Here is a 268,940-nt window from a genome sequence, read left to right as displayed (position 1 = left end):
ATGATCTAACATAGAGCTTGTAGATGCAGAGAACAGGACCCCTCAGTCAGGTCCAACATGGGGGGGTGAGGGCCTCCCTCTCTTTCCCCAGCCAGCTCCAAACTGAAACTCTCCAGCCCCTCCTCCTCTGGCCTTTGTCTCTTTCCTGGGCCAGGAGGCCACCCGGTCTCTGTTCTCCAACACCTCCAGTTGGCACCTTTGCAGGGGGGAAGGGCACAGGCCATCAGTTGCCAGGAAACAGGGTGTTGGCCATTCTCTGTGCAGACACAATCACACCTGCCTAGGGCTCTGCAACAATCTCATACCCTTATCCCACCACCTAGATACTTAAGAGATGCATAGGGGAAACTGAGGCACCCCTACAGTATTCGGAGAAAACATTAAGAACAGTCCCGCTTCGTCACAGGGGGCTCTCAGTGGCAAACTAGACCAAGCTTTGCTGTTGGAGCGGAGTTGAGCGGACCCAAGCTCTGCTCTTCACACACGTGGAGCAGGAGGCCTCATGGTACCATCTGTGTGAGCGCTCGAGAGCGTTGGGGGTGTGGATGGGACGGGGTCCCGAACCCTGAGTTGCGGGGCAGAGGAGCTGCTCTCCCCAGGACAGGCCTGGGCCTATGCCACTCAGGGCCCTGCTAAGGCTGTTTTCTCAGCAGACTGCAGCCTCGGGCCTGGCAATGTGGCACACTCCGGCATGTGGCTCCCCGGCTGCTGGTGGGAATTTGGTCCGGCTCCATGGTGCAGAGCAAGTGGGGAGCCCGTGCTCAGCACAGCTCCCTGGGGGCGACTCCAGACAGTGCCCTGGGTGTCCTCCGTAGCACCAGTGCGGGCAACATGTGGGAACCGCAGCTGTGGCTCCTGTCTCCTTGCACAGCAGCTGTAGCGTGGGAGGGTGGCTGAGGGACGAGCCCCTGGCTCCGCTGCATGGGCCCTTCTGCTGAGAGCATCGTGACATGCCCAGGCAGGGCTCTTCCGCCCGTCTGAGCAGCTGCTGGGTACTCCACTGGTCTCTGCCGAAAGCTGAGCACAAGCGGATCCGCCTGGCTATTGCCAGACATTTGCATGGGAAGGATTTGATGAGCTCTGTAAAGTGTAGCATGTGAGGTTCCAAACGACTGGAGCTGCTTTGGAGTCTGCCCCCCAAAACCCCTCCCAGTCTGTGCCACCGGCTCCCCCCTCAGACACGCTGCCTTCAGCCCCCTCTGACCCTGCCCTCCTGCCCCCCAATCCCCTCCCAGCCTCACCCCTGGCTCCCCCCTCGGACATGCTGCCTTCAGCCCCCTCCAAGCCTGCCCTCCTGCCCCCCCAAACCCCTCCCAGCCTCATCCTTGGCTCCCCCCCTCGGACATGCTGCCTTCAGCCCCCTCCGACCCTGCCCTCCTGACCCCCGCCAAATCGCCTCCCAGCCTCATCCCTGGATCCCCCCTCGGACACGCTGCCTTCAGCCGCCTCCGACCCGGCCCTCCTGGCCCCCAAATCCCCTCCCAGCCTCGCCCCCAGCGAGTCACCTGTTCAGAGCTGAGTGGTGCCCTTGGCCAAGTGCTCTGTGGGGCTGAGGTCACTGCTTGCCACGGTCACTCTGGGGCTGCCTAACCAGCTCTGCCCCAAGGCCAGTGCGAGGAGCCAGTGATCACCAAACAGCCCCCACGCTGGACAAGTGTGTGCTCCTAGACGCTGCGCCCTGCAAGCCCCCCGCTGCCTCCCTTGCAGAGCCAGGAAACCCCAGATCAGCAAGACGTCCTACGTAACCCGCCCCCCTGGCCTTGCCCCGCCCCGTCCCACTGGCATCACCCCTCCCCAGGCAAATGACCGGGGGAGGCAGGGAGCGGCTCTCGGGGGGACGTGGCCCAACAGGCTCTGAGTGAAGGGCGCTCGGTCCCCTCCAGAAGCAGGGGTCAGAGCCCGAGCTCAGATGGGCTCTGCGGGAGTCACCCGGCGGCAAAGGGCCAGAATGGCCCTGCCCATTGGGGGTTGCACCCAAATGCACCATGGGCAGCGCTGCCTCTGGCCCCACCACCCAGGGCGCAGAGTGCCCGTGGCCACCCCCCGTCCGGCTGCCTGGGTGCAGCCTCCTGGTTTCTGAGAGGACGCACTGGGCCGGGGGAGCGGGAGTGTCTGGCTGGGGCCCTGGAGCTGGGGCCGGTGCCCAGCGCCTGGCCGGGGCTGCGCAGCACAGAGCAGGTTTGCATGTGTCTGTCTTGCACTGCACGCAGCATTCCTCTCATTCCTGGGCAGGCCCCGTGGTCCCACGGGGCCGGCCCTGGAGCAAGGCCTGCTGCATGCAACGCCAACGCCAGCCCTCGTAAACGCGGCAGCAGCTGTGGGAGCCGCTCCCCACCCCACCACAGAGGCAGCTCCCCCTGGGCCCCGGGCTGCAGCCTGGAGCAGGGCTGTGGGAAAGGCCCCAGCCACCTGGCCTGATGCGCGGGGGGCACCAGTCCCCTGCCACCCCTCGGTGCCCACTGATCCACGCACAAGGAGCTGGCAGTGGTGCTGGGGAGGGGGGTCCTATGTGCTCCTGGTTCGGCGCTCCCAGGAGCAGCTAGGACCCGGGGAGGGGGAGGCAGACACAGAAGTACAAAGGGCCGAGGGTGGGCTGGGCAGACAGGGAGAGAAAAGGGCTCAGAGGCAGAGGTGAGGCCTGGCAGGGGCAGTGCCCGGTCATGTGAGGGGCAGGGCCCAGTGGGGTGGGGCCAGGGCCCTGTGATGCAGGGGGCAGGGTAGGGCCCAGTGGGGGAGGGGGCAGTGGCCTGTGATGTGGGGGGAGGGGACAAGGCACAATGGTGTTGGGGGGGGAGGCAGGGTCCAGTGGTATGCGGGGGGCAGACAGGGGACAAGGCCTAGTGGGGGGGGGGGGGGAAACAGAGCCCAGTAGGGGAGGTGGGCAGTGGCTTGTGGGGTGGGGGAAAGAGTGCACAGTGGGGTAGGAGTAATTCCCCCCCATCCCTGCCCCAGGCACAGACACTAGGCCTGAGGGAGGTGGCAGGTTTGGCAGGGCCCTCCGTGGGGTGAGGCCCCAGCCCCAGTGGGCACATTCCCACCATGGGTGTCGTTTGAGGAGGGTGAGGGGGCATTGTCCCCCCCAAACTGCAAGCTCGGGGCAGGTGCAGGATTCCCCCCCCCACCCCGTGCACACACACATGCAAAGCCCCATTGGCCTGGCTGGAGCTGCCCCCCGCCCCCCCCATGCGGCAGAAACGGGGAGTTCTGGGCAGCAGAGATACAAACTGGCCGGCCGCACGCCTCGTCGGGAGCCGCAAGTCCAGTCAGGCGGCAGCGACCGGTACCACACAGTAAGTGAATCTCGCTCAGTTCTGTGCTACACGCAAGCTGCTAAAGAATAAAGGGCAAGTTTAGAAAAGCTTTGACGGGGCAGGAACCTGTTTCATTTAAATTCACTGGGGTAAAAGCAGCGTTTTCCGCGGCACCGTCACCTTTCGAAGCTGTGGTGCATCTCCGGTCAGCTGCAATCCCGAAGGAACCCGAAGCTTTTCTCCGATTGACGCACGTCTCAGAGCTACGAGCGCCCTGCACCCCGGGGGTGGTAACGCGGAGCTCTGCGGCAGACCTCAAACTCGCCTCCGCTCCCAGGGCGCTGTCGGCCGCCGCGAGTGGGCCCCGCTCAGAGCCCCCAGCTCTGCCCCAGAGCCGCACCCGGGGGCCGGGGCCTGCTCCGCCCCGCAAGGCCTCTCCCTCTCGGGGGGCTGCCTCAGTGTCCCCGGCCAGCGCTGGGGTGGCTTTACTGACGTGAGGTGACACCTGGTGGCCACCGGGGGAAGTCCAGGCGCCCACCAGCTCCCGGGGCAGCCGGCTGCAGGACATGGCCCCCAAGGTCAAACCGCACGAGCCAGCCCCACAGATCTTCACATGAGGAGCATGTGGCATTTGGCCTGGCCTCTGGCTGTCAAGCTCCCCCAGCGCCTCCACAGTCCTGCCGGCAACCCCCACCCTGGCTCATCAGTTAATTCTGCCCTCTAGTCCTGCTCTGCACCCCTCGCAGCAATTAATGGAGTGGCCCAGGCCAAGTGCAGGGGATCGTTCTGGGCCTGGCCCCAGGGCAGCTGTGGTACTGCCCTGCTGGGGCTGGGCTGTTCTGCACCCCAGCCCCAAACTTCCCTCCCGCTCTGGGAGCCTGCATGAGCTGTGCAGATGGGCTGCTGCAGCTCCCAGCACAGAGGACAAAGACCCCGGCCCATCTCTGTGGAGAGACCACACTCAGGGAGAAAGACATTCCCCGCAGAATGCCAGGCCCCTTGTGCACGGAGCTGGCCTCCCACCAGGGCCTGCGGTGTGCGCAGTTCCATGCACACGCTCACCCCTGGTGTGCCCACTCTCTGATCACAGGTGTGTGCAAGTCCGGGCATTGCACCTGCTGATCAGCTGGGTGACTGCACACGCACTTTGGGCATGGAGCTGCACAGATTTAAATGTGAAGGCGAGGCCCATCCGTGTTCATTATGTGCACACGCGGAGGTCCCCATGCAGGCAGTGCCCCTTGGGCTATGGTGGGAAGTGGCCTGAGGGAAAGAGAAGGGATTGACGCTCGTGCTGTCCCTCAGCACCTGGACCTGCTGCTCACGGGCCTGGAGCCCGGCCCCTCATCAGTCTCCTGTTCAGGTACCTGTTGGTGGACTGTGCTTGTGACTTTGTGGGGACTCGGGCTCCCTCCCAAGCCTAGACCCCAGGGTGAGGGCCCTCTGGGAGCCCAGCCGGAGACAACCCCAGGGTGGGGGTCAGGGCTTGCGCATGGCCCTGCTGTGTGGAGGATGGGTGTGACTGGTGGGCGCAGGGCTGCAGTGGCCAGGTCAGGCTCTGTGCAGACACGGATGGGCCACAGAGAGTCCGTCCCAGCCAGAGGCCAGATTTACTGTTCTGTTACTCCAGCGAGTGTGGGGTGAGGGGGTGCCCACTAACAGACATTTCTTAGTGTTTCCTCGCTCGGCCTGTCTCCGCCGGCCGGCCCAACTTACGGTTACCTGGTGCCAGCGCTGCAGCGTCCAAGTCCTCCCCAGGCAGACCAGGGCGGCCCAGAGTTCTCTGCCCTGCCCCTCTGCGGCCCAAGGGAAGAGGAGAGCACACGGACCACTCCCGCTTCTTGCCCCAGGCTAAGCTCCCCCTTCACACATCCCCCCGATGAGCGCTCTGCCCTTCCTTTCCAGGCTCGTGGTGTCTGGTAAGGACCATCCCTTCCCCCTTGAGCAGGGGGCTCCCCTATGCAGGCTCTGGCCCCCCACTCTGGACTGCATTCAGCCCCCCAGCTGCAGCAGAAGGGCCCTTTGTCATGTGATCTAGCAGATCTCTGCACCTCACCCAGCACAGCAGAGATTAGCCTGCTGTGAGGAAGTGGGACTGTTCTTAATGTTTCCTCTGAATAGTGTGTGGGTGCCTCGGTTTCCCCTAGGCAGTTCTTAGGTATCTGGGGGGGGGATAAGGGTGTATGATCACTGCAGAGCCCTAGCGGGCAGGTGTGTGCAGGGGTCTGGACACAGAGAATGGCCGACACCCTGTTTCCTGGCACCTGATGGCCTGGGCCCTTACCCCCTGCAAGGTGAGAGCTAAAGGGTTGGAGAACAAAGGAATCCGGTGACCTCCTGGCCCGGGAAAGGGGAAAGCCCAGGGGAGGAGGGGCTGGAGAGAGTTTCAGTTTGGGGCTGGCTGGACATGGAGTGAAGTGCAGACGGGGTTGTCTGGCTCACTGCCCCCCCCAAAATGGACCCAGCTGAGGGGTCCTGTTCTCTGCACCGACAAGCTCTGTGTTAGACCATGTTCCTGTCGTCTAATAAACCTTCTGTTTTACTGGCTGGCTGAGAGTCACGTCTGCCTGCGAAGTTGGGGGGCAGGACCCTCTGGCTTCCCCAGGACCCCGCCTGGGTGAACTCGCTGTGGGAAGCGCACGGAGGGGCAGAGGATGCTGAATGCTCCGAGGTCAGACCCAGGAAGGAGGAAGCTGTGTGAGCTGTGTATCCTGCAGACAGGCTGCTCCCAGAAAGGAGACTTCCCCAGAGTCCTGACTGGCTTCATGGGGAGCAGTTCTAGAGCATCGCCCAGGGACTCTGTGACACCTGCCTCTAGGCAGGTTTCTCCCCTATCCTGCCCCTGGTTGAAAAGATAGGGACTGTTACATGCGCGAGGAGACAAATAAGAGAATACCCATGGGGATCGAGATGGGAGAGCAGGAGGTTCTGTTCCTACTGTCTCAAGGTACAGGGCCAAAGTGACGTTCGACAAGACTGAAAGGTGGGAAATTTGAACTGGATGGGAGCAAATGCTTTTTCACACAACACAGAATCAGCCTGTGGAACTCATTGCTACAGGACTTTGAGGCTGAAAGCTTACGGAGATTCAGACAAGAGATGGACATTTCTATGAATAACAAGACCCAGAGTTAGAATAGTAAACACTAACCCCCTGAAAGGATTAAACCCCTCCTGCTTCGGGGCATGAGCGTGTGCATGTGTGTGTAACTTCCTGGGGGGTGGATTAGCTCATCACTGCAGGGTTTGTGCCCTTTTCTCTGAAGGAGGCAGTGCTGGCCACTGCCAGAGACAGGGCTTAAGGACCCCTGATCTGATCCTATATAGAGATACCTATGTCCTCATGCCCCAGTCAGTAAGTGCCACCTAAGCTTGGGGTAGCAAAGCCGGTGCAAGGTGCAGACTGGGTGGCAGGGTGTTCTCCATGGGAGGGCTGTCTGGGGTGGGCAGGGGGTGTCTTGGCTGTTAGCCTTTTAGCAGCAGAGAGAGTTGTTGGGGTGGTGTCTATGAATGCCCACAATTTGCCCAGTCTCTTGGGAAAGAACCTTTCCAGAGACACATTGAAGTAGAAATGTGGGGCGGGAAGGAATCTTGAGACATCATCAAGTCCAGCCCCCTGGGCTGCGGCCAGGCCAAGTAACCCTAGACCAGCCTCTAACGAAGTGGGACTGTTCTTAATGTTTTCTCTGAATACTGTGGGGGTGCCTCAGTTTCCCCTAGGCAGTTCTTAAGTATCTAGGGGGTGGGGTAAGGGTCTATGATCATTGCAGAGCCCTAGAGAGCAGGTGTGTGCAGGAGTCTGGACACAGAGAATGGCCGACACCCTGTTTCCTGGCAACTGATGGCCTGGGCCCTTCCCCCTGCAAGGTGAGAACTAAAGGGTTGGAGAACAAAGGAATCAGGTGCCCTCCTGGCCTGGGAAAGGGACAAAGCCCAGAGGAGGAGGGGCTGGAGAGAGTTTCAGTTTGGGGCTGGCTGGAGACATGGAGTGAAGGTCAGACGTGGTTGTCTGGCTCACTGCCGCAGAAAATGGACCCAGCTGAGGGGTCCTGTTCTCTGCACCTGCAAGCTCTGTGTTAGACCATGTTCCTGTTGTCTAATAAACCTCTGTTTTACTGGCTGGCTGAGAGTCACGTCTGCCTGCGGAGTTGTGGGGCAGGACCCTCTGGCTTCCCCAGGACTCCGCCTGCTCCAGAGTTTAGCTCCCCTGAGAGTTTGAAAGTCTTTCCTAATCTCACCTACATCTCGCATGTTGCAGATTAAACCCATCATGGGTTGCAGTTTGCTTCTTGTTCTCCCGTCAGCGGCCATGGAGAACAGTCTATCCCTGTTATCTTTGTAACAGCTCTTAATATATCTGACGACTTATCAGGTCCCCCTCAGTCTCCTTTTCTCAGGGCTAAACATGCCCAGTCTAACCTTTCCTCACAGGCCAGGTTTTCTAAACCTTTTCTTGTTTTGGTTGCTCTCCCCTGGAGTCCCTCCAATTTGTGCACATCTTGCCTAAGTGGGGTGCGCAGAATTGGACACGGTATCCAGCTGAGACCTCCCCACTGTCAAGTACAGAGGGAGGATTACCTCCCGTGCCTTACATGCAACACTCTGGTTAGTGCCCCTCAGGGTGATATTACACTTTTTCACAACTCCACTACGTTGTGGACTCACATTCAGTTTCTGATCCACTACAACCCAAGCTCCTTTTCTGCACTGCTACCGCCAACCCAGTTATCCCCCATTTGTAGCTGTGTATTTGATTTTGCCTTCCCAAGTGCAGTACTTTGCACTTGTCTTGATTGAATTTCATCTTGTTGATTTCAGATGAATTCTCTAATTTGTCAAGGTCGTTTTGAACTCCAGTTCAGTCCACCAAAGTGCATGTAACCCCTCCCAGTGTGGTGTCATCCACATATTTTATAAGCATATTCCCCACTCTATAATCAATGGAGTAGTACCACAACCAGGACTGACCCCTACAGAACCCCACCAGATGTGCCTTCTAGGTCTGAATGGTTTGCTGTCAGACTTACTCTCTGAGTACAACCTTTCAACCAGTTTCAACATAAGAACAGCCATACTGGGTCAGACCAAAGGTCCTTCCAGCACAGTATCCAGTCTTCCAAGAGTGGCCAGTGCCAGGTGCCCCAGAGGGAATGAACAGAACAGGGAATCATCAAGTGATCCATCCCCTGTCGCCCATTCCCAGCTTCTGGGAGACAGAGGCTAGGGTCACCATCCCTGCCCATCCTGGCTAATAGCCATTGATGGACCTATCCTCCATGATTTTATCTAGTTCTTTTTTGAACCCTATTATAGTCTTGGCCTTCACAACATCCTCTGGCAAGGAGTTCCACAGGTTGACTGTGCGTTGTGTGAAAAAATACTTCCTTTTGTTTGTTTTAAACCTGCTGTCTATTAATTTCATTTGGTGGTTCCTAGTTGTTATGAGAAGGAGTAAATAACACTTCCTTATTTACTTTCTCCACACCAGTCATGATTTTATATATTTCAGTAGTATATACCACGATAGTATTCACCACCATGTAATTTTTGACAGGTTTCCACACCCCCTTTAGGGCTTATGTCCTGCCCTCCATTCCCTTTGGTGTTGAGGTTTAGTGCCAGCGGCCCTTGTGAATTTCTTTTTGATTATTTCTTATGTTTGAATAGGGAGCATGTTGCATGTTTGTGCTTTGCTACAGGTGGTTGATTGTTCAGAGGAAAAGGTTGAAAAAATAGAAAGAAAAATAAAAGATTTTTTTTGTTTTTAAAGGGTTAGTTTGAAAAAATAGAGGCAAGTTATAAAAGAGAAAGATTTTTGGTTAGGTTTAGCAAGGAGAGATGATTTTAAAGGCCTAGTTTGGCATGTTAAAGAATAAAAAAATTGAAATAAATTTAAATAGTTTATTAAATATAAAGATAAGTTAAAAAGAACACATGGCAAAAAAAGGACATTTTATAAAGTGAAGACTGTTTGGTAAGCACATGGTAAAATATAAAGGGAGGTTAATAGAAAAGCATTTAAAATTTTTACATATAAGGCTAAGTTAAGAAAAGAGCATTTAAAAACATTAAACAATATTGAAAAATAGAGAGAGAGAACAGAGAAGAAAAGGGGAAAGAAAGCCCCTTTGCAAAGGGCAAAGACAGGCAGCACGTGGTTGAGTCAGAGAGAGAGAGCGAGCGCTCTTACCCCTGCGACTGTTCTGGGGTAAGAGGGAGCTCCCGAGGCTCACAACCCCTCAGGCTAGTTATCGCCGCCTTTGGGTCGGACCAATCAGATGCTGCTCTACAGCTGTGTCATAGAATACATTTTCCTGACCCAATCCTGTAGTCCCAAGGTTTTTAAACACGAGCCATGTCCCGCCCCTCAGTACTCCCCTGTAGCATATCAGCACTCGCTGCTGCGGCACCTCATGCTGGTCGTCCAGGAATTAGCTCAGTTCCAGCACTCTCAGCACCTCCTGCTGACCGGTCTCCCTCCCAGACCCCGGCGCCCCTTTCCTTGGGGTGCTGCCCCACAGCCATGCCCCCACACTCCCAGGGGAACCTCTTCCCCCTATCCCCACCTTGCCTCAGTGGCTACTGCCAGTCATCATCTAGCCCTCTTTCTCTGGGGGCAGACGGCAGTCTGTAACAGCCACTCATCATTGTCAAGGGGGTTGGACCAGCTGCCTCTGCCTATCCCTGGGCTGCACCTCTGCAGCCCCAGTACCTGCCTTGGGCCTTTAACCAGGCCTCAGCCTGGGGAATTGCCAGGCCAGAGCTCCCCAGCTCCTCTTGCCCTTCCCCAGCACTGCTCTGCCCAAGGTCCCCTGTGCTCCCAGCAGCCAGGTCCTTCCCCCTCCAAGGCTGGAGTGAGACTGACCCAGCTCCTCTTTTAGCGCTTAGATCAGGGCCAGCTGTGGCCTCACTGGGTGCGGCCACAGCTCTGTCCCCTACTCAGCCAGCCTCCCTCAGCTGCTCTCATGCCTTTTTTCCTAGGAGCGGGTTAACCACCTTGCTGCACCGCCCTGTCAAAATCCCACCCTTAGGGGTAGGGGAGGTCCGCTAGCCTGCGCGACCTGGAGATGTCCTGCCAGTCGCACTCGCTTCTCTTCACTGTCCTTCAGCTTCAGAGCCAGGTCTTCCTTCCCCCTGTGGGCTTTCTGCAGCTCCACCCCACTGCCTCCAACCGCGCCCCCGCGGGTCAGCATCCCCCAGACCCTCCACCTTCGGGTTCTGGGTCCATTTTGTGGCCTTCCCCATGACCACCTGAGTCCCGACCTCTTGCTGGGCCCACTCTGTCTCAGTTCCTTTGGTTGAGACCTCCCCAGTGACGGTCCAGATCCTGACCTCCCGCTGGGTCCCTGTTGCAGCCACCACCACCTCCCGTTGGTGGCCCGTCGGCCAGTCAGCCATCAGCCCTGTCCATTTTTCACCATTCCAGGGCCCCAGGCACCTCCTTCCTCAGCCCCTCTCTTCCCTCGAGGGGGGCAGTGCCTCTTAATGTGGCCCAGTTCATGGCAGCCCCAGCAGACTCCCCATCTCTTCACTGCTTTGGGCCTCTCGTGGTCTTCCTTGGGTCCAGCTTTCTCGCTGGGGCTTACCTGGACCCCCCGCCTCAGGCCTGGGCATGCCCACTGTACGTGTCCGCGATGCCCACAGGCCCAACATGTCCACGGCCCCCTGGGTTCCCTCACCAGGCGGGCTGTCTTAGGGACTTGCTCCTTCCCGGGCTCAGGGTGAGGCACCCTGTCCCCATCCCAGTAGGGACAATCCCTTTTTAAATGTCCACACCGCCCACAGGCGTAGCAAGCCCTGCGCTCCGCCACAGGCCTCCTGGCCCTTGGCTTCTCACGCCGTTCTGCACGGCTCCTCCGAAACTCCCTTCCGAGGGGTTTTACCCGGGTCCTCTGTTCCTCTGCCAGCCACCCTAACTGTTCCTGTGGGGCCCACTGCGCCTCACAATGCCTCTGCTGGGTCTCCCCGACCTCATGCACAGGTCTCTCAAGCCTCTCAGGCTGCTGGACTCCTCAGGGGACCCAACCTGCGGGACGGCACAAGAACCCTCTGCAAAGAACACCTCCGTGTAACCCAGATCCATCGTCCCCTTTCTCCTCTGCTCAGCAATAGTCCCAGTCCTGTCCCTTGTATCAGGGGTGACTGGCTATGCCCGCATTCTTCACCACGTGTAACAGGTCGAGCACTCACCACCACGGCACCTCCTGCTGGTCATCCGGGCATTAGTTCAATTCCAGCACTCAGAACGCCTCCTGCTGACCAGTGTCTTTCCTGACTCAGGCCCACCATGTCCCTCCCAGAGCCCAGTGCCCCTTTCTTTGGGGTGCTGCCCCACAGCAGTACCCCCACACTCAGGGTCTCCCCTCCCAGGGAACCCCCTCCCCCTATGCCCATCTCACCTCAATGACTACTGCCAGTCATCATCTAGCCCCCTTTCTCTGGGGCAGACTGCAGTCTGTAACAGCCACTCATCACTAGCAAGGGGGTTGGACCAGCTGCCTCTCCCTGCAGCCCCAGTACCTCCCTAGGCCTTAACCAGGCCTCTGCCTGGGGAGTTGCCAGGCCAGAGCTCCCCAGCTCCTCTTGCCCTTCCCCAGCCCTGCTCTGCTTGAGGGACCCTGAGCTCCCAGGCAGCCAGGTCCTTCCCCCTCCAGGCCTGGAGTGAGACTGACCCAGCTCCTCCCTTAGTGCTGAGACCAGGGCCAGCTGTGGCCTGATTAGGTGTGGCCCCAGCTGTGGCCACTTCCCAATCAGCCGCCTCCTTTTTACCTAGGAGCGGGGTAAGTGCCCCGCTACACCCCCTCTTTAACTGCCTTATTCTTACCTAAAAAAACAGAGCCCAAGCATCTCTCCTGCCAGGCAGCACTGCTACACAGGTGCTTTCATAAAGCTTAAAAGCATAAGCCCTTAGTAACAAACAGTTTTTAAAGTCCCCCCCCCCGCATGTTTTAGACTAACATTGGTCATTTTTAGTGAGGACAATTTGAAGCTGCAGCAAAGCCCGTTAGCAAAAACAGCGTCTGTGAGCCAGTGGGTCGGAGAGAAGAAGGCTGCTTCTCCCCCCACTTTTCAACAAACACAAGGGAAAGTTATATTCAGTTTTGCAAAGGAATAAACACTTTCAAAGACAAGCCTATGTGAAGACAGAGTGTGTTTTCATGGAGCTCAAGGGGTGCGGGGTTTGTCAAAGGGGCAGTAGGTTGCCCCCAGAGTGCACGTGCAGTTAGGTTACAGTTTGTCAACAACAGCAAGAAGTAGAGGAGGAGCGGGCCGCTCCCCTAGCGAAGGCCCACACACCTCGCCCAGCCCAGCGGGGATTTGTAACTGTTGCTTTGCAGGCTCTGCTACAAAGTATCTTTAAGTTTGTTTTTGTTAATATTTCTGACAGGCCGCAGGATGGGGGAGATAATACCTCGGGAAGTGGGAACGAGCTTCCGCTTGCCCGTGCTAAAGCATAACCGCTAACATGGAGCGGCTGCCTGCAAACCTGTTTCTCTAAAAGAGTTGTCAACCTTCCCTCTAAAACTCAGGACAGGTGTCTTACCCCTGTGGCCTGAGCTCTGGGGCTTTTTAATTTGTTTGTCCTCGGTTTAAATTTTAAAGAACATTAGAAAAGAAGAAGGGGGGGGGGAGTAGGAAGGTGTGGGGGGGCGGGGCAGACTCCTTATCTCTGGTGACAACAGCAGCAGCCCCAGCAGCAGCTCACTTGTTTTACATAAGCTAATTTTTTCTTGGTTTTTTGTATAAATCCAAACTTTAAAAGCAATCTTGTCTATGTTTTGTTAATTTTGTTTTGTTTATTGAAACACATGTAAACTCCCCTCAGTTGCCAGTTTTCATATTCTTACCCAGTTGCTGTTTTGGTACGTAAAAAACGCGATTTTTAAAAGGACAGTGTTGCTTTTTAAAGCTGGTTCTGGCGGGACCCAACTGACAGTGTCAATTCAGGACAAATTGCTCAGAGCAGGGCAGTTACAGCCCCAGGCTGGGGTTTCTGTGCACACCAAGGCAAACCCAACCAGCCAGACAGAGAGGACTTTGGTTTTACCCCACTGGCTAACCACACGTCACACAAGCAATTCCCTTAGACACTCCAGTTTCCCAGTATCACCACCAGTGCCACTCGTTGTGGGGACGAATGGTTATGAAAACCAATACCCCAGTAAAAGAAAAAAGGTTCTCTCGATCCCAAAGGACCAAGCCCCAGACCCAGGTCAATATACAAGTCAGATCTTACCCACAAATCACGCTGTTGCCAATCCCTTAGAATCTAAAATCTAAAAGTTTATCCATAAAAAGAAAGAAATATAGACGAGAGCTAGAATTGGTTCAATGGAATCAATGACATCCAGTAATGGCAAAGTTCTTGGGTCAGGCTTGCAGCAGTGATGGAATAAACGGCAGGTTCAAATCAAGTCTCTGGAGAACATCCCCAGCTGGGATGGGTCTTTCAGTCCTTGGTTCAGAGCTTCAGTGTAGCAAAGTCCCTCCAGAGGAAAGAAGCAGGATTGAAGACAAGATGGAGGAGCTGCAGCAGCTTATGATAGTCTCTTGCCATGTGGTCTTTCTTTCTTTGTCCCAAAGACAAGCTGCCCATCCCATGGCCTGGAAACACCTCAGAGTTCTGTCCATCAGCAGGTCCCTGCATACCTTGCTGAGAACCAAGGCGTGTCTGCCTTCTCTCAATGGGTCAGGTGTGTAGCTGATGGTCCTTAATGGGCCATCCAGCAGGCCAGGCAGAGCTGACACCAACGTGTCTGGGGTGTCCCCCAGAGGCACAGCACAAGTTTGAAATACAGACAGTGTAGAGCTAATGCTTATATCTTTAAATACAAAAATGATACACAGCATACAGACAGCATAATCATAACCAGCCAACGATAACCTTGTCTGAGACACCTTATCTGACCCCCTTTATTCAAGATTTGGTGCCACTACAGGATCTTGGTTGCAACCATGTACTATATGGTCCCAGTTCAAGTCAATAACATGACAGCCAGGCCAGTATCTTCAGCCTTTTTAGTTCACTAAACTTCTACAAAATATCCCTGAGGGGCTTTGTTTTGTTACAGCTCTGTCAATGCTGCTTTTTCATGTTAAACTTTAAAAAATACAAACCAACCTAATAGGCTGCCAATAGGCCTCACTGCACACAGAGTAGCCTTAAAAAAGGTCACGTAGAGTTACATCTCTGTCAATGCCGTATTTTCACGTTAAATGTTAAAAAACCTTTATATAATGAAACACGGCATGTTTAGCAAGTGTTAAAAGTCTGGGGGGAAAGTCGAGGGGTGGGGGTGTTCTTCAGACAGGCTCTCTCTGAGCTTCATGCAGTCACAAAGCGGTGGTTTTTGTCTTTTACAACCAGTAAATGGAATAAATACTTGTTACAACTTTCACAAAGTGTCTTTCAATGCAGTCTCCCCATTTATTAAAACTTTAACAGTGTTTAAAAAGTTAGGAAAGAAGTCTGTGTAAAAAAACAAACAAACCGAAGGGGTGACTGACCCTCGGGCATGGCTAAGGCAGAATATAGTTCATGGATCACTGCTCGTCTTATCTGCTAGTCTGATCTGTTTTTAAAATATAGAGCAGTGGTGGCCAACCTGGGGCTCCGGAGCCACATGCGGCTCGTCAGAGGCTAATATGCGGCTCCTTGTCTAGGCACCGACTCCTGGGCTGGAGCTACCGGCACCAACTTTCCAGTGTCCGGGGGGGGGGTGTCACTGCTCAACCCCTGGCTCTGCCACAGGCCCTGCCCCCAACTCCACTCCTTCCCACCCCCGCCCCTGAGCCTGCCATGCCCTCGCTCCTCCCTCCCCCCAGAGCCTCCTGCACCCCAGGAAACAGCTGATGGGGAGGGAGGGGGAGGTGCTGATCGGCAGGGCTGCCGGTGGGTGGGAGGCGCTCGGAGTGGGGGGGGGCTGATGGGGGTTGCTGACGTGTTACTGTGGCTCTTTGGCAATGAACGTTGGTAAATTCTGGCTCCTTCTCAGGCTCAGCCTGGCCCCCCCTGATTAGAGACAGCCACAGCTCCAGCCTGCGCTGTATTAATTTAATAAAATCTATGGACCCAAAACAAACACAGGAGCTTGTCCCTGTGTCTCAGCACAAGGGTTGCAAACATCTAAAAACAAAGATATTCTAATCATGCAACAGAAAAATTCATACTTAAATCTAAAAGTCCTAAGAAAATGAAAGCTTAATAGAACTTTCACACGGATTTGTTGAAAAGTGGGGAGGAAAATCAACTTCTCTCTGATCCACTGGATTACAGAATAAGGGAAATATAAACTAGCTGTTAACATGGTTCTGTGCTTTTCACTCTGGGGCATTTCTCCATGCTCTCTCTTTCTCTCTGTCTCTCTCTTTTTTTTATTGAAACACACATGTAAAAATGTTAAATAAAGGGATGTGTCTTCACATAGGCTTGTCTTTGAAAGTGTTTATTCCTTTGCAAAACTGAATATAACTTTCCCTTGCGTTTGTTAAAAAGTGGGGGAGAAGCAGCCTTCTTCTCTCCGACCCACTGGCTCACAGACGCTGTTTTTGCTAACAGGCTTTGCTGTAGCTTCAAATTGTCCTCGTGAAAAGGATACGGCAAAGCTTTTAAAACCTTTTCATTAGTAAGGGTCTGTGGGTTTAACCCTGGGGTACTGCTGCATGCTTATTCGTTATTGGAACACACCTGTAACAGTGTTCAATGGAGGGCTGTGACTTCAGATAGGCTTGTCTTTCAAAGTGGTCTTCTTCTTTTCTAATCCACTAACTTAAAAAGGCATCTTCAAATTGTCCTCACCAAAAATGACCAATGTTAGTCTAAAATATAGGGGAACTTTTTAAAAAACTGTTTGTTACGAAGGGTTTATGATTTTAACCTTTATTAAAGCACCTGTGTAAAAGTGCTACATGGCAGGAAAGATGCTTGGGGTCTGTTGTTTTAGATAAGAATAAGGCAGTTAAAGTGGGGTGGGGGTAGTGGGGGGGGGAGGGAATCATAGAATCCTAGAATATCAGGGTTGGAAGGGACCTCAGGAGGTCATCTAGTCCTACCCCCTGCTCAAAGCAGGACCAATCCCCAATTAAATCATCCCAGCCAGGGCTTTGTCAAGCCTGACCTTAAAAACTTCTAAGGAAGGAGATTCCACCACCTCCCTAGGTAACCCCTTCCAGTGTTTCACCACCCTCCTAGTGAAAAAGTTTTTCCTAATATCCAACCTAGACCTCCCCCACTGCAACTTGAGACCATTACTCCTTGTTCTGTCATCTTTTACGCAGAGAATAAATTGACATAGGGGGGTGGGGAGAAAACCTGTATTTGTGCTGGAAATGGCCCAACTTGATTATCATACACATTGTAAGGAGAGTGATCACTTTAGATAAGCTATTACCAGCAGGAGAGTGGGGTGGGGGGAGGTATTTTTTCATGCTTTGTGTGTATAAAAGATGTTCTACACTTTCCACAGTATGCATCCGATGAAGTGAGCTGTAGCTCATGAAAGGACCTAGGGGTGACAGTGGACGAGAAGCTGGATATGAGTCAGCAGTGTGCCCTTGTTGCCAAGAAGGCCAATGGCATTTTGGGATGTATAAGTAGGGGCATAGCGAGCAGATCGAGGGACGTGATCGTTCCCCTCTATTCGACACTGGTGAGGCCTCATCTGGAGTACTGTGTCCAGTTTTGGGCCCCACACTACAAGAAGGATGTGGATAAATTGGAGAGAGTCCAGCGAAGGGCAACAAATATGATTAGGGGTCTAGAGCACATGACTTATGAAGAGAGGCTGAGGGAGCTGGGATTGTTTAGTCTGCAGAAGAGAAGAATGAGGGGGGATTTGATAGCTGCTTTCAACTACCTGAAAGGGGGTTCCAAAGAGGATGGCTCTAGACTGTTCTCAATGGTAGCAGATGACAGAACGAGGAGTAATGGTCTCAAGTTGCTATGGGGGAGGTTTAGATTGGATATTAGGAAAAACTTTTTCACTAAGAGGGTGGTGAAACACTGGAATGCGTTACCTAGGGAGGTGGTAGAATCTCCTTCCTTAGAGGTTTTTAAGGTCAGGCTTGACAAAGCCCTGGCTGGGATGATTTAACTGGGAATTGGTCCTGCTTCGAGCAGGGGGTTGGACTAGATGACCTTTGTGACGATGTGACGCAGCAGGGAGGGGGGAGTGTTGACCTGGGAATGTGCCCTGGGGACGGGAGACCTGAGAGCCTGTCACCTGAGCCAGGAGGGGGAGGGGGAGGTGACACCTCTGCCCAGGAATGTGGATGGAGGCTGCAGCAGGGAACCTGCTCGGTGGGTTTAGTTTCAGTTTGGGGCTGGGTGGAGGAACACAGGGAACCCCAGGGCTGGGGTCTAAGCTCCCTGCTCCCCCAGAAGGACTTGACTGAGGGGTCCTGGGTGTCCCCACAAGCTCTGTTTTGGACTGTGTTCCTGTTGTCCAATAAACCTTCGGTTTTACTGGCTGGCTGAGAGTCTCAGTGAATCCCAGGAAGAGGGGTGCAGGGCCTGGACTCCCCCACACTCCGTGACAACTGGTGGCAGCGGTGGGATCTACTGCACCCCGTGAACGGCGCTTCCTGCAGTAAGTGACTGGGGAACAGTAAAACGAAGGGGGATTGACGGGGACCAGGCGTGCTGAAGATTCAGAGAGAGACGGTTTCAGGGGGCGGTTAACCCCTGGGAGTGTGTCACCAGAGAGAAGGACTTTTGCAGTAACAGGGTCCCCCGGGGGATTGCAGCGAGCGGTCCCAGGGGCGGAGGAGTCTGCAGCTCGACCCTGGCAAAGAGGTGGTGACCTCAAGAAGGACTGGCACACTAGGGGCTTTTCCTGGAAACCGTGGACAGCTGCCCGGCCTGCGAGTGGCCAGCCGGGAGATGTACGCTAAACGCCTTAAGAGCGACCTGGTGGAGCTGTGCAGGCAGAGGGGGCTGCGCGTCGGGAGGTCCACCAAGGAACAGCTGATTGCCCAGCTGGAGGAGAGGGATCGCTTGGATGACCCGATCCCTGTCCCTGAGGGAAGCCGCCCGGCGGACGCAGCGTGGGCCCTGGGGCCTGACCAGGCTGGGAGGGGTCAGACTGCTGCCCAGGACACCCGAGACCCTTCCTACCTATGCCTGGGGGAGGGGTTGTGGGAAGCCCAACGAATACCGAGGGCCCCCTGACCCCAGCAGCCAGCAGGGGATCCTCCCAGCGGAGCTCCCCATCCCTGGAGCGGATGCGGCTGGAATGGGAGAGGGAGAGGAAAATGAGGGAGCTGGAGGATCATGAAAAACAACGTCAACATGAGGAGAAACAACGTCAACATGAGCAGGAGGAGAAGGAGAGGGAGCGTCAGGAGAAGGAGAGGGAGCGTCAGGAGAAGGAGAGGGAGCGTCAGCATGAGCAGGAGGAGAAGGAGAGGGAGCGTCAGGAGAAGGAGAGGGAACGTCAACATGAGCAGCAGGAGAAGGAGAAACAAAGACAGCATGAACTGGAGCTGGCCAGGCTGAGGAGCAGTGGGGCCCCGGCTGCGGTGAGTGAGGGGGGACCCAAGACTGCAAGGAGCTTTGATAAGTGCTTCCTGGCCCAGCGGAAGGAGGGGGAGGACATGGATAGCTTCCTGACGGCCTTTGAGAATGCCTGCGAGCTGCACAGGGTTGACCCTGCAGACAGGCTCCAGTTCCTCACCCCCTTACTGGACCCCAAAGCCGTGGAGGTCTACAGCCGGATGACAGGGGCAGAGGCAGGGGACTATGAACTGTTCAAACAGGCCCTGCTCCGTGAGTTTGGGCTGACCCCCGAGATGTACCGGAGAAGGTTCCGGAGTCAGCGTAAAACGCCTGAGGTCACCTACCTACAACTGGTCAACAGGATGCAGGGATATGCCCGCAAGTGGACAGCGGGGGCCCAAACTAAAGAGGACCTGCTTGACCTGTTCGTACTGGAGCACCTGTATGAACAGTGCCCTTCCGACCTGAGGCTGTGGCTGGTGGACAAAAAGCTCGCGAACCCCCAGCATGCAGGGCAGCTGGCCGACGAGTTTGTGAACAGTCGGTCAGGGGGTAGCCGGGAGGAGTCCCAAAAGAACAGGCCCCCCCCGATGCAGAGAGAGAGTCACCATGGGGCCTCCCAGCGGGGAAATAGGGAGAACCCCCTCCAAAGGGGAACGCCTGGTGTCGGGCCCCTCCGACCCGTTCGAGGGGACCAACGTGACCTGAGCTGCTATCACTGTGGCCAGAGAGGCCACGTACGGGCCCAGTGCCCCGGGCTCAGGGACAAACTGAGCAGACCCAACCTACCCAGGGTTAACTGGGTAGGGACTCAGCTGGACGAGGGGCAGGCGACCCAGGAAAGGGGGGCTACCAGTTTGCCACCTGCTCAGGAGGGAAGAGTACCCCCAGCCAGCCCCGCCAGAGGGCTGGAGGCTCTGGACTCAGGGTGCTCGGTTTACAGGGTGGGTGCGGGGCTGTCCCTCCGGAGAGAGTGCCTTGTTCCCCTGGAGGTGGATGGGAGGAAGGTCAATGGATACTGGGATACGGGCGCGGAGGTGACGCTGGCCCGGCCCGAGGTGGTGGCCCCAGATTGGGTGGTGCCCAACACCTACCTGACCCTGACGGGGGTGGGCGGGACCCCATTTAAGGTGCCCGTGGCAAGGGTACACCTGAAATGGGGGACCAAGGAGGGCCCCAAGGATGTGGGGGTACACCACCATTTGCCCACTGAAGTTTTGATGGGGGGAGACCTAGAGGACTGGCCAAGCGACCCCCAGACCGCCCTGGTTGTGACCCGTAGCCAGAGCCGGCGAGGGGCACTGCGACCTGACCCTGGGGAGGGTACCACACTGGAGGCGCGAGACCCTACTCGGGTGGGGAGGGAGCGCCGAGGGGCATGGCTCAGAGAGGCTGCGGCCTCAGACCTGGCCACGGAGGGGGAACCGGGCCCCATCCCTTCCCCAGCCGCTGAGTTCCAGGCCGAGTTGAGGAAAGATCCCTCCTTGCAGAAGCTCAGGGACCTGGCCGACCTCAGTGAGGGACGGACCATGAGGAGAGGCTGCCAGGAGAGGTTCCTGTGGGAGAAGGGGTTCCTGTACCGAGAATGGGCTCCCCCAGGGGAAGGGGAGTCCTGTGGGATCAGGAGGCAGCTGGGGGTCCCCCAGAAGTATCGCCGCAAGCTCCTGTCCCTGGCCCATGACATCCCCCTCGCAGGGCACCAGGGAATCCGGCGCACCCGGCAGAGGTCGCTACAGAACTTTTACTGGCCCGGGGTCTTTACCACCGTCCGGCAGTATTGCCGATCCTGTGACCCCTGTCAGAGGGTGGGGAAGGCCCGGGACAAGGGGAAAGCGGCGTTGAGACCTTTGCCCATCATAGAGGAGCCTTTCCAGAAGGTGGCCATGGACATCGTGGGGCCTCTCAGCAAGACGACCCGGTCGGGGAAGAAATACATTCTGGTGGTGGTAGATTTCGCCACCCGCTACCCCGAGGCAGTGCCCTTAGCTTCCATTGAAGCAGACACCGTGGCAGATGCGCTCCTGACCATTTTCAGCCGAGTGGGGTTCCCCAGGGAAGTCTTGACAGACCAAGGCTCCAACTTCATGTCGGCCCTGCTCCGGTGCTTGTGGGAGAAATGTGGGGTCCGGCATGACTGGGCCTCAGCGTATCACCCCCAGTCCAATGGGCTGGTGGAGAGGTTTAACGGGACGCTAAAGATGATGCTGAAAACCTTTATGAACCAGCACCCGCAGGATTGGGACAAGTACTTACCTCACCTGCTGTTCGCGTACAGGGAGGTGCCCCAGGAGTCTACCGGATTTTCGCCTTTCGAACTGTTATATGGAAGGAGGGTGAGGGGCCCCCTGGACCTGATGAGAGACGAGTGGGAGGGGAAGGCCACTCCCGATGGAGAGTCAGTGGTGGAGTATGTCCTGACCTTCCGAGAGAGACTGGCTGAACTCATGGGCCTGGCCAGGGAGAATCTGGCCAGAGCCCAGAGGAAGCAGAAGGTCTGGTATGACCGCACGGCGCGGGCCCGTGCCTACGCCACCGGGGATCAGGTGATGGTTCTCATCCCCGTGAGAAAGAACAAACTACAGGCCGCCTGGGAGGGCCCGTTCAAGGTCGTCAAGCAGCTCAATGAGGTAAACTATGTGGTGGAGCTGTCGAACCGGGCCCACCACCGCCGGGTGTACCATGTGAATATGATGAAGCCATATTATGCCAGGGGGAATGTGGTGTTAGCTGTGTGTGGTCAGTGGGAGGAGCAGGGAGATGACCCTTTAGTAGATCTATTCCCTGGGACCAGAGCTGGTTCCCCCCTGGAAACAATCCCCCTCTCGGATCAGCTCACCCCTGCCCAGCAAGCCGAGGTCAGGGGGGTGCTGCATCCGTACCGACAGCTGTTTTCCAACCAGCCTGGACGCACTAATCTGACTGTCCACCGGGTGCAGACAGGGTCGCACCCGCCGATAAGATGCTCCCCCTTCCGAGTCACAGGGAAAACTGCTCAGGACCTGGAAAGAGAGGTCCGGGACATGCTGGCTTTGGGGGTGATCCAGCCATCGGCCAGCCCTTGGGCCTCGCCGGTGGTGCTGGTCCCCAAAAAGGATGGGTCAGTCCGGTTCTGTGTGGACTATCGGAAGCTCAATGCCATCACTGTATCGGATGCCTACCCCATGCCCAGGCCGGACGAGCTCCTAGACAAGCTGGGAGGAGCTCGGTACCTTACCACCATGGACCTTACAAAGGGCTACTGGCAAGTGCCGCTGGATGCAGATGCCCGGCTGAAATCGGCCTTTATCACCCCTCTGGGGCTCTATGAGTTTCTGACCCTGCCTTTCGGCCTCAAGGGAGCGCCGGCCACCTTCCAGCGCCTGGTGGACCAGCTCCTGAGGGGGATGGAGAGTTTTGCCGTGGCGTATATTGACGACATCTGTGTCTTTAGCCAGACCTGGGAGGACCACGTGTCCCAGGTTAGACAAGTGCTGGACCGACTCCAGGGGGCTGGGCTGACTGTCAAAGCGGAGAAGTGCAAGGTGGGGATGGCTGAAGTATCTTACCTGGGCCATCGGGTGGGGAGCGGCCGCCTAAAGCCGGAACCGGCCAAGGTGGAGGTGATCAGAGACTGGCCCGCTCCCCACACCAAAAAGCAAGTCCAAGCCTTTATTGGGATGGCAGGATACTACCGAAGATTTGTGCCCCACTTTAGCGCCATAGCCACCCCCATCATTGAGCTATGCAAGAAGGGGAAGCCAGACAAGGTGGTCTGGACCGAGCAGTGCCAGGAGGCTTTCCGGGCGCTGAAGGAGGCTCTGGTCAGTGGCCCAGTTCTAGCAAACCCAGACTTTGACAAGCCCTTTGTGGTGTTCACCGACGCCTCCGACACGGGACTGGGGGCGGTGTTAATGCAGGAGGATGAAAAGGGGGAGAGACACCCCATCGTGTACCTGAGCAAGAAGTTGCTACCCCGGGAGCAACACTACGCGGCCATCGAGAAGGAGTGCCTGGCCATGGTGTGGGCCCTCAAGAAACTAGAGCCCTATCTCTTCGGGCGACACTTCACCGTCTACACCGACCACTCTCCCCTGACCTGGCTGCACCAGATGAAAGGAGCCAACGCCAAGCTCCTGAGGTGGAGCCTGCTCCTGCAGGATTACAACATGGACGTGGTCCACGTGAAGGGAAGTGCCAACCTGATAGCGGATGCGCTGTCCCGGAGAGGGGGCCCCGAACTTCCCCAGGTCACTGGTCACAGTGACCCCGCTCAGTTCAGTCTCGAAGGGGGGAGAGATGTGACGATGTGACGCAGCAGGGAGGGGGGAGTGTTGACCTGGGAATGTGCCCTGGGGACGGGAGACCTGAGAGCCTGTCACCTGAGCCAGGAGGGGGAGGGGGAGGTAACACCTCTGCCCAGGAATGTGGTGGGGGGCTGCAGCAGGGAACCTGCTCGGTGGGTTTAGTTTCAGTTTGGGGCTGGGTGGAGGAACACAGGGAACCCCAGGGCTGGGGTCTAAGCTCCCTGCTCCCCCAGAAGGACTTCACTGAGGGGTCCTGGGTGTCCCCACAAGCTCTGTTTTGGACTGTGTTCCTGTTGTCCAATAAACCTTCGGTTTTACTGGCTGGCTGAGAGTCTCAGTGAATCCCAGGAAGGGGGGTGCAGGGCCTGGACTCCCCCACACTCCGTGACAACCTTCTGGGGTCCCTTCCAACCCTGATATTCTATGATTCTATGATTCTATGAAAGCTTATGCTCAAATGAATTGGTTAGTCTCTAAGGTGCCACAAGTACTCCTTTTCTTTTTTCTTTTCTTTAATAACTTGCCTCTATTCTTTCAAACTAACCCTTTAAAAACAAAAATCTTTATTTTTCTTTAAGTTCTCTCTTTCTATTCTTTCAACCTTTTTCTCTAAACAATCAACCAAATGTATCAAAGCACAAGCATGCAACATACTCCCTATTCAATCATAAAAAATAATTAAAAAATTCAAAATGGCTGACAGTGCCAAACCTCGACATCAACGGAAACGGGAATGGAGGGTGGGACATAAGCCCTAAATTGGGCATGGAAACCTGTCCAAAAATACACGGTGATGAATACTATCATGGTATATACTACTGACCTCTATCATATCCCCCCTTTATCGTCTCTTTTCCAAGTTGAAAAGTCCCAATCTTATTAAGCTCTCTTCATATGACAGCTGTTCCATACCCCTAATCATTTCTGTTGCCCTTTTCTGAAACTTTTCCAATTCCAATATATGTTTTTTGAGATGGGGTGACCACATCTGCACCCAGTATTCAAGATGTGGACGTCCCATGGATTGATATAGAGACAATAGGATATTATCTGTCTTATTATCAATCCCTTTCTTAATGATTGCCAACATTCTGTTAGCTTTTTTGACTGTGTTCAACCACCTTATAGTAATTTAATCTGGTCCACATTTCCCCAGTTTGCTTATGAGACTATCATGTGGGACTGTGTCAAAAGCCTTACTAAAATTAAGATATAGCACATCTACGGCTTTCCCCCTATCCACTAGGCCAGTAACCTTGTCAAATAAGGAAATTAGGTTGGCTTGGCATGCTTTGTTATTCACAAATCCATGCTGGCTCTTCTTTATAACCCTGTTATCCTCTAGGTACTTACACATTGATTGTTTAAGAATTTGTTCCAGTATCTTTCCAGGTATTCAAGTTAGGTTGACAGGTCTATAAATCCCCAGGTCCTCTTTGTTCCCCCTTTTATGGAGAGGCACTATGTTTGCCCTTCTCCAGTCCTCTGTGACGTTAGGAGTTCCTCTGTCCTCCAGGAGTTCTCAAAGATAATTGCTAATGGTTCTGAGATTCCTTCAGCTAGTTCCTTAAGTACCCTGGGATGAATTTCATCAGGCCCTGCATCTAACTGATCTAAATATTCTTTAACCTGTTCCTTCTCTATTTTAGCTTGTGTTCCTCCCCACTTGTTGTTAATATTAATTGTGTTGAGTATCTGGTCACCATTAACCATTTTAGTGAAGACTGAAGCAAAATAGGCATTAAACACCTGAGCCTTGTGATGTCATTATTTACTATGTCTGCTTCTCTGCTGAGCAGTGGACTTACACTTCCATTCATCTTTCTCTTGCTCCTAATGTATTTAAAACCCTTTTCTCATTGCACTTTATGGCTCTTGCTAAGTGTAAGTCCTTTTGTGCCTCAGCCTTTCCGATTTTGTCCCTACATGCTTGTGCTGGTCTTTTGTACCCCTTTGCTATTCATCCAGGTTTCCACTTTTTGTTGGGTTCCTTTTTGATTTTCAGGTCATGAAAAAGCTCTTCATGGAGCCATACTGGCCTCTTCCTATTCTCCTACATTTCCTTTGCACTGGGATAGGTTGCAGTTGTGTCTTTAATTTTGTCTCCTTGAGAAACTGCCCGCTGTCCTGAACTCCTTTGTCCCTTAGATTGTCTTCCCATGGACCTTACCTACCAGTTCTCGGAGTTTGTTAGGGTCGGCTTTTCTGAAATTCATTGGCCTTATTCTGCTGCCTTCGCTCCTTCCTTTCCTTAGAATCAAGAAATCATCATTTCACAATTATGTTCACCCAAATTCCCTTCCTCCTTCAGCTTCGCTACCAATTCCTCCCTGATGGCCAGAATCATGTATAAAATGACTGTTCCCCGGGTTACCTCCTCCACTTCCTGAAACAAAAAGTTGTCCCTGACACATTCCAAGAACATACCAGAAATTTTGTGTTTTGCCGTATGACTTTCCCCACAGATGTCTGGGTCATAGATGCGGGAACTAGGGTGCGGGGGGTCCCCCAGGTTTCACACGGGGCTCCGCTCCTGACCCCACACTTGCCCCCAGACTCAGCTCCCTTACCCCTGTCCAGGTCCCCCCCTCCCGGACACATGGCCCTGCTCCAAGCCCCAGCTCTGGTGGGCAGTGCAGGGCATGGAGAAGGGTGGGGGGCACAAGGTAAAAAGTTTGGGGACCACTGCTGTACAGTTTCATGGGCTTTCTGCCCCCCACTATAAAAAGTTTTCCAGTGCTGGCCTGGGTAGTTAAAGTCCCTCACTACTGCCAGGTCCTGTGTTTTGGATATTTCTGTTATTTGTTCTAGAGATGCCTCATCCGCCTCCTCCTCCTCCTGATTGGGTGGTTTATGATAGCCTCCCATGACATCACGCCCTCCTCCTCCTCCTGATTGGGTGGTTTATAATAGCCCCCCATGACATCACGCCTATTCCCCTCCTTTTATCTTGACCCAGAGACTCTCCATTGCTCTGCTTCTCTCTCCTCCTGGACCTCAGAAGAAGTGTAGATATTTTTGCTGTACAAGGCAACGCCTGCCCCCTTTTCCCTGCCTACCCTTCCTGACCAAGCTGCACCTGCCCATAGCAATAGTCCAGTCATGAGACTTGTCCCCCTGCGATGCCAATTAAATCATCATGTAGCAGATGTGGTGACACGTCCAGTCCTTCCTGGTCATTCCTTATGCTCGTTGCGTTTGTGTACAGACCTCTAAAATGTTGGGCAGATTCCCCCACTGATTTCCCCCGGTTGCTCCTATGACCCGATTGGAAACCCCCCCTCCTAATATCTACCCTTGAGGTTGCCTTTTTGTTGTTGTTGCATGTGGGCTTTTGTCACCTGCCCCCTTTGAACCTAGTTAATGCCCTCCTCATGAGGTTGGCAAGTCGGTCAGATGCTCATGTGGATCCTACCTCTTCCCAGCAGCCCTTCGTCCCAGCACAGCGTCCCCTGGTCGAGGAACCCAAAGTCTCGTCTGTGCAGCCATATATTCACCTCCAGGATGCATGTGCCCTGTCTGGGCCCTCACCTGCAGAACACACCCTGCACCCCGACTCCTTCACCCTCACTCCAGAGCCCTGTAGTCACGGCTGATCGACTCTGGGTCACGCCAGGTGCCCACGCGGCTGAGCAGCATGGGCTAATGGTCAGAGAGCTGGACAAGCCTCGGCAACCTTTCCATGATGTTTCAGACGCAGGCTCCAGGCAGGCAGCGCACCTCCTAGGACATCAGGTCAGGGCAGCAGATGGGTGTTGCCAACCACCAGCTTCCTCTCCGGTGTGGTGTCCATAAGCCTTCAGCTTTGGAGCAGGCGGCCCCTCCCCAGCCACTGGGGTCTGCTCCTCATCTCCTGGGGCCAGTACAGCATTTGGGTCCTTCATCAGGATGGATGGGAGACTGGGTGGGAGTGGAGAAGTGCTGGTGCCCGAGGGCCGGCAGCCAGCCTCCCCCCTGCAGAGCAGCCGGTCCTCCTTCCTCTGGGTCTGCGGTAGCCATCAGAGGTTCTTCCACCAAGAGGCCAATACAGCAGCAGGGGGACTGGGCTAGCGGGATGCGTCTCAGTTCTCCCTACTAGTGGGAGCTGGCCAGTGGCCTCCCCCTCCCGCCTACTTGCCCAGGTGTCAGACCCAGGGCTGGGTGTTTGGCCCTGACACATGCAGCTGGAGCATGCAGCTCACAGGAGCTGGTTTGGTGTCACCTCTCCTGCCTGTCTCCAGAGGAACAGCCCCTCCACCCAGACAGGAGAAGGGGGCCTGGCATTTAAAGGGGAGGCTGCCCCAGGAGATAAGCTGGGGAGCGAAGTCTCTGCTCCGGCACTGCACAGGGGTGTCACGGAGTCCCCAGGCGATGCTCTGGAAATGCTCCCTACGAAGCCAGGCAGGACTCTGGGGAGGTCTCCTTTCTGTGAGCAGCCTGTCTGCAGGACACACAGCTCACCCGGCTTCCACCTTCCTGGGTCTGACCTCGGAGCATTCAGCCTCCTCTGCCCCTCCGTGCGCTTCCCACAGCGAGTCCGCCCAGGCAGGGTCCTGGGGAAGCCAGAGGGTCAGGCCCCCCAACTCCGCAGGCAGACGGGACTCTCAGCCAGCCAATAAAACAGAAGGGTTATTAGACGACAGGAACATGGTCTAACACAGAGCTTGTAGGTGCAGAGAACAGGACCCCTCAGCTGGGTCCATTTTGGGGGGCAGTGAGCCAGACAACCACATCTGCCCTTCACTCCATGTCTCCAGCCAGCCCCCAACTGAAACTCCCCCCAGCCCCTCCTCCTCTGGGCTTTCCCCTTTCCCGGGCCAGGAGGGCACCTGATTCCTTTGTTCTCCAACCCTTTAGTTCTCACCTTGCAGGGGGGAAGGGCCCAGGCCACCAGTTGCCAGGAAACAGGGTGTCGGCCATTCTCTGTGTCCAGACCCCTGCACACACCTGCCCTCTAGGGCTCTGCAATGATCATACACTCTTACCCCACCCCCTAGATATTTAAGAACTGCCTAGGGGAAACTGTTTCAGAGTAACAGCCGTGTTAGTCTGTATTCGCAAAAAGAAAAGGAGGACTTGTGGCACCTTAGAGACTAATCAATTTATTTGAGCATAAGCTTTCGTGAGCTACAGCTCACTTCATCGGATGCAGTGAGCTGTAGCTCACGAAAGCTCATGCTCAAATAAATTGGTTAGTCTCTAAGGTGCCACAAGTCCTCCTTTTCTTTTTGCTTTCTAGGGGAAACTGAGGCACCCCCACACTATTCAAAGGAAACATTAAGAACAGTCTGCTTCATCACAAGGGGCAGCCAGCTCCCACCTGCACCAGCAACTCTCCTTTAACTTGCGCTGGGATGGCACCCAGGGGCCCCTCTGGGGTGGAGCTCAGCCGGAGCACACAGAGGCAGCCCCTGCCCCACTCAGAGGAGATGGGCAAGCAGGAGGGGTGGGTAAGGGAGGAAGAGTAGTCACCATCAGCTGCCCCCTGCCCAGCCTGGACTGGCTGGTTCACACATGACCCCAGTGGTGGGTCCTGTGGGAGGGGATGCTGCCCCTCAGACCTGAATGAAAGACACCAAACCAGCCTGGCAGCAGAATTCATTCCTGAAGCCCCTGCTGCCCTCAGCCACTCTGCTGAGCCCATGCAGGGCCGGTCAGGGAAGGCTGTGATGCAAACGCCTGGCCTCTGGGAGCCAGACTCAGAGCTCAAACACACTTTCACATACCACCCAAAAGACGGCAAAGAGTCTTGGGAACCACGGAGAGGGTTGCGAACTTTCTAATTGCAGAAAACCGAACACCCTTGCCCCGCTCCCTGCCCCGAGGTCCAGCCCCTACCCCGCCCCTTCCCTGAGGCCCCGCCCCCTGCTCACTCCATCCGTTTGTTCCTTGCTCTCCCCCACCATCATTCACTTTCACTGGGCAGGGGATTGTGGTGCGGGAGGGGATGAGGGCTCCGGGGTGGGGCCAGAAATGATGGGTTCAGCGTGTGGGAGGGGGCTGCGGGCTCTGGTCTGGAAGCACTTGTCACGGGGTCCCCAGGCGATGCTCTGGAACTGCTCCCCACGAAGCCAGGCAGGACTCTGGGGAAGTCTCCTCTCGGGGAGCAGCCTGTCTGCAGGACACACAGCTCACACGGCTTCCACCTTCTTGGGTCTGACCTCGGAGCATTCAGCATCCTCTGCCCCTCCCTGCGCTTCCCACAGCGAGTCCGCTCAGGCGGGGCTCCTGGGAAAGCAAGAGGGTCCTGCCCCCCAACTCCGCAGTCAGACGGGACTCTCAGCCAGCCAGTAAAACAGAAGGTTTATTAGATGACAGGAACATGGTCTAACACAGAGCTTGTAGGTGCAGAGAACCGGACCCCTCAGCTGGGTCCATTTTGGGGGCCAGTGAACCAGACAACCACGTCTGCACTTCACTCCATGACCCCAGCCAGCCCCAAACTGAAACTCCCCCCAGCCCCTCCTCCTCTGGGCTTTGTTCCTTTCCCGGGCCAGGAGGTCACCGGATCCCTTTGTTCTCCAACCCTTTAGCTCTCACCTTGCAGGGGGGAAGGGCCCAGGCCATCAGTTGCCAGGAAACAGGGCGTCGGCCATTCTCTGTGTCCAGACCCCTGCACACACCTGCCCTCTAGGGCTCTGCAAGGATCATACACCCATATCCTACCCCCTAGATACTTAAGAACTGCCTAGGGGAAACTGAGGCACCCCACACTATTCAGAGGAAACATTAAGAACAGTCCTGCTTTGTGACAGCACTTACCTCAGGTGGCTCCCGGAAGCGGCCAGTATGTCCGGCTCCTAGGCGCAGGGGCCAGGTGGGCTCTGCTCCTGCCCCGGCCCACAGGCTCCACCCCTGCAGCTCCCATTGGTTGTGGTTCCTGGCCAATGGGAGCTGCGGAGCCAGCACTCGGGGCAGGGGCAGTATGTAGAGACCCCTGGCCACACCTCTGCCTAGGAGCAGGACATCCCTGCTGCTTCCAGGAGCTGACCAGACTTTTTTCGACTGGGTGTTCCAGTCAAAAACCAGACACCTGGCAACCCTAACCACAGACATGGGGCAGACTGGAACCCCCCAAGCCAGCCAGTCTCCCCTGCCTGGGGACAGGTCAGAGCCAGCGCCTCCTACTGGCGAAGGGCCCCATGTGCCATTCCCCACTCACTGGACTAGCCATTCCCCCTGCCCTGGGGCCAGATCGGAGCTGGTGCCTCCTAGAGAGGAAAGCATATCTCCCCTCCACCCCCGCCACGGGCTATCACACCCACTCCAGCTGTGATGACGGCTCCTACACAGGCCCTGTTCCCAGGTTCCCAGCAGGCCTTGGAAAGTCCCAACGGCTGCCCCTTCCCGAGTCTGCCTTCTCTCTCCTGCCACTGCCGGGCTGAGGTGCTGAGCGGGCGGCTGTGCCGGGGAACGTGCAACGTGCCATTCAGGGCTCCCTGGGCTGGTGCAGCCCTCACAGCAGAAGCCTGCTCAGTCCCTCCGGCTCTCCTGGTCCTTACCTTGGACTCAGTTCACAGGTTCCCGGGCTGACTGCCCGGAGCCGGCTGCACATTCGCCTGCCCTCACAGACCCCTAGAGTCCCAGTGTCACGGAGTGTGGGGGAGTCCAGGCCCTGCACCCCTCTTCCTGGGATTCACTGAGACTCTCAGCCAGCCAGTAGAACAGAAGGTTTATTAGACGACAGGAACACAGTCCAAAACAGAGCTTGTGGGTACACCCAGGACCCCTCAGTGAAGTCCTTCTGGGGGAGCAGGGAGCTTAGACCCCAGCCCTGGGGTTCCCTGTGTTCCTCCACCCAGCCCCAAACTGAAACTAAACCCCCCCAGCAGGTTCCCTGCTGCAGCCTCCGTCCACATTCCTGGGCAGAGGTGTTACCTCCCCTCCCCCTCCTGGCTCAGGTGACAGGCTCTCAGGTCTCCCGTCCCCAGGGCACATTCCCAGGTCAACACTCCCCCCTCCCTGCTGCGTCAGATCGTCACACCCAGGCCAGACGGGACCACTGTGATCAACCAGCCTGACCCCCTGCACGGCGCGGGCCCTAGGACCGGCCTGACCCCCTGCACAGAGCGGGCCCTAGGACTTCCCATAATAATTCTCAGAGCAGGTCTGTTAGAGAAACATCCCAACTTGATTTAAAAGTTGTCAGGGATGGGGAATCCACAATGACCCTCAGTAAACTGTTCCAATGGTTAATTCCCCTCACTGTTAAAAATGAGCCTTATTTTGAGTCTGAATTTGCCTAGCTTCAACTTCCAGCCATTGGATCATGTTTAGACCTTTCACTGCTAGATTGAAAAGCCCATTATTAAATATTTGTTCCCCATGCAGGTGCTTACAGACTGTAATCGAGTCACCCCTTCACCTTCTCTTTGTTAAGCTAAGATTGAGCTCTTTGAGTCTATCGTTACAAGGCAGGTTTCTAATCCTTAAATCTTTCTCGTGGCTCTTCTCTGACCCTCTCCAATTTATCAATGTCCTTCTTGAACTGTGGACCCCAGAGCTGTATTCCAGCAGCGGTCGCACCAGGGCCCAGTAACCTCGGTGCTACTCCTCGAGATTCTCATTTCCTTGTCCCTAGCTCAGTGAGGTTCCCATCGAAACCCTGCACCCTGCAGTGAGGTGTGCCTGTTCTGGGCAGTGACCCGCCAGATCCTGCCTCGTGGGCTCGCGGGATGTAGCACCCTAGCCTGGCCCCCAGCTCTCCTGTACCCCTGCATGAGACCCACCAGGCACCAGCCACTGCCCTTGGGTCACTGGCATTTCCTTCAGAAGCCCATGTGACCTGAGAGCGACCAGAGGGCCAGGGACTGCGATGTGGGTGCTGTGGAGATCGAGGGGTCAACTGCTGGGAGTGCCTGGCTGGCAGGAGACCACAGTATGGCTTTGCTATTCTGAATGATTATTGGTCCTCCAGTAGCCCCCAGAGGACCTGATGGGAGCCGGTGCTCTCATCTGTCCGGACAGCCCCTGCCCCAAAGAATTTACAGGCTTAGTAAAGGAGACACGGGAGGGTGGACGGGGGAGGCGGTGGGAGACAAGGGTCACAGCGGAGGGGATCCAAGGCTGCAGTCTTAGTGTGTGTGGGGTATGGTGGCAGCATTGCTTAATGCCACCTCCCCTGCCTCCAATCCTGGGGCAATTCCACCCCCAGCCTCAGCTGTTCCCTCTTCTAAGCTGTGCCAACCTACGAGTGCCGTAATGGTCCCCCGTGAGCACTGGAGGGCAGCACATGCTGGCCCTGCCCCACTCACCATCTCCCCCCGGCACACACCCTACACCAGGGCCCAGACGAGGTAGGGTAGCAGCTGGGGGTCCCCCTCACTCAGTAGGAAACGTCTCGGCAGCCCGTTTAAAGCAGCTGTAAGCCCCTCTGTGCAGCAGAGCAGTGCCCAGGGGTGCAGCCGAGGGTCTGGGCCAGGTGTGTCTGGTGCTCAGTGTGGCAGAGCCCCGGGATCTCCCCATCGTGGAGTGTGGAACATGGGGGCGCTGTCTCTCCCAAACCCACAGGGGCTTCGCTAGGCGGGGAGGCGCCTGCTGCGGGAGGGTGCTCGGGGCTGCACGAACAGACTGCGCCTGTGGTGGCTCCGGGGCCGGGTGTCCCTGGGTCAGGGTCGCACCAGGGGGCTGGCTTGGTGCCGGCACTGCAGGGGTGCTGCATGCCCGGCCGCAGCTGGAGCCGGAGTTCCAGGGGAGGCCGTCCCAGGGGTTATACAGTGTTATCGCCCCACTGTAGGGTCACTGTGTGTCCCTTGCTTCGCTCACCTGAACGCCACGGCCGCTTGTTTGGGCCCCGCTAGGCCTCGAGCCGAGCCTTGCCTGAGTTGCCCATGCTGGCTGCTGGGGCCTTTTCCTGCATGGACCCAGGTAACAAAGTCCAAGCGATCCCTCCAGCTTGCTTCCCTGGGCATTTCTCAGCACGGAACCCGCGGCCAGCATGGTGTGCTGGGGTTCTCCTCCAGGCCGCTTCCCCCCAAGTCAGCGTCACTGGCCAGCGTTGCCCCCCCCCGCTCCCTCCCTTTCCAGAGCAGCACGAACCAGCCCGGAGCGTCACGGGTCCTTGAGACGCTTCTGCTGTGCTGGGAAGGGATCCTCCTTCTCTTCGCCAGGGTCGAACCCAGGGCCGCGCTTTGCCTCTCACCCCATGGCCACGACCTTCCTGCGGGACTAAGGGGTTCAGGGACAAGCAGCGAACAGAGGGGTGACTGCGTGCACCAGCAGAAGGCTCTCTGCCCACAGAGCGGGTGCTGTCTGCAGGCATGCTTGGGACACAGGGAGCTGCTGGGAACTTGAGAAGAGAGGCAGGGAGCAGGCTGACCCCCCATTTGCCCACGGACGGGGGCGCCGCGTGTGCTCACAGCCCCAGCCCCACCGTCCCCACGCAGGAGAGGGTGCTGCGGGCACCGCCCTGAGCCAGCCCCTGCAGGGCGGCCCTGACACTGCAAAGCGCCCGGAGCGAGGGAGTGACCCCAGCTGGAGTTCTGGGTCGGGTTGCCAGGGGTCCGGTTTTTGACGGAAACACCCAGTCGAAGAACGGGATCCTGGCGGCTCCTGTCAGCACTGCTGACCTGGCTGTTAAAGGTCTGGTCGGCGGCACAGTGGGGCTAAGGCCGGCTCCTACGGGTAGGTGCAGTTAGGCAGCTCCGCGCACTGCCCTGCCCCAAGCACCAGCTCCGCAGCTCCCATTGGCTGCAGTTCCTGGACCCGCCAGAGCCTGTACCCCCAGCTGGAACCCTCACCTACCCCCCCGCCCCACCCCCTGCCCCGACCTGATCCCCCTCCTGCCCTCTGAACCTCTTGATCCCAGCCCAGAGCACCCTCCTGCACCCCAAATCTCTCATCCCTGGCCCCACACCAGAGCCCACACCCCCAGCCAAAGACCTCACCCCCCACACACACACCCAACCTCCAACCCGGAGCCCCCTTCTGCACCCTGAACCCCTCCCTTCTGGTCCCACCCCAGAACCTGCACCCCCAGCCCAGAGCCCATACCCCCTCCCAAACCCCCTGAGCCAGCTCGGCGAAAAGTGAGTGAGGGTGGGGAGAGCGAGCAACAGAGGGAGGGAAGAATGGAGTGGGGGGGGGCAGGACCTCAGAGAAGGGGCAGGGCAGGGGCAGGACCTCGGAGAAGGGGCGGGGCAGGGGCGGGACCTCGGAGAAGGGGCGGGGCAGGGGCGGGACCTCGGAGAAGGGGCGGGGCAGGGGCAGGACCTCGGAGAAGGGGCGGGGCAGGGGCGGGACCTCGGAGAAGGGGCGGGGCAGGGGCGGGACCTCGGAGAAGGGGCAGGGCAGGGGCGGGACCTCGGAGAAGGGGCGGGGCAGGGGACAGCACGAGAGGGTTGGGTTTTGTGCGGGTAGAAAGTTGGCAGCCCGAGTTGTGGGCCGTGCTGTTCGGGGCGCCATGAGAGGCCGGCAGGTGTCGGGGCAGGGGGCTCCCGCAGCAGGACTGGGTCAGTGAGATGTTCCTCGGAACCAGCTGTTAGCGGCTCCTCGGAGCTCCCATCACGTCGCCGGCCTGGACTTGGAGGGGGAGCGGTGGGACTAAGGGCCCGAAACTCCTACAGAGAGAAACCCTGTTAGCTGCTGTACCGGCCCCGGGGCAGAGGCCACAGCCAGGAGCTGAGGGTGGGTGCAATCTAAGCACAGAGCACCGTGCCCCAATGGGGACCCGGAGCCCAGCACCCCACTCACCCCCATCCCAGCGGCTTCCCTTGGCAGGCTGTGTGCCAGCGGCTCTGTGGCCCAAGCAGCTCGGGGCTCTCGGCCCAGAATTCCTCACACTGGTCATGGTTCTAATAACACGTGTTCCCGCCTGGCTTGGGGGCAGGGAATGTGAAATGGGGCCTTTTCCCTCTTGGGGGGCAGCTCTCATCTAGCCTCAGGCCACCCAGGGGACTGGCTCCCCCACGCTGCTGCCCCTCAGGGCTTCTTCCCTGGAGTCCTTCCCCTGGTCTGCCTCAGCACAGGTGACAGGTCCTTCCCCACATCCGTCTGGCTGGGATCTGGCCTTTTCCAGGGTCTCCTCTCCAACTGCCCCAGGAGACACCCTCCCTCTGGCTGCTACCTGCCAGCCCCCACCTGCAGCCCTCCCTCAGCCCTGCAGGGAAATGACCCAGCTTCTTCCCAGCTGACCCCACCCATTGCCCCAACCTAGTCCCCAGCCCGGGAGGGTGGGGGTGGCCGATCTGTCACTGGGGAGCGCAGACTCAGCGTCACCTAAGGGCTAGCCAGCCTGGGACAGCCCCACGTCTACGCAGCAAAGCTAAATATCTGAACACATGCCTCCCCGGCACTGCAGCCGTCTCTGTGTTGTGGCAGGGAACCCAAGCCAGCCTGGGCTGAGCCTACAGAAACCTGCCTCCTTATTGAACTATGTCTCTAATCGCCGCAGCACAGAGAGAGAGACAGACTCATTCTTGGCTTGAGCACAGAGGATAGTTACAGGTGGCTGGACAGAGAGGGCAAGCACAGAACTCCAACCTTATTACGTGTAAGCAGGGTCTGAAGGAGTTCTCCCCTGACAGCTCACTGGGATGGGGAGAGACTTCAGGAGCAAACTGTATTTACACCATGAACACACCTACTCGGCGTCGGTATCCAGCATTCAGAGCGGCGCTGCCCAAAGTTACCCACGTTGGCTGGTGTTGGGATACAAATCACTTTAGCACTGACTGCAGGGGGAGTGAAATGCTGTTATCCACGTTGTTGTCTGTTGTATGAGTAAAGGGGAGCGGGACTGTGCTTAACCTGCCCAAAATGCGGGGGTCGCCCTCAGCTAAAAGGACCTTGTTAAGCCAGGGGCTCAAATGCCAGAGCCCCATGAAAGTAAGAGGGGTGGGGACAGGTGTCCTAGCCAGGGGGTGTTGATTCTCCCTAAAGGTCCCCAGTCTGCTTTAACCTGTTCCTCCCCACTGTTCAAAGATAGAGCTCAACAGGCTCCATTTAGAGCCTGTTATTTTTAAGTGTTTAAATCAGAGCTGAAATCCCTTGTGGTGGGGCAGCATTTCTGCCTGGCCTGCTAAAATCTGAACAATCACTAAGAGACGGACCTGCCGAGGTCACAGCCGAGAGGCAGGGGCAGCAGAAGGTAACTAACAGTCGGCTGGCAGGAGCCACACGAGCATCTGGCAGGGCGAGTGCTCAGAGGCCGGAGCAAGCCAGGTGCCTTCTCCCCCGGGTGGGAGGGGAACTCCCACAGCTGCGCCTCTGCACCCTGGGTCCTCACTGACCCAGGACAACCCCTGTGAGTGGGGTGCGGGGAGGGAGCAGAGGGGGACACAGAAAAGGAACTGTTGGTTGTAGATCTCAAGAACACGAGGCGGAAGCTCTGCCCCACGCACTCTGGGTGGGCGTCCTGCTCACAGTTTGTGTTTATGAATCCTGCTTGTGGCATTTTCCCTAATTAATGTCAGGTGACTTTTTCCTTTCATTAAAAGTTTCTTTCCTACACTCAGCCTCAGAGTTTGTGAGAGGGGAAGTTTTGTCTCTCGAGGTGCCCAGGGGTGGGGTGTAATTGTCCCAGGTCACTGGGTGGGGGCTCGAGCCGGTTCTGTGTCGTATGGTTGAAAAGGAACCTCTAGATATGGAACCGGGCTCTGGTTGCTGCCGGCTCCACCTGGCAGGAGGGTTACATACTCCCCTAAGGAGTCGGAGTATCTGGGTTGGGTGCTTATTATTAACGACTCAGGTGATCATGCCACCAGTCATAGGCGCCGACTCCAGGGGTGCTCCGGGGCTGGAGCACCCACAGAGGAAAAGCAGAAAGCTCCTCGCCCCACCCCCCCGCCCCAGCTCACCTCCGCCTCCGAGCACCATCCCTGCTTCTCCTCCCAGCTGTTTGGAGGGGCTTTGTAACAAGCTGTGGGAGGGAGGGGAGGAGCGGCAGCCGCGCGCTCAGGGGAGGAGGCGGGGAAGAGGCAGGGGCGGGGATTTGGGGAAGGAGTCCAATAGGGGCAGGGAGGGGGCGGAGTTGGGGTGGGGACTTTGGGGAAGGGGTTGGAAAGGGGGCGGGGCAGCGGTGGACTCGTGGCGGGCCCAGGGGGGCGTAAGCACCCACTGGTGCCAAGAGAAGTCGGTGCCTATGGCACCAGTAAGTAGACTGGTGGTGCCAACGTCGCTACATGAAGCCCATCCTGGCATTGCACGTGCGAGGGGGCTCGCACACCCTTGTGTGAGATGGCTGGGAAGGGCCTGGGAGATCACAAGTGTCGGGCGACACGTGCGGTTTGCCAATCCAGCTGCCATGCTTCACCAAAAGTTCCTTTGCACCCATGGGCGTGGCCTCAGCATCCCTGGGAGAGGCTTCATGGCGACTGTGCGGGTCCATTCAAAGTGGATGGAGGCAGGCGTACCGCCCACTCCACAGCCCAGACTAAACTGCGACTTCCCTTTGCCATTTGCCTCTGCCTGAGACAGAGGGGAGGGACAACGGCACCCAGCTCTCTCGTGCTGCAGTTCAGGAATTTATTTAATGACAAAAGAGCATCCAACACGTTGGAGCTGCGCCCTGCCACCCTTCTTCGAATGGCCGGTGGCGTGGGCTGTGCGACTGAGACGAGAGGGAATAAAGACGATGGCCCATGGGAGCCAAGCAGGCCAGGCTTCTTTTCCAAGATCGCGGGACACCAGAAGCGACACCCGGAAAGCCAGATGCAGAACTCTTAATGGGAAGGAACCTAGGAATTCACCTGCTCTCTCTGCACCCTGACGAAGCTGCTGAGAGAGGAGCAGGCTGGATCCAATGTACGAGCATCACCACAGACTTTAGGTGTAAGTAACACACTATATGCTCTTAATTTTTGCAGTGGCCCTTGCTGGTTATCAGGTCACATCGTAGCACAGGTGGGACACTGTCTTGGGTGCCCAAGTTACCAGGTGAAAGGCACATTCGTAGACGTTCGTCAGGTTAATCTGCAGGACCATGAGCAGATGCCTGCAGAGAATTCTCATTCGGAGCTGGAGGTACCAGGTGTTATGGCGCCATCAGACCATCCGATTGCTCCGTCCAGACATATGGAGATGGCTGAGGCCTGCGTACCCATCACTGCAGTGGACCTGGATGCGAGGCCAGCCCCGGGGGTGTGTTATCAGAGAGCCCTGCGGCACCGTCTATCAAGAAGCACGAGTGTTTCCACTGAGCCGTTCCAGAGACTCTCCCAGACCTAGGTACCGACTGGCTGCACAGCGACACGATACTGACAGCAGAGGGCAGAGCAAGCCTTGAAAGGGACGGAGGATCAGGGACGTTGATCTGAACGCTTCGTGAGCAGGTTGGGTCGGGCTGTTAGAATGGCACCCTGCACTCTGTCCTCCCCCCTCCCCACAGGGCGCCCTGCACTCCGTCTCCCCCCACCCCCGACGCGCCCACACGTCCCCTCCAGCTCCGGCCCCAGCTTCACTGAACGGACCAGCTGCACCGGAGCTGGGCTCTCTGGGCTCTCTGGTACACTGCGATGCTCCTCTTGACGGAGGGTGACTTCATCGCTGAGCCAGCAGGTCTCCAGCGCCGAGGGACGTGTGAGCCATCCCATGGGACAGGCACACGGCAGCAAGGCACACAGCACGGTCCCGCTCCTCTCCGGCTGCTGAAAACCAGCGAGAAACCCCTGGGCCACCACTGTTGGAGATCACCAGCACCTCCTCCAGGGAGGGCAGCCACGCACCAGCCCTGAGTCGCAGGCCAATCCATGGGGCTTGAGAAACTATCACTCGCTCCAACGGGTTTTCGGATGGCAGCCATGTCTACGAGTGTCCCTGGCAGGGCTGGCGATGGGCTAATCCCAGCAGCACCTGCCGGGCACCGTAGGGACTCTCGGAGACAGAATCTGACCTGCCCTAAACCCTGGGTTATTCTGCATCTTAAATAAGCCATCAGCTCTTGAGGGCTCCCTGCACACGCCGCCCAGAGGAACAAACACACCATGTGGTGGCGCTATTTTGTACAGCTCCTCCCAAGGAGATCCTCGCCTCCCAGAGGGTGTGACCCCCAGGCTGCTGCACGCGAGCAGGAGATGATGGAGCCCACAGGACACTGTGTCTCCGTTGCCATGGTTGGCACAGAGATATCCAAGTGACGGGGACCACACAAGAGACTTGACAGGCAGACGGACGTGTGGCTTAGGCAGCAGGGCACTTGGTGGTGAGCTCAGGGTCCACTTTCTTCCAGGGACACTGCGTGATCACACCAGGAAGTCAGGCCCCGTGCTCCCCGTGGGGTGTTTTGCCTGTGCCGAGAGCCCTTGCCAGGGTCACGCTAGCGCCCTCTGCGCAAGGGGGCCGGCAATGGACAGGCTGCAGGGCCTGGCGTGTGCTCCCCGCCCAGGGCGATGGCACACTAGCAGCGTGCTGCCCACTGTCCAGGTGAGACAGGCCAGACTGGCAAGAACAGCGCTCAGGGCCTGGATGGAGGGAGGCAGGACAGACTGAGGAAGCCAGGGCTTGTTTAGTCTGCAGCCATCTGGCAATGAGGAGATGGGACCGGAGGAGTAAAGCCAGCTCGGGGCTAATGCAACGTGAAGGAACTGCCTGAGGTCGGTGGGCAGGCAGGAGCTCAGGGCACTGAGAACAGAGGCACCCGCAGAGGCTGCCAGCCTGGGCACCGTTACATGTAAAGCACTAAGATGGCAGCTCCAGGTGCAAGGGAGCCCTGCCCAGAGCCGGTCCCTCCTGCACTATGGGATTGGGTTCTGAGAGGCACCAGAGGGGGCAGGGGCAGGAGAACAGCTTACTGGCCCCTCTCCTGGCATTCGCACAGCCAGCCAGGGCAGAAGGGAAAGGCACTTGCTGTTAACGAGCAAGGGTGGCTCTAATGGGCCCCACTGCCCCCTAGGAGTCCATCTTCAAAGGTGGGCAGCAGTGGTCAGGAGAGAAGGAGACCCGTATAGATGGGAAGTGGGGCAGGGCAGCAGGTGGAGAGAGACCCATTGCTAACGCAGAGACTGACCAGGGACATCCCCCAGGGTCCCCCTCCCATCCGGGTATCCCAGGACGGTGGAGCTTGGGCATTCCTTGCAGCTCTGGAAGAATGAGACCCATCCTCCTCACATGGCTCTGGCCAAATGGCAGTGCGAGGGGAAGCAAAGAGCCATCAGGAGGGACCACCTTGGAAGAACTCAGCTCACAGGGAGACAGTGATGCCCCTCTGACTGGGCTCCCATCCCCGACACCCTGCCGCACTTCAGCCCCTGAGATAGAGATGATGAAGGTGAACACAGGTCACTCAGAGCCAGCAAAGTCCGTTAAGATGGACTGGCCTGTGCTTTGGGATGGGTCCTGCCCCATGTGCAGCGCAGCGAGCCTGCGGCATGAGATAATCCATGGGGATGGATTCCTGCACACGGGGTGACCTTTGCATTTACGGGTTTCCTGTGCCCTTGTTGTCACGGTAACCTGAAGGATTCCTTGTTTGTGTTTGGATTTTATGTGCCAATGATGGAAAAAATGGAGCAGAGGCAAATATTTGAAAGGGAAAAATGTGGGTAATGCAGCAGCTGTGTTGTTCCATGGGTTCAGGGCAGGTTCAGGGGACAAGCTTGTTTATGAGCGGGCTGGAGGCCGGGAGCATCTATCTATCTTCTCTGGGTTGGGCACTGACCTCTAGCCCTGAAAGCCCCAAAGGCACCCCATGGCCCCAGTACCACAGCCCAACTTGGCCAGCTCACCTCAGAAGAGACACTTGCGTGCAGAGACTTTAAGGCCATACCAGACCCCGGTGATCATCTAGGCCGATCTCGTGCATAGCACAAGCCCTAGAATTTCACCCCGTGAGTCCTGCATCCAGATCCTTACTTGTGGCTGAGCTAGTGCGTATCTTGCAGAATGGCATCCCATCATGCTGGGTGTGACCAGAACCACCGTGTCTCATGGCCAACAAAGTGACATCTTCAGCATTTGATTTGGTGCTCAAAAATAGCATTATACCAGATCAGTGCAGCATGTATTTAAGGGATTAGACACTGACTGACAGATCTCAAAATGTATTTGTAAATCAGGAATCATCATCCAAAGGGGCTGTTTCTAGTGGGGTCCCACAGGAATCTGTTTTCTTCCCAATGAAAACCAATGTCTTTATCAATGGTCTGGAAGGAAATGTAATATCCTTTTCTTCTTATGTGGCCCCTCCATCACTGGAGGTTTGCAACCAGGGTAGCCCATTCAGGACAATCCTCTGCTAATCTCTGTGTGGATGAATAGACCTTTTGGTCCCCCCAGAAGACCATGTGTCCAGCCAAGATCTTCTTTTTCTGCCTTGTGTTCTTCTGCCGTCAACTTTTCCTTCCAGTGCCCCTAAAGATGCATCGCCTGCTGAACCTCTGAAGATGTGCCCTGCACATTAAATCTCACTTCGAAAGGTCTCTAACTGGTTTCTCAGAGAACGTAAAATCATTGATGGTGAAATCTGCAGATAACAAAAATTAGTTGAATGGTAAATAATGATAAGGGCAGGTCAGTTCGACCAAGTGATCTGGGTCGCACGGTAAACCGGGCTCATTGGGACAACACGCGTTTTAATAAAGCAAAAGGCAAGTGCATCTATCTAGTGAAAGCAGGTCACACTTATCGTTCGGGGACTGGATCTCAGAGAGCGGTTACTCAGAAAAGGACTTAAGCTTCATGGTGGAAAGAGTCTGCACATGAGCTCAGAGTGCGATGTGGGGCTAAGAGAGTGAATGTGATGCGTGGGTGTCTCAGCCAGGAATATCCCGTGGGAGCAGGAAGTAGCATTACCACTGTGTCTGGCATCAGTGAGACCGTTACTGAATACGGGATTCAGTTCTGGCGGCCACACTTCGGAATGAAGAGTGACTAACTGGAAAGGGTTCAGAAAAGAGCTACGAGAATGAGTCAAGGTCTGGAAAACTGTCTGGACACCGAGAGACTGAAGAAACTGAGTCTCTTAAAAACAGAAGGTTAAGAGGTGACTTGATCACAGTCTGTAAGTACCTACCCAGGGAGCAGATTTCCAACAGCAGAGTGCTCTTTCGTTTAGCCGACAAATACAGAACAAGATCCAACGGCGGGAGGCTGAAGCTAGACAAATTCAGGTGCTAGTTTTTAATAGTAAAGGTAATTAACCATTGGCACCAGTTCCCAAGGGACATGGTGGATTCTCCGTCACTCTGAGTCTTTAAATCGTGATGGCATTTCTGTCTAATATGACTGCTCTCGCTCCCAAGTACCGCTGGGTGGGGTCATGTGGGCTACGCAGGTCAGACTGGATGGTGCTTGCTTTAAAAATCTCTGAATTTACAGGCTGGAAACTCGAGGCTTCATGCCATGTGGCCAGGGGAGGACGAAGGCGCCCCTCCTTCCTCACAACAAACACAGCCCTTTGTGTTGCTCTTCCAGGCCACTTACTGCGGGGTCCCCACTAGTACATTCCATTATCTCCCCACATCAGGGGCTGCTGCCTAGCCCGGCCGGCAGTGCCCACCTCCACCACCTGAGAACTGAAGAGAATCTCAGGAGTCCAGGTGGCAGCAGGTGTGACACAAGGTAAGAGCTACTCTGGCTGTTGCAGCCCTCCTGGCTGCCCCTCACAGCTCAGGTGAGGAACCAGATTTCCTCAGATGGGAGCCAGGGACAAACCCAGCCACCCACTGACCAACCCCCAACCCCCTCCCCAGGGACACCGAGCTGCCAAGGAGCTGGAATCGGGACCGGAGTCCCTCTGGGAGTCAGGAGGAGTCATGCAGAGGAGACCTGGAGGAGACTCCCCAGCGCACATTCACCTAGATTCTGTCTAGTCTACTTTTAAATACCTCCAGCAACCGCGCTCCCAGCCCTTCCCCGAGTGGGGCAGGTGCGCCGCGGCCTGACACACCTGGCTGAGCTTTCCCCTTGCAGACATCGCCCTCGTATGCCGCCACCATCTCACTCTCAAGGGACTGGTTCTGAGGTTCAGCCTGAATTCTCTGTGATGTCCTTCTGCTGAGATTCCCACACTCCCTGTCCTGCGTCACCCTTCTCCACCCTCCCATGCGGACTGACCCTGGCCCCCACCGTTAGTGAACAGGGATTAAGATGCGAAAGGGCCGTTAGGACGTTTCCTGAAGTTCAGTGATCTGTTCCAAGCTGGGTGGACTCCAAAAGGGAGTAGCCGAAATGATAGAAAGTAAGTGAAGATTTTTCTACAATTGTTTCAATTGTTGGATTCAAGAGCTGGTAACAAAGTTCCTACCGTCTTCCTGTGAGAAGGTAACAGATTTTTTCGACAAAGGAAATGCAGTAGGTCGATGTGACGAAGTGGGACTGTTCTTAATGGTTCCTCCGAATATTGTGGGGGTGCCTCAATTTCCCTTATGCAGTTCTTAAGTATCTAGGTGGTGGGGTAAGGGTGTATGATCACTGCAGAGCCCTAGAGGGCAGGTGTGTGCAGGGGTCTGGACACAGAGAATGGCCGACACCCTGTTTCCTGGCAACTGATGGCCTGGACCCTTCCCCCCTGCAAGGTGAGAGCTAAAGGGTTGGAGAACAAAGGAATCAGGTGACCTCCTGGCCTGGGAAAGGAACAAAGCCCAGAGGAGGGGGGGCTGGAGGGAGTTTCAGTTTGGGGCTGGCTAGGACATGGAGTGAAGTGCAGAGGTGGTTGTCTGGCTCACTGCCCTCCAAAATGGACCCAGCTGAGGGGTCCTGTTCTCTGCACCTGCAAGCTCTGTTTTAGACCATGTTCCTGTCGTCTAATAAACCTCTGTTTTACTGGCTGGCTGAGAGTCCCGTCTGACTGCGAAGTTGGGGTGCAGGACCCTCTGGCTTCCCCAGGAGCCCCGCCTGAGCGGTCTCGCTGTGGGAAGCACACGGAGGGGCAGAGGATGCTGAATGCTCCGAGGTCAGACCCAGGAAGGTGGAAGCCGTGTGAGCTGTTTGCCCTGCGGACAGGCTGCTCACCGGAAGGCGACTGCCCCAGAGTCCTGACTGGCTTCATGGGGAGCAGTTCCAGAGCATCGCCCGGGCACTCCGTGACAGTCGAATCTACCTGATGTCAGGGAGGCATTTGATACAGTTCCACACGGGAAATTATGAGTTAAATCAGAGAAGATGGGGATTAGAAGGAGAATTGAAAGGTGGATAAGGAACTGGTTAAAGGGGAGACTACAACAGGTCACACTGAACGGTGAACTGTCAGGCCAGAGAGAGGTTACCAGTGGAGTTCCTCAGGGATCAGTCTTCAGACCAATCTTATTTAACATTTTTATTCCTGACCTTGGCACAAAAAGTGGGCGTGTGCTAACAAAATCTGCAGATGACACAAAGCTGGGAGGGATTTGCCAATAGGGAGGAGGCTCAGAATGTCCTACAGGAAGATCTGGATGACCTGGTAAACTGGAGTAATAGAAATGGGGCGAAATTTAATAGTGCAAAGTGCCAGGTCATGCACTTAGAGACTAACAACAAGAATCTTTGCTATAAGCTGGGGACTTATCAGTTGGAAGTGACAGAGGAGGAGAAAGACCTTGGTTGATCCCAGGATGATGATGAGCCGCCAATGTGATGCGGCCGTGAAAAAGGCTAACACAGTCCTGGGATGCATCAGGCGAGGTGTTTCCAGTAGAGATAAGGAGGCGTCAGTACCGTTATACAAGGCACTGAGGAGACCTCACCTGGAATACTGTGTGCAGTTCTGGTCTCCCATGTTTAAGAAAGTTGAATTCAAACTGGAACAGGTACAGAGAAGGGCTACTAGGATGAGCTGAGGAATGGAAAACCTATGTTATGAGAGGAGACTCAAAGAGTTTGGCTTGATTAGCCTAATCACACAAAGGCTGAGGGAAGATAGGATCACTCTCTGTAAGGACATCAGAGGGATAAATACCAGGAAGGGAGAGGAGTTATTTGAGTAAAGCACCAATGTTCCCACAAGAACAAATGGGTATAAACTGGCCATCAACAAGTTCAGGCTTGAAATGAGACGCAAGCTTCTAACCATCAGGGGAGTGCACTTCTGGAACAGCCTCCCCAGGGCAGCAGTAGGGGCAGAAAACCGAACTGGCTTCAAGGCTGAGCTTGATACATTTATGGGGGGGCTGGTATGACAGGACTGCCTACGATGGTGTGTGGCCCATTGGTGACTGCCTGTCACAAAAATCCCCAGCCGCTGGAGACGGGACACTAGATGGGGAGGGCTCTGAGTTACTACAGCGAATTCTTCCCCAGGTATCTGCCTGGTGGGTCTTGCCCACATACTCAGGGTCTAACTGATCACCATATTTGGGGTTGGGAAGGGATTTTCCCCAGGTCAGATTGGCAGAGACCCTGGGCTTTTTTTTGCCTTCCTCTGCAGCATGGGGCATGGGTCATTGCAGGTTTAAACTAGTGAATTCTCTGTAACTTGCAGTCTGTGAACCATGATTTGAGGACTTCAGTAACTCAGCCAGAGGCTAGGGGTCTGTTACAGGAGTGGGTGGGTGAAGTTCTGTGGCCTGCAATGTGCAGGAGGTCAGATCAGATGATCGGGATGGGCCCTTCTGACTTCAGTAAGAGTATCTGAGTAAGAACAGACATTACAATTTTAAACGCAACCAGTGTCCCATAAGTGACTTGCCACAAGATGTCAGAACATGTTCGTGTTAGAGCTGAGTGGGTCTAATATTTCATTTTCTTTCTTGAGATAGGAATTCAATACTGTGCTCCTGTCAGATAATTTCTAAGTTATGATCTGCAAAAATACTAGAGTTTTCAGTTGCCTAAGTAGCCCCTGGAATCACGGGTAAAGTTGTCTCCTCCCCCCAGTCTGAAATGGCGCCCCTTGGGCAGGCACAGAACCCCCCCCACACACACACACGTGCTGGCCTGACTGGAGCCGCCCCCCCAATACAGAACTCAAACTACGCCCATGGTCCCACTCCCCCTCCTGCGTGGAGCTGCACGTGTAGCCCCAGCGCTGGAGTGTGACGGCCTTTTGCAGCCTTGTCCCATTGCAAACTCATGTCCAGTTTGCAGCCCCACTGGGTCTTTCCAGCTGTCCCTGACTCCAGCCCCTTTCCCTTTGGAGCACGTCGCTGCACCCTTCCATCCTGGCAGCTTCGCCAGGCCCTTTGCTCACCTGTTTGAGAGGTGAGTTAAAGGGGACAGGATCTACCATTGATCCCTGTAGTACCCACTAGCACAGGGGTGGGCAAACTACGGCCCAGGGGCTGCATCCAGCCCTTCAGATGTTCTAATCCAGCCCTCGAGCTCCTGCCGGCAGAAGGGGCGGGGCATGGGTGGGGCCTCGGAGAAGAGGCGGGGCATGGGTGGGGCCTCAGAAAAGGGGCAGGGCATGGGTGGGGCCTCGGAGAAGGGGCGGGGGGCGGGCTAAGGGTGTTCCATTTTGCGCAAGTAGAAAGTTGGCGACCCTACTGCCCCTGCTCCCCCCGAAGCCCCACCTATGCTCCACCCCCAGCCTCACTTGCACCCCCCCCACCTGCCACTCATGCCTCTTTGCCCCCTCCTTGCTGGCCAGCTGCTCAGTGCTCATGGGCGCCTCTTCACCCCTCCTGTGAGGCTCCCATGAGGGTGGAGTGGGGACAGGAAGAGGGGGGGTCTCAGCGGAAGAGGACGAGCAGGAGCAGGGTCTCGGGGCGCAGTGTGGGCGGGGCCATGGCTGGGAGACCCCCTTTTCGGCAGCGGCGTGCTCCGGTCCAAAGGCGGTGGGCCGGCTGTTTGGAGAGGCTTAGCCTCCCCGTCTCCTATACCCTCTGCCTAGGCGTGGGTGTATATTTACATTCTCTCTCCCACTCACTTGCGCACTGTGGGAGTCACGACCGTTTTGCCCCGTGGTGGGATTTTACAGCGATTTCAGTGAAGCGGGGGGTTTAGTGAAGCTGGGGAAGCAGCTAACACGGCTGCACAATGCCGCTCAAGGGCATAAACCCCGGCCGGGCTGTGCAATCAAGTTCTGGACATAGGCATGGGAAGTAGGGGTGCGGGGGGTCCTGTAGGACCCCCATGTTTTGCAGCCAGCATCTGAACCACCCGGGGTCCTGGCCGCCAGCCCCACTGCTGTCCACGGGCTCCACTGCCAGCCCGGGGTCCCGTTGGAGTGGGGGTGCTGAGCTGCATCCCTCTTACCCCGTCCGTGTCCCCCCCCCCCCATAGCCACGTCCCTGCTCCCGGCCCCAGCTTTAGGGGGTGGTGAGGGGAACGGACAGGGATAAGAGGGGTGCAGCTCAGCACCCCCCCTCCAAAAACTGTTCCAGCACCACTGGGTCCATCGCGCTGCACAGCCCAGACTCTTGGGTCAGGTGCAGAGGGGGCCGAGGACGGCGTGTGTCGCGTCAGACCGTGGTGCGGGATGGGAGGGGCAATGGGCGAGGAGGAGCCAGCCCCAAGGAAGCCGAGTCCCAGCAGTCTGTGGGGAGAGTGCGACTGGGGCAGAGTGACGTTAGTGACGTGATCTCACTCACGCTGCCGGGGAGGAGAGAGCGCGATCCCCCACCCAGGGCAGTGCCTCTGATCTCTCACCCCGCATCCCAGAGCCCTGCCACCTCACTGCTCTGATTACTAAGCTGTCTTGGGGGCAGAGGCAAAAAAGGGGCCAAAAATGGCCAGAAGACAGAAAGCGAAGAGCAGGTCAATGTTCACCAGGGGAAAAGGTTACCAGCAGGGTCTCCAGGCTCTGTACTAGGTCCCATGTTGTTTAATATATTTATTAATGAGCTGGGACAAAGTTATTTAGGTTAGTCAGGACTGTGAGGAACGTCAGAGAGACCCAAGCAAGCCAGACGAACAGGCAACTCGATGGCGAATGAAGCAGATGTCTCTAAATGCAAAGGGATGGAAGGGGGGTTTAGACTCTCCTGACACCTGACTGGGTTCTACGTCACCTGCCTCAGTCCAAGAAAGGGACCTGGGTGTCACTGCACAATGGAGACCTCTGCTCCCTGCATCGCTGCGGTGAAAGCGGCTAACAAGAGGTCAGGAGACACTGGGAATGGGATGGGGAATGCCACAGAGAATCTCCCAATGCCTTGACACCTCTCAAATACTGTGTGCAGCTCGGGTCACCCCAGACCAGACCAGGCAGAACCAGACGAGGTCAGAAGGACAAGGGGAGGCCCAAAGGCCCAGATGAAAGGAGAAGGAAGACTGGGATTGTGTCCTGAGAAAGGAGACAGGTAAGAGGGGAGATGATTAAAGTCTATAAATACTGACTAGGCTGGAGAAGGGAGTTTGGGAGTTTTTCTCCCTGTCTCAAAACACGAGAACAAGAGGACAGCCAAGGAAACTGAAAGGTGACAGATTTAAAAGGCATCAGAGGAAATGCTTTTTCACAGAGTGCGTAATTCCCTGTAGAACTCATTGCCACGGAAAGTCACGGAGGCCAAGAACTTGTCAAGAATCAAAGAGGGAGTGGACATTTATAGGGTTATCAGGCATGTCTAGAGTTATCAAAACTAATGCTACCAAAAATTCTGGCAGGGCTATTAAATCTTCTGCTTTACGGCTTGAGCCAAACTCTAACTCTCAGAGACCAGGAAAAAACGGATGTTGGGGCAGATAATCCCACACCTGCTTGCTGTGCACTTCTTACACGTTCCTCTGTCAGAGCTGATCCTGGTCAGTCGAGACGACAGGATATCGTACTAGGTGGACATCAGGTCTGACCACTCGACAGCTCCTATGGTCCCCACCCCTCTGCTTACTGTCACAGCTGGAGCCTCCTGAGCCAGGACATGAAAGCACCAAGATGTCCACACGTCAAAGCTGGGTCCCCGGGCTTGTGTCAGTGTGACCCTCACTCCATCCCCACAGGGTCATAGATTCAGAGACCTTAAGGCCAGAAGGGTCCATTAGATCTAGTCTGACCTCCTGTACATCACAGGCCAGAGAATCTCACCCAGGTACCCCTGCATTGAGCCCAGTGACTCGCTGGGCTAAAACATCATCCAGAAAGGCCTCCAGTCTGGATCCGAAGACACCAAGAGATGGCGAATCCGCCACTGCCCTGGGGAGTTTGTTCTCAGGGTTAATCACAGATACAAATTTGTGCCTTTTTTCTAACCCGAATTTGCTTCTGCTTCCAGCCATCGGTTCTTGTCCTGCCTTTCCCTGCTAGATGCCAGAGCCCTTCGGTCCGGGGATTTTCTCCATGGGAAGGTATGCGGGCACTATCATCAAGTCACCTCTCAGTCCTCTGTGTAGTACGCGGCGCAGATGGAGCGCCTCACGTCGCTCACTGGCAGAGATCTTTGCCAAACCTTGAATCTTTGCTGCGCCTTCTTGTCACAGGACAGCAGAGGCCACTCCATAGGCCTTTGGAGAGGGAGGAGGCCAGTTCACCTGTCAGGTGACCCCCATTAGAAAAGGTGCCTGGAGCCTACAGAGGGGGAGCGTGGGTGACTCAGGCCTGAGGGTCAGCTGGGAAGGGGGCAGGGAGAGCAGACATGGGGCTAGAAGATCGGGGCTGGGAACAGGAGACTGGCCAGAAGCCAGGAGGCTGGGTAGTGGGAGAAGGAGACTCCCAGGGAAGGCCCAGGGGAGCGCCCTGTGGCCACGGTCCTGTACACAGGGCAGGGAGCTGAGACAGGGCGGACAGACCCAGCAGGGACATGAGATGCTTATCATGCCCCAGGCAGCGGCTGCTGCTCACAATATTGCTCTGTTTGAACTCTAGCAGTGGGCTCCAGGGTGGGCCCCGAGCTTGCCAGTCTGAAGGGGATGACTGGGCTGATGAGGAGCAGGAGGAAGGAAGGCGGCGGAGGTGTCTATCTCCATAAATGAGCCTGTTGCATAGTCCAGTCTGTGCTGGAGAAGTATTCTTGAGGAGCCCTGGGAAGGAGAATCGGGGGGTGGGACATCTGCAGGGTGTCACGGAGTGTGGGGGAGTCCAGGCCCTGCACCCCTCTTCCTGGGATTCACTGAGACTCTCAGCCAGCCAGTAAAACAGAAGGTTTATTGGACAACAGGAACACAGTCCAAAACAGAGCTTGTGGGTACACCCAGGACCCCTCAGTGAAGTCCTTCTGGGGGAGCAGGGAGCTCAGACCCCAGCCCTGGGGTTCCCTGTGTTCCTCCACCCAGCCCCAAACTGAAACTAAACCCACCGAGCAGGTTCCCTGCTGCAGCCTCCATCCACATTCCTGGGCAGAGGTGTCACCTCCCCCTCCCCCTCCCGGCTCAGGTGACAGGCTCTCAGGTCTCCCGTCCCCAGGGCACATTCCCAGGTCAACACTCCCCCCTCCCTGCTGCGTCACATCGTCACATCTCTCCCCCCTTCGAGACTGAACTGAGCGGGGTCACTGTGACCAGTGACCTGGGGAAGTTCGGGGCCCCCTCTCCGGGACAGCGCATCCGCTATCAGGTTGGCCCTTCCCTTCACGTGGACCACGTCCATGTCGTAATCCTGCAGGAGCAGGCTCCACCTCAGGAGCTTGGCGTTGGCTCCTTTCATCTGGTGCAGCCAGGTCAGGGGAGAGTGGTCGGTGTACACGGTGAAGTGTCGCCCGCAGAGATAGGGCTCTAGTTTCTTGAGGGCCCACACCATGGCCAGGCACTCCTTCTCGATGGCCGCGTAGTGTTGCTCCCGGGGTAGCAACTTCTTGCTCAGGTACACGATGGGGTGTCTCTCCCCCTTTTCATCCTCCTGCATTAACACCGCCCCCAGTCCCGTGTCGGAGGCGTCGGTGAACACCACAAAGGGCTTGTCAAAGTCTGGGTTTGCTAGAACTGGGCCACTGACCAGAGCCTCCTTCAGCGCCCGGAAAGCCTCCTGGCACTGCTCGGTCCAGACCACCTTGTCTGGCTTCCCCTTCTTGCATAGCTCAGTGATGGGGGTGGCTATGGCGCTAAAGTGGGGCACAAATCTTCGGTAGTATCCTGCCATCCCAATAAAGGCTTGGACCTGCTTTTTGGTGTGGGGAGCGGGCCAGTCTCTGATCACCTCCACCTTGGCCGGTTCCGGCTTTAGGCGGCCGCTCCCCACCCGATGGCCCAGGTAAGATACTTCAGCCATCCCCACCTTGCACTTCTCCGCTTTGACAGTCAGCCCAGCCCCCTGGAGTCGGTCCAGCACTTGTCTAACCTGGGACACGTGGTCCTCCCAGGTCTGGCTAAAGACACAGATGTCGTCAATATACGCCACGGCAAAACTCTCCATCCCCCTCAGGAGCTGGTCCACCAGGCGCTGGAAGGTGGCCGGCGCTCCCTTGAGGCCGAAAGGCAGGGTCAGAAACTCATAGAGCCCCAGAGGGGTGATAAAGGCAGATTTCAGCCGGGCATCTGCATCCAGCGGCACTTGCCAGTAGCCCTTTGTAAGGTCCATGGTGGTAAGGTACCGAGCTCCTCCCAGCTTGTCTAGGAGCTCGTCCGGCCTGGGCATGGGGTAGGCATCCGATACCGTGATGGCATTGAGCTTCCGATAGTCCACACAGAACCGGACTGACCCATCCTTTTTGGGGACCAGCACCACCGGCGAGGCCCAAGGGCTGGCCGATGGCTGGATCACCCCCAAAGCCAGCATGTCCCGGACCTCTCTTTCCAGGTCCTGAGCAGTTTTCCCTGTGACTCGGAAGGGGGAGCATCTTATCGGCGGGTGCGACCCTGTCTGCACCCGGTGGACAGTCAGATTAGTGCGTCCAGGCTGGTTGGAAAACAGCTGTCGGTACGGATGCAGCACCCCCCTGACCTCAGCTTGCTGGGCAGGGGTGAGCTGATCCGAGAGGGGGATTGTTTCCAGGGGGGAACCAGCTCTGGTCCCAGGGAATAGATCTACTAAAGGGTCATCTCCCTGCTCCTCCCACTGACCACACACAGCTAACACCACATTCCCCCTGGCATAATATGGCTTCATCATATTCACATGGTACACCCGGCGGTGGTGGGCCCGGTTCGACAGCTCCACCACATAGTTTACCTCATTGAGCTGCTTGACGACCTTGAACGGGCCCTCCCAGGCGGCCTGTAGTTTGTTCTTTCTCACGGGGATGAGAACCATCACCTGATCCCCGGTGGCGTAGGCACGGGCCCACGCCGTGCGGTCATACCAGACCTTCTGCTTCCTCTGGGCTCTGGCCAGATTCTCCCTGGCCAGGCCCATGAGTTCAGCCAGTCTCTCTCGGAAGGTCAGGACATACTCCACCACTGACTCTCCATCGGGAGTGGCCTTCCCCTCCCACTCGTCTCTCATCAGGTCCAGGGGGCCCCTCACCCTCCTTCCATATAACAGTTCGAACGGGGAAAATCCGGTAGACTCCTGGGGCACCTCCCTGTACGCGAACAGCAGGTGAGGTAAGTACTTGTCCCAATCCTGCGGGTGCTGGTTCATAAAGGTTTTCAGCATCATCTTTAGCGTCCCGTTAAACCTCTCCACCAGCCCGTTGGACTGGGGGTGATACGCTGAGGCCCAGTCATGCCGGACCCCACATTTCTCCCACAAGCACCGGAGCAGGGCCGACATGAAGTTGGAGCCTTGGTCTGTCAAGACTTCCCTGGGGAACCCCACTCGGCTGAAAATGGTCAGGAGCGCATCTGCCACGGTGTCTGCTTCAATGGAAGCTAAGGGCACTGCCTCGGGGTAGCGGGTGGCGAAATCTACCACCACCAGAATGTATTTCTTCCCCGACCGGGTCGTCTTGCTGAGAGGCCCCACGATGTCCATGGCCACCTTCTGGAAAGGCTCCTCTATGATGGGCAAAGGTCTCAACGCCGCTTTCCCCTTGTCCCGGGCCTTCCCCACCCTCTGACAGGGGTCACAGGATCGGCAATACTGCCGGACGGTGGTAAAGACCCCGGGCCAGTAAAAGTTCTGTAGCAACCTCTGCCGGGTGCGCCGGATTCCCTGGTGCCCTGCGAGGGGGATGTCATGGGCCAGGGACAGGAGCTTGCGGCGGTACTTCTGGGGGACCACCAGCTGCCTCCTGATCCCACAGGACTCCCCTTCCCCTGGGGGAGCCCATTCTCGGTACAGGAACCCCTTCTCCCACAGGAACCTCTCCTGGCAGCCTCTCCTCATGGTCCGTCCCTCACTGAGGTCGGCCCGGTCCCTGAGCTTCTGCAAGGAGGGATCTTTCCTCAACTTGGCCTGGAACTCAGCAGCTGGGGAAGGGATGGGGCCCGGTTCCCCCTCCGTGGCCAGGTCTGAGGCCGCAGCCTCTCTGAGCCGTGCCCCTCGGCGCTCCCTCCCCACCCGAGTAGGGTCTCGCGCCTCCAGTGTGGTACCCTCCCCAGGGTCAGGTCGCAGTGCCCCTCGCCGGCTCTGGCTACGGGTCACAACCAGGGCGGTCTGGGGGTCGCTTGGCCAGTCCTCTAGGTCTCCCCCCATCAAAACTTCAGTGGGCAAATGGTGGTGTACCCCCACATCCTTGGGGCCCTCCTTGGTCCCCCATTTCAGGTGTACCCTTGCCACGGGCACCTTAAATGGGGTCCCGCCCACCCCCGTCAGGGTCAGGTAGGTGTTGGGCACCACCCGATCTGGGGCCACCACCTTGGGCCGGGCCAGCGTCACCTCCGCGCCCGTATCCCAGTATCCATTGACCTTCCTCCCATCCACCTCCAGGGGAACAAGGCACTCTCTCCGGAGGGACAGCCCCGCACCCACCCTGTAAACCGAGCACCCTGAGTCCAGAGCCTCCAGCCCTCTGGCGGGGCTGGCTGGGGGTACTCTTCCCTCCTGAGCAGGTGGCAAACTGGTAGCCCCCCTTTCCTGGGTCGCCTGCCCCTCGTCCAGCTGAGTCCCTACCCAGTTAACCCTGGGTAGGTTGGGTCTGCTCAGTTTGTCCCTGAGCCCGGGGCACTGGGCCCGTACGTGGCCTCTCTGGCCACAGTGATAGCAGCTCAGGTCACGTTGGTCCCCTCGAACGGGTCGGAGGGGCCCGACACCAGGCGTTCCCCTTTGGAGGGGGTTCTCCCTATTTCCCCGCTGGGAGGCCCCATGGTGACTCTCTCTCTGCATCGGGGGGGGCCTGTTCTTTTGGGACTCCTCCCGGCTACCCCCTGACCTACTGTTCACAAACTCGTCGGCCAGCTGCCCTGCATGCTGGGGGTTCGCGAGCTTTTTGTCCACCAGCCACAGCCTCAGGTCGGAAGGGCACTGTTCATACAGGTGCTCCAGTACAAACAGGTCAAGCAGGTCCTCTTTAGTTTGGGCCCCCGCTGTCCACTTGCGGGCATATCCCTGCATCCTGTTGACCAGTTGTAGGTAGGTGACCTCAGGCGTTTTACGCTGACTCCGGAACCTTCTCCGGTACATCTCGGGGGTCAGCCCAAACTCACGGAGCAGGGCCTGTTTGAACAGTTCATAGTCCCCTGCCTCTGCCCCTGTCATCCGGCTGTAGACCTCCACGGCTTTGGGGTCCAGTAAGGGGGTGAGGAACTGGAGCCTGTCTGCAGGGTCAACCCTGTGCATCTCGCAGGCATTCTCAAAGGCCGTCAGGAAGCTATCTATGTCCTCCCCCTCCTTCCGCTGGGCCAGGAAGCACTTATCAAAGCTCCTTGCAGTCTTGGGTCCCCCCTCACTCACCGCAGCCGGGGCCCCACTGCTCCTCAGCCTGGCCAGCTCCAGTTCATGCTGTCTTTGTTTCTCCTTCTCCTGCTGCTCATGTTGACGTTCCCTCTCCTTCTCCTGACGCTCCCTCTCCTTCTCCTGACGTTCCCTCTCCTTCTCCTCCTGCTCATGTTGACGTTGTTTCTCCTCATGTTGACGTTGTTTTTCATGATCCTCCAGCTCCCTCATTTTCCTCTCCCTCTCCCATTCCAGCCGCATCCGCTCCAGGGATGGGGAGCTCCGCTGGGAGGATCCCCTGCTGGCTGCTGGGGTCAGGGGGCCCTCGGTATTCGCTGGACTTCCCACAACCCCTCCCCCAGGCATAGGTAGGAAGGGTCTCGGGGTGTCCTGGGCAGCAGTCTGACCCCTCCCAGCCTGGTCAGGCCCCAGGGCCCACGCTGCGTCCGCCGGGCGGCTTCCCTCAGGGACAGGGATCGGGTCATCCAAGCGATCCCTCTCCTCCAGCTGGGCAATCAGCTGTTCCTTGGTGGACCTCCCGACGCGCAGCCCCCTCTGCCTGCACAGCTCCACCAGGTCGCTCTTAAGGCGTTTAGCGTACATCTCCCGGCTGGCCACTCGCAGGCCGGGCAGCTGTCCACGGTTTCCAGGAAAAGCCCCTAGTGTGCCAGTCCTTCTTGAGGTCACCACCTCTTTGCCAGGGTCGAGCTGCAGACTCCTCCGCCCCTGGGACCGCTCGCTGCAATCCCCCGGGGGACCCTGTTACTGCAAAAGTCCTTCTCTCTGGTCACACACTCCCAGGGGTTAACCGCCCCCTGAAACCGTCTCTCTCTGAATCTTCAGCACGCCTGGTCCCCGTCAATCCCCCTTCGTTTTACTGTTCCCCAGTCACTTACTGCAGGAAGCGCCGTTCACGGGGTGCAGTAGATCCCACCGCTGCCACCAGTTGTCACGGAGTGTGGGGGAGTCCAGGCCCTGCACCCCTCTTCCTGGGATTCACTGAGACTCTCAGCCAGCCAGTAAAACAGAAGGTTTATTGGACAACAGGAACACAGTCCAAAACAGAGCTTGTGGGTACACCCAGGACCCCTCAGTGAAGTCCTTCTGGGGGAGCAGGGAGCTTAGACCCCAGCCCTGGGGTTCCCTGTGTTCCTCCACCCAGCCCCAAACTGAAACTAAACCCACCCAGCAGGTTCCCTGCTGCAGCCTCCGTCCACATTCCTGGGCAGAGGTGTCACCTCCCCCTCCCCCTCCTGGCTCAGGTGACAGGCTCTCAGGTCTCCCGTCCCCAGGGCACATTCCCAGGTCAACACTCCCCCCTCCCTGCTGCGTCACATCGTCACACAGGGCCAGCCCAGGCCGGAAGGGCCCGCTCTGATGTGGCGACCCTATGAGAACACTCCAGTTTTTCAAGACCCTTTGCAAAGTGTGCACACGAGAACCAGATGCAGGATCCAGCATTGGTTTCACCAGGGCTGCGTACAGAGATGTGGCATCGACACCATGCCCTGGGAGACAGCAGCCCAGGACGGGGCTCACTGGCAAAGAGTTGCCAGAGAAGGAATGGTCACTTGTGAGGCAAATTGCCTTGCCCTGGTCTCAGAAAAGCACCAGAAAAGAAAGGATAGATGAGTGGCGTGCAGCAGGCTTGGCCCAACCCTGCCTTCCAACATCTCCTGCAACATCTGCCACCAAGTTTGTGGCTCAGAGATTAGACTCCTGTCATCGAAGGCCCCATACAAAATAAAACTTGTGGAAGAGATCATCCTCGGCCCCGAGGGACTGCTGACGCTGCCCAGAGGTAAAATCCCCTCCTGCGCCTCCCCCGTTTCACTCCTCACGGACGGCATTAGACCTTGTGCCACAGCGTCATGCGGGGGGCTCCCGTTGGGTTGCTTGCACACCGCAGGCCCTAGATCCCTTTCAGAGCCGCTGCTTCCCAGGTCAGGCCCCCATTCTGCAGGCAGGGCCCGCACGCCTCGTCCCTAGACGTATGGCCTTGTATTTGGCTGTGCTGCTGTGAGTCCCACCCCCCTCCAGGAGGTCCTTTCACTGTGACCCTTGCCCTGTCCCTGGGGGCGGGGGGAGTGTCACTGCAGCCTCCCCCCATCCCCAGGGGGTTGTCTCACCCGCCCATTACTCTCACTTGGTGCATGGGCTGGCTGCTCTCGGGTCGGGGCTGGTGAGAGCGTAAGCACAATTACAGTGTCTGTAGCCCCCACTCTGCCCCATGCACTGAAGCCTACAAGCCCCCAACACCCTGCATCACCTCCACGATATCCCAGAAGCCTCCAGCGCTGAGACAGGGCTGCGTGGTCAGCCAAGCCCTGGCCCTGAGGGGTGGCTGCAGCTCCTTTGCTCCCGGCTGGGTCACGGCTCCCAGCACCTCCAGCGCTGAGACAGGGCTGAAGCCAGTCTGAGCCCTTCCCACAGTGCTGACTGCACCCCCCTGCCGTATCCCCAGGCCTGGGAATCTCCCGCCTGGAGCGGGCAGGTCAGAACGTGCTGGCCCCCTCGCTCCTCCGGATGCTGGCTGCACGGGCCGTGCTGCTGCGCTCAGTGTTGTTTGCACTCGGTGGAACGTGACAGGAGGGACCCAGGGTGTTTAGGAAAACAGGACTTGGCGCTTGTGGGCCATACTGGGAAAATAAAAACATCCGGGCAGCCAGCTCTGCAGTGAGTGTGAGGGGCTGGCACTCTATAAATTTCCTTCAGCAGGTGCTTTGTAGTCTCAACACGGAAATGAGCACATTATTCATTTCAGCTTAAACCCCTCAATGTTTCCTGTCCTGTGAGTCAGAAATAACCCTGGGAGATCACAGCTCATTCCTGCACCATGAGGGAAAAGTGCTGTCCAAGCCAGTGCCATGTCCCGTGAGGGACATGGCCAGGGGTGCGCACGAGAGCCAGGGGCATGGAAAGCCCAGCGAGGGGCTGTGGGGTGACACGGGGTGCGGGGGAGGGTTAGGGCCCTCAGGAAACCCCAGCGAGGGGCTGTGGGGTGACACAGGGTGTGGGGGGGTAGGGCCCTCAGGAAACCCCAGCGAGGGGCTGCGAAGAGACAGGGGCCTGGGGAGCCTGCTGGGGAGGGCAGGGCCCTCAGGAAACCCCAGGGAGGGGCTGAAAGGTGACGGGGTGTCACGGAGTCCCCGGGCAATGCTCTGGAACTGCTCCCTACGAAGCCAGGCCGGACTCTGGGGAAGTCTCCTCTCTGGGAGCAGCCTGTCTTCAGGACACACAGCTCACCCAGCTCCACCTTCCTGGGTCTGACCTCGGAGCATCCTCTGCCCCTCCGTGCGCTTCCCACAGCGAGTCCACCCAGGCGGGGTCCTGGGGAAGCCAGAGGGTCCTGCCCCCCAACTCCGCAGTCAGACGTGACTCTCAGCCAGCCAGGAAAACAGAGGTTTATTAGACGACAGGAACATGGTCTAACACAGAGCTTGTAGGTGCAGAGAACCGGACCCCTCCGCTGGGTCCATTTTGGGGGGCAGTGAGCCAGACAACCCCGTCTGCACTTCACTCCATGTCCCCAGCCAGCCCCAAATTGAAACTCCCTCCAGCCCCTCCTCCTCTGGGCTTTGTTCCTTTCCCGGGCCAGGAGGTCACCTGATTCCTTTGTTCTCCAACCCTTTAGCTCTCACCTTGCAGGGGGGAAGGGCCCAGGCCATCAGTTGCCAGGAATCAGGGTGTTGGCCATTCTCTATGCCAGACCCCTGCACACACCTGCCTAGGGCTCTGCAAGGATCACACACCCCTATCCCACCACCTAGAGACTTAAGAACTGCCTAGGGGAAACTGAGGCACCCCCACACTATTCAGAGGAAACATTAAGAACAGTCCCGCTTTGTCACACGGGGCCATGGGGATAAGAGTCCTGCCTGGCCCCCAAGGGGTGGGAGGACACGTATGCTAGACCATAAGTTCCCGGACACCATGGCAATCTGGGGCAGATAAGTACCGTGGGTAAACAGAGCTAGAAGCAGCTGGAAGGGCTTCCCAAGGGTCAAAGACCTGAGGTGAGAGATCAACCTGTCCTGGGACAGTCCAAGGGAAGCAGCCACACGCAGTGGCTAATAGAAGAGAGCAAAGAGCGGACACAGCTAATGGTGCCAGGGGGCAACAGTGCGGCCAAGGGAAAGTACAGCCATTATTAAATGGGGGGGGGGGTCCTGTCCATGAATGGTGAACAGCTCAGCTGCCAGGGGGCTCTGTTACAGAGATGTGTGTGCAGCCAGGAGTGCATTTGCACAAGAGGTTAATAAGGGACCCCAGTAAAACACCTAGAGGACATCTACACTAAAGAAAAAATCCTGCCGCAGTGAGTCTCAGACTCTGGGTCCACTCAAAGTAGCAGTGTAGACATTCCCGCTGGGGCTGGCGCCGGTGCCGTGAAACCCGGTGAGGGGGAGGGTCTCAGAGCCCAGGCTCCAGCCCGAGTGGGAATAGCTACACTGAGCCCCGTAGTGCGAGCCCCAGGGGCCTGAGTCAGTTGACCTGGGCTCTGCCGCTCGCTGTCGTGGGTGTTATCTTGCAGCGTAGACATATCTCTAGTGACAAAGAGGGAACCATGGGCAACATGCCCATCGAGCAGCCAGCCCAGGCAACATGCCACCAGGGGGTAAGGGAATCAGCCACCAAGCGCTCTCGCCCACTGACAATAGACTGATGTTGTAGAGAAGCGAGGAGGTACCGACAGGCTGGGGACCGTGGCACGGATCCGTGACTCCGGAAGGGAGATGATCCTGGCGTTCCATCCCCACGTCGAACTTCTATTCTGTGCACAGTGGAGGCATCGGAGCATGGCCAGGCCTCTTGGGCAGCTGCTTTCTGCCACGGTTCCAGCAAGGAGGGGTGAAGAGGCACCCACGAGCAGTGAGCGGCCGGCGGGGGGAGGGGCGAAGAGACGCGAGTGGCAGGCGGGGGGGCGAGTGGGGCTGGGGCATGGGTGGGCTTCGGGGGGAGCAGGGGTGGAAGGGTGGCCAACTTTCTACTTGCACAAAATGGAACACCCCTACCCCGCCCCTTCTCCGAGGCCCCACCCCATTCACGCCATCCCCCCTCACTGTGTCACTCACTCTCCCCACCCTCACTCACTCGCTCATTTTCACCAGGTTGGCTCAGGGGGCTGGGGTGTGGAAGGGGGTGAGGGATCCAGGTTGGCTCAGGGGGCTGGGGGTGCAGGCTCCGGGGTGGGTCCAGGGATGAGGGGTTTGGGCTGCAGGAGGGGGCTCTGGGCTGGGGGGTGGAGCCGAGGAGTTTGGAGTACGGGAGGAGGCTCTGGGCTGAGGCAGGGGGTTGTGGTGTGGGAGGAGATATGGGCTCTGGGCTGGGGGTGCAGGTTCCAGGGTGGGGCAAGAAATGAAGGGTTCAGGGTGAAGGAGGGGAGAACTGGGCTGGGGCAGGGAGTTGGGGTGTGGGGGGGGTGAGGGCTCTGGGTTTCAGGAGGGGGCTCTGGGCTGAGGCTGAGGGGTTTGGAGTGCGGGAGGGGTCTCTGGGTTGGGGCAGAGGATTGGGGTATGGAGGGGTGAGGGCTCTGGCTGGGGGTTCTGACTCTGGGGTGGGGCCAGGGATGAGGGATTTGGGTTGCAGGAGGGGGCTGCGGGCTGGGATCGAGGGGCTCAGAGGGCAGGAGGGGGATCAGGGCTGGGGCAGGGGGTTGGGGTGTGGGCTCCATCTAGGAATGCAGGCTCTGGGGTGGGGCTGCAGATGAAGGGTTTGGGGTGCAGGAGGGTGCTCCAGGCTGGGATTGAGGGGTTCAGAGGGCAGGAAGGGGATCAGGGCTGGGGCTGGAGGTCCAGGAGGGGGTTAGGGGTGCAGGATCTGCGTGGCGCTTACCTCAAGCAGCTCCCGGAAGCAGCGGCATGTCTCTTCTCCAGCTCCTATGCGGAAGTGCAGCCAGGTGGCTCTGCGCGCTGCAGTATCCACAGCCACCACCCCTACAGCTCCCATTGGCTGCAGTTTCTGGCCAATGGGAGCTGTGGGGGTGGCGCTTGGAACTGGGGCAGTGTGCGGAGCAGCCAGGCCACACCTCCACGTAGGGGCCAGAGGGGGGACATGCCGCTGCTTCCGGGAGCTGTTTGAGGTAAGCGCCACCTGGATCCCACCCCATTCCAATCCCCGTCCTGGGTCCCCTTCGTCCCTGGATTCAGGCCAGTGCCTGGCACAGAGCCAGCTCTCTCTGCCCCCCATGGATGCCCTTCTCCTGCCTGTAGTCAAAGGGAGCCCATCCACACTCATAGGTGCCATTAATCACACCTGTCTTGCCTACAAAAGGCTACAGGGATGAAAGGAAACACCCTGAAATGGCTTGGCTCTTTCAGATCTAACCTGGAGGGCTGTCCTGGACAATGGCCCCCACCAAGCACCTAGCAGTGACTGGTTTCTACTCCAAGCCCAGAAAGGTGACTTTTAATATAAATAAATTATTCCTTAAATATTACCTGGAGGCTGGCAGTGATTATGAATCTTGACAAGCTCTGAGCTTTCTGTTGATAGCTCATGTGTTCTTCTTTATGTGCAAATATCCTATAAGACGGGTTTGGTGTGGTGAGTTTGTCAGGTCTGAGGTGAGAGCTGGTTGCAAAGAACAGGGGAGCCTTTGCCAAGGGGTCTTTGTGTCACAATGCCAGGATCTGGCACCTCTTGAATTTTAGAGTGCCAAGGGCCTGTGAGAGGAGTGGGTTGGAGAGCATGTGTGTTGAAGGGGCATATGGGGGCACTGCAGAAAGAGGGTCTGAGCAACCTTAACTCTGCACCTCCTGGGGTCCAGAAATTTGAGTTTTGTTCTGCTCAGTGTTCAGCAAGAGGACGACCTACCACCAAGCAACTGTAATAGTGGGTTAATGTCGTTTGTTTGCCATGGAATTTCCTAGTTTTTAACAGGAAGAGATCTGTTAGGGATTAGCAGTCATTTAGGCAGTTGTGCGTATCAATGTTTCACCGTTTGCATACTGGGCCAGCCATCCCCCAACCAGCTGGGCTCCACCAGCCCTGCTTCGGCCGACCTATCCAGCCATGCTTCGATCCAGTCACTGTATTCCAGCCCCCCACTATTGTACCCACGCTCTCCTCTCCCCTCCCCACAAGCAGGGAAGTTTTCACTCCCTCGTTGCCGTTTTACGTATAGCCACACCCCAATTCACATCCAGTGCCTGGAGCGAAGGACAGCTATGTTACAGTGGAATGGCGTTCCTGGTCGTGTTTCACAATGGTTGGTGGGTGAAGATTGTGGCAGGGTTGGCAAGAGAAATCACAGACAGGGTTTCTATTCCAGAATATCAGAAGGGTAGCCGTGTTAGTCTGTAGCCACAAAAACAACGAGGAGTCCGGTGGCACCTTAAAGACTAACAGATTTATTTGGGCATTAGCTTTCATGGGTAAAAAAACCCCACAGATGCTGTGTCACAGGGTCCCCAGGCGATGCTCTGGAACTGCTCCCTACGAAGCCAGTCAGGACTCTGGGGAAGTCTCCTCTCTGGGAGCAGTCTGTCTGCAGGACACACAGCTCACCTGGCTACCACCTTCCTGGGTCTGACCTCGGAGCATTCAGCCTCCTCTGCCCCTCCGTGCGCTTCCCACAGCAAGTCCACTCAGGCGGGGTCCTGGGGAAGCCAGAGGGTCCTGCCCCCCAACTTCGCAGGCAGACGGGACTCTCAGCCAGCCAGTAAAACAGAAGGTTTATTAGATGACAGGAACATGGTCTAACACAGAGCTTGTCGGTGCAGAGAACAGGACCCCTCAGCTGGGTCCATTTTGGGGGGCAGTGAGCCAGACAACCACGTCTGCACTTCACTCCATGTCCCCAGCCAGCCCCAAACTGAAACTCCCTCCAGCCCCTCCTCCTCTGGGCTTTGTTCCTTTCCAGGGCCAGGAGGTCACCGGATCCCTTTGTTCTCCAACCCTTTAGCTCTCACCTTGCAGGGGGGAAGGGCCCAGGCCATCAGTTGCCAGGAAACAGGGTGTCGGCCATTCTCTGTGTCCAGACCCCTGCACACACCTGCCCTCTAGGGCTCTGCAATGATCATACATCCTGACCCCACCCCCAAGATACTTAAGAACTGCCTAGGGGAAACAGAGGCACCCCCACACTATTCAGAAGAAACATTAAGTACAGTCCCACTTTGTCACATCTCTCCCCCCTTCAAGATCGAACTGTGCGTGGTCACTTTACCCGGTGACCTGGGGAAGTCTGAAGCCACCAACGTTCCTATGGATGCCCCAGCATCTCTCCCATTCCTTGGTAGGAGTTACACCAGACCCTTCCAGTTTCACGCCCTCCCTTAGGTCGGGGGTGGTCGATAGCACTCGCAGGCTGCATGTGGGAAGGTTTATGTGGCCCGTGCCCTTTGGCCACTCCCAAAACCCCAGGGGGTCAAACTGGGATTGGGTCTTCTCCCCAACAAGCTGGCCAAACACTGCCACTTGGTTATAGGACTGTTTAACTCTCTTAACAGCTTTCACTCCATCTGAGACCTTCTCAAAGCTATCCACACTGGATCCTTCAACAGGAAAGTCAGTGGATCCATTCACAACAGAAAATTTCTGGCTGTTAGGAACTGAAACTTTCTTGATTAAATCACTTTCACACCCTTCAGTGGCAGTAAACTGCTTGCAAAGACTCCATGAGGATTCCTTTCCCGAGGGCTTTTCTGTGCAACAATTCACCCCTCACAGAAATTCTGCTCTTACCCTCTTCACCTAGGGCTTGCTCTAGAGGAACACTTTCCTGAGCAACAACAGACTCTTTCTGGGTCTCCCTTACATCCAGAATCACCTCTGGCCCATCCGGCGGATTCCTACACAATCCCTTTTCAGGCAAACTGACAGACTTCCTAGAGAAAAGGTCAGAAGCATTCTCCTTCCCTTTGCCACACACAAGTTCAGGAATCTTTTCCTTCTTGCTACAGGTTTCCACACCCTCAGTAGGTAACACAATCACATCACCTTCATGCTCTCCTTGTGCCCTGGCTAGGATCTCACCCTGGTCAGACAGAGTTGCTACACCCTTTCCCCCCCACACACTAGCAACAGGCAAAATACAAGCACCAGAATTGTCTGGGCTCTGGGATTTTACAAAGACACAAACTGGATGCGACCTAGTTACAGGCCCATTCTCCCGAGCAGACCCAAACTTAGGACCCTTCCCTTCCTGGGCTTTAGCTGAATCCAGAACCAGCTCTGAGACAACTGCACGACCCTCAACCATCACAGGCTGAAAGGCCCCTTCTGTCTGCTCCACAGACAAAGAAGAGCCGGACACACTTTCTCCTTTCCCAGACACACAGCTTGGGATCTCTTTCCCCTTGTCCCTGCACACAAGGCTGGTCACAGACAAGTGCTTGGAGATCAGGGTAGCTCCCTCCATAGGCAAGTCAATACCCCTGACAGACACAGGCACGTTTCCTTCCCTGTCACAATTCTCCACCTAGCTAACAGGTAAGGTCCAGGGACACTCACCTTCCCCTCTCCTCGCCTTCCCACCCTGCTGACTAGACACAGCCATCAGCTCACAAGGCTGCCTAGGCTCATCCAGACTTTCCTTACCAAGCACCTTGCCACTCCCCACAGATCCCCTCCCCTGCCCGTGTCTCCCCCCACTCAGCTGGGGTCTCAGCTCCCACTGTGCTCAGCGCTGCCCTTGCTGTCCCAGTGAGGGTAGGCAGCGAGCTCGCTGCTTTCCTCACTGCATCAGAGCCAGCCTGTGCCCCCTCTCCGGTGTGCAAGGGGGCAGGGAGCATCTCTCTGTCCCACCCAGCCCCAGGGGTCTGGTTACAGGCAGGCAGGTAGCCTGAGCCTAGCCACTCCTCCCCCCTGCCAGCCAGGTCATCTGCATTTTCACTGACCATTTCCCTCTCCGCCGATTGGTTCCCCGAATTCAAATTCAAACCCTCGGCCGTTACAGGAGCAGGGCCTGGATCCTGTCCCAAAGACACACAGTCACCCCATAACAGGGTCTCGCAGCTGGTATCCTGGAGCACCCCAACAGCCAGCCAGCCCGACCCATCCTGTGCCTGCACAGGGATCTGGGCCATAGGCAGGGCGAGGGGCTTCGTCCCTGGGACCCTCACCCAGCTCACACAGCCCCTCAACATCTGAGGCTGCACCACCCGGGGCCTGACAACAGTTCTCTCTGTCCCAGGATCTCGCCACCCCAGGAATGTCTCCCCATTGACCATCACCATCCGCTCCCACTGGGGGTCTGAGGGGCCTGGCATATAGGCATACAGACATATAGGTTGGGGTCAGGAGTGGGAGCCTGTCCACCTCCCCACCCACCTGGCTGACGGAGTCTGTGGCCTTGGGACCCAGCAAGGGTGCTAGATACCGGGGCTTTTCCACAGGGTCCCCCTGGTTCAAATCGCCAGCCTGCTCAAAGGCAGTGAGGTGGGCATCCACATCCCCCCCTCCTTAACCAGGGGCAGCAATTGAGTCTCGAGGTTCCCTGCGGAACTGGCCCCCCGGGGTCTATCCCCACTCACCCCTGGGGGGTCCCCTAGGCCTCTCCGCTCCCCCACCGCCAGTTCATGCTGCTGCTGCTTCTGCAGCTCTTTCTCGGGCTCTCGCTGTCTCTCACAGTCCTCTTGCTCTCTCGGACTCAGCTCCAATCCCGTCCGTCTCCGATCCCCGGATGGGGAACCCGATCGTGAAGACCCTCATCTGGTCGGGGACAGGAGTCTTGGCGATGCCTGGCTCCCACTCCAGCTGCTCCGAGATCCTGCTATAGCCCCATTTGGGGTCAGGAATCTGTCCCTTAGAGCGGTCATCCTCCTCCAGCTGCACGATTAACTGTGCTTTGGTGAACTTTCCTCTGCTCAACCCTCTCTTTCTGCACAGGGTTACAATGTCCTTCTTAAGGAGACAGTGACAGGCCGTCACTCCGCTGTTCAAGTTGCTGTGGACTCACAGGCCTGTGTGCTCTCAGCTCCCCACGGTTTCCAGGGAGAACCCCTAGTGTGCCAGCCCTTCTCGAGGTCACCACCTCTTTGCCAGGGTCGAGCTGCAGACTCCTCTGCCCCTTGGACTGCTCACCGCAGTCCCCAGGGGGACCCCATTACTGCACGCTCCTTCTCACTGGTCACACATTCCCAGGGGTTAACCGCCCCCCGAAACCTCTCCTCTGAGTCTTCAGCATGCCTGGTCCTCGTCAATCCCCCTTCGTTTTACTGCTCCCCAGTCACTTACTGCAGGAAGCGCCATCCATGAGGTGCAGTACATCCCACCGCTGACACCAGTTGTCATGGAGTCCCTGGGCGATGCTCTGGAACTGCTCCCCATTAAGCCAGTCAGGACTCTGGGGCAGTCGCCTTTCTGTGAGCAGCCTGTCTGCAGGACACACAGCTCACACGGCTTCCACCTTCCTGGGTCTGACCTCGGAGCATTCAGCATCCTCTGCCCCTCCGTGCACTTCCCACAGTGAGTCTGCCAAGGCAGACTCCTGGGGCAGCCAGAGGATCCTGCCCCCCAACTTTGCAGTCAGATGGGACTCTCAGCCAGCCAGTAAAACAGAGGTTTATTAGACGACAGGAACGTGGTCTAAAACAGAGCTTGCAGGTGCAGAGAACAGGACCCCTCAGCTGGGTCCATTTTGGGGGGCAGTGAGCCAGACAACCCCGTCTGCACTTCACTCCATGTCCCCAGCCAGCATCAAACTGAAACTCCCTCCAGCCCCTCCTCCTCTGGGCTTTCCCCTTTCCCGGGCCAGGAGGTCACTGGATTCCTTTGTTCTCCAACCCTTTCGCTCTCACCTTGCAGGGGGGAAGGGCCCGGGCCATCAGTGGCCAGGAAACAGCGTGTCGGCCATTCTCTGTGTCCAGACCCCTGCACACACCTGCCCTCTAGGGCTCTGCAATGATCATACACCCTTATCCCACCCCCTAGATACTTAAGAACTGCATAGGGGAAACTGAGGCACACCCACACTATTCAGAGGAAACATTAAGAACAGTCCCACTTCGTCACATGCTGAAGAAGTGGGTTTTTTACCCATGAAAGCTTATGCCCAAATAAATCTGTTAGTCTTTAAGGTGCCACCGGACTCCTCATTGTTTTTGTTCCAGAATATTTTTATCTTTGAAAGATCCTCTGACCCCCGCTCAATAGCTTTACCCCTTCTCTCAGAAACAGCGAGGAGTCAGACATGTAATGTTTCGATGCCAGAACAGTTCACATTCTCTGGTTATCCAGGAACCTTCCATATCCCCTGTCAGGGTTCCTTCCCCACTCTGAACTCTAGGGTACAGATGTGGAGACCTGCATGAAAACCTCCTAAGCTTACTTTTTCCAGCTTAGGTTAAAACTTCCCCAAGGTACAAACTATTTTACCTTTTGCCCTTGGACTTTATTGCTGCCACCACCAAACGTCTAACTGGGATATTTTATTGGGAAAGAGTTCATTTGGAAACGTCTTTCCCTTCAAAATCCTCCCAAACCCTACACCCCCTTTCCTGGGGAAGGCTTGATAAAAATCCTCACCAATTTGCATAGGTAATCACGGATCCAAACCCTTGGATCTTAAGAACAATGAAAAAGCAACCAGGTTCTTAAAAGAAGAATTTTAATAGAAGAAAAAGTAAAAAGAATCACCTCTGTAAAATCAGGACGGTAAATACCTTACAGGGTAATCAGATTCAAAACACAGAGAATCCCTCTGGGCAAAACCTTAAGTTACAAAAAGACACAAATACAGGAATCTACATTCCATTCAGCACAGCTTATTTTCTCAGCCATTTAAAGAAATCAGAATCTAATGCATCTCTAGCTAGATTATTAAGTTCTAAGACTCCATTCCTGTTCTGTCCCCGGCAAAAGCATCACCCAGACAGAGAGGGAGAGGCTTTGTTTCTCCCTCCCGCCAGCTTTTGAAAGTATCTTGTCTCCTCACTGGTCATTTTGGTCAGGTGCCAGCGAGGTTATCCTAGCTTCTTAACCCTTTACAGGTGAGAGGAGATTTCCTCTGGCCAGGAGGGATTTAAAGGGGTTTACCCTTCCCTTTCTATTTATGACAGCCCCATTAACGTTCTTCCAACACTTGCCAATAGCTTTCATAGTGTTGCTATAGCAATTAGCTATAGCCAAATCCGAGACAACTATCACAGCTCCTAGCCACAAATCTGCACTGCCCTCCGAATCTGCTCCCCTGCAGCGTCTGAGGTGCACAGCAGGAACATGCCGGGATCATGTCCATCCCCGGGAATCACCGCAATGGCCAGTAGATCACAACCTCTTACGTCACAGGTCAGACACTGCAGAGTAGGCACAGCATGATGCCAACGCCAGCCACCAATCTCCACCCGTAATGGAAAACTCAGCTGCATTGTGCTGTCCAGCCAGGAGGAGATGTTGTGTGCAACGTACCTTAGCCACCCCAGGCAGTACATTAAAGGGTCTGATGGGAACATCTCCAGAGTGTATCTCTGTGATAAGGAAGCTCTGTAGCCCATCCATAGCTAGTAGAGGAGCCTGACCTGCTCGTAGCAGCCCTGCAGGTACAGGACCTGGTGTCAGCAGTAAACTAGTGCCAGAGGAGAAGAGAAACATAAGGAAAGCAGCAACAAAGGACGCAAGCAGAAGGAACAAGCTTGCAGGATCAGTGTCATCCACATGCCACTCTTCAGTGCCTCAGAGCACTTCCAGTTTGATAGAACTACAGGATCAATGGATAGACTGGAAGCAGTATTTTGCAAGACTTCACACTGCAACAAAACTCCACAAGGAAACTGAAGATATACGAGTATCTTCTTTAACTTTTGCTATGGGGAAGTAGGCAGGGCACATCTTTAAATCCTTTGACTTTACTGAAGACAGTCACAAAGATGACCAGGAAAGGGTTCTGGCTGTGTTTGATGCATACTTTCTACCTCAGAGAAATATGGTCTATGAAAGAGTGTGTTTTCACAAAAGAATTCAAGGGCCAGAGGGAAATGTTAACCACTTTATACGAGCTCTGTGGACATTGGCCGAAAACTGTGATTTCGGGACTGCAAAACAGGAAAATATCAGAGACAAAGCTGTACAGGTTGCAAAGCAGTCTGAGCTAGTCAAACACCAGGACAAAAGACAGGAGCAAACACCTGAAACTGGCTTTGAAGCTGTAAAGAAAAATGACGGCTAAAAGTCAATATCATAAAACCCCTGAGGCAAGGAGAGAACTCCTAAGCTAAGAGGAACAAATGCCAGTCAAGCACTAAAGCCTTTTAGCCTAATTGCACGAGATGAGGAAAACTGCATAGCCCAAGAGATGATGTCTGTCCAAAAGCACAAGGTATAATAAATGCACAAAACAGGACATTTTGTAGCTGTTTCCACCACCAAAGCCGTCAGGGAATTGATTAATATTACAGACAATCAAGAGCCATTGTTTCTGGGCTGTGTCACAAGTGATGACACAGAACCTGCCTGGAGTGTGAAACTGAATATTCATGGCAAGACTATTGACGTTAAAATTGACTCAGGAGCTGATGTCACAGTGCTCTCAGAAGGGACTTACAATCACCTTGAACCCCTCCCAGAGCTGGCATCACCTGGCCCAGCTCTGACTAGCCCTACAGGTGTTCTGAGCTGCAGGGGCCAGTTCACCACAGAAATAACTTCCAGAGACAAAGGCTGCGCATTCACCGTGCATGTGGTCAAAGGATCAAAGACCAACAACCTTCTCAGCCGCAGCGTGGCAGCCGTGATGGGCCTAGTGAGAAAGGTGGAGAAACTCGATGGACTATTTGGTGATGTTGGACTTTTGAAAGGAGACCCAGTACAAATCACCTCTAAGAGAGAATGCTGAACCATATTACCTTGGATGGTACCTACCAGACAGAGGATGTGGAAAAAGCTAATGTACTCAATGCTTTTTTTGCCTGTGTCTTCACGAACAAGGTCAGCTCCCAGACTACTGCACTGGGCAGCACAGCATGGGGAGGAGGTCACCAGCCCTCTGTGGAGAAAGAAGTGGTTCGGGACTATTTAGAAAAGCTGGACGAGCACAAGTCCATGGGGCCGGATGCGTTGCATCCGAGGGTACTCAAGTTGTTGGTGGATGTGATTGCAGAGCCATTGGCCATTATCTTTGAAAACTCATGGCGATCGGGGGAAGTCCCGGATGACTGGAAAAAGGCTAATGTAGTGCCCATCTTTAAAAAAGGGAAGAAGGAGGATCCTGGGAACTACAGGCCAGTCAGCCTCACCTCAGTCCCTGGAAAAGTCATGGAGCAGGTCCTCAAGGAATCAATTCTGAAGCACTTTGAGGAGAGGAAAGTGATCAGGAACAGTCAGCATGGATTCACCAAGGGCACGTCATGCCTGACTACTCTAATTGCCTTCTATGACGAGATAACTGGTTCTGTGGATGAAGGGAAAGCAGTGGACGTGTTGTTCCTTGACTTCAGCAAAGCTTTTGAGACGGTCTCCCACAGTATTCTTGCCAGCAAGTTAAAGAAGTATGGGCTGGATGAATGGACTATAAGGTGGATAGAAAGTTGGCTAGATTGTCGGGCTCAATGGGTAGTGATCAATGGCAGCCGGTATCAAGTGGAGTGCCCCGGGGTCGGTCCTGGGGCCGGTTTTGTTCAATATCTTCATAAATGATCTGGAGGATGGTGTGGATTGCATCCTCACCAAGTTTGCAGATGACACTAAACTGGGAGGAGAGGTAGATACGCTGGAGGGTAGGGATAGGATACAGAGGGAACTAGACAAATTGGAGGATTGGGCCAAAAGAAATCTGATGAGGTTCAACAAGGACAAGTGCAGAGTCCTGCACTTAGGATGGAAGAATCCAATGCGCCGCTACAGACTAGGGACCGAATGGCTCGGCAGCAGTTCTGCAGAAAAGGACCTAGGGGTTACAGTGGACGAGAAGCTGGATATGAGTCAGTCTTGTTGCCAAGACGGCCAATGGCATTTTGGGATGTATATGTAGGGGCATTGCCAGCAGATCGAGGGACGTGATCGTTCCCCTCTATTCGACATGAGTGAGGCCTCATCTGAAGTACTGTGTCCAGTTTTGGGCCCCACACTACAAGAAGGATGTGGAAAAATTGGAAAGAGTCCAGCAGAGGATAACAAAAATGATTAGGGGTCTGGAACACATGACTTATGAGGAGAGGCTGAGGGAACTGGGGATGTTTAGTCTGCGGAAGAGAAGAGTGAGGGGGGATTTGATAGCTGCTTTCAACTACCTGAAAGGGGGTTCCAAAGAGGATGGCTCTAGACTGTTCTCGGTGGTAGCAGATGACAGAACAAGAAGTAATGGTCTCAAGTTGCAGTGGGGGAGATTTAGGTTGGATATTAGGAAAAACTTTTTCACTAGTCGGGTGGTGAAACACTGGAATGCGTTACCTAGGGAGGTGGTGGAATCTCCTTCCTTAGAAGTTTTTAAGGTCAGGCTTGACAAAGCCCTGGCTGGGATGATTTAATTGGGAATCGGTCCTGCTTTGAGCAGGGGGTTGGACTAGATGACCTCCTGAGGTCCCTTCCAACCCTGATATTCTATGATTCTAAGACCTTTCTACACTGACAAAACCAGGGAATGAACTGCTAAAGTTCAACACACCTTGGCTCTGGGGGCCAAATCAAGAAATTGTCTTTAAAAAGGAAAAAGAAATGACCTCCACAGCTCCAGTTCTCAAGTACTATGATGTGAACAAACCCATCCTGGGCAGTGCAGATGCAAGCAGCCCTGGCCTAGGTGGTTTCTTGTTCCGACAGCATGGCTCTGTGTAGAAACCAGCTGCATTTTGCTCTCAGGCTTCACAGAAGCAGAAAAACGGTATGCACAGATTGGCAAGGAGCCTGGCAAGCGTATGGGCATGTGAGAACTATTACAGCTATCTGTGTACACAGGATTCATTTACATTGATACCAGACCACAAATTGCTTGTAAACATTGTCTATGGAAAAGACCTGGACCAAGCACTGCTGAGATGCCAACATGTATTGCTAAGGTTAATGTGATTTAACCCAACTGCTAAGTATGTTCCTGGGGAAAATCTGGTTGCAGCAGACACTCTGCACAGAGCCCAGCATCGCACTCAACTACTAATGAGCTCGAAGAGGACATAAAGGCATACATGGATGCTGTGGACACATACAGACCAGTATCAGGAAGGAGACTACTCCAGTTACAAAAAGAAACCTTGACAGACACGCAACTTCAAGAAGTTCTAAGTTACATTAGGGGCGGCTGGCCCAAGTGTCTAAAGGACACAAAGGAACTGACAAGGGACTACTTTGTGGTACATGGATAATTAAGCTAGCCAAATGGACTCATGATTAAAGGCAACTGCATCATAATCCCAAACAAAATGAGACAAGAAATCCTAATCCTCATCCATGAATCACATCAAGGATTCATTAAATGTCGTGAACAGGCCAACCAGTCAGTGCGGTGGTCAGGCATCGTCAAGGGCATACATACACTAAAGTATCCACCTGTTACCATTGTAGAATTAACAGACCAACACAACACAGCAAACCTTGAACAACAACACTTCTACCAGTCAGACTCTGGAAGAGACTAACTGCAGATTTGTGCGAATTCAGAGGACATCATTACCTGGTCGCAGTGGACTGTTTTTCCAGGTATATAGAAATAATGTACTTGAAAGACATAACATGTTCCAGCGTTACTGAGCAACTGAAGTGCACTTTAGTTTATTTTGATATTTCAGTACAACTAGTGACGGACAATGGACCACAATTCACTGCAACAGAATTTAAGTCTTTCTGAATGAAATTCCATTTTGATCGTATGACTAGGAGCCCACATTACCCTCTCAGCCTCTCCAGAAAGCCAAGAAAAACCTACAGCAGGAAGATCCATTTCTTGCTCTTCTGAGCTACAGATGAATACTAGCAGGAGCTATTGGATATAGTCCAGCCCAACTCCTGATGGGAATACAACTCGGAACTACTGTTCCAACACTGGAAAAGAGCCTGTCTCTAAAGTGGCCAAACATGCAGAGAGCAGCCAAATCGGATTAAAAGGCAAAATGAGCTTATAACACATTTACACAAAAGACGTCTATCAGAGAACTGCTGGGTCTAGAACCTGGTGACCAAGTTCCTATCAAACTGGATAAAGAGAAAGGATGGACAACGCTCGGTGTTGTAAAGAAAAAGAATTCAGCACCCCCCAGACGATATGTGAGAAGATATGTGATGGTGAGAGTTCACCTGAAACCATCGAGAACTACAGTTTGTTCCCCAGAAATAACAAACAGCAAACTCTACCGATGGTGGATGCAGAACACGAAGGAGACTCAACTATTCCAAACCATGCGCAGCCCGTTGCTGTAACTAGTGGACAGCCAGACGACCAAGCTGTTATGTGTTCGCGGCCTGTAATTAGAAAACTAGAAGGACTGCGAGACACTTCACAGACTGATCTGTCCCCAACCTCACAGACGGCGCGATTGTGTAACTCTGGTAATGCCAGGAGTGTAGAATTTAAGAGGGGAGATGGGATGGGATGGGATGCTAAACTGCATTACGCTGTTCAGCCACTAGGTGGTGCTGAGTTAAATTAACCTCATTTAAAATAACCTCAGCCCTACCTGGCTGTACACGAAAGGACGGGATACCACACATCCGGTGTCTCTCTCCGTAGCCGGGCCAGATCTGGTACCGGAGCCTGACCTGCTAGTAGCAGCCTCGCGACCTGCTGTGTACACGGTGTACATGACAACATCCAAATCCGCCTCTAGTCAGCAATCCCCTGCTCTCCCGCACACTTCTGCAACCTTGTGATCCAGGAGTCACCCAGAATCCACACGCTGGCTATGCTGGCAGTACTCGTACTTCTTCTCCCTCTGTGGTCACGGGACCTGTGTGGTCAGTTCCAAACCTCTCTGCTACGTGTTTTTAGAAACGCCGCATGAATCGATGCTCCAAGGTCAGGAAGTAGCCACTTGCCCCATGCCCCCCACAGGCCTCATTGACTAAAATACAGATTTTCCAAACCACCAATCCAAATCTTGCTTGCCACCCGTCCTCATTTCCCACCCTCTTTGCAGACACAACTCCTGTTGCGGTCAGTGTCCCCTGCCCCCTCACTGCAGAGTCATCTGGCTCCTCACCTGATACAACAAACATTTCGGTTAGATCGCCTGCTGACTATTCTGCTGTGTTCCCAGGAAACCTCCCCACAAAATAAAAACAGGTTCTGTTGTGACGGAGAACGGGTAGCAAGCAACCTCGGTTATTAAATCTTTGTTGCACAGGTGTACAAAGGTTCAGACTAGAAAGATCAGTGGCCTGGTTTTCACCTGGGCAGTGGCATTGCTGCACTCCCGCGAACTACCCAGGCAAGCATGAAGCAGCTTCATAGAACCCATCTCATTCTGCCCCCTTTTTTGGCACATGCAGCCTGTAAGCCTTCCAGGCTGCACATCTATGCAAGCCAAGAAGGAACATGTTCTTAAATACCATTCCCAGCTTGGGTCCCCCAAAGCCTGTGTGGAAGCCAAGCACGACATTGGTAAAAACTGACCAGCTGAAACCAACTGACCCGCACCACAACGATTTAGTTTGATCTCTAGCTCTTCAAAACAAACAAACAAACAAAAAAACAACACACACCTAGAACCATTTTGAAAAATTGCTCTTTTTTAGGGCTTATATCTCCACAACCCCTGGATCAAATGACCCCAAGTTTGGGTCACTGATCCTGTCCTGCAGCCTCTTGAGGCAAACCAAATCTCAAAGGAATCAGAGCGAGCACATTGATTTTAGAGGATTTAGAAAGGTTGTGATGCAACCTTAACTCTGGTGACACTGCCGCATCACTACAACAAATCGTGTTGTATCTGAGCCAGGCCGATGACTTCAGGCAGGCTCTTGTAGGCATTACGGCAGAAATGAGCCTTGAGAAGGGATCTGGGGAAGGACCTGGCTCCCTGGATTGGGCAGAGGGAGGACATTTCAGGTGCAAGGGGCTGGCAGTGTAGAGTCACCTAAGAGAGCCCATTGCCGACCAGTGGTGGGGTGCCCCTAGGGGGCCTGTCAGGGGAAGTATGGGCCTGTCCATATATGCCCAGACCTAACATGACTCTGTGAAGCAGTGAGAAGGGGAAGGTCTGGTCTTCCTCTGCCTCCCAGGGGGATATAACCCTGTCACCTGGGACAGCACATTCCCACCAGCAGAGAAACCCAGTGGATTCTGGCCAGTCCCAGTGCCCCAGACAGGGCTGAACTGACCCCTTCTGCAACCCCCTTCAGATGGAGCTTCTGTCCCCAATGCCTTCTGCTCTGCATCCCCAGAAACCTCCCAGAGAGACAAGCACAGTTGGGCCTGGGCTGGGGCAGGACATGTGCGGCTGGGTGACACGTGGAGAAAAATACAAGCTCTGGCAGCCGTGGAGGCTGCAGAACTAAAATTAAACCGGGAAAAGCATTTGCCAGGCCAAATCCAGCTGTCGTGCTGAAGGTCCCATGACCAGCACAGAACCAGAGAAATGTGGGGCAGGAAGGGACCTTGAGAGGCCGCCAAGTCCAGCTCCATGTGCTGAGGCAGGGCCAAGTAACCCTAGATCATCCCTGACAGGGGTTTTTCCAACCTGTTCTTAAAAACCTTCAGTGACGGGGATTCCACAGCCTCCCTTGGGAGCCTGCTATAGAGCTGTTCCTAATATCTAACCTACATCTCTCCGGCTGCAGATTAAGTCCATTGCTTCTTGTCCCACCTTCAGTGGCCATGGAGAACAGTTGATCACCATCCTCTTTATAACAGCCCTTAACATATTTGGAGACTTATCAGGTCCCCCTCAGTCTCCTTTCCTCAAGCCTAAACATGCCCAGGTTTCAACCTTTCTTCATAGGTCAAGTTTTCTAAACCTTTTATTGCTTTCTTCTGAATGCTCCAATTTGTCCACATCTTTCCTAAAGTGCAGCTCCCAGAAATGGATGCAGTACTTCAGCGGAGGCCTCCCCAGTGCCGAGCAGAGCAGGACAATTACTTCCCATGTCTTATATACCCCAGAATGATATTAGCCTTTTTCAACTGCCTCCCATTGTTGACTCATTCCATTTCTCATTGACAAGAACCCCCAGATCCTTTTCAGCAGTGCTCCCACCTAGCCAGTTATTCCCTATTTTGTAGTTGTGCATTTGATTTTACCCTCCTAAGTGAAGTACTTCGCATTTGTCTTTATTGAATTCCATCTTGAATTCAGACCAATTCTCCAAATTGTCACAGTCATTTTGAATTCTAATCTTGTCCTCCAACGTGCTTGCAAACCTCCCAACTTGATGTTATCTGCAAACTTTATATGCATACTCTCCTCTCCATTAGCCAAGTCATTAATGAAAATATTGATTAGTACTAAAGCCAGGATTAATTCCTGTGGGACCCCACTAGATATGCCATCCCAGTTGGATGGTGGATTATTGATAAGTACTCTCTGAGTACACTCTTTCAACCTGTTGTGCACCCACGTTATAGTAATTTCATCTAGACCATATTTCTCTCATCTGCTTATGAGAATATCATGAGGGACTTTGTCAAAAGCTTACAAAGATATATCACTTCTACTGCTTCCCCTCTATCCACTAGACCACTAAACCCGTCAAAGAAGGAAATTAGGTTGGTTTGGCATGATTTGTTCTTAACAAATCCATGCTGGCTATTCCTTATAATCCTACTTTCCTCTGGTGCTGACAAAATAATCATTTAATAATTTGTATCTTTCCTAGGATCAAAGTTCGGCTGACTGGTCTGTAATTTCTCAGGTCCTCTTTGCTCCCCCTTTTAAAGAGAGGCACTAGGTTTGCCCTACTGCAGGCCTCTGAAACCTTACTTGTCTTCCAGGAGCTCTCGAAGAGAGTTGCTAACAGTTCCAAGCTTGCTTCAGCTAGTTCCGGAAGTACCCTAGGATGAATTTCATCAGGCCCTGCTGACTTGAATATTTTATCTAAATATTCTTTAACCTGTCCCTTCCCTATGTCGGCTTGCATTCCTTCCCTCTTGTTAATATTAACTGAGTTCAGTATCTGGCCACCATTAAGATTTTTAGTGAAGACTGAGACAAAACAGGCGTTACACAGCTGAGCTTTCTTGATGTCATCAGCTATTAGCTCTCCTGCCCCGCTAAGTAGGGCGCCTACACTTCTCTTGGTCTTTCTCTTGCGCCAACTGTATTTAATGAACCTCTTCTTGTTGCTGTTTACACCTGTGAACAGGTTCACAGTCCAGCACCTCATGGGTGGAGACCCTGGCAGCCATCTTGCCTAGTGGTTATAGAAGGAGGGGTAGGGGAACCCGGGCCCTCCCACTTAGAGTTGCCAATCCTCCAGGGTTGGCCTGGAGTCTCCCGGAATCGGCACTGATCTCCCGGTGACTACTGAAAGCAATCCAGGAGATTGTAATAGGATATTTTAAGAAAATGACATAGAATCATAGAATATCAGGGTTGGAAGGGACCTCAGGAGGTCATCTAGTCCAACCCCCTGCTCAAAGCAGGACCAATCCCCAATTAAATCATCCCAGCCAGGGCTTTGTCAAGCCTGACCTTAAAAACTTCTAAGGAAGGAGATTCTACCACCTTCCTAGGTAACGCATTCCAGTGTTTCACCACCCTCCTAGTAAAAAAGTTTTTCCTAATATCCAACCTAAACCTCCCCCACTGCAGCTTGAGACCATTACTCCTTGTCCTGTCCTCTTCTACCACTGAGAATAGTCTAGAACCATCCTCTCTGGAACCACCTCTCAGGTAGTTGAAAGCAGCTATCAAATCCCCCCTCATTCTTCTCTTCTGCAGACTAAACAATCCCAGTTCCCTCAGCCTCTCCTCATAAGTCATGTGTTCCAGACCCCTAATCATTTTTGTTATCCTCTGCTGGACTCTTTCCAATTTTTCCACATCCTTCTTGTAGTGTGGGGCCCAAAACTGGACACAGTACTCCAGATGAGGCCTCACCAATGTTGAATAGAGGGGAACGATCACGTCCCTCGATCTGCTGGCTATGCCCCTACTTATACATCCCAAAATGCCATTGGCCTTCTTGGCAACAAGGGCACACTGTTGACTCATATCCAGCTTCTCGTCCACTGTAACCCCTAGGTCCTTTTCCGCAGAACTGCTGCCTAGCCATTCGGTCCCTAGTCTGTAGCTGTGCATTGGGTTCTTCCGTCCTAAGTGCAGGACCCTGCACTTATCCTTATTGAACCTCATCAGGTTTCTTTTGGCCCAATCCTCCAATTTGTCTAGGTCCCTCTGAATCCTATCCCTGCCCTCCAGCGTATCTACCACTCCTCCCAGTTTAGTATCATCCGCAAATTTGCTGAGAGTGCAATCCACACCATCCTCCAGATCATTTATCAAGATATTGAACAAAACCGGCCCCAGGACCGACCCCTGGGGCACTCCACTTGATACCGGCTGCCAACTAGACATGGAGCCATTGATCACTACCCGTTGAGCCCGACAATCTAGCCAACTTTCTACCCACCTTATAGTGCATTCATCCAGCCCATACTTCTTTAACTTGCTGACAAGAATACTGTGGGAGACCGTGTCAAAAGCTTTGCTAAAGTCAAGAAACAATATATCCACTGCTTTCCCTTCATCCACAGAACCAGTAATCTCATCATATGAGATTATGTCATGTTGGGGAAAAAAAATCTCCTGGATTTGGCCCGCAAGGACTGCCACTCAGCAACATTCATTCTCCCAGTCTGGATCCAGCTACGTTCTCCTCCAGAGCTCTCAGAGCAAGTCCTTCTCCCTGCCCGGTCTGCTCCCACCTGAGGTGTCTGGCTCCCTTTTAAACCCCACTTCCAACTGGAGCATGCTCAGCACAGGCAGAGGGCTGGGCCTCCTGAGTCCAGAACTGCTCTTTATCCCCTTGCTGACCAGTGAGGGGTTTGTACACCCCATCACAATGCCCCTTGCCAGGTGTAACTCATTTGACTGATATTTTGTACTCCTCCTTAGCAATTTGTGGAGTTCCTCCAGAGGCTCCCTGGAGAAAGCCAGAGCCACAGCCGAAACGTCACCATGCAGAAGAGTACCAGACACATGACGGTTCCTGCCCTGGGGACTTGCTGAAGTCAATTTACCTGCCCCTTGGCTCTGATCTGCTCAGGCAGAGCCTGGGTCTGGGATGATGCACAGGCAGACTCAGGGGATCAAAAGGGAGTATTGTCCACATCTCCAGTACTGGCTTTCTGGGGCGTTTCCAAGTTTCAAGTCGAGGTGGCAGATGCCAGCAGCTACAGCTGTTTAAAAGGGCGGGGCCCCAGTTATCCTGAGATACCCCATCCTCAAATGGTCCCACAGCATGTAGAACAGAGCCGTTCCAGCAGCCACTCTCCTGGGGTATTGGTGAGGCAGGCTGGGTCCCCCAAGTGGGCCTGTGACGAGCTGGGGAATCTGTTGGTACAATTCTGGCTGACGGTGTGCAGTTGTTCTTATGAAAATGCCTTTCCACCTCTGTCTACCCACCATGGGCTGGCAGGGCCGGTAGCGCATAGACACCACACTAGGGACAACGGAGGGTAGGTAACCTTAATGACTGTATTCTGACCAGTCAATAGGTACGCTAAGGAGGTTGGCTGGAGCTGGGAGAAGCCATTTCCTTCAGCTTGTCTGTAGGGGGCTGGGGTTGGGAGAGTGGAAAATGACTAGCAGCAGCAGAAGGGCTGTGTAAAGGGCTGTGTAAAAGGCAAAATCACCTCCCTGCTCCTACTCCCTGCTTCCGTTTCTGCACCCAAGGACGGCGTTACCCTTCGGGCGCAGGATCCCTCTGGGAGCCATGTTGTGCACTATGGCCCCTCGAGCCTTTCAGAGGCACTGCTTCCCCAGATACAGTCCCCAGGCCTAGGAGCGCCCTGCCTTCCTCCTTCCCGGATGTATGAACTTCTATCTTCAGTGATAGGAATGCAGGGAAGAAGGTGGCTAGATGAAGGGGTGGAGGCCGTCTGTGCGGGACTGGAGGATGAACTGGGGCACCATGAGCCCCAGGGCCACAGAGAAGTCAACACGACCCCAAGAGATCAGAGACACGGGCAAGAAACAGCAGCTGGTGAGTAGCGTGAAGTCGGGGAGCAGGAAAGGCTCATGGGCATGAGGGGGAGGGAGCAGCTCATTGGACAGGAGTTTGCCTTGTCTTGTGGTAGTAGGGAAAGGCAATGGGATGTGAGGGGCAGAGCAGGGCGGTTCCAGTCCCTCAGCCCCGCGGGGCCACCTGGCCCAGGTGTTTGTGTTCAGTTTCGGGTGTCTTGATATCAGAAAGGGCCTGGTGACCCGGGGATCAGCGAACGCACAGGAACAGAAGGGGCAGGGCAGGAGGGGAAACACCCCTTGACACAGCGAGGCCGTGCCCAGCACTGGACCGGGTCCTGGCAATGCAGACAGGTGGCAAGGGAGTGCCATGCTGTGAACACAGACAGCCCCTGGCCCTGGGAGAGAGGCAGTCCCACTGGGGGGATCCCTGGAGCTGGGCGGGGTATCGGAGCAGACTGGAGAATGGGCAGGAAGCTTTGGGGGCTGAGGGGCCCGAGGGAGGAGAGGAGCGATCGCGCCCTCCAGAATGTCAGCAAGGGGAGGTGCTGGGCCAGGGCCAGGAGCTGGGAACCAGCGGCATGGAGCCGTGGTCTGGGCAAGGGGGCACTTGCCGGAGACTTCCAGAGACCATTAGGGAAGAGGCAGGAGCCGCACAGACTGCGTGGGGCCTCGGAGCCGGTGCCGCAGCTTCCCCCTCAGGACGTTGTCCCTGGGAGCAGGGGGACGCTGGGGCGGCCGAGCTCAGCCCAGCGATAAGTTTGATTTTTTTGCTGTTTCGAGAGAAAATAAGGGGAACGGAGCCAAGGCCTCCTCGGAGCCTAAAACAGCAACTGCCACTTCCTCGGGTTTATGGTGTTTGCTCTGCCAGGGCCAGCAGCAGCCTGTTGCTTCCTGCTCTGCAGCTGCACCCCCGGCTCTAGGCTCTGGATTCTGGTTTTACAGCCACTCCTGGGTCCCTCCAAGGGCAGCCTGTCGTCCATCTGCTTCCATTGCCCAACACTTCCTGTGGGTTTGGTGCCAGCTGTTGCTGCGGCATGTCTCTGCAGTGTCTCATCCTGCCCGGACACTGCCCGGCCTCCTTCCCTGGCAGCGTCGCCTGCACGCCCCCCCGGGCCACACCCACTGACAACAGACGGGCCCTGCGTGCCACGTTGCATCGCTTTGGATAAAGGGAAACCGCCCACTGCACCCACATGCCAATATCTCCCCCAATCCGGCCCAGGGCCCATCTCTAACTCAGCTTCCCCATCCTAGCCTCTCAGAGACACCAGCAGCCTTGTAAAAATATCCCAACGCCAATGTTCATCGCCTTCACCAGTACAAATTTCTGCCTAATTTCTGATTTGAATTTGTCTGGCTCCAGGTTTCAGTCATTGGTTCTCGTTCTGCCTGTCCCTGCTAGGTTAATGAGCCCTTAGTACCCTGCCAAGGTCACTTGAAATCTTCTTTTCGATACACCGAACAGATCGAGCTCTTTAACACTCTCACTATCAGCCATTTTCCCCAGACCTGGAATCAGTTTTGTGGCTCTTCTTTGTACCCTCTCAAATTTTTCAACATTCTTTTTAAAATGTGTCCCCCAGCCCTGGACGCAGGACCCAGGATCGGTCTAACCGAGGCCATATATAGGGGCAAAATCACCTCCCCACTCCTCCTTGCTACTCCGCTGTTTGTATGTCCAGGTGCTGCATTAGCCCTTTGGGCTGCAGCACCGTGTGGGAGCCCTTGTTGAGCTCTTGTGCGTTCTGACCCTGCGTCCTTTTCAGAGTCCGGCTGTCTAGGGCACAGTGCCCCGGTCCGGAGGGAAGGCCAGCATTTCTTGTTCAGCTTCCAGAGTCCATCAGGGCCAGGCAGAGCCCCAGGGCTCGGTCGCTTTATTCCCTAACCAACCCCACGTGGCAGGTGCTCGGATACCACAGTGAGCGGCGCCAGCAGAGAACCCCAGCGAAATAGGCCCCTGAAGTATTTCTAGCAAGGACCCAGGCTTTCAGGAGTCCCTGAGAAAGGAGGCAGTTGTGCCCCAGACCAGGCTGCCAGTCCGTCTCAAAGCGAGTGGCATCCGAGCCCAACGTGCACCATCCATGAGCCCCGGCTGCTCATCAGTCGTGTCTGGCACCCATGGCGAATGTGGGGCAAGTCAGACATGCCCTGTGCCCTGCAGAGCAAACCCCCACAGTGCTTGGGACTGCCGCTCAGGGGGTGTGGGGGAGTCCGACTGATGAGACTGAGTGGGGGCCGGATGGAGCCTCACACCTCCCAGAGGAGATCAGACAGGGCCCGCTCTGCAAGGGGCTAAGAGCTTTGTTTCAGAGGCCTCAGCAGTGATACAGCATCAGTGCTGCACCCACCTGTCAGGAGCCCTTCCACACTGACTGCAAAGGTCCTGGTGGCACAGCGTCCCTGGGCAATTATCAGTACAGAAAACCGCAGCGAGGCCCTGGCCACAGCATCCAGGGAGGGCAGGCCAGTGACCTGCGGCAGGATCCTTGTGCCTCCTTTAGCTGCTTTGTGTTGACACACTGGAAATGGCAGCATCCTACCAGAGCTACGCACTGCCTGGGGGCCTCTTGATCCCCCAGACTGTGTCCCTCCCGCTGCAGCACGGGGAGGCTGGGAAGGGATTAATCCGAGCCCCTTTTACGGCAAGGAGGCTGTTGGGTACCTGGGGGTCCTTGCTGCCCCAACAATGAATCCTGCTGGCAGGTGTTTGTCACCTTGCTCTGGGACCTGATCGCTCTGGTAGCTGGTGTCTTGGGCGTGCTCCAACCCCGACAGCTCTGAGAGATGCCCACTGAGGAACAAGTTAAATCCTGGCACTGGTCTGGCTGATACAACGGTCAGTCGTGCAGCAGAAATGGCAGATGAGTTCCCTGGCTACTTCTGTGTTAGGAAAGAAGCCGGATCCTCTGCTCATCTCTGACAGTGACAAGGAAACACGTTCTAGTCCATCAGTAGCTGGGAGAGTGTCACACAGCAGCTAAACATTTCTAAGTCTGTGGACCCAGATAATTTACAACTTGTCCACACTTCCAGAAGGACTGAAAATTGCAGAGGCTTCAGAGAAGAGCCAGGAGAATGATTAAAGAATTGGAAAACACACCTGACAGTGAGAGACTCCAGGAGCTCCATCTCTTCAGCTTAAAGAGAAGGTAAAGGGGTGACTTGATCACAGTCTGTAGGTATCATAGAATCATAGAATATCAGGGTTGGAAGGGACCCCAGAAGGTCATCTAGTCCAACCCCCTGCTCGAAGCAGGACCAATTCCCAGTTAAATCATCCCAGCCAGGGCTTTGTCAAGCCTGACCTTAAAAACCTCTAAGGAAGGAGATTCTACCACCTCCCTAGGTAACGCATTCCAGTGTTTCACCACCCTCCTAGTGAAAAAGTTTTTCCTAATATCCAATCTAAACCTCCCCCATTGCAACTTGAGACCATTACTCCTCGTTCTGTCATCTGCTACCATTGAGAACAGTCTAGAGCCATCCTCTTTGGAACCCCCTTTCAGGTAGTTGAAAGCAGCTATCAAATCCCCCCTCATTCTTCTCTTCTGCAGACTAAACAATCCCAGCTCCCTCAGCCTTTCCTCATAAGTCATGTGCTCTAGACCCCTAATCATTTTTGTTGCCCTTCGCTGGACTCTCTCCAATTTATCCACATCCTTCTTGTAGTGTGGGGCCCAAAACTGGACACAGTACTCCAGATGAGGCCTCACCAGTGTTGAATAGAGGGGAACGATCACGTCCCTCGATCTGCTCGCTATGCCCCTACTTATACATCCCAAAATGCCATTGGCCTTCTTGGCAACAAGGGCACACTGTTGACTCATATCCAGCTTCTCGTCCACTGTCACCCCTAGGTCCTTTTCCGCAGAACTGCTGCCTAGCCATTCGGTCCCTAGTCTGTAGCGGTGCATTGGATTCTTCCATCCTAAGTGCAGGACCCTGCACTTATCCTTATTGAACCTCATCAGATTTCTTTTGGCCCAATCCTCCAATTTGTCTAGGTCCTTCTGTATCCTATCCCTCCCCTCCAGCGTATCTACCACTCCTCCCAGTTTAGTTACCTATGTTACATAGGTACCTATGTGAGGAACAGAAAGTTGTGAATAGAAGGGTCTTCAATCTATCAGACAAAGGTATCACACGATCTAGTGGGTAGAAGACGAAACTAGATCAATTCAGACTGGAAATAAAGGACAAATTTTTAAGTGAGGGCCATTAAGCATTGGAACAATTTCCCAAGCGCCGTAGTGGATTCTCTGTCCCTGCCAACGTTTAAATCAGAACTGGACGTTAGCCTAAAAGATCTGGTCATCAAGCAGGAATTAAGCCAGGGATGCCTTATGGCCTGTGCTGTGCAGGGGGTCAGGCCGGTCCTAGGGCCCGTGCTGTGCAGGGGGTCAGGCCGGTCCTATGGCCCATGCTGTACAGGGGGTCAGACTACATGATCACAATTGTCCCTTCTGGCCTTGATCTGTGACTCACATCCCTCTTATATGTTGTCTCTTTAAGATAAACAGCTCCTGTCTTTGCACCCTACCCCAACCTAGGGAGTCTCTTTAGCTTCTAATCTTTCTCGCTGCCCGTCTCTGACCCCTCTGTTTCTGTGGTGTCCTTTCTGAGACGGGGTGAGCAGAGCAGTATACCAGGTGGGTGTTCTAATGATTAAGAGTCATTCGGATATTTTCCATATAATTCTCCATCCCAGCCTGTCACGGAGTCCCTGGGCGATGCTCTGGAACTGCTCCCCATGAAGCCAGGCAGGACTCTGGGGCAGTCACCTTCCTGTGAGCAGCCTGTCTGCAGGACACACCCTTATCCCACACCCTAGATACTTAAGAACTGCCTAGGGGAAACTGAGGCACCCCCACAATACTCAGAGGAAACATCAAGAACAGTCCCACTCCGTCACATCTCTCCCCCCTTCGAGATCGAACTGAGCGGGGTCACTTTAGCCGGTGACTTGGGGAAGTTCGAAGCCACCAACGTTCCCATGGATGCCCCAGCATCTCTCCCATTCCTTGGTAGGAGTTACACCAGGCCCTTCCAGTTTCACGCCCTCCCTTAGGTCGGGGGTGATCAATAGCACTCGCAGGCCGCATGTGGGAAAGTTTATGCGACCCGTGCCCTTTGGCTGCCCCAAAATCGCAGGGGGTCAAACTGGGATTGGGTCTTCTCCCCAACAAGCTGGCCAAACACAGCCACTTGGTTAGAGGACTGTTTAACTTTCTTAACAGCTTTCACTCCATTTGAGACCTTCTCAAAGCTATCCACACTGGATCTTTCCACAACAGAAAATTTCTGGCCGTTAGGAACTGAAACTTTCTTGATTAAATCACTTTCACACCCTTCAGTTGCAGTAAACTGCTTGCAAAGACTCCATGAGGATTCCTTTCCCTAGGGCTTTTCTATGCAACAATTCACCCCTCACAGAAATTCTGCTCTTACCCTCTTCTCCTAGGGCTTGCTCCAGAGGAACACTTTCCTGAGCAACAACAGACTCTTTCTGGGTCTCCCTTACATCCAGAATTACCTCTGGCCCATAAGGCGGATTCCTACACAATTCCCTTTCAGGCAAACTTACAGACTTCCTAGATAAAAGGTCAGGAGCATTCTCCTTCCCTTTGCCATACACAAGTTCAGGAATCCTTTCCTTCTTGCTACAGGTTTCCACACCCTCAGTAGGTAACACAATCACATCACCTTCATGCTCTCCTTGTGCCCTGGCTAGAATCTCACTCTGATTAGACAGAGTTGCTGCACCCTTTCCCCCCCACACACTAGCAACAGGCAAAATACAAGTACAAGAATTGTCTGGTCGCTGGGATTTTACATAGACACTAACTGGATGCAACCTAGTTACAGGGCCATTCCCTTCCTGGGCTTTAGCTGAATCCAGAACCAGCTTTGAGACAACTGCACGGCCCTCAACCATCACAGGCTGAAAGGCCCCTTCTGTCTGCTCCACAGACAAAGAAGAGCCGGACACACTTTCTCCTTTCCCAGACACACAGCTTGGGATCTCATTCCCCTTGTCCCAGCACACAAGGCTGTTCACAGACAACTGCTTGGAGATCAGGGTAGCTCCCTCCATAGGCAAGTCAATACCCCTGACAGACACAGGCACGTTTCCTTCCCTGTCACAATTCTCCACCCAGCTAACAGGTAAGGTCGAGGGACACTCATCTTCCCCTCTCCTCGCCTTCCCACCCTGCTGCCTAGACAAAGCCATCAGCTCACAAGGCTGCCTAGGCTCATCCAAACTTTCCTTACCAAGCACCTTGCCACTCCCAACAGATCCCCTGCCCTGCCTGTGTCTCCCCCCACTCAGCTGGGGTCTCAGCTCCCACTGTGCTCAGCGCTGCCCTTGCTGTCCCAGTGGGGGCAGGCAGCGAGCTCGCTGCTTTCCTCACAGCATCAGAGCCAGCCTGAGCCCCCTCTCTGGTGTGCAAGGGGGGCGGGGAGCATCTCTCTGTCCCACCCAACCCCAGGGGCAGGTAGCCTGAGCCTAGCCGCTCCTCCCTGCTGCCAGCCAGGTCATCTGCATTTTCACTGACCATTTCCCTCTCCACCGATTGGTTCCCTGGATTCAAATTCAAACCCTTGGCAGTTACCGGAGCAGGGCCTGGATCCTGTCCCAAAGAGACACAGTCACCCCCCAACAGGGTCTCGCAGCCGATATCCCAGAGCACCCCAGAGACCAGCCAGCCCCACCCCTCCTGGGTCTGCACAGGGAACTGGGCCATAGGCAGGGCGAGGGGCTTCGTCTCTGGGACCCTCACCCAGCTCACACAGCCCCTCAGCTTCTGAGGCTGCACCACCCAGGGCCTGACAACAGTTCTCTGTCCCAGGATCTCGCCACCCCAGGAATGTCTCCCCATTGACCATCACCTTCCGCTCCCACTGGGGGTCCGAGGGGCCTGGCCCCAGGGAACTCCACATAGACATATAGGTTGGGGTCAAGAGTGCGAGCCTGTCCACCTCCCCACCCATCTGGCTGGCGGAGTCTATGGCCTTGGGACCCAGCAAGGGAGCTAGACACCGGGGCTTTTCCGCAGGGTCCCCCTGGTTCAAATCTGCAGCCTGCTCAAAGGCAGTGAGGTGGGCATCCACATCCCCCCCTCCTTAACCGGGGCAGCAATTGAGTCTCGAGGTTCCCTGCGGAACTGGCCCCCCGGGGTCTATCCCCACTCGCCCCTGGGAGGTCCCCTAGGCCTCTCCGCTCCCCCACCGCCAGTTCACACTACTGCTGCTTCTGCAGCTCTTTCTCGGGCTCTCGCTGTCTCTCACAGTCCTCTTGCTCTCTCGGACTCAGCTCCAATCCATCCATCTCCGATCCCCGATCGTGAAGACCCCCGTCTGGTCGGGGACAGGAGTCTTAGGCATGCCTGACTCCCACTCCAGCTGCTCCCAGATCCTGCTATAGCCCCATTTGGGGTCAGGAATCTGTCCCTTAGAGCGGTCATCCTCCTCCAGCTGCACGATGAACTGTGCTTTGGTGAACTTTCCAATGCGCAACGCTCTCTTTCTGCACAGGGTTACAATGTCCTTCTTAAGGAGATGGTGACAGGCCATCACTCCGCTCTTCCCCAGTTGTTGTGGACTCACAGGCCTGTGTGCTCTCAGCTCCCCACGGTTTCCAGGGAGAACCCCTCGTGTGCCAGCCCTTTTCTTTGCCAGGGTCGAGCTGCAGACTCCTCCGCCCCTGGGACCGCTCGCTGCAATCCCCCAGGGGACCCTGTTACTGCAAAAGTCCTTCTCTCTGGTCACACACTCCCAGGGTTAACTGCCCCCTGAAACCGTCTCTCTCTGAATCTTCAGCATGCCTGGTCCCCGTCAATCCCCCTTCGTTTTACCGCTCCCCAGTCACTTACTGCAGGAAGTGCCGTCCACGGGGTGCAGTACATCCCACCTCTGCCACCAGCTGTCATGGAGTCCCCGGGCGATGCTCTGGAACTGCTCCCCATGAAGCCAGTCAGGACTCTGGGGCAGTCTCCTTTCTGTGAGCAGCCTGTCTGCAGGACACACAGCTCACCCGGCTACCACCTTCCTGGGTCTGACCTCGGAGCATTCAGCATCCTCTGCCCCTCCCTGCGCTTCCCACGGCGAGTCCGCTCAGGCGGGGTCCTGGGGAAGCCAGAGGGTCCTGCCCCCCAACTTCGCAGTCAGACAGGACTCTCAGCCAGCCAGTAAAACAGAAGGTTTATTAGATGACAGGTCTTACACAGAGCTTACATGGTCTTACACAGAGCTTGTCGGTGCAGAGAACAGGACCCCTCAGCTGGGTCCATTTTGGGGGGCAGTGAGCCAGACAACCCCGTCTGCCCTTCACTCCATGTCCCAGCCAGCCCCCAACTGAAAACTCCCTCCAGCCCCTCCTCCTCTGGGCTTTCCCCTTTCCCGGGCCAGGAGGGCACCTGATTCCTTTGTTCTCCAACCCTTTAGCTCTCACCTTGTAGGGGGGAAGGGCCCAGGCCATCAGTTGCCAGGAAACAGGGTGTCGGCCATTCTCTGTGTCCAGACCCCTGCACACACCTGCCTTCTAGGGCTCTGCAGTGATCATACACCCTTACCCCACCACCTAGACACTTAAGAACTGCACAGGGGAAACTGAGGCACCCCCACAATACTCAGAGGAAACATCAAGAACAGTCCCACTCCGTCACACAGCCCATCTCCATTTGGTTTGTGTCTTTGGCCCAGGCCCCTGCTGCTCACAGAGCAGAGATTTCACTGAGGTGCCCAAAGTGATACCCTGGAATTTGTCCTGCGTCAAGAGTTAAACCAGCACCGTGAGAGCTGTAGGAGCAGGTCAAGTGACTCTCTTTATCGTACGTTTCTGAGCATTGACACATGGAATTCCCCGGCCACCCTGCTGCCCGTTCGCCTGCCTTGGTTAGGTCCCTCTGAAGTTCCTCATTGTCCTTTCTGCTTTTATTAACCAAAATAAGGTTGTCACCTGGGAATTCTGCCCCATCCCTGTGAGCCCATGTTCCAGGGCATTAATTTATTCCACCAGGCGAGGCCTGGCACAGAACCTGGGGATGCCTCACTGTCAGTCTTTCACGGTGTTCAAACCAGCGATTCACGCCTCGTCTTCGCGTTCTGACTTAGCCATGACAGCACTTTGCCTCTCACCCCAGCACTACTCAGCTTCCCCGTCGGTGCTTGGAAGCCCAAGGACCCTATACTGGCGGGTTCTCCTTTGTCCACTGTGCCCTGACATGCTCAGAGGAGTCCTGGGGGCTCCTGAGGCAGGATTTTCCTTTGCAGAACTTGGGCTAGTTTGTCCCATTCGTGTCACAACCATCTATTGCTTCGGCCAGTCTGCCAGGGGCCGATTAAAGCTCGTTGCTCTGAAATCCCCAGCCTCCTGGCTCGCCCCTTTCTCGAAGTCAGGGAGCCCAGAGGATGCTGGGGAGGTTCCTACCACAGCCCGGCTTCTCCTGGTAGTAAAGCCGAGGACCCGTCTGAGACTGAGGGGTCAGAAGCAGAGGGGCTGGACCAGACAGATCAGTTAACAAGCAGAGTCCCCGGGCCTGGGGGTTCTGAGGAGCCTGCGTGTGAAGCAGGTGAGCTGATGACAATATGCCGCTCTCTGAAACCAGCTCCTGTCCCAAAAGGCTGGACGGTGGGGAAAGCTGCACCTACACTTAAACAAGGCCGTTGGGGTACAAGCTGCTGGCTTTAGGGTAGCCAACTTTCTAATAGCAAGAAAACCAAACTCCCCTGCCCCACTCCTTCCCCAAGGTCCTGCCCCTGCCCTGCCCCTTCTCTCAGGCCACGCCCACCGCTCACTCCACCCCCCCTCCATCCGTCGCTCACTCTTCCCCACCCTCGCGCACTCACTCGTTTTCACCAGGCTGGGGCAGGGAGCTGGGGTGTGGGAGGGGGTCAGGGCTCTGGGGTGGGGCCAGAAATGAGGGGTTCAGGGTTCAGGAAGGAGCTCCGGGCTGCGGCAGAAGGGTTAAGAGTGTGGCAGGGGGCTCCGGGCTGGGCCAGGGGGTTGGGGTGCGGGAGGGGGTTGGGGCGTGGGCTCCAGGTGGCGCTTACCTCAGACGGCTCCCAGAAGCGGCCGGCATGTCCCTCCAGTTCCTCGGTGAAGGGGCAGCTGCAGGGCTCTGCATGCTGCCACTGGCCACAGGCGCTGTCCCGCAGCTCCCACTGGCTGCGGTTCCTGCATTTGATCACCGGGATGGAGGGCGGCAAACCGAGGCCCAGCACAACTCTCTCAGGCTTGCTGCTCGAGGTTCCTCAGGAGCCGCTCCCGTTGCTGATGCTGCAGGAGGACCTTGGGTGTGATCCTGCTGTGCCACCAGCTGGCAGGCAGCTGCATCCTGTCCCTTCATCCTATAAAAATCAAAAGGGAAGGTCACCAGTCAAGCCCCAGCCCAGGGTGGTAGAGCCATTATATAACGGAAACCACTTCAAACCGTGGGGTGCAGCAGCTCCCCAGCACCCAGAGTTCTAGCACCTCTGCCCCGTCTGCTACGAGGTGAATGGGATTTGCTGGGGAAGAGTCAACATGGCGTTTGTAAAGGGAAATCAGGCCTCCCCACTCTATTAGCATTCACTGAGCGGGGGATCAACAAGCTTGTGGGCAAGGGGGGCCAGTGGCAGAGTGTACTTGGACTTTCAGACAGCCTGTGACAAGGTCCCACGCCAAAGGCTCTTACGCAAAGGAAGCTGCCATGGGATAAGAGGGAAGATTCTCTCCTGGGTTGGTAACTGGTTAAAAGACACGGAACAAAGGGAAGGAATAAATGGTCAGTTTTCAGAATGCAGAGAGGTGTCCCCCAGGGAAACAGTGGTGTCCCCCAGGGATCTGTACTGGGCCCAGTCCTATTCAACATATTCATAAAGGATCTGGGAAAGGGGTAAACAGTGAGGTGGCAAAATTTGCTGATGATACAAAACTACTCAAGATAATGAAGTCCCAGGCAGACTGCGAAGAGCTACAAAAGGATCTCTCAAACCTGGGTGACTGGGCAACACAATGGCAGATGAAATTCAGTGTTGATAAATGTAAAGTAATGCACATCGGAAATCATAATCCCACCTATATGTACAAACACATGGGATCCAAATTAGCTGTTCCCACTCAAGGAAGATCTTGGAGTCATTGTGGATAGTTCTCTGAAAACATCCACTCAATGTGCAGCGACAGTCAAAACAGCGAACAGAATGTTTTGAACCATTAGGAAAGGGATAGATAATAAGACAATAATATCATAATGCCACTAGATAAATCCAATGTATGCCCACACCTGGAATACTGCGTGCAGATGTGGTCACCCCATCTCAAAAATCTATTGGAACTGGAAAAGGTGCAGAGAAGAGCAACAAAATGATGAGGGGTGGGGAACGGCTTCCATATGAGGAGAGATTAAAAAGACCGGGACTTTTCAGCGTGGAAAAGGGACGACTAAGGGGGGATATGATCGAGGTCTATAAAATCATGACTGGGGTGGAGAAAGTGAACAGGGAAGCGTTATTTACTCCTTCTCATAACACAAGAACTGGGGTCACCAAATGAATTTAACAGGCAGCAGGTTTAAAACAAACAGAAGGAAGTATTTCTTCACACAACGCAGAGTCAACTTCTGGAACTCATTGCCAGAGAATTTTGTGAAGGCCAAAACTATAAATGGATTAAAAAAAAACCAATTAGCTAAGTCTGTTGAGGATAGCTCCATCAATGGCTATTAGTCAAGATGGTCATGGATGCAACACCTAAGCCTCTGACTGCCAGAAGCTGGGAGTGGATGACAGGGGATGGATCACATGATGATTGCCCCTGTTCTGTTCATCTGGCAGTGACCACTATCAGCAGACAGGACAATGGGCTAGATGGACCATTGGTCTGACCCAGTATGGCTGTTCTTATGTTTCACATCTGCCATTACTTTGTGTAGCTGCTTTCATTTTCTCTTCTGCTGCCTCAGTTTCCCCTCAGTTCCCAGGGCTGATTGCCAGCCTGCATTCTCCCATGGGCAGGGCTTCCAGCCCAGCAAGGCCTGACACCCCACTGACCTTTCACTGTGTGCCTCGCTCTGCTCTGGGGCAGCCACAGGAGCAAATCTCCCTCCTGCAGCACCTCTCCGACGAGTCTCTCTGCCCGTTATGGAGATCACCTGACTCCTTCCCAGCTGGGTCTGAGAACTGAACATTGCTGGCTGGCTCCAGCCCCCCTAGCCTTTAAGGGGGCAGGCAACCCTGTTACAAAGGGTGACCCAAGGAATTACAGACTAGTAAGCCTTGCCTCTGAACTGGGTAAACTGGTCAAAATGCTCATTAAAATAGATTAACAAAACAACTGGAAGACCATGACATGATAGGGTCCGAGCAGCATGGATTTGGCAAAGGAAAATACTTTGTCACTAATCTCTTAGATTTCTGTGTCAATAAAGTACTGGATCCAGGAGAAAAGGTTGACTTTCAAAAGGCCTTTGACTAAGGTCCCCACAAGAGGACACTAAACAAGCCTTCAAAATACACTGTCAACCCAAGCCAGGGAAGTGGGTGTCATCGCAGACAGCGCAATGAAAACCGCTACAAAAGCCAGCACGTCGTCAGGAGGCATAAGGAAAGGGATGAAGAATAATAAGAAAAACATGACCTTGCAATGATGAGTCAATGGTGTAGCCCCATCTGAGCACAACGTGCAGCCAGCCCACCTCCCACAGGACAGCACAGAGCTAGCGGGGTTCAGAGATGGACAAGGAAAATGCTCAAGGGCTTGGAAAAACTCTCCTGTAAAGAGAAATGGAAAAGAGTGGGACTGTTACCTTAGAGACAAGATGAATAGGAGGATCCATGATAAAAGAATATAAGACAATGATCGCTCCAGAGAGCTTCCTTTGTTGTGTGCAGTGCTATTGTAGCCATGTGGGTCCCAGGCGATCAGAGAGACACAGTGGGGTGCTAATACCTTGTATTGGGCCAGCGGCTGTTGGTGAGAGAGACACACTTAGGAGCTACACAGATCTGAGGAAGAGCTCGGGGTGAGCTCAAATGCTTGTCTCTCTCCCCAACGGAAGTTGGTCCAATATAAGATATCCCCTCCCACACCTTGTCTGCTCTAGAGAAGGGAGGGCAAGAGAATAGAAGCTGCGGGTCTCATAACACAAGAACAAGGAGACATTCAATGAAACTGAAAGGAGGCAAATTCAAAACTGACAAAAGGAAATACTTTTTCACATAATGCACGGTTAAACTGTGGAACTCACTGGTACAGGAAACCACTGAGACCAAAACCAGCACAATTCTAAGAGACTGGATATTTTATGTGGATGAGAAGAATATCCAGAATAATAATTGTTATTTCTAACAAGAATTCCATACGGAACATTAAACCTCGTACTTCAGGGTTTAAAACAACCCCTAACTATTGGGAATTAGGATAAGCCCTAGTGCAGGGACAAATATCCCACATCTCCTACTGAGGGGTTCTTGCACCTCCCTTTGCAGCAGCTGGCAAAGGCCACTGGGAGAGAGAGAGGACCTTGAGTCCGATCCAGTCTGGCTACTACCCTCTAGCCCTCTGGCACAGTAGCTGATTCTAAGGAGCAGTTGCAAACTTGTGTTAGCAGATCAACCACTTCATGTGTAATTTCCTGCAGAACTCAGGGCTGTGCCATCTGGGCTGGGGGACTTGTTGCTCTTTGATTTATCAATTTCTTCCGGTATCCCCACTTCCGACACCTCGGTCTCTGGAAACACCGCATCCTTCTTACCAGAAAGGAGAAGGTCCAGAACAGGAATCTTCCCAACAGACACGAAAAGAAATCGTGTCGCCTCTCAGCAATATCCTTATTTTCCATGGTTGCTCTCTGTATGCCCTGCTGATCTGGCAGATCAGCTGGTTCGCTCACAGGCTTCCTGCTTCTCATCTGCTCCAAGAATCTCTTGTTCTTATGTCTCTGGTTCTTTTTTCTACTAATTCACCTTAACCTCCCAATTCCTTCCTGCTTGTTTCCTGCTGTACACCTGGCTCCTGCCCCCTGGCCTCTCTCGGGCTGTTTCCAGGCTCTGAGCGGTTACTGCTTGGCGCCAGTAACCCGGGACCTGCCATTAACCAGGCGGCTCACACGTCCACGCCGTAGCGCATCTCGCACATTTATTACCGCAACCTCCATGCGGAGTTTGAGGGTTTTCATTTCCTCATCTGATAAATCCCCCCATTTGATGGAGATTCCCCGTCTGAAGTTCAGGGTCCCGGTCAGTCGCTGGTGCCTTTCCTCCCCCAAGGACACTGAAGTTAACTGCACTGCGGCTCCTGTCACTTGGCAGAACCCGCCTCTGGCCTGGCCACAGCGTGTCTCACCAGCGGGGGAGTGACAGGAGGGGACTGAACACTCCCTTCCACTGCGCACTGCAGGGGCAGAGCAGACAGCCACACCCCCACACCTGCGGCCCCTTTGAGACAACCAGTGCGGGGATGGGCACCCACAAAACCAGGAGTGCAAATGTGCTCCGCTGCTCAAAGGGTGCCAGAGGGGTGAACTCCCTGACACGTGCGTGTGGACCCGCAGGGGCAGGCAAGCTCTCTGCTCTGCAGCAGCTCTGAGGCACTCTGCTCATCAGGGAGACGAGGGCATCCTGGCAGGGAGGCTGTGGCCATGGTTGGTGATGGGAGAAGGCTCAGATAAGCTCTGAACTCCGACTCATGGGGGCTCATCCCTGATGGAACTCCAGAGAAATCCATTGGGTTTGCACCAGGTATTAATTCAGCCCATTGTCTCTGTGGATGGCCGAAGTCATGGTGTGACTGTACTCATGGCCCCGGTTGTTGTTGGTAGCTGTAGTCACATTGGGTCTTGTGGGGGTTGTCGGTGTGTTGTCTGGTGACGGCTGTGTGTTTGCTTTGTTGCTTGGTAGTTTTGGTCCCCGGCTTTCTGCAGGGAATGGTAGCCAGGTTTGTGTGCAACTTCATCTTTTGACTGGGCGTGAGTTTCCTTGCTTTTGCACACGATGGACGCTTGACTGTCTTGGTTAATATCAGGAGACAAAGCCCAAGGTGCCAGTTAGTGCTTTGCAGGAGCTGAAGGTTCTGGTCACCACAGAGACAAAACACCCCCTGAAATCTCACTGGTGGAGGTTTTCCGGGATGAGAGACAGCTCAACAGAACCGGGGAAGCTTCCACAAAGGCCTCTTTCCCTTGACCCCCGTCACTGCCAGCCCTGGTGGTTTGTCTCTGAGTGACCCTGCACATGGAGACCCAGAGAGGGTCCCTGCTCCATGACCTCTCTGCCAATCCTTGCACCCGCCAGGATTTCCAACTGGAGCCGGTTCTGGAGGGCATGAATCAGCTTTTCACAGCTTGTTAAAAATCTTGATCCTACCTCTTGTTTTCATGCCTTTCACATCAGGAAATGAGTTTTACAACTTTTCCAGTGGGGCACAGCTGGTGGCCAGGGTCATAAAGCTGAACTTTATAAATGTCTCCTGGTGGGACAGAGAGGAGACGTTAAGACAGGAGAGGGAGAGAGAAGGAGCAAAGCACAGAGACGGAGAGAGAGGAGCAGGGGAACTTCATCAGGATTAAGAAGGGTCCAAGCACAACTGCCGCCATGGCCAGGAAGGGGCAGAAGCTTGCCTGTGCCTGGGGCAGGATCTGCCTGCTGGTCTCTTTCCTCCTCCAGCTCCAGGGATCCCAGGCGAAATGTTATTTCCAGGCGCAAGGTAAGGCAGCCGCGGAGATTACAGCTGGGATGTGCAGGTGCTGGGAGAGGCCTTCAGCTTTTCCTTGGGGTTCTCAGGGCAGTGGGAGCTCCGGGCTCCTGGGCTGCAAAGCAATAAACAAATTGGGCTGAGCCTTGGGAGTGTGATTACGGGCCAGTGATGAGTGAAAAGCATAGCTCCCCTGGGCTCTGGCTAAGAGCCGGCCTGCTGGGCCACGGCCTAGCTGCTGCCAAGAGCCAGGCCGTGGGCAAGGCACGCGGCCGAGGTAGCGAAGGGAAAGCGGAGGTCACAGTCCCTGCAGGCGAGCAGGAGTGCTGGGGCCGTGCCGACGGGCACAGCCGCTGGTGGGCAGGAGTGACGCGTGTCTGCATCAGGCCCAGGCCTCACTGCGTCTCACAGCACAGGAGGAAGTGGCACAGAGACTTGCCAAGAACGCAAGCAGGTGGAAACGTGTCTGCTCTCTGGCCCCGGCCACAGCTGCCGGGGCTTCTCGGCCTGGTGCCGGAGCCCAGGCATGAGTGTGGGGCGGGAGTTACTGGTTATCTTCAGCGGCACAGGGCTGGTGGAGTGGCCCTGGGATCGCTCCCCCAGCCCCTTTCTCACATCGGGGGCAGGTGGGGGGGCGTGGGGTCACGCTCCCAGCTCCTTTCCCATATTGCGGAGCAGGCTGGGGGACCTGGGGTCGCTCCCCCACCCCCTTTCTCACATCAGGGGCAGGCAATGGGGCCCTGGGGTCATGCTCCCAGCCCTTCCTTTCTCATGGCAGAGAGAAGGCAGCAGGCCTGGGGGTCTCCAGCCTGTTCTCACACTGCAGAGCAGCTGGGGGGCCCTGGGTCATGCTCTGGGTGGGCAGGGTCATGTGCGCTCATTGGGGCCGGCTTCCTTGCAGCTGCCTGTCACTATGAGGGGAAGCAGTTCACCCTGGGTGAGTCCTGGCTCAGCACCACCTGCCTGCTCTGCACCTGCCTCCATCCCGTCGGCGTGGGCTGCTGCGAGATGTAAGTGGGGACGTGCCGGGGAGGGTGGCTGCTGTGGTTACGTCAGGGATCAGCCCCTGGCGGCGGGGGCCGTGCATGCGGAGCAAGCGCCAGCCTGCGCATGCGACAAGCAAACAGGCCACACTGCGGTGCAAGCCGGAGCGTCGGCACCCTGCACCCCGCCTGCGCAAGGGGCTGCAGCGCCGTGTTGGGACCTGTGTGGGGCTGGGGCCTACAGGGAATGGAAATGGCATCTCCCTTGTGCTGCCGTAGCTGCACCCCAAAGCAGACAGCTGCACCCCACCTGCGCTGGGAGGCAGAGTCAGAGGAGGCCGGGGGAGGTAAGACCGGGGCATCGTGGGGCTGAATGTGCTCAGGGCTGGGGCAGTTCATGGAGGGGGCTGGGGAGGGGTCCGGGAGAAGTATCACTGGCACAGGAGATCCGGAGAGAGGCTGTCCTGTGGGGTAGCCGGGAGGCGCAGGAGCTGGGCTAGGCCGTGGCCAGGCCTGGGGGAGGGAAGCGTTTCCCGTTTACCTTACAGGTGAGTCAGTGGAATGCCCTAAGGAGCCACTTGGCCCGGCCTGTGATCCCTCCCGATGCCCCGTAGGGTCTGGGCTTTCCAGGCAGCTTCCCCGCTTCCTGCAGGATGGCTGCAGACAAAGCACCCCTCTCCCTTCTCTCCTGTCCAGCACCCAGCACCCCATCGATTTTCCAGACTGGTGCATGGCCCACTACGACTCGCAGACCTGCCAGATTTCGGTGGTGCAGAAAGCCAACCCCCGCCTGCCTTGCGTGAACAGCCTGGAGCACGAGTGGGGCTCGGCCGGCACCCCGGAGCCAACGATCAGCAAGGTGCTAGAGACGCGGCTGAGCCGGTAGAGGCGGGGACATGCCGCCTCCACCCGGCCCAGCGTGAACCGCCACGTCTCTTGCATGCTCCGTCCCTGCCCCACGTCCCGTGAGACGCCGCTGCAGCCGCCTGCCAGGGAAACCACTCGCCGCCCACTCCTGGAATCACTAAGTGAATATTTACAACCTAGCACTGCCTTGCCTTCAGCTTCCTGAACCAAACCAGGGCTCCCCCCCGCGCCCCAGTGCATGCTCCACACACACGAAGGGAGGTCCCGGCAGAGACGGGGCGGGGGGGGCGCGCTGGGGGCACTGGACGAGCCCCTTGCTCCCTTTTTCAAACCCCAGCCAAAACACCTCTGAGGAAGGCCTGGGAAGCAGGGGATGCTTGTCTGAGTGCCCGGATCTGTGAGCCCAGCCACTGCAATACCCTCAATGCTCTGTGGGCACCAAGCAGAGCAAGGAGGAGTCCGCGATGCCTTCCTGGGGGCTGGGCTGGGCAGCCGAGCCGGGCTCCCTCCAGGCACATAGCCCTGCAGGGAGCAGGCAGGCCGATTTCTGGCTGCTGAGGTGGTGGAGAGCTGCTTTTCTAATATCTCCCCGTAGAAAGGATCGAATTCGCACAGCACTGTGGCAGCCTCCATCTCTCCCTGCATCACCTAGGAACTGCACCCTGGGCCTCCCCCTGCCGCAGGCCAGCAGCCCCAGTGCAGGGCAGTGACACAGGGCCAGCGAGTGCTGCGGAGGCCCGGGCCCTTCGCACGCACACACCCTGCTTGCAAAGTCACTGCACCTCCCCGCCGGCCCCTTTGCCTTTTGGTGAAATGGGTGAGGCTCTGTCCTGCCGTTGAGGTGTGGGGGCAAAGCCTCCTCTGGAACCACTGCAGTCCCTGCACCCACAGCTCCCTGGAGAGGAAGACGCCCGCCTGCACCACGTGCCGCCCCCCAGCCCTGGTGCAGGAGAGCTCGGCCCGGAGGCAGCCGTGTGCTGGGGGCACAGGGTGCCCCAGGCCATTCCTAGGAGAGGAGTCTGGCCCCCTTGGGCGAGAGCGGGCAGATGGGAAGTGTGTGAGCCCAGGAGCCCTGCTGAGGCTCAGTGAGCTGAAGCGACCTGAGCGCCGGCAGCCTGGCCCGGCCAGCGCCGCATCTATGCTGTGCAGAACCTTGTGCAGATGTTTCTGTTCTTGCAATAAAAGTCTGAATTACATCCCACGAGGTCTCTGGTCAGTGACTGTCTGGGGGAGGGGACAGCTCCCAGTAGCAGGAAAGGGCCCCATATCACACCCCCTGCACGGAGCACACGCTGCACCTCCCACAAGGGGCAGGCCGGGCCACACGCAGCAGCACCGGGGCGTTTGCTCAGAGCCAGGATGGGACGTGGCAGGAATGGCCTGTCAGACAGCAAGGAAGCACCCCGTCACCAGGCAGGGGCAGTTACAGGGATCCGTCCCCCCCAGCACAGGGCAGGGCTGGGGCAGTTACAGGGATCCCCCCACACCTCCCCAAGGGCTGGGGCAGTTACAGGAATCCATCCCCCCAGGGCAGAGCTAGGGCTGCTACAGGTCCCCCTCCCTCAGCACAGGGCAGGGCTAGGGCAGTTACAGGAACCTCCCCCCACCCCAGGGCTGGGGCAGTTACAGAGATCCATGCCCCGCAAAGGGCAGAGCTAGGGCTGTTACAGGGACCTCCTCCACCCCGTCCGGCGCAGAGCAGAGCCAGGGCTGCTGTAAGGACCTGTGAAGGCTGTGGGCTGGGCACTCAGGTGTTTATTCATTTGCACACACAGAGCAGACAGCGGGGAGAGAACTCAGGAGCCTGGAGGAGTCGGGCCTGGCCCCTCTGCTGCCTGGCCCCGGTCAATCCCAGCACTTGGAGCACAGCGCTGGGTGCCTCAGGGCTTCAGCGAAGCTGCTGCCTGCCCTGATGGGCGGGGCTCTCCCCGGGTGCCGGTTGATGGGACCTAGTGCTGCCCGCACCCGGGGGCAGGGGGGTGTGACGCGTCGCTCGGCGGGCAGGGGGGGATTTCACTCCCCGAGCGATGGAGTTACACTGACCTCGTTGCCTGGCCCGGCCCAGAAGCAGGGAGAGAAGAGGCACCACTCATCCGCCCTAGGGAGAGCAGGGCCAAGAACCCAGCCTCCGGGCCAGGATCTCCTTGCTCCCAGCTCAGGTGGGGATGGCAGCCTGCCTGCCCCTTGGTCTAAGGCCCTGGAGCAGCAGCGCCTGCCCCTGTCTCCGTGGGACCCTGGCCTCTCCCTGGGGAAGCCAGCCACATGCAGGAGCTCAGCTTGGGCGTGCAGGGCACCTGCCTCCCCTCTGCTGGGGTTGCCCCAGGCCGGGAGCTGACTCTACCAGAGGGGGCTGCAGTTCACATGCGGGATGGACACGCCCCAGGGCAGTCACAGGCTGGAGGGCTGTCGCTCCCAGCAAGGGCACTGGACATGTGTCAGCTGGAAATGGGGTCCTTCCCATGGCGAGGCGGGGGAGATCCCAGCGGGAATGGACGTGGGCTTCCTAGGAGACTGGTGCAGGTAGTCACTGGAAGGGCGACCCTGGGCTGGGCACAAGGCCCCGCACTGGGGAGAAAGCAGCCAGGCAGCGCACTGCTAGTCAGCCCCCTTACAGAGAGCACTGGGGTTCCTGTGCACGCCCAGGGGACCAGGAGCCTGGCTCCCGACCCAGAGACGCAGCTCAGGAAGGAGAGGCCAGCTAGTGCTGGGCACAGAGCGTTGTCTCTCAAACAGGCAGGGCCGCCCAGCTGGCACAGGGCCTCCGACTGGGCCTGTGCCCCACCACCCGGCAGCTGCCATCCCTAGCCGGTGACGTGAATGGTGCCCCAGGCTCCCACCTAGGTCCTGCCCCAGCTCAGATAGTGATGGAGTTTGTGCTGGAGAACTGGGACACATAGGAGGCCAGGATGGGATTGGTCGGCAGGACTTTGATGGGCAGGTCCCAGCTGAAGGTATCCACTTCGATTTGCTCCACCCCAGTCCAGGTGATGGTTTCCGACGGGTTCTCAGGGACCGTGTGGGCCTCCCCCGAGTCCCGGGAGGTCACGAACTCAAAGTGCAGCCTCCACTTCAGAGACACTGTGGGTGAAAGGAGGGTCAGAGGCTGCGAGCGCAACGGCACCTGGACGGCACGGCAGGTGGTCCCTGCTCAGCAGCCACATTAGCTCTGCCCAGCTTGGCGAAGGGGTCCCCCTTTCTAAGAGGGCAGTGTGACGACGTGGGACTGTTCTTAATGTTTCCTCTGAATACTGTGGAGGTGCCTCAGTTTCCCCTAGGCAGTTCTTAAGTATCTAGGGGGTGGGGTAAGGGTGTATGATCATTGCAGAGCCATAGAGGGCAGGAGTGTGCAGGGGTCTGGACACAGAGAATGGCCGACACCCTGTTTCCTGGCAACTGATGGCCTGGGCCCTTCCCCCCTGCAAGGTGAGAGCTAAAGGGTTGGAGAACAAAGGAATCAGGTGACCTCCTGGCCTGGGAAAGGGACAAAACCCAGAGGAGGAGGGGCTGGGGAGAGTTTCAGTTTGATACTGGCTGGGGACATGGAGCGAAGGGCAGACGGGGTTGTCTGGCTCACTGCCCCCCAAATGGACCCAGCTGAGGGGTCCGGTTCTCTGCACCTGCAAGCTCTGTGTTGGACCATGTTCCTGTCGTCTAATAAACCCTCTGTTTTACTGGCTGGCTGAGAGTCCCGTCTGACTGCGGAGTTGGGGGGCAGGACCCTCTGGCTTCCCCAGGACCCCGCCTGGGCGGATTCGCTGTGGGAAGCGCACGGTGGGGCAGAGGAGGCTGAATGCTCCGAGGTCAGACCCAGGAAGGTGGAAGCCGGGTGAGCTGTGTGTCCTGCAGACAGGCTGCTCCCAGAGAGGAGACTGCCCCAGAGTCCTGCCTGGCTTCATGGGGAGCAGCTCCAGAGCATCGCCTGGGGACTCCGTGACAGGCAGCGACCCCCCCAGCAGCGGCACAGCTGCCTCCCCTCTGGCGCCTGTCTCTGACGGGGGTATGCCAGCACAGGGCAGGGCAGGAGTCTGAGCAGGCGTCTGAGCAGGCAGGGGTGGGAGCCTCTAGGGATGGCAGTGGGGCGATGCCAACCCCCCCCCAACCTACCCCAGCCGTGAGCGCGAGCAGCTCCCTTCCAGGCACTCACCGATATTGGTGGTGAAGCCGGGCGTGGAGCTCAGCGGGACGGGAAGGCTGAAGCTGCTCCTGGCTGTGTGCAGACAGGATTCCTGGTGGCGAGCGTGTGTGCTGTAGGAGACTGGCTGCCCACTCCGCCGTTGGAACTCCTCCTGGATACTCTCCTCTGTCTGCAGGCTCACCGAGTACTGGGGAGCAGGCACACACATGGGGGAGGGCAAAGCGCCCTGGCTTTCAGACACCGCTGCGCGATCTCAGCCGAGAGCTCGGCGAAGGCTCTGAGGGGCCTCGCTCTGAATAGCTCGCAGCCCCCCCCACAAACCAAACCCACCAGGGAGCCCAAGGCAGGACTCTGGACTGCCCAGAAGTGCCCAAAGCAGCCCAGTGTCTGCACCACTGCTGCTCGCCCTCCTGCCCACATGCACCCCTGGCCAGACAATGGGATGGCTGCCTGGCCGCATGGCCGGGAAGCAGGAGCTGCGCTCACCTGCAGACAGGGGATGTCCCCTTCCGAGAAGTTAAACGTCCCGAGGATGTCTTCTCCAATCTTATAGACAGTCTTAAAGATCCCGAACTTGCCCACCTTCCCCCGGGTGTTGCTGATGTTATACACGTCTGTGGAGAAAGGAGACAGGCAGATGAGCCAGGGCTGCTGCTACTCCCCGCCTGGAACAAAGCCCCAGCCCAAGAGCATGGCTGTGCCCCTGAAAGACAGGACTCCCGCCGAGGACAGCTCTCGGGGAGCATCGGGGACCCCCCAGCACACGCACTGCGCATGCTGGTCACAACAGGGCCCTGGCTGGCTATGGACAGAGATGCTTTGATCTGTTAGGGCCTTACACAGGCAGGGCAGCGTGGGGCAGCTGTCAGAATGCCAGGGCTCCGGACACGCAGCGAGGCTGCTGGATTGGCTGGTAAGAAAGATCTGCGGAGCCGCTGCTGAGGAATCCAGGGAGCTGGGAATGGGAGACGAACAGGCAGCAGTGCGCACGCCCGCTGGGGACAGGGCAGAGACCGCACAGACCAGGCGTGAGCTGGAAGGGGCAGGGAGGGACGGTAAGATCAGGTGGGGAACAACCTACGCAGGCTGCGCCGGGATGTGGCTGCCATCAGCAGCTCCGTGGCCAGGTCCGCCAGCCGGGAGTCTTTCTTCACCCTCTCCTCCTCCTCCAGGAAGGGGTTTGAGGGGGCGACCACTTCGTCCTGGGGGAACTGATACTCTTTGAGCCCTGGGGACAGAGCGCAGAAAGGGTCACAGCCTGGCAGTGGGCTGGGCGTGCCCCGCCCTGCCCTGCCGGGAGAGTGGCACAGCAGGCCTTACCGTGCAGCACCAGCACCCGGAAGGGCACCCGCAGCAGCTTGATGGGAGAGCTCACCCGCTGGCAGCCGACGGTCAGCTTGTACACATACTTCACTGACTGCCCCCGGAAGGAGGGCGGCCCGTCCACAGGCAGCGTCTCGCAGTACGAGTCTGAAACGAGGGGGGCAGGGCTCACTGTCCATGGGTCTTACAACGGAAAGAGCCGTGCAACCTTATCTGTGGGTGCCACTACCAGCTCGGCCTATACTCCACACAACACTTCCCTACAGTCTCCCCTCAAGAAGGCCTGAGCCTCACAAGCTTGAGGGAGTTATCCTTACAGTGCCCCCACCTGGGACACAGAGATGTACTACCACCCCCGTTCACAGACGGGGGCCCGAGGCGTAGTGGGGTCAGGTGGACTGGTGGTAATGTGGGACTTTAACTACCCAGACATCTGTGGGAAAAGTACCACACCCAGCATTCCCAGTAAGCTCTTGGAATGCACTGGGGGCAACTTTTTGTTTCAGAAAGTGGAGGGAGTAACCGGGGGACAGCTATTTTAGACTTCATTCTGACCAGCAGGGAGGAACTGGCTGTGAATCTGAAGGTGGAAGGCAACTGGGAGAAAGGGATCAGGACATTACAGATTTCATGATTCCAAGGAAAGGAAGGAGTGAGAGCAGCAGAATAATGACAATAAATTTCACAAAAGCTGACCTTAACAGACTCCGAGAACTGGTAGGTAAGGTCCAAGGGAAGAAAATCTAAGGGACTAAGGAGTTCAGGACAACGGGCAGTTTCTCAAGGAGACAATAGTAAATGCACAACTGCAAACTAGACCAATGCGAAGGAAACGTAGGAGAACAGTAAGAGGCCAATATGGCTCCTTCGGCAGTTCTTTAATGACCTGAAAATCAAAAAGGAATCCTACAGGAAGTAGAAGCCTAGATGAATTGCTAAGGAGGCGTACAAAAGAACAGCACAAGCTTACAGGGACAAAATCAGGAAGGCTGAGGAACAAAATGAGTTACACCTAGCCAGGGAGATACACGTAGCCAGGGAAATAAATGCACCGTGAAGCAAGCCCCCTCTCCCCCCGAGGGAAGAGAACACAGTCCCTTACAGGATTTCGACTCTCCAGGATCCAGGCGCAAGTCACAAAAGAGAATCTTTGGGGGTGTGGACAGGATGCACTGACCCCGCTCTCCTGAAAGGTAAAGAAAAATAATTGCTGCACAGGACCAGAGCACCAGGCACAACCAGCCCAGTGTCCCCCCACCCCTGCTACGTCCCTCCCAGACAGCGCTCAGTGCAGGAGGCATCCTTGCCCAACTGCCTGTCACCCGAGAGAGGCGACTGCTAGAGCATCTGATGTGCCCTGGAGCCGCAGGCCTGACAGCTCCAAGAGTTTAATCCTAGCTCGGGTCACTGCTTTTCTGAATCTCACTGTTTGGGGCCGAAGGTGGGAAATAGGGATTCTCTGCCCTGCATCTCAGCATGCTACGGAGCAGCCCCCCAAGCTCTCTCAGTACCAGTCACTATTTTATCTCTTCTCAGTCTCTTACTCCAAGTCCCTGCTGCATCCCCTCACACGGGTACCCTTCCCCCGACACACACCCTGAGGCCCGGCATAACAGAGGCCAGGCCAGCACTCACCTCTGTTGGGGACAAACACTGTCTCGTTCTCAGCCTGCACATCGTGCTTGCTGTCATCCGAGGGAGGCAGCGCCACCCGGTTCTCGCTGGCATGAAACTGGCAGTGAATCTGGGCGCTGGCCCACGCCAGCATCTCACTGGGTGCAGAGGAGAGAGACAAGCAGTGAGACACGGGGGGACACAGCCCAGCAGACACCAAGTCAGGCAACACCCCCAGAGGGCAGGACACAAGGGGAATCACTCTGCTCCCCGTGACATCACATGCCCCAGAACCCCCCTCGCTGCACTTCTCCAGCTGCGGGTGCTGAGCCCAGGCTCAGGACAGCACCTAACGTATAAAACCTGGATGGTTAGGGAGATGCCTGTCCCCATGCCATAGGATTCTGCCACAGCTCTGTCCAGCAGACCCCCAAACTGCAGCCCCCTTAGTCCAGGTGCTGCTACCGGGGAAATTCTTTATTAGACTTTGTCCTAACAGACAAAGAGCAACTGATCACAGAACTAAAAGTTAATGGTAGCTTAGGTACAAGTCATCATGACTTGATCACATTTATAATGTGCAAGCAGAATAAAGTCCAGACCCATAATATATACACTTGGTCTTTTAACAGGGCCAATTTCACAAAGCTGAAAACAATTAGAAGCTAAATCAGCTATTGCGAATAATTGAATCAGAAAAATTTGAGTGATAATTTGGGACATTTAAGAACACCTTATTAGAGGCCCAAAAAGCTTCCCACAACTGAGGAAGACCACCATGCTGGTTAAAAAGCTGACCTGGTTTAGAGAGGAAGTTAAGGACAGCTATAAAAAATTAAATAGTAATATATTACAAATGGAAGAAAGGGAAAGTTGATAGTAATGAATATAAATCAGAAAGTAGGAATTGTAGAAAATTGACAAGGGAAGCAAAGGGACACAGGGAGAAATCTATGGCTGGCAGAGTTAAGGACAATTATTGGGAACAAAAAGCTTTCTCACAATGGTATTGGTCCATTACTCGATGGAAATGGTAGTTATCAATTATACCACAGAAAAGGCAGACGTGTTCAATACATATTTCTGTTCTTTATTTGGGGTAAAAAAGATGATATAGTCTCATTATATGAGCAAAAACAACGAGGAGTCCTTGTGGCACCTTAGAGACCAACACATTTATTTGGGCATAAGCTTTCGTGGGCTAGAGCCCACTTCATCAGATGCATGGAGTGGAAAATACAGGAGCAAGTATAAATACATGAAAAGATGTGAATTGCCTTACCAAGTAGGAGATCAGTCTAATGAGACAATTCAATTAACAGTAGGATACCAAGGGAGGAAAAATCACTTTTGTAGTGGTAATGAGGGTGGCCCATTTCAAACAGTTGACAAGAAGGTGTGAGTAACAGTAGGGGGAAATTAGTATGGGGGAAATTAAGTTTTGTAAAGACCCAACCACTCCCAGTCTTTATTCAGGCCTAATTTGATAGTGTCCAGTTTTCAAATTAATTCCAGTTCTGCAGTTTCACGTTGGAGTCTGTTTTTAAAGTTTTTTTGTTGAAGAATTGCCACCTTTAGGTCTGTTATTGAGTGACCAGGGAGACTGAAGTGTTCTCCTACTGGTTTTTGGATGTTATAATTCCTGATGTGAGATTTGTGTCCATTTATTCTTTTGCATAGAGACTGTCCGGTTTGGCCAATGTACATGGCAGAGGGGCATTGCTGGCACATAATGGCATACTACAACATTGTGATATTTTGTCTTATTTTGTATCCCTTTCTGAATAGTTCCTAATACTGTTAGCCCTTTTGGCTGCTGCTGCATGTACAGCTGAAGTTTTCAGAGACTATCCACGGTGACTCCAAGATCTCTTTCTTGAGAGGTAACAGCTAATTTAGACCCCATCATCATACACGTATAGTTGGGATTATGTTTTCCAATGTGCGTTACTTTGGACTTATCAAAGCTGAATGTCATCTGCCATTTTGTTGCCCAGTCACCCAGTTTCGTGAGATCCCCTCTAATTCTTTACAGTCAGCTTTGGCCTTAACTATCTTGAATACTTTGAACTTACCAAGGGCCACAGTGGAGTCTTCATCACTGACAATGTTTAAATCGAGATGGGATGTTTTTCTAAAAGATCTGCTCTGGGAATTCTGTTGGCAAGTTCTATAGCCAGCGCCGTGCCGGGGGGTCGGGCCGGTCCGAGGGCCCGCGCCGTGCCGGGGGGTCGGGCCGGTCCGAGGGCCCGCGCCGTGCCGGGGGGTCGGGCCGGTCCGAGGGCCCGCGCCGTGCCGGGGGCTGTTGGGCCGGTCCGAGGGCCTGCATTAGATGGGGTGGGGGGAGGGGTCAGACTGACTGATCACAAATGTCCTTTCTGGCCTTGGAATCTAGGAATCTCAGTGAGGATACCGTGACCTGGGGACTTGTTCCCTCCCATGCTCAAAGCAGGCTGTAGATTCTGCCTGCCAGCTCTCACTGCAAGCCTGGCTCCAGGGTCAGCCTTCTGCAGAGGGCTGAGAGATGTGCAAAGCTCTCTGTTTATTAGCAGTGCTCAGTAGTGCCTGGGACCCCAGACAGGATCAGAGCCCCGGTGTGCTGGGTGCTGCCCAGAGACAAAGTTAGTCAGCCATTGCCCTGAAGAGCTGGGAGCCGACTGGCTAGGCAGCAGTTCTGCAGAAAAAGGACCTGGGGATTACCGTGGACGAGAAGCTGGATATGAGTCAGCAGGGTGCCCTTGTTGCCAAGAAGGCTAACAGCATATTGGGCTGCATTAGTAGGGGCATTGCCAGCAGATTGAGGGAAGTGATTATTCCCCTCTATTTGGCACTGGTGAGGCCACACCTGGAGTATTGTATCCAGTTTTGGTCCCACCACTACAGAAAGGATGAAAACAAATTGGAGAGGGTCCAGCGGAGGGCAACGAAAATAATTAGAGGGCTGGAGCACATGACTTATGAGGAGAGGCTGAGGGAACTGGGATTATTTAGTCTGCAGAACAGAAGAGTGAGCGGGAGATTTGATTGCAGCTTTCAACTACCTGAAGGGGGGTTCCAAAGAGGATGGAGCTCGGCTGTTCTCAGTGGTAGCAGATGACAGGACAAGGAGTAATGGTCTCAAGTTGCAGTGGGGGAGGTCTAGGTTGGATATTAGGAAACACTATTTCACTAGGAGGGTGGTGAAGCACTGGAATGGGTTCCCTAGGGAAGTGGTGGAATCTCCTTCCTTAGAGGTTTTTAAGACTCGGCTTGACAAAGCCCTGGCTGGGATGGTTTAGTTGGGGATTGGTCCTGCTTTGAGCAGGGGGTTGGACTAGATACTTCCTGAGGTCTCTTCCAACGCTAATCTTCTATGATACTATGATAATTCTAAGAGCTCACAGTGTAAACAGACGAGGCAGAGAGGAAGCATTATTATCCCCATTTGACGAAGGGGAACTGAGGCCAAGAGAGACGAAGTGACTTGCCCAGGGTCAGACAGGAAGTCTGTGTCAGAAACAGGAGTGCTCTCTAACACCTTTGCTGACTGGTCAGGGGGGAAGTGCTCATGCACATTGACGGGTGAACCATGGCTCTAGTCATTCTTAAGAGGCTGGTGATGGATACAAATCAAAAGGGACACATACAATATTGCGTTCTGAGGGGTGGCTTAGGACGATGGAGGAGCTCTACAAATGGACCCCTCTCTGCGCAGATTAAACTGAAGTTGGAGACAAATGCTCCAGCCTGCTGAACCCAGCTCTCCCGGGACTGACTCCAGGAGGGTCAGGCTAGACGCACCTCCATCATGTACACATCAAGGCCAGGAGGCTGTGTCCACCGGGAGGTGAACTCCTCCAGCCGGTTTCTGACCTGGACCAATACCAGGAAACCCCAAGATGCTGGATTCGGGAGACAGGTGTGTATCTCCATCAGGGATACCTCTGAAAGCTGCATCCACCCTCCTCAGTAATCCCTTCTCTGCACTCTGGGACTGATGGGGAAAACGGGGCCTTTTCTCTTGTGCTGCTGTGTGCTCTGAGCCCAAGCCGCCCCCTCCAGTGCGTGTCACTAGCGCTCCCAAGAGCCTCCCCAGACGGCAGGTCTGCAGCAGCACCGCAGGTGTCTCTTGCACTAGGGCTCAGGACAGGGAGACTCTCCAGGCGGGCCGCTGGGGACCGCGCTGGAGTGAAGGGGTGAAACACAGAGTGCAGGAAAGGACGGACCTTTATTCCTCGGCCCCAGTGATGCGGCAAGAGTGCGGTAACAAAGGGTGACACCTGGGTCACGTGACAGGGAGCAGCCGCTACGGACCCCAGGAGACGCTGTTACATCTTTTCTTTTTAAATTAAATGGGAACCAAATGTAACACCAACGAAAGCGACATCTGCAAACGAGGTCAGCCGACTAACACAGCCCCCAAATGCACGCCTCTGGGACCAAAGTCAAGATACTGACCCCCTGGCAGTAACGACCCCCCTGAACCTCTGAGGAGTTTGGAGCACATGGTCATTTCTTGTTCTCAAAACACTCCCTTCCGCAGTGACCTGACAGGCTGCTGAGGTGGATCCGCCACCTGGGCCCGCTTTTCTGGCTGGCGGGGGCATTAGCACAACCACTACGCTCAGTGCGTTGAGTAGCCTTACACAAGCATGGCCAGACTGGGTCAGACCAAGGGTCCATCAAGCCCAGGATCCTGCCTGCCGACAGTGGCCAGTGCCAGGTGCCCCAGAGGGAATGAACAGAACAGGTGATCACCAAGTGACCCATCCCCTGTCGCCCATTCCCAGCATCTAGCAAACGGAGGCCTAGAGATCCTCAAGAAACAAAGCCCTAGAGCTGTCTTTGCTTAAAGTTAGATACCCTCCCTTGCTTTTGCACAACTGACTCTGGGGGAGAGTCTAAGCTCTGACACTCAGCTTTGGCATGGATGATACAGCTGTTGCCTCAGCAGGCTGCTAGCCATTATCTCCGGAGCATCTGACATTCTCTCCCACTTGCAATGGGGGTAACTGCCTTGCTTTGACATTTTATATCATAGCATTTCTTCTGTTTTAGTTGCTTGGCCCATTGCGCTTTGTAAGTACAGCAGAACCTCAGTGTTACAAACCCCAGAGTTAAGAACTCGCCAGTCAACCACACACCTCAATTGGAACTGGAAGTACATAATCAGACAGCAGCAGAGGAGAAAAGGAAAAAGAAAGAAAGAAGCAAATCCAGCCCAGTACTGTTAAATATAAACTACTAAAAAATAAAGGGAAAGTTCAAAAAAAGATTTGACAAGCTAAGGAAACTGTTTCTGTGTTTGTTTCCTTTATATTCAGATGGTTAAAAGCAGCATTTTCCTTCTGCACAATCAAATTTCAAAGTTGTATTAAGTCAATGTTCAGTTGTAAACTTTTGAAAGAACCAGAAGGTTTTGTCCCAAGTTACAAACATTTCAGAGTTACGAACAACTTCCATCCCCGAGGGGTCGTAACGCTGAGGCTCTGCTGGACTTGAGGGTGGCAATCCTTGGCTCAAGATGCTTAGGAGATTCGGGAATTACGGTTTCTATCCTTCTGTCCACAAGTCTCTAACTGGTGTGCTGGTGATGCTAACAAGCACTGCGAATGCTGTAATAGTCTGCTAGGTATGGCTCCCTTGAATCAGCAGAGCCTTTTACCTCTTAATCAAGGTCCTTGCCATCTGCACTAGCTTTCCTGCTGACCCAGCTGACTGTGCATAGCAGGGTCTTGGCATGGTGTACTTGAATTGCTCTATCAAGCAGAACAGCCACAATGAGCCATTTGTGAATCGTGAGCTGTGACTAAGTGGGAATGTTCTGTAACATTTTTATGAGTCCTATTTGTGCCTCAGCTTCGTTGTTCTGCATTGTTACCCTGTGGGTTGGGAGGGACTGTTTGCTCTCAGAGCAGGCTGGGAGACACAGCTGTGGGTATCACCAGGCTGTCTGGGCCCAGGCCCCACATCAATGGAGCATTTGAAAAGACAAAGGCAAATCCGGTTGCTGGGACATCGACACCTAGAGACCGAAGACCCAGAGGGATCGGGATTTCCCACCTCTCAGCAGGGAGGCTGAGCAGCATTCCCCAGCTGGAGAACAAAGGACTGGGGAGGTGTGAGATGGGGGATCAGAGCTGGCAGCTGGGAGGAGCTGGGACTCTCACCTGGAGTCTGACAAAGGAGATCGAAGGAAATGGGTTCCCTACAGCTTGGTTGGGCTCTGGGCTGGCCAGACTGGAGGATGCTCCGGCAGTGCTGTGGGAGTGTCACTGCAGGTGCTGGGCGAGGTACATTCATCCCTGAGGAGTGGACGAGTTTCCATCTGGGTCTGTCTCAGTGGGATTCAGTGAGTGGAGCTCACGGGCAAAGCAGGGGGCTGCAGGCCCAGAGGTCCAGTCTGAGGAGGCAGTGAAGCCGAATGGCTCATAGGCGCCGACTCCGTGGATGCTCCAGGGCTGAAGCACCCATGGGTAAAAATTGGTGGGTGCTCTGCACCCACCGGCAGCTCCCTGCCCCGCCTCAGCTCACCTCCGCCTCCGCTCCTCCTCCTCCCCTGAGTGCACCGCGCACCCGCTTTTCCCCCCTAGCTCCCAGAACTTGTGCCGTGAAACAGCTGTTTCGCGCGGCAAGCGCTGGGAAGGAGTGGGGAGGAGGGGGAACGCGGCGCGCTCGGGAAGAGGCGGGGCCTGGGCAGGGATTTGGGGAAAGGGTCCAATGGGGCAGGGAGGGGGCGGAGTTGGGGCAGGGACTTTGGGGAAGGGGTTGGAATGGGGGCAGGGCGGGGAAAGGGTGGAGTCAGGGCGGGGCCAGGGGTGCGTGAGCACCCAGCGGCGCCGGGGAAAGTTGGCGCCTATGCAGTGGCTTACTCTGGAGGAAGAATGAGACCCTTAGGGGGTCCGGCACACTGAGGGGGCTCCTCTGAAAGACCGTTCCAAAGCTGGGGGTGTAGCACCGATCCTGTGGATCTGTGATACGAGCCATTCTCTCTTATTAATTCACCTGGCATCCCATGGTGAGCAAACTATGATTTACCCTACATTACAGGTTGTACAGTACCAGCCCAATTTAGAGAAAACTGGAGTGGCAGTTCGCAATTAAGTGGCAATCTTTTTCCTGCTTCATTCAGAGAGATTAGCGCCAGCCTTGGACCATAAGAACATTAAAATGGCCATATTGGGTCTAGGTGACCAGACAGCAAGTGTGAAAAATCAGGACGGGGGTGGGGGGGTAATAGGAGCCTATATAAGAAAAAGACCCAAAACCGGGACTGTCCCTGTAAAATCCAGACATCTGGTCACCCTAACTGGGTCAGACCAAAGGTCCATCTAGCCCAGTATCCTGTCTTCCGACAGTGGCCAGTGCCAGGTGCCCCAGAGGGAATGAACAGAACAGGGAATCACCAAGTGATCCATCCCCTGTCGCCCATTCTCAGCGTCTGGCAAACACAGGCTAGGGACACCATCCCTGCCCATCCTGGCTCATAGCCATTGGTGGACCTATCGTGCATGAACTTGTTTAGTTCTTTTTTGAACCCTGTTATAGTCTTGGACTTCATACCATCCTCTGGCAAGGAGTTCCACAGGTTGGCTGTGCGTTGTGTGAATACTTCCTTCTGTTTGTTTTTAACCTGCTGTCTGTTCATTTCAGTGGGTGACTCCTAGTTCGTGTGTTGTGAGAAGGAGTAAATAACATGTCCTTGTTTGCCTTCTCCACACCAGTCACAATTTTATAGATCTCTGTCATATCGCCCCTTAGTCGGGTCTTTTCCAAGCTGAAAAGTCCCAGTCTCATTAACCTTTCCTCATATGGAAGCTGTTCCGTACCCCTCATCATTTTTGTTGCCCTTTTCTGTACTTGTTCCAATTCAGATACATCTTTTTTGAGATGGGGAGACCACACCCACACGCAGTGTTCAAGGTACGGGCGCACCATGGATTTATACAGAGGCAATGTGATATTTTCAGTCTTATTCTCTCTCCCTTTCCGAACGACTCTCAACATTCCATCTGCTTCTCTGAATGCCGCTGCACACAAACAGCTGCCAGTGTTTTGGGTTTTTTTTTCAATTTGAGCATAGTTCTGCTGAGTTGTGCTTTCACCCTTGCTTTGGGGGAATCATCTTGCAGGAGGTCAGCCCCAAAACCACGAGCTTGCATCACCCAAGACCTCAGCCCTTTGTCAATCTCAGAGTATTTCAGAACAGGTGCTTCTGACAGTTTTTTCAACTGCCGAAAGCTTTTCTCTCAAGACTCGTGGCCGCGTCTCCAGGTGGAGCTCTGCGCAGATCATTGTACCTTGACAAATTTGGGATGAATTTGCTCAGAAAAATTAACACGGCTGTGGGGCAGTTATGTACTTGCAAATTGTATGTGTCCAAGTGTCACCCCCTCCTTGGCCCTTCATCCACGGCTCCTCATGGTGGTGTGCGAGGTCTCTGGGGGCAGGACCCCGGCTGCATGTCTGTGCACTGCTCAGCACAAAGATGTCCTGATGCCAAGCGGAGCCCCTGGGCTCCGGTAAGTAACTGTTCTCCGCTCAGTGACCCGGCCGTCCCGGTGGAACCAGTCCTTCAGGTTTAAAAGCCAGTTTAGCTCCGTTCTTCCCCTGTAACCTTGTGTGTCATTTCAATCACTCCAAACTGGGGGTGGGGAGGCCTCACTCCCAGAGACAGATCCTTTGCCTAGTTTATTCCCCTTGGCCAAACAGAGCTGACCCTGCAGGCCTGGTTACTGACTAAGCAGGGGACAGGCAAGTCCCGGTTCGGTGCTGCCTGAGCAGAGGGGCCCCCTGGGGTGGGGAAGGCTGTGAAGTGACAAGGCCACAGCATCCCCCCCTCCCGCCCCCTTCTCCTCCCAGGACCCCGCCGTGGCCTCCGCTCTGCTCCGGGGGCCGCCCAGGCTGGGACCCCACCCCCCTGGGGCTGGCGGGGGGCTGCGGGGGGCTGGTACCTGCTGGCGGAGGTGGAGGTTGCCGAGAGCGGGTTGGTGAAGACGATCGCACACTCCAGCATCTCCCCGGCCAGGAACACGGGCCCGCGGCTCAGCTGGGCCAGAACCTCGATCATGGCTCCGGCCACGCCGCCTGCACCTGCAACCGCCCCAGACGCGGGTGAACCTGCACGTCTGCCAGGGGGGACCCAACCCCCCGCGTCAGAGACCCCCCCCCACCGCGCCCCGACCCCCCCCCCCCACCGCGCCCCGGGGCAGCCCCAGACCCGGGTGAACCCACCCGTCTGCCGGGGGGGGGACCCGAACCCCCGCGTCAGAGACCCCCCCCCACCGCGCCCCGACCCCCCCGCCCCACCGCGCCCCGGGGCAGCCCCAGACCCGGGTGAACCCACCCGTCTGCCGGGGGGGACCCAACCCCCCGCGTCAGAGACCCCCCCCACCGCGCCCCGACCCCCCCCAGCGCACCCCGGGGCAGCCCCAGACGCGGGTGAACCTGCACGTCTGCCAGGGGGGACCCAACCCCCCGCGTCAGAGACACCCCCCCCACCGCGCCCCGACCCCCCCCAGCGCACCCCGGGGCAGCCCCAGACCCGGGTGAACCCACCCGTCTGCCGGGGGGGACCCAACCCCCCGCGTCAGAGACACCCCCCCCACCGCGCCCCGACCCCCCCCCCACCGCGCCCCGGGGCAGCCCCAGACCCGGGTGAACCCACCCGTCTGCCGGGGGGGGGACCCGAACCCCCGCGTCAGAGACACCCCCCCCACCGCGCCCCGACCCCCCCCAGCGCACCCCGGGGCAGCCCCAGACGCGGGTGAACCCACCCGTCTGCCGGGGGGGGGACCCGAACCCCCGCGTCAGAGACACCCCCCCCGCGCCCCGGGGGGACCCTGAGACCCGCCGAGACCCGAACCTCTGCGGGCAGCCGGGCTGGGACCCAGGCGTCCGGGGGGCCTTCGGCCAAGACGGCAGCCCGGGCTTCCTGCCGCGGGGCCTCCCCCGAGCCCCGCCCCGCGGACCCGGGACCCCCGCGCGGGCCCCGCTCACTCACCGGCGGGACACAGGGACCCTCAGCAGCGCAGACAGCGACCCCGGCCCGCTCGGGAACCGTCGGGTCCGCTCGGAGAGGTTCGGGCTCCGCTCGGCTCCGTTCGGGAATCGTCGGGTCCGCTCGGAGAGGTTCGGGCTCCGCTCGGCTCCGTTCGGGAATCGTCGGGTCCGCTCGGAGAGGTTCGGGCTCCGCTCGGCTCCGTTCGGGAATCTTCGGCTCCGCTCGGAGAGGCTCGGGCCCCGCCATTCGGCCCCGCTCGGGAAGGTTCGGGCGCCGCTCGGCCGGGTTCGCGTTCCGGTCCCCGCTCCCCCCGCCGGCCGAGCCGGTTGGGCTTCGGGCCGGTTTCCTCCCGAGTCCCGCCTTCCGGGGCCCGCAGAGCTCGCGCGGGGTGAGGCCGGCAGGTCAGCGGCGGGCGGGCGGACAGACGGACAGCCGTTGGGCGGGGGGGGTTGCAGGCAGGCAGGCGGCCGGACGGACGGACGGACAGACAGGTACGGGGGGGAGGGGTGCAGGCGGACAGACGGACAGACAGGTACCAGGGGGAGGGGTTGCGGGCGGACGGACAGGTACCGGGGGGGCAGGGGGTGTTTGCAGACAGACAGACGGACAGGTACGAGGGGGAGGGGTGCAGACGGACAGACAGACAGGCGGACAGGTACTGGGGGGAGGGGTGTTTGCAGACAGACGGACAGGTACGGTGGGGGGGGTTGCAGGCGGGCGGACAGGGGCCGGGGGCGGGGGGGGCTGCACCCTGAGCTGGGCGCGGGGCAGGGCGCAGGGGGGGAGGCTGCACCCTGAGCTGGGCACGGGGGGGGGAGGCTGCACCCTGAGCTGGGCGCAGGGGGGGGGCTGCACCCTGAGCTGGGCGCAGGGGGGGGGCTGCACCCTGAGCTGGGCGCAGGGGGGGGGCTGCACCCTGAGCTGGGCACGGGGGGGGAGGCTGCACCCTGAGCTGGGCGCGGGGCAGGGCACGGGGGGGGGAGGCTGCACCCTGAGCTGGGCGCAGGGGGGGGGCTGCACCCTGAGCTGGGCACGGGGGGGGAGGCTGCACCCTGAGCTGGGCGCGGGGCAGGGCACGGGGGGGGAGGCTGCACCCTGAGCTGGGCGCGGGAGGAGGAAGCTGCCAGGGCAGACACGAGGGCAATGGCGGATGGTGCCAAGCTGATGGAGCGGTTTGAGGGCACTGCCCGTGGGCACCAGGTGCCGCCGTCCGGCTGGCGGATCTGCCTGGCCCATGAGTTCGAGGAGAAGAGGAAACCCTACCAGGCCTCGAACGTCTCCGCCTCCGACGTGGTGAAACATCTGGGCCTGGGCATGCGGTAGGTGGCTCTGCCCTTCCGTGGCCATTGTGCACTTCAATGCCCCTGCACAGCGCTCCGCGATCACTGGCCCCTTTCTCTCCCCCAGGGAATTGAATGAGCCACCCACAGGCCACCTGCCTGGTCAGTATCCTTGGGCGCTTTGCCTTGCCTTGCTTGTCTGAGAGCCTGGCCTGGCTCCCTCAGCTCTTCTCCCTGCGACCCCCGAGCAGACAGGCCTGTCAGTCCTGCCAGATTGGCCGGTTCCCCCCACGTGCATCCCTCCTCGTTATCACCCTGGTGTCCTGTCCTCTGGGTTCATTTCCCAGTCTGATGGGTAGATTGGCACGGCAGGATCCGCGGTGAACTTCACGGTCTTCGGCACTTCTCCTTTCCTCGGCTGTAGAAAGCTCTTCTTGGGGTTGTTTTTTCCTTGTCTTGATCATTAGCACAGAGAAGGAGGAAAACACACCTGCAGGATATGCTGTGTTCTCCGTGGGGTCGCAGCGCCACTTTACTTAAGGTTGCACCAGCATTTCCATTTTACAGGGGTGAAAAAAGGTCTCTGGAAAGCTCCTAGAGCAGTGGTTTGCAACCTTTCCAGACGACTGTGCCCCTTTCAGGAGTCTGATTTGTTTTGTGTACCCCCAGGTTTCACCTCATTTAAAAACGACTTGCTTACAAAATCAGACATAAAAATACAGAAGTATCAAAGCACACTATTACTGATAAATTGCTTATGTTTTAATTTTTACCATGTAATTATAAATTGATTGGAATATAAATATTGCATTCACATTTCAGTGTATGGTCTATAGAGCGATACAAACAACTCAGTGTCTGTATGAAATTTTAGTTTGTCCTGACTTCGCTATTGTTTTTTATCTAGCCTGTTGTAAAACTAGACAAATGTTTAGATGAGTTGATGTATCCTCTAGAAGACCTCTGAGTACCCCCAGCAGTACACGTACCCTGGTTGAGGACCACTGTCCTGGAGTATCAGTGTCAAGTGTTTCCTGTCGTTTGTGAATGGCTTGGTTTTTCTTTGGCAGTTTGTGGTGATACAATCTAATGTAAGGTTAGGGATGACTGATCTTATAAAGTGCAATGTGATTAAGATTTGTCTAGGGTCTGACACTCGTTAGATGCTTTCTTAATGACCAGAACAGCCTGAGATCCGAAATGTGTGCAGTTCGGTGCCGTGATGGGTTGGACGATGTCTGTTAAGCTGCACCGTTTCTATAGCGCTAGTCGCTCAAGGGTTAAAAGTGGCTGTTGGAATGTTGACAGCGACACTGTAACCGATCAGGGTCCCCATTGCTACTTCCCAGGCGCACACACGTGTGTGTGTGTGTGTGTGTGTGTGTCTCTCTCTCTCTCTCGCTTGCTTTCCTGTGTGGCCCTTGTCATTGTCACCTCTGAGCCTAATCATCTGCCTTTTCCTCGCCTCCGCCCTTTGAGATGGGGCCCTGCTGTTGTCCCCGTTGCACCGCTGGGGAACTGAGGCACGGTCACAACATTGGTCTGCAGCAGAGCTGGGCTTCTGTGTTCCATGGGCCACTGCACCTGTATTTCCCCTCCGGGCTCAGCCTTTCTGGGTGGAGACCCACACCTCTCTTCTGACTGGGGTATTCCCAGGCTGCCTAGGTCCCTGCCTTCACTGTGCATCTCCCAGCAAAGAGAGTCTGCTTGCTTTCTTCTCAGAGACTGGTAACAGAGTGGTTGTTGCAGAGATAAGTTGTGAGACCGCACTTGCTTTATTGTTAAGGTGAAAAGCATTACAGAGAAAACGTAATAAAAACCATGACAGAGCCTACACAGGTGCTGATGAGTTTACCAGAGTTCATGGATTCTGGCGTGAGCAGTCCTTTGACCCCCCCCAAAGATCCCCACCCCCCCGAGGATTCCTTGCAGCTACCGCCTACCAAGGGCATCACAGCTTCAGCTCAGAAGCAGCACCCAGTCTCATGGGGCCGTTGTAGGCCCAGGCCTTCCAGTCCTACCCTAAGGATCAGGACCCTCCATGGCCCAGGGGTCCTGTGGTTCCGGCCTGTTTGCTGGATTAGGAAGAAGGCCCGGAGGCAGTTTAAACTCGGCTATTTATCCAAAACTCTTATTTGTCTGTTGGTCTCTGGAGAAGCCAGTTTGAAGGAGTATTTGCATATCCCTGGGGTGGGAGGGGGAAGGGGGGGCTGTGGCTTCAATGGCTGATAACTGAGGAAGTGCAGTAGCCTCCCCCCTTCTACTACAGCAGGAATATACAGTGTCCCAACAGCATGGCTGCAGTAGCGTTTTTAATGCAATGACCTCCAAAGGGATTAACCCTAATTCTGTCAGGTTTAATTTAATTCAATAAAGTTTTGTTAATTTGAACAGGTTTTTTCCGGGCATTACAGGGTATTGGCAGTCTATCACAGTAAAGTTTGCCGATGACCCACAGATTGGTGGCAGTTCAGTTGTACAGACTGATCAGGATTTGCATGGTTAGATGGGCTCATTTGAACAGCATGTGTTTTAATACAACAAAATGCATGGCCATAAATCTAGCAACCAAGATTGTAGGTCACACTTGGGGGGGCTGTTTTGGAAAGCGGTTACTCCTGGGGGATAACTACCTGAGCCTGAGCTGGGAGGGTGGTGGAATGACTAAGAGCAAACAAGATCCTTGGCTGTATAAACAGGAGAGTGGGAGTAGAGAGATGCTATTACACCTGTACATAGCAGTGGTGAGAGTACTGCTCTGGTTTCCACACTTCAAAGAGGATGTTGAGGAAATGGAAGGGGTTCAGAAAAATGCTATATGTGAATGGTTTGAGGTTTGGAAAACCTGCCTGACCTTGAGACACTAAGAAAGCTCCACCTGTTTAGTTTAATAAAGGGGAAGTTAAGAGGGGAGGTGATCACGGTCTGTGAATACTTACATGGGAGAAGGACTTTGAGTATTAATTGCACCCTCAGCAAGTTTGCAGATGACACTAAGCTGGGAGGAGAGGTAGATACATTGGAGGGCAGGGATAGGGTCCAGAGTGACCTGGACAAATTGGAGGATTGGGCCAAAAGAAACCTGATGAGGTTCAACAAGGACAAGTGCAGGGTCCTGCACTTAGGACGGAAGAACCCAATGCACAGCTACAGACTAGGGACCGAATGGCTCGGCAGCAGTTCTGCAGAAAAGGACCTAGGGGTGACAGTGGACGAGAAGCTGGATATGAGTCAACAGAGTGCCCTTGTTGCCAAGAAGGCTAACGGCATATTGGGCTGCATTAGTAGGAGGATTGAAAGCATATTGAGGGACGTGATCGTTCCCCTCTATTCGACATTGGTGAGGCCTCATCTGGAGTACTGTGTCCAGTTTTGGGCCCCCCACTACAAGAAGGATGTGGACAAATTGGAGAGAGTCCAGCGAAGGGCAACGAAAATGATCAGGGGGCTGGGGCACATGACTTATGAGGAGAGGCTGAGGGAACTGGGATTATTTAGTCTGCAGAAGGGAAGAATGAGGGGGGATTTGATAGCAGCCTTCAACTACCTGAAGGGGGGTTCCAAAGAGGATGGTTCTAGACTATTCTCAGTGGTAGAAGAGGACAGGACAAGGAGTAATGGTCTCAAGTTGCGGTGGGGGAGGTTTAGGTTGGATATTAGGAAACACTATTTCACTAGTTGGGTGGTGAAACACTGGAATGCGTTCCCTAGGGAGGTGGTGGAATCTCCTTCCTTAGAGGTTTTTAAGGCCCAGCTTGACAAAGCCCTGGCTGGGATGATTTAGTGGGGGATTGGTCCTGCTCTGAGCAGGGGATTGGACTAGATGACCTCCTGAGGTCTCTTCTACGATTCTATGATAGCAGAGGGCTCTTTAATCTAACCGGCAAAGGCAGAATGAGATCCCATGGCTGGAAGCTGAAGGTAGATGAATTCACAGTAATAAGGCAAAAATGTTTAACAGGGAGGGTAACCGGCTAGTGGAACAGCTTCGGGCTTGTTTCCCCACGTGGCGCTGTAGTGGAGACAGCGGGAGAGCGTCTCCTGTTGGTGTAGCGAATACACCTCCACGAGCGTTGGTAGCTACACTGATGGGAGAAGCTCTCTCGTCACCATAGCGCTGTGGATGCTGGGGGTTAGATCGGTATAATGGAGCTGCTCGGGGGGGGGGGGGGTTGCACCCCTGCATGACGTGGTTACACCGATCTAGGTCTGCATTGTAGCCTGGCCGGAGCGTGGGCCATGCTGGAGCCTTTCTCAAAGACACACTCTAGCTCAGCCCCAGGGCTGGGCTGGGTGCAGGACTCACTCGCTGCATGAAATCGTGGCTGTGTGGTGCAGGCAGGCTGCTCGTCTCAGTCTGTTCTGCCCTTCAAATCAACGCGTGCTAGACGTGTGTCCTAGCTGTAGGCGCCTTCCTCAGCAACAGGGTCTGGGTAACTCCCTGCTACTCGAGGCCTTATGGACACAGTGTTACCAAGGGGCAAGCCCTGGTGAGAGCCTTGGCCTCATCTTGATACAGTGACCAAGGGCGCAGAGTGATCCAATGTATCACGCGCCGTGCTAGTGCAGTTGTAATCCTCCTTGCAGCGCGGGATCGCTGGCCACGAGGGGCGTAGGAGTCGCTCCGCCCCGGGCTCCGGGCTCACCTGTGTAGACCAGAGCGCCAGGTCACTCCCACTGCAGGCTTCAATTTCTGGTCCCCCTGCAGCTGACACCGTGTGTGTGATGCTCTGTCCTGCTTTTGTCGTGCCAGGTGGGATCACCTGCGGGGGAACGAGTGCCGGACTTCTGGCTGAGCGCTCCTAAACCTCCCAGCCTGGTGTAGCCACTGCGGGGGGACAGGGCTGTACTGGCCTCACCTGGGTTACATTGTGCTTTGGTTCAGGGCACTTAGGCCTGTCATGCCTTACGCTGGGAGCGTATGACATAGGGCCAGCGTACTAAACACTGATTATCCTTGGTCGCGCCCTATCCAGCGATGGTATTGCTGCCATTCCGTGCTAGTGGGGTGGAGTGGGGGGGGGGGTCTCTGTCTCCCCAGGAGGGGCCCCTTATCCATATAACCCCACTCAACTCTCCCCCAAACCTTGCTTCTGGCCCCTGGCTCCTCAGCCCCTGCTTCCCGCAACAGACTGACAAGTCTTAGGCTCACAAGAAGTGCTGGGATCCTGGGGAAGGACACCTGGAGGGACAGGTTTCAGAGCAGTAGCTGTGTTAGTCTGTATCAGCAAAAACAACGAGGAGTCCTTGTGGCACCTTAGAGACTAACACATTTATTTGGGCATAAGCTTTCGTGGGCTAGAACCCACTTCATCAGATGCATGGAGTGGAAAATACAGTACCAGGTATAAATACACAGCACATGAAAAGATGGGAGCTGCTTTACCAGGGGGGTCAGTCTAATGAGACAATTCAATTAACAGTAGGATACCAAGGGAGGAAAAATCAAGTTTGTTGTGGTATGAGGGTGGCCCATTTCAAACAGGTGACAAGAAGGACTGAGTGACAGCAGGGGAAATTATTTTTTTGACTTAAATCAGATTTTTTTGATAAGAGGCTTTTTGAGGAAAAAACCTGTCTAAAGTTAGTTGTAATTAAGATGCATTATAGCTCAAAGATCTCTCATCATGGTTGCTATGCATCCGATGAAGTGAGCTGTAGCTCACGAAAGCTCATGCTCAAATAAACTGGTTAGTCTCTAAGGTGCCACAAGTACTCCTTTTCTTTTTTTCTTTTTACGAATACAGACTAACACGGCTGTTACTCTGAAACCTGTCATCATGGACTAGGGATTATAAATTCTAATTCTATAGTATGAGACCATATATTCATGTAATGGTTAAGAAAAGTTTTGTAAAGGAGTTCCAATAGTTCATGGATTAGGGACCCAATCTTATGGGGCTCCAGGGGCTTCTGTATAGATTATTTAGGTTAATCTTTCTATCTACCCAGTGGGACTCAGTGCTCAGTCTAGAAGATACCATCAGAGATGCTTAGTTCTGCAGTCCTCAAACTGTGGATTTGTGTTTCCAGAGATAACATGCTTGTTGACAGCAAAAATGTTTTTAAATAATATTTAGAGGTGAGAAATAACAGACCTCAACCGTCTTGTCCCTCTGCAAATTTGTGTACACAGAGTCAATCCCGTACCTCTCTCTAAAAGTGCAAAGTTTCTGAAAGTTCAATGAATAGAAGATTGTTGGGGGCGAAATAGATCAGGACCCGTAGAAGAAGTCTGGAGATAAATGTGAGAAGGGAGGGACAGGCAGTAGAAACAAAAGTGAAACTGTTTGAGCAGCATATTCCAGAACTCTTGAGGTCTTTCTGAGTGTACCCTTCATTGACTTGCAAAAAGAAAAGGAGTACTTTTGGCACCTTAGAGGCTAACCAATTTATTTGAGCATAAGCTTTCTTCATTGATTTGAGATCTACCATACCATTCTCTCACTAGAAGGGAAAACCTATAATGGCAGAAAGCCATAAAAGAGACCCAGTTTGGGAATATTTTAATGAAATTCCTCTACCTGTGGGTAAGACAGGCATGCGTACGAAGGCAAACAGTGCAACAAAGAAATGCAAGGCCTGGTTTCCCGAATGAAACAACAACATGAGAAGTGTTCCTTCTCAGGAGGAAGCTGCGTTGAAGATGATGAAAAGATCTGAACATGCAGGATCTTCAGGTTGGTAAACTTTTTTATTTCATACTTCTTTCTTAAGGACTGCCCGTCTTCCTTCTGGACTATTCTCGAATTCTCATGTTTGAGCAAAACATATAGTTGTCACTCTATGGTCCTGTCATTTCAGATGCAGTTGTGATAAAAAATAAATACCTGAAATCGGCAGAACTTCCTTTTACAATTTCACCTTTAAAGCACTGCTGAGTGTCAGCGAATGCAATGAGTAATACGAAATGAGCAGTATGGTAATAATAATTAAATAACTGCATTGACTTATTTTGTTTAGGAGAATCCATCCTCAACATACCGGATTCTGAAGACTATCCACCTTCGAGATCACTATCATTTTCTATAGTTTCAGAGTTATCTGCCAATAAGAGTGTTTCAGTCACATCGTATATGTCACATAGCCACAGTCTATCACCCGCAGCAAAAAGGAAAAAAAAAATCACCATCATCCAGAAACAGCCATAGATAAGTTTGTGCTAAGAGCCAGCAGATTACAAAAAGAGGTAGTTGATGAAAAAATTGCCCAGTTAGTTTATCCAACAAACTTTCCTTTCCATATGATTGAGAACCCACACTTCATTAACATGGTTCAGTCATTAAGACCAGGATACAATCCACCCAACAGAGCAGATGTCGCAGGCAAATTGCTGGATAAAGTGTATGAAAGAGAAATTGAGCAGTGTGCAAAATGTCCAGAGGGTAAAATTGTTAACCTGAGTCTTGATGGGTGGAGCAATGTCTACAACGATCCTGTTGTATGTGCTTGTGTGACCACAGAAGAAGGGAGTGTCTTCCTTACAGAAACAATTGATACGTCAGGAAATGCGCACACAGCAGAATACTTACAAGAAGTAGCAGTAAAAGCTATAACAAACTGTGAAAAAAATTCAGATGTCTAGTACGCAGCTTGATCACAGACAATGCTGCAAATGTATCCAAGATGAGAAGAAATTATTTAGAAGAGAGTGAAGAGCGTCCCAAGCTAATAACATACGGTTGCAGTGCTCATTTGACGCACCTCCTAGCCAAAGACTTCAGTGCTCCAGAAATAAAGGCTGATATTGTTGAAATTGCAAAATAATCCCATAACAATCGCTTTGCAGATGCTGCTCTGAAAAAAGTGGGAGGAACCAAGCTAACGCTCCCACAAGACGTGCGATGGAACTCAGCAGTGGACTGTTCTGAGCACCGTATCGAGAACTGGCCTAATCGGATGACAGTTTGTGAACAAAATCGTGAAAAAATAGATGGCCCTGTCACAGCCAAAGGTCTCAATATCGGGCTTCAGAGAAACGTCGAACGCGTGCTGAGCACCCTGAAGCCTATTTCTGTAGCCTTGCACAAAACGCAGGGAAACGGCTGTTTTATGGCTGACGCTGTTGAAATTTGGAAGGAACCGAGTAAGATCTTCAAAAGAGAAATCTGCAATGACAGAGTTAAATTACCAGCATTAAAAAAACGAATGGGACAAGCACTATCTCCAGCTCATTTTCTTGCAAATATTCTCAATACTCGGTGCCTGGGTCAAAGTTTAACTGCTGAAGAAGAGGAGTTGGCTAGGACATGGACATCCAGCAATCAGCCCTCCATCATGCCAACTATAATAAACTTCAGAACTCAGGGTGAACCATTCAAGAAATAGATGTTTGCTGATGATGTTTTAAAGAATGTCACAGCAGTGAACTGGTGGAAGTCACTTAAGCACTTGGATTCAGAGACTGTTGAAGTGATAATCTCACTTTTAACAGCAGTAGCTGCTTCTTCCAGTGTAGAAAGAATATTTTCTTTCTTTGGACTAATTCATTCCAAAATGAAAAGGAGTACTTGTGGCACCTTAGAGACTAACCAATTTATTTGAGCATAAGCTTTCGTGAGATACAGCTCACTTCATCGGATGCATCCGATGAAGTGAGCTGTAGCTCACGAAAGCTTATGCTCAAATAAATTGGTTAGTCTCTAAGGTGCCACAAGTCCTCCTTTTCTTTTTGCGAATACAGACTAACACGGCTGTTACTCTGAAACCATTCCAAATTGAGAAATCGTTTGGGACCTGAAGAAGCAGAAAAGCTTGTTTTTCTTTTCCAGATTATGAACAAACAGAAAAATGAAGGTGAAGACGACTGCAGAAACCAATATTTTAAGTTTCTCATGTTGACCTGGCTGACATAGTCGATTGATTTTTGTTTTTTTTTTAAAAAAATATTTCATTTAACTATTTAAGTTAAAAACAATTTTAACAAAAACAAACCTGATTTTAAAAAACTTGAATGTTTAACTAAATTCAAAAATTCATATGCTTGTTTTGTTAAAATATTATATGTTTGTTGTTGAAGAAAAAAAAATCCAGAATACATCACATTGTTGTTTTAGTTAATTACAACAATTTAAATGTCTGTCTGGTGATGTTGTCCTCCTAATACAGCATGGCAAGAAAATCTCCAAATATTAATGATTAACCTGTTGAATTGGAGATAGTTCACCTCCCAATGACTTCATAAATATCTGCTTCAGTTACCTTTGGTAAATGAAATAACCAAACAATCATTCATTTTCTGATATAGCTGTAAAACTAATCTGAAAAGTTTTCAAAATAAATCACTTTAAAAATGTATAGTGTGTACCTTCTAAAACTGAAGCCTACGTCTCTCTCTCGCTGTGCGGTGAGGAACGTGTATCCAGGTTATAACAACCAACAAGAATGCACTTTCATGTAGAAATCCATGATTAAATCGAGTCTTCCTGACTAGTGATTTAAATAATAATTTAAATAACTTTGATTTAAATCAAATCCACGCTGCTTTTCAATGGTGATAAAATGTTAGAGATTTGGGGGTTGTATTGAATAATCATCTGAACTTGAGCTCCCAGAAGACACTGTGGTCAAGAGGCTAATGCTATCCTTGGATGCATAAATGGGGGGTAGTCAGTAGGAGCAGGGAGGTGATTTTACCTCTGTGTACAGCATTGGTGAGACCACTGCTGGAATACCACGTCCAGCTCTGGTGTCCATCATTCAAGAAGGACGTTGATAAATTGGAGAGGTTCAGAGAAGAGTCATGAGAATGAGTAACGGTTGAGAAAACCTGCCTTATAGTGATGGACTCCAGGAGCTCAACCTGTTTAGCTTAACAGAGAAAAGGTTAAGGGGTGACTTGATTCCAGTCAATAAGTACCTCGTGGGGAACAAATATTGATAATAGAGAGCTCATCAATCTAGCAGATAGAGGTAGAGCATGATCCAGGGCAGGAAATTCAGACTGGAAATAAGACACATTTTTAACAGTGAGGGGAAGTAACTGTTGGAACAGTTTACCAAGAGCTGCGATGGATTCTCCATCACTGACAATTGTTAAATCCAGATGGGATGTTTTTCTAACAGATGTGCTCTAGGAATTATTTTGGGGCAGTTCTCTGTCCCGTTCTGTGCAGGGGGTCAGACATCCCTACGGCCCGTGCTGTGCAGGGGGTCAGACTGGTCCTAGGCCCTCTCCTGTGCAGGGGGTCAGACTGGATAATCACAATGGTCCCTCCTGGCCTCTCCTGGGGGCAGGCTGCTGAGCTAGGGGACCTTTTGTCTGCTCCAGTGTAGGCGTTTCTGAGTCCTGTGGCTGCCTTGTACCCGTTTGCCGGGCTGAGATCCCCTGTTCTGTTCTGTCGAGGCTGTAACCGTGCTCACCACTGCGGTGTCTGAGTGTGCGAAGCAGGGGCGAGCCCAGTGCTCAGAGCCAGGGGGCTGAGGGCCAATCCTGACTCTGACGCTGTGTGCTGTGTGACCTTGCACAAGACCCATCCCATTTCTATCATGTCTAGACCTGTTCAACCAATGGAAAGATGCCCTGGCCTGTCTCCGGGATGGGGAGGGTTCATTTCTTAATATCTGTCCAGTGCTCAGAAAGTGCTACCCCCCCAGGGAAAGCCCTTAAGGTCAGTTCTGCATCCCCCTACCCTGCTTCCAAGGCCAGTGCCCTGGAGCCTTGTGGGCGGTTGCGGTGTGTTACAGACCCAGGACCAGTGTCTCTCTGAAGTCAGGGCTACGTGACGTGGCCATGTACAATCTTGTTCAAGTCATGCCATACAGCCTATACAGGGCCATCTGCACGGGGTGCCCTCTGAGCGGGAGGCGAATGTCTGTGTCCCTACCACTGATGGCCACGGCATGTGTTCTGGGTTCAGTCTATATTGTATTTGCTGCTTTCCTGCAGCCCCTCTTGAAACGCAAGCGGCACGCTGGAGCGAGCATACCCAGGATTTAGTCTCTCTCCGCACTCACCCAGCATCTGGTGTCTCACCCTAAATTACTATTTCCCTCCCCCACCAGGAGGCCTGCCCAGGCTTGTTCTGGTCTACCAGCCACCCTTCCCAGGCCGGAGGGGTCAACCTGAAGCCGGCTCATCGTCTGCCTTTAAGGAAACCGGGCTTGTATTTTCAGTAACTCCTTTTAAACAGCATTTTGGTCCAGTCTCAGATAGAAAATGCTGTCACATGCCGTTCCCTGGAGCATTCCACTTGTCGTGGCCAGTCCCTGCTCTGGCTGTGCTCCATCTTGGACTTGTTGTGTTCACATCTGCCTGTACGCTGAAGAGCCTTCGGATAGGGAGAGGTTAGGGTTGGCACAGCCCCCTGCTGTACAGAGCCATGTTTGCTTTAGTTATGTAGCACCTAAAGGACACTTTACAAGTCCCATGAGGTATGATTTGAAACTGGGATGGGCTGCATCTGTTCAAACCATGCTGCAATGGTCATCCTGACCAACCTGATAGCCTTGTATGATGAGATAACCGGCTCTGTGGATATGGGGAAAGCAGTGGACGTGACATATCTTGACTTTAGCAAAGCTTTTGATACGGTCTCCCACAGTATTCTTGCCAGCAAGTTAAAAAAGTATGGATTGGATGAATGGACTATAAGGTGGACAGAAAGTTGGCTAGATTGTCGGGCTCAACAGGGAGTGATCAACGGCTCAAGGTCTAGTTGGCAGCTGGTATCAAGCAGAGTGCCCCAAGGGTCTGTCCTGGGGCCGGTTTTGTTCAACATCTTCATTAATGATCTGGAGGATGGTGTGGATTGCACCCTCAGCAAGTTTGCAGATGACACTAAACTGGGGGAGAGGTAGATATGCTGGAGGGTAGGGATAGGATACAGAGGGCCCTAGACAAATTTGGAGGATTAGGCCAAAAGAAATCTGATGAGGTTCATCAAGGACAAGTGCAGAGTCCTGCACTTAGGACGGAAGAATCCCATGCACCGCTACAGACTAGGGACCGAATGGCTAGGCAGCAGTTCTGCGGAAAAGGACCTAGGGGTTACAATGGACGAGAAGCTGGATAGGAGTCAACAGTGTGCCCTTGTTGCCAAGAAGGCCAATGGCATTTTGGGATGTATAAGTAGGGGCATAGCGAGCAGATCGAGGGACGTGATCGTTCCCCTCTATTCGACATTGGTGAGGCCTCATCTGGAGTACTGTGTCCAGTTTTGGGCCCCACACTACAAGAAGTATGTGGATAAATTGGAGAGAGTCCAGCGAAGGGCAACAAAAATGATTAGGGGTCTGGAACACATGACTTATGAGGAGAGGCTGAGGGAACTGGGATTGTTTAGTCTGCAGAAGAGAAGAATGAGGGGGGATTTGAGAGCAGCCTTCAACTACCTGAAGGGGGGTTCCAAAGAGGATGGTTCTAGACTGTTCTCAGTGGTGGCAGATGACAGAACGAGGAGTAATGGTCTCAAGTTGCAGTGTGGGAGGTTTAGGTTGGATATTAGGAAAATCTTTTTCACTAGGAGGGTGGTGAAACACTGGAATGCGTTACCTAGGGAGGTGGTGGATCTTCTTCCTTAGAGGTTTTTAAGGCCCAGTTTGACAAACCCTTGGCTGGGATGATTTAATTGGGGATTGGTCCTGCTTTGAGCAGGGGGTTGGACTAGATGACCTCCTGAGGTCTCTTCCAACCCTAATCTTCTGTATAGTCTATGAACTGTGCTTACACTAGGGTCTGCCCCAGTGGACTCTCCCTCTAGACAAAACACCGTTGGTGAAGATGGTAACTGAAGGGCGTGGGGGGGACGAGAAGGCAAGGTTCACATCAGCATGTGTGTATGTAGCAAGCCCAGTGCCAGCAGTCTGTGCCAGATCTGCAGTGTCTGGCTCAGCACTGGTCTGCCAGCTCCCTGGACAGGGGCCAGTAATGATCTGGATGTACAATGCCATGTATGCTGTTGGGTCTTATCATGCCTGTCAAACCAACCCGAGAGCTTTATTTGACAGGGTAACAAGTCTTGTGGATGGGGGGAAGCGGTAGACGTGGTATATCTTTCATAAAGCTTTTGATACTGTCTCACATGATCTTCTCATAAACAAACTAGGGAAATGCAGCCTAGATGGAGCTACTGTAAGGTGGGTGCAAAACTGGTTGGAAAACCGTTCCCAGAGAGTAGTTACCAGTGGTTCACAGTCATGCTGGAAGGTTCCGCAGGGATCAGTTCTGGGTCCGGTTCTGTTCAATATCGTCATCGGTGATTTAGATAATGGCATAAAGAGTACACTTATAAAATTTGCAGACAATACCCAGCTGGGAGGGGTTGTAAGTGCTTTGGAGGACAGGATTAAAATTCAAAATGATCTGGACAAACTGGAGAAATGGTCTGAAGAAAATAAGATGAAATGCAATAAGGACAAATGCAAAGTACTCCACTTAGGAAGGAACAATCAGTTGCACGCACACAGAATGGGAAATGACTGCCTAGGAAGGAGTACTGAGGAAAGGGATCTGGGGGTCATAGTGGATCACAAGCTAAATATGAGTCAACAGTGGAACACTTTTGCAAAAAAAGCAAACCTCATTCTGGGCTGTATTAGCAGGAGTGATGTAAGTAAGACACGAGAAGTAATTCTTCCACTCTACTCCGGGCTGATTAGGCCTCAACTGGAGTCTTGTGTCCAGTTCTGGGCACCACATTTCAGGAAAGATGTGGACAAATTGGAGAAAGTCCAGAGAAGAGCAACAAAAATGATTAAAGGTCTAGAAAACATGACCCATGAGGGAAGATTGAAAAACTTGGGTTTGTTTAGTCTGGAAAAGAGAAGACTGAGAGGGGACATAACAGTTTTCAAGTACATAAAAGGTGGTTACAAAGAGGAGGGAGAGAAATTGTTCTTCTTAACCTCTGAGGACAGGACAAGAAGCAATGGGCTTAAATTGCAGCAAGGGCGGTTTAGGTTGGACATTAGGAAAAACTTCCTAACTGTCAGGGTGGTTAAGCACTGGAACAAATTGCCCAGGGAGGTGGTGGCATCTCCATCATTGGGGATTTTTAAGAGCAGGTTGGACACACACCTGTCAGGGATGATCTAGATAATACTTAGTCCTGCCATGAGTGCAGGGGACTGGACTAGAGACCTCTCGAGGTCCCTTCCAGTTCTATGATTCTATGCTAAATATGGCACTGGTGCAGCCACCGGCGGACTCCTGTGTCCAACTCTGGTGCCCACCCGTTCAAAAAGGATGTTGATAAATTGCAGAAGGTTCAGAGAAGAGCCACGAGAATAATTAAAGGATTAGAAACCCTGCCTTGTAGTGACAGACTCAAAGAGCTCAATACATTTAGCTTAACAAAGAGAAGGTTAAGGGTGACATGATTCCAGTCTGTATGTACCTAGATGGGGAACAGAAAGACAAAGTGGGGGAGGTAATATATTTTATTGGACCAGCTTCTGTTGGTGAGAGAGAAAACTACACTGCACGTGTGGGGAACAAATATTGATAACGGAGTGCTCATCTGTCTAGCAGGGACAGATACAACATGATCCAGTGGCTGAAAGCTGAAGCTAGACAACTTCAGACAGGAAATAAGGTGTACCTTTTTGACAGTGAGGGTAATTAATCATTGGAACAGCTTACCAAGTGTGGTTGTGGAGTCTCCATCACTGACAACTTTTAAATCAAGTTGGGATGTTTTTCTAACAGATCTGTTCTAGGAATTATTTGGGGAAGTTCTCTGGCCTGTGCCGTGCAGGGGGTCGGGCCGGGCCGGTCTGAGGGCCCGCGCCGTGCGGGGGGGTCGGGCCAGGCCGGTCCGAGGGCCCGCGCCGTGCGGGGGGTCAGACTGGACAATCACAGTCGTCCCTTCTGGCTTTGGAATCGCTGAGGCAATGACAACGAAGGCGCCAGGCGCTGGTCAGTCGTCCCAGGCTTGAAACATCCCGAGGCTGCATCGTTCTCTTGACCTGTAGGCTACTTCCTACGTCCTCCCTTGGCCCCTGGGCCCCTCACGGGTCTCCTTGCGCCCTGGTCGCTTCTTCTGTGTGTTCTCAGGGGGCGACTCCTTGTCCCTCCTGCGGGCTCTGGATCTCTCCGGGGCTCGGCGCTCGCCCCACAACGCCAAGGGCCTCCCGCTCTGTCGCCCGCCCTGCATTTCTTGTGGGGAACAGTAGGAGGATGGTGCTTTGCCCTGCCCTGGGGTGTGGGGTGTGTCTCACTCGCTCAGACGGCGCGTTTCTGCCACGTGCTGTCCTGCCGTCGGCTGACGGTCAGGCCCCTTGGGACCCCAGCCGACTCATTCCCCAGGTGGGCACGGGCGAGTTTGCCCAGGGCCCCGTGCGTTCCCTTCCCTTTGGGCGGGCTGGGGCCATGACCCGCTGTGGCCCTCCTCAGGTCTCCCTTCCCCTCGGCAGGTATTTGCGATGGTGGTACAGGAAGACACACGTGGAGAAGAAGTGTCCCGTCATCGACCTGTTCAACCCGCTCCCCCTGCGCCAGATCTACGGTGAGCTGCCAGCCCGCCCTGGAGGGGACCGTGCAGGGCAGCAGGGTCACTCTGGGGCACCAAAGCTGGATGGAGTCTCCCTGAGCCCAAGGTTTGGGGGGGCAGGTGGGAAGATGCCCTGGTTACCCCAGGGCTGAGGGCTTAGGGCAGGCAGTTGTGGATGGGAGGATGCTGGTGCGGGCAGAGCAGGAGACACCCCAAGGTGGCCGCCAGCTGGAGCTGCTGTGGGGCTATCCCGGGTGTGGGGGGGGCACATGGCGGGGCAGGTGAGTTCTGTGGGTAACCCTGAGTATAGGTGTGTGCTGCGGGGGTGACCGGAGGGGGCAGGTGCTGCAGGGGTTATCCCCAGGGGTGGGTGCTGGGGGTACTGGGGTGGGTGCTGGGGCAGTGCTGCGGGGATTACCCCAGGGGACAGGTGCTGTGGGGTGGGTGGGTGCTGTGAGGGTTACCAGAGGGGGCAGGTGTTGCGGGGCAGGCAGTGGCTGCTGCAAGAGGTACCCTGGGGGGTGGGTGCTGGGGCAGGTGCTGTGGGGATAACTCCAGGGGGCGGGTGCTGTGGGGCAGGTGGGTGCTGCGGGAGGTACCCTCGGGGCAGGTGCTGTGGGGTGGTTGGGTGCTGTGGTGGTTACCCCAGGGGGCAGGTGCTGCGGGGGTTCACCGGTGGGCGGGTGCTGTGGGGCAGGTGGGTGCTGCAGGAGGTTACCCAGGGGGCGGGCGGGTGCTGGGTTGTACTGGACTGAGTGGAGCACCGCCTCCCCTGCTCAGTGCAAGTGCCCCCATGTCCCGCTAGCCCCTCTCTCATGCCAGGTTCCTGCAGGGAGGAGTGAATCTGCTGCTTGGTCTCTCCCACAGGGTGCCCGCTGGGTGGGTTTGGGGGAGGTACCATCACACGAGGCTGGAGGGGAGAGTTCTGTCGATGGCAGTTGAATCCCGGAGTGTACCACTACAAGACAGTCGTAGCTGACCAGGTGGGTGTGTTTGCATTGCAGGCTGTGGGGTCCTGCCGCCTGGTCCCCTGGCATGGCCTTTCCTCCGCGGGCTGAGCACGTTATCCACGCTAGGCGGTGCAGCCTGAAGGCCCCGTTTCCCCCTCTGCGCCCGGGGTACGGAGGGGACCTATGGGCATGGCTCCACCCCACTCCCCACTGCCATGCAGCCACCTCTCGGGTGGAACGTGGCAGCTGCTAAACAGCGCTGTGCAATGGGGTAGAGGAGAAGGCCAAGAGAAACTCGTGGTTCTGGCAGCGTGGGCCATGGAGCGGCTCCCAGCAGCCGTGCCGGCAGGGTCACTGCTGCCCAGCCCCGGGTCGTTAGCTCCTCGCACGGCCGCTCAGGGACCGCCTTTGCCAATTATTCTGTCAGGGTGACATCAGCAGTGAGCGAGTGACAGATCAGCACAGCAATGGGAGGGGCTGGGAGCCACAGGCCCAGCCTGAGCCGTCTGGGGTCCTGAGTGGCCCAGACTGCACGAGGGCTTCAGGGCTAGTGAGCATGGTGCCTGCCCAGGATAGAGCCCTGGGGGACATGCTGCAGCCCCACCTGGTACTGCCAGTTCCTTTCCCTCCTGCCCTAATCCGACCCCATGGGCTGGCAGGGCGGTCACAGCAGGATCTGGGTCGGGCCCGGGAGCCTCTGCCCTGGCCCCTGGGCCTGCAGGCTTGGCTGGACAGGCAGGGTGGGCTCGGCCGAGTTGGGGCTGAGCTGAGATGCTGGGGTGAAGGCCCCGATGCCCGGGGAAAGGGGCCAAGGGCTCTGCGGCGCATGCCGCGTCAGGAGCCCAGTGTTCTGGCTTTGCAGCAGAGCGGACGCATCCTATAAAACCCGCAGTGAGCCGCGGCGCACGGCCTGCGGTGCTGACCCTGGCACAGGACCACGGTTTCAGAGCCGCACCTGCACAGCAGCGGGCTCGAGGGAGTGAGGGCGGCTGCAGCAGCTCCGCGCCCCCCGGTGCCGGCAGGACACAGCCGTGCCGGGAGCCGGCCAGGCGGGAGGCTGTCTGCAGAGCTGGTTGATCTGATTTGCGCTCCATGCAGCCCAAGCCCCAGCAGGCTGAGCAGCCACGTAGCGGCTGGCGGCAGGTTCCCAGCGCTTCCGTTGCCAGTGAGCTCCTCCCTCGCGGTTCTGGTGGCTCCTCTGCCACCTGCAGTGGGACTTTGCCCCCTCCGGCGCAGGGTCCCCCCGAGGCCGAGTTGGCTGTTCCCTGCCCAGATCTCTTGGGCAGCCTCCCTGGGAGCGCCCTCGGGGCCTTCGTTCCTGTCCCCTCTGCCCGGCGGATGACAACAGTCACTGCTGCATTTGAAGGGAGTCCAAAGCCCAGCACCCTGGCTGGGAATGCCCGGCCACCCGCCCCTCCGAGCCAGCCCAGGGCTGGTGAGTGGCTGCACAGGGAGACGCACGGTCTGTGGGGTGGGCAGGAGGCGGGCCATTTAGGGCCTGTAGGTCTGATCCAGCTCTTTGAGCTGCCCTGGGCAGCCAGTGCTGGGGAGGGTTCGGCTGCCGGAGTTGAAGCGTGCCCAGCTCCGGGGGGCTGCCCAGCCTTCCCATCTCAGTACTCTGTGCTCTCCTCTCCCAGTTCACCGTCTGCTTGCGCCGGAAGGGACAGACCGTTTACCAGCAGGTCCTGTCTGTGGAGAGACCCAGCGTGCTGCAGGACTGGAACTGGGGCTACTGCAGCCACTATGCCTTCTACCACGCCCTGTACCCTCGGGCCTGGACCGTCTACCAGCTTCCTGGGCAGGACGTGGTGCTCACCTGCCGGCAGATCAGCCCCATCATCCCAAACGACTACCAGGTGAGGCTCCCCCTTCTCCAGCCTTCATCCCTGCCTCCGTCGGGGTCTAACCCCTCGTAGTCACTGTCCTCCTCACAGGGGGTCTGCTTCTCCCTGGCCTCCACTGGAGGGATCAGCGCAGATCATGAGGGGTTGGGAATGGAGCCTGGAGTTCCTGGCTGGCAGATAAAGCAGTAGGCCTGGGCACCTGGGGGATGGCCTCAGTCGCGGCCTGGGCACCTGGGGGATGGCCTCAGTCGCGGCCTGGGCACCTGGGGGATGGCCTCAGTCGCGGCCTGGGCACCTGGGGGATGGCCTCAGTCGCGGCCTGGGCACCTGGGGGATGGCCTCAGTCGCGGCCTGGGCACCTGCGGGATGGCCTCAGTCGCGGCCTGGGCACCTGGGGGATGGCCTCAGTCGCGGCCTGGGCACCAGGCCTGGCGCCTGGGGGATGGTCTCAGTCACGGCCTGGGCACCTGCGGGATGGTCTCAGTCACGGCCTGGGCACCAAGCCTGGCACCTGCGGGATGGTCTCAGTCACGGCCTGGGCACCAGGCCTGGCGCCTGTGGGATGGTCTCAGTCATGGCCTGGGCAGGAGGACTAGTGCTTTGGAGGATGGCGTGGGAGAGGCCTCCATCCTGCCCCGGCCCAGATCCCTCTCATCCTGTCACCAGCAGGTTTTTCCTTATCTGTCTTTGCTTATCACTCCATTGCCTCACCTCTCCCCTGGGGCCTGGCAGTAGGGCCACAAAGAGGCAGATTAAAGCCTGCTTGGTCTTTGGCCCTGGTTATCAGTCCCAGATAGAGGATAAGGCCGAGAGGGCTGGGAAGTTCCTGAGGACTCTGGGTGAGAGGTGGCAGCTGGAAACCTGCCAAGGGAAAGCTGCACTGAGAGTCTCCGGCCGGCTGGGCTATGTCCTCCCAAGGCCGGCGGGGGCAGTGGGCTGGTCTGCCCTGCCGCAGGTACCCGGCTGTGTGCAGGGGCAGTCATTACTTTATAAACAGAATTGGGGGAGGGTGAGAGATGGGCAGCGAGAGCAAAGAATGGTCTCCAGCAAAGAGAGACTGTAAGGCTGAGGCTGTTGCCTTTGAGTGTAGCTGAATCAGGGTGGATGCGATAAAATCACAGAAGAATGACAGGAAGGGGAAGGTGCAGCAGAAGCATCTGCTCTCCCTGTCTCATAGCATAGGAACAAGGACACATTCACAATGGATAAAAGGAAATGCTTTCCCACATGTTGTACAATTATCCTGTGGAACTCACTGCCACTGGGTGGTGCTGGGGCCAAGAGCTCAACAGGGATTGGACGCTCATATCGGTAACAAGAATGTCCAGTGTTACAAAATTAAATGCTGTAAATGCCCCTGCTCCAGGATTTAGCCCAGCCTCTAGGGGGAGGCTTCCTCCAGGCAGATTATCACAGCCTGACACGGCGTGATGCTGCACCGGATGGAGGGCTGAGTCTGCAGCAGCCTGTGGCTGATGGAACTGGGTCTCCTAGCTCAGGCTGCAGCGACTCCCGTGCCCACCCGGGGTGCCGCGTTACACAGACCATCTGCTGCTGGGTCCAGAACACTGGAGTAGATGAGCCGGGCCCAGTCCAGCAGCATCTATGCGCCTGCGTGTCGTTCAGCAGCACCACGAGGCCGTGGGTGCTACAGACTCGTGGGGAAGGGCTCAGCCCTGCCCCTGGGAATTGGGTCTGCCTAGCCGGACGAGCGAGAAGGGGAGTCAGCAGTTCAGCTGGTTGGTCGGCTGGTGACCTGCCAGAGCCGGTTAGTTCTGGGGCTTCCCCAGCCAGGCAGCAATGCGGACAGGCCAGAGGGGAGGGCTGCGGGGCTTTCTTCCTTCCTCATTTCTATCGAATGCTGCCCTCCCACCAGAGGCATTCTGGGGTGTGTCAGGGCAGGGCCCCTGTGAAGTCTTGCACCCCAAGGTTTTCTCGCCGGCAGTTCTCACCCGCCTGTCCCCTTTTTGCAGTTTCTGCCCCTTTGAGCTCCCCCTTTCTTACCTGTTCCTGGTGCCTGTCCCAGACCTACATACGGCCCCCTTCCCACTGGGCTATGGCCCAGCCTCGCTGCCCAGCTGCCTGTGTCCGGAGCACAGAGGTCCTGGGGGCTGCGGGGGCTCCAGGGCAGTCTCTGGCGCTGCCTCCGCAGAGGGGGCCTGGAGCCACTGTTGTTGGAGCCCATGGGGGTGTTTGGCTGTCCTGCCCCAGGGGATGCTCCCAACAGCTTCTCGCTGCCCTCCCCTCCCCATGGCCAGTCTATCAGCTGGGCCCCAGCCTGGCTCACCCTCGCCACGGGAGACTCGTGCAGCGATGCTGTTGATTCGCTGGAATCACTCAGGTCCAGGTGCTCCCCAGGCCGGGGAAGCTGCCACAGAAGGCATGCGATCCCCCAATTCCCCGACAAGTGCAGGTAGCCAGCGGCGCAGCTCTGTGTGTAATTCAGCTGAATGCTGCCTAGCTCCCGGCCTGTCCTCGCTGTCTGAGCCTCGGCTCAGCCCCATGCCTGGGCGTGAGGTTGCCCCGGAGAGCATAAGAATGGCCCTACTGGGTCAGATCAAAGGTCCATCTAGCCCAGTATCCTGTCTTCCGACAGTGGCCAATGCCAGGTGCCCCAGAGGGAATGCACGGAACAGGGAATCATCAAGTGATCCATCCCCGTCGCTCATTCCCAGCCTCTGGCAAACAGAGGCTAGGGACACCATCCCTGCCCATCCTGGCTAATAGCCATTGATGGACCTATCGTCCATGCATTTATCTAGTTCTTTTTTGAACCCTGTTCTAATCTTGGCCTTCAAAACATCCTCTGGCACGGAGTTACACAGGTTGACTGTGCACTGTGTGAAAAAATACTTCCTTTTGTTTGTTTTCAACCTGCTGCCTATTAATTTCATTTCGTGGCCCATAGTTCTTGTGTTATGAGAAGGAATAAGCAGCACTTCCTTATCTACTTTCTCTACACCAGTCATGATTTTATAGACCTCAATCATCTCTCCCCTTTTCCAAGCTGAAAAGTCCCAGTCTTATTAATCTCTCCTCATATGGAAGCCATTCCATACCCCAATCATTTTTGTTGCCCTTTTCTGAAACTTTTCCAATTCCAGTATATCTTTTTTGAGATGGGGCGACCAGAACTGCGCGCAGTATTCAAGATGTGGGTGTGCCATGGGTTTATATAGAGGCAACATGATATTTTCTGTCTTATTATCTATCCCTTTCTTAATTATTCCCAGCATTCTGTTCACTGTTTTGAACAGTGTTCATGTTGCATCCGATGAAGTGAGCTGTAGCTCACGAAAGCTCATGCTCAAATAAATTGGTTAGTCTCTAAGGAGCCACAAGTCCTCCTTTTCTTTTTGCGAATACAGACTAACACGGCTGTTACTCTGAAACCGTTCTTTATTATAGTTTCAACCAATTTTCCCGGTACTGAAGCCAGGCTTACAGGCCTGTAATTGCCGGGATCACCTCTGGAGCCCTTTTTAAAAATTGGCATCACATTAGCTGTCCTCCAGTCATTTGGTCCAGAAGCTGAATTAAAGGATAGGTTACAGACTACAGTATGCATCCAATGAAGTGAGCTGTAGCTCACGAAAGCTTATGCTCAAATAATTTGTTAGTCTCTCAGGTGCCACAAGTCCTCCTGTTCTTTTTGCGAATACAGTTAGTAGTTCTACAATTTCACATCTGAGTTCCTTCAGAACTCTTGGGTGATACCGTCTGGTCTGGTGACTTATTGCTGTTTAATTTATCGATTTGTTCCGAAACCACCTCTAATGATACCTCAATCTGGGACGGTTCCTCAGATCTGTCACCCAAAAAGTATGGTTCAGGTTTGGGAATCTCCCTCACATCCTCAGCCGTGAAGACTGATGCAAAGAATTCATTTAGTTTCTCTGCAATGGCCTTATCGTCCTTGAGTGCTCCTTTAGCACCTCGATCGTCCAATGGCCCAACTGGTTGTTTAGCAGGCTTCCTGCTTCTGATGTACTTTAAAAAAAATTATTACTTTTTGAGTCTTTGGCTAACTGTTCCTCAAATTCTTTTTTTGGCCTGACTAATTGTATTTTTACACTTCATTTGCCAGAGTTTATGCTCCTTTCTATTTTCCTCACTAGGATTTAACTTCCACTTTGTAAAGGATGCCTTTTTGCCTGTCACTGCTTCTTGTACTTTGTTGTTTAGTCACGGTGACTCTTTTTTGGTTCTCTTACTATGTTTTTTAATTTGGGGTGTACATTTAAGTTGAGCCCTATTATGGTGTCTTTAAAAATTTTTCACACAGCTTGCAGGGATTTCACTTTTGGCACTGGTCCTTTTAATTTCTGTTTAACTAACCTCATTTTTGTGTAGTACCCCTTTCTGAAATTAAATGCTTCAGTGTTGGGCCACTGTGGTGTTTTTCCTGCCACAGGGATATTAAATTTAATTATATTATGGTCACTGTAACCAAGTGGTCCAGCTATAGTCACCTTTTGGGGCAGATCCTGTGCTGGTTTGGTTGGATGGCTCCAGGTGCACCAGTTGCCCTCGGGGCCTTTACCCCTTCGTTTCCAGCACTGTGGGCATGCTTCCCTGGTGCAGCTTGGTGCAGAGCTGTCCTCTGGCACTGGTGCCCTGTGCTCTGGGCCCTCAGCCTTGGCCTGAGCCCTCCGCCGCTCGCTATAGCAAAGGAGTCCCCAGGCCTTGCTGCAGCGGCCCCATTGCTCCCCAGAGCAGGAGTGCCCCTGCAGCGCCCCGGCCCAGCCAGCTCCTTGTGGTGTGGGGGGATGCTCCGGGCCGTTTCCCTGGCAGGCTCTGAGCTGCATGCGCCTGGTGCCTGTTTCCCCAGGACACCAGCCTGCCCGTGGGAGTGTTCGTCTGGGAGCTGGAGAACAGCAGCGATGAGGCCGTGGACGTCTCCATCATGCTGACCCTGCAGAATGGCATGGGCACCAAGGAGGACAAGAGAGGGGGCCACTGGAACGAGCCCTTCAGCCTGGAGAAGGACGACGCACGGGTCTCAGGAGTCCTGCTGCATCACTGCAGCCCCGTGAACCCCTACACTCTCGCCATCTCTGCCAGGGAGCAGGTAGAGGGGCAGGCTGGGCAGGCTGCTGTGTCTCAGTGCTGGGGGTGGGGGGCACCCGCATCTGTCCCTGGTGGCAGAGACTCAGCGCCTGCAGGATTTGGGTTCTGGGGAGGTTCTTGTGCCCCTCAGTCTGTCCCTGCCTGATCCCAGGGGCAGGGCTCCCAGCACCGGGCTCTCCAGCTACAGCGATGTCTGTGGGCATGGGGGAGGGGCAGCTGCTGCAGGCTTCAGCCCTGGAGCTTCGGAGCTGGGCACTGAACTCTGCTCTGCAGCCATGGGGGAGCCAGTGAAGCATGGATGCTGTGGGTTTGCACCGGGGGGAGGAGGGGGCTGTGGCCATTGGGAGGCCCTGGGCTCAGGGCCCTAGTGCTGACCCCAGTTCCAGGGAGGGCAGGAAAGTGGGTCGTAGGCTCTAAAGGGCTCTTACTCCCTGTCATCCCCTCTGTAGGCTGGGGGATGGGTAAGACCTGGACTTCCAGGTCCCTGGGGTGCGTGGGGAGCTGGGATTGATGGGGGTACAGAGTTGGGGCCAGTGGCTTACTAGAAAAGGAGTGACTCTCCCTGAGATCCAGTCCTGAACACTGCCAGGGGCCTGGGCGCAGTCAGCCAGCAGTGTTAGCCATGCTGCTAGAAACGAACGGCTCCCCCAGACTTAGCGCGTCCTTCTCTTCCTCCGCTAGGCTGGCACAAGAGTGACCCACTTCACAGCGTTCAACCCTGCTGGCACAGGGCAGGCGGTGTGGCAAGACCTCCTTCAGGACGGCAGGTTGGGCTCTCCGGCAGGTGAGGTGATGCACGGGCCAGGTAACTCTCTGAGCAGCGGGGTGCACAGCTCTGCCGTCAGCGAGGCAGGGAGCTGCCAGACTGGGTCTGACCCAAGGCCCACCTAGTTCAGTACTGTCCCTGCTTCAGAGGAAGGTGGGAGACCCACAGTAGCTGCTGTGGGATAATCAGCCTCCTACAAAGAGCTCATCCTGCTCTCTGATAGTGAGAGAGTGGTTTAAACCCTGAAGCCGGAGGTTTAATATCCCTGCTATGATCGCGCTGGGTAGTCTTGTCAGCCCTAGAAATGTCCATCTTTTCTCTTTGTCTCCTGCTAAGTTCTTGGCCTCAGCAACTTCCTGTGGTAGTGAGTTCCACAGGCTAATTGTGCACTCTGTGGACATGCATTTCCTTTAATCGGATGTGAATTTTCCGACTTTGAATTTCATTGACTGTCCTCTTGTTCTTGTGTTCTGAGATACGGGGAGCCGACGTTCCAAAAAGGCATTAGAATATTCTCCAGCTGGTTCCTTGTGCCTCTGAAGGCACCTCCTTGCTAGCTGTTTAAATCACTGTAAACATGAAAGGGTCAATTTTATGAATTTGTTGAGATGCGGGTCAGATTTTAAAGGTGACATCAAATAAACTAGATTTGCCAATTGTCTTAAGTGTTCCAGCCAATCTTCAAATATAATCTAATAGGCTAATCCCTTTGAATTGAGTCCAGGGAGCACTAGTTTACTAATTTAGTGCTAGGTTCTTTTCAGGTCAACTTTTAGCATGAATAGTGTTAAATCAGTAAAAGCAGCAGAGAGTCCTGTGGCACCTTATAGACTAACAGACGTATTGGAGCATAAGCTTTCGTGGGCGAATACCCACTTTGTCGGATGCATGGAGTGGAGATTTCCAGAGGCAGGTATAAATATGCAAGCAAGAATCAGGCTAGGGATAACGAGGTTAGTGCAATCAGGGAGGATGAGGCCCTCTTCTAGCAGTTGAGGTGTGAACACCGAGGGAGGAGAAACTGCTTTTGTCATTGGCGAGCCAGTCACCGTCTGCGTTTACTCCTGAGCTGATGGGGTCAAATTTGCAAATGCACTGAAGCACAGCAGTTTCCCATTGCAGTCTGGTCCTGACGTTTTTTTGCTGCAGGATGGCGACCTTTACATCTGCTATTGTGCGTCCAGCGAGGCTGAAGTGTTCTCCTACAGGTTTTTGTATCTTGCCGTTCCTAATATCTGATTTGTGTCCATTTATCCTTTTACGTAGGGACTGTCCACAGATCAGCCACACCATCACCAGTTCATTCACCTGCACATCCACCAATGTAATCTACGCCATCATGTGCCAGCAATGCCCCTCTGCTGTGTACATTGGCCAAACTGGACAGTCCCTACGTAAAAGGATAAATGGACACAAATTAGATATTAGGAACGGCAAGATACAAAAACCTGTAGGAGAACACTTCAATCTCCCTGGACGCACAATAGCAGATGTAAAGGCAGCCATCCTGCAGCAAAAAACTTCAGGACCAGACTTCAAAGAGAAACTGCTGAGCTTCAATTCATTTGCAAATATGACCCCATCGGTTCAGGATTAAACCCAGACGGTGACTGGCTCGCCAACGACAAAAGCAGTTTCTCCTCCCTCGGTGTTCACACCTCAACTGCTAGAAGAGGGCCTCATCCTCCCTGATTGAACTAACCTCCTTATCCCTAGCCTGATTCTTGCTTGCATATTTATACCTGCCTCTGGAAATTTCCACTCCATGCATCCAACAAAGTGGGTATTCACCCAGGAAAGCTCATGCTCCAATACATCTGTTAGTCTATAAGGTGCCACAGGACTCTTTGCCGCTTTTACAGATCCAGACTAACACGGCTACCCCTCTGAAGTGTTAAATCAGGACACTTGGTTATTCTCAACCAATCAACAGTTCACCCAGAATCACATCAGTATGTGATCAACAGTTCACCAGTCAAGGGAAGACGCAACCAACATTCTACAGATACACTGAATTTCCTCAAAGAAGGAAATCAGGTTAATCTGGCATGATCTACCTTTGGTAACCCATGTTGCACAACATCCCCTTTTCTGTTTACCGCCAGGAATTTAATATAATTATTCTTTCACAAGTTGTTCCAAAGTCTTGCATAGTGCTGAGGTCAGACCTCTACAATTGCCCAGATCACCTTTTTCTCTTTAATTATAGGTACAGTGTTAGCTATTCTCCAGGCATACAGTGCTAATGCCAAATAGACAGATTTATTAAAAATCCTTGCTACTGAATAAGCACCCTCATAAGCCACCTCTTTCAGTATTCTGGGATGAAAATTATCTGGCTCCCCTGATTACAGCACATTAAGTTCTTTGATTTTTTCTTCCAGTTCAGATGTGGTAATTTCTATTTCTATACACTCCTTTCCATCAGCCATCGTGCCCATGTTCCTTATTATCTTAACTGAAAAATGAGGTAAAGTATTGGGATAACAGGGCAGAGTTTGACAGCCCTGGGAGTCCTTTCCGATTTATGTTTTATGTCTCTAAAGTTCATGCTTCAGGGTGTAACAAAGCGGCCTTTGGCGGGACACTTCTGAGAGTATCAATTCAGGACAAATTGCTCAGAGCCGGGCAGTCACAGCCCAAGGCTGGGGGTCCTTTAGTACTAAGGCACCAAACCAGCCAAACAGAGAGAACTTCGGTCTCACCCCACTGGCTAACCAGAAATCATACAAGCAATTCCCTCAGACACTCCAGTTTCCCAGTATCACCACCGGCCCCGCTCCTTATGGGGATGAATGGTTATGAAAACCAGTACCCCAGTAAAAGAAAAAAGGTTCCCTCGATCCCAAAGGACCAAGCCCCAGACCCAAGTCAATATACAAATCAGATCTTACCCACAAATCACACTGTTGCCAATCCTTTAGAATCTAAAATCTAAAGGTTTATTCATAAAAAGAAAGAAATATAGATGAGAGCTAGAATTGATTAAATAGAATCAAATAAATACAAAAATTGCAAAGTTCTTAGTTCAGGCTTGTTTCAGGCTTGATGGGATTTCTGCTGATTTAAACCAGTCAAGTCTCTGGAGTACAAACATCCTAGCTTGGATGGGTCATTCAGAGCTTCAGTCTGTAGCAAGGTTCCTCCAGACGTCACAAGCAGGATTGAAGACCAAATGAAGAAGATGCAGCTGCCTTTTATAGTCTCTTGCCATGCGGCCTGTGCTTCCTTTGTTTCAAACACAAGCTGCCCAGCTCATGGCTTGGAAGCCTAAGGGCGTGGCTACACTTCCAGATGTAGAGCGCCGGGAGTTAAACCAGCCCTTGGAGACAGCAGCAGGGAAAGCGCTTGTGACAGGTTGGGTCAAAGAAACCCCCTTGGGGACTGCCACCTGATGTGCTGGGACTACCTCTGAGCCCGTTTTCCCTGGCAGCTTGGGACTCCGGAACCCTTGCCTGGTTTGAGCCAGACATGCCAGCCTGCTACAAACACAGACCCAGGTCTGAACCACGTCCCCCAAAAGCTGCAGGCTTAACTGAAAACAGCTTAAGAAGTGTCCCAGTTTCCAATGGGATCCAAACCCCAAATAAATCCGTTTTTACCCTGTATAAGGCGTATACAGGGTAAACTCATAAATTGTTCGCCCTCTATAACACTGATAGAGAGGTATGTGCAGCTGTTTGCCCCCCCAGGTATTAATAATTACTCTGGGTTAATTAATAAGCAAAACGTGATTTTATTAAATATAAAAAGTAGGATTTAAGTGGTTCCAAGTAATAACAGACAGAACAAAGTGAATTATGAAGCAAAATAAAATAAAACACGCAAGTCTAAGCCTGATACAGTAAGAAAACAGAATACAGATAAATCTCACCCTCAGAGATGTTTCAATAGGCTTTTTTTCACAGACTGGACGCCTTCCTAGTCTGGTCCCAATCCTTTCCCCCGGTACAGTCCTTGTTCCAGCTCAGGTGGTAGCTAGGGGATTTCTCATAACTACAGCCCCCTTTGTTCTCTTTGGCACAAGGCGGGAATCTTTTGTCTCTTTGGGTCCCCCCCCCCCCTTCTAAATGGAAAAGCCCCAGATTTAAGATGGATTCCAGTATCTGGTGACACGGTCACATGTCCTGTGAGACCCCAAGCCTCCATTCTTCCTGGCCTGACTCACAGGAAGGCCTGCCTGCAAACAGAGCCATCCACAGTCAATTGTCCTGGTTGATGGGAGCCATCGAGATTCCAAGCCACCATGAATGGCCCACCCTTTGCACAACTAGGCCCTCAGAGTTATATTTCATATTTCTAGTTTCAGACACAAGAATGATACATTTATACAAATGGGATGACCACACTCAGTAGATTAGAAGCTTTGTAATGATACCTTACAAGAGACCTTTTGCAAGAAGCATATTCCAGCTACATCATATTCACACTCATTAGCATGTTTTCATAACATCAGATGGAGTGCACCGTCACACCCCCCTCCTGACTTACTGCCGGAGACTGGGACACAGACCATGGCGGAGGCAGTATACCTAAAATTCCTCTTTGGGCTCCCCTTGGGGCCGACACTCTTGTGTCCCCCAAAAGGGAAGGTGACCCTGGTCCGGCTGTGGGCTCATAGCTGCCAACTATGACAGACCCTTCACTGGTCAGCAGAATCCCCCCCTTTCACTCAGCTTGGGCTTGCTTCCAGCAACAGAGTCCTTGGGGTCTGTCCCCACCACAGCGGTCACCAGGACCCCAACTTCCACCTCCAGGATACATGTTTCTGTGCATTTCTTCCACTCCATTACAGCCATTCCATGCTTCTGGGTCTCAATTTCTTTGTCTTTTAAGTCCAGGGTTTGCTGGTGGGCGGACTTTTCCCAGGCACATTGTGCATCAATTTTGATTTGTCTTCCCTTGAGACTGTCACTCAAGGAGTTAGGATACCACAGAGAACCCCTTCCCGCCAGAACAGGCACCCCTCCACTCCTGTCTTGCTGGGTTAGACACTCCAGTCAGCTTCAGCACAGAGCTAGAGGTTGGGTCACACCTCTCTGCAGTTCGCTGAAACTGAGATCCACTCAGCTCAGGGGCTTCTTAGTTAAGAGACTTTCCCATCGCCCAGTGTTCAGCCTTCCTGGGCAGTTTGCAACTTGTGCAGTTCTAGCTTCTTCTGAATTTCACTCTTACTTATTTTGCTTCCTTTTCTGTCGCTACTTTCCTTACCCGAAATAAGCAAACAGAAAATAACAAACTGGTAACCCCTTTGTCTGATCTCCAGCCACCACCCAAAACTCACTTAAAATCACTACCAGTAACTCAAAGCAATCAGCTGTGCACAGATCCTGCTCAACTACACCACTGTGATGGGTTGGGTCACAGAAACCCCCTTGGGAACAGCCACCTGATGTGCTGGGACTACCTCTGAGCCCGTTTTCCCTGACAGCCTGGGACTCCGGAACCCTTGCCTGGTTGTGTCAGACACACTCGCCTGCTACAAACACAGATCCACGTCTGAACCACGTCCCCCAAAATTTGCAGGCTTAATTGAAAACAGCTTAAGAAGTGCTCCTGTCTCCAACACTCAGATGCCCAGCTCCCAGTGGGATCCAAACCCCAAATAAATCCATTTTACCCTGTATGAGGCTTAAACAGGGTAAACTCATAAACTGTTCGCCCTCTATAACACTGATAGAGAGGTATGCGCAGCTGTTTGCCCCCCCAGGTATTAATACTTACTCTGGGTTAATTAATAAGTAAAAAGTGATTTTATTAAATACAAAAAGTAGGATTTAAGTGGTTCCAAGTGATAACAGACAGAACAAAGTGAATGACCAAGCAAAGTAAAATAAAACACACAAGTCTAAGCCTAATACAGTAAGAAAGTGATAACAGATGAAATCTCACCCTCAGAGATGTTCCAATAAGCTTCTTTTACAGACTCGACTTCCTCCTAGTCTGGGTCCAGCAATCAGTCACACCCCTGTAGTTACTGTTCTTTGTTTCAGTTTCTTTCAGGCATCTCTTTGGGGCTGGAGAGGCTATCTTTTGTGCCACCTGAAGACAAAATGGAAGGGTCTCCCAGGACTTTATATAGTTTCTCTCTTGTGGGTGGAAACCCCTCCCCCGGGTGTAGAATCCTCTCTACAAGATGGAGTTTGGGAGTCACGTGGGCAAGTCACATGTCCACACATGACTCAGTTCTCTAGAGGAACGTTCCCAGGAAGGGTCAGATGTGGACTGGCGTCTATCAAGGTCCATTTACTTGAATAACACCCCCTCACACTATGTTGATCAAATTTGCCTTAGGTTCTTTCTACAGCAAATACTTTAAATACAAGCAAAGAGCCACTGCTCATAACTTCAGATATAAAAATGATACATTTATACAAATAGGATGACCACACTCGGTAGATTAGAAGCTTTGTAATGATACCTTACAAGAGACCTTTTGCATGAAGCATATTCCAGTTACATCATATTCACACTCATTAGTATGTTTCCATAGCATTATATGGAGTGCACCGTCACAGCGCTGCTGTGTGTTTACACTGTCAGCTGCAAGCGCGCTGGCATGGCAACATCAGCAGCTCTTGCAACGCCACAGAGAGCAGTGCATTGTGGTAGCTATCCCAGCATGCAAGTGGCTGCAGTGTGCTTTTCAAGTGGGGGGGGTGGAGAGTGACATGGAGTGTGTATGTGGGTGGCGAGACTGTGCTTTGGGGGGCAGAGTGTGTCAGCATGCTTCTTGTAAGTTCAGAGAGCATCAGACCCCTACACACACACCCACCCACCCACCCGTCTTGGCGGCAGCAGCATTCCACAGTAATGGTTTGCTGTGTGTCCCGGAGCAGATAAGCAGCCGGCTGTCAGAAACGGAGCTTTGAAAGGGGATATCCACATGCCTGCAGCCGAGTGCAAAACAATGACCAGAGTTGCCACTTGACTTCGGGGGATTATGGGACGTTTCCGGAGGCCAGTCACAGCGCAGTAATGGAACACATCGTCCACACTGACACCTGGGCATTTCAGCCGGGGCGCAGCAAGCTTTATGCTTCTCGTGGAGGTGGATTACCAGGAGCACTCCAGCTGCCGAGTCCAGGCGCTCTAAGTCCCTTGCCAGTGTGGACACCTCAGGAGTTAGGGCGCCCGGAGCTGATTTAATGCGCTCTAACTTGCAAGTGTAGCTAAGCCCTTAGAGTCCTCGCCATAGGCAGGCCCCTGCATATCTTGCTGAGTCACAAGGCGTGTCTGCCTTCTCTCAGTGGGTCATTTGTATAGCTGATGGTCCTTAATGGGCCATCAAGCAGGCTAGGCGGTGCTGACACCAAACCGTCTGGGGGTGTCACCCAGAAGCATAGCACAAGTTTGAAATACAGACATACATACATATCTATAACTCATAACACAAAGGTGATACAAACAAGATTATCACATCTAGCAAATTATAACATTTTTGCAGATATCTTACATGGCAGATCTGGCTGATTACTTCATGGGCGTTACCCCAGGAGCCAACATTGGAAACAGGTATAGAGCCAATACTCATAACTTTAAATACAAAAATGATACATGCATCCAGACAGCATAATCTTAACCCGCAGACCATAACCTTGTCACAGACACCTCACGTGACCTCCTTCATACAAGATTTGGTGCAACTATAGGGCCTTGGTTGCCACAATGATCTATACGGTCACAGTTCATGGCAGTAACGTCACATAGAGCTTCTGTATGTCACCTGCAGGGGTCAGGAAGGAGTTCCCCACCCCATGTACTTAGGTGGATTTTTTTTTGGTTTTGTGCATTTTCCCCCTCCTTCCTCTGAAGCATCAGGGATGGTCACGGCTGGAGATGAGACACTAGGTGGGTAGGCCAGGGCTCTGAGGTGGCACCGAGCGCTCGCTCTCTCTCAGGGGCTTGGCTGGCTGGTTCTTGCTCACATGCTCATGGTCTAGCTGGTCACCACAGGGACCGTGGGGGGTTTCTATTTCCTTTGCAGTGTGTGGGTGCAGGTCACTTGCCAGGATCATCTGGGAGTATCTCACTTCGTCAGTTCCCTGTCTCGCGGGGGCCTCAGGCGTGGTGCCTCTCGGCGCCTCCTGGCCTCTGCTCATGGCATGTCACAGCCCGGTCTCCTGAGGGCTTCAAGACTTTGGTCTCCTTTCCGTTGTTGGGTTTAGTGTGCGGTGCTGGGTGGAGTCAGACTAGAGATCTGGTGAACACTTCTGGCTCTGTGAATGCACCAATCCTGTCTTGCAAGCAACTGTCACAGACAAGGGTTGAGCTCAGTAGCTACATCAAAGAACAAAGCAAGTCACCGAGATGGCTTGGACATTTACTGGTCATCATCCATCATCGGGCTTTTGGCACCGAATGCATCTATCCCCTTCCAGTGTTAGTCCAAGGAGTAAGGATACCATTGTGATTAAGACATTTCTAAGCGTGTGGCCTCTGCTGTTGGAATGAATTGCTCCCGGTGTGACCAGTTTACAGTATCAAGCAATTGCTTAAAGCTATAGTTCAGAACTCAGTTTGCTTGGACTTGCACAGGAGGGCATGCCTCAGCATTAGGTGACATCTAAACTACAGTGATGTGAGGTCTCACTACAGAGCAAAGACTCACCAAGAGAACCCACAGCATTGATGTTAAAGAACAGCAGGGGAAATACAAGCTTTGGAATGAAATCTGACCCCTTCTTCTCCCATTTGTGACAGGATCCCTGGGTTGCAGCCTGGGACTGTGGGACCCCTGTTCCCCCTGAACTCTCTCCAGCCTGGGCTGTCTCTCACAATGCCTTGCTAGTGACCAGCAGCAACCCCTCCCGGCGCTGTGATCGCTCAGCACAGCCGCATGTGGAGCCCCACACCCAGCGAGATCGCATGAAGGCTCCCAGAGCCACTCGTGAATCACACAGGGAGGCACCAGCCAAATCCCCCCAGCTCCCAGCACTGTACCCCAGGAATAAACCGTCTTGCACTGCTCAAGACGAGCTGTGCACGTTTATTAATTGGTTCACCACGTCATCAATGGAAAGTGGACATACACCGGCCTTTGCCAACCCGAGCAGGTTCACCAGACACCTCAGGCAAACTCACTGGTAAAGATAAACAGTTGGGGTATAGAATGTCACACCATTAACCCTGGAACCTCTCCACATGGTTGATCTGAGTGTCCATTTTGCAGCTGCTTTGCAGGTTCATTCACCTCTTGATCCTGTGACCCTGGATGAGGGGAGAGGCTGTCTCCAGGTTCTCTGAGCTCTGGGGGTCCCACATGGTGACCTCAGTTTTATATACCCTGATTCCAGGGTTTGTTAGAGGGGCACCTTCTCATTTCTCCTGGGCACTTGCCAACTGATTTCAGCTGTTGCTCTGCTGCTTCCATGGGTATCCAGTAGATGGCATGGGTGTGTAACACATTTCTTCAGTGCTTTTCTTATCAAGGCTTTGTATGTTAGGTTCAGTTCAAGGACTGTATTCCCATATTAGCCCACATTGTTAATTAGAATGTCCTCCTTTCAAAGTTATTCCCCAATTTTATCTTTCAATATTCCTTCGTCTTTGTCATACAATTCCTATTTCTTCTAGAGTGCCACAATTATTTACAATGAAAACCAACAACGTCCCTTATCTTCCAAATCTACATGTCTGTGTAGGTGTGCCTGGCTGTCCCTCACTGTCAATATCAGGGGGCGGCCATGGCTCTTTGCTACAGTCCTTCATGTGGTTTTGATTGTAGATAAGCATTTCATATTATTTAGGGCTTGCAGCAGAACAAGGGACACTATTCACATATAGACTCAGAATATCAGGGTTGGAAGAGACCTCAGGAGGTCATCTAGTCCAACCCCCTGCTCAAAGCAGGACCAATCCCCAACTAAATCATCCCAGCCAGGGCTTTGTCAGCCTAACCTTAAAAACCTCTAAGGAAGGGGATTCCACCACCTCCCTAGGTAACGCCTTCCAGTGTTTCACCACCCTCCTAGTGAAATAGTTTTTCCTAATATCCAACCTAAACCTCCCCCAAGGCAACTTGAGACCATTACTCCTTGTTCTGTCATCAGCTACCACTGAGAACAGTCTAGAGCCATCCTCTTTGGCACCCCACTTCGGGTAGTTGAAAGCAGCTATCAAATCCCCCCTCATTCTTCTCTTCCACAGACTAAACAATCCCAGTTCCCTCAGCCTCTCCTCATAAGTCATGTGCTCCAGTCCCCTAATAATTTTTGCTGCCCTCCGCTGGACTCTTTCCAATTTTTCCGCATCCTTCTTGTGGGTGGGGGGAATGACCAAAACTGGACGCAATACTCCAGGTGTGGCCTCACCAATGCTGAATAGAGGGGAACGATCACGTCCCTCGATCTGCTGGCAATGCTCCTACTAATACAGCCTAATATACTATATATATATATTATACTGTTTGTTAGCCTTCTTGGCAACAAGGGCACACTGTTGACTCATATCCAGCTTCTCGTCCACTGTCACCCCTAGGTCCTTTTCTGCAGAATTGCTGCTGAGCCATTCGGTCCCTAGTCTGTAGCGGTGCATTGGATTCTTCCGTCCTAAGTGCAGGACCCTGCACTTATCCTTGTTGAACCTCATCAGATTTCTTTTGGCCCAATCCTCCAATTTGTCTAGGTCCCTCTGTATCCTATCCCTGCCCTCCAGCGTATCTACCACTCCTCCCAGTTTAGTGTCATCCGCAAACTTGCTGAGGGTGCAATCCACGCCATCCTCCAGATCATTAATGAAGATATTGAATCATTAGGTCTGTTTTAGTCTTTCAGGAACCAATAATTAGATCCATCACACGCTCCCTTTGGCACTGTGTACATCTACACTGCAGCTGCTCCTCCATCTGAAGAGCCATTGCAATTTCAAGCCCTTGTAGATCGAATGGTGCGGACTTACAGCTTCCCTCTGTTTCTCTCGGCGAAGCGTCCCATCAGTCTAAGTTCAAGTTCAATGGTAAAAGTCTTTCTGTTCTGGATGGTTAGTGGCAACCAGCAAATGCTGTGTGGGCTGACCCAGCCTCATGTCAGTCACTCGTAAAGAAAGCTGGTCAATGATGTTGGTTTCCCTGTGAGGGTTTGTAAGGAGTTCCTGCTCACCCTCCTCCGAAGCGGATAGTAATGGCAGCAGCAACATGCAGAACAAGAGAGAGCCCTTCGCACTCGGTGACTTCTGACGAGGATGGTAGAAGAATGGATGCATTGGGAAGGAAGTTATTCAGCCTCGCTTCGTATGAAACTGGCAAACTACCAAGCAGTCGTGTCTCGTTACCATTTCCTTTTTGGGGAAAAAAGTCTTGGCCAGTTCTTTGCCGGAGGATTGACAGGGACAGGTGAATGTGTTAATACAGGAGGGCAGCGTGTAGCAGAGCATGGGCTAAGAGCTTCACTCGATGTTTGTGACTCAGTGGCAAGATCAGTTGCATCTTCAGTTGCTCTTCGCAGACAGAGACAATACCTAAGATAGAAAATCCCCCAGGTGAAGGAGATGGACTTTTTAGTGACAAAACTAATGACGTTTTAGGAAAGATAAAGGATACAAGATCAACAGCAAAATCATTAGGTCTGTTTTAGTCTTTCAGGAACCAACTTTTAGATACATCACAAACAGTTTTACCCCCTTTATCTTTGTTGTCTTACTACACCCAAAGATGACAAGGATACCAACAACAACAAACCCTACAACTTCTCAGCAGCAACAGAGAAAGTCTTTAAACTATTCATGGCATCGAGTCATTCTGCAATTTCCTCTTCTCTAAGAAATCTGAGAAGTGAGGATTGAGATCTGCCAACCAGTCAATGATACAACTGTACTTCCCCTTTTTGAATGTGAGCTTTCTCACGTCCTCCATGCACGGGTCGGACAATAGTGGGCTTTAGAAATTACAGAAAAAGGTTTTACTATTCAATTCAGAGCCCTCCCTCTATCCAGCATCATCCCTCCCCACCTTTCTCTCCTCAGGGACTCCTCCCGTGAGACTATGATAAGAATAAAGAACGAGGAGTGCTTGCGGAACCTTAGAGATTAACAAATTTATTTGGGCATAAGCTTTCGTGGGCTAAAACCCACTTCATCAGATGAATGAAGTGGAAAATACAGTAGGAAGATATATAGATAGATGAAAGCTACTGTTTCACATTTGGGGACGATTTATATCTTCAAATCAGCGGCACTGCTATGGGTACCCGCATGGCCCCACAGTATGCCAACATTTTTATGGCTGACTTAGAACAACGCTTCCTCAGCTCTCGTCCCCTAACGCCCCTACTTTACTTGCGCTATATTGATGACATCTTCATCATCTGGACCCATGGAAAAGAAGCCCTTGAGGAATTCCACCATGATTTCAACAATTTCCATCCCACCATCAACCTCAGCCTGGTCCAGTCCACACAAGAGATCCACTTCCTGGACACTACAGTGCTAATAAACGATGGTCACATCAACACCACCCTATACCGGAAACCTACTGACCGCTATTCCTACCTACATGCCTCCAGCTTTCACCCTGACCACACCACACGATCCATTCTCTACAGCCAAGCTCTGTGATACAACCGCATTTGCTCCAACCCCTCAGACAGAGACAAACACCTGCAGGATCTCTATCAACTACAATACCCACCTGCCGAAGTGAAGAAACAGATGGACAGAGCCAGAAGAGTACCCAGAAGTCACCTACTACAGGACAGGCCCAACAAAGAAAATAACAGAACACCACTAGCCGTCACCTTCAGCCCCCAACTAAAACCTCTCCAGTGCATCATTAAGGATCAGCAACCTATCCTGAAGGATGACCCATCACTCTCACAAATCTTGGGAGACAGGCCAGTCCTTGCTTACAGACAGCTCCCCAACCTGAAGCAAATACTCACCAGCAACCACACACCATACAACAGAACCACTAACCCAGGAACTATCATATAATCATAGAATATCAGGGTTGGAAGGGACCTCAGGAGGTCATCTAGTCCAACCCCCTGCTCAAAGCAGGACCAATCCCCACTCAAATCATCCCAGCCAGGGCTTTGTCAAGCCAGACCTTAAAAACTTCCAAGGAAGGTGTGACGCAGCAGGGCGGGGGGAGTGTTGACCTGGGAATGTGCCCTGGGGACGGGAGACCTGAGAGCCTGTTACCTGAGCCAGGAGGGGGAGGGGGAGGTGACACCTCTGCCCAGGAATGTGGACGGAGGCTGCAGCAGGGAACCTGCTGAGTGGGTTTAGTTTGAGTTTGGGGCTGGGTGGAGGAACACAGGGAACCCCAGGGCTGGGGTCTAAGCTCCCTGCTCCCCCAGAAGGACTTGACTGAGGGGTCCTGGGTGTACCCACAAGCTCTGTTTTGGACTGTGTTCCTGTTGTCCAATAAACCTTCTGTTTTACTGGCTGGCTGAGAGTCTCAGTGAATCCCAGGAAGAGGGGTGCAGGGCCTGGACTCCCCCACACTCCGTGACAGAAGGAGATTCTACCACCTCCCTAGGTAACGCATTCCAGTGTTTCACCACCCTCCTAGTAAAAAAGTTTTTCCTAATATCCAACCTAAACCTCCCCCACTGCAACTTGAGACCATTACTCCTTGTCCTGTCCTCTTCTACCACTGAGAATAGTCTAGAACCATCCTCTCTGGAACCACCTCTCAGGTAGTTGAAAGCAGCTATCAAATCCCCCCTCATTCTTCACTTCCGTAGATTAAACATTCCCAGTTCCCTCAGCCTATCCTCATAAGTCATGTGTTCCAGACCCCTAATCATTTTTGTTGCCCTTCGCTGGACTCTTTCCAATTTTTCCACATCCTTCTTGTAGTGTGGGGCCCAAAACTGGACACAGTACTCCAGATGAGGCCTCACCAATGTTGAATAGAGGGGAACGATCACGTCCCTCGATCTGCTGGCTATGCCCCTACTTATACATCCCAAAATGCCATTGGCCTTCTTGGCAACAAGGGCACACTGTTGACTCATATCCAGCTTCTCGTCCACTGTAACCCCTAGGTCCTTTTCCGCAGAACTGCTGCCTAGCCATTCGGTCCCTAGTCTGTAGCTGTGCATTGGGTTCTTCCGTCCTAAGTGCAGGACCCTGCACTTATCCTTATTGAACCTCATCAGGTTTCTTTTGGCCCAATCCTCCAATTTGTCTAGGTCCCTCTGTATCCTATCCCTGCCCTCCAGCGTATCTACCACTCCTCCCAGTTTAGTATCATCCGCAAATTTGCTGAGAGTGCAATCCATACCATCCTCCAGATCGTTAATGAAGATATTGAACAAAACTGGCCCCAGGACCGACCCTTGGGGCACTCCACTTGATACCGGCCGCCAACTAGACATGGAGCCATTGATCACTACCCGTTGAGCCCGACAATCTAGCCAACTTTCTACCCACCTTATAGTGCATTCATCCAGCCCATACTTCTTTAACTTGCTGGCAAGAATACTGTGGGAGACCGTGTCAAAAGCTTTGCTAAAGTCAAGAAACAATACATCCACTGCTTTCCCTTCATCCACAGAATCAGTAATCTCATCATAGAAGGCGATTAGATTAGTCAGGCATGACCTACCTTTGGTGAATCCATGCTGACTGTTCCTGATCACTTTCCTCTCGTGTAAGTGCTTCAGGATTGATTCCCTGAGGACCTGCTCCACGATTTTTCCAGGGACTGAGGTGAGGCTGACTGGCCTGTAGTTCCCAGGATCCTCCTTCTTCTCTTTTTTAAAGATTGGCACTACATTAGCCTTTTTCCAGTCATCCGGGACTTCCCCCGTTCGCCACGAGTTTTCAAAGATAATGGCCAATGGCTCTGCAATCACATCCGCCAATTCCTTTAGCACTCTCGGATGCAACTTGTCCAGCCCCATGGACTTGTGCACGTCCACCTTTTCTAAATAGTCCCTAACCACCTCTTTCTCCACAGAGGGCTGGCCATCTACTCCCCATGGTGTGATGCCCAGCGCAGCAGTCTGGGAGCTGACCTTATTCGTGAAGACAGAGGCAAAAAAAGCATTGAGTAAATTAGCTTTTTTCCACATCCTTGCAACAAAGCCCGTTGCCAACTCTGTCCACATATCTATTCAAGGGACACCATCATAGGACCTAATCACATCAGCCACACTATCAGAGGCTCGTTCACCTGCAGATCTACCAATGTGATATATGCCATCATGTGCCAGCAATGCCCGTCTGCCATGTACATTGGCCAAACCGTACAGTCTCTATGCAAAAGACTAAATAGACACAAATCAGACGTCAAGAATTATAACATTCAAAAACCAGTTGGGGAACACTTCACCCTCCCTGGACACTCAGTTGCAGACCTAAAAATCGCAATTCTTCAACCAAAAAACTTCAAAAACAGACTCCAGTGAGAAACTGCAGAACTGGAATTAATTTGCAAACTGGACACCATCAAATTAGGCCTGAATAAAGACAAAGAGAGGGAAGAGCATCTTCGCAAGCAGGCTGGCTAACCTAGTGAGGAGGGCTTTAAACTAGGTTCACCAGGGGAAGGAGACCAAAGCCCTGAGGTAAGTGGGGAAGTGGGATACCGGGAGGAAGCACGATCAGGAGTGCACGAGAGGGGAGGGCTCCTGCCTCATACTGAGAAAGAGGGACTATCAGCGAGTTATCTCCAGTGCCTATACACAAATGCAAGAAGCCTGGGAAACAAACAGGGAGAACTGGAAGTCCTGGCAAGGTCAAGGAATTATGATGTGATTGGAGTAAAAGAGACTTGGTGGGTTAACTCCCATGACTGGAGTACTGTCATGGGTGGATATAAACTGTTCAGGAAGGACAGGCAGGGCAGAAAAGGTGGGGGAGTTGCACTGTATGTAAGGGAGCAGTATGACTGCTCAGAGCTCAAGTATGAAACTGCAGAAAAACCTGAGTGTCTCTGGATTAAGTTTAGAAGTGTGAGCAACAAGAGTGATGTAGTGGTGGGAGTCTGCTATAGACCACCGGACCAGGGGGATGAGGTGGATGAGGCTTTCTTCCAGCAACTCACGGAAGCTACTAGATCGCAGGCCCTGGTTCTCATGGGTGACTAATTTTCCTGATATCTGCTGGGAGAGCAATACAGCGGTGCATAGACAATCCAGGAAGTTTTTGGAAAGTGTAGGGGACAATTTCCTGGTGCAAGTGCTGGAGGAACCAACTAGGGGCGGAGCTCTTCTTGACCTGCTGCTCACAAACCAGGAAGAATTAATAGGGGAAGCAAAAGTGGATGGGAACCTGGGAGGCAGTGACCAAGAGATGGTCGAGTTCAGGATCCTGACACAGGGAAGAAAGGAGAGCAGAATACCCTGGACCCTGGACTTCAGAAAAGCAGACTTTGACTCCCTCAGGGAACTGATGGGCAGGATCCCCTGGGAGAATAACATGAGGGGGAAAGGAGTCCAGGAGAGCTGGCTGTATTTTAAAGAATCCTTACTGAGGTTACAGGGACAAACCATCCCGATGTGTAGAAAGAATAGTAAATATGGCAGGCGACCAGCTTGGCTTAACAGTGAAATCCTTGCTGATCTTGAACACAGAAAAGAAGCTTACAAGAAGTGGAAGATTGGACAAATGACCAGGGAAGAGTATAAAAATATTGCTTGGGGATGCAGGAGTGAAATCAGGAAGGCCAAATCACATCTGGAGTTGCAGCTAGCAAGAGATGTTAAGAGTAACAAGAAGGGTTTCTTCAGGTATGTTAGCAACAAGAAGAAAGTCAAGGAAAGTGTGGGCCCCTTACTGAATGAGGGAGGCAACCTAGTGACAGAGGATGTGGAAAAAGCTAATGTACTCAATGCTTTTTTTTGCCTCTGTCTTCACGAACAAGGTCAGCTCGCAGACTACTGCACTGGGCAGCACAGCATGGGGAGGAGGTGACCAGCCCTCTGTGGAGAAAGAAGTGGTTCGGGACTATTTAGAAAAGCTGGACGTGCACAAGTCCATGGGGCTGGATGCGTTGCATCTGAGAGTGCTAAAGGAGTTGGCAGATGTGATTGCAGAGCCATAGGCCATTATCTTTGAAAACTTATGGCGATCGGGGGAGGTCCCAGATGACTGGAAAAAGGCTAATGTAGTGCCCATCTTTAAAAAAGGGAAGAAGGAGGATCCTGGGAACTACAGGCCAGTCAGCCTCACCTCAGTCCCTGGAAAAATCATGGAGCAGGTCCTCAGGGAATCAATCCTGAAGCACTTACATGAGAGGAAAGTGATCAGGAACAGTCAGCATGGATTCACCAAGGGCAAGTCATGCCTGACTAATCTAATTGCCTTCTATGACGAGATAACTGGCTCTGTGGATGAAGGGAAAGCAGTGGACGTGGTGTTCCTTGACTTTAGCAAAGCTTTTGACACGGTCTCCCACAGTATTCTTGCCAGCAAGTTAAAGAAGTATGGGCTGGATGAATGTACTATAAGGTGGATAGAAATTGGCTAGACTGTCGGGCTCAACGGGTAGTGATCAATGGCTCCATGTCTAGTTGGCAGCCGGTATCAAGTGGAGTGCCCCAAGGGTCGGTCCTGGGGCCGGTTTTGTTCAATATCTTCATAAATGATCTGGAGGATGGTGTGGATTGCACCCTCAGCAAGTTTGCAGATGACACTAAACTGGGAGGAGAGGTAGATACGCTGGAGGGTAGGGATAGGATACAGAGGGCCCTAGACAAATTAGAGAATTGGGCCAAAAGAAATCTGATGAGGTTCAACAAGGGCAAGTGCAGAGTCCTGCACTTAGGATGGAAGAATCCCATGCACCACTACAGACTAGGGACCGAATGGCTCGGCAGCAGTTCTGCAGAGAAGGACCTAGGGGTGACAGTAGACGAGAAGCTGGATGAGAGTCAACAGTGTGCCCTTGTTGCCAAGAAGGCCAATGGCATTTTGGGATGTATAAGTAGGGGCATTGCCAGCAGATCGAGGGACGTGATCGTTCCCCTCTATTCGACATTGGTAAGGCCTCACCTGGAGTACTGTGTCCAGTTTTGGGCCCCGAACTACAAGAAGGATGTGGAAAAATTGGAAAGCATCCAGCGGAGGGCAACAAAAATGATTAGGGGACTGGAACACATGACTTATGAGGAGAGACTGAGGGAACTGGGATTGTTTAGTCTGCAGAAGGGAAGAATGAGGGGGGATTTGATAGCTGCTTTCAACTACCTGAAAGGGGGTTCCAAAGAGAATGCATCTAGACTGTTCTCAGTGGTGGCAGATGACAGAACAAGGAGTAATGGTCTCAAGTTGCAGTGGGGGAGGTTTAGGATGGATATTAGGAAAAACTTTTTTACTAGGAGGGTGGTGAAGCACTGGAATGCGTTACCTAGGGAGATGGTGGAATTTCCTTCCTTAGATATTTTTAAGGCCCGGCTTGACAAAGCCCTGGCTGGGATGATTTAGTTGGGGATTGGTCCTGCTTTGAGCAGGGGCTTGGACTAGATGACCTCCTGAGGTCCCTTCCAACCCTGATATTCTATGATTCTGTGAGTGAATGGGTCATTACGCAAACTAAAAACTATTTTTCCCCCCCCTTACTGTTACTCTCATCTTCTTGTCAACTGTATGAAATGGGCCATCCTGATTACCACTGTAAAAGTGATTTTTCCTCCTGCTGATAATAGCTCACTTTAATTGATTTGTCTCCTTAGAGTTGGTAAGGCAACCCCCATCTTTTCATGTTCTGTGTGTGTATCTCTGTGTGTATATATATATATATCTCTATCTTCCTACTGTATTTTCCGCTCCATGCATCTGATGAGGTGGGTTTTAGTCCACGAAAGCTTATGCCCTGATAAATTTGTTTGTCTCTAAGGTGTCACAAGGACTCCTCGTTCTTTTTGCTGATACAGACTAACATGGCTACCACTCTGAAAAGTATGATAAGAGTGGAAATTCAGTCCCTTCTTGAAGTGTAGGGGCAATAGAGGAGGTTCGCAGATAGTACAAGAATCGGGTTTTATTCAAGATGTTTCCCTATACTGAAGAAGGGTGGAGAACTCCATCAGATATTGGACCTAAGGAAGCTTAATGCATGCATCAGAAAGTTCCATTTCTGATGGTAATCCTGGCATCTCTCATCCCCTCACTTTCAAGTCAAGGTTGGTTTGCAGCCCTTGATCTAAAAGACGTGTGTTTTCATCGTGTGAGGAGACCAAAACGTTGCAAATACCTGCAGTTTGCCATTGGACAAGGTCACTTCCAATACCAGGTTCTACCCTTTGGGCTTTCAGTGGTGCCTAGAGTCTTAACAAGATGCCTGTCCATGGTAGTGGCTTTTCTAAGACGTCAGGGAGTTTTTGTTTACCTGCTTTAAGCAATTGGCTTCTGAAGACACCAGCCAAGGAAGTTTTGTAAGGGATGTCTGCTCTAAGCCTGTTTCACAATGTAAGTCTGTTAATAACTGTGAACAAGTTTCAGAGTAGCAGCCGTGTTAGTCTGTATCTGCAAAAAGAACAGGAGGACTTGTGGCACCTTAAAGACTAACAAATTTATTTGAGCATAAGCTTTCGTGAGCTACAGCCCACTTCATTGGATGCCTAGAATGGAACATATAGTAAGATAGATAGATACACACATACAGATAAGTTGGAAGTTGCCATGCAAACTGTGAGAGGCTAATTAGTTAAGATGAACTATTATCAGCAGGAGAAAAAAACTTTTGTAGTGATAATCAAGCTGGCCCATTTAGACAGTTGACAAGAAGGTGCGAGGATACTTAACATGGGGAAATAGATTCAATATGTATAATGACTGAGCCACTCCCAGTCTCTATTCAAACCCAAGTTAATGGTATCTAGTTTGCATATTAATTCAAGCTCAGCAGTTTCTCGTTGGAGTCTGTTTTTGAAGCTTTTCTGTTGCAAAATTGCCACCCTTAAATCTGTTACTGAGGGGCCAGAGAGGTTGAAGCGTTCTCTTACCGGTTTTTGAATGTTATGACTCCTGATGTCAGATTTGTGTCCATTTATTCTTTTGCATAGAGGCTGTCCGGTTTGGTCAATGTACATGGCAGGGGGCATTGCTGGCACATGATGGCATAGATCACATTGGTAGATGTGCAGGTGAACGAGCCCCTGATGGCATGGCTAATGTGATTAGGTCCTATGATGGTGTCACTTGAATAAATATGTGGACAGAGTTGACATCAGGCTTTGTTGCAAGGATAGGTTCCTGGGTTAGTGTTTCTGTTGTGTGGTGTGTGGTTGCTGGTGAGTATTTCCTTCAGGTTGGGGGGCTGTCTGTAAGCGAGGACTGGTCTGTCTCCCAAGATCTGTGAGAGTGAGGGATCATTTTCCAGGATAGGTTGTAGATCCTTGATAATGCATTGGAGAGGTTTTAGTTGGGGGCTGAAGGTGACGGCTAGTGGCGTTCTGTTATTTTCTTTGTTAGGCCTGTCCTGTAGTAGGTGACTTCTGGGTACTCTTCTGGGTCCGTCCATCTGTTTCTTCACTTCCGCAGGTGGGTATTGTAGTTGTAAGAAGGCTTGATAGACATCCTGTAGGTGTTTGTTTCTGTCTGAGGGATTGTAGCAAATGCAGTTGTATCTTAGAGCTTGGCTGTAGACAATGGATCGTGTGGTGTGTCCAGGATGGAAGCTGGAGGCATGTAGGTAAGTAGAGCAGTCAGTAGGTTTCCTGGACACTACTGTGCTAATAAGCGATGGTCAAATAAACACCACCCTATACCTATGCATCCGATGAAGTGAGCTGTAGCCCACGAAAGCTTATGCTTTAATAAATTTGTTAGTCTCTAAGGTGCCACAACTACTCCTGTTCTTTTTGTGAACAAGTCTCTTCCATCACCTGTTCAGAGCATTCCTTTCATAGGCCCGACCCTCCTCGAGTGAGCAGAGCTCTCCTGCCCAGAGGCAGGTTTTAGAATATCCAGACTGCAGTTACCAGTATTTGACCAGAAACCTGTTCCGAAGGTGGTTATTTATCTGAAATTGCTGGTTCCTTGATATCAGCAACGTACGTCACCCCCATGCCGGGCTCAGAATGGGGCCACCGCAGAATGGGGGGTCCTAGAATTACAGCCCAACCAAGGACTGCACGTTCAGAAGAATTTGTATTCCATAAGTATTCTGAGGTCTGTGCTGCAGGGGGCCCGGACAGAAAACACCCTCCAGAGGGACAGCTGTGGGTGCCCCCTTGCCGGCATTAACAGTCACTTGCAATGCACCCCCAAGATCTGGTATGATGGAAGTGTAACTGATTTTAATGAACTCTGGAAATATCCACCTCTACCCCAATATAACGCTGTCCTCGGGAGCCAAAAAATCTTACCGCATTGTAGGTGAGACCCCGTTATAGCGAACTGGCTTTGATCCACTGGAGCGCACAGCCCCGCCCCCCCGGAGCGCTGCTTTACCGCGTTCTATCCGAATTCGTGTTATGTCGGGCTGCGTTTTATCAAGGTAGAGGTGTACTTAGATTCTGCACCATCGACTGGGTACCAGTGGAAGCAGCAGCTGAAATCAGCTGGCAAGTGCCCAGGGGAAATGAGAAGGTGCCCCCCTTCCCTCCTCCTCTGGGGTCTCAGTACTGCAGAGGCAGGGGACGGAGCTGAGGGGCGGGGAGCGACCATGTCCATTCTGTAATCTTGCTCGTGGGGAGGAGGCGCGGGGGTGCAGGAGCACTGTGGTGTTGCTCCGGGAAGGTTCCAGCGTCTGGCCTGTGCAGGCCTAGGAGCGGGAGCGTGCAGACGATGTGGAGAACGCCAGTTACGAGTCAGTAACCTCCATCTTATCACCGTTAGTGACTGCGTCTTCAAATCTGCTTTGACCTCTGGCACGGCCCTGCTATAACTCCTGCTCCCGTTTATTGCCACACTGGGCAGAGTTCCAATTTTGAAGGGTTTCTCTTGGCTCAAATAGCCTCTCAGCCCTGCCATTAGCTGTGGCCACATGCTCCGTGCCGGGTCCCCGTTTGGTCAGCAGGGCGCCTGTCTGTGGAGCCTTTGCTGCTGGGTTTTTGTAGCATCCGTGGTACCACGAAGGACTGTACTTCCTCTGTTTTTAATGGTAGGGCCCTTCTAGAAAGGAGCATTTTGCTAACACTGTGTGACTGTCACTGTGGTGCTTCCCTCTCCCCAGCACACCGAGCCTAATTAGATTGTGGTCACTGTTGCTTAGTGGCTCAGCTCCTCTCACTTCTTGAATTGGCTCCTGTGTGCTACTTAAGACAAAGTCAAGAACGGCATAAGAATGGCCACACTGGGTCAGACCAGTGATCCATCTAGCCCCGTATCTGGTCTGCCAACAGTGGCTGGTACAAAGAACATAACATAAGAACGTCCATAAAGGGTCAGATCAAAGGTCCATCTAGCCCAGTCTCCTGTCTACCAACAGTGGCCAGTGCCAGGTGCCCCAGAGGGAATGAACAGAACAGGGAATCATCAAGTGACCCATCCCCTGTCGCCCATTCCCAGCGTCTGGCAAACAGAGGCTAGGGACACCATCCCTGCCCATCCTGGCTCATAGCCATTGATGGACCTATCCTCCATGAACTTATCTAGTTCTTTTTTGAACCCTGTTATAGTCTTGGCCTTCACAACATCCCTGGCAAGGAGTTCCACAGATTGTACATTGTGGGAAGAAATACTTCCTTCTGTTTGTTTTAAACCTGCTGCCTGTTCATTTGCTTGGATGACCCCTGGTTCTTATGTTGTTTACCCTGTTATATAACACTTCCCTGTTCACTTTCCCCACACCAGTCATGATTTTATAGACCTCTAGCATATCCCCCCTTAGTCGTCTCTTTTCCAAGGTGAACAGTCCCGGTCTTATTAATCTCTCCTCATACAGCAGCTGTTCCCCACCCCTCATCATTTTTGTTGCCCTTTTCTGAACCTTTTTCAATTCCAATAGATCTTTTCTGAGACGGGGTGACCAGAACTGCATGCAGGGTTCAAGGTGTGGGTGTGCCATTGATTTATATATAGGCAATATGATATTTTCTCTCCTTTTTTTCCCCTAATGATTCCCAATATTCGGTTAGCTTTTTCGACTGCCACTGCACGTTGAGTGGATGTTTTCAGAGAACTATCCACAATGACTCCAAGATCTGTCTTGAGTGGTAACAGCTAATTTAGACCCCATCATTTTATATGTAGAGTTGGGATTATGTTTTCCAATGTGCATTACTTTGCATTTATCAACATTAAATTTCATCTGCCATTTTGTTGCCCAGTCACCCAGTTTTAAGAGATCCTTTTGTAGCTCTTCGCAGTCTGCCTGGGACTTAACTATTTTGAGCAATTTTGTATCATCTGCAAATTTTGCCACTTCACTGTTTACCCCTTTTTCCAGATCATTTATGAGTATGTTGAATAGGCCTGGTCCCAATACAGACCCCCGAGGGATACCACTATTTAGCTCTCTCCATTCTGAAAACTGACCATTTATTCCTCCCCTTTGTTTCCTATCTTTTAACCAGTTACCAATCCATGAGAGCACCTTCCCTCTTATCCCATGACAGCTTCCTTTGCTTAAGACCCTTTGGTGAGGGACCTTGTAAAAGGCTTTCTGAAAGTCCAAGTACACTATATCCACTGGATCCTCCTTGTCCACATGCTTGTTGACACCCTCAGAGACTAGTAATAGATTGGTGAGGCATGAATTCCTTTTTCAAAAGCTGTGTTGACTCTTCCCCAACAAATCATGTTCATCTGTGTGTCTGATGATTCAGTTTTTTCACTATAGTTTCAACTAGTTTGCCTGGCGCTGAGGTTAGGCTTACCGACCTGTAATTGCCAGGGTCACCTCTGGTTCGCCTTTTCTTGTAGGTACTAGAACTTTCTGTTCCAAGAAGCAAGCAGTGAAAGTGTTTAGAAATTGTTTCTCTGCACTTTGTGCTTTTGCCCAGTTTATCAGAGGGGCTAAGTGTTGAGTCTGGACCAGCCTCGCTCCTTGCCTGAGCCTGCAGGACAATGTGGGGCTGGTGGCAGGTCCTGGGATGCTCCTTTGCAAGGGGTGAGAGTCCCAGTGTTCTCACCGTCTGCTTTTCCTACCCGACAGGTAAGGGCAGCCTCACGGAGAAGGGGGAGGTGACTGCAGCAGCTGTTTGCGCCAGCTGCACAGTGCCGGCCCGGGGGCACAGGACGCTGGAGGTGGCCCTGGCCTGGGACATGCCGCGCATTCACTTTGGCTCAAAGGAGAAGCTGCATTTCAGGTAGGTGGCCAGATCCCCTGTGTGCTTCCAGGCACAGCTGCCACCCACCAGACGGAGCTGTGTGTGCCGTGTGCCCAGCCTTCTCCCGCCGTCACGCAATGTGGACCCGTCACCAACTCCAGTGCGTGCATCTTGCATGGTCACCGTGCCCCTGGGATGCTGCCCAGCTTCCCCCTTATCCCCGCAGCACATGCCCTGCCGATCCCACTTCCCTGCACCCCAGCCTGGTCCTGGGCCCCAGGGACAAAGCTTACCTAGCCCCAGCTGGTCCCATCACGGAGGAGCCGTGCCTGCTGGGGCATGGGGTCTGCGTGGGCCGCCCCAGCCAGGGCAGACTCCTTAGTGGTGCACGTGCCCTGGGCAGAGTCTGCCCAGCAGGCTCAGGGGGTCTCTCAGGGCACCTTTGCCTGCATTGCCCATTGTTTAACCTCCGAGACTCGGTCAGACCCTGTTCGGCTGGGCCAAGACAAGGGGATTCTCCATTGCTCGGAGTCTTTATATCAAGGTTGGGCCCTGCTCTGGCTCAGCCCAGCACTGGGCCTGGTGCAAGGGCTGCTGGATGGGGTCTGCAGCCCGTGTGCTGCAGGAGCTCAGACTGGATGGTGACGTGGGTCCCTTCTGGCTTCCTGGCTGCTTGTAATGGCGCACTACCCGTCTGGGTGCCCCAGCCTCAGGAGACCTCGTCCTAGCCCCCCAGGCGAAGCCAGCTGCAGCCGCTGCTCCTTTCCCACCCGCGCCCAGAGCTCAGGGAGAGCTGGGAGTCCTGCCGGGAAGCGGCAGGTGGGGGTGGCTGTGTCTGGGTCAGCGGCAGTGTGTCAGGGTGACAGCCTGCGCCCAGCCTGGGGAGTTGCAGGTTCCTGATGTTGTTGATTTCCCGTTCTGCAGGGTGCTAGAGCCGTTCACGTTTCTGTACGGCACTGCCGGCACACGGGGCACCCTGAGGGAGGGTGGAAGGGAGAGCACCGGCAGTGCCAGGGCTGTGCTGAGAACAGGCCCCGTCGGTCCCTGGCGTGAAGCGCTGTGCTGGCCGGGGCGGGTGTCCCTGCCCTGCGGGGGACCGTGCTCTCCCGCGCAGACAGGGCCGGACAGGCGGCACCTGGCTGCCTCCTGCAGACCCGCACCCAGTAACGTCTCTCCCCGCAGGCGGTACACGCGCTATTTCGGCAGCGCAGGGGACGCGTGCCCTGCCCTCTCCCACTACGCGCTCACGCACTGTGAGCAGTGGGAGGAGAAGATCGAGAGCTGGCAGAGGCCCATCTTGGAGAGCAGGTAGAGCGGTTGCCTGGCTGGTAGCTGGGGACATCTCCAGTGGGGGGAGCCCCCTGGCCAGGCCACAGACAAAGGGTTGGGCAGAATTGACAAGCTGCTGCGGTCACCGGGGTCTACAGAGTTGGTTTGGGGCAGGTTTGGCCTCCAGCCAGCCGCAGAGTGGCTCGTTGGAGACTCACTGCATCCCCCCAGGTGGCTGGTCCTGCTGCACCCGGCTCCTGAAGTGTGCGAGGGCGAGCGTGCCGCTTCTGCGTGTACAATGGGGCGGGTGGCTTGCTGTGTGCTCCCCCATGCAGGGGGGCCTCTGGGGGTCTCCTGTCAGAGCCTGCCACCCGGTGGGTGAGCCCCGTGCCCATGTGAGGGCAGGTGCTGGGCCCCGGGGCCGCTCCTCTCCTCGCCGGTTCCCTTAGCCCAGAGCCGTGGTGCAGAGCTCCGTGCGGGGTGTCTCCTTCACGCCTTGCTCCCCTGGCTCTCCGGGGGAAAGGGGAGGCTGCGCACACGCGGGCCCAAGGAGCTTGCTGTTGCTGGCTGAGCCAGCCCAGGCCGGCGCTGAGCACCGGGAAGGACCCAGGAGCCGGAGCTCCCACCCGGCCTGAGAGGCCGGTCGCTCCTCAGCTGTGAGTGGTCCCCTCAGGGCAGCTGCTGGGGCGGGCTGGAGCCTGCATCCCCCTCGGCCTTCTGCCCCCTCCCCAGCAGGTGTGTCTGAGTACGCTGCCCCCCAGCTCTGTGTCCCGAGGAGGGCAGGTGGGGGGCCCTTCCTGGGGTCTGAGGAAGGTGGGGTGGGTTATAGGGCTCCTGGCCCATGAGGCCGGGCTGTGGCTCTGTGAAGCGGGATCCACAGAGGCGACGTATTCGCTCTCCCATCTGTCCCTCTCGCCCACAGCCACCTGCCCCCTTGGTACAAGTCGGCTCTCTTCAACGAGCTCTACTTCCTGGCGGACGGCGGGACCCTGTGGCTGGAGCTGCCCCCAGAGGCCTGCGCGGAGGACGTGCAGGGCCCCGCGGGGGCCGGGCTGTCCCAGCTCTTCCCTGTCCTGCGGGAGTACGGAAGGTTTGCTTACTTGGAAGGTAAAGTGCAGGGCTGAGAGCCGCAGGGCGAGGGTCCCACTCACCCCCCCGACTGAGCCCAGGGCAAGGGGCATGTCACCCTCTGGGGCGGCCTCGCTGACCCACTTCCCTCAGGGCGGGGGGAGGGAGCAGCCTGCCCCCCCATGGAGTCCATCGGGGGCTGCGCCCCCTCGCCCAGGGCATGGGCGACGCCTCGCCGCTAACAGCCCCCAGGAAGGGCAAATTCCCTGCTGGGCACAGGGCTCCTCCCAGCTCCAGTGCTGGGGACAGGGCCCATCCCCCTCCTCCCCCGCTCCCCGTGTTGTGTGGAGGGGTGGGGACCTCTGGTGCCCCTACGGCCCCCCGGCAGGATCTGCCCCCCTCACTGTCTGTGCTGGGCTTCCAGGCCAGGAGTACCGGATGTACAACACCTACGACGTTCACTTCTACGCCTCCTTCGCCCTCGCCATGCTGTGGCCCAAGCTGGAGATCAGCCTGCAGTACGACATCGGTGAGCACCCAGCGGGCCCGGCCCCCTGCCCAGCCCGGACCCCTCAGTGGGTTCACAGGCCCCCAGCCAAATGCTCTGGAATTGCTCCCCACGAAGCCAGGCAGGACTCCGGGGAAATCTCCTTTCTGGGAGCAGCCTGTCTTCAGGACACAGCTCACCCGGCTCCACCTTCCTGGTCTGACCTCGGAGCATTCAGCCTCCTCTGCCCCTTCGTGCGCTTCCCACAGCGAGTCTGCCCAGGCGGGGTCCTGGGGAAGCCAGAGGGTCCTGCCCCCCAACTCCGCAGTCAGACGGGACTCTCAGCCAGCCAGTAAAACAGAGGTTTATTAGACGACAGGAACATGGTCTAACACAGAGCTTGTCGGTGCAGAGAACAGGACCCCTCAGCCGGGTCCATTTTGGGGGGCAGTGAGCCAGACAACCCCGTCTGCCCTTCGCTCCATGTCCCCATCCAGCCCCAAACTGAAACTCCCCCCAGCCCCTCCTCCTCTGGGCTTTGCCCCTTTCCCAGGCCATGAGGGTACCTGATTCCTTTGTTCTCCAACCCTTTAGCTCTCACCTTGCAGGGGGGAAGGGCCCAGGCCATCAGTTGCCAGGAGACAGAGTGTCGGCCATTTATATTCACCTGGCCCTTTGCTCTGCAACAATTACACCCCCTTATCCCACCACCTAGAGACTTAAGAAATGCATAGGGGAAACTGAGACACCCCTACAGTATTCAGAAGAAACATTAAGAACAGTCCCGCTTCGTCACAGTTCTTGGGCCCCTGGCTAAGCCCACTGCCCCGCCCGGGCCCCTTGTTTGGGCTCACCGATCCCTATCCTGGCTCCCCGCCACACCCAGGCCCCTTGGTAGGCTGTGCCCAGCCCTCGCCCCGCCCGTGCCCCTCATCGGGCTCAATAGCCCCCACCCCAGCCCCTCAGTGGGTGCACCAGCCCCCTGCCCCACCCCCCATCTGGCCCAGGGCACCAGCAAACTGGCACACACCCTGCCCTCCCCAAGGCAGGGAGGGAGCCGTCTGTGACCGTGCTGCTCCGGCCGGGGAATCCCGTCTGGGCACTGGGGGTGGTTTCCGCCTCTTTGCTGCACCCGAGCAGGGCAGGGATCAAGTGTGGCCCCGGGGCCCTCAGCAGCGGCCGTCTGAGCTCACTGCTCCTGCCCAGGCCGGGGGCCGTCACCCATTCTGACCCGAGACTGGGAACAGCCGGGTGGTTTTCCAGGCACAAGCACCCCACACCTGGCACCAGGGCGAGCGTCTCTGCAGGGGTAACGGGTGCTCACCCCACTGGCCGGGGAGACCTTGGCATAGCTGGGGCCTGCCAGCTCGCTGAGGGTCTGTGTCCCCCAGCTGCCACTGTGCTGAACGAGGACACGCAGCCCAGGCTGTACCTGATGAATGGGCAGACGGCCCAGGTGAAGCTGAGGAACGTGGTGCCCCACGACATCGGGGAGCCTGGTAAGGTCTCGCCCTGGCATGTGGCTGGGGCCAGGGCTGGGCTGTGCCGGGCAGCCCATTCTCCAGCTCAGTTATAAACGCCCCACACACTGAATTCATCCAGCTCCCTAGCCGGGCACAGCCCCATTGGGAACGTGTCCTCAGATGCAGCCAAACTGTCCCTTGGTGTGTCCGGGGGGAGGATGGGCGGGAGGGGGTGAGGCAGGGAGGCCACCACCAGGAGCGCCCCCCCATTGCCGCTAGGTTGGGGGGAAATGCTGTGGAGGTGGGTGTGCAGTGCAGTTACAGAGATGGGGACACATTCCCAGGAAGGCTCACTGGTGGCAGGGAAGGGGCAGAGTGCCGTTACAGGAGGGCTCACTGCCGGCGTGGGGAGCGCAGTGCAGTTACAGGAGGGGTCACTGCTGGCGTGGGGGGCGCAGTGCAGGTACGGGAGGGCTCACTGCGGGTGTGTGGGGGGCGCAGTGCCGTTACAGGAGGGCTCACTGCCGGCGTGGGGAGCGCAGTGCAGTTACAGGAGGGGTCATTGCTGGCGTGGGGGGCGCAGTGCAGGTACGGGAGGGCTCACTGCGGGTGTGTGGGGGGCGCAGTGCCGTTACAGGAGGGCTCACTGCGGGTGTGGGGGGGCACAGTGCAGGTACGGGAGGGCTCACAGCGGGTGTGTGGGGGGCGCAGTGCAGGTACAGGAGGGCTCACTGCCTGCATGGGGGGCACAGTGCAGGTACGGGAGGGCTCACTGCCGACGTGGGGGGCGCAGTGCAGGTACGGGAGGGCTCACTGCCGGCGTGGGGAGCGCAGTGCAGTTACGGGAGGGGTCACTGCGGGTGTGTGGGGGGCGCAGTGCAGGTACGGGAGGGCTCACTGCGGGTGTGTGGGGGGCGCAGTGCCATTACAGGAGGGCTCACTGCGGGTGTGTGGGGGGTGCAGTGCAGGTACGGGAGGGCTCACTGCGGGCATGGGGGGGCGCAGTGCAGGTACGGGAGGGCTCACTGCGGGCATGGGGGGGCGCAGTGCAGGTACAGGAGGGCTCACTGCGGGCGTGTGGGGGGCGCAATGCAGGTATGGGAGGGCTCACTGCGGGTGTGTGGGGGGGGCGCAGTGCCGTTACGGGAGGGCTCACTGCGGGTGTATGGGAGGCGCAGTGCAGGTACGGGAGGGCTCACTGCGGGCGTGGCGGTGGGCACAGTGCAGGTACAGGAGGGCTCACTGCTGGCGTGGGGGGTGCAGTGCAGGTACGGGAGGGCTCACTGCAGGTGTATGGGAGGCGCAGTGCAGGTACGGGAGGGCTCACTGCGGGCGTGGGGGTGGGCACAGTGCAGGTACAGGAGGGCTCACTGCTGGCGTGGGGGGCGCAGTGCAGGTACGGGAGGGCTCACTGCGGGCGTGTGGGGGGCGCAGTGCAGGTACGGGAGGGCTCACTGCGGGCGTGTGGGGGGCGCAGTGCAGGTACGGGAGGGCTCACTGCGGGTGTGGGGGGGGCGCAGTGCAGGTACAGGAGGGCTCACTGCGGGTGTGGGGGGGCGCAGTGCAGGTACGGGAGGGCTCACTGCGGGCGTGTGGGGGGCGCAGTGCAGGTACGGGAGGGCTCACTGTGGGTGTGGGGGGGGGCGCAGTGCCGTTATGGGAGGGCTTACTGCGGGTGTATGGGAGGCGCAGTGCAGGTACGGGAGGGCTCACTGCGGGCGTGGGGGTGGGCACAGTGCAGGTACAGGAGGGCTCACTGCTGGCGTGGGGGGTGCAGTGCAGGTACGGGAGGGCTCACTGCGGGTGTGGGGGGGGCGCAGTGCAGGTACGGGAGGGCTCACTGCGGGCGTGTGGGGGGCGCAGTGCAGGTACGGGAGGGCTCACTGCGGACGTGTGGGGGGCGCAGTGCAGGTACGGGAGGGCTCACTGCGGGTGTGTGGGGGGGGGCGCAGTGCCGTTATGGGAGGGCTTACTGCGGGTGTATGGGAGGTGCAGTGCAGGTACGGGAGGGCTCACTGCGGGTGTGGGGGGGGCGCAGTGCAGGTACGGGAGGGCTCACTGCGGGCGTGTGGGGGGCGCAGTGCAGGTACGGGAGGGCTCACTGCGGACGTGTGGGGGGCGCAGTGCAGGTACGGGAGGGCTCACTGCGGGTGTGTGGGGGGGGGCGCAGTGCCGTTATGGGAGGGCTTACTGCGGGTGTATGGGAGGTGCAGTGCAGGTACGGGAGGGCTCACTGTGGGCGTGGGGGTGGGCACAGTGCAGGTACAGGAGGGCTCACTGCTGGTGTGGGGAGTGCAGTGCAGGTACGGGAGGGCTCACTGCGGGCGTGGGGGTGGGCGCAGTGCAGGTACAGGAGGGCTCACTGCGGGCGTGGGGGGCGCAGTGCAGGTACAGGAGGGCTCACTGCGGGCGTGGGGGGCGCAGTGCAGGTACAGGAGGGCTCACTGCGGGCGTGGGGGGCGCAGTGCCGTTACAGGAGGGTCACTGCTGGCGTGGGGGGCGCAGTGCCGTTACAGGAGGGCTCACTGCCGGCATGGGGGGTGCCGTGCCGTTACGGGGGGGGCGGGGCTGCCCCCCGGGCGAGGCTGCTGAGAGCCGCTCTCTCCCTGCTCAGAGGACGAGCCATGGCAGCGGGTCAACGCCTACCTGATCCACGACACGGCCGGCTGGAAGGACCTGAACCTGAAGTTCGTGCTGCAGGTCTACCGCGACTTCTCCCTGACCCAGGACGCTGCCTACCTGCGGGACATGTGGCCCGTCTGCCAGGTACAGCCAGAGCCTCCCGCTGGGGCTGCGGCGTGGGGGGAGAGCGCGGGGCCCTGCGGCTGGGAGAGGGGAGCAGCGCCCGGCACAGGGCTGTGTCCTGGGGGCAGCGGGGCCACGGTCTCGGTCTCTCTCCCACAGGCTGTGATGGACGCGGAGCTGAAATTCGACACGGACGACGACGGGCTGATAGAAAACTCGGGCTTTGCTGACCAGACCTATGACGCCTGGGTGGCGACTGGGGCCAGGTGAGGGGGCGGGGGGGGCGGCGGCTCAAGGTCAGGAGTGGGAGAGTGGCGGAGGTGAGGGGGGGCGGGGGGCGGCTCGGGACCAGGAGTGGGAGAGTGGCGGAGGCGAGGGGGCAGGGGCAGGGGGCGGCTCGGGGCCAGGAGTGGGAGAGTGGTGGAGGTGAGGGGGCAGGGGCAGGGCGGGGGCAGGGGGCAGCTCGAGGCCAGGAGGGGGAGAGTGGCGGAGGTGAGGGGGGGCGGGGGGCGGCTCGGGGCCAGGAGTGGGAGAGTGGCGGAGGTGAGGGGGCAGGGGCAGGGTGGGGGCAGGGGGCAGCTCGAGGCCAGGAGGGGGAGAGTGGCGGAGGTGAGGGGGGGCGGGGGGCGGCTCGGGGCCAGGAGTGGGAGAGTGGCGGAGGTGAGGGGGCAGGGGCAGGGCCAGGGAGTTGGTGGCTGCTGGGTCCTGATGCAGCGCGGGGCTGGGCTGGGGTCACCCTTCGTTTTCAGCTCTGTTGGAGCATGTGACGGCTCCTGGAGAGCTGCACCAGGGCGAGCGGCTCCCTTCGGGGGCTGGCTCCGTCTGCACCCGCCGTGCCGGGCTCCCCAGGGCCCCGAGGGCAGCACTTTGCCCGAACCACGGCCCAGGACAGCCTGGGTGTGCCCGGGCAGGTGCCTACCCCAGGGCACGTGGTGTCACTCAGCGCCAGGGGAGTCATGGCCGGTACTGCCCGTAGCGGCCGATCGGGGCCCGGGGCGTTTGTGCCGAGTGGCTGCTGCTGACTCTTCACAACGAACCCATGAAAATACGGCCAGCAAGAGCTGGCTGGTGGCTGGAAGACAGCGAGTGCAGCGACTCTGCCCCTCTGCTGACAGCCCGGCCTCTCTGCGAGTCTCTCTTCTGGCCATGCCGGCTGGGGGTGTCGCTGGTCGGTGGCCACTCCAGAGCCCCGCTTTGCCAGCTGAGGCAGCCCTGGCTTGCATCCCCACCCGCCTCCCGCCTTTGCTCACTGCGTGACCAGGGATAGCCGGCTACCTGCCCGGCACGGTGCTCAGTGCGGAGCGCAAGCCCCGGCGTTTCCGGGGGTGTGGCGGGGGTGCCTGCTGGGGTCTCTGTGCCTGGCAGCACGGGGCTGCTGCTGCTCCAGCTCCCATGGGGCTGAAAGGACAGGTCAGGGGGCTGCACTCTCGGGGCTGCACCGCCCCCCCAGGTAGGGGTGGGGGCGAGGGCTGTGAGTCTCAGAGGCTGGCGAGGGAGCACACCCCCGTGCGGGATGGGGGCGAGGGCTGTGAGGCTCAGGGACGGCAGGGTGGATGGGAAGTGCAGCCCCCGTCTCTGTCTAGGGCCCTGGAATGTGCCCGTCATGGTAGCGCCAGGGCTGTGAGGCCGACGTGGCAGATATGTCGGCATGGCGGCAGCGGCTCGTGCCCAAACCCGTCTCCTTTGCTTTGCAGCGCGTACTGCGGCAGCCTGTGGCTGGCCGCCGTCTGTGTGATGTGCAAGGTGGCGGGGATCGTGGGTGACGACGAGGTCCTACAGAAATACAGCGCCATCCGACGGAAGGGCACAGAGGCGTTTGAGCGGCTGCTGTGGAACGGTGCGTATGGGCAGGCTGCCTGGGCTCCGGCTGGCCCCACGAGGGGCGCTGCGCTGACCCACCCTCAGCCCGGGGCGGGCTCCTGCTCCGGGACACTGGGTGTCTGCCTCGGGCAGCGAGCGGCTCCCGCCCGTGGGGCGCCGTGCGGTGTGAGAGGAGGAGCTGCCGGCGTCAGGGGCGGGGTGTGTCTGTCTCGCTGACTCGCTCGTCCCCACTGCAGGGAAATATTACAACTACGACAGCAGCGGGGGCCCCTTCTCCAGCACCGTCATGTCCGACCAGTGTGCCGGGCAGTGGTTCCTCCGGGCCAGCGGCCTGGGCCACGGCGAGTTCCAGGTGAGAGAAGGTTTGTCGCCACCCAGGGTGGGGCTGGTAGGTTGGGAAGGCAAATCTACAGATGGCACAAGGATTAGGGGAGTGGCAAGTCATGAGGACGGGGCAGCCATACAGAGCAATCTGGATGGCGTGGGAAGCTGGGCCCATTCAAACACAATGGGACAAATGCAAAGTCGAACTGTCATACTGTCTGGGGGACTTAGGAGCGTGGGCACCTTACTCAGGGCAGAGTGCCAGAAATAGGGCATAAAACCTCAGACTGGCTGTGAGCACTGTCCTTAGATTTCACCAGCCAAGAAACAAGTGCAAAGCCCTCAGGCCCTGAAGCCAAATCAAGGAGACATAGAACTATAGGGACTTTGAGAGATCTCTAGTCCAGTCCCCTGCACTCATGGCAGGACTAAGTATTATCTAGACCATCCCTGACTGGTGTGTGTCCAGCCTGCTCTTAAAAATCTCCAATGATGGAGATTCCACAACCTCCCTGGGCAATTTATTCCAAAGCTTAACCACTCTCACTGTTAAAGTTTTTGCTAATGTCCAACCTAAACCGCCCCTGCTGCAATTTAAGCCCATTGCTTCTTGTCCTGTCCTCAGAGGTTAAGAAGAACAATTTCTCTCCCTCCTCCTTGTAACAGCCTTTTATGTGCTTGAAAACTGTTATCATGTCCCCTCTCAGTCTTCTCTTCTCTAAACTAAAGAAACCCAAGTTTTTCAATCTTCCCTCATGGGTCATGTTTTCTACACATTTAATCATTTTTGTTGCTCTTCTCTGGATTCTCTCCAATTTGTCCACATCTTTCCTGAAATGTGGTGCCCAGAACTGGACACAAGACTCCAGTTGAGACCTAATCAGCACAGAGTAAAGCAGAAGAATAACTTCTCGTGTTTTGCTTACAACACTCCTGCTAAGACGTCCCAGAATGAGGTTTGCTTTTCTTGCAACAGTCTTACACTGTTGACTCATATTTAGCTTGTGGTCCACTATGACCCCCAGATCCCTTTCCGCAGTACTCCTTCCTAGGCAGTCATTTCCCATTCTGTGTGTGTGCAACTGAGTGTTCCTTTCTAAATGGAGTACTTTGCATTTGTCCTTATTGAATTTCATCCTATTTACTTCAGACCGTTTCTCCAGTTTGTCCAGATCATTTTGAATTTTAATCCTATCCTCCAAAGCACTTGCAACCCCTCCCAGCTGGGTATCGTCTACAGACTTTATAAGTGTACTCTTTATGCCATTATCTAAACCACTGATGACGATATTGAACAGAACTGGACCCAGAACTGATCCCTGTGGGACCCCACTCCTTATGTCCTTCCAGCATGACTGTGAATCACTGATAACTACTTTCTCGGAATGGTTTTCCAACCAATTTTGCACCCACCTTATAGCAGCTCCATCTAGGTTGCATTTCCTTAGTTTGTTTATGAGAAGGTCATGCGAGACAGTATCAAAAGCTTTAGTAAAGTCAAGATATACCACGTCTACCGCTTCCCCACATCCACAAGGCTTGTTACCCTGTCAGAGAAAGCTCTCGGGTTGGTTTGACACGATTTGTTCTTGAGAAATTCATGCTGACTGTTACTTATCACCTTATTATCTTCTAGATGTTTGCGAATTGATTGCTTAATTATTTGCTCCATTATCTTTCTGGGTATAGAAGTTAAGCTGATTGGTCTGTAATTCCCTGGGTTGTCCTTATTTCCCTTTTTAGAGATGGGCACTAGATTTGCCCTTTTCCAGTTTTCTGGAATCTCTCCCGTCTTCCATGACTTCTCAAAGATAATCGCTAATGGCTCAGATATCTCCTCAGTCAGTTCCTTGAGTATTCTAGGATGCATTTCATCAGGCCCTGGTGACTTGAAGACAGAAGAACATAAGAACGGCCGTACTGGGTCAGACCAAAGGTCCATCCAGCCCAGTACCCTGTCTATCAACCGTGGCCAATGCCAGGTGCCCCAGAGGGAGTGAACCAGCAGATCGAAGAACGTGATCGTTCCCCTCTATTCGACATTGGTGAGGCCTCATCTGGAGTACTGTGTCCAGTTTTGGGCCCCACACTACAAGAAAGATGTGGAAAAATTGGAAAGCATCCAGCGGAGGGCAACAAAAATGATTAGGGGGCTGGGGCACATGACTTATGAGGAGAGACTGAGGGAACTGGGATTGTTTAGTCTGCGGAAGAGAAGAATGAGGGGGGATTTGATAGCTGCTTTCAACTCCCTGAAAGGGGGTTCCAAAGAGGATGGATCTAGATTGTTCTCAGTGGTGGCAGATGACAGAACGAGGAGTAATGGTCTCAAGTTGCAGTGGGGGAGGTTTAGGTTGGATATTAGGAAAAACTTTTTCACTAGGAGGGTGGTGAAGCACTGGAATGCGTTACCTAGGGAGGTGGTCGAATCTCCTTCCTTAGAAGTTTTTAAGGTCAGACTTGACAAAGCCCTGGCTGGGATGATTTAGTTGGGGTTGGTCCAGCTTTGAGCAGGGGATTGGAGTAGATGACCTCCTAAGGTCCCTTCCAACCCCGATATTCTATGATTCTGTGATCTCTCTCCTGCCATCCTGTAGTGTGTGGTTGCTCGAGAGTATTTGCTTCAGTACTCCTGTTGTTTTTGTGGATACAGACTAACATGGCTGTTACTCTGAAAATCACACACCACACAACAAAAACACTAACCCAGGAAGCTATCCTTGCAACAAAGCCTGATGCCAATTCTGTCCACTTTTTATTCAAGTGACACTATCATAGGACCTAATCACAACAGCCACGCCATCAGGGGCTCGTTCACCTGCACATCTACCAATGTGATCTATGCCATCCTGTGCCAGCAATGCCCCTCTGCCATGTACATTGGCCAAACCAGACAGTCTCTACGCAAACAAATAAATGGATACAAATCTGACTTCAGGAATCAGAACATTCAAAAACCGGTAGGAGAACACTTCAACCTCTCTGTCCCCTCAGTAAAAGACTTAAGGGTGGCAATTTTGCAACACAAAAGCTTCAAAAACAGACTCCAAGGAGAAACTGCTGAGCTTGAATTAATATGCAAACTAGATACCATGAACCTGGGTTTGAATAGAGACTGGGAGTGGCTGGGTCATTACACATATTGAATCTATTTCCCTAAAGTTAAGTATCCTCACACCTTCTTTGTCAACTGTCTAAATGGGCCATCTTGATTATCACAACAAAGTTTTTTTTTTCTCCTGCTGATAAAACTCATCTTAACTAATTAGCCTCTTACAGTTTGTATGGCAACTTCCTCGTTCTCTGTATGTATATATCTCTTCTTACTATATGTTCCATTCTATGCATCCAATGAAGTGGGCTATAGCCCACGAAAGCTTATGCTCTAATAAATTTGTTAGTCTCTAAGATTCCACATCTGCTCCTGTTCTTTTTGCGGATACAGACTAACACGGCTGCTACTCTGAAACCTGTCATTAATGGACTTAACCTCCATGAATTTATCCAGTTCTCTTTTAAACCCTGTTATAGTCCTAGCCTTCACAACCTCCTCAGGCAAGGAGTTCCACAGGTTGACTGTACGCAGTGCGAAGAAGAACTTCCTTTTATTTGTTTTAAACCTGCTGCCCAATAATTTCATTTGGTGGCCCCTAGTTCTTATATTATGGGAACATGTAAATAACTTTTCCTTATTCACTTTCTCCACACCACTCATGATTTTATAGACCTCTATCCTATCCCCCCTGAGTCTCCTCTTTTCCAAGCTGAAAAGTCCTAGCCTCTTTAATCTCTCCTCATATAGGACCCGTTCCAAACCCCTCATCATTTTAGTTGCCCTTCTCTGAACCTTTTCTAATGCCAGTCTATCTTTTTTGAGATGAGACCATACCACATCTGTACGCAGTATTCAAGATGTGAATGTACCATGGATTTACATAAGGGCAATAAGATATTCTCCATCTTATTCTCCATCCCTTTTTTAATGATTCCTAACATCCTGTTCGCTTTTTTGATGGCCGCTGCACATTGAGTGGATGTTTGCAGAGAACTATCCACAATGACTCCAAGATCTTTCTTGAGTGGTAACAGCTCATTTAGACCCCATCATTTTGTATGTATAGTTGGGATTATGTTTTCCAATGTGCATTTCATCTGCCATTTTGTTGCCCAGTCACCCAGTTTTGAGAGATCCTTTTGTAGCTCTTCGCAGTCTGCCTGGGTGTCATGGAGTCCCCGGGCGATGCTCTGGAACTGCTCCCCACGAAGCCAGGCAGGACTTTGGGGAAGTCTCCTCTCTGGGAGCAGCCTGTCTCCAGGGCAAGAAGCTCACCCGGCTTCCACCTTCCTGGGTCTGACCTTGGAGCATTCAGCATCCTCTGTCCCTCCGTGCTCTTCCCACAGCGAATCCGCTCAGGCGGGGCTCCTGGGGAAGCCAGAGGGTCCTGCCCCCCAACTCCGCAGTCAGACGTGACTCTCAGCCAGCCAGTAAAACAAAAGGTTTATTAGACGACAGGAACATGGTCTAAAACAGAGCTTGTAGGTACAGAGAACAGGACCCCTCAGCCGAGTCCATTTTGGGGGGCAGTGAGCCAGACAACCCCATCTGCACTTCACTCCATGTCTCCAGCCAGCCCCAAACTGAAACTCCCTCCAGCCCCTCCTCCTCTGGGCTTTGTCCCTTTCCCGGGCCAGGAGGTCACCTGATTCCTTTGTTCTCCAACCCTTTAGCTCTCACCTTGCAGGGGGGAAGGGCCCAGGCCATCAGTTGCAAGGAAACAGGGTGTCGGCCATTCTCTGTGTCCAGACCCCTGCACACACCTGCCCTCCAGCGCTCTGCAATGATCAAACACCCTTATCCCACCACCTAGATACTTAAGAACTGCCTAGGGGAAACTGAGGCTCCCCCACAATATTCAGAGAAAATATTAAGAACAGTCCCGCTTCATCACACTGGGACTTAACTATCTTGAGTAGTTTTGTATCATCTGCAAATTTTGCCACCTCACTGTTTACCCCTTTTTCCAGATCATTTATGAATATGTTGAATAGGACTGATCCCAGAACAGACCTATGGGAGACACTGCTATTTGCCTCTCTGCATTCCGAAAATTGACCATTTATTCCAACCCTTTGTGTAGAATCATAGAATATCAGGGTTGGAAGGGACCTCAGGAGGTCATCTAGTCCAACCCCTTGCTCAAATCAGGACCAATTCCCAACTAAATCATCCCAGTCAAGGCTTTGTCAAGCCGGGGCTTAAAAGCCTCTCAGGAAGGAGAGGTTTCAGAGTAGCAGCCGTGTTAGTCTGTATTCGCAAAAAGAAAAGGAGTACTTGTGGCACCTTAGAGACTAACCAATTCATTTGAGCATGAGCCTTCGTGAGCTACAGCTCACTTCATCGGATGCATAAAGTGGAAAATACAGCATCCGATGAAGTGAGCTGTAGCTCACGAAAGCTTATGCTCAAATAAATTGGTTAGTCTCTAAGGTGCCACATGTACTCCTTTTTAAGGAAGGAGATTCGACCACCTCCCTAGGTAACGCATTCCAGTGCTTCACCACCCTCCTAGTGAAAAAGTTTTTCCTAATATCCAACCTAAACCTCCCCCACTGCAACTTGAGACCATTACTCCTCGTTCTGTCATCTGCCACCACTGAGAACAATCTAGATCCATCCTCTTTGGAACCCCCTTTCAGGGAGTTGAAAGCAGCTATCAAATCCCCCCTCATTCTTCTCTTCCGCAGACTAAACAATCCCAGTTCCCTCAGCCTCTCCTCATAAGTCATGTGCCCCATCCCCCTAATCATTTTTGTTGCCCTCCGCTGGATGCTTTCCAATTTTTCCACATCTTTCTTGTAGTGTGGGGCCCAAAACTGGACACAGTACTCCAGATGAGGCCTCACCAATGTCGAATAGAGGGGAACGATCACGTTCTTCGATCTGCTGGTTCACTCCCTCTGGGGCACCTGGCATTGGCCACGGTTGATAGACAGGGTACTGGGCTGGATGGACCTTTGGTCTGACCCAGTACGGCCGTTCTTATGTTCTTCTGTCTTCAAGTCACCAGGGCCTGATGAAATGCATCCTAGAATACTCAAGGAACTGACTGAGGAGATATCTGAGCCATTAGCGATTATCTTTGAGAAGTCATGGAAGACGGGAGAGATTCCAGAAAACTGGAAAAGGGCAAATCTAGTGCCCATCTCTAAAAAGGGAAATAAGGACAACCCAGGGAATTACAGACCAATCAGCTTAACTTCTATACCCAGAAAGATAATGGAGCAAATAATTAAGCAATCAATTCGCAAACATCTAGAAGATAATAAGGTGATAAGTAACAGTCAGCATGAATTTCTCAAGAACAAATCGTGTCAAACCAACCCGAGAGCTTTCTCTGACAGGGTAACAAGCCTTGTGGATGTGGGGAAGCGGTAGACGTGGTATATCTTGACTTTACTAAAGCTTTTGATACTGTCTCGCATGACCTTCTCATAAACAAACTAAGGAAATGCAACCTAGATGGAGCTGCTATAAGGTGGGTGCAAAATTGGTTGGAAAACCATTCCGAGAAAGTAGTTATCAGTGATTCACAGTCATGCTGGAAGGACATAAGGAGTGGGGTCCCACAGGGATCAGTTCTGGGTCCAGTTCTGTTCAATATCGTCATCAGTGGTTTAGATAATGGCATAAAGAGTACACTTATAAAGTCTGTAGACGATACCCAGCTGGGAGGGGTTGCAAGTGCTTTGGAGGATAGGATTAAAATTCAAAATGATCTGGACAAACTGGAGAAACGGTCTGAAGTAAATAGGATGAAATTCAATAAGGACAAATGCAAAGTACTCCATTTAGAAAGGAACACTCAGTTGCACACACACAGAATGGGAAATGACTGCCTAGGAAGGAGTACTGCGGAAAGGGATCTGGGGGTCATAGTGGACCACAAGCTAAATATGAGTCAACAGTGTAAGACTGTTGCAAGAAAAGCAAACCTCATTCTGGGACGTCTTAGCAGGAGTGTTGTAAGCAAAACACGAGAAGTTATTCTTCTGCTTTACTCTGTGCTGATTAGGTCTCAACTGGAGTCTTGTGTCCAGTTCTGGGCACCACATTTCAGGAAAGATGTGGACAAATTGGAGAGAATCCAGAGAAGAGCAACAAAAATGATTAAATGTGTAGAAAACATGACCCATGAGGGAAGATTGAAAAACTTGGGTTTGTTTAGTTTAGAGAAGAGAAGACTGAGAGGGGACATGATAACAGTTTTCAAGCACATAAAAGGCTGTTACAAGGAGGAGGGAGAGAAATTGTTCTTCTTAACCTCTGAGGACAGGACAAGAAGCAATGGGCTTAAATTGCAGCAGGGGCGGTTTAGGTTGGACATTAGCAAAAACTTTAACAGTGAGAGTGGTTAAGCTTTGGAATAAATTGCCCAGGGAGGTTGTGGAATCTCCATCATTGGAGATTTTTAAGAGCAGGCTGGACAAACACCAGTCAGGGATGGTCTAGATCAGTGGTCACCAACCGGTCGATCCTCGAGGTTCTCCCAGTCGATCGCCATCTTCGGCGGCCCAGCGGGGCTGCTGCTAAGACCGGCTCCCTGCCTGCCCCAGCCCCACACCACTCCCAGAAGTGGCCAGCGCAGCCCCAGGGCAGGGTGGGGCGGCAGGGGTCTCCCTCCGTGCACTGCTCCTGCAGCTCCCGTTGGCCAGGAATGGGGAGCTGTGGCCAATGGGAGCTGTGGGGGCTTTGCTTGCAGAGAGGGGCAGCGTGCAAAGCCACATGCTGCCCGCCCCCCGCAGGGCTGCACTGGCCCCTTCTGGGAGTGGTGTGGGGCTGGGGTAGGCAGGGAGCTGGCCTTAGCAGCAGCCACGCTGTGCTGCCGACGGGGAGCCACCGGAGGTAAGTGCTGCCCAGCATGAGACCGCATTCCAACCCCCAGCCCTGAGCCCCCTTCTGGAGCTAGTACCCCAAGCCCCCTCCTGCACCCCAAGCTCCACCCCGACCCTCCCCAGAGCCAGCACCCCAAACCCTCTCCTGCACCCCAAGCCCACCCCCACCCCCTCCTGCACCCCAACACTGTTCCCCAGCCCTGACTCCCCTCCCAGAGCCTGAACCCCAAACCCCCTCCTGCACCCCAAGCCCCACCCCTGACTCCCCTGCCAGAGCCAGCAACCTGTACCCTCTCCTGCACTCCAACACTCTGCCCCAGCCCAGTGAAAGTGGGGTGGGGGAAAGAGAGCAATGGGGGGGGGAGAAGGGGCTTCGGGGAAGGGGCGGGCTCGGGAAAGGGAAAGGGAAAATCCTGGGTTGCACTTAAATTCAGAAAGTGACCTTGGGCGTGAAAAGGTTGGAGACCCCTGGTCTAGATAATACTTAGTCCTGCCATGAGTGCAGGGGCCTGGCCTGGAGACTCCCCGAGGTCCCTGCCAGTCCTAGGACGCGCTGAGCTGCGCGTGCCCTGCTGTGGCACACAGGGCTCCTGTGATGTGTACACGGGGCAGCCACGGGGCAGGAGCTTGGAGCGGCTTTAACCACTGCGCACAGCACTGGTGCAGCTGACACTGGGTGCCGCAGGCACTCGTTTTAAAAAGGCCTTGGACACCTGGAGAGGGTGGGGGAAAAGCCACCCCGATGGTGTGAGGGCAGGGGGGTGTGAGGGTGAGAGACTGAACGCGCGCTGTCTGGCCAGTTTACCAAAGAGAAAATGGAGCGGTGACTTGCCATGGTGTACAAGGTCAGCCTGGGGGCACGATCCCGGGGCCTGCTGGGCTCTGTAATCCAGGAGGGACAGGCAGGACAAGAAGCCAGAGAGTTTGAGCAGTGGGGCGGATTAATGAGGGGGTGGCTGAGTGGGTAAGGCTGCCGGTCAGGGGTTGAGTCTCGCCCCTCCAGTTCAGCCAGCTGCAGAATGGGAACCTGACCCCTCAGGCTAGGGCACCCAGAGGCAGGCAGACGTGGGGCCGGCCACCTCGCTCCCTGGTGTGCCGCTGAGTCGGGAACGTTGCCGAGCCATTGGAGCAGACCTGCAATGGCAGTGGTGGGTCGCCACCTCGCTGTCGTCACATCCAGCCTGCCGCCTCTCCACGAGGGCTCAGCCCCGGGGCATCTGGGTGCTAGTCAATGGCCTGTGCTGTTCAGAAGGCAGATGAGGTACTGGCCCTATCTGCCTATGCTGTCTCCGAGGCCCAGCCCCTGGGACGGTGCAGGCCGGGCCCTGGGTTCAGGGTGCGGCCCTGGGTGGCCGAGAGGCCTGATGGCGTCTCTCTCCGCAGGTTTTCCCCAGGAGCCATATTGTCAGCGCGCTGAAGACGATCTTTGAGCTGAACGTCATGAGCTTTGCCAATGGGACGATGGGCGCCGTGAACGGCATGAGGCCCGATGGGAGCCTGGACACATCCAGCCTGCAGTCCAGCGAGGCCTGGGTTGGGGTTGTGTACGCTCTGGCAGCCACCATGATCCAGGAGGTGAGTGTGGTGCACGGCGCCCCTTGGCACGAGCAGCCGGTGCCAGGTGACGGGCCTGACTCTCTCCTCCCTCTGCTGCAGGGCCTGGTGCAGGAGGGCTTCCACACAGCGGAGGGCTGCTACCGGACCGTGTGGGAGCGGCTGGGCATGGCCTTCCAGACGCCAGAGGCCTATTGCCAAAGGAAGCTCTTCCGCTCTCTGGCCTACATGCGCCCCCTCAGCATCTGGAGCATGCAGCTGGCCCTGGAGAGCAGAGCCCGCCAGGCGCCTGCCGCCACGGAGCTGCACCCAGTGCCGGAGACCTCCCCCCAGCCATGAGGGAAGGAACCGGGGAGCATGCGCTGGGCCCCTCTGCAGGCCAGGGACTGTGTGGAGGCCGCTTGCCCCTTTTTAAAACGTGATTTTAATTGCTGTATCTTCCCTCCTCTTTCCCTAGCCTGTCTCTCTCCCCAGTGCACACAGACGTGCCCCTGCCCCCTCAGAGCAGCAGGGCCCCATGCTTCATGCCCCAGCTGTGTCCCTCATCCCCGGGGCCCTCCTAGCCCCAAGAGAGACAGTTCCCCAGGCCCAGATGCCTGAGCGGGGAGAGCAGCCCCGAGAGAATGAGGAGGAAGGAGCGTCCGGGGGGGGCTGTGCCCAGGATCCTTCCTCTCCAGCGTGGCTCCGGGGCTCTGCCATGCACAGGGCAAGTCCCCTCGGGAGGGGGGAATCCTTATGGCCGGCAGGTCTCACTGCCTCCCTCAGTGCCTGTCCTGCCTGCGGCCCCACCCGGAGCCGCCCGGCAGAAGGCGTGGAGGGAGGAGCACGTGGGCGTGGTGCGCACCGTGCCGGCACTTGGCTGGCACTGCCGCGGAGGGCGTGTGCCCCGGCTGCTTGGGTGCAGATTTCACCTGCCCTTGCTGGCTGAGCTGTCACCTTACACGGTGCATTTTGTCGCCGTCTGTAATCGCTGGACCTGCATGTGGGGCGTGGCAGAGCAGCATCCACTGCAGGGCACAGACCATCCGTGGGCGAGGGCCTCGTACGTGCTGAGCCCTCGCTGCAGGGAGAAGCCCCTGGGAAGCTTGGCAGCAGTTATGCTTCCCCCCCCAGCTCCCCCCCCCCTTCAGCAGCACGGCCCATGGGAGAGGCGCAGGGAGAGTCGAAGACGTGGGTACTGCTGTGAGGGAGGGCACCATTGCCCTTCCCTGGCCCGAGGGGCTGCCCAGCTGGGCTGGGTCCCTTCAGGGTGCCTAGTCCAGGCAGGGGCCATTGGTAACCCGTGGCAAGAGCAGTTCCCCAGCATGATCCACCCCAGGCCTGGGGACCGCTGCCTGGCCTCCGACAATCCTCATCCCAAATGAACTCTTCTTGGACAGGCAGTGTCTGTCCCCGGCACTGCAGCACCCCCACCCCTGCATGGCCACTGCACACGATCACAGCTGGCACTGGACCATGGGGCTCAAGGGAGCTGTTTTTAAATGCTGAATAATTTTAATTTAAAATCATCATAATAAAATATCATTTGCCTGTGTGCCTGTCCCTCTGCCTGCGGCTGTAACCTCTTCTGGCCCCGCCCGGGGACCCTCCAGCAGTAGAGCTTAGCCCATGAGCCCAGTGACCCTGGCTCCTGCAGGGCTGCTGCGTTCCACCCGTGCTCCCAGAAACTCTTCCCGCTCCTCTGGCCAGCAGCTGCAGTGGCCTCCAGGCCTGTCTGCGCCCTGGGAGCCAGTCGTTCCTGTGTTGCGTCGACTGCTGAGTCTGTCTGCGTCTATCACCGCAACACCCAGCGTGGCTCAAACGGCCACGACCTCCCAGTCTCCACCTGGAGACGTTCCCCGCCCTGCCCTGCAGGCTGCCCCAGCCAGCGCACGGGGCGTGGGCCTGAGCTGTAGCAGTCTGCGGGTATCAGCACTGCCAGGGAATCGGCATGGGATCTAGGGTGAGCTCCTTGGCAGCGGGCGTCCCCCCGCTGGAGCACCCAGCTGGAGAGGTCTGTGCCGGCAGAGTACTCGGCTGTATTACATCCGAGCCACAGCCCTGGAGTTGCCCTGGGGGAAACCAGCTTGGCGTGTGCTCCCTAGCCTTCAGTGCCCTGCAGCCGCAGGCTGATGCGAAGATCTGTCCCAGGCTAGTGCCCCAGCCCCTCTCACGGCTGGGATTGTCCCACCTTCCCCTGCTGGGTTTGCACGTGTGCCTCATATGCTCACAGCTGGCTTCCAAGGGGGCTGAGCACCCACAGACCCCCGAAGTCCCTGGGTGCTGCCGGCACGCAGCACCAGCACCAGAGGCTCCGTGCTCGGGCTGCTGGGCCAGGTGCGGTAGCCTTCCTGCTCGGCACGTCGACAGGGCTCACGAGGTCCCGCGGCTGGAAGTTGCAGCCAGACCAATTCAGACTGGCGACAAGGCCTGAATGTTCACCAGGAGGGTGGCTGGCCCTGGAACCGGTTGCCAAGGGATGCGGGGGGTTCTCTGTCCGCTGAGATGTGTGTCTGGAAGCTCAGCGCTAGCTCAGGCGGGAATTAATTCAGGGCAGTCGTGTGCGCTGTGCAGGGGGACAGATTGGATCACAGGGGTCCCTTGCGGCCTTAGAGTCTGTGAATCTGTGAACTCGTCACTTACACGTTTGGGGGCAGGAGGGTAGATGAGTTTGTTCCAGGGAGCTGGTTTTCGATGGCACATGGGAGCCTGGATTTTTATAAGAACATAAACACTGCCACACCGGATCAGAACCAAGGTCCATCGAGCCCAGTCTCCTGTCTCCCGACAGCGGCCAGTGCCAGGTGCCCCAGAGGGAATGCACAGAACAGGGAATCACCCAGTGACCCAGCCCCTGTCGCCCGTTCCCAGCGACACTGTCGCTGCCCACCCTGGCGAACAGCCATTGATGGGCCTGTCCTCCATAGAATCTAACTCGTTCTTTTTTGAACCCTGTTATAGTCTTGGCCTTCACAACAGCCTGACTGGCTGGTCTCTTCCCTACTCCGTGCTCCTCCCTCCTGTCCTTAGTGCCCGGCGGCCTTGCTGACAGTGGGCGCTCTCTTCCCTGAGCCTCGTTAGCTCCTTCAGAAAACCAGCTGCTCCGGGTCTAGTGTGGCACCGGACAGGAGCTGTCCCAGCTTGGGGAGCTGCAGTGGCTCAGAGTGTGGGTACCAACCACAGGGCAGACTGAAGAAATGGGCACAAACCCTAAACTGGCTGTGACTTCTATAGACTTCACCAACCAAGTAGCAAGTGTGAACTCCTCAGGCACTACGTCAGCCTAAGCATGGAGTCACAGACAGCCCTCTGCAGCACTCGGGTCTGCCTTGCCACCCAGGAGAGCCTGCCTTTGTGATAGATGGTCCCTTACGCCAAAACTCAACAATATTCAGGTTACTCCCAATCTCAAAGGGCCAGGCACCCCATGTCAATTGCACCCTAGATCTTACTCCAAAGACGCTTGTAGCCAACCCTATACTAAATGAACTAAAGAGCTAGTAACTAAGAAAGAGAAATAGAGTTATTTGCAAGGTTAAAGCAGGTAAACAAAGACACGAGTTACAATCTCTAGGTTCCAAAAAATGAAAGAAGCTGCTGTAATGAGCAAGCTCTGTGTCCTGTGGGGCTAGCCCAGGCCAAGCACTGGGGATCTTTTGCTTATGCTTGGTGATCCTGGCCCCCCAGAGTCCAAACACCATCAAAGACACAATTCTTTCTCGTCAGGGATTATCCCCAGAGTTCAGGCTGGTGGGATGAGTCCACCTGCACGTCTCCTCTTCATGGGAGTGGGGGAGCAATTAGCAAAGTCTTAGTTCTTGGATGTTTCACAGTGGCTCATTGGTTTCAATGGGCCTTCTTGGTGGGCAGAGCTACCACTGTAGGAAGCCAGCACTTTACACTAATTAATGCTTCTTTCCTGTTGGATGAGTCACACAGTTACAGAGCTTTACAGGCAAACCCTCAGTATAACATGGGGTACGGACGTTGTCCGTGAGATTACTACGTGCAGTAACCTACAAGCATTTCATCAAGTCTAAGCACTAAACATTCTTATCAACTTCACATCTGTTTTAACAACACGAACACACAGGTGAGCCAGACTGGTTTCCAGCTGGGTATCGGTCAGTGTTCATCTGAGAGACTAAGGGCCTTGGCGTGAGCTGGCAGCTAGCCCTAGGTAGGTTTATGCAGCATCCCTCACCATGGCATCTGGGCACCCTGGTATTTCCACTCCTAAGTCGCCATATTACCAAGTCCCAATTGTGAGAAAATGAGCTCTTGCTCTAAGTAGCTGGAACACAAAAGGCTCCTCGTCCTTGGGCTCCAAATGGAGCCCCCTGTCCTGAAGTGAGTTTGAATATCTGGCCGTGCGGGGAGCTGCTGGAGCACGGCCTGTTGTTCAGCCTTGTGATCCAGCCTTGTCATCTGCCTTGTGGGTAGTGATCAATGGCTGCGTGTCTAGTTGGCAGCCAGTATCAAGCGGAGTGCCCCAAGGGTCACTCCTGGGGCTTGTTTTGCTCAATATCTTCATAAATGATCTGGAGGGTGGTGTGGATTGCACCCTCAGCAAGTTTGCAGATGACACTAAACTGGGAGGAGAGGTAGATACGCTGGAGGGTAGGGATAGGATGCAGAGGGACCTAGACAAATTAGAGGATTGGGCCAAAAGAAATCTGATGAGGTTCAACAAGGGCAAGTGCAGAGTCCTGCACTTAGGAAGGAAGAATCCCATGCACCGCTACAGACTAGGGACCGAATGGCTCGGCAGCAGTTCTGCGGAAAAGGACCTAGGGGTTACAGTGGACAAGAAGCTGGATATGAGTCAACAGTGTGCCCTTGTTGCCAAGAAGGCCAATGGCATTTTGGGATGTATAAGTAGGGGCATTGCCAGCAGATCGAAGGACGTGATCGTTCCCCTCTATTCGACATTGGTGAGACCTCATCTGGAGTACTGTGTCCAGTTTTGCACCCCACACTACAAGAAAGATGTGGAAAAATTGGAAAATGTCCAGTGGCAGGCAACAAAAATGATTAGGGGTCTGGAACACATGACTTATGAGGAGAGGCCGAGGGAACTGGGATTGTTTAGTCTGCAGAAGGGAAGAATGAGGGGGGATTTGATAGCTGCTTTCAACTACCTGAAAGGGGGTTCCAAAGAGGATGGATCTAGACTGTTCTCAGTGGTGGCAGACAACAGAACAAGGAGTAATGGTCTCAAGTTGCAGTGGGGGAGGTTTAGGTTGTATATTAGGAAAAACTTTTTCACTAGGAGGGTGGTGAAGCACTGGAATGCGTTACCTAGGGAGGTGGTGGAATCTCCTTCCTTAGAGGTTTTTAAGGCCCGGCTTGACAAAGCCCTGGCTGGGACGATTTAGTTGGGGATTGGTCCTGCTTTGAGCAGGGGGTTGGACTAGATGACCTCCTGAGGTCCCTTCCCACCCTGATAGTCTACAATCTAGTGTGAGGCTGAAATACAGGGGCCTTGGACTCTACTGGAATATGACTATGATTAACAGTAGCCGTCTGAGGGCGTCCAGGACGTTCTCCTCCCAGGGTTCATCCACCCTGCTCCAATCCGGACTCTCCCGTGAGGTTAATTAGCCTGATGCACAGACACAGAGACCCCCTTCGGTGCGAGCATCAGCTAAGTCCTGCAAGAGCCTCGAGCCAAGACTCGTGTCCCCTGAGCAGTGCCATTGGACCCTGTGAAAGTCCGGCGGGAGCCTGAGCAGCCAGGCCACACCTCACCCTAGAAACATGGGGAACATGCATTGGTCTCAGCATGGCATCCCGGCCTGGACCTGCTGCCCGCTGCAGCCAGCAGGAGGATTCACCTCGTCATCCGTCTGTGCACCAGCCCCTCAAATGCAGCGTGACGAGTACAGGCCGTTCAAAGGCCTCCCAGCGAGTGAAGCTGGGATGTGCCCTCAGCCTGACCCCCCCTAACACATCCTGCCCCTCCCGGTTTAGCCCCCGTCGCACTCCCAGGGCTAGCTGCGGCTCTGCTCCCGTGCCGCGCTCGCCAAGAGCCTCTTCCCTGACCCGTCTTGCGGGCGCAGCAGTGAGTTCAGGAGAGAGGCGCCCGGTGGGAGAGCTGTTGCAATGAGACAAGCACGGTTTTCATGGCTGGGCCTGTGGACACAGCCCTGCCGGCCACGGAGCCTGGCCTGCACGGATGGACTGGCCCCATCCCAACAGCAGCCGCGAGGAGGCTCCTGCGGCAGCGGGAAGCAGAGAAGGGAGGAGCTGGGGAAAAGCTGCTGCTGAGTCTGGGGGCCTGCACCCAGCAGCAGAAATTCCCCACCTGCTGCTGCACCACTGCCCTGGGAACGGCAGCAGCTTGTCTCCAGCTCCGCTCCCCGGCCTCCCTCTGCCCTGGGGCTCCGGCAGTCGCAGAGCGCGGGGGCCCTGAGCAGCGCGAGGGGAGAATCAAAAGAAATAAATCGTTTTAGCTGTTTGGACAATTAATTGTTTCTTTTAAAAAGCCCAACGTCTTGTAACGATTGGATAATTTCTGTATTTCTGTAGCTGAGCGTAGTTATGTGAAGGACGTTGAGTGATTCAGAATTGTTTTTGAAAGGCTTTCAGGGGCAGAGCATTGATTACTTACAATACTCTGTAGGGCTATAAATATAATCACTGCACCAAGCTACAGAGATCCCTGCCCGGGTGAGAGTTTTCCGGCATTTAGCAAGGTGGCTGGTCACGTGGCCGCGATCTTTGCAGCTCACACAAATATTGACAAGTAACGGGAAACCTGGCTCCATGGGGGGTGTTTTGTGTCACTGGGCTGTTCGTTGTTTATTCTCCAGCCCCCGTACGGGTGAGGAGTGTGGGGGGGGGTGAAACTCGGAGACAGCAGCAGGGCCCGGGTGGCAGTTCCCCTGTCGCAGGAGTGAGGGGAGGGGGGGCAGTGCCAGTGTCTTCGTCTGAGCAGCCCGTGCAAGGCAGCCATGTTTGTGTGAATTAAAGGTTGACTTTTAAACCTAAAATTCTCCTGCGCAGGTGTGACGAAGTGGGACTGTTCTTAATGTTTCCTCCGAATATTGTGGGGGTGCCTCAGTTTCCCCTATGCAGTTCTTAAGTATCTAGGTGGTGGGGTAAGGGTGTATGATCACTGCAGAGCCCTAGAGGGCAGGTGTGTGCAGGGGTCTGGACACAGAGAATGGCCGACACCCTGTTTCCTGGCAACTGATGGCCTGGGCCCTTCCCCCCTGCAAGGTGGGAGCTAAAGGGTTGGAGAACAAAGGAATCAGGTGACCTCCTGGCCCGGGAAAGGAACAAAGCCCAGAGGAGGAGGGGCTGGAGGGAGTTTCAGTTTGGGGCTGGCTAGGACATGGAGTGAAGTGCAGACGTGGTTGTCTGGCTCACTGCCCTCCAAAATGGACCCAGCTGAGGGGTCCTGTTCTCTGCACCTGCAAGCTCTGTTTTAGACCATGTTCCTGTCGTCTAATAAACCTCTGTTTTACTGGCTGGCTGAGAGTCCCGTCTGACTGCGAAGTTGGGGTGCAGGACCCTCTGGCTTCCCCAGGAGCCCCGCCTGAGCGGTCTCACTGTGGGAAGCACACGGACGGGCAGAGGATGTTGAATGCTCCGAGGTCAGACCCAGGAAGGTGGAAGCCGTGTGAGCTGTTTGCCCTGCGGACAGGCTGCTCACCGGAAGGCGACTGCCCCAGAGTCCTGACTGGCTTCATGGGGAGCAGTTCCAGAGCATCGCCCGGGCACTCCGTGACAGCAGGTTGGCAGAGGGGTGGAGGGAGTTCAAAAGTCAGTAGACAGACTGAAAAAACATGACTGGTTTTTGGTTTTGTCTTTTTTAAGATCTCAGGATGTTGGGGCCAATCTTGTCATTTTTCGGAGTCTGACTCATGGTTTTCGATCTCTCGAGGTTGGCAATCCGGGCGGGGTCGCACGATTCTCCCACTGCTAGTCCAGGGTCTGGGCACCCTGCTCTTGGTCTGACTGGGCTTCAGGGCCTGCGTTTCTTCCCTTCAGGAAGCTGCGACCAGTGTGTTCATTGAGTCATTGGAACAAAACGCTACCGAAAAAGGGAGTTTAAAACAAGCCAACATGCAGATTTAGTCTCATCTAATCTTATGCTTCAGATGAGCTCAGGTAGACGGACTTTCTTCTTCAGCTACTGGACCAAAGCTCGAGTCAGCCCACGTCCTCCCAGCCAGCCCAGGGCCGCCGCTGGGTCTCAGGCCTGGGCTACAGTGCAGGGGTGTGAAGGATCCACATCACTAAGTGCTGTAGCTACGCCGACCTCGCCCCGGTGCAGAGGCAGCCAGGGCGACAGACGGGTGCTTCCGTCAGCCTCGGCACTGTCGAGCAGAAAACCCCCTTCCTAGGGCGCAGGCTGTGTCTACACGACAGGGCGCTGTGGCTACATCACTATTGTCCTCAGAGTGTAAACGTGCCCTGGGGGTCTCTGGCGCTGGTTCTCCCAGCCTGACCCGCCCTGGTCAGCCTGCTCTGGCTGCTCCAGAGGCTAGAAGCTTTAGGGCCACTCGCTAGGCACGGCCCCTTCGCAACCCTGAAGCGAGAGCTGGTAGCTGAGTATTGGAAGGGGCCTGTGCACGCGTACGGAGTGCACCATGGCCCTGGCCACCACAGCATGGTCTGAGCCGATCTCGCAGAGCGCCCCAGGTTTGAACTTCATCCATGGGCAGGATGGTGTTAAATAGGAGGGGGGCAGTGCTGAGCCTGGCACCCCTCCAGCTCCGCGCCTTGCTGTTGGAGTGACCCTTGGGGCCAGTTCTGCAGCCAGCTGTTACTCCACGGGACAGCGTCACATCCCTGCTAACTGGGGTCACTTCCTCTTGGCACTTGCGCTGCCCCTCCGCAGCGACAATGGAAGAAGCGTTGGTGGGGGGAAGAGCTGTTTGCTTTGGGCTCTTGCCACCACCACGGTCCCGTCCCCCCCCTCCCCCCCGATAACCTGAGGACAGTCGGGAATGCGGAAAGGTGGCTGGAGTGTTGGCAAAGGCGGCTGGAAAGGAGCAATCTGTCCACACTGCCTCTCAGTGCCTGCCAGGGGGAGCTTGTCCCGCCCTAGGACTGGTTTCGGGGCACTAATTGGGAGGGCTGGGACTAGCCATTAATAAAACCCAGGGCTGACTCGAGTCCTGTGTGGCTGGCAGTGCAGGAAGATGAAATGTTCAGGCGGGCCGGGGCGATCTGTGCAGGGAGCCAGGACCCACGTGCCCTGAGCAGTAACAGCCCAGCCCAATGGGCTCCAACCTGGGAGGGGGTCTGGACAGTGCCCGTCTCTCTCTGCCTGCAGCTGGAGGGGCCTAAGAAACACCCTTTCCACTGCAGGGCCAAGGGGGCGAAGGTTTGGTGTCACTTGACTCGGTTCCTGTGGCATTTGTCCTGTAGAAGCAGCCCCGCTCCCTTCGCCGCAGCATGGTGGCCTTGGCCTCACTGACAGCCATGGGCACAGCCAGACGGCTCCTAGCGAGAGACACCTCGTCCTCCTGCCGGCGCCGGGTCTGTGGCCCCCGGGCGCCCGTAGCTCTGGGCTCCCCCTCCCAGGACGTGATGGGGCTGAAGTCCGTGACAGGGACACCTGGGAGGTGGTGACAGTTGCTCTCTAGCACCTGTCCAGTCTCATTCCCTGGTTCCTTGAGGGGGACAAGCGCTCCGGTCCTGGGACAATGGGGTTTCCAGCCCTAGGAGATTTCAGAGGCCGCCTGGGGGCAGAGCTGAATGTCCCCCCACATCTCACTAGGGACGTGCTGCTTGCAGCTCCATAGTGATGGGCGAGTAGAGTGTCGCTCCCCGCGCAGGAATTTAACCGTGTCCCGTGCGGGGCGTCCGCGCTGGCTCGCCTGCCCCAGGGGATGGCTGCTGGCTTGACTAGGGAGGGGCAATGCTACAGGCCACAGGGCAGAGACGCCAGGGTCTGAAATCCCACCGGCCACAGAGAAGGGCCATTTGCCACTGGAGGAAAGGGGACTCGCTCTCTCTGTTAACGGGGGCTCGCCGGAGCCAGCTACCTCCAGCCCAGACCCCTCTGCCCAATGCCATGCAATGCAGGGCTGCCCTCGGTGGCACTGCCAGGCAGGCAATGAAAGGATGGGAAAATCCTGCCAGATGAAGCTGCCCAGACTCCTGTGGAGGAGAGTTCACTCCTCAAGTTCCCTGGGTCTCTGGCCGCTGGGTCACCCACAGCACATGGTACCGAACTGTTTGCAGCACTGGCTGGAAAGGACATCGGTTCCCTCCAAAGAGGCCTTTTCCCAGTGCAGCTGGTTCTGGTGAATTCAGTATCCAAAGGGCCTGACCTGGGACTGGAACAACAGATTTCAAAATCCCCAGGTTGCACAAGAGCTGAGCGCTACCCGTAACTGAGGCGGTACTTGCCAGCTGGGAATGCTTTTCTCTGCTCTTCCTCTGACGTGAGCTCCCACCCTGTTCTTAAAGGGGCCACTTCTTTTAAATCAAATGCAAATACCAAAATGAGGCAGTAAACTGAATATTAACACAGCCTGCAAACTCCCTCCTGCACGCAGTGTTCGGCAATGTTCCAGCGAGTACTCCAGGGCCCTCAGGACTGCCGGAGGTTATTTATCTAATGATAAGGCCTGTGCTGTTGTTCTGAATTTCCTGCCTTCAAACATAGAATCATAGAATATCAGGGTTGGAAGGGACCTCAGGAGGTCATCTAGTCCAACCCCCTGCTCAAAGCAGGACCAATCCCCAATTAAATCATCCCAGCCAGGGCTTTGTCAAGCCTGACCTTAAAAACTTCTAAGGAAGGAGATCCTACCATCTCCCTAGGTAACGCATTCCAGTGTTTCACCACCCTCCTAGTGAAAAAGTTTTTCCTAATATCCAACCTAAACCTCCCCCACTGCAACTTGAGACCATTACTCCTTGTCCTGTCCTCTTCTACCACTGAGAATAGTCTAGAACCATCCTCTCTGGAACCACCTCTCAGGTAGTTGAAAGCAGCTATCAAATCCCCCCTCATTCTTCTCTTCTGCAGACTAAACAATCCCAGTTCCCTCAGCCTCTCCTCATAACTCATGTGTTCCAGTCCCCTAATCATTTTTGTTGCCCCTCGCTGGACTCTCTCCAATTTATCCACATCCTTCTTGTAGTGTGGGGCGCAAAACTGGACACAGTACTCCAGATGAGGCCTCACCAATGTCGAATAGAGGGGGACAATCATGTCCCTCAATCTGCTCGCTGTGCCCCTACTTATACATCCCAAAATGCCATTGGCCTTCTTGGCAACAAGGGCACACTGCTGGCTCATATCCAGCTTCTCGTCCACTGTCACCCCTAGGTCCTTTTCCGCAGAACTGCTGCCGAGCCATTCGGTCCCTAATCTGTAGCGGTGCATTGGGTTCTTCCGTCGTAAATGCAGGGCCCTGCACTTATCCTTATTGAACCTCATCAGATTTCTTTTGGCCCAATCCTCCAATTTGTCTAGGTCCCTCTGTATCCTATCCCTACCTGCCACCGTATCTACCACTCCTCCTAGTTTAGTATCATCCGCAAATTTGCTGAGAGTGCAGTCCACACCATCCTCCAGATCATTTATGAAGATATTGAACAAAACCGGCCCCAGGACCGACCCCTGGGGCACTCCACTTGACACCGGCTGCCAACTAGACATGGAGCCATTGATCACTACCCGTTGAGCCCGACAGTCTAGCCAACTTTCTACCCACCTTATAGTGCATTCATCCAGCCCATACTTCTTTAACTTGCTGACAAGAATACTGTGGGAGACCGTGTCAAAAGCTTTGCTAAAGTCAAGAAACAATACATCCACTGCTTTCCCTTCATCCACAGAACCAGTAATCTCATCATAGAAGACGATTAGATTAGTCAGGCATGATCTTCCCTTGGTGAATTCATGCTGACTGTTCCTGATCACTTTCCTCTCATGTAAGTGCTTCAGGATTGATTCCTTGAGGACCTGCTCCATGATTTTTCCGGGGACTGAGGTGAAGCTGACTGGCCTGTAGTTCCCAGGATCCTCCTTCTTCCCTTTTTTAAAGATGGGCACTACATTAGCCTTTTTCCAGTCGTCCGGGACTTCCCCGGATCGCCACGAGTTTTCAAAGATAATGGCCAATGGCTCTGCAATCACATCCGCCAACTCCTTTAGCACTCTTGGATGCAACGCGTCTGGCCCCATGGACTTGTGCATGTCCAGCTTTTCTAAATAGTCCCGAACCACCTCTTTCTCCACAGAGGGCTGGTCACCTCCTCCCCATGCTGTGCTGCCCAGTGCACCAGTCTGGGAGCTGACCTTGTTCGTGAAGACAGAGGCAAAAAAAGCACTGAGTACATTAGCTTTTTCCACATCCTCTGTCACTAGGTTGCCTTCCTTATTCAGTAAGGGGCCCACACTATCCTTGACTTTCTTCTTGTTGCCAACATACCTGAAGAAACCCTTCTTGTTACTCTTGACATCTCTTGCTAGCTGCAGCTCCAGGTGCGATTTGGCCCTCCTGATTTCATTCCTACATGCCCGAGCAATATTTTTATACTCTTCCCTGGTCATATGTCCAACCTTCCACTTCTTGTAAGCTTCTTTTTTATGTTTAAGATCCGCTAGGATTTCACCGTTAAGCCAAGCTGGTCGCCTGCCATATTTACTATTCTTTCAACACATTGGGATGGTTTGTCCCTGTAACCTCAACAGGGATTCCTTGAAATACAGCCAGCTCTCCTGGACTCCTTTCCCCTTCATGTTAGTCCCCCAGGGGATCCTACCCATCCGTTCCCTGAGGGAGTCGAAGTCTGCTTTCCTGAAGTCCAGGGTCCGTATCCTGCTGCTTACCTTTCTTCCCTGTGTCAGGATCATGAACTCAACCAACTCATGGTCACTGCCCCCCAGATTCCCATCCACTTTTGCTTCCCCCACTAATTCTTCCCGGTTTGTGAGCAGCAGGTCAAGAAAAGCTCCCCCCCAGTTGGCTCCTCTAGCACTTGCACCAGGAAGTTGTCCCCTACGCTTTCCAAAAACTTCCTGGATTGTCTATGCACCGCTGTATTGCTCTCCCAGCAGATATCAGGAAAATTAAAGTCACCTATGAGAATCAGGGCATGCGATCTAGTAGCTTCCGTGAGTTGCCGGAAGAAAGCCTCATCCACCTCATCCCCCTGGTCCGGTGGTCTATAGCAGACTCCCACCACGACATCACTCTGATGATGTATTTTTCCCACCCCCAAAATGGTGCACCAAGGCCTTCACATTCACAGCATGAACTTCCTCCGCTCCTGCAATAGCTGTGACAGCTGGAGCCATCTCGCTGTTCTTCTCTATGCTGGTTAGCCGGGTGACGAGGGGAGACAGCATGTGCTTAGCCAGTGGGTCACACAACCATTTGTAAGATAGAGCAGGAGTGCTGGGGAGCAGGATTCCTGGGTTCTTATTCCTGGTTCTGAACAGTGGGGACAAGTGGTTGTACTGGCTAGCACATAGTATTTAACTGGGCCCGTTCCTTAGTGGGGTTCCCAGCCTCTCCTGGCGTGACCTTGTGTAAGTGCTCCGTTATCTTCTCTGGAACACATGACTTATGAGGAGAGGCTGAGGGAACTGGGATTGTTTAGTCTGCGGAAGAGAAGAATGAGGGGGGATTTGATAGCTGCTTTCAACTACCTGAGAGGTGGATCCAAAGAGGATGGATCTAGACTATTCTCAGTGATAGCAGATGACAAGACAAGGAGTAATGGTCTCAAGTTGCAGTGGGGAGGTCTAGGTTGGATATTAGGAAAAACTTTTTCACTAGGAGGGTGGTGAAGCACTGGAATGAGGTACCTAGGGAGGTGGTGGAATCTCTTTCCTGAGAAGTTTTTAAGGCCCGGCTTGACAAAGCCCTGGCTGGGATGATTTAGTTGGGGATTGGTCCTGCTCTGGGCAGGGGGTTGGACTAGATGACCTCCAGAGGTCCCTTCCAACTCTGATATTCTATGATTCTATGATTCAAAGGGGGAGGTGCTAGCTGCCTGCCGAGGGCTGGTGCACGAGGGCTGGGTTAATAACAGGCAGCAATATTCACTGCAGGGCATGGCAGCCGGGATTCTAGCTCCGTGAGCTTTCCCACAGAGGAGTTCAGGGAATGTCTTTCTCAGCAATCAGACTATGGTGAGAGATTGTGCCACACACTCTCAAAGAAACTCTGGAACTACCTGATCAACATCCTATACAGCAACCGGAGAAGATCAAGAATGAGCGCTCAAAACTGGATACTCTCATAAAAAACCAACCTTCCACACAAACTTCCTCGTGGCTGGACTTGACAAAAACTAGACAAGCCATTTACAACACACACTGTACCTCTCTACAGAGGAAAAAGGACACTCAACTGTCTAAACTTCTACATGCCTCAAGGGGCCACAACAGTGGTTCCCTTAACTCACCCAACAATATTGTTAATCTGTCCAGCTATACTCTTAGCCTGGCGGAAGAGTCTGTCCTATCTCGGGGCCTCTCCTTCTGCTCCACTGGCCCCATAAACATGATACAGTTCTGCAGTGACCTGGAATCTTACTTTTGACGTCTCTGACTCAAGGAATATTTCCAACACCACTGAACAGCACACTAACCCACAGAGACCTTCCTATCAACACTACAAAAAGAAGGGTTCTGTGTGGACTCCTCCTGATAGTCAAAACAGCAGACTGGACTTCTACATAGAGTGCTTCCGCCGACATGTACGGGCTGAAATTGTGGAAAAGCAGCATCACTTGCCCCATAACCTCAGCCGTGCAGAACACAACGCCATCCACAGCCTCAGAAACACCTCTGACATCATAATCAAAAAGGCTGACAAAGGAGGTGCTGTCGTCGTCATGAATAGGTCGGAATATAACAAGAGGCTGCTCGGCAGCTCTCCAACACCACTTTCTACAAGCCATTACCCTCTGATCCCACTGAGAGTTACCAAAAGAAACTACAGCATTTGCTCAAGAAACTCCCTGAAAAAGCACAAGGACAAATCCGCACAGACACACCCCTGGAACCCCAACCTGGGATATTCTATCTACTACCCAAGATCCATAAACCTGGAAATCCTGGACACCCCATCATCTCAGGCATTGGCACCCTGACAGCAGGATTGTCTGGCAATGTAGACTCCCTCCTCGGGCCCTACGCTACCAGCACTCCCAGCTACCTTCGAGACACCACTGACTTCCTGAGGAAACTACAATCCATCGGTGATCTTCCTGAAAACACCATCCTGGCCACTATGGATGTAGAAGCCCTCTACACCAACATTCCACACAAAGATGGACTACAAGCCATCAAGAACACTATCCCCGATAATGTCACGGCTAACCTGGTGGCTGAACTTTGTGACTTTGTCCTCACCCATAACTATTTTACATTTGGGGACAATGTATACCTTCAAATCAGCGGCACTGCTATGGGTACCCGCATGGCCCCACAGTATGCCAACATTTTTATGGCTGACTTAGAACAACGCTTCCTCAGCTCTCGTCCCCTAACGCTCCTACTCTACTTGCGCTATATTGATGACATCTTCATCATCTGGACCCATGGAAAAGAAGCCCTTGAGGAATTCCACCATGATTTCAACAATTTCCATCAACCTCAGCCTGGACCAGTCCACACAAGAGATCCTGGACACTACAGTGCAAATAAACGATGGTCACATAAACACCACCCTATACCGGAAACCTACTGACCCTATGCTTACCTACCTGCCTCCAGCTTCCATCCAGGACACATCACATGATCCATTGTCTACAGCCAAGCTCTACATTACAACTGCATTTGCTCCAACCCCTCAGACAGAGACAAACACCTACAAGATCTCTATCATTCTTAAAACTACAATACCCACCTGGGGAAGTGAGGAAACAGATTGACAGAGCCAGACAGGTACCCAGAAATCACCTACTACAGGACAAGACCAAAAAGGAAAATAACAGAACACCACTGGCCATGACGTACAGCCCCCAGCTAAAATCTCTCCAGCACATTATCAACAATCTACAACCTATCCTGGAAAACGATCCCTCACTCTCACAGATCTTGGGAGACAGGCCAGTCCTCGCTTACAGACAGCCCCCCAACCTGAAGCAAATACTCACCAGCAACCACATACCACACAACAGCAACACTAACCCAGGAACCAATCCCTGTAACAAACCCCATTCCCTACTCTGTCCCCATATCTACTCTAGCGACACCATCATAGGGCCTAATCACATCAGCCACACTATCAGAGGCTCGTTCACCTGCACATCTACCAATGTGATATATGCCATCATGTGCCAGCAATGTCCCTCTGCCATGTGCATTGGCCAAACTGGACAGTCTCTATGCAAAAGAATAAATGGACACAAATCAGACATCAGGAATGGTAACATATAAAAGCCAGTAAGAGGACACTTCAATCGCCCTGGACATTCAATAACAGATTTAAAGGTAGCCATCCTTCAACAAAAAAAACTTCAAAAACAGACTTCAAAGAGAAACTGCAGAACTGGCATTAATTTGCAAACTGGACACCATCAAATTAGGCCTGAATAAAGACTGGGAGTGGCTGGGTCATTACAAAAAGTAATTTTCCCTCTGTTGATACCTTCTTGTCAACTGTTGGGAATGGGCCACGTCCACTCTGATTGAATTGGCTTTGTTAGCACTGACCCCCCACTTGGTAAGGCAACTCCCATCTTTTCATGTGCTATATATTTATACCTGCTACTGTATTTTCCACTCCATGCATCTGATGAAGTGGGTTCTAGCCCACGAAAGCTTATGCCCAAATCGATGTGTTGGTCTCTAAGGTGCCACGAGGACTCCTCGTTGTTTTTTCTCAGAAATGTGTCAGCCAGTTCCTGAAAAAGAGCTAGTTGTGACTGTCATGGAGTCCCCGGGCGATGCTCTGGAACTGCTCCCCATGAAGCCAGGCAGGACTCTGGGGAAGTCTCCTTTCTGTGAGCAGCCTGTCTGCAGGACACACAGCTCACCCGGCTACCACCTTCCTGGGTCTGACCTCGGAGCATTCAGCATCCTCTGCCCCTCCGTGCGCTTCCCACAGCGAGTCCACTCAGGCGGGGTCCTGGGGAAGCCAGAGGGTCCTGCCCCCCAACTCCGCAGTCAGACGGGACTCTCAGCCAGCCAGTAAAACAGAGGTTTATTAGACGACAGGAACATGGTCTAACACAGAGCTTGCAGGTGCAGAGAACAGGACCCCTCAGCTGGGTCCATTTTGGGGGGCAGTGAGCCAGACAACCCCGTCTGCCCTTCACTCCATGTCCCAGCCAGCCCCAAACTGAAACTCCCTCCAGCCCCTCCTCCCCTGGGCTTTGTCCCTTTCCCGGGCCAGGAGGTCACCGGATTCCTTTGTTCTCCAACCCTTTAGCTCTCACCTTGCAGGGGGGAAGGGCCAGGCCATCAGTTGCCAGGAAACAGGGTGTCGGCCCTTCTCTGTGTCCAGACCCCTGCACACACCTGCCCTCTAGGGCTCTGCAATGATCATACACCCTTACCCCACCCCCTAGATACTTAAGAACTGCCTAGGGGAAACTGAGGCACCCCCACACTATTCAGAGGAAACATTAAGAACAGTCCCGCTTCGTCACATCTCTCCCCCCTTCGAGACTGAACTGAGCTGGGTCACTTTAGCCAGTGACCTGGGGAAGTTCGACCCCACGAACGTTTCCATGGATGCTCCAGCATCTCTCCCATTCCTTAGCATCGGCTTGCATCAGCCCCGCACCCAGCCCTGTGTCTGAGCGTCCGTGAACACTATAAAGGCCTTGGCAAAGTCGGGGTTTACCAGATTTACTGGGCCCTGGATAACAGCCTCCTTCAATCCACAGAGCACCTTCTGGCACTGCTCGGTCCAGACCAGCTCCTCTGGCTTCCCCTTCTTACATAGCTTAGCGATGGGGCAGCTGGGGAGCTCAAGTGGGATACAAACTTCCAGTAGTACCCCGCCATCCCAATAAAGGTCTGGCCCTGTTTCTTGGTCTGGGGAACAGGCCACTCTCTGATTATCTCCACCTTACACTTTTCAGCTTTTATCGGCAGTCCTGCCTCCTTGAGTCAGCCCAGCACCCTCTTCACCTGGGCTACATACTGTTCACTTACAGAACGAGCACGGAGACAGTCCTCTCTCAACAACCTTGTCTCCCCAACAAGCTGGCCAAACACAGCCACTTGGTTAGAGGACTGTTTAACTTTCTTAACAGCTTTCACTTCATCTGAGACCTTCTCAAAGCTATCCACACTGGATCTTTCAACAGGGAAGTCAGTGGATCCATTCACAACAGAAAATTTCTGGCTGTTAGGAACTGAAACTTTCTTGATTAAATCATTTTCACACCCTTCAGTTGCAGTAAACTGCTTGCAAAGACTCCATGAGGATTCCTTTCCCTAGGGGCTTTTCTATGCAACAATTCACCCCTCACAGAAATTCTGCCCTTACCCTCTTTACCGAGGGCTTGCTCTAGAGGAACACTTTCCTGAGCAACAACAGACTCTTTTCAGAGTAACAGCCGTGTTAGACTGTATTCGCAAAAAGAAAAGGAGTACTTGTGGTACCTTAGAGACTAACCAATTTATTTGAGCATAAGCTTTCGTGAGCTACAGCTCACTTCATCGGATGCATACTGTGGAAAGTGTAGAAGATCTTATTATATACACACAAAGCATGAAAAAATACCTCCTCCCACCCCACTCTCCTGCTGGTAATAGCTTATCTAAAGTGATCACTCTCCTTACAATGTGTATGGTAATCAAGGTGGGCCATTTCCAGCACAAATCCAGGGTTTAACAAGAACGTCTGGGGGGGGGGGTAGGAAAAAACAAGGGGAAATAGGTTACCTTGCATAATGACTTAGCCACTCCCAGTCTCTATTCAAGCCTAAGTTAATTGTATCCAATTTGCAAATGAATTCCAATTCAGCAGTCTCTCGCTGGAGTCTGTTTTTGAAGTCTTTTTGTTGTAATATTGCGACTTTTAGGTCTGAAATCGAGTGACCAGAGAGATTGAAGTGTTCTCCGACTGGTTTTTGAATGTTATAATTCTTGACATCTGATTTGTGTCCATTTATTCTTTTGCGTAGAGACTGTCCAGTTTGACCAATGTACATGGCAGAGGGGCATTGCTGGCACATGATGGCATATATCACATTGGTGGATGTGCAGGTGAACGAGCCTCTGATAGTGTGGCTGATGTGATTAGGCCCTGTGATGGTGTCCCCTGAATAGATATGTGGGCACAGTTGGCAACGGGCTTTGTTGCAAGGATAGATTCCTGGGTTAGTGGTTCTGTTGTGTGGTATGTGGTTGCTGGTGAGTATTTGCTTCAGGTTGGGGGGCTGTCTGTAGGCAAGGACTGGCCTGTCTCCCAAGATTTGTGAGAGTGTTGGGTCATCCTTCAGGATAGGTTGTAGATCCTTAATAATGCGTTGGAGGGGTTTTAGTTGGGGGCTGAAGGTGACGGCTAGTGGCGTTCTGATATTTTCTTTGTTAGGCCTGTCCCGTAGTAGGTGACTTCTGGGAACTCTTCTGGCTCTATCAATCTGTTTCATCACTTCCGCAGGTGGGTACTGTAGTTGTAAGAATGCTTGATAGAGATCTTGTAGGTGTTTGTCTCTGTCTGAGGGATTGGAGCAAATGCGGTTGTATCATAGAGCTTGGCTGTAGACAATGGATCGTGTGGTGTGGTCTGGGTGAAAGCTGGAGGCATGTAGGTAGGAATAGCGGTCAGTAGGTTTCCGGTATAGGGTGGTGTTTATGTGACCATCGTTTATTAGCACTGTAGTGTCCAGGAAGTGGATCTCTTGTGTGGACTGGACCAGGCTGAGGTTGATGGTGGGATGGAAATTGTTGAAATCATCGTGGAATTCCTCAAGGGCTTCTTTTCCATGGGTCCAGATGATGAAGATGTCATCAATATAGCGCAAGTAGAGTAGGGGCGTTAGGGGACGAGAGCTGAGGAAGCGTTGTTCTAAGTCAGCCATAAAAATATTGGCATACTGTGGGGCCATGCGGGTACCCATAGCAGTGCCGCTGATTTGAAGGTATACATTGTCCCCAAATGTAAAATAGTTATGGGTAAGGACAAAGTCACAAAGTTCAGCCATCAGGTTAGCCGTGACATTATCGGACTCTTTCTGGGTCTCCCTTACATCCAGAATTACCTCTGGCCCGTCCGGCGGATTCCTACACAATCCCCTTTCAGGCAAACTCACAGACTTCCTAGAGAAAAGGTCAGAAGCATTCTCCTTCCCTTTGCCACACACAAGTTCAGGAATCTTTTCCTTCTTGCTACAGGTTTCCACACCCTCAGTCGGTAACACAGTCACATCACCTTCATGCTCTCCTTGTGCCCTGGCTAGGATCTCACCCTGGTCAGACAGAGTTGCTACACCCTTTCCCAACAACACACTAGCAACAGGCAAAATACAAGCACCAGAATTGTCTGGGCTCTGGGATTTTACATAGACACTGACTGGACGTGACCTAGTTACAGGGCCATTCTCCCGAGCAGACACAAACTTAGGACCCTTCCCTTCCTGGGCTTTAGCTGAATCCAGAACCAGCTCTGAGACAACTGCACGACGCTCAACCATCACAGGCTGAAAGGCCCCTTCTGTCTGCTCCACAGACAAAGAAGAGCCGGACACACTTTCTCCTTTCCCAGACACACAGCTTGGGATCTCATTCCCCTGGTCCCAGCACACACGGCTTGTGACAGACAACTGCTTGGAGATCAGGGTAACTCCCTCCACAGGCAAGTCAATACCCCTGACAGACACAGGCACGTTTCCTTCCCTGTCCCAATTCTCCACCCAGCTAACAGGTAAGGTCCAGGGACACTCATCTTCCCCTCTCCTCGCCTTCCCACCCTGCTGACTAGACACAGCCATCAGCTCACTAGCCTGCCTAGGCTCATCCAAACTTTCCTTACCAAGCACCTTGCCACTCCCAACAGATTCCCTGCCCTGCCTGGGTCTCCCCCCGCTCAGCTGGGTCTCAGCTCCCACTGTGCTCAGCACTGCCCTTGCTGTGCCAGTGGGGGCAGGCAGCGAGCTCGCTGCTTTCCTCATTGCATCAGAGCCAGCCTGAGCCCCCTCTCCGGTGTGCAAGGGGGGCGGGGAGCGTCTCTCTGTCCCATCTAACCCCAGGGGTCTGGTTACAGGCAGGCAGGTAGCCTGAGCCTAGCCGCTCCTACCCCCTGCCAGCCAGGTCATCTGCATTTTCACTGACCATTTCCCTCTCCACCGATTGGTTCCCTGGATTCAAATTCAAACCCTTGGCAGTTACCGGAGCAGGGCCTGGATCCTGTCCCAAAGAGACACAGTCACCCCACAACCAGGTCTCGCAGCTGGTGTCCTGGAGAACCCCAACAGCCAGCCAGCCCCACCCCTCCTGGGTCTGCACAGGGATCTGGGCCATAGGCAGGGCGAGGGGCTTCGTCCCTGGGACCCTCACCCAGCTCACACAGCCCCTCAACCTCTGAGGCTGCACCACCCAGGGCCTGACAACAGTTCTCTCTGTCCCAGGATCTCGCCACCCCAGGAATGTCTCCCCATTGACCATCACCTTCCGCTCCCACTTGGAGTCCGAGGGGCCGGACCCCAGGAAACTCCACACAGACATATAGGTTGGGGTCAGGAGTGGGAGCCTGTCATCCTCCCCACCCATCTGGCTGACGGAGTCTGTGGCCTTGGGACCCAGCAAGAGAGCTAGACACCGGGGCTTTTCCACAGGGTCCCCCTGGTTCAAATCGCCAGCCTGCTCAAAGGCAGTGAGGTGGGCATCCACATCCCCCCCTCCTTAACCGGGGCAGCAATTGAGTCTCGAGGTTCCCTGCGGAACTGGCCCCCCGGGGTCTATCCCCACTCACCCCTGGGGGGTCCCCTAGGCCTCTCCGCTCCCCCACCGCCAGTTCATGCTGCTGCTGCTTCTGCAGCTCTTTCTCGGGCTCTCGCTGTCTCTCACAGTCCTCTTGCTCTCTCGGACTCAGCTCCAATCCCGTCCGTCTCCGATCCCCGGATGGGGAACCCGATCGTGAAGACCCTCGTCTGGTCGGGGACAGGAGTCTTGGCGATGCCTGGCTACCACTCCAGCTGCCCCCAGATCCTGCCATAGCCCCATTTGGGGTCAGGAATCTGTTCCTTCGAGCGGTCATCCTCCTCCAGCTGCACGATTAACTGTGCTTTGGTGAACTTTCCTCTGCTCAACGCTCTCTTTCTGCACAGGGTTACAATGTCCTTCTTAAGGAGATGGTGACAGGCCGTCACTCCGCTCTTCCCAAGTTGTTGTGGACTCACAGGCCTGTGTGCTCTCAGCTCCCCACGGTTTCCAGGGAGAACCCCTAGTGTGCCAGCCCTTCTCGAGGGCACCACCTCTTTGCCAGGGTCGAGCTGCAGACTCCTCCGCCCCTGGGACCGCTCGCTGCAATCCACAGGGGAACCCTGTTACTGCAAAAGTTCTTCTCTCTCCCAAGGCCAAACCGCAGGCTCCTCCGCCCCTGAGACTGCTCACTGCAGTCCCCAGGGGGACCCCATTACTGCACAGTCCTTCTTGCTGGTCACACACTCCCAGGGGTTAACCGCCCCCTGAAACCGCTCCTCTCTGAGCCTTCAGCATGCCTGGTCCTCGTCAATCCCCCTTCGTTTTACTGCTCCCCAGTCACTTACTGCAGGAAGCACCATCCGCGGGGTGCAGTACATCCCACCTCTGCCACCAGTTGTCACGGAGTCCCCGGGCGATGCTCTGGAACTGCTCCCCACGAAGCCAGGCAGGACTCTGGGGAAGTCTCCTCTCTGGGAGCAGCCTGTCTGCAGGACACACAGCTCACACAGCTTCCACCTTCCTGGGTGTGACCTCAGAGCATTCAGCATCCTCTGCCCCTCCATGCACTTCCCACAGCGAGTCCGCCCAGGCGGGGTCCTGGGGAAGCCAGAGGGTCCTGCCCCCCAACTCCGCAGTCAGACGTGACTCTCAGCCAGCCAGTAAAACAGAGGTTTATTAGATGACAAGAACATGGTCTAAAACAGAGCTTGTAGGTACAGAGAACAGGACCCTTCAGCCAGGTCCATTTTGGGGGGCAGTGAGCCAGACAACCACGTCTGCCCTTCACTCCATGTCCCAGCCAGCCCCCAACTGAAACTCCCTCCAGCCCCTCCTCCTCTGGGCTTTTTCCCTTTCCCCGGCCAGGAGGTCACCAGATTCCTTTGTTCTCCAACCCTTTAGCTCTCACCTTGTAGGGGGGAAGGGCCCAGGCCATCAGTGGCCAGGAAACAGGGTGTTGGCCATTCTCTGTGTCCAGACCCCCGGACACACCTGCCCTCTAGGGCTCTGCAACGATCATACACACTTACCCCACCCCCTAGAGACTTAAGAACTGCATAGGGGAAACTGAGGCACCCCCACACTGTTCAGAGGAAACATTAAGAACAGTCCCACTTTGTCACAGTGGCCCACCTGCCAAACATGTCAGTGTCACATCACAGCACAAGGGCCAGCCCCACAGACCTCACTGCACTGTTTGCAAACCTGAGGGAACCAGGAACACGGTCAACCAGAGGCTTCATGGGGTTCGGCAGATAAGAACATAAGACTATCTGGTCTACAAAATCATGACTGGGATGGAGAAAGTAAACAAGGAAGTGTAATTTACTCCTTCACATAACACAAGAACTAGGAGTCACCCAATGGAATTAACAGGCAGCAGGTTTAAAACAAACAACAGGAAGTATTTCTTCACACAACACACAGTCAACCTGTGGAACTCCTTGCCAGGGGATGTTGTGAAGGCCAAGAGTATAACAGGGTTCAAAAAAGAACTAGATAAATTCATGGAGGGTAGAACCGTCAAAGGCTATTAGCCAGGATGGGCAGGGATGGTGTCCCTAGCCTCTGTTTGCCAGATGCTGAGAATGGGCGACAGGGGATGGATCACTTGGTGATTCCCTGTTCTGTGCATTCCCTCTGGGGCACCGGGCCCCGGCCACTGTCTGCAGACAGGATACTGGGCTAGATGGACCTTTGGTCTGAGCCAGTCTGGCGCTCTTATGTTTAAAGCCGAGGGGACCAGGAATACAGGCGACCGGAAGCTCGAGGGGTTTGGCAGATATGGGCAGAGCTGTAACTAGACATATTTGGCCCCCTGCTGGTTTTTTCCAGCATTTCTCCACCCCCGTGACTCTGTGCCCTGGGCGGTTGCCGCACTTGCCCCCCTGGCTCTGGCCTTGGCTGAGGGAGGCCCTGGCTTGGGGCAGGGACTGGGCAAGGATGCAGAAGAGGAGGAGGCTGGGGCTGGAGTTTCCATCACTCGAAACCTTTCAGCTGAGCTGGGACGTCTCTCTCTGAGCCCTCCCCTGTAGCTCAGCCAGGAGCTGTTGTGTGGGATGCAGGCCTGGCTGGGTGGGAGAAGTAAATCTGTAGCTATGCCCCCTCCCTGCTCCCATCGTCTCCACCTGGCAGCCAGGCCCACCAGCAAAGCCTCCTCCAACCCCTCCCCGTTGCAGACAGGCTCCCTGCACCTACACACATGATTCACCAGCTAAATTTCTCTGCAGGGCGCGGGGCAGGGCCCTCCCGCCAGGCGCTGGGGATGGCGCGGCTCACTGCCCAGCTCCCTGTGATTGTGCAGTCAGGGCGTTTCGACAGTGCGTGGGGCGGTGTCCCCTGCCCTGTTCCCTCCTGGGGAAGCTGCTCACGCCCTGGGGGTGCACTCGGCCAAGCTGCTGGTAGGAGGTGCTGGGACACTCGCTGCTGAGGGGGGCAGGGGGCAGCAGGAGGCTCTGCCCGTGTGGAGGGGGCAGGCTAGTTCCTGGCCAGGGCTGGGGCAGGGAGCCGTGCTCTGGGCCGGGAGAGGAGGGAGGGAGCTGAGGTTGGTGGGCTGCGCGTACTGGCCAGCTCAGCTGGGTTTGTGGTAACAGCACCCTCCAGAGGCAGGGCCAACCCCAGCCCCGCAAGGCAGCAGGGCCAGCGCCCATCCCTGGGGGTCGCCCTGACCTTCGGTTTGACAGTAATGGCAGCTGCAGCCCCTCAAACAACAAGGGGGCAAATACAGGCTGGCGCCTCCCAGAGCCAGGGCAGAAAGGCTGCCAGGGCCTGGCCAGGGCCCTTCCAAGCAGCCTGCTGCCCATGGCAGGACTGGAGACAAGAGAAACCGGGGCGTGGGGGGCTTAGGCTGGGGGGGGGGCTCAGGTGTGGGGCTCAGGCTGCAGGAGGCTCAGGTGGGAGACTTGGGGTGCAGGGGGCTCAGGTTGGGGGACTTGGGCTCCCGGCATTTGGGTCACAGGGTTTGGGCCCAGTCTGACTTGTAGCTGAAAGTTCAAAGGAGCCCAAAGCTGCAGGACAGAGACCCTCCCTCCAACCTGCCAGGATTCCCAGAGTTTCTTGTGCCCAGAGCCAGGGACCTCTGTGTGGTGCCAAGTGTGACGATGTGACGCAGCAGGGAGGGGGGAGTGTTGACCTGGGAATGTGCCCTGGGGACGGGAGACCTGAGAGCCTGTCACCTGAGCCAGGAGGGGGAGGGGGAGGTGACACCTCTGCCCAGGAATGTGGACGGAGGCTGCAGCAGGGAACCTGCTCGGTGGGTTTAGTTTCAGTTTGGGGCTGGGTGGAGGAACACAGGGAACCCCAGGGCTGGGGTCTAAGCTCCCTGCTCCCCCAGAAGGACTTCACTGAGGGGTCCTGGGTGTACCCACAAGCTCTGTTTTGGACTGTGTTCCTGTTGTCCAATAAACCTTCTGTTTTACTGGCTGGCTGAGAGTCTCAGTGAATCCCAGGAAGAGGGGTGCAGGGCCTGGACTCCCCCACACTCCGTGACAACTGGTGGCAGCGGTGGGATCTACTGCACCCCGTGAACGGCGCTTCCTGCAGTAAGTGACTGGGGAACAGTAAAACGAAGGGGGATTGACGGGGACCAGGCGTGCTGAAGATTCAGAGAGAGACGGTTTCAGGGGGCGGTTAACCCCTGGGAGTGTGTGACCAGAGAGAAGGACTTTTGCAGTAACAGGGTCCCCTGGGGGATTGCAGCGAGCGGTCCCGGGGCGGAGGAGTCTGCAGCTCGACCCTGGCAAAGAGGTGGTGACCTCAAGAAGCACTGGCACACGAGGGGCTTTTCCTGGAAACCGTGGACAGCTGCCCGGCCTGCGAGTGGCCAGCCGGGAGATGTACGCTAAACGCCTTAAGAGCGACCTGGTGGAGCTGTGCAGGCAGAGGGGGCTGTGCGTCGGGAGGTCCACCAAGGAACAGCTGATTGCCCAGCTGGAGGAGAGGGATCGCTTGGATGACCCGATCCCTGTCCCTGAGGGAAGCCGCCCGGCGGACGCAGCGTGGGCCCTGGGGCCTGACCAGGCTGGGAGGGGTCAGACTGCTGCCCAGGACACCCCGAGACCCTTCCTACCTATGCCTGGGGGAGGGGTTGTGGGAAGCCCAGCGAATACCGAGGGCCCCCTGACCCCAGCAGCCAGCAGGGGATCCTCCCAGCGGAGCTCCCCATCCCTGGAGCGGATGCGGCTGGAATGGGAGAGGGAGAGGAAAATGAGGGAGCTGGAGGATCATGAAAAACAACGTCAACATGAGGAGAAACAACGTCAACATGAGCAGGAGGAGAAGGAGAAACAACGTCAACATGAGCGTCAGGAGAAGGAGAGGGAGCGTCAGGAGAAGGAGAGGGAGCGTCAGGAGAAGGAGAGGGAACGTCAACATGAGCAGCAGGAGAAGGAGAAACAAAGACAGCATGAACTGGAGCTGGCCAGGCTGAGGAGCAGTGGGGCCCCGGCTGCGGTGAGTGAGGGGGGACCCAAGACTGCAAGGAGCTTTGATAAGTGCTTCCTGGCCCAGCGGAAGGAGGGGGAGGACATGGATAGCTTCCTGACGGCCTTTGAGAATGCCTGCGAGCTGCACAGGGTTGACCCTGCAGACAGGCTCCAGTTCCTCACCCCCTTACTGGACCCCAAAGCCGTGGAGGTCTCCAGCCGGATGACAGGGGCAGAGGCAGGGGACTATGAACTGTTCAAACAGGCCCTGCTCCGTGAGTTTGGGCTGACCCCCGAGATGTACCGGAGAAGGTTCCGGAGTCAGCGTAAAACGCCTGAGGTCACCTACCTACAACTGGTCAACAGGATGCAGGGATATGCCCGCAAGTGGACAGCGGGGGCCCAAACTAAAGAGGACCTGCTTGACCTGTTTGTACTGGAGCACCTGTATGAACAGTGCCCTTCCGACCTGAGGCTGTGGCTGGTGGACAAAAAGCTCGCGAACCCCCAGCAGGCAGGGCAGCTGGCCGACGAGTTTGTGAACAGTCGGTCAGGGGGTAGCCGGGAGGAGTCCCAAAAGAACAGGCCCCCCCCGATGCAGAGAGAGAGTCACCATGGGGCCTCCCAGCGGGGAAATAGGGAGAACCCCCTCCAAAGGGGAACGCCTGGTGTCGGGCCCCTCCGACCCGTTCGAGGGGACCAACGTGACCTGAGCTGCTATCACTGTGGCCAGAGAGGCCACGTACGGGCCCAGTGCCCCGGGCTCAGGGACAAACTGAGCAGACCCAACCTACCCAGGGTTAACTGGGTAGGGACTCAGCTGGACGAGGGGCAGGCGACCCAGGAAAGGGGGGCTACCAGTTTGCCACCTGCTCAGGAGGGAAGAGTACCCCCAGCCAGCCCCGCCAGAGGGCTGGAGGCTCTGGACTCAGGGTGCTCGGTTTACAGGGTGGGTGCGGGGCTGTCCCTCCGGAGAGAGTGCCTTGTTCCCCTGGAGGTGGATGGGAGGAAGGTCAATGGATACTGGGATACGGGCGCGGAGGTGACGCTGGCCCGGCCCGAGGTGGTGGCCCCAGATCGGGTGGTGCCCAACACCTACCTGACCCTGACGGGGGTGGGCGGGACCCCATTTAAGGTGCCCGTGGCAAGGGTACACCTGAAATGGGGGACCCAGGAGGGCCCCAAGGATGTGGGGGTACACCACCATTTGCCCACTGAAGTTTTGATGGGGGGAGACCTAGAGGACTGGCCAAGCGACCCCCAGACCGCCCTGGTTGTGACCCGTAGCCAGAGCCGGCGAGGGGCACTGCGACCTGACCCTGGGGAGGGTACCACACTGGAGGCGCGAGACCCTACTCGGGTGGGGAGGGAGCGCCGAGGGGCACGGCTCAGAGAGGCTGCGGCCTCAGACCTGGCCACGGAGGGGGAACCGGGCCCCATCCCTTCCCCAGCCGCTGAGTTCCAGGCCGAGTTGAGGAAAGATCCCTCCTTGCAGAAGCTCAGGGACCTGGCCGACCTCAGTGAGGGACGGACCATGAGGAGAGGCTGCCAGGAGAGGTTCCTGTGGGAGAAGGGGTTCCTGTACCGAGAATGGGCTCCCCCAGGGGAAGGGGAGTCCTGTGGGATCAGGAGGCAGCTGGTGGTCCCCCAGAAGTACCGCCGCAAGCTCCTGTCCCTGGCCCATGACATCCCCCTCGCAGGGCACCAGGGAATCCGGCGCACCCGGCAGAGGTTGCTACAGAACTTTTACTGGCCCGGGGTCTTTACCACCGTCCGGCAGTATTGCCGATCCTGTGACCCCTGTCAGAGGGTGGGGAAGGCCCGGGACAAGGGGAAAGCGGCGTTGAGACCTTTGCCCATCATAGAGGAGCCTTTCCAGAAGGTGGCCATGGACATCGTGGGGCCTCTCAGCAAGACGACCCGGTCGGGGAAGAAATACATTCTGGTGGTGGTAGATTTCGCCACCCGCTACCCCGAGGCAGTGCCCTTAGCTTCCATTGAAGCAGACACCGTGGCAGATGCGCTCCTGACCATTTTCAGCCGAGTGGGGTTCCCCAGGGAAGTCTTGACAGACCAAGGCTCCAACTTCATGTCGGCCCTGCTCCGGTGCTTGTGGGAGAAATGTGGGGTCCGGCATGACTGGGCCTCAGCGTATCACCCCCAGTCCAACGGGCTGGTGGAGAGGTTTAACGGGACGCTAAAGATGATGCTGAAAACCTTTATGAACCAGCACCCGCAGGATTGGGACAAGTACTTACCTCACCTGCTGTTTGCGTACAGGGAGGTGCCCCAGGAGTCTACCGGATTTTCGCCTTTCGAACTGTTATATGGAAGGAGGGTGAGGGGCCCCCTGGACCTGATGAGAGACGAGTGGGAGGGGAAGGCCACTCCCGATGGAGAGTCAGTGGTGGAGTATGTCCTGACCTTCCGAGAGAGACTGGCTGAACTCATGGGCCTGGCCAGGGAGAATCTGGCCAGAGCCCAGAGGAAGCAGAAGGTCTGGTATGACCGCACGGCGCGGGCCCGTGCCTACGCCACCGGGGATCAGGTGATGGTTCTCATCCCCGTGAGAAAGAACAAACTACAGGCCGCCTGGGAGGGCCCGTTCAAGGTCGTCAAGCAGCTCAATGAGGTAAACTATGTGGTGGAGCTGTCGAACCGGGCCCACCACCGCCGGGTGTACCATGTGAATATGATGAAGCCATATTATGCCAGGGGGAATGTGGTGTTAGCTGTGTGTGGTCAGTGGGAGGAGCAGGGAGATGACCCTTTAGTAGATCTATTCCCTGGGACCAGAGCTGGTTCCCCCCTGGAAACAATCCCCCTCTCGGATCAGCTCACCCCTGCCCAGCAAGCCGAGGTCAGGGGGGTGCTGCATCCGTACCGACAGCTGTTTTCCAACCAGCCTGGACGCACTAATCTGACTGTCCACCGGGTGCAGACAGGGTCGCACCCGCCGATAAGATGCTCCCCCTTCCGAGTCACAGGGAAAACTGCTCAGGACCTGGAAAGAGAGGTCCGGGACATGCTGGCTTTGGGGGTGATCCAGCCATCGGCCAGCCCTTGGGCCTCGCCGGTGGTGCTGGTCCCCAAAAAGGATGGGTCAGTCCGGTTCTGTGTGGACTATCGGAAGCTCAATGCCATCACTGTATCGGATGCCTACCCCATGCCCAGGCCGGACGAGCTCCTAGACAAGCTGGGAGGAGCTCGGTACCTTACCACCATGGACCTTACAAAGGGCTACTGGCAGGTGCCGCTGGATGCAGATGCCCGGCTGAAATCGGCCTTTATCACCCCTCTGGGGCTCTATGAGTTTCTGACCCTGCCTTTCGGCCTCAAGGGAGCGCCGGCCACCTTCCAGCGCCTGGTGGACCAGCTCCTGAGGGGGATGGAGAGTTTTGCCGTGGCGTATATTGACGACATCTGTGTCTTTAGCCAGACCTGGGAGGACCACGTGTCCCAGGTTAGACAAGTGCTGGACCGACTCCAGGGGGCTGGGCTGACTGTCAAAGCGGAGAAGTGCAAGGTGGGGATGGCTGAAGTATCTTACCTGGGCCATCGGGTGGGGAGCGGCCGCCTAAAGCCAGAACCGGCCAAGGTGGAGGTGATCAGAGACTGGCCCGCTCCCCACACCAAAAAGCAGGTCCAAGCCTTTATTGGGATGGCAGGATACTACCGAAGATTTGTGCCCCACTTTAGCGCCATAGCCACCCCCATCACTGAGCTATGCAAGAAGGGGAAGCCAGACAAGGTGGTCTGGACCGAGCAGTGCCAGGAGGCTTTCCGGGCGCTGAAGGAGGCTCTGGTCAGTGGCCCAGTTCTAGCAAACCCAGACTTTGACAAGCCCTTTGTGGTGTTCACCGACGCCTCCGACACGGGACTGGGGGCGGTGTTAATGCAGGAGGATGAAAAGGGAGAGAGACACCCCATCGTGTACCTGAGCAAGAAGTTGCTACCCCGGGAGCAACACTACGCGGCCATCGAGAAGGAGTGCCTGGCCATGGTGTGGGCCCTCAAGAAACTAGAGCCCTATCTCTTCGGGCGACACTTCACCGTCTACACCGACCACTCTCCCCTGACCTGGCTGCACCAGATGAAAGGAGCCAACGCCAAGCTCCTGAGGTGGAGCCTGCTCCTGCAGGATTACGACATGGACGTGGTCCACGTGAAGGGAAGTGCCAACCTGATAGCGGATGCGCTGTCCCGGAGAGGGGGCCCCGAACTTCCCCAGGTCACTGGTCACAGTGACCCCGCTCAGTTCAGTCTCGAAGGGGGGAGAGATGTGACGATGTGACGCAGCAGGGAGGGGGGAGTGTTGACCTGGGAATGTGCCCTGGGGACGGGAGACCTGAGAGCCTGTCACCTGAGCCAGGAGGGGGAGGGGGAGGTGACACCTCTGCCCAGGAATGTGGAGGGAGGCTGCAGCAGGGAACCTGCTCGGTGGGTTTAGTTTCAGTTTGGGGCTGGGTGGAGGAACACAGGGAACCCCAGGGCTGGGGTCTAAGCTCCCTGCTCCCCCAGAAGGACTTGACTGAGGGGTCCTGGGTGTACCCACAAGCTCTGTTTTGGACTGTGTTCCTGTTGTCCAATAAACCTTCGGTTTTACTGGCTGGCTGAGAGTCTCAGTGAATCCCAGGAAGAGGGGTGCAGGGCCTGGACTCCCCCACACTCCGTGACACCAAGTGAGAGCATCCCTCAAACTGAACCTCCCCTGCCCCATGGAGCCTGCTGCCCCCAGGCCAGGAGCTCCCCCCTGGGGCCCTCCTGCCCCTAGAGCTCCACTCTCTGTATAGCCCAGCCGGGGTCCTCAGGCCAGCACCCGCCCACTCCGTGCTGTACTCACATCAGCCCCCCTGGCCCCACCTGGCACACACGGACCCATCCAGCGAGCGGCCAAACGCTTCCCACCAGCAGCCCAGCAGGGCAGGCGGCACATGGCCGGTCACTGGCAAACGCTTCTGGGAACTTCAGGTCCCACTGCAGGAAAAACAACTTTCACAAGCCAGCAGTTGCTCAATACCTGGCACTGACAACGAGTGAGGTCGCTGGAGCTATAAATAGGGGCCTGACTGGAGGGAGACTCACCTGGTGTCTGCAGGTGGCTTCCACTCCCAGAGATGATGGGGAAAGTCGCCTTCTCCCTGCTCCTCGCCCTGGCTCTGGTGACCCTCGGGGTCTCCTCAGGGAGAAAGGTATGGGGCAGGGCGAGGGGCCGAGGGGGCTGGGCGCTGGCTCTGGGGCGTGTCAGGGCGAGGGGCCGAGGGGGCCGGGCGCTGGCTCTGGGGCGTGGCAGGGCGAGGGGCCGAGGGGGCTGGGCGCTGGCTCTGGGGTGTGGCAGGGCGAGGGGCCGAGGGGGCCGGGCGCTGGCTCTGGGGCGTGGCAGGGCGAGGGGCCGAGGGGGCCAGGCGCTGGCTCTGGGGTGTGGGACGGCGAGGGGCCGAGGGGGCCGGGCGCTGGCTCTGGGGTGTCTCCGGCGGGGCAGGGCGAGGGGCCGAGGGGGCCGGGCGCTGGCTCTGGGGCGTGTCAGGGCGAGGGCCCGAGGGGGCCGGGCGCTGGCTCTGGGGAGTGGCAGGGCGAGGGGCCGAGGGGGCCGGGCGCTGGCTCTGGGGCGTGGCAGGGCGAGGGGCCGAGGGGGCCGGGCGCTGGCTCTGGGGAGTGGCAGGGCGAGGTGCCGAGGGGGACGGGCGCTGGCTCTGGGGAGTGGCAGGGCGAGGGGCCGAGGGGGCCGGGCGCTGGCTCTGGGGAGTGGCAGGGCGAGGTGCCGAGGGGGCCGGGCGCTGGCTCTGGGGCGTGGCAGGGCGAGGGGCCGAGGGGGCCGGGCGCTGGCTCTGGGGCGTGTCAGGGCGAGGGGCCGAGGGGGCCGGGCGCTGGCTCTGGGGCGTGGCAGGGCGAGGGGCCGAGGGGGCCGGGCGCTGGCTCTGGGGAGTGGCAGGGCGAGGGGCCGAGGGGGCCGGGCGCTGGCTCTGGGGCGTGGCAGGGCGAGGGGCCGAGGGGGCCGGGCGCTGGCTCTGGGGCGTGGCAGGGCGAGGTGCCGAGGGGGCCGGGCGCTGGGTCTGGGGCGTGGCAGGGCGAGGGGCCGAGGGGGCCGGGCGCTGGCTCTGGGGAGTGGCAGGGCGAGGGCCCGAGGGGGCCGGGTGCTGGGTCTGGGGTGTCTCCGGCGTGGCAGGGCGAGGGGCCGAGGGGGCCGGGCGCTGGCTCTGGGGTGTGTCCGGCGGGCAGGGCGAGGGGCCGAAGGGGCTGGGCGCTGGCTCTGGGGTGTCTCCGGCCGGGGCAGGGCGAGGGGCCGAGGGGGCCGGGCGCTGGCTCTGGGGCGTGTCAGGGCGAGGGGCCGAGGGGGCCGGGCGCTGGCTCTGGGGCGTGTCAGGGCGAGGGGACGAGGGGGCCGGGTGCTGGCTCTGGGGTGTCTCCGGCGGGGCAGGGCGAGGGGCCGAGGGGGCCGGGCGCTGGCTCTGGGGCATGTGAGGGCGAGGGGCCGAGGGGGCCGGGCGCTGGCTCTGGGGCGTGGCAGGGCGAGGGGCCGAGGGGGCCGGGCGCTGGCTCTGGGGCGTGTGAGGGCGAGGGCCCGAGGGGGCCGGGCGCTGGCTCTGGGGAGTGGCAGGGCGAGGGCCTGAGGGGGCCGGGCGCTGGCTCTGGGGCGTGTCAGGGCGAGGGGCCGAGGGGGCCGGGCGCTGGCTCTGGGGCGTGTGAGGGCGAGGGCCCGAGGGGGCCGGGCGCTGGCTCTGGGGCGTGGCAGGGCGAGGGGCCGAGGGGGCCGGGCGCTGGCTCTGGGGCGTGGCAGGGCGAGGGCCTGAGGGGGCCGGGCGCTGGCTCTGGGGCGTGGCAGGGCGAGGGGCCGAGGGGGCCGGGCGCTGGCTCTGGGGCGTGGCAGGGCGAGGGGCCGAGGGGGCCGGGCGCTGGCTCTGGGGCGTGTCAGGGCGAGGGGCCGAGGGCGCCGGGCGCTGGCTCTGGGGCGTGTCAGGTCGAGGGGCCGAGCGGGCCGGGCGCTGGCTCTGGGGTGTGGCAGGGCGAGGTGCCGAGGGGGCCGGGCGCTGGCTCTGGGGTGTGGCAGGGCGAGGGGCCGAGGGGGCCGAGCGCTGGCTCTGGGGAGTGGCAGGGCGAGGGGCCGAGGGGGCCGGGCGCTGGCTCTGGGGCGTGTCAGGGCGAGGGGCCGAGGGGGCCGGGCGCTGGCTCTGGGGCGTGGCAGGGCGAGGGGCCGAGGGGGCCGGGCGCTGACTCTGGGGCGTGTCAGGGCGAGGGGCCGAGGGGGCCGGGCGCTGGCTCTGGGGAGTGGCAGGGCGAGGGGCCGAGGGGGCCGGGCGCTGACTCTGGGGTGTGGCAGGGCGAGGGCCCGAGGGGGCCGGGCGCTGGCTCTGGGGCGTGGCAGGGCGAGGGCCCGAGGGGGCCGGGCGCTGGCTCTGGGGCGTGGCAGGGCGAGGGGCCGAGGGGCCGGCGCTGGCTCTGGGGCGTGGCAGGGCGAGGGGCCGAGGGGGCCGGGCGCTGTCTCTGGGGTGTGTCCGGCGGGGCAGGGCGAGGGGCCGAGGGGGCCGGGCGCTGGCTCTGGGGTGTCTCCGGCTGGGGCAGGGCGAGGGCCCGAGGGGGCGGGTGCTGGCTCTGGGGCGTGGCAGGGCGAGGGCTGAGGGGGCCGGGCGCTGGCTCTGGGGCGTGGCAGGGCGAGGGGCCGAGGGGGCCGGGCGCTGGCTCTGGGGTGTCTCCGGCCGGGGCAGGGCGAGGGGCCGAGGGGGCCGAGCGCTGGCTCTGGGGTGTCTCCGGCCGGGGCAGGGCGAGGGGCCGAGGGGGCCGGGCGCTGGCTCTGGGGCGTGGCAGGGCGAGGGGCCGAGGGGGCCGGGCGCTGGCTCTGGGGCGTGGCAGGGCGAGGGCTGAGGGGGCCGGGCGCTGGCTCTGGGGTGTCTCCGGCCGGGGCAGGGCGAGGGGCCGAGGGGGCCGGGCGCTGGCTCTGGGGCGTGGCAGGGCGAGGGGCTGAGGGGGCCGGGCGCTGGCTCTGGGGTGTCTCCGGCCGGGCAGGGCGAGGGGCCGAGGGGGCCGGGCGCTGGCTCTGGGGTGTCTCCGGCTGGGGCAGGGCGAGGGCCGAGGGGGCCGGGTGCTGGCTCTGGGGCGTGGCAGGGCGAGGGCTGAGGGGCCGGGCGCTGGCTCTGGGGTGTCTCCGGCCGGGGCAGGGCGAGGGCCCGAGGGGGCCGGGCGCTGGCTCTGGGGCGTGTCAGGGCGAGGGGCCGAGGGGCCGGGCGCTGGCTCTGGGGCGTGGCAGGGCGAGGGGCCGAGGGGGCCGGGCGCTGGCTCTGGGGTGTCTCCGGCCGGGGCAGGGCGAGGGGCCGAGGGGGCCGAGCGCTGGCTCTGGGGTGTCTCCGGCCGGGGCAGGGCGAGGGGCCGAGGGGGCCGGGCGCTGGCTCTGGGGCGTGTCAGGGCGAGGGGCCGAGGGGGCCGGGCGCTGGCTCTGGGGCGTGGCAGGGCGAGGGGCCGAGGGGGCCGGGCGCTGGCTCTGGGGTGTCTCCGGCCGGGGCAGGGAGAGGGGCCGAGGGGGCCGAGCGCTGGCTCTGGGGTGTCTCCGGCCGGGGCAGGGCGAGGGCCTGAGGGGGCCGGGCGCTGGCTCTGGGGCGTGGCAGGGCGAGGGCCGAGGGGGCCGGGCGCTGGCTCTGGGGTGTGGCAGGGCGAGGGGCCGAGGGGGCCGGGCGCTGGCTCTGGGGCGTGGCAGGGCGAGGGGCCGAGGGGGCCGGGCGCTGGCTCTGGGGTGTCTCCGGCCGGGGCAGGGCGAGGGGCCGAGGGGGCCGAGCGCTGGCTCTGGGGTGTCTCCGGCCGGGGCAGGGCGAGGGCCTGAGGGGCCGGGCGCTGGCTCTGGGGCGTGGCAGGGCGAGGGGCCGAGGGGGCCGGGCGCTGGCTCTGGGGCGTGGCAGGGCGAGGGGCCGAGGGGGCCGGGCGCTGGCTCTGGGGCGTGCCAGGGCGAGGGGCCGAGGGGGCCGGGCGCTGGCTCTGGGGCGTGGCAGGGCGAGGGGCCGAGGGGGCCGGGCGCTGGCTCTGGGGTGTCTCCAGCCGGGGCAGGGAGCAGTGAGAGCCGGAGGGGAGCGATGGGCGATGGGTCAGGCGCTGCAATGACCCGTGGGGGTGAGGGCAGGTGGGGGGCCTTTCCCCACGCCGGGATCACGCTCTGGAGGCCACGCAGCCCCGTCGGGCACAGCGACCTGCAGGCTGAGCGCCGCACGCCCCACTCAGGCCAGGCAGGTTGTGTCCCGGTGAGGAGACTTCTCGGGGACCGGACAAGAACTGCCCTGAGGCGGTGGCGGTGCCAAGCCAGGGAGCCCCACCAGGGCCCGAGGCTCCAGCTCACCAAGCTCGAGCAACCCGCGGGGAGCCTGGAGCCGCTGCCTGCCGGAGCCGCCAAGCAGGACGCTCAGTGCAACGGGCTGGAAGCCGCAGGCTCAGCTTCTCAGAGCCCCGCGTTACCCCGTCAGCAGCGATCAAACACGACTGAGCGGTTCCCTCAAATCGGAAACCCCTTTTGTCCTTCGAGAGCGCCTGGGTCTCAGCCCCCAGCTCGCGTGTCCGTCTCCCTGAGCCGCTGGGGGCTGGAACCGGGCGGATTTCACTGCTGCTTTGCCTGGGCATTCGCCTTCTCGGGCCCGAAACGTCCCAGGCCAGAGTCACTCTGGGGACTGGGCTTTCTGAGCAGCCTTGGCAGGGGCAGCTCGGCTGCAGATCCCTCCCCGTGCCGTGGGCGTACGAGGGGCCAGGCGGCACCCAGAGCACCCCTGGGCGGGGCCGGAGACAGCACGTCCCGGACGACGCTGTGCTGCACCTGTCCCGTCCTCGTGCCCAGCAGTCCCAGGGCAGACCTGCTCCGGGGGACCGGGAGAGGTGCCAGCGGCAGGGAACCTGCCACCTCTTTCGGGCCCCTCGGGGCCCTGCGGCTCTGGGGGACGGACGGCTGCTGTCTCCCCTGCCTCAGAGACGCTCCCCTCGTTGTGTGTGGGGAGGGGACGGTGGGGTGGAGAGAGGAAGGGGGACGCCTCCTCCGTACCCCCGGGTTCGGAGAGAGAAGGCAGAGCCCCCACCCAGCGGCAGAGGGAGGCTGAGGGCTGTGGTTGGGAGGGTTTTATTTTTATTGGGCAGGGGGTTCCCCTCAATGGCCAGGAGTCAGAGCACAGACCCCCTTGGTCACTGGTCGTCCTCTGCTTTGTGGGGTCTGTGTCCTGCGTTTAGGGCTCTCGGGGTCACAGCCTCAGCTGGGGTCTGACCTGCCTGACTCCACCATCCCCCTCCTGCTGACTACACCCTCCTCTTTCAGTGCATCCTGACTGGAGCCTGGCAGAACGAACTGGGCTCTAACATGACCATCTCTGCCGTGAACGGGGCCGGGCAGTTCTCTGGGTTGTACCTCACAGCAGTGTCAGCCGCAGAAAAACCGATCCTCGAGTCGCCCCTGAACGGATCCCAGCATGTCGACAACCTGGAGCAGCCAACCTTCGGGTTCACCGTCAAATGGAGCTTTTCAGGTACGTGGCCCAATGGTTTTGGGGACAGGGCTGGCCTTACCTTGAGGCGAACTGAGGCGCCAGACTGTGGGGGGGCACCACTAGGACCCAGAGTGTAGAAAATGGTGTCTGCTGCTGGTGCATCTGGATTCTCTCTGCTCGAGATGCACAGAGAGGGTGGAGTGCTGGGCTGGAGAGAGGAGGGCACAAGAGACATAAGAGGCAGGCAGGAGAAAGGTGAGAGGCAATAACAGAAAGCAGCAGGAGCTGCAGGGAGAGAGAGGAGGAGGAGACTCTTATGTACCTCTCTAGCACCCCAGGAGCCTGGACTGATTAACCCCAGTTTCTCGGGGAGCTTCCTGTGTCCTCCTGCGTCCCTGAACCCACTTGAGGAGAACAGGCAGCCAACTGAAGGAGTAGGAGCCAGTTAGGCCCTTAAGACGCTGACATCTTCCCTCACTCAGGCCCTGCTACCAGCCTGCTTATTTGTCCCCTTCAAATGAGTGTTGAGAGCCACTATCGCTGGCCCAGAACAGCAGCCATGAGTGAAAGAAGAAAACGCCCCTCTGGGGCAGCATTCAGAAAAAGAAAGCAAGCAAAGGAAGCTTTTCTATCTAAGCGGGAAGGAGCTCTCCTGAGATACATAGACACAAATGTTCACGGTGAGCCTTCCGGCCCCAGTGAGGATGTGAGTGGTGAGGAGAGGCCTGATCTTCCAGTCAGTCAGAGTGCAGGTGACCTGGCAGCTACTGCAGCATCCGTATCTCCCTCTCCAATGGACGTAGCCCTGCACATTCCTGAAGAAAAGTGTAGATCAGAGAAGAGTGTGGTGGAGGCGCAAGAAACCGCTGCTGCTGAGTTTAGTTCCTTAAGTCTAGAAGATCCAGGACTGTGGACCCCCCTGAGCAGTAGCCTGAGGGACTTCCTTGTACTGCACGGGCCACAGCAAATGAAAAACTTCACGTCCCCAAGGACAATGGTGGTCAGTGATGCAGCATCAGCAACTTCTAGTGAGGCTGCTGAATTTTTTAATGTAATTCAAAGCATCGATGGATCTTTCTCTGCATCAACTCATCGATGGCAAATTTTGAAGCAACATCTGGGAACATCCTCTCTGACCCTGAAACCACTGAGTGCCACATGATGGGAAAGTCGAGTGGAGGCGATAAAGCCTATCAAACCCAAACTGGGAAGATAGATGATGCCATAGTTGCCATTATGGAGGATAACGCTATGACAGGAACTGTTCGTGGGAGAACAGTGGCAGAGGGAAACGGAATCACCAGAAACATACATCACTTCACATTTCCGTGTGGCTTAGTGTGGCATGACGTACGGTTTGAAATAAGTGTTGTAAGCAAGAGACTCCAAGGTGCTGACCTTGATATATCTGGAGCAATGGAGCAAAGGGACAAAGCAAAGTCAGACCTACCGTCTTACCGGTCAGAAGAGGGATTTCAAAACGTTCTGGAGAATGCGCAGAAGTTGGCAGAGGAACTCCACACTGAAGCGATTTTCCCACCCCTTCAAGAACACAAGAGTCACCGAAGAAGACGACACTTTGATTACGAGGCGCGGGATAATCCCATACGAGACCCCAAACAACAATTCGAAGTTGAATTCTTTAACCAGGTGCTAGATTGTGCAATACAGGCAGCTGAAGAACGTTTCATGCAGCTCAGGGAACACAGCTGTAGATTTGGGATGTTGTATGATATTCCAAAACTCCTCACGATACCTGAAGAAGCCCTACACCAGCAATGCAGGGCACGTGAGACAGTGTTGATGACACATGATGACATGCGCGATATTGATGCGAGTGATTTAGGTGATGAACTGAAAGCCCTTTCAAGGTACAGTTCAGCAGGATCAACTCCAAAGGCTGTTCTGGAACATATGTGCACAAATAAGATGGCCACCCTCTTCCCAAATGCTTTTGTTGCTCTGCGCGTACTTCTAACACTTCCTGTCACAGTCGCCAGTGGAGAACGCAGCTTCTCCAAGCTGAAGTTAATAAAAACACATCTACGCTCCACAACGACACAGGAGAGGCTGGTCGGCCTTGCCACCATCTCAACAGAGCATGAGCTGGCCCAGACTGTGGACCTTCAGCAGGAAGCAGTTCAAATCTTTGCAACCAAGAAGGCTCGGAAAGCACCACTTTGGCTATTCAAACAGATACAAATGTCGGTGTTTACTATGCAGACAAGAAATGTTACATTTGCTATTCAGGCGTTTGAAAGTTAAGTGTTACTTAAAATTTTTGAACAAGGCATTTTAAGTCGTGAATTCTCCTTTACTGGGGTGAGTAGCAGAGCAGCACCCTGAGAGGAGTAAAACAGGAAGAAGGCAGAATTGAGACCTTTCAAAGTTTTGGCCCATGCGAGGGGGTGTGGGGGCCTCATTTGAGCTCCCCACCTCAGGTACCAAAATGTTGTGGGCCGGCCCTGTTCGGGGACCGGTGCCGGGGGTCGCAGGGAGAGGAACTCGGTGCTCAATGGATAGGCTGAAATCCCCCCAGCTCCACCTGGGGCAGTGCCTGGCGCCCCCCACCCGGCCCACCCCAGGCCATCTTCCGCAGCCTCCTCCTCCCATTCGTGACCCTGCCTGTCTCAGGCCACCCCTTTGGCCTGGCACTGCCTCCCCATCTGATGCACCCAATGGCCAGCAACCTGCTGTGGCTGACAAGGCTCATCACAAAGTAGTGATCCTCCCCGCCCCCCACAACACTCGGTAACTTTGATTCCTGTGCCAAAGTCCCTGCCATCATTTCACCTCCTCTCTGGGTGGGGAACCAGCTGTTTGCCCTGGGACACTTCTGTTCTGGAGGGGCACGTTTTGGCAAAGTGGTTGCATTTGCCACATCCTCGGCATTCTTGCCCATATGCAGGATGGTTCCTATGGCATGGTCACGGCCGCATTTAGAACAACCCTTCATTGCCTCTGGTTGCTCTTTTTTCACTGGATCCCAGGTTTTTGCTAGCAGCAGGACGGCTTCCAGCCTAGGCGCTTGCCAAAGGCAGACTCAGTGCGATGGGGGCACTTGTCTGTCTGGCTCACCCAGCCCTCCCAGTTGTTTTCAATCATTTCATCTGCACGATATGATACGTCTGCAGCATGTTCAAGGGTTTGGACAGCCTCGCTCGCACCGCGTTTGACACAGCACATGCACAAGGCACGCACAAGGCGGTCTCACTGAGCAATTCGCTCGGTTCTCAGCAGTCACATGATTGTGCTGCCAGGTTTAAATCAGTCACATATTGATCCCCATCGGTCTGACTTCTGGTGAAAAATTGTGCTTCTTACACATGAAGTTGCTTTGCGGTGCACAGAATGCCTCAGACTCACTCTTTGAGACCTCTATGTTTTCTCCATCTGCATCATCATCAACTTGAAACCTCCCCTCTTGCTCCTTCACCTGCCCAGGAAGAAATAACTCTGTCTGCCGCCATCCATCTATTGTGTCTGCACCCAGAGCCGGTGCCAGGCATAAGCAGACTGAGCAATTGCTTAGGGCCCCGAGCAGCTCAAGGGGGCCCCCTTTAATTATTACTATGTGTTGTGGGGGGGATATTCCCGCTTAGGGCCCGCAATGGCTGGTTCAGCACTGTCTGCACCACTCACAACACTGCGCACTCAGATCCTTGCTCCCACTTTCGCCATTTTTCTGCTGCATTTCTGCCAAACCCTAACTTTCCTGGAGGCTTTACATGGTCCTCCGCCAGGCACAGGCTCCTTGTCCTGTTCAGCCAGCAGCTTCCCTCCCCGCTCCTGCTGCTCTGCCCCATGCACATGCCTCCAAGGCCCATCTGCATGACGCGGGCACAGCCCAGTGTTTCATTCAGTGCTCAGAGAATGGGGCAGCTCGTCAGTATCCCTTTTCATTCTCCTTAGGGTGACCAGGTGTCCGGTTTTCGACACGAACACCCGGTCAAAAAGGGATCCTGACAGCCCCGGTCAGCACCACTCTCTGCTAGCCTCTGCGCCGCATGGCCCCAGGAAGCAGCCGGCATGTTCCCCTTCTGGCTCCTATGCATAGGGGCAGCCAGGGGGCTCCACACACTGCCCCTGCCCCAAGCACTGCCCCCGCAGCTCCCATTGGCCGAGATCTGCAACCAATGGGAGCTACAGAGGCATCGCCTGTGGACGGGGCAGCGCGCAGAGCTGCCTGCCCATGCCTCTGCCTCAGCCCTGATCCCCCTCCCACCCTCCGGACCCCTCGATCCCAGCCTGGAGCACCCTCCTGCACCCCAAACCCCTCATCCCCAGCCGGAGCTCTCATTCCCTCCCGCACCCCAAGCCCCTGCTCCGCCTGGTGAAAATGAGCGAGTGAGTCAGGGTGGGGACAGCGAGAGACAGAGGGAGGGGGATGGAGTCCTGGGGTCCATCCTGGGCACTGCCAGTGACTCACTGGGGCCTTGGCCGGTCACTTCCCTGCTGTACAATGAGATCACTGTCCGGACCCACCTCCCAGGCTGGGCGTGGAGCCTGGGACGTGCTTGTGGGTGAGAGGTGCGGGAGAGGGCAGAGGATCCGAGAGTGGCTGTTTTAGGTGAGTGAGATCATCACACCGCTAGCACTCAGAGCACTCCCTCTCCCTCATTACGCTCATGGGCACCGTCCGGGGACACCGGGGGTCTCAGGCCGAGTGTCACTGACGTTCGCTCTAACCCCTGTTCGATTCCATGGCAGACTCGACGACCGTCTTCGTGGGCCAGTGCTTCATGGATGATCAGGGGAAGGAAACTCTGCAGACCATGTGGCTGCTGCGAGACAAGGCCAAATCCATGGATGATAACTGGATCGCAACCATGTGAGTGACTGAAAATCCTCATTCCCCAGGGAGCAGAATCATCTCCAGTGGTCTGGGTTCGCCATCCCAGGAGATGGACACAGCCTGTGCAGCGGAGACTCAGGTGATGGGGTGGGGACCAGTCCCGTGGCCAGGGGAGAAAGGCAATGACCTGCAGTGGGGAGCAGCACGTCTTCCCCAGACGCTCCTGCACTGACCACTGTGAGCCTGACTCTGGCAGGGAGGAGGAGGAGGAGGAGGAGAGAAGATGGTGACAGGACCATCAGAAAAGCCCCAGAAGTCCTAGGCCTCCTGTAAGCGTTTGGAGCGAGAGGCAGTGAATTGTGTCTGTCAACGCGGGAGCCCAGACCACACTGGGATGCAGGAGCAAGGCCTCTGCACAGGGAGCGGCTTCAGCACCAAAACTGTCCCCAAGCCAGGCCCCGGAACAGGCTGAGAGTCTCTCCGAATCCTAGACATGTAGGGCTGGAAGGGACCTCGAGAGGCCGTCCGCTCCGTCCTGCCAGGCTGCGGCAGGACCACGTAAACCTAGACCTTCCCAGACAGGGGGTGTCCCACCTCTTATTAGAGACCTCCAGGGACGGGCATAGCACACGCTCCTTGGAAGCCTGTTGCAGTATTGCCCCACCCTGATGGGTGCAAAGCTTTTCCTCAGATCGAACCTCACTCCCCCTTGCTGCAGAGTGAGCCCATTGCTTCATGTCCCACCTTCAGCGGACCTGGAGAGCGGCTGATCCCCGTCCTCTTTCCAACAGCCCTTAACACATCTGCAGACGGCCGTCAGGTCCCCCCTCACTCTTCTGTTCTCAAGAATAACCATGCGCAGTATTTCTACCCTTTCCTCAGGTTGCATTTTCTAAACCTTTGATCTTTTTTCTTGCTCTCCTCTGGCCCCTCTCCAATTTCTCCACATCTTTCCTAAAGCGCAGCACCCAGACCTGGCCCAGTCTTCCAGCTGAGGCCTCCCCAGCGCTGAGGAGAGGACAATCAGCTCCCCTTTCGTACATATAACGCTCCTGTTAACACAGCCCTCGATTCGATCAGCCTTTTCCCCAGCTGCATCACGCTGTGGGCTCATGTTCAGTTTGTGATCCACGACACCCCACAGCTGGTTACAGCAATGCTCCCTCCTAGCTAGATGATCCCCACTTTGTAGCTGTGCATAGGATTTTTCGCTCCTGGCTGAAGTACTTTGCTCTTGTCTTCTTTGAATTTCATCCAGGTGAACTCAGACCAATTGTCCAATTTCTCAAGGTCGCTCTGGATTTTAATCCTGCCCCCCAAGTGCTGCCAGCCCCTCCCAGCCTGGTGTCATCCCCACATTGTATAAGCCCCCTCGCCATGCCATTGTCCAAGTCCTACATGAAAACATTGAGTAGCAGCGGCCCCGGGACTGACCCCTGGGGAGGGGGCCCAGGCCTCTGGTGCTACTTCGTGCCCCTCCCTGCGGCAAGGTAGCTCCTGCCTGGTGACCTGTTTGTGCCCAGCCCGCCTCAGAGCACAGGCTGGCACCCAGCGTGTCAGCAGCCAGGCGGGAGGCTACGTGGGGGCTGGGGGCACCTCCCGGGGGCACCAAGGGGAGATTTGAGCGAGTGGCTGCTGAAGGGCCCCTGCCCCCAATGGCCCTGCGGAGCACCATGGGGATGTGCAGCCTGCGGAGCCCCTGCCCCCCCCCCCGGGTGCTGCTGGGTGGCTCTGAGGCCCTGCCAGTGCGGGGTGCCCACAGCCACGCTGCCTCCCTGGGCTGGGCGGCTGGGTGCCCCCCTGAGGTAACGCCCATATTAATTGTCTGCCTGCCCCTGCATGGCGCTGCTGGGGGCCCCGTGAGATGGAGCCTGGAGGAGGGGCGTTCCCCAGACAGCGGTGCTCAGCACCCAGGCCGGGTGCCCTGGGGATGGGGTGTCCCTCTTTGGGCTTCTCTCCTCAGGCTCATGCACCTTCTGCCCCTGCCTCCTTCCCCCCTCTAGTGTATGGGGCAGCCCCAAGCGCAGGCCCGTGCTGGGCCAGTAACCCAGGCTCTGTGCTTCCCCGCAGGGTCGGCACAAATGTTTTCACTCGGATCAAGGAGCAGAACTTGGGCGAATCCGTGAGGAGCGACCTGTGACCAGTGATCCCAGCAGCACCGTGACCACACTCTGCAGCCCCAGGGCTCCTGGCCCCCCGTCCAGGATTGTCCTGGGCTCTCTCGAGAGCGTCTCTCCCGGCCTCAGGGCTGTTTGCTGGGCTGCAGAATCTCCCGTCTCTGTCTCCACCTCCCCCTCGCTCTCCAGTGACCCCGCAGAATTGCTGACCGCGCCCCCCCCACCATGCTGCAGTTTAGTTCCTTTCCCAGTAAAGCTCTAGCGCGGGAGGCAAATGAGTCTCTGGTGTTTTTACCGCTCTTGGCCCTTGGGGTGAAGCTGTTGCTGAGCTGTGAGTCCCACCTGCCCCTCCCTGGATTCCCCGGGAGGTGCCGGATTCTCTCCCGTTAGCCGGGCCCTTCCTGGGACACCCCTTGGCAGGTTCATCCCCCTGGGTCGCTCCTTTGCTCCCTGGACACTCAATAACAGATTTAAAAGTAGCCATCCTTCAACAAAAAAACTTCAGAAACAGACTTCAAAGAGAAACTGCAGAGCTACAATTCATCTGCAAACTTACCACCATTAATCTGGGCTTGAGCAGGGACTGGGAGTGGCTGGCTCACTACAAAAGCAACTTTCCCTCTCTTGGTATTGACACCTCCGCATCAGCTATTGGGAGTGGACCACATCCCCCCCGACTGAACTGGCCTTGTCAGCCCTGGTTCTCCCCTTGTAAGGTATCTCCCTTCTCTTCATGTGCCAGTATATCTATGCCTGTATCTGTAATTTCACTCCATGCATCTGAAGAAGTGGGTTTTTTACCCATGAAAGCTTATGCCCAAATAAATCGGTTAGTCTTTAAAGTGCCACTGACTCCTCGTTGTTTTTGTGGATACAGACTGACACGGCGAGCCCCCGATACTCCTTTGCTCACTGCCCATCGCTCTGCCCAGAGGCACCCGCTATCAGCCTGGACTCAGCTCAGCCTGGTGCTCTGGTCTGGGAGTCCCCGGGTGTCCCTGTTACCCCAACTCCCAACCACTTTGCTAATGAAATATCCAAGTCTGAGGCAGAAACTGAGGGACCGTCTAGACCTGCCTGAGCGGCCAGGTCTGAAAGGGGTCAGGCTGCATCACGCCCTGGAGACTGGGGCACGGGGATTTCTGAACCCGGTCATAACCCACCCAACTGCAGAGACCACCTGCGCTCAGAGCGCCGCAGCATCCTGGCTGAACGTCCAGCTCAGAAGCCCTTTGGGCACGGGGCAAGAGGCTGCAGAGCGAGTGCGATTCCCTGTCTCTGCACAACCTCGCTCCCCAGGCTGGCCAGGAGCTGTGCTCCATTTTCCGTCCCCAGGGCCCATGCTGTCCACAGCACTGCCAGCCCCCAGCCTTTGGGCTCATGAGTCAAACTCCAAAATCATGATTGACTTAAAAATCCTGGGGTTTTTAAACAGAACATTGTGTTGTTAAAACTGGCCTCCAGTTATTGAGCCATTGAGGTTAGCTGCCAGCAGCCGTCCACACTGTGTGATCATCCCAGTTCAAAATTCAACCTTAAATGCACACACACAATTGCAGGTTGCAAACAAAACCTTCCAAACGTGAACAGAGTGCAAAGCAATGCGGCAATGCTTGCCTGAGTCCGCAGGCAGCCTGACACAACAGCTCTGAGAGGTGTAGACAGCTCATGTGTCTCAGTGCGGCGTTAACTCAGGCGGCCAATGATGAGGATGATGATGATGTAAATGTCAACATTATGAACTATTTCCCTGCATGACAGGAAAGGGAGGACCAGAGTGTGAAGAGCGACGCACTCCCTTCTGGAGACTTGTCTACATGGGAAAGTTACGGTGCTCTGAGCTAAGCTGTGAATTGAAAGAGCTCTAGTTTCTACGGCTGTAAGGCCCCGCGCGGACACTCCTATTTGGGCAGGCTCGCCTTTTCTCAGTTCCGTTTATTGTTTTGAAAGAAGTTTAAGAATAACTGAAAACAGTCGCTCTTAGTCCGGAATCCGAGTGTCCACACGGGGAGTTTTACCGCTATAACAGGCATATCGGTTTAACGATAGTGGGGTAATTACATGGGTCAAATGTTTCTGTGTGGACAAGCCTAGTTTGACTCGTAATAACTTGGGTTTCCTGTCATAGCGCCCCCGGGTGCCTGGAGGCGGCCTTGCAAGCGGTCCTCAACCCCTGTGCCTCTGCAGCCCATCTGCCTCTCCTCGGGTCCTCCGTGGCTCAGCCCTCCGGCCAGTCACCTAAAGTCCAAGCTCCGTCCAGGGTGCCCAGACTCCCCAAATGACGCCAGCTTGAACAACCATCCCAAAGTACCTAAACAAAAGGCCCTTCGCGCCCTCCGGGGCTCTACCCACATTTCTTACTCTTACCAGCGCACTGGCCCCCCAGGGTTTTCCCACTGAGAGTCCAAATGCCCCGTCCATCATCCTGATCATCCACCCCGCCGGGCCTCCTCTTCGGCTCCCTGCTCCTGTAGGCCCTGGCTCAGGGTCCCTCACCGGAGCCTTCCCTGCTCCCTGTGGGCTCTGCGAGTCCCTGTTCCCTTTCCAGAACAGTGACCCCAGAACTGCCTCCCTGGATTGTCCCCTTCCCCAGGGCCCAGCACGGAGATCAGTTCTATCCCCAGGCCTTTCCCTGTCTCCTCTCTCCTGGGTCTGCTCCCTTCAGCGGAGATCCCTCAGCTTCTTACAAGGCCCAAGTGCCTAACAGGTCTAGCTAGGTCTGCTCTCTCCGGCCAGGAGGCCATTCATTAATCACCCCACAGGTACGGCCCATGACTCTGTTTCTTCCTCGTCTAGCAGGTGACGGGGTTTCGCCCCATCACAGACCCCCACCAGCATGAACCTTGCTGCAGGCCGCGTCTAGGGGGTGACTCCCAGCTCACACAGACTTCCCCGGGCTAGCGCTCAGGGCGGTACAGCGCTGCCAGGAGCAGCGAAGCCGAGGTAGCCTAGGCAGCGGGAGTGGTGGCATGGGCCAGCCAACCCCGTACAGACCTGCCCGGACCTGTGCACGTACTCAGGGCGGCTAGCCTGGGCTATGGCTGTCCGTGCTACCCTGGCTACCCGGCTGTGTTTGGCACACTCGCTCGATGAGGTATGTGTTGGGGACACTGGGGCATGGCCACTAGGTAACTCGAGGGGATGGAAGACCACGAGTGTCGATGAAGCCCCCTCGCACTAGGCCCAAGTGTCCTTGGCCCCCCTCCCGCCTGGAGGCACTCGCAGCAGTTATGCTGAGGATCTGCAACAATATGTTGCAGAGTCAGACTGCCTGAAACTAAACAAGGCCAAACAGGGCAGATATGGAAGAACAATGCTGAATAAAGCAGCTTTATGTATGGTTTAAGAAATGATACAGAGAACAAGGGAACTAGCTGGGAACTGGATTGGCTGGCTATATGGATACTTGGGGCAGCTTGCTATTGGATAAGTATGCTGGGAAAAAGGATGTATAAAAGCCTGTGTAACTTCCTGCTCTGTGTACAGGATTTGAGATTCAAATCTCCCTGTACCTATTTGAAGCTTCAAATAAACTTTTCTGCTTCTCCACCCCGTTGTGATTATTGGGTGTAGCACACCGGGTAACGAACCAACTCAAGCTGTTGTTCAGCCTCTCGGCACTGGGTGCCGGCAACATATGTGTACGCGAGTGGGGCGTCACCCCGAGTTCACAGTGTAGACGTAGCTTCAGGGCATATCCACAGTGCGCCGGCAGGTTGTGACTGCCGCTCCCGTAGCTGTGCCGGAGACGGCTGTAACCCGCGGGCCAGGAAGCTGCAGCCACAGGGCCCGCCCTGCTGCAGACCCTGCTAAGAATTACCCATGGAAAGCCTAGGCCCAAGCGTGCCCTAGTGCGGCTGCACCGCCCTGTTACCCCAGCCCGCGAGAGAAAAGCTCGCTCAGGCATGGCCACGTGAGCTGTGGTTACCCCAGGGACTGCAGTGCAGACGTACCCTCAGTTACTGAACAGCTCGTGCCGCCCTTGTGCACCAGGTCAGAGCCCCTGCTCCTGAGCCTCCTTGTTCAACGTGCAGCCCGCAGCAGTGAGCAGGCGAACACCAGCTCTTTCTGCTCTGGGGCACGTCCGGCTGCACCTGCAGGGAAAAGGGAGGCCACAGACTCAGGGAAGGGTTCTCGGAGGTCTGACACTCACTGCTTCCGAGAATCCCTGCCTGCTTCCAGGCTGCCCACGGGGATTGTTAATTGTGGGTGTTGCGGTGAAGCCTGCGGGGCCCAGCTCCCACGCCCGGGTCCCGCACACACCAAAAGGCAGCCCCTGCAGAACGCGCTCAGAGCCTCAGCACAAAGCCGAGATTCCTGGGCGTTAGGGGCCATTCTGACCATCCAGCCTGAGCTCCTGCACAGGCCAGGGCAGAGACCCCACCCAAAGTCTCCCAACCCCCCGACAGGGGCAGCTGGCCCCAAAAGGGGGGTCGGGCCCCTGTCTACCTGCAGCGGGCTTCTTTCAGGAGAACCAGCCCGTCTCAGCCCAGCTGTGAACAATCAACTGGCTGCTGGCTGGCGGCTGCCTGGCTAACGAGCCCCTGGGCCCCGTACTAGGCTACGGAGCTCAGCTGGTCGAGAGGCTCCTAGAGAGAAGCTCCAGGAAGGGAGGTGGGGCAGGACCAGGCTGTGAGGAGCCGTGTGCTGCGGGAGGAGGGCTGCAGCTGGCAGGAAGGCGCCAGCTCCAGAAACAGGATCACGCGGAGGAGGAGCGTGCCTTGAGGGTGCAGCCGGGACCTGGCACTGCCGGACTCGTGGTAACTGATAAACTCAGAGGGCGTCGGCCTCCCTGCTTGGAAACCTGGGTGAGGGGCTTTCTTGTGTCTCTGGGACCTTTCTGTCAATGAATTCAGAACCTCGGAATGAGAGTGGTGCTGTTTGATGCGAGAGTTGGATTTACTGATGACCTAACTGGGGAAATGAAGGCAGGGCCCAGCTGCAAGGAGGCTTGGGGATGGCACGTGACACCTACACCCACTAGCCTGGGGCGGAGCTAGAGCAGATCTCTGAGACAGAGACCCCCAACTCAGTGCTGGAGACGCCACCATGTCCCCGGGGAAGCTGCTCCAAGTTAAACCCCCATTGATAAAACTCTGGTCTGCTTGGAGTTTGTCTCGCTCGGGTGGAGATACAGAAAAGTGGCAGGATTTCCCAGAGAGCTGGAGGGCGGGAGTTCGGGGGAGACGAAAGGAGCTAAGTGGGTCAGGCCTGGCCTGGCCTTGCTACGAGGGAGGCAGTGTTTACACGCCAGCTGATAACGCCAGCACAGCTGCAGCACCGTATTGTAAACGCTTCCTGCGCTGGCGGAAGGAGTTTTCCCGTCAGTGCAGTGAATCCACCTCTGTAAGCCGCTGGAAGCTCGCCAGTGTAGACGTGGCCTGAGTCGCTCAGGGCCGTGAAAACTGTCACGCGCTGAGCACTGTAATGATCCCGCCCTAACCCCGGTGTAGCTGGAGCTGGGCTGACAGAAGAATTCTCCCAAGCCCACATCTACGCCGGGGCTTCGGGCCACATCATTCCAGTGCTCAGGGCGTGACAGTCTGCATGGCCGTGAGTGACTCAGGCCACGTCTTCACCGTGCAGCTGCTCGCAGGTTCAGGCCACGTCGCTTGTGTAGCTGCTCTCCTGGTGACGGAATAAAACCACCTCCCCCGAGCGGCAGTAGCTGTGTTGGGGGGTGGGGAGCTCTCCCACCAACATAGCGCTGGGCACACGGCCACTTACACCTTCTAAACTTAAGTTGCTCACAGGAGTGTTTTTTTAACACCCCTGAGCGACATAAGCTTTGCTGGCCTCAGTGGCTGTGTAGACGTGGCCTTAGATAGGTCCATCTGACTTTAAAGCGTAGGCCTGGCAAGAGAGCAGACAAGTCTGCAGTCATGTCCTGCCTTGCAGACAGTCTCCGCATGCCCAGGTGTGATTTACCAACTCTCTCTCCCTGGTGCTGGGGGTGGCGCGGGTGCCCCAGACTCTGTCACTTCCCAGCACGCTGTTATTGTGCAGTCTGGGGGTTCCCCTGCCTCATGTTACCTCCTGACCCGCTGCTCACGTTCCTCTGCTTCAGCCCCTGCTAACCTACCCTAACGATTGCCCCATGAGCCACTGCAGTGTCGCCCGGCCACACATCCCTTTTCCCTTTCACCGCAAAGCAGCTGATTGATTCTGAGAAATCACACAGCAGTAAGGAAACAAACAAGAGAGGAAGCTGCCCATCCCACCCTGCAAATTGCTCACAGTATAAATAACATCCCAGCTAGGTGTAGCCAGCTACTGAGGCTGGTATCAGCTGTGGGGCCCAGAGCCATAAACAAGGGCTTATCTGTGAGCCCCAGAGGCAGCTGGCTGGAGGAAGCAGAACATCTGACACCTGCAGCCAGCTTGGAATACCAGAGGTGATAAGCAAAATCAGCTTCTCCCACAGTTGCCAACTTTCACAGGGTAAATAGGGGAAGCTGCCAGCGGCGTGTGATCATCCCACTTCAAAGTTCAACCTTAAACGCACACACAGAATTGCAGGTTGCAAACAAAACCTTCCAAACGTGAACAGAGTGCAAAGCAATGTGGCCAGTCACCTAAAGTCCAAGCCCTGTCCAGGGTGCCCAGACTCCCCAAATGACGCCAGCTTGAACAACCGTCCCAAAGTACCTAAACAAAAGGCCCTTCGCGCCCTCCGGGGCTCTACCCACATTTCTTACTCTTACCAGCGCACTGGCCCCCCAGGGTTTTCCCACTGAGAGTCCAAATGCCCCGTCCATCACCCTGATCATAGAATCATAGAATACCAGGGTGGGAAGGGACCGCAGGAGGTCATCTAGTCCAACCCCCTGCTCAAAGCAGGACCAATCCCCAACTAAATCATCCCAGCCAGGGCTTTGTCAAGCCGGGCCTTAAAAACCTCTAAGGAAGAAGATTCCACCACCTCCCTAGGTAACCCATTCCAGTGCTTCACCACCCTCCCAGTGAAAAAGTTTTTCCTAATATCCAACCTAAACCTCCCCCACTGCAACTTGAGACCATTACTCCTTGTCCTGTCATCTGCTACCACTGAGAACAGTCTAGATCCATCCTCTTTGGAACCCCCTTTCAGGTAGTTGAAAGCAGCTATCAAATCCCCCCTCATTCTTCTCTTCCGCAGACTAAACAATCCCAGTTCCCTCAGCCTCTCCTCATAAGTCATGTGTTCCAGCCCCCGAATCATTTTTGTTGCCCTCCGCTGGACTCTTTCCAATTTTTCCACATCCTTCTTGCAGTGTTGGGCCCAAAACTGGACACAGTACTCCAGATGAGGCCTCACCAATGTCGAATAGAGGGGAACGATCATGTCCCTCGAGCTGCTGGCAATGCCCCTACCTATACATCCCAAAATGCCATTGGCCTTCTTGGCAACAAGGGCACACTGTTGACTCCTATCCAGCTTCTCGTCCACTGTAACCTCTAGGTCCTTTTCGGCAGAACTGCTGCCGAGCCATTCGGTCCCTAGTCTGTAGCGGTGTATGGGATTCTTCCGTCCTAAGTGCAGGACTCTGCACTTGTCCTTGTTGAACCTCATCAGATTTCTTTTGGCCCAATCCTCCAATTTGTCTAGGTTCCTCTGTATCCTATCTCTACCCTCCAGCGTATCTACCTCTCCTCCCAGTTTAGTGTCATCTGCAAACTTGCTGAGGGTGCAATCCACGCCATCCTCCAGATCATTAATGAAGATATTGAACAAAACCGGCCCCAGGACCGACCCCTGGGGCACTCCACTTGATACCGGCTGCCAACTAAACATGGAGCCATTGATCACTACCCATTGAGCCCGACAATCTAGCCAGCTTTCTATCCACCTTATAGTCCATTCATCCAGCCCATACTTCTTTAACTTGCTGGCAAGAATACTGTGGGAGACTGTGTCAAAAGCTTTGCTAAAGTCAAGGAACAACACGTCCACTGCTTTCCCCTCATCCACAGAGCCAGTTATCTCGTCATAGAAGGCAATTAGATTAATCAGGCATGACTTGCCCTTGGTGAATCCATGCTGACTGTTCCTGATCACTTTCCTCTCCTCTAAGTGCTTCAGAATTGATTCCTTGAGGACCTGCTCCGTGATTTTTCCAGGGACTGAGGTGAGGCTGACTGGCCTGTAGTTCCCAGGATCCTCCTTCTTCCCTTTTTTAAAGATGGGCACTACATTAGCCTTTTTCCCGTCGTCCAGGACTTCCCCCGATCGCCATGAGTTTTCAAAGATAATGGCCAATGGCTCTGCAATCACATCCGCCAATTCCTTTAGCACTCTCAGATGCAGCGCATCCGGCCGCATGGACATGTGCTCGTCCAGCTTTTCTAAATAGTCCCGAACCACTTCTTTCTCCACAGAGAGCTGGTCGCCTCCTCCCCATGCTGTGCTGCCCAGGGCAGTAGTCTGGGAGCTGACCTTGTTCGTGAAGACAGAGGCAAAAAAAGCATTGAGTATGTTAGCTTTTTCCACATCCTCTGTCACTAGGTTGCCTCCCTCATTCAGTAAGGGGCCCACACTTTCCTTGACTTTCTTCTTGTTGCTAACATACCTGAAGAAACCCTTCTTGTTACTCGTAACATCTCTTGCTAGCTGCAACTCCAGGTGTGATCTGGCCTTCCTGATTTCACTCCTGCATGCCTGAGCAATATTTTTATACTCATCCCTGGTCATTTGTCCAGTCTTCCACTTCTTGTAAGCTTCTTTTTTGTGTTCAAGATCAGCAAGGATTTCACTGTTAAGCCAAGCTGGTCGCCTGCCATATTTACTATTCTTTCTACACATCGGGATGGTTTGTCCCTGTAACCTCAATAAGGATTCTTTAAAATACAGCCAGCTCTCCTGGACTCCTTTCCCCCTCCTGTTGTTCTCCCAGGGGATCCTGCCCATCAGTTCCCTGAGGGAGTCAAAGTCTGCTTTTCTGAAGTCCAGGGTTCGTATTCTGCTGCTCTCCTTTCTGCCTTGTGTAAGGGGACTGTTGCCTCCTTACTAACATTCAGTTAATAATAATAACATTATTCCATCATTGCTACAAGCCTGAACCAAGAACTTTGCCATTACTGTATGTCATTTTTCAGAGTAACAGCCGTGTTAGTCTGTATTCGCAAAAAGAAAAGGAGGACTTGTGGCACCTTAGAGACTAACCAATTTATTTGAGCATGAGCTTTCATGAGCTACAGCTCACTTCATCGGATGTCATTGATTCCATTGAACCCATTCTAGCTCTCATCTCTATTTCTTTCCTTTTATGAATAAAACTTTAGATTTTAGATTCTAAAGGATTGGCAACAGTGTGATTTGTGGGTAAGATCTGATTTGTATATTGACCAGGGTCTGGGGCTTGGTCCTTTGGGATTGAGAGAACCTTTTTTCTTTTACTGGGGTATTGGTTTTCATAACTATTCGTCCCCATAACGAGTGGCACTGGTGGGGATGCTGGGAAACGGTAGTGTCTAAGGGAATTGCTTGTGTGACTTGTGGTTAGCCAGTGGGGTAAAATCAGAGTCCTCTCTGTTTGACTGGTTTGGTTTGTCTTGGTGTGCAAAGGACCCCAGCCTGGGGCTGTGACTGCCCTGCTCTGAGCAATTTGTCCTGAACTGACACTGACACTCTCAGAAGTGTCCCACCAAGGGCAGCATTGTAGGGACTCTCCGTTCTCCCAAAACAGACGTCCCTGGCAAGGAGATTGTGGGCTAGTCTACACTACAGTTAGGTCAACCTCACCGTACGCTCAGGGCTGTGAACAGTGTCACACCCACTGCGATATACAGTAGTTAAGCCTAGACGCTGCTAGGTCAACGGACGACCTCACTGTTAGACCCTGTAATAGAGTTCTCCCTATGGGATGGGGAGCAAGCAGATACCTGACAAAGTGTTGGTATATAATACTCTAAATGTTCTTTACTGATTTCAAAACAAATTTTACTCACTCCGCATTCACACCCCAAACATACTATACCAGAGTCCAAAGGTCAGAATGGTCCCAAGGGCCAGTCGAGGTTCCTTCCGTCAGGATAAGATCATAAGATGCAGGGAGCCAGCGAAAACAACATCTATATCCACACGGGACTCTGGATCAATAAACGACTCCGATTTGCAGAAATCATAGGCATGCATTTATAGTCCATTTCGTCGCATCCTTGGTTCTTTGCTTTTGTTTACTAGGCCTTCTACCCACACAATTCTGAAGAGACAATCCTGGGGGGGCCACCATGATCCAAGGCATGCCATTTCCTCCAATTCTTATACGATTTTATATCCGTCCAGCTCGTGGTGTTTCCTTTTCTGATGATTTTCCGTATCTGTCTCAGAGCATGAGATTGTTAGAACTATTTGTGCAAAAACAGTCCTTGACCTTAAGTCCTTGCTTCGGTCGCTAACTTGCAACACGTGTATTCATGTCAAGCAGGTGTTGTGACGATGGGACGCAGCAGGGAGGGGGGAGTGTTGACCTGGGAATGTGCCCTGGGGACGGGAGACCTGAGAGCCTGTCCCCTGAGCCAGGAGGGGGAGGGGGAGGTAACACCTCTGCCCAGGAATGTGGACGGAGGCTGCAGGAGGGAACCTGCTGGGGGGGTTTAGTTTCAGTTTGGGGCTGGGTGGAGGAACACAGAGACCCCCAGGGCTGGGGTCTAAGCTCCCTGCTCCCCCAGAAGGACTTCACTGAGGGGTCCTGGGTGTCCCCACAAGCTCTGTTTTGGACTGTGTTCCTGTTGTCCAATAAACCTTCTGTGTTACTGGCTGGCTGAGAGTCTCAGTGAATCCCAGGAAGAGGGGTGCAGGGCCTGGACGCCCCCACACTCCGTGACACGTGTCATTCATACCAGGCCGCAGTGACCTATAACATATTACAGGGATATATGAATCACAGTGTAGATTCATATAGATATATATCCCAACATCACTACTGCCTCTCGGAGAGGCGGATTCACCACCGCGATGGGAGAACCCCGTCCATCGCTGTAGTCAGTGTCCACACTGCAGCTCCGTGGCTCTCGCATTGCTCGTGCAGACACGGCCTCAAATGTTCTGCTCTCTTGAAGCAGGGACCCCAGTCACCTGGGCGCCTGTCCACGGAGCTCCAGTGGCAGCCCAAAGGGATGTCTGTGTGTTTAACCTTTCAATATTATAGCGCTCTTCGACCTTTACACAGCTCCCAGCGTGGGTGTCCTGGAGAGGGGTGTTTGCAGCAGGGCAGGGCAGAGCCCTGATATGTTATTAACCATGTTATTAAATTATTAGGGGGCTGGGGCACATGACTTACGAGGAGAGGCTGAGGGAACTGGAATTATTTAGTCTGCAGAAGAGAAGAATGAGGGGGGATTTGATAGCAGTCTTCAACTACCTGAAGGGGGGTGTCACGGAGTCCCTGGGCGTTGCTCTGGAACTGCTCCCCATGAAGCCAGGCAGGACTCTGGGGCAGTCGCCTTTCTGTGAGCAGCCTGTCTGCAGGACACACAGCTCACCCGGCTTCCACCTTCCTGGGTCTGACCTCGGAGCATTCAGCCTCCTCTGCCCCTCCGTGCGCTTCCCCCAGCGAGTCCACTCAGGCGGGGTCCTGGGGAAGCCAGAGGGTCCTGCCCCCCAACTCCGCAGTCAGATGGGACTCTCAGCCAGTCAGTAAAACAGAGGTTTATTAGACGACAGGAGCATGGTCTAACACAGAGCTTGTAGGTGCAGAGAACAGGACCCCTCAGCTGGGTCCATTTTGGGGGGCAGTGAGCCAGACAACCACGTCTGCACTTCACTCCATGTCCCCAGCCAGCCCCAAACTGAAACTCCCTCCAGCCCCTCCTCCTCTGGGCTTTGTCCCTTTCCTGGACCAGGAGGTCACTGGATTCCTTTGTTCTCGAACCCTTTAGCTCTCTCCTTGCAGGGGGGAAGGGCCCAGGCAGTCAGTGGCCAGGAAACAGGGTGTCGGCCATTCTCTGTGTCCAGACCCCTGCACACACCTGCCCTCTAGGGCTCTGCAACGATCACACACCCTTATCCCACCACCTAGAAACTTCAGAACTGCATAGGGGAAACTGAGGCACCCCCACACTATTTAGAGGAAACATTAAGAACAGTCCCACTTCGTCACAATTACGGAACTTCAGCTACATGAATAACGTAGCTGAAGTTGACGTACTTAGACCTACTGCGGTGAGTCGACTGCTGCCGCTCCCCTGTCGACTCCGCCTGCACCTCTCACCCTGGTGGAGTACAGGAGTCGACGGGAGAGTGCTTGGGGGTCAATTTATCGCGTCTAGATGTGATAAATTGACCCCCGCTGGATTGATCGCTGCCCACCGATCCGGCGGGTAGTGTAGACATACCCTTGTTAGTCCGTGGCAAGCTTGGGGGTGGCTCTGCTGCCACGCACTAAAAGCTCCCCAATGCGCTTTAATCTACTCCCGTGTCATCGCAGGGTAGATCAAGTACTGAGGAACTGTGAGTGTGTAGCAGAATGGGCCACACGGACACTGAATGCTCGGCACGCCAGTGCAGGGTAGATCCCCACCCGAAGTGCTCGTGCAGACAAGCCCTGTAACAGGTAACCCATCAGACTCCATTACGATATAAGGAGCCAGCAGCAGGGGCCTCTCCGTTCTCCCACAGCAGATGTCCCTGGCAAGGAGAATGTGGGCTGGCCTACACTACAGTTAGCTCCACCTCACTATACGCTCAGGGCTGTGTGGGTGTCACAACCAGAGCGATAGAGTTAAGCTGCCCTCTGCCCCGGTGGAGACACTGCTAGGTCGACGGACGACCTCGCGACCACCTCTCGGAGAGGCGGATTCACCACCGCGATGGGAGAACCCCGTCCATCGCCAAAGTCAGTGTCCACACTGCAGCTCCGTGGCTCTCGCATTGCTCGTGCAGACACGGCCTCAAATGTTCTGCTCTCTTGAAGCAGGGACCCCAGTCACCTGGGCGCCTGTCCACGGAGCTCCAGTGGCAGCCCAAAGGGATGTCCGTGTGTTTAACCTTTCAATGCTGTAGCGCTCTTCGACCTTTACACAGCCCCCCACGTGCCTGGTGCATGGCCCTGCCCCAGAGGCCTCACCGCCTAGGCAGGCGATGGACAGGAGGCTGGATGGGGGCACTGTGGTGCCCACGGCTGGTTCGTTTCTGTGACGAAGTGGGACTGTTCTTAATCTTTCCTCTGAATAGTGTGGGGGTGCCTCAGTTTCCCCTAGGCAGTTCTTAAGTATCTAGGTGGTGGGGTAAGGGTGTATGATCATTGCAGAGCCCTAGAGGGCAGGTGTGTGCAGGGGTCTGGACACAGAGAATGGCCGACACCCTGTTTCCTGGCAACTGATGGCCTGGGCCCTTCCCCCCTGCAAGGTGAGAGCTGAAGCCTTGGAGAACAAAGGAATCCGGTGACCTCCTGGCCCGGGAACAAAGCCCAGAGGAGGAGGGGCTGGAGGGAGTTTTCAGTTTGGGGCTGGCTGGGACATGGAGTGAAGGGCAGACGTGGTTGTCTGGCTCACTGCCCCCCAAAATGGACCCGGCTGAGGGATCCCGTTCTCTGCACCTACAAGCTCTGTGTTAGACCATGTTCCTGTCATCTAATAAACCTTCTGTTTTACTGACTGGCTGAGAGTCACGTCTGACTGCGAAGCTGTGGGTCAGGACCCTCTGGCTTCCCCAGGAGTCCCGCCTGAGCGGACCCGCTGTGGGAAGCGCATGGAGGAGCAGAAAATATTGAATGCTCCGAGGTCAGACCCAGGAAGGTGGAAGCTGTGTGAGCTGTGTGTCCTGCAGACAGGCTGCTCACAGGAAGGCGACTGCCCCAGAGTCCTGCCTGGCTTCATGGGGAGCAGTTCCAGAGCATCGCCCGGAGACTCCGTGACAACTGGTGTCAGCGGTGGGATCTACTGCACCCCATGGATGGCACTTCCTGCAGTAGGTGACGGGGGAGCAGTAAAACGAAGGGGGATTGACGAGGACCAGGCATGCTGAAGGCACAGAGAGTAGCGATTTCGGGGGGCGGTTAACCCCTGGGAGTGTGTGACCAGCGAGAAGGACTGTGCAGTAATGGGATCCCCCTGGGGGCTGCGGTGAGCAGTCTCAGGGGCGGAGGAGCCTGCGGTTTGGCCCTGGGAGAGAGAAGGACTTTTGCAGTAAAGTCCCCTGGGGATTGCAGCGAGCGGTCCCGGGGCGGAGGAGTCTGCAGCTCGACCCTGGCAAAGAGGGGTTGACCTCGAGAAGGGCTGGCACACTAGGGGTTCTCCCTGGAAACCGTGGGGAGCTGAGAACACAGGCCTGTGAGTCCACAGCAACTTGAAGAGCGGAGTGATGGCCTGTCACCGTCTCCTTAAGAAGGACATTGTAACCCTGTGCAGAAAGAGAGGGTTGAGCCTTGGAAAGTTCACCAAAGCACAGTTCATCGTGCAGCTGGAGGAGGATGACCGCTCTAAGGAACAGATTTCTGACCCCAAATGGGGCTATAGCAGGATCTGGGAGCAGCTAGAGTGGGAGTCAGGCATCCCTAAGACTCCTGTCCCCGACCAGACGGGGGTCTTCACGATCGGGTTCCCCATCCGGGGATCGGAGACGGACGGGATTGGAGCTGAGTCCGAGAGAGCAAGAGGACTGTGAGAGACAGCGAGAGCCCGAGAAAGAGCTGCAGAAGCAGCAGCAGCATGAACTGGCGGTGGGGGAGCGGATGTTGGATCATATTAAAGAAGTTCTGTATTAAAATCACAAATGAGTTTGATTCCCCATAGTTTAAATTCCAGGGTATTACTAATTAAGAGGTCTCTTGGTTTTTGGTACTGTTTCTCTCCCTCTGTATGTGAAACTTGCAAGCTGCTAATTGCGTTAGTACATTCTAAGACAGAGTCTGTTCTCAAAGCAATTCACAGAGACTCAAAGCAATACTCTAACAACAGAAACAGCACCCAGAGACTCCCCGCCCTTTTGTTGTATTAACAATTGTGATTAAAATAGAGATAGAGGATGTATGTGGATGGATGCTTGGTGTGGATAATAACTGAATGATCAGGGAGGTGCCAGCCTAAGAATCCAGTGTCCATCGGCTGAAGAAGGCGTCAAGTGGAAATAACCAGAGGACCCCCGGAGGGCAGACTGGAATCCACCCAACAGCCTCAAGAATGGGAGAACCAAAGAACAAGATAACATCTAGCAGCACGGAGCCGTCAGGAATGTGCCATCTGCTGATTGATTCAGCAACAGCATGATGAAGCAATTCCCACAGACTGGCCTAGGAAGAAATTCCTATAAAAAGAGACTCTAAAAAGTGAGAACTTTGGGGTCTGATTCTGCAAACCAACTTCCAGGAGCATCAGATGAGCATCTGACAAGGCCCTGCTCCCTCCTCATGTCCAGGCCACCTGGCCAGTGGCTTGGCATGAGCAACTCTAAGGCTGGTAACTATGATAACAACCTTGCAGAACCTGTGTGTGTGTGTGTGTGTGTATATGAATGAATGTGTGAAGAAATATGAGATTGAATGGAATGTTATAGCTATAACTAACTGCTTACTATGATTCTTTCTGTATTCACAATAAATGTGGTATTTTGCCTTTTTTCCCTTTAATAAGATCCTGCTGGTTTTTAATTTATTGGTACAACATTTTGGTGGAGAATTGCGAAAGGGGGAATATTGGTAAAAAACCTCAGTTATTGTAAATATTGGTGTGCACACCGCCAGCTCTAGTGAGCTAGGCATTTCTATTAGGTTAACCAGACCTGCTGGCCTCCGAGAAGGTAGCAGGGGACCTGCTGGCCTCCGAGAAGGTAGCAGGAAAAACAGATTAAACCAGACCTGCTGGCCTCCGAGAAGGTAGCAGGGGACCTGCTGGCCTCCGAGAAGGTAGCAGGAAAAACAGATTAAACCAGACCTGCTGGCCTCCGAGAAGGTAGCAGGGGACCTGCTGGCCTCCGAGAAGGTAGCAGGAAAAACAGATTAAACCAGACCTGCTGGCCTCCGAGAAGGTAGCAGGGGACCTGCTGGCCTCCGAGAAGGTAGCAGGGAAGAACAGATTAAACTAGACCTGCTGGCCTCCGAGAAGGTAGCAGGGAAAACAGATTAAACCAGACCTGCTGGCCTCCGAGAAGGTAGCAGGGGACCTGCTGGCCTCCGAGAAGGTAGCAGGGAAGAACAGGTTAACCGGACCGGCTGGCCTCCGAGAAGGTAGCAGGGAGAAATAGGTTAACCAGACCTGCTGGCCTCCGGGAAGGTAGCAGGGGACCTGCTGGCCTCCGGGAAGGTAGCAGGGGAAAAACGCATAGATTAAGCTATGATTTCAGAATCTAGGCTGTGTCACTTGCTAAGTAATACCAGCAGTGACAAAGAGATTGAAATATCCATGTTAAGATGTTTAAAAGAAAACAGGGTAAGCCAGTACCAGAGGGAGGAATGGAGTCAGAAGGAACTCCAACCTCACCTTTTGTTAAAGAAATTACACCTTTTAAACAAAACCTTCAAAAATTTGGGCACAGTCCTTGGACTAAACAAGCCCTAGCTGATCTCTGCACTATTTCGGACCTAGAGGATAGATTGGCTCAGTATATCCTCATATACAAACCTTCTAGTGCTGCCAAAAGAGATGCAGCAGCAATTTGGTTGTTGTGGGAGGCATGTAAGGATTCTTCCCTCCGCTTGTCTTCATGTAAAGAGGAAAAGGCACAAACGGAAAAGGGAGCAGACAATTGGAAGGTGCTGGCTACAAATACCCAAAGCCAGCTGAAAATAGTGAAAGAGGCACTCCAGGAATACAAAAAGAGTGAAAAAGTTAACTCTGCAGAGGCTGGAGGGAGGCAGGTAAAGGGGGAGAAGGTCCTATGTATGGCACCCCCAGGCATAATTACAAAGAGAAAGAGTAAAAAAAAAAAAAGTTAACTCTGCAGAGGCTGGAGGGAATTAAGCAGCTAAACTTTGTGAAAATGTTAAAAAGGAAAAGTGTTAGAGAAAGAGCATTCTTGGTTTCTTTGCAGCCATTCTGAAAGAAAAATGGGCCCTTTTCCAAAGGAATGTCTGTAAATTAGCCAGGCAAAAGAAACTGATTAAAATCATTTGACTGGACAATTTAGTCAAATTTGCTAAAAGAACATAAGGGGGTTCTATTGGAACTTAACTGCCTCAAATGTATAAAGGGAATGTAAGATGTAAAAAAACAGAGCAACGTGGAAGGGATGTTAAAGAAAAGAAAATGTGTATGTATCTATCTGTGTGTGTGTAAATATGTAAAGTTCTAAGGACCAGTTGGTTTTGTTTTTGTTTTAAATAATGCCACTAAAAATCCATTTGACTCTTTAATTCAAAGTTGCAAAACTGACAGACCTTTTTGCTAGACACAGGTAATTAGTGCTGTTTGGCTTTGGGATTTGGCATTTAACCCTTAAAAGGTAACTCAATGCTTTACAAAATTTAAAATGTTTTTAAGTTGTGGCTGCAGCAGGGCAGTCAAAATCTGGAGAATAGAAAAAAATTGGATTATTTTTGTTTGGTTGGTTGGTTTTTGTTTGTTTGTTTGATTTTGTAACAAAATAGCAGATGAGAGCTGTAGTAAAAAAAAATAAATAAATACGAAATTTAAAAAAAAAGACAGTGGCCCTCTGAAGCAACAGCAGGGGTGAGGTGCACAAAACAAAAAGAAGCAATGTTAGAAACACTGAGTCTTAAAATGGCTCTGAGTAATCAGACTGTCACTTTGATAAAGGTACATGAAACCTCTGTAAGCAAAAAAAAGAAATAGTGACACCTTATGTAAAAATGGATCTGGATAATGTTATAGAAGTTAAACTATGGAAGGAATGTGCATTTGCCCCAGAACATGTGCAGGGTATATTGTAGAAGGGGCAAAAGAAATGCAAACGTACCATGCTACTTAATTAAAATGCTATTAGGGCTCCAAAGGGAGCCACAATAGGTTGGGTTTTCTTTTTCAGATTGCTGTGTGTTTTGGAAGCAGAAGTTAAAAGTAATCAAAACTCTGGTGAAAGTTGATTGTGTCCCTTTTAAGATAGAGTCTCTGAGCTGCTGATGGCTTTAAATCCAAAAGCAGGAAGTGTCTGTGAAAATGCAAATTACCTAAATGATAAAGGAAGGAAAGAACTAGCAGCACAAAGGAGCTGCAGATAAAGGACACACCTGGTCAGCAAACAAATTGTCTAAATAAAAGACATGGGATAACAAGATAATTTTAATAAATTTAATGATAATAAGTATCCCTGTAACAACATATAGTGTGTATGATTTTTGGAAAAACCCTTTAAGGTCGTATGGTAATGATGCTTCTCAGTTATTACCTGTAAATAAAACTTAAAGCTTAACACAGCAGGAAAAACATTATAAACTTGGTCTTCTGTATAAGAAGGAAAACTCAGGGATTTAATGACTAAACAGTGGGATAATTTCCCCATAACCCTTAAAAGATAAAAGCCATTGAAACCTGGCCTGCCTATAGAACAAAAACAGGAAAATACGGGGGCAATTCCTCTGTTTTGCCTGCAATCAGCAAGGGTATTTGTAAAAGAAATATTTTAAGCAATAATCTGCCACCCCAAAAAGGGGTAGAAACATGTTCTTTTTGTCTTTCAGAAAATCAGGAAAAGCTGATGCCAGCTGAAAAGCAACCCAATACCATGAATCTACTGTCACAATAGAAATTGTGTTTTGTGTTCTATGTTTTGTCTTGTTGCTAGCACTGTTGTGTGTTTAAAAAAAAAAAATACTAAAGACCTGCAGGTACTTAAAAATAAATTAAGCTCTCTGACCCAGCTACAGGACAGCCTGACACAAAAACAAGTACATGCCAATGTAGACTTGGTCCAAATTGGTCTGGGTAACCTAAAAGCCCGATGGAATCTTTGGCAATGGCTTAATACTACCACATGGCTTATGCATAAGAAAAAAAAAATATTAGAAATAGGAAACCACACAGCCATAGCTATGGGATGCACTGAAATGCAGATACTTGCACTAGCTACTTTGGAACACGAAATGTTCTGGGTCATATTGGGAAATATTAAGGGTTTGATGCATTTGTTAAAACAAAGAAAGAGATCATTGTTTGACACTTATCAATATGAATGGATGCAATATGTTTCCAGTATTGTAAAACCAGACTTGTTAATGGGAGAAATTGTTGTCAAAATTGCACACCAACGGTCCCTGGAGGCAAAGGTATGGAAAGTTAGCCCACTTCCCATATTACACATGGGATCCTTCTGGCTACCCCAAACCTCGAGCCAATGGGCTGGGGAGGGAGGGAAGCTATTGGACACTAGAGGTTGTATCGAATGGACTCCTCAAAAGTGGGTGTGCCTCACCTTGCCTGTTGCCCCAGAACCTTGTAGTAAAGATACATCACTAGGATCATGTATGTGGATGAATTGGAATCACAAACTCAAATTGCCTCACGGTACCTTCTCTTGAATAGGCTACATAGAAAGTGACACTGACGATTATAAATCTTAGTGTCAAAAGGGGGATTATGTTGGATCATATTAAAGAAGTTCTGTATTAAAATCACAAATGAGTTTGATTCCCCATAGTTTAAATTCCAGGGTATTACTAATTAAGAGGTCTCTTGGTTTTTGGTACTGTTTCTCTCCCTCTGTATGTGAAACTTGCAAGCTGCTAATTGCGTTAGTACATTCTAAGACAGAGTCTGTTCTCAAAGCAATTCACAGAGACTCAAAGCAATACTCTAACAACAGAAACAGCACCCAGAGACTCCCCGCCCTTTTGTTGTATTAACAATTGTGATTAAAATAGAGATAGAGGATGTATGTGGATGGATGCTTGGTGTGGATAATAACTGAATGATCAGGGAGGTGCCAGCCTAAGAATCCAGTGTCCATCGGCTGAAGAAGGCGTCAAGTGGAAATAACCAGAGGACCCCCGGAGGGCAGACTGGAATCCACCCAACAGCCTCAAGAATGGGAGAACCAAAGAACAAGATAACATCTAGCAGCACGGAGCCGTCAGGAATGTGCCATCTGCTGATTGATTCAGCAACAGCATGATGAAGCAATTCCCACAGACTGGCCTAGGAAGAAATTCCTATAAAAAGAGACTCTAAAAAGTGAGAACTTTGGGGTCTGATTCTGCAAACCAACTTCCAGGAGCATCAGATGAGCATCTGACAAGGCCCTGCTCCCTCCTCATGTCCAGGCCACCTGGCCAGTGGCTTGGCATGAGCAACTCTAAGGCTGGTAACTATGATAACAACCTTGCAGAACCTGTGTGTGTGTGTGTGTGTGTGTGTGTGTGTATATGAATGAATGTGTGAAGAAATATGAGATTGAATGGAATGTTATAGCTATAACTAACTGCTTACTATGATTCTTTCTGTATTCACAATAAATGTGGTATTTTGCCTTTTTTCCCTTTAATAAGATCCTGCTGGTTTTTAATTTATTGGTACAACACGGAGAGGCCTAGGGGACCCCCCAGGGGTGAGTGGGGATAGACCCCGGGGGGCCAGTTCCGCAGGGAACCTGAAGACTAAATTGCTTCCCCTGGTTAAGGAGGGGGGGATGTGGATGCCCACCTCACTGCCTTTGAGCAGGCTGGCGATTTGAACCAGGGAGACCCTGCGGAAAAGCCCCGGTGTCTAGCTCCCTTGCTGGGTCCCAAGGCCATAGACTCCGTCAGCCAGATGGGTGGGGAGGTGGACAGGCTCCCACTCCTGACCCCAACCTATATATCTGTGTGGAGTTTCCTGGGGTCCGGCCCCTCGGACTCCAAGTGGGAGCAGAAGGGGATGGTCAATGGGGAGACATTCCTGGGGTGGCGAGATCCTGGGACAGAGAGAACTGTTGTCAGGCCCTGGGTGGTGCAGCCTCAGAGGTTGAGGGGCTGTGTGAGCTGGGTGAGGGTCCCAGGGACGAAGCCCCTCGCCCTGCCTATGGCCCAGATCCCTGTGCAGACACAGGAGGGGTGGGGCTGGCTGGTCGTTGGGGTGCTCCAGAACACCAGCTGTGAGACCCTGTTGTGGGGTGACTGTGTGTCTTTGGGACAGGATCCAGGCCCTGCTCCTGTAACGGCCGAGGGTTTGAATTTGAACCCAGGGAACCAATTGGCGGAGAGGGAAATAATGAAAATGCAGATGACCTGGCTGGCAGCAGGGAGGAGCTGCTAGGCTCAGGATACCTGCCTGCCTGTAAGCAGACCCCTGGGGCTGGGTGGGACAGAGAGATGCTCCCCGCCCCCTTGCACACCAGAGAGGGGGCTCAGGCTGGCTCTGATGCTGTGAGGAAAGCAGCGAGCTCGCTGCCTGCCCCCACTGGGACAGCAAGGGCAGCGCTGAGCACAGTGGGAGCTGAGACCCCAGCTGAGTGGGGGGAGACACAGGCAGGGCAGGAGATCTGTTGGGAGTGGCAAGGTGTTGGGTAAGGAAAGTTTGGACGAGCCTAGGCAGGCTAGTGAGCTGATGGCTGTGTCTTGTCAGCAGGGTGGGAAGGCGAGGAGAGTGGAAGATGAGTGTCCCTGGACCTTACCTGTTAGCTGGGTGGAGAATTGGGACAGGAAAGTAAACGTGCCTGTGTCTGTCAGGGGTATTGACTTGCCTATGGAGGGAGTTACCCTGATCTCCAAGCAGTTGTCTGTCACAAGCCGTGTGTGCTGGGACCAGGGGAAAGAGATCCCAAGCTGTGTGTCTGGGAAAGGAGAAAGTGTGTCCGGCTCTTCTTTGTCTGTGGAGCAGACAGAAGGGGCCTTTCAGCCTGTGATGGTTGAGGGTCGTGCAGTTGTCTCAGAGCTGGTTCTGGATTCAGCTAAAGCCCAGGAAGGGAAGGGTCCTAAGCTTGGGTCTGCTCGGGAGAATGGCCCTGTAACTAGGTCGCATCCAGTTTGTGTCTATGTAAAATCCCAGAGCCCAGACAATTCTGGTGCTTGTATTTTGCCTGTTGCTAGTGTGTGGCTGGGAAAGGGTGTCGTAACTCTGTCTAATCAGGGTGAGATCCTAGCCAGGGCACAAAGAGAGCATGAAGGTGATGTGACTGTGTTACCTACTGAGGGTGTGGAAACCCGTAGCAAGAAGGAAAAGATTCCTGAACTTGTGGGTGGCAAAGGGAAGGAGAATGCTTCTGACCTTTTCTCTAGGAAGTCTGTGAGTTTGCCTGAAAGGGGATTGTGTAGGAATCCACTGGATGGGCCAGAGGTGATTCTGGATGTAAGGGAGACCCAGAAAGAGTCTGTTGTTGCTCAGGAAAGTGTTCCTCTAGAGCAAGCCCTAGGTGAAGAGGGTAAGGGCAGAATTTCTGTGAGGGGTGAATTGTTGCACAGAAAAGCCCTCGGGAAAGGAATCCTCATGGAGTCTTTGCAAGCAGTTTACTGCAACTGAAGGGTGTGAAAGTGATTTAATCTAGAAAGTTTCAGTTCCTAACAGCCAGAAATTTTCTGTTGTGAATGGATCCACTGACTTTCCTGTTGAAAGACCCAGTGTGGAGAGCTTTGAGAAGGTCTCAGATGAAGTGAAAGCTGTTAAGAAAGTTAAACAGTCCTCTAACCAAGTGGCTGTGTTTGGCCAGCTTGTTGGGGAGAAGACCCTATCCCTGTTTGACCCCCTGGGGTTTTGGGGTGGTCAAAGGGCATGAGCCGCATAAACCTTCCCACATGCGGCCTGTGAGTGCTATCGACCACCCCTGACCTAAGGGAGGGCGTGAAACTGGAAGGGCCTGGTGTAACTCCTACCAAGGAATGGGAGAGATGCTGGGGCATCCACGGGAACGTTGGTGGCTTCGAACTTCCCCAGGTCACCGGGTAAAGTGACTCCGCTCAGTTCGATCTCGAAGGGAGGAGAGATGTGACGAAGTGGGACTGTTCTTAATGTTTCCTCTGAATAGTGTGGGGGTGCCTCAGTTTCCCCTAGGCAGTGCTTAAGTATCTAGGTGGTGGGGTAAGGGTGTATGATCATTGCAGAGCCCTAGAGGGCAGGTGTGTGCAGGGGTCTGGACACAGAGAATGGCCAACACCCTGTTTCCTGGCAACTGATGGCCTGGGCCCTTCCCCCCTGCAAGGTGAGAGCTAAAGAGTTGGAGAAGAAAGGAATCCGGTGACCTCCTGTCCCGGGAAAGGGGAAAGCCCAGAGGAGGAGGGGCTGGGGGGAGTTTCAGTTTGGGGCTGGCTGGAGACATGGAGTGAAGGGCAGACGTGGTTGTCTGGCTCACTGCCCCCCAAATGGACCCAGCTGAGGGGTCCTGTTCTCTGCACCTGCAAGCTCTGTGTTGGACCATGTTCCTGTCGTCTAATAAACCCTCTGTTTTACTGGCTGGCTGAGAGTCCTGTCTGACTGCAGAGTTGGGGGGCAGGACCCTCTGGCTTCCCCAGGACCCCGCCTGGGCGGATTCGCTGTGGGAAGCGCATGGAGGGGCAGAGGATGCTGAATGCTCCGAGGTCAGACCCAGGAAGGTGGAAGCCGGGTGAGCTGTGTGTCCTGCAGACAGGCTGCTCCCAGAGAGGAGACTTCCCCAGAGTCCTGAGTGGCTTCATGGGGAGCAGCTCCAGAGCATGGCCCGGGGACTCCGTGACACCCCCCAGCTCCACCCTGGGGCAGTGCCCGGCTCCTCCCACCCATGCCCTCTCCTCTCCCCTAGCTGCTCCTGCAGCCTCCTCCTCCCATTCCTTGCCCTGCCTGTCTCAGGTCGCCCCTTCAGCCTGGTACTGACTCTGTCCATGTGCCCAGCAGCCTCCCTCCCCTGCTGAAACCCTCTCTCCTCTCCCTCTGAAACAGCTGTGAGACCATTGGGAGCAAAGTACAGGGACTGCCCAGCCCCCGCCCTTCCTCTGCCCTGACCCCTCCCACGGCTCCTCAGTCCTTTGCCTCCTGCAATAGCTGCTGCCAATTCGCCACTGTCGCAAGAGACACTGGAGACTGTTCTGAGTAGCCGGAAACATGTCATGTAGCTTGGAGCTGAGAACTGCCCAGCTCGGTGCTGCTGGCTGCCCAGCCTGGCCCCCTGGCCAGCAACCTGCTGTGGCTGACAAGGCTTATCCCAAAGTAGTGATCTTCCCCCGCCCCCCCAATACTGAGGGTAACTTTAGTTCCTGCTCCAAAGTTCCTACCATCATTACCTCCATCATCACCTACCATCATTACCTCCTTTCGGGGAGGGGAACTGTCTGTTTGTCCTGCAACCCTTCCATTCCGGTGGGGAACGTTTTGGCAAAGTGGTTGCATTTGCCACGTCCTTGACATTCTTGGCCATATGCAGGACAGCTCCTCACAGCATGGCCATGGCCACATTAATAACAACCCTTAGCTTTTGTCTACACTACACAGCTTTTAGCGACACGGCCATGTTGCTAAAAGTCAGGCCGTGTAAACGCTGTTTGTTGGCACTTTTGCCGACAAAATACTTCCACCCCTACAAGCGGGGTTCGCGTTGTCAAGAGGAGAGTTTTGTCCACGGTGTCAGAGTCTGTCAGAGACATTAATGATTTCACGGCACCCTGCCGGGAGGACAATGGCCTTAGCCCCAGTTTACAGGTGGGGAACTGAGGCACAGAGATTAAGGCCAAAATTTACAGAAGTCTCCAGGAATTGGGGTGCCTCAGCGGCTGGGAGCCCAGCGTGGGACACACAGAGCCTGGTTGGGTAGACGTCCTGAGCAGCCGTGCAGCTGGGAGTGCTCAGCATGTCTCCACACCAGGCCCGTGGACCCCGCTAGGGGCCCAGACATGAGGAACGCACAGTGAGTGGCCGTTTGATCTGGGGCGCTCAGCTTTGTCCTTGGGGCCAACCTCCAAACTGACTGTGATAATTATAATAATGTGATAATGCTGGAACAATAAATTAAATGCACTGTCACATCTCCCCCCGCACGCCCCCAAACCCTCTGACACCCGGACGGGGTCTGTCTAGCTGGGTCTGCAGCCACGCGGACCCTTTCCCAGACGTGTCCACTCTCGCCCTAGCACTAGCTCAGCTCCAGCAAAGGGAGGACAAGTGCCGGCTGCATCCAACCCTGCTCCACATGAGTCTGAACCATGCAGAGGTGAAACCCCAGGGGCTGGTGTGCACCAGGGCACTTCCCAGGAAATGGTCTGTGTAGCCAAGACCTGTGAGGTCAGAGCTCCTGGGGTCCATCCTGGGCACTGCCAGTGACTCACTGGGGCCTTGGCCGGTCACTTCCCTTCCCTTCAATGAGATCACTGTCCGGACCCACCTCCCAGGCTGGGCGTGGAGCCTGGGACGTGCTCGTGGTGAGAGGTGCAGGAGAGTGAGATCATCACACAACTGGCACTCCGAGCACTCCCTCTCCCTCCCTACACTCGTGGGCACCGTCCGGGGGACACTGGGGCTCTGGGGGTCTCAGGCCGAGTGTCACTGACCTTCGCTCTAACCCCTGTTCAATTCCCGGGCAGACACGACGACCGTCTTCGTGGGCCAGTGCTTCATGGATGATCATGGGAAGGAAACTCTACAGACCATGTGGCTGTGGCGAGAGAAGGTCAATTCCACAGCCAATAACTGGAAAGCGACCATGTGAGTGACTGAAAATCCTCATTCCCAAGGGAGCAGAGGGTGGTCTGGGTTCCCCATCCCAGCTTGTGTGGAGGAGACTCAGGTGATGGGGTGGGGACCAGTCCCGTGGCCAGAGGAGACAGGCAATGGTCTGCAGTGGGGAGCAGCACGTCTTCCCCAGATGCTCCTGCACTGACCACTGTGAGCCTGACTCTGGCAGGGAGGAGGAGGAGGAGAGAACACGGTGACAGGACCATCAGAAAAGCCCCAGAAGTCCTAAGCATCTGCAGACGGCCGTCAGGTCCCCCCTCACTCTTCTGTTCTCAAGAATAACCATGCGCAGTATTTTTACCCTTTCCTCAGGTTGCATTTTCTAAACCTTTGATCGTTTTTCTTGCTCTCCTCTGGCCCCTCTCCAATTTCTCCACATCTTTCCTAAAGCGCAGCACCCAGACCTGGCCCAGTCCTCCAGCTGAGGCCTCCCCAGCGCTGAGGAGAGGACAATCAGCTCCCCTTTCGTACATATAACGCTCCTGTTAACACAGCCCTCGATTCGATCAGCCTTTTCCCCAGCTGCATCACGCTGTGGGCTCATGTTCAGTTTGTGATCCACGACACCCCACAGCTGGTTTCAGCAATGCTCCCTCCTAGCTAGATGATCCCCACTTTGTAGCTGTGCATAGGATTTTTCGCTCCTGGCTGAAGTACTTTGCTCTTGTCTTCTTTGAATTTCATCCAGGTGAACTCAGACCAATTGTCCAATTTCTCAAGGACGCTCTGGATTTTAATCCTGCCCCCCAAGTGCTGCCAGCCCCTCCCAGCCTGGTGTCATCCCCACATTGTATAAGCCCCCTCGCCATGCCATTGTCCAAGTCCTACATGAAAACATTGAGTAGCAGCGGCCCCGGGACTGACCCCTGGGGAGGGGGCCCAGGCCTCTGGTGCTACTTCGTGCCCCTCCCTGCGGCAAGATAGCTCCTGCCTGGTGACCTGTTTGTGCCCAGCCCGCCTCAGAGCACAGGCTGGCACCCAGCGTGTCAGCAGCCAGGCGGGAGGCTACGTGGGGGCTGGGGGCACCTCCCGGGGGCACCAAGGGGAGATTTGAGCGAGTGGCTGCTGAAGGGCCCCTGCCCCCAATGGCCCTGCGGAGCACCATGGGGATGTGCAGCCTGCGGAGCCCCTGCCCCCCCCCGGATGCTGTTGGGTGGCTCTGAGGCCCTGCCAGTGCGGGGTGCCCACAGCCACGCTGCCTCCCTGGGCTGGGCGGCTGGGTGCCCCCCTGAGGTAACGCCCATATTAATTGTCTGCCTGCCCCTGCATGGCGCTGCTGGGGGCCCCGTGAGATGGAGCCTGGAGGAGGGGCGTTCCCCAGACAGCGGTGCTCAGCACCCAGGCCGGGTGCCCTGGGGATGGGGTGTCCCTCTTTGGGCTTCTCTCCTCAGGCTCATGCACCTTCTGCCCCTGCATCCTTCCCCCCTCTAGTGTATGGGGCAGCCCCGAGTGCAGGCCCGTGCTGGGCCAGTGACCCAGGCTCTGTGCTTCCCCGCAGGGTCGGCACAAACATTTTCACCCGGATCAAGGTGCAGAACGTGGGCGAATCCGTGAGGAGCGACCTGTGACCTTCTATGATGAGATTACTGATTCTGTGGATGAAGGGAAAGCAGTGGATGTATTGTTTCTTGACTTTAGCAAAGCTTTTGACACTGTCTCCCACAGTATTCTTGTCAGCAAGTTAAAGAAGTATGGGCTGGATGAATATACTATAAGGTGGGTAGAAAGTTGGCTAGATTGTCGGGCTCAACGGGTAGTGATCAATGGCTCCATGTCTAGTTGGCAGCCGGTGTCAAGTGGAGTGCCCCAGGGGTCGGTTCTGGGGCCGGTTTTGTTCAATATCTTCATAAATGATCTGGAGGATGGTGTGGATTGCACTCTCAGCAAATTTGCGGATGATACTAAACTGGGAGGAGTGGTAGATACGCTGGAGGGCAGAGATAGGATACAGAGGGACCTGGACAAATTGGAGGATTGGGCCAAAAGAAATCTGATGAGGTTCAATAAGGATAAGTGCAGGGTCCTGCACTTAGGATGGAAGAATCCAATGCACCGCTACAGACTGGGGACCGAATGGCTAGGCAGCAGTTCTGCGGAAAAGGACCTAGGGGTGACAGTGGACGAGAAGCTGGATATGAGTCAGCAGTGTGCCCTTGTTGCCAAGAAGGCCAATGGCATTTTGGGATGTATAAGTAGGGGCATTGCCAGCAGATCGAGGGACGTGATCGTTCCCCTCTATTTGACATTGGTGAGGCCTCATCTGGAGTACTGTGTCCAGTTTTGGGCCCCACACTACAAGAAGGATGTGGATAAATTGGAGAGAGTCCAGCGAAGGGCAACAAATATGATTAGGGGTCTGGAACACATGACTTATGAGGAGAGGCTGAGGGAACTGGGATTGTTTAGTCTGCAGAAGAGAAGAATGAGGGGGGATTTGATAGCTGCTTTCAACTTCCTGAGAGGTGGTTCCAGAGAGGATGGTTCTAGACTATTCTCAGTGGTAGAAGATGACAGGACAAGGAGTAATGGTCTCAAGTTGCAGTGGGGGAGGTTTAGGTTGGATATTAGGAAAAACTTTTTCACTAGGAGGGTGGTGAAACACTGGAATGCGTTACCTAGGGAGGTGGTAGAATCTCCTTCCTTAGAAGTTTTTAAGGTCAGGCTTGACAAAGCCCTGGCTGGGATGATTTAATTGGGGATTGGTCCTGCTTTGAGCAGGGGGTTGGACTAGATGACCTCCTGAGGTCCCTTCCAACCCTGATATTCTATGATTCTATGATTCTATGACCAGTGATCCCAGCAGCACCGTGACCACACTCTGCAGCCCCAGGGCTCCTGGCCCCCCGTCCGGGATTGTCCTGGGCTCTCTCGAGAGCGTCTTCCCTAGCATCAGGGCTGTTTGCTGGGCTACAGAATCGCCCGTCTCTGTCTCCACCTCCCCCTCGCTCTCCGGTGACCCTCCCAGAATCGCTGTCCGCGCCCCCCCATGCTGCAGTTTAGTTCCTTTCCCAGTAAAGCTCTAGCGCGGGAGGCAAATGAGTCTCTGGTGTTTTTACCGCTCTTGGCCCTTGGGGTGAAGCTGTTGCTGAGCCGTGAGTCCCACCTGCCCCTCCCTGGATTCCCCGGGAGGTGCCGGATTCTCTCCCGTTAGCCGGGCCCTTCCTGGGACACCCCTTGGCAGGTTCATCCCCCTGGGTCGCTCCTTTGCTCCCTGCCCATGGCTCTGGTGGCTCTAGCCAGGGTCCGTGGGTGCAGCTGCCCCCACACATACCATGCCCAGATGTGCACAACCGCACCTGCACCTGACCTGGCCGAGACAGAGCACAGCCAGCACCCGGATCCCACTTCATCTGCCAGCCGCCCGGCTCCTCTCAGTGCCATGGACCGACAGGAGCCTTGAGCCAGCAGGGAGGCATGAGGATTTCAGGGGGGGCGCGGGACAAGGCAGCCTGTTCACATCCTGCCTGGCAGGGGGCGGCCCGCTCCATGATCACAGTCAGGCACAGCTGGGTAAAGGAGCCTGGTTGCAAGAGGAAGGGAAAGGAGAGGAGAGGGGCTTCTACTGTCTTCTGGGAGTACGTGTCCCAGGGGGAGGACACTGCTCAGTGTCCTTATTACCTGTCTAACGAGCTGGGCTGAGCCAGTTCTAAAATAGTGAATGATGCAGAGTGAGGGTGCTGTAGAGGTAACAGCTGTAAGTAGGGTGTGAGTGAACCATACCCTGACATCCAGTGGGGAGCTCGGCGGAAAGACTCCAGGAGCAGACTGCGTTTGCATAGACACACCCACTCAGCCTAGGTGTGCGGCAGACAGAGCTGCTTTGCCCCATGATCCCTTTTGGCTGGGGTTGGGTTACAGATCCCTCCAGAGCTGAGTGCAAGGGCAACGAAATGTGGTTATGCTCATTGTACGAGTAAAGGACAGCCAAACTGCGCCCTACATGCACTGATTGAGGGAGTCACCCTCAGCCGTAACTCACTTGCTAAGCAGGGAGGAGGGAGGCCAAAGCCAAGTCATGCAAGTGGGTGAGTGTTTGTTCTTGAGTGTGTGGGTGTTGTTTCTAGTGTTTAAAGATAGGGCTGGCTAGTCTCAAGGGAGTGTTCTTGGTCCTGTTTAATGATTCTTAGATCTAGTATCAGTGGTAAGTAATGTTTAATTCATGCTAGGGCTGAGCCTGCCACCTTGGGGTTGAGGCACTTATACCCCTGGCCCTTCTGGCCTTGCTGCGTTGGTTGCGAATATAAAAACATTCTTGGAACGTAGCACTTCTTTCATCACAAATGAGGCACTGGTGCTAAGCCGGTCCAGGGGCTAAGCCTTAGAGCTGGTGTGGGGACAGTGTTGCAGGGAAAGACAGAGTGAGAGCCGCTGCAACGGAAGCATTGCTTGACACCAGGGCTGGGTGCCAGGAGGTGAACCCCGTGAAGGCACCTCTGAACTGGGCCTTCGCTAGCCAAGGCCAGCACTGTGAGCGGGGTGTGAAAGGAACATTCGTGCATCAGGCTTTCACACCGCACCCTGGGGAATTGAGGCACAGGACTCTGCCCAGCGCACTGGGGGTGTATTGGTAAGAGAAACCCCTACACACTGAACTCGGCCCCTGCAGCTGCTGACTCTGCCTAGCAGAAGGGATACACAGACACACAAGGCCCTTTGGTTGGGCTTGTATCCTTTTTAAAGTGTCCAGGAAATTTTATTTAGTGTTTAATTGGTGCAAAAAATTAACTTCACTGTGACTTGACCCTGGGCTGTGTGTGCCCCAGGCTCTGCAGCTGGGGGTACCCCAACTTCCTCCCAACCCTCTGGTGCAACAACCCAGAGCAGGGTGAACCTGGGACCAGGGAGAGATGGGGCCAAGGGGACACCCCCCCCTCCCAGCAGTAGGCCCCTGCCCAGGGGCCCTGGCTGCAGGGTAAGTGGGGCCCCAATGCCAATAGCTGGTGGAGGAAGCCGGGCCTGGGCAGGTGGCCCTTTCTCTGGGCAGAGCGTCGGGTGCCAGGATCAGACAGGGGGAGCGTGGTGGTGGGGCAGCATGGAGGAAGCCAGGGATGCTGCAGCCAGGCCCGGGCAGGGCCTGAACAGCAGGGACCTTGGGGAGGAGCCAGAGCCGGGCGATGTTGGGAGCCAGGTAGTGGGGCTGCTTGGTCAGCAGAGCCCCTGCAGGGAGCAGGAGCTGGGCACAGGTAGGGGGGAGGCAGAGAAGGAGGCTCTCCGTTGAGAGTCACCCCTGATCCCCCAGCTCCCCCCTTCTGCTGGGACTCAGCCCCCCCAGAGTCCCCCCATCCCCATATACCTTGTGTAGTGACCGCTCCTACTCGGCAGGGACCCTGGCTCAGGAGAGCCAATAGCAGAGGTCGCTGCAAAAGGTGTATTGGAATCCTACCCCGCCCCCCGGGTCAGGCTGTCTGCCATGGCTGAGGAAGGTGGTGCCGGCCTCAGGGCAGACTGTTACAAACGGGCCCCAACCCCAAACCGCGGTGTGTTCTGTCCTGAGATTTCACAGCCAAGGGGCAAGTGTGATTCACTCCTCGGGCACCGTAACAGCCAAACCCTGGAGTCACAGACAGCCCCAGGAGAGCCTGTCGCTGTGACGGACGGCCCCTTACCCCAAAAATCACAGCCCTATTCAGGTTCCTGCCAGTGCCAAAGGCCAGTCACTCACCCCAGGCCAAATGCCTTTAGATCCTGCACCACAGACAAGGCTTGTAGCCAGTCCTGTCACAAACTAAAGATTAATTAACTGCAAAAATGAAGTGAGAGTTAAATAGATTCAAGCAGGTGAATGTACGTGTGTGTACACAAACACACACAAACACACACACACACTCTCTCCCCCCCTGGGTTCCAAGCAACTGCACAGTGCTCTGGTCCCTCTGGTCAGGGATTTTCATTCCCTTCCCCCAGACTGGGGTGGGACGCGGGATTTCGCATGTCCCCTCTTCATTGGGTTGGGGGGAGCAATAACAAAGTCTCCTGTCCAACGATGTTCTCCAGCGGTTCATCTAGTGTCTGTGGCGATACTTCTGGGGCACCACCAGCTGCCTCCTGATCCCCCAGTTCTACTTCCCCTGGGGGAGCCCCTTCCCGGTACAGGAATCCCTTCACCCACGGGAATCTGTCCCTGCAGCCTTCCCCACGGGGGTTTGCAGCCTGTGGCCAGCAAGTCCCCTCAGCTCCTCCAAGTAGGGATCCTCCTGCAGCTCAGTCTGAAATTCAGCTGCTGGGGGAGGGAGCGGGACCTGCTCCCTCTCGCGGGCTGGGCCTGGGGTCACAGCCCCGCTGAGCCTTGTCCCTGGTCGCTCCCTCCCTGCCCTGGGATCACTTCCCAGCAGCGCCTCTGGACCAGGCAAAGCTGGTTGGCAGCGGACCTGCCCTGCCTGTGTCTCCCCCCACTCAGCTGGGGTCTCAGCTCCCCCTGTGCTCAGCGCTGCCCTTGCTGTCCCAGTGGGGGTAGGCAGCGAGCTCGCTGCTTTCCTCACAGCATCAGAGCCAACGTGAGCCCCCTCTCCGGTGTGCAAGGGGGCAGGGAGCATCTCTCTGTCCCACCCAGCCCCAGGGGTCTGGTTACAGGCAGGCAGGTATCCTGAGCCTAGCAGCTCCTCCCCGCTGCCAGCCAGGTCATCTGCATTTTCACTGACCATTTCCCTCTCTGCCGATTGGTTCCCTGGATTCAAGTTCAAACCCTTGGCAGTTACAGGAGCAGGGCCTGGATCCTGTCCCAAAGACACAGTCACCCCCCAACAGGGTCTCGCAGCCGATATCCCGGAGAACCCCAACAACCAGCCAGCCCGACCCCTCCTGTGTCTGCACAGGGACCTGGGCCATAGGGAGGGCGAGGGGCTTCGTCCCTGGGACCCTCACCCAGCTCGCACAGCCCCTCAGCATCTGAGGCTGCACCACCCAGGGCCTGACAACAGTTCTCTCTGTCCCAGGATCTCGCCACCCCAGGAATGTCTCCCCATTGACCATCACCTTCTGCTCCCAATGGGGGTCCGAGGGGCCTGGCCCCAGGAAACTGCACACAGACACATAGGCCGGGGTCAGGAATCATAGAATCTCAGGATTGGAAGGGACCTCAGGAGGTCATCTAGTCCAACCCCCTCCTCAGAGCAGGACCAATCCCCAATTTTTGCCCCAAATCCCTAAATGGCCCCCTCGAGGACTGAACTCACAACCCTGGGTTTAGCAGGCCAATGCTCAAACCACTGAGCTATCCCTCCCCCACCCATCTGGCTGACGGAGTCTATGGCCTCGGGACCCAGCAAGGGAGCTAGACACCGGGGCTTTTCCGCAGGGTCCCCCTGGTTCAAATCTCCAGCCTGCTCAAAGGCAGTGAGGTGGGCATCACATCCCCCCTCCTTAACCGGGGGCAGCAATTTAGTCTCGAGGTTCCCTGCGGAACTGGCCCCCCGGGGTCTATCCCCACTCACCCCTGGGGGGTCCCCTAGGCCTCTCCGCTCCCCCACCGCCAGTTCATGCTGCTGCTGCTTCTGCAGCTCTTTCTCGGGCTCTCGCTGTCTCTCACAGTCCTCTTGCTCTCTTGGACTCAGCTCCAATCCCGTCCGTCTCCGATCCCCGGATGGGGAACCCGATCGTGAAGACCCTCGTCTGGTCGGGGACAGGAGTCTTGGGGATGCCTGGCTACCACTCCAGCTGCCCCCAGATCCTGCCATAGCCCCATTTGGGGTCAGGAATCTGTTCCTTAGAGCGGTCATCCTCCTCCAGCTGCACGATTAACTCTGCTTTGGTGAACTTTCCAATGCTCAACCCTCTCTTTCTGCACAGGGTTACAATGTCCTTCTTAAGGAGACGGTGACAGGCCGTCACTCCGCTCTTCCCAAGTTGTTGTGGACTCACAGGCCTGTGTGCTCTCAGCTCCCCACGGTTTCCAGGGAGAACCCCTAGTGTGCCAGCCCTTCTCGAGGGCACCACCTCTTTGCCAGGGTCGAGCTGCAGACTCCTCCGCCCCTGGGACCGCTCGCTGCAATCCACAGGGGAACCCTGTTACTGCAACTGTTCTTCTCTCTGGTCACACACTCCCAGGGGTTAAGCGTAGCTCCTTCGCCCCCCGAAACCGCTCCTCTCTGAGCCTTCAGCACGCCTGGTCCTCGTTAATCCCCCTTCGTTTTACTGATCGGGGTCTCAAACACGCAGCCTGAGGGGCTATTTCCTGCGGCCCGCCAGCTCCCTGCGACCCCCCTGCCCCCCCAGCATTTACGTAGAGCGGCTCCGGCCCGGCGCGCACCGGGGGCAGGGCAGGATCCCTGCCTGCCTGCCCTGCCCCCGCGTCGCTCCGGGAAGCAGCCGGGACCCGGGAAAGGGGGGCACAGGGGTCTGTGTGTTGCTCTTGCTCCAGGCACCACCCCCAGCAGCTCCCATTGGCCCCGGTTACCAATTCCTGGCCAATGGGAGCTGCTGGGGGTGGTGCCTGAAAACAACAGCAACACAGACCCCTGTGCCCCCCCCCCGCCCACACTGCAGGTCCCGGCCACTGCCTGGAGCGATGCGGGGGCAGGGCAGGCAGGCAGGGAGCCTGCCCTGCCCCCGGTGCACACCGGGCCAGAGCCTGCCCCCCCGAACCCTTCCTGCAGCCAAGCCCCATGCCCTGAGCCCCCTGCCACACCCTGCACCCCAACCCCTGCCCTGAGCCCCCTGCCGAACCCCGCACCTCGACCCCCTGCCCTGAGCCCCTTGCTGCACCCCACATCCCTCCTGCACCCCGACCCCTGCCCTGAGCCCCCTGCTGCACCCCACACCCCACACTCCGACCCCCTGCCCTGAGCCCCCTGCTGCACCCCGCACCCCTCCTGCACCCCGACCCCCTGCCCTGAGCCCCTGCTGCACCCTGCACCCCTCCTGCACCCCGACTCCCTGCCCTGAGCCCCCTGCTGCACCCCGCAACCCTCCTGCACCCCCAGGGGGCAGGGAGGGGGTGGAGTTGGGGTGGGGATTTCAGGGAAGGGGTTGGAATGGGGCCAGGGAAGGGGTGGGAAGAGGCGGGGCAAGGGTGGGGCCTCATGAAAGGGGTGGAGTGGGGGCGGGGCCAAGGGTGACATGGGGGGAGGTGTCATTAATGCGGCCCTCGGGCCAATGTACTAGTCCTCATGTGGCCCTCGTGGTCATTTGAGTTTGAGACCCCTGACCTAGATACTTAAGAAATACCTACGGGAAACTGAGGCACCCACTCAGTGTTCAGAGAAAACATTAAGAACATTCCCACTTCGTCACAGTGTCGTTTCCCACATTGCCACACTTTGAGAGGCAGCCTCGCCTTTACCCAGACTAATGGATTACTAACCTCAACGTCTCCCTTATGTCAGGCGCTGGACTTCCTTAGTGCAATCAGTATTTTCAGATAACTGAGTGGTCCAGAAATCCGGGTGAAAATCGGTAAAAACAAATAATAGCGTTTTAGAGCCGGGAATGTCCCGGTAACCCCCGAAGGGCCTTGGGCAGAGCTGAGGTGCCTTTGATGGGGTGGTGGCGAGGTAGCGGGGCTGAAGCGGCAGAGAGCAGCTGCCTAGCAGAGGGATTCCAGTGCTGGTCTCTGGAGCAGTCGAAGCTGAAATCCCCTCAGCGGGGTCAGGAGCCACAGCCCCTGGCGCAGCCCGGCGAGCACTGGCCTGCCAGCGTCTTTGGCCGGCCCCAAGACAGCGCAGCCAGCTGTGAGCCTGGCGCTGGCCGAGGGCGATGCTTGGAGCCCGACTGCCGCTTCCCGCTGGCAGAGGAGGTCTGAGGCTGAGGCTATCGCCAAGGCACCCTGGGCGAGGGGGGGCTGGGCAGAGTCCTACCTAAGCGTGTTACTGCATTATTTGCTGGTTTTCCCAGGTTTCTTCTGTGGGTCCCTCCCCCCAACACACGCGTCTGTCCCCTGATAAAGTGCTCTTTGCTTTGAGCCCTGGGACTCGGGGCTTGCGGGTGGGGACGCATGGCCTGCCAAGGGCAGCCACGTGGTGCGGGTAGCTTCTTGGCGGGGTTCGAGATGATGTTATTTAAGCCTTTAAAAGGAACCCTAGAAAACGGAACCTGGCCCTCGGAGCTGCCAGCAACACTCGGCAGAAGGGCTACAGGGCGCGGCTGGGCCACTGGTGTGCTGGGGGGAACCGGCCGAAACGCCCTGCTCAAAGGGTTACGGGGAATCCTCGCACTGCGGGGCGCCAGGCCCATGGCTCAGCCAACGCACAGGAGGAAGTCGCTGAGAAACGACGAAAGGAAAAGGAGGACTTGTGGCACCTTGGAGACTAACCGATTTATTTGAGCATGAGCTTTCGTGAGCTACAGCTCACTTTCCAATGGTGCTCCTGGCAGCGCCCTCCCCTGGCAAACGGTGGAACAGCGGGCACAGGACCCTGCCCATCAGAGAGATTTCAGCTAAAAAGAAAAGGCAACCGGAAGCCAGAGAGAGGCAGACCTGCTATGTATCTGGAGTTCTAAGTAAGTTGCTAACAGCGAGTAAAATACAGCAGAGCCTCAGCGTTACGATCCCTCGGGGATGGAGGTTGTTCGTAACTCTGAAATGTTCATAACTCGGGACAAAACGCTCTGGTTCTTTCAAAAGTTTACATCTGTACAGTGACTTATTACAGCTCGGAAACTTTACTAGGCAGAATCAAAATGCTGCTTTTAACCATCTCATTTCAATGAAAGAAGCACAGAAACAGTTTCCTTTCCTTGTCAAATCTTTGTTTTTAACTTCCCCTTCAGTTTTTTAGTAGTTTATGTTAAACCCAGCACTGTACCGGGGGCCCCCTGAGGTTCCCAGCTGCCACAGGCCGTGGGGCTGCAGCTCCTGGCCGCCGCAGGCCGCAGGGGCTCCCCACAGCTCCTGGCTGATGCAGGCAGCAGGGGCTCCCTGCAGCTCCTGGCCAACACAGGCAATGGGGCTCCCCAGAGCCCCAAGCCGCTGCGGGCGGAGGGGCCCCCCCAGGGCTCCCGGCCACCGTGGGTGGTGGAGATACTCCAGAGCTCCAAGCTGGGGGACCCTGCAGCTCCAAGCCCCCCTAGGCCCTGGGGGCCCCGAGAACTCAGAGCAGCCCACACAGCTGCCCAACCTCTGCAGGGAGTGTGGGGACCCCACAGCTGGGCTCCCCGTTTTGTCAGGGGTATTTTTAATTAAAGTCAGGAACAGGTCACGGGCTTTTCTTAATTTTTCATTATTGCCTGTGACCTGTCCGTGACTTTTATTAAAAATATCCGTGACAAAATCTTAGCCTTAGTTATAACTATGTGTGATATACCTGCATCTCCAACCTGTGCTGTGTTTCTAGGTGGCACCCCCAGACAGATTGACAGCAGCACTACCCAGCCTGCTTGACGACCCATCAAGGGCAATCAGCTGTACAACAATCCCATTGAGAGACGCCAGGGCCTATGCCTATGAGTCAGCGGACATGTAGGGACATGCTTATGGACAGGGGACTCCAGGAGCTTTTCCATGCCCATGTGCTGGGAGCTTGTGTCTGGGACAAAGGATGTACAAGCCATGTGGCAAAGGATATAAAAAGGCAGCTGCAGCTTCTCCATTTTGTCTTTTGGAGCAACTTCTCTACCCACTGAAGCTTTGAAAAAAGGACTGAATGGCCCGTCCAAGCTGTGGATGTTCTCCAGAGGGACTCTACAAGCCAGCAAACTCACCCATGCTGCTAAGAACCTGATGTGTGGACTCTGAAGTCACATGTATGTATCTGACTGCTTTGACCATTTAACAATTCTCTCCTCATTCTTTTCTTTTCTAATAAACCTTTAGTTTTCGATACTAAAGGACTGGCTGGCAGAGTGGTATTTTGGGTAAGATCCAAACTAGTATTGATCTGGGAATGTGGCTGGCGATTTGGGGATTACAAGGACGTTTTGTATAGTGAATAGAGTTTTAAATAACTTCTCACTGTACTGGACCTAGGTGCTGACTGGGAGCCAGAGGCTGGAATGCAATAAAGGGGGCTGGGTGGTTTCTGTTTTTGGCTTCTTGACAACGAGTGTGGTGGGGATCAGGAGCACAGTGCGTGACTGGTTGGTGAGTCGAACTTCAGTGTTACGCACCAGTTTGGGGAGAATCAGCTCTGCTTTTGCAGCCTGCCCTGGCTTTGGCAGTGTCAGGGTGGACTGACCTAGGCACCTTGGGTTACAGGAGCACTCTCAGGATTTGGGATCCCAGCAGAAAGCACCAAGGGGACCTCACTTTTTGGACTGCCACTGGAAAGAGACGCATGTTCAGATGCGTTTGACACTGTGTGGGGCTGGTGACAGAAACCTTCTATCCCAGGAACCGCTGTCGGAGTTATTCCAACCGGGAGATGCCAGCAAACCCGGGGAGGCCTCTGGCCTGTCAGCACCTCAAGGCTCAATGAGCAGCACTTCAACTTACCTCTCCCACCTGCTGCTGCCCTGGCTTAGGCACCTTCACATGGTGCTCTCGCTCCGCCTCTCCTGTGTGCTGGGATCTATCTATAGGGGGTCACGTTGACTACACTCCTCACATCACTGCCCAGGTCACACGTCCCTTCTTTTCATTTTATCCTGCTGGCCCTGCCAGCAGCTGGGGCTGGAGATTGAATGTCAGTGAGACATAAACAAAATAACCGAAGTGCCCGCTCGCTTCTGGGAACTGCCAGCAAGGAGAGAACCAGCGCAGCTCAGGTTGCAGCCCCTGCCTGCTGCGAGGGGATATAAAGTCAGGGCCTGACTGGTGGCCCCAGACTAAGTGCTGGGGAGACTCAATTGGCTTCTGCAGGTGGCTTCTACTCCAAGTGATGATGGGGAAAATCGGCTTCTCCCTGCTCCTCGCCCTGGCTCTGGTGACTGTTGGCACCTCTTCAAAGAGAAAGGTATGGGGCAGACTGGGCAGGTGAGGGGCTGAGGGGGCTGGGCGCTGGCTCTGGGCTGTCTCAGGATCGGGCAGGCCGAGAGGCCAAGAGGGTTGTTCCAGGGATAGTTTCTGCAGCAGGGGCCAGAATCCCCTTGCTCCATCGATCTGGTGAAATGGCAGCAGGCGGTGGCCAGGCAGGTGCTGCGGCCGGTGGCTTGACGGGACAAAAACCACAACACCTTTTTTAAACCTCTCTGTTTTGGGGCCTGACTTGGGCATGTTTAGTGTAGGGGAGACCAGCCGAGCAGGGGACTTGATAACGGGTCCAGTCTGTAACAGGCTGCCACGAAGAGGACAGTGCCCAGCTGCTGTCCCTGTCCACTGAGGGAGGGCAGGAGGGATTCAGCTCAGTTTGCACCAAGGGAGGTTTAAGTTAGATACTCAGATCTAAGTTGCCGCCATCAGGGTGTTAAGCACTGGGGCTGCGCCATCCCTGTCACTGGGGGTTTTAAGAGCAGGTTAAATAAACCCCTCTCAGAGATGGTCTAGGTACAACGTCCGCCTGCCGCAGCACAGAGCACTAGACCAGACGGCCTCTCCAGGTCCCATCCAGCCCCACATTTCTATGGTCTGGGGGGTCGGAGTCACGTGCTGAACTGTTGGCGTTGGCCATTCTCTGCTTCATGCTGTGTAAGGTCGGACTCCGGCTCTTCGGGTCTGTGCTCAGCAGTGCCCATCCCTGACCTGAGGGCAAGAAGCTCCACAGTGCAGGTGTGGGAGCGAGCACGAGGAATGCAATGCTTGGATTTCAGTAAAAGCACACGCTGACCATGGCGAGACGCAGGGGAATCTGCAAGGCCATTCCCTCTGGTGCGCTGGGACCCTGCCTGGAAGGATCTTTGCTGGACAAAGCCAGGAGCTCATTAATCTTCCATCAGAAATTATGGCCACTAGGAACGCAACCTCCACGCCCACAATGAACTGGGCCAGAGGTTCTTCTCATGACCAGCTGGTCCCCTGGGATCTCAGGAACCAGAGCACAGGCGAGGCACTTTGGTTTTTTATGTCCTAGTTTGCAGGGTCTCTCTTTTGCCTTTGGGGCTCTTGGGGTCACGGTCTCAGCTGAGTGTCTGACCATGCAGTGCTGTGCGTGGGACCACGTCTGCTCCCCTTTCAGTGTGACCTGTCCGGACTGTGGCGGAATGAACTGCGCTCGCTGATGGAAATACATGAAGTTAACGATGCAGGAGAATTCTCCGGCGACTACCTCACAGTGGTGACAGCCACCAGCAACTGTATCCGCAGGTCGCCCCTGAAGGGAGCCCAGCATGACACGAAACAGAGGGGCCAGCCGACCTTCGGCTTCACTGTGAACTGGGAGAAGTTCTCAAGTACGTACCACACGCTGCTTCGGGGCTGGGGTGGGGGGAGTTACTGTCAGCATGAATGGGGGGTGCCGGGGGCACTTGGAGGATTATTTTGGTTTGTTCGCATGCCAGAAATGGTTGTGGGAAATATGTGACTCAGTGCAGTAATTGTGTTCAATAATGAATTGTATATGGCACCAGCAAGCCCATTACTGGCTACTGTGTCCATTTCTGCTGTCCGCATTTCAAAGGGATATTACAGTCTTGGAAAGGGGTCAGAAAACAGCTACCAGGATGGTTCGAGCTCTGGGAAACTGGCTGCCCGGGGAGAGACTAACGCAGCTCAATCTATTTAGCTGATACAAGAGGAGGTTATGAAGGTGTCTAATCATGGCCTATGGGTGTGCACAGCAGTTAGCTCAAGTTATACTTTGAGAGTCACCCCAAACTCGACTCCTGGCCACACACACACACGTGTCTAGCTTACCTAAATTCCAGATAGCTGGCCCATGGGGGGTGTGGGGTGGGTTGAAGCCTGAATGATGCTGAGGCTCTAGCTAGTAATGCAGGGGGATGGAGGGTGAAACAGCTCCAGTTACAACAACTCATCAGCAGCTAATTCAATCATTCTGCTAACCCAGTGGCTCCGTCTAACTCCGGTGCGGCCGCTCTCACTGCAGCTAGGCTAGTGCTGTAACGCAGGGGACTAACTTCAGCTATCGCAGTGAAGCTAAACCCTGCAAGAACCTGCATGTGGAGAGCTTCCTGACAGCCGATGACCCTTTAATCTAGCAGACAAAGGTGTCTGGAATCTGAAACCAGACGTATCCAAATTAGAAATGAAGTGGAACTTTTTACCTGTGCAGGTGATTAGCCAATGGGACAACTGAGCTGGGCACATGGTGGATCCTCCATCACTTGGAATCTTTACGTCAAGACGGAGTCTGTTTCCAAAAGCTCCCTCTGGCTCGACCAGCCATGGCAGGCTGGACACTGGGATACCTGGGGGAGGTCCCCAGGGCTGGGTTACCTGGGAGGCCAGGTTGCGGCTGATCACAGGGAGGACAATGGCGTGATCAAATGACCGGGGAGGAAGATATCAGCTGCACTTTGTATGGCCTGCCAAGGGGCAGGGGTAGGTTGGGGAGGCCAGAGGCTGAGGGGTAGAACCAGGGCCTGAAGGAGATGGTGAGGAGGTGGAGATGGTGATGGTGAGGAGGAAGCCAGCAGACTTTGGAGATGGCCTCGGCATGTGGGGCCTGGGAGGCGGAGTCCAAGTGTCCCGCAGCCTGCAGGCCTCTCCCCTTCCTGGCCCTGACCCGGCTCATGTAGCCGCCCCTGAAAATGGAGTCATTGCACTGCTCCGCCGTCTGGGCCGGTGCCTGGGAAAGTGCATCATCGGGGAGAGATGGGCTCTTTGTATGCCTGTGGCCCGGAGTCGTGTCATCGCCACAGAGCGCACCCCCTCCCTCCACCCTGAGCTCTGGGCTCGGTGTCTCTGGGGGACACTGAGCATGTGGCACCGTCTCTCCCTCTGACCCCTGTCCGGCTCCCTCGCAGACTCGACAGCCGTCTTCGTGGGCCAGTGCTTCGTGGATGATAAAGGGAAGGAAACTCTGAAGACCATGTGGCTGCTGCGTGAGGAGGTTGGATCCCCTGGAGATGGCTGGAGAGCGACCAGGTGGGTGACGGGGCACAGACTGCCCGGGAGCGAAGGTGCTGCCTGCAGAGCTGGGACTGCAGGGCCTGGCCCCGTCTCTGCTCGGCGCTGTGCCAAGGGCTGGGATCCCAAGCCCGGCTCTGAGCCTGTGCGGGATGAGATGGCCAAGGGCAGAGCAGGGCTCTCAGCCCAAAATCACAAATCCATCCCCTGTACCTGGCTGGAGAAGGAGGTGGTGTGAACATGAATGAAGGTTTATTCCCCAAATGTGCTGAGTTCCCTGGGCCCTGTCACACCCCAGGGCTGTGTGTGATCCCCTGGCGGGTCAGGCCGGGGCAGGGCCATGTCCTCCCATAGCTCTTCTTCAAGAACTTGCTAATGGGTGAGCAACCCACCGGGAGTGTGGGCATCCTGTGAGGGGGAGCATCCCCAGGGGAGCTTGGTGCTCCTGCCTCTCCTTGTACTGGGCAGCCCCCAGCGCAGGTCCATGCTAGGCCAGTAACACCAGCTCTGTGCTTCCCTGCAGGGTTGGCACAAACGTTTTCACCCGGAAACGAAATGTAGAGCGGGGAAAAATCCTTCAGCAGCACTCTCCACCCTGCGATGCTCCAACTCCAACTCCAACTGCACAGTGAACACGCTCTCCAGCTCCACGGTTCCTGTGCCCACCTGGTCTTGAATTGTTCTGGCCTCTCTCGAGCGTCTCGCCCAGCAGAGTCGCTCGTCTCTGTCTCCATCTCCCCCTCACTCTCTGGTTACCCCCCCAGAATCGCTGCCTCGCCCCCAGCGCTGCAGTTTAGTTCATTTCTCAGCAATACTCCAGCGCGGGAGGCAAATGAGTCTCTTGTGTTTTTATCGCTCTTGGCTTTTTCAGTCGTGACGCCCACCTGCCCCTCTCTGACTTCCCTGGATGGTTCCGAAATCTCTCCCATTAGCTGGGGCCTTTCTGGGACACTCCTGGCAGCTTTATTGCCCTGGGTTCACTCCTTTCCTCACTCTCCATCAGTCTGTGGTAGAGATTGCACCAACCTTACTGAAGTCCCAAGGAAATGGTGCTCCCCTTCTAAATGGCCTTTACGTTAGCTCAGGACTATCCACTCTCAGTGCTCCCAGCTCAAAGGTTCATTTCTCTTAGAAAGTTTCAGCCCTTCGTGAGTTCTGGACTCTAGGTACCAAATAAACTTTGTTCCAACGGAAAAATATTGTGCCATTCTGTGTTGTTATTATTTGAAAATAGCTCTTAGTTCACCATCTGCAGCAGGCTACTTAATACTGCATAGTGACCTGGGACAAGGAGAGTGATGGGGAACTGCTTAATGTAGAGGGGTCATACGCCATCGGTGGAGCATGCTGGGTTGCGAATATATTTCCCCATCTCTCTCTTTCTCAGCAACTCAATCCCCCCTCTCAACTGCCCATCATGCTGACTGAAATGGTCTCGTTGTTTCCTTGTACTCTCCTGTTGGTTTGTCTGTATCATAGAATCATAGAAATGT

The 268,940-nt window shown here is 55.1% G+C and overlaps 5 protein-coding genes and 1 long non-coding RNA gene across 9 annotated transcripts; 5 read left to right on the top strand and 1 right to left on the bottom strand.

The window, feature by feature from the left end:
- Window positions 1–94,931: 94,931 nt before the first annotated feature.
- MSMP (microseminoprotein, prostate associated) lies at window positions 94,932–96,960 on the top strand. Its single transcript, XM_074953853.1, has 3 exons — window positions 94,932–95,103; window positions 95,993–96,101; window positions 96,771–96,960. Exons 1-3 carry the CDS (start codon window positions 94,992–94,994, stop codon window positions 96,958–96,960), a joined length of 411 nt encoding a protein of 136 aa, XP_074809954.1. The 5' UTR covers window positions 94,932–94,991.
- A 1,724-nt stretch (window positions 96,961–98,684) lies between these two features.
- On the bottom strand, window positions 98,685–114,097 carry RGP1 (RGP1 homolog, RAB6A GEF complex partner 1). Of its 2 annotated transcripts, none has more exons than XM_074953851.1 (9): window positions 113,996–114,097; window positions 112,947–113,085; window positions 104,035–104,171; window positions 103,502–103,585; window positions 102,397–102,546; window positions 102,158–102,304; window positions 101,563–101,690; window positions 101,086–101,263; window positions 98,685–100,019 (listed from the first exon to the last, which is right to left on the bottom strand). In XM_074953851.1, exons 2-9 carry the CDS (start codon window positions 113,060–113,062, stop codon window positions 99,796–99,798), a joined length of 1,164 nt encoding a protein of 387 aa, XP_074809952.1. In that variant the 5' UTR covers window positions 113,063–113,085; window positions 113,996–114,097; the 3' UTR covers window positions 98,685–99,795. The 2 variants fall into 2 exon arrangements, with proteins under 2 accessions (XP_074809952.1, XP_074809953.1); XM_074953852.1 differs by lacking the exon at window positions 113,996–114,097 and adding an exon at window positions 113,858–113,961.
- Window positions 114,098–115,051: 954 nt separating this feature from the next.
- GBA2 (glucosylceramidase beta 2) lies at window positions 115,052–183,576 on the top strand. Of its 2 annotated transcripts, XM_074952189.1 has the most exons (17): window positions 115,053–115,314; window positions 130,630–130,721; window positions 131,574–131,689; window positions 133,294–133,512; window positions 138,332–138,571; window positions 139,252–139,354; window positions 163,329–163,482; window positions 164,626–164,751; window positions 165,635–165,819; window positions 166,205–166,309; window positions 167,659–167,766; window positions 170,345–170,496; window positions 170,635–170,741; window positions 172,170–172,312; window positions 172,533–172,648; window positions 181,897–182,088; window positions 182,170–183,574. In XM_074952189.1, the coding sequence occupies exons 1-17, from the start codon at window positions 115,139–115,141 to the stop codon at window positions 182,404–182,406; spliced, it is 2,571 nt and encodes an 856-aa protein (XP_074808290.1). In that variant the 5' UTR covers window positions 115,053–115,138; the 3' UTR covers window positions 182,407–183,574. The 2 variants fall into 2 exon arrangements, with proteins under 2 accessions (XP_074808291.1, XP_074808290.1); XM_074952190.1 differs by lacking the exon at window positions 167,659–167,766 and having other exon boundaries at window positions 115,052–115,314; window positions 182,170–183,576.
- A 24,634-nt stretch (window positions 183,577–208,210) lies between these two features.
- Window positions 208,211–226,953, top strand: LOC141988026 (avidin-like). The gene is made up of 4 exons (XM_074953850.1): window positions 208,211–208,810; window positions 219,056–219,263; window positions 223,935–224,055; window positions 226,090–226,953. The coding sequence occupies exons 1-4, from the start codon at window positions 208,430–208,432 to the stop codon at window positions 226,157–226,159; spliced, it is 780 nt and encodes a 259-aa protein (XP_074809951.1). The 5' UTR covers window positions 208,211–208,429; the 3' UTR covers window positions 226,160–226,953.
- A 3,885-nt stretch (window positions 226,954–230,838) lies between these two features.
- LOC141988025 (uncharacterized) lies at window positions 230,839–253,329 on the top strand. Of its 2 annotated transcripts, none has more exons than XR_012639631.1 (3): window positions 230,839–230,944; window positions 251,462–251,582; window positions 253,111–253,329. It is a non-coding gene; the product is annotated as an uncharacterized LOC141988025 (long non-coding RNA). The 2 variants fall into 2 exon arrangements; XR_012639630.1 differs by lacking the exon at window positions 230,839–230,944 and adding an exon at window positions 242,060–246,306.
- An 11,032-nt stretch (window positions 253,330–264,361) lies between these two features.
- LOC141987911 (avidin-like) lies at window positions 264,362–268,079 on the top strand. The gene is made up of 4 exons (XM_074953748.1): window positions 264,362–264,436; window positions 265,595–265,808; window positions 267,345–267,465; window positions 267,971–268,079. The coding sequence occupies exons 1-4, from the start codon at window positions 264,362–264,364 to the stop codon at window positions 268,077–268,079; spliced, it is 519 nt and encodes a 172-aa protein (XP_074809849.1).
- The last annotated feature ends 861 nt before the right edge of the window (window positions 268,080–268,940 follow it).

Source organism: Natator depressus, chromosome 5 (genome assembly GCF_965152275.1).
Source record: "Natator depressus isolate rNatDep1 chromosome 5, rNatDep2.hap1, whole genome shotgun sequence".
NCBI lineage: Eukaryota > Metazoa > Chordata > Testudines > Cheloniidae > Natator > Natator depressus.
The sequence above is the reverse complement of the archived record's forward strand: the minus strand, read 5'-3'. Positions and strand labels throughout refer to the sequence as shown.

Bases quoted from the DNA above. Each gene is read 5' to 3' on its own strand.
- MSMP (XM_074953853.1), top strand. From the start codon at position 94,992: ATGGCCAGGAAGGGGCAGAAGCTTGCCTGTGCCTGGGGCAGGATCTGC. The intron at 95,104-95,992 runs GTAAGGCAGCCG...GCTTCCTTGCAG, and splicing joins ATGTTATTTCCAGGCGCAAG to CTGCCTGTCACTATGAGGGG. The intron at 96,102-96,770 runs GTAAGTGGGGAC...TCTCCTGTCCAG, and splicing joins GGCGTGGGCTGCTGCGAGAT to CACCCAGCACCCCATCGATT.
- RGP1 (XM_074953851.1), bottom strand. From the start codon at position 113,062: ATGATCGAGGTTCTGGCCCAGCTGAGCCGCGGGCCCGTGTTCCTGGCC. The intron at 104,172-112,946 runs GTACCAGCCCCC...CTCTGCACCCAG, and splicing joins ACCTCCACCTCCGCCAGCAG to TGAGATGCTGGCGTGGGCCA. The intron at 102,547-103,501 runs GTAAGGGACTGT...CCCTCGTTTCAG, and splicing joins TCCTGGAGAGTCGAAATCCT to ACTCGTACTGCGAGACGCTG.
- GBA2 (XM_074952189.1), top strand. From the start codon at position 115,139: ATGGCGGATGGTGCCAAGCTGATGGAGCGGTTTGAGGGCACTGCCCGT. The intron at 115,315-130,629 runs GTAGGTGGCTCT...TCCCCTCGGCAG, and splicing joins CATCTGGGCCTGGGCATGCG to GTATTTGCGATGGTGGTACA. The intron at 139,355-163,328 runs GTGAGGTGATGC...CCTACCCGACAG, and splicing joins CAGGTTGGGCTCTCCGGCAG to GTAAGGGCAGCCTCACGGAG.
- LOC141988026 (XM_074953850.1), top strand. From the start codon at position 208,430: ATGCCTGGGGGAGGGGTTGTGGGAAGCCCAGCGAATACCGAGGGCCCC. The intron at 208,811-219,055 runs GTGAGTGAGGGG...CTCCTCTTTCAG, and splicing joins GCAGTGGGGCCCCGGCTGCG to TGCATCCTGACTGGAGCCTG. The intron at 219,264-223,934 runs GTACGTGGCCCA...ATTCCATGGCAG, and splicing joins CGTCAAATGGAGCTTTTCAG to ACTCGACGACCGTCTTCGTG.
- LOC141987911 (XM_074953748.1), top strand. From the start codon at position 264,362: ATGATGGGGAAAATCGGCTTCTCCCTGCTCCTCGCCCTGGCTCTGGTG. The intron at 265,809-267,344 runs GTACGTACCACA...GCTCCCTCGCAG, and splicing joins GAACTGGGAGAAGTTCTCAA to ACTCGACAGCCGTCTTCGTG. The intron at 267,466-267,970 runs GTGGGTGACGGG...GCTTCCCTGCAG, and splicing joins GATGGCTGGAGAGCGACCAG to GGTTGGCACAAACGTTTTCA.